General features: G+C 39.3%; 1 protein-coding gene across 1 annotated transcript; it reads right to left on the bottom strand.

Annotated features, from left to right (window-relative positions):
• Window positions 1–50676: 50676 nt before the first annotated feature.
• Window positions 50677–230373, bottom strand: PUDP (pseudouridine 5'-phosphatase). Its single transcript, XM_075196471.1, has 4 exons — window positions 230230–230373; window positions 178249–178467; window positions 162849–163078; window positions 50677–50959 (listed from the first exon to the last, which is right to left on the bottom strand). Exons 1-4 carry the CDS (start codon window positions 230297–230299, stop codon window positions 50783–50785), a joined length of 696 nt encoding a protein of 231 aa, XP_075052572.1. The 5' UTR covers window positions 230300–230373; the 3' UTR covers window positions 50677–50782.
• Between the last annotated feature and the right edge of the window lie 57985 nt (window positions 230374–288358).

Genomic DNA, 288358 nt, shown 5'->3' with positions numbered 1-288358 from the left:
GGGCCATAACAGGTCCACTCCCTGCAGAACACATATTGTTTTAAATAATTAAGAAATGCAGCATGCAGGGAACCACCCTACAAGTGTGTACATTTTAATAGGCAAACCAATTAATGTAGTGTTAAGTGCGTATTGTCGCTAACCAATAACGATTGTCGAATCTCGAGTTGTGTTTCCAACGCACAAAGATTTATTCTCAAAAATTAGCAGTCAATATTCAAGCGAAAATTATAATAAGTACAGCCGTTACTTATCGCAGGCACTCTGGATCCAGTGTACAGTCATTCAATCCTGAAGTCTGGGGACAAGATGTCTGAACACTAGTAAAACAATGCAGCTTGCTTCTATTGGTCCAGGTTTAGGGAAGGTCCAAGGGGTTGTCAATCATTGGCTAGTTTAAGCTCAGGAATCCAAAGGAGGGGGTCATCTCTCCAGGGGATGAGCTCTGATCTTCCCGCCAAGATTACTCAGTCATAATAGTCCATAATTCCTTAACATTAATAACTTGTGTATGCGCTCTGCGATTCCTTCGCAGAGTGAACCGGATAGTCGCAAATGCGAAGAGGAGTATTATGATACCACACATGACTAGATTCCGTCAAAGTGTACCATATGTTTTACTGATATGCATATAACTTATAATATTACATATAAATACTACTATATTTCTACATAAATGACTATGTGTTGCAACTACCATTAATGTGTACTATTTTACAAGTGTGTGTGTTTGTGCGATTGTATGTAAAAGACTAAATACTGTTGTTGTCACGTGTTGTAGCTGCGTATGCCCTTTTACGCCGCAGCGTGCCCTTTAACGCCGTAGCGTGCCGTATGCATCTTTTCAAACAAAGACAACCAAGTTTGCTCGATTTTAATTGAAATGACTTTATCCAATATGCTGACTTCAACAGCTGTGATCACCTTGTCGAGGCACTTACAGCATCGCCACAAATGGGCGACTGGATGTGTGCTACTAACTATGAAATCACATCCTATCATTAGCATAGCTACTGATAGGGTACCCATAACAAAAAAGGCCGTAAGCTATTATAGACAATTAAGTGTCTGCAAAAGAAACACCAATGGGTTACATGTTAAAGAACCGCCTCCATTCATATAAAGTGGACACTAACAATATCAACATATAAAACAGTCTCAATAATCATAAGATCGCATATCCGTTCCTAAAGGGGATATCAGGGTATATCCACTTGAGCACTCATACACATAGAAACAAAGACATTCTTTAAGGAAGTTGATGCAAATAGTTTTGTTCTCTTTAACATCTGCCATTTAAATAAATAGAAGAACAATGTTCCATATTCCCCTCCGATGACATCAAGCGCGGTGTCCACAAAGGACATCTATAGTGAGTAGATGCACCTACTCATTGCTTAGAAATGCCCTTTTATTTGTCTTCTGCAGGTTACACAATGTAAATAATTTTTTATTAATTGCTATAGTATGGAGAATGCACCTTTCAAATTGTAGTAACTAACTCTCAATGAGTAAGTCCAACACCCCCATCACCAGGCTGTTACTCCGTACTGGCCAGTCAAGATAAGCAAACCATTTAGAACAGTGAAACAATAGAATAAAGTAAATACAGATAATACCATTTTACATAGTTCTATACATTTTGCCAAGCAAAATGCAGGTCTGTACAGGCTTTATATGAACCATTCCTAGGAACTGCTAGGAAATTTGATAGTCACTTTCTATAATGTGAAACAGTAATTATTGGATACAAGGAGGAAACAACATCAACAAATCTTAATAGTCTGCAAAAATGACATAGGTTACAGGGTTTCTGAGATAATTCACAAGAAATAACTATTGGTTCGCTATAGATTTACTCATCTCTGCTACCCACTATATCAGTGATGCACAACCCAGGAAGGCAGACCACATGAAGAACTCAAGGCCATATTGTGGCCCACGGGAAGTAATGCAGATAAAGAAGGACCCTTTAAATCAGGAGAGAAATACTACAGTTGTACTCCTTGGGCTAGATTTACTAAGCTGCGGGTTTGAAAAAGTGTGTATCTTGCCTATAGAAACAAATCAGATTCTAGCTGTCATTTTGTAGAAGGTACTAAATAAATGATAACTAGAATCTGATTGGTTGCTATAGGCAACATCCCCACATTTTCAAACCCGCAGCTTAGTAAATCTAGCCCCTTGTCTTATCATGGCTATGGAAGTGCGGACACTCCCAGTCACCATATCCCACAGGCACAGAAAAACTTGGCCATTTATCAGTGACGTCTGGCAGCAAATCAGAATGAATGAGTTTTACTCTGATCCACTGCACTGTCTCTCTACTGCTGCAAATATTATTGTTGCAAGAGAGCCAAATGTGTTGATGGGGAATGGCATGACATGCCCCCAGTTGACATGACTATGCGACTGCCATGGCATGGTCATGTCCTCTCTGGCACTGCAGCTAGGAAGTGCGAACTGTTCTGTCCCAGCTGGGAATTTTTTACAATGTTGATAGATATGGCATGAATGCAAAGAGGTTACATTTTTATGCAAGTTCATGTTTATTGCAGCCCCTTCAAATGACTGGAATCTCTTAATGAGGCCTTGGACCAAAAACAGTTGTGTATCCCTGTACTAAATTAAAAAGGAAGCTATTCATACAAACACTATATACACTACACACATCCACTTTTCATACCATCTCCTGCAAAGAAGGTATGAGAAGTAAGTATGCATATACTAAATGTATGGATTTGAAAAAAGACACATGGCTTATTTCAATGCTGCAAAAAAGTTTATGCATTAAATATGAAATTATAATTCTTTGCAGAGCTGCTTTCAATACAATGGCTGTCAAATATTCACTCTTAATATACATTTGAATGTTCTTCAACTAAAGAGAATGTTTATCTTTTCAGTATATCAGTTAGTTCAATATATAAAATACCTGTTTCAATATTTTACAATCAACTTAGGTTTATTTAATATTGCATTTGTTGTGCTATGTTATGTAAACTTTATATGTATTTTAAAATAAATGTGAACACTGTGATACTCACCATCATTTGCTTGGTATCTGTTAATGGTCAAAAGTCAATATTAGCTTAGATTTGTAATGTCTTGTTGTAGACCTTGTCATTTCTCTCTATTAAAGTGAGCAAAAAAGGTTTATTTATTTTACTTAGCTGAAGGATATTGGAATCACAGCCTGAGGATGGCTTCTGTTCTTGCAGTGTTCATCATTTATCTTCTTTCACTGTACAATTAGTAGTTAGCAATTATGTTTTAACATACAGTAAATAGGTGCACAGTTGCAATGATAATAAATAGCACAGCCATACCTCATTGATTCCTTGCTAGATGAGCATTAGAAGTAATGTTTTCATCAGAGTCTCTATAACAAGCAAAGGACCTTATTCGGTTCTTAATAGTAAATAGCAAATACTGCCCACATTTAGCAAATAATCTTCACACAAAGACTCAAACTAAGAATGTTATTGTGACAATGTAACATTCATAAGTCCAAGGACAGAGTATGAATTAATAGAGGTACAGAAAAAATGTATTGGTAAACACTCTTTTTAATATCAACAGTAAGAAGGTTAATTTTTTTTAGGTGAAGTACTTTTTGTAATATGCTTTTCTAAAGCCTGTGAAAATGTATTTTTGGGGAGGTTTTATTTTTATGAATGCACAACGTAGTTTTCCTACAATCCCTTTTTCACCAACAAAAAATGTGTTTCTCTGGTGAAGTGCAAAAGGAAAGGGTATGATGCGTCCTATCAAATGCACAACTCCCAACTATTCCAAGTTTAGGACACTGTCTCAATTTTAGCACTCTGTCCCGCCCCGGGACAAATTTCTCCCGTAAGTGGGAATGTTGAGGGGAAAGAAGATATCAAATGGGCAGCCTAGCACTTTACAGCTCTAGGCAGCAATCTGGAGATGTGGCCACTCCCCCTTGGCACGTGGTCATGCCCCCTATCCCGCTGCCAGGGACTGACGTGTTGAGAGTTATTTGAAAAATAGATCAAATCTCTGCCAATGAGGGATACTCAAAATCATACACAAGTGGTGAGGACTTTTCTTTTGGCAGACAGAATAAGGCAGGCACAAAAGGTGCTTCTTACCTTTAGCAAAACACACCTAAAAATAGGTATTTACAAAACAAACTGTATATCCTTTAGTAGATGTAATATATTATCTGGAGATTCCACTATCTGTATAAAGGCACTCTGCTTGCTTCTTAATTATTTATATGTCTACAGAACTAATCTTTGACTTATCATTATAACTAAATATCTTTGTAACCCACTATAAAGAATGTTTTATTAACACAAAATATCAGAAGAATTCTAAAAATGCTCAGTTGTTTCACTCATTTTTAGTGCCTAGTTATCATTTGGTCTGATCTAGATGATTTGTTGTATTGAACCAGTTTCATTGTTTATTTAGATTTCTGTGGTGCAGTGCTGGCAAATATGCTAATATGAGTGCTGTAATGTGGGTTTGCAATCAGACTATAAACAGTATATAAAATACATATGGTTATGTTAACTGTATTATAATTGTTTGTAATTGTTATCCTTTAATCGAATTGTAACCTGCTTCCTCCTCAAACTATCTATTCACTTTCCATTGATTTACACATTACATTTGCATTTCAGACATCAATATTGTTGTCTGTGTTTTTCTTTTGATACATATTTGTGTAATATACTGTATCTCTACCATCAAAGTAATTGTGCATGATTATAGGCTGTGGTGAGCATCCTTTTCAGAATCTAACAGAAGGGATGAATTGTTATACTTGTATAATAACAAAAGAAATTAATTGAATCATTCATACTTACATTTTTATTTTTATGAAGCAACGATGATATTACTTAGGATGTACTAAACCTTTTTACTTACTGAAAAAACGTAACCAATATATTTTCTTTTTTATTATACATAGGGGATAAGGTCATGATACTTGGGTAGAATTGAGGTTTATTCTGCATCTATAAGCTCAGTTTGGACTAAGATCCTTCTGTAGGAATTTCATAGTTTAATGTTCAATCCTCCATGAGTGGATTTATTTTACAAAGCACACTGGGGGGTAAATGTATCAAGTTGCGATTTTGCAAATCCAGCGATTTTCTCTGGAGAGTTGAAACTAGCAGATGTATGAAGCTGAGATTTCATGTAAAATAGTCAGAGTTGTGCTTCTGTCAAAATCGCTATTTGCAAAATCGCTAAAGATCAAACTGCTGACTTTTTGCCTCTGTAGCTATATAAGTCTCAAATGTATGAAGCTGCGATTAAGCAAACTTAGGAGAGTTTGCTTTAAACCAAATATTTGCAATGCAGTTATGATTAGATTTTATTCCCCTTAATTAAGTGTGTGTTAATCGTTATAACTGTAATTTCTCCCTGTTCACTACAATAGTGATGGTATTTTTTTTATAAAGTGCACCTAAAAATGTATTTCTTTGCTAAATTGCAACAGGAAATTGGAAAACTATAGTATGTAGGTATAAAATTCAAATATTATTTCAGAGTAGAAATGGCTTCTACAAAGTAAGAAACACCCCTATGCTCTACACCTCTACATGAACTCTGTGCATGCTCAGAAATAGACCTTGCACCAATGAATACAATTGTATGCAATTCATGTTCAAATGCAAATGACAATTACGACTGCCTATGACTTGAATGGCAGAACGGGGGCCGGAAAGGGCCATGGGGAGGGCAGGCAAACTTTCGCCCGGGGGGCAAGACTCAAATCAGCAGCCTATTAGGAAATTTTCAAGAAAAAAAATGCAGGTGGCCCAGTCAGCCAGCCCAAGGTAGCCCACCATGGGACCGGTCCGAGAAGCGGATGCCCCCCTACACCCAAGTCCAGTCTGCCCCCGGAAGAGCTGGACAAATGTAGGCTCTGTACAGTAAGAGCATGCCAATGTTGAGGTGTGCCCGAATCGAGCAAGTCTGAGGTATGTGTTTTGTAGCCGTATCACTTGCAGCAGTTACAGGACAGGTGTAAGTGCTGACTCATAGTGATGGCTACAATTATGCATGCTATAACATGTGTTTGCAAGTAAGAGATACTCTAAAAATGCCTTTTATGTATTGTACGAATTAAGACATTCCTGATTTATTTATTTCATGTAAAACATATGAGTCCTGATGGGACTTTACATTGCACATATACATGTGCATATCCTGCAGGGTGTTCTGTATGTCGAGTTAATTTTAGCCAGAGCGTACTTATTTCCATATTCAAATGGAAACGTTTCTTGAGATCCACCTGAGTATGGACGGAGGGGCGTGCAATTTACGTCCAATTTTTTTAAAAGCAAGTCGCGTTCACATTGTGTTTCAAGATAAATCAGTCCCTGTTTGTATAATATGCATTAATCTTGATTTATGTAGTCAATGAAAAAAAAAATATCATTTGTTTTTTAAAAACGAACCTAATTTTTATTAATGATTATACTGTTTGAGTTGTTCATTTATTTTATAATATACATTTTTTGTATGCATTATGATGTGACATTAGATTGCACATGAACATTTGCTTTTACTGCACTGTTCCATCTGTTAATATATGACAGTTACTATGTACAATGTATGTTTGCAAGTTATATTCTGATTTGAATGAGCCCAGTATCTGTTATTTTAAACACATAATATAAATAATATAATAACAAAATTTCTTTACAGTAGGTGGTACATTATTTCCTATATAAACACTTGTAAATTGTATATTTATACAGTGCTCTGGGTGTTGATAGAATGTCAGTAGTCATTAGAAGCACTTAATGTTGTATTATGTAACTTTATGCTAGTAGTTAGCCAATGTCCTAATGATTTCTAAAGTCTTTACCACTAATAATATGATATACACTAGCTGAAGTACCAGGCATTGCTCAGGTTTAAATCTTCAAGTTATTAAGTTATCTATGAGTTGGATGTAACTTTCTCGTTGCTTTTGAGAGATTGTTTGGCTCTTTATAGTATGGTCAAATTACAAGTAATTGTCCATTGTTTACCAAGAATGGCCTATATTTTCAATGGAATGTTTTTGGCACATTCCAGATATACTCTATAATTATTATTCTTTATAAGCAAATAACATTTATAGTCATGCTCATGCTGATGTAATAAAAACATTTAACTGGACAAGAGTGGCACATGAAATAAAGACCTCTTATGATATATTTTTTCAAGAAATCTTAGACCGTACTGAGTTGTATTTTTGGAGAAAAAGGAAAAGTTTAACTTAATGAAGGACCATAAACTGTTGGTAAGTAGGACATTTTGACTCTTCTCAACTTGTACATTTCTATACAGACCTGTAATCCTCCAAAATTAAGCAAAGATACTTTTACAGAAGCAGTTCTCAAAACTAAAATATGAGTGTGCACCTATGTTTATGCTAGACGGAGAAATATTACAATTTTGTACATTACTCTCTAGAGTAGGCCTGGCTAACCTGTGGCTCTCCAGGTATTATGAAAAAGTCCCATCATACCTTGTTAACTGTCGACTGGCTATGTGTTGGCAAAACATGCAGGGGCCTGTAGTTTCACAATATCTGGAGAGCCACAAGTTGGCCAGGTCTGCTATAGAGGCTTCAATCATATAATATTTACATTAACGGTTAAAATTTCCTGGAAATTGGTGGAATACGTGCTTGGCTTTACTAAGTAATATTTCTCAGACATAGAAGTGCAATTGTTTTATTTTCTTTAAGAGTAAGGCAATTCATTATTTTATTTTTTCTTTACAACATCAAAGTAGGTTTAATTTCCATCCCATTAATTTGAAGTTTGTCATATTCTCAACTTCTTTTTTGCAACTTGGTTGCAATTGCACAAATTTTAAAAAGACATGTGCACCTCAGTAAATTTATGCTTAAATTTCTTAAAGGAGATCCATTAATTTTCAACCTGACACCATATTTGCATACATCAATAAATTTAAATTGACACTGTCAATTTTAATGTCTATGTTATATAGCTTTGCAGGAGAATTTCACTCTCCATCTACACCAAAGAGCAGGAGATTGGTTCCAATGATGAATGGTTTGATTTATGGGAGAAAGAGGCTAAGACCTCAATTTGCACTGTCACAAAATAGATGCTTCTAGATCTGTTCCTCTTCAGAGTTGAAGGAATTGCAACCAACAGAGGATCCAATTTCAATTTTTTTTTCTTCCTTACTATTGTTTCTTACTGGCAGTTGTCAGTATAATTGAACGGGTGATTGACATTAAGCTTGATCTTAATCCCACATCCCTATTGCTAGCTAAACCTCTGGAGCATATCCCTAGAAGCTGAGCAAAATAATTACTCATATATTGGCGACAGCAAAATGCTGTATCTCAGTCATCAAGAAGCTACATCACTCTCTTTCTAGGGACTCATTGATGATAAGGATAAATGAGATTATGTTGATGGAATGTTTAATAGCCCTCTTGGAATACATTTAAAATAAATCAAGAGGATCTGGGATCACTGAATAATATTCTATTATCTGTTCTTCCTTCACATAGTAAATGGACATGATTTCATTAAATCTTTACATTCTATTTTAAATGATTTGACTAGTATGTGTGGGTGTATGAACAGAATGCATAATAATATTACTGTTTCAAATGTACAAAGCAATCATTTTAAATACTTTTTCAAGTATTTATTGTGTGCCCTGTTTAGAATGCAAAAATTGTCTCAGGCCATTTGCCAACAAATGCCTTTGCTATATGAGCATTTTGATCTTGTAATATATGTGAGGGGATAACTAACTTGTACAAATCATATATATGTGCTCTAAGCAATGGTGTAGTATGTAATTTTTGACAATGGAAGGTCACTAATGTACACCATTAGAAATGAAAAAAATGTCTTTTGAAAAATATTCTCTCCGCAGGATGTGGTGTCCTTCAGGCATTGATAATACAATTGACAAATGCTGCTCCTGGTCAGGGCTCATTCATATCTCTGTTTTTTCTGGATTCACCAAAACAAACTTTAAACTCTTTTTTTCAGTATTCACCAAACAAGTTTTAAATTCAGTTTGTCATCAGACAACTGAATTTACAACTGGATGAAAAATGGAACCACACAGTTTATAGAGCATTATGGCAACCTCAACTCCTGTTATATATTTCAATGAGTGTTAAAACACATCGCTCTAGGAACATGCTGAGTTTATATCTTTGATGTAGTATTGGTTTAAGAATTATTTTTTAAATAATAGTTGTACCATTAGTGATATTTGCTATGAGGATAATATGCTTAAACTCACCACCTTGGACCTGATTCATTAAGGTTCTTAAATTAAAAAGTATCCTATTTAAGTCTCCTGGACAAAACCATGTTACAATGCAAGGGGTGCAAATTAGTATTCTGTTTTGCACATAAGTTAAATACTGACTGTTTTTCCATGTAGCACACAAATATCAACTTTAAATTTCAGTGTACAAATAAGCTATCAAGTATTTGTGTGCTACATGAAAAAACAGTCAGTATTTAACTTATGTGCAAAACAGAAAACTAGTGGATAAGGGCACCACAACCACTTTGTACATAAAAAGTCTTGCTTATAGTGATATTACTGGCTAGAGATGAGTGAGGTTTAGTAATTCAAAGCTCTTGAATTGCTATTGTTTCACCAAAAAAAAGCGATATCAAAAAGAGTATAAGGCAGAGATTTATCAGACTGTGTCAAGTTTTAATAACCCATTTCCCTTTTGTCATTGGAAGCATTACGATGTTTTGGGTTTTTTAAAAAAAATTATCAATGGTATTGACTTCTTACAGTCAGTAGATATTTTCTTTTTAGGCTCAATAGTGTACAAAGGCAATGTCTGTGCTAAGAAAGGGCTTTTTGTACATGTATCCTGTCGTCTTGCAATGCTACAAACATCTAGTGATAAATAATGATTAGTAGTAGGTGCATGTTATTCTCTCATCATATACATTTTTTCCTTCTTACAAATTCATAATTTTTTTGTAGCTCCTGCATTTTCAGATTGGCCTGTATAATAATATTTATTAATGTTTATTTATACAGCACCAATCATAATACGGAGCGCTTTAGAGAGGATATATAATCATTAACATCTGAGGACATCCATAAACAGACACACAGACACCTAGCCAGGGCTAGTCAAACAAATTATACCCACTGCTTTAAGCTGAATAGTTAGCAAGTGTGTATTAATTAAAATATTTTTAAGCTGTTATCTGGTTCTTTACATCCACAGGTTCACAGCGAACCAGTTCCAATTTTTCAGTGAAGATGGTTCAGTCATGAAGTTTGTGATACAATTATGCTTTCCAGTATCCTGCATGTCTGAAAAATTTCATCAGGTGGTTTACTTCTGCTTTGGCCTCCTCTCTGTGGCAGGATTTTTGTTTTTTCACTTCTTAACGACCTTAAAGAAAACAGAATTGTCCATAACATATGAATCTGAGAAACAGATAAAACAAAATTCTTTGAGTAACAAAGTATTGTGCTACACAAACCTTTGAAAGTGTTGGTTGTCCTCCGGTCGTGTGTTGCTTGATTCTTACATTGTCTCCATTGTGAAAGATTGGTTTATCAAAACACATACCTGCTTGTCTTTCTGGTTCAGGGGATTGTTCATCCTCAAACTTGTCACGCTGTAGCCGAGCTGGCTCTAAAGAACAATATTATAAATAAAAGCTTTTCAAATGGTAAAAATGCAATATATATATGGGATAGGGTATCAAACCTGTCATTTGGATAAATACTAATCTCTTCCAAGTTGTGCTTTGAATTTGGCCAGTCTTCTTTTCTCAAGGGCCATTCAAAATTTGCTGATCTTGTCAAGTTGCAGAATACCTTCTGGCAGGTGATAATATTGTCGGCGCACCCTAATGTTGCATCCAAAGTTTGCCAATTGATTAGATTCTGTATCATTTAAGTTGAGAACTTTTGATAGAGTAGCTACTTGCTTTCAAACTTTATTCAGTGTTTGGGACCTTTTAACTCTACATTCCAGAGCAAAAAGGTGAAAACAATCAGATCCTTGGAAAAGTGACAAAGCAGTGTGTTTGGCAAACGTGTAGACATTTCTCTGCAAGAAGTTCCATGGAACTGTGCATTGTTGGTGTTAGCAGGACTGGAACTTTCCTACTTCAGGTTTCCTGGATTTCAATGTTTGTGAAGGGGTGGCAGAGTTTCTGCTCTAGGTCAGAAAGTTCCAAGGGCGCATCTTCATGAAGATATGAAGTATCCCTGGCAGAAAAAGTAGTTGGCAGCATATTGAAAACTGCCCCTTCCTTCTTCGATTGTATAAGATCGCCTGTGCCAGGGTGATCTTTACAAGCAATACTCAGTTTTTCAAGTGAAGGGTCAGTGGATAAATTGCTCTGGAACTCCTGCTGTTTGTCATCAATATATAAATGCATTTTTTTTCACAACTTCTGTGAAAGGTAAGGGCTGAGGCATGTTCCATTTTGACTCCTTCAGAGATTTTAAGGCAGCAGATGATATCAGCTCATTCCATTTGGTCTCATAAATCTTCCAAAAGTTGCAGTGCAGCCCTCTATCCTTGCTCTGCATTCCACAATGCTCGAAATCTTTTGCGACCTTCAGTGCCATTGAAGGAGTCTTGAGTGTACTGTTTTCTTTGCCATAGTCAGAAATAATAAAGTTTTTCATTGTGTCTAAAAAGGTAAAACATAAGTCTTGTCTTGTCTTCCCATTTCTATAAATTTCTGACGTATGAACTCATGTTTACCAACATCTGATCTGACCCGGTTATAGAAATGCTGTCTGATCTGTATAATTCATCTGTCATTTTTAATAGTAAGTAAAATCTCATCTTGTGTCATGTCATTCAAAAGCGTCCAAAAACCACTGTTAATGCCAGGTAGAATAGGTTCAGCAAAGACACACAGAGACTGAGTGCCATTTCCATGGACATGCTCAATATGCTGGGCTATTTTTGAGACAGCTTTCTTGCCAAGTAGGCAGTATTGTGTTTTGTTATACACTCTGCATCCATCAATTTTTTTGGAAAGTGTGTGGACAGACACAGCATCAGATTTTTGGCCTTCTATGTTAAAGCACTGTAGCTATCAGGTAAAGAGTCACTAGGCTCGATAGCACGGTGGCTTAGTGGTTAGCACTTCTGCCTCACAGCGCTGAGGTCATGAGTTCAATTCCCGACCATGGCCTTTTCTGTGTGGAGTTTGCATGTTCTCCCCGTGATTGCGTGGGTTTCCTCTGGGTGCTCCGGTTTCCTCCCACACTCCAAAAACATACTAGTAGGTTAATTGGCTGCTATCAAAATTGACCCTAGTCTCTCTCTGTCTGTGTGTGTGTGTGTGTGTGTATGTTAGGGAATTTAGACTGTAAGCTCCAATGGGGCAGGGACTGATGTGAATGAGTTCTCTGTACAGCGCTGTGGAATCAGTGGCGCTATATAAATAAATGATGATGATGATGATAAGTTAAGCAAAAAAGTGAGTAAGTTTTATTAAGTATCTGTACAAATCTATGTTGCAATGCAAGGGGTGCAAATTAGTATATTATTTTGCACATAAGGAAAATACAGTCTGTTTTTTCATGTAGCACACAAATAAATGATAGTTTATTTGCACACTGACATTTAAAGTTGATCTAGGACATGCCCTACCCCAAATATAAATCTGCCATCACATTTTAAATTTACCTCCCTCTCCAATACAACATGGATTTGCCTTACTTTTTTACTTACTTTTGCTTAACTTTCCTTAATGAATCAGGCCCTCTGTCTGTAGAAGAAATTCCTGTGTTTTTACTTTAGCACTGCTTCCCTACACTGGTATGTCTTCACTGCTGTTGCTGATGTTTGAATCACTCTCCTCTGAAAGTTCAGGGACATACCCATCTTTATTGATATTCAGGCTATAATAAGAGCCTTTACCAACACCATTGAGAATATTCATATTTAGAAATTTAGATGTATTTTTAATTAAGAATACTTATAATATTAATGAAGGGAAAAAATTCAACTCAGGCTTACGCAGGGGTCATTTTTTCATTTTTTTAAAAAAATACACAGCTACTGCTATTATGGCAGTACTTTGGACCACAAAAAAATATCTTCCTGTATACCAATATTTCTTTCAGAAATTTCAGTTCAGCTCAATGTTTCAGTGAATCAAATCTGTCTAGCTGACATTACATTACATTTGGAGCACAGAAAATAAAGATGAATACCAATTGTCAAACTATTTTACATCTGACAAACTTTAATTAAAATTACTTTAATGTGAGGTTTATTTAATTTGTTAAAATAAAAGCCCCACTATATACAAATGAAGATGGCACTCTTCCTAATAAAGAAACTTTAAAACTACTTCCTACCTGCAAAGGCCTTATTGCATCGTATAACTGTCCCAACTACCATGGATTATCACATCTTGATATCATCTTTCTAATAAAAAACTAAATACTTCAGAATAAAGGATTAAATATAAAAATGATATTTGATATTCTAAATTATATATAAATACCATACATAAAAGACTACAATCAGAGGAGGGCTGGCAAATTTCAGCACGGTGGACAAGAATCGACTCGTCAGCCTATTTTAAAGGAAAAAAATGCAGGTGGCCCAGTGACCCTTCATCATCATCATCATCATTTATTTATATAGCGCCAACATATTCCATAGCGCTAAGGTAGCCCATTTTGGGACCGGCCCAGGGGGCAGATGGCCCCTGCCCACCAGCCCAGCCTGCCTCTAAATGCCATTGTCAACTGTAAAGGGAAAAAACAGGTAAAAAAAATAACTTTTAATTCCAAAAATGCATGTAAACATCATATATATCAGAAACTGCACTATGTTAAATTTCATACTCACTGACAAGTCTGAACAACTGCTGAAAATTCAAACGTTAGAGAAAAAGTATTGAATTGTACAGGGCAGATATCATTGGATTGGTTTAGAAAACTACAGGAGGCAATGGATATCTGCCAAGGTTTTCCTGAACACATATAAAAAAAATGTAACTTAAACAACTTGAGATCGATTGCAAAAAACATAGCACTACACTAGTGGCTGCAGTTATTAGGGAACCCATTATTTGGAAACCAGCAGGAAGACTACAAAGGCATCAATTTTTACTACAACTAGAACATTGAACACTTGGGACATCAAAACCTTCTTACTACAAAACTGTAGTGTCTCTTATAGAGGAGATGAGATTGATGCTGCCTGCATAAAGTTTTCTACATGAATAATGCTGAAGGTTAAACAATAGTACATTTTAAAATTATTTACTATTGCATACTATATATTTTTGTTGGTGCAGCCTTTCAGGGCTGCATTTTTGCATTAGAATGTATGAAAAGAAAATTAGCTAACTAATTCCATAGATATTACAAGCTTTTTGATTAAAAAAAAGGCTTCTTCTTCACACGTGTTTACAACTGAACGCTAAAAACATATGTTATATTCATACAGAGCACTATAAACTAATGGCAAATATATAGTTTGATTTAATAATAAACTCAGATGGTGTTGTGATCAGAATGACATGACAGCTAGCCACACACATAACAATATTGACATGTACATGTACAAATTGGCGGAATATCACTAATGGGAGCTAACAATCAAATTAAAATTGATGGGGAGTCATGGTCATGTTGAGAAGGTAATGCTATTGGCTTGGTTATGTGGTCATTTTCGGTAATACTATTGGCTTGGTTATGTGGTCATTTTCCAATCACACTAAAAGGACCTAGTGTATTCCTAAAGTGGCTGCTTTCTTTGAGTACCAAATGGTCAGCTCTTAACGTGCTACGTGGCATATTTAATTAGCAGCCGCGGGAATTGACAGAAAATTTCAGCTGATTTTTTCTCATGGCTCATAGAGCTGCAATCGAAAATCAGCAGATAAATTACTGTAGTAATAATAATAATGCGCGGCCGCATTGTTCTTTAGAACAATGCGGCTAATTGAATCTGCCCCTAAGAGGCAGTGTTTTCCACAATTACCATGGTGTCCTGATTTCTATCATGAGTTTTCATTCACTATCTATATAGTGCTGCTTCTTCAATATTATAGATTATGAGTTTGTGTAGTTTGTAGTGTTCTTTTATGGATAATTACATTATAGTAAGTGCCTGCAAAATATCCATATCTTGTGTAGATATGTGAGAAACTACATGAATTAGAATTAGTAATTAGGTTGAAGCAGAAGCACCTATTATTACAAGCCCTGTAAATCTAACTGCATCACTGAGAGCAAATTTTCGAGCTGCAAGATACCTAGGCTGAGAGATATGTTTTGCATTTAATGATAAGAATTTCCAAGAAAAGGGTCCATATTATTATAAAGCATCATTTACACAGCTGCCTATTTGTACAGTACAAATTGTTAAGGGAACATACTGTATGTCAGGTTCTTTAAAAAAAAATAGTAATGATAAGGAACAGAAGGACATACATTTGTATTAATCTGTAAACTGTACAAAGTGGTATTTCATATAACGGCAACAGCTACACTATAAAATATATATATATATATATATATATATATATATATATATATATATACTAGCTGTGTAACATATAAATTTGTTTTATTTTCTGTTGCTTTTCTAGCATATATTTAATAAAGCAAGGAATGTGTTGCTTAGTCTGAGGCGGAAAATGGAAACATCTTTTAGCCAAGAAGCATAAAGAACACTTTTCATGTGCTTAATAAAGGTTCCACCTACCCTATACCACTCCACTGCAATGTCTAGATATATGTGGGTAATAATGGTACAGTTTGCCATATACGCTAATAAATTCTTAAGTCTTTTTTCATTTATGTACAGACATTGAATTCCCAACAATGCATTACCATACCCAAGATACCCAAGATACAAAGAAGTATTTACAATATATGACAATTACAGTACAGTAAATAGAGGCAGTGAATGTGTATAAAACACTAATTGACTTAAAACTATATTGAGGATAAAAAAAACTGTGATATCTACCATAATTTGACATTACATTGCATTACTTTATCTACTATCATAACCATTTAATATAAAATGTGGTCATTAAATAAACAAACCAAAACACCAGTTCATATTCAACTATGTTAGTCCATTCTCCTTTTCTCTTCGAAAACATACCTTGTGACATTCTACGACGTACAGAAAAACCACCTAGTTCATGCATTTGCTATGCGAATAGCCCTTAAAGTCTAATATCTCTTTCCAAAACACAGTAGTCATTACTCAGCAGAGTCTATGTTATTTAAATCCTTCATCAGTTTCTACTTATGTTTATTGTGACTGTGGACCAAAACATATTGCAAACTTCTATTCATTGGGAGTTGGATAAATTAAATCTGGATTGGCTAAATGGTTTTTCTCTGTAGCTGGAGACATTCTGTGAAGAGAAAAGACTTTATATAGAGATTACTATTTATTCATTAGGGATTACAGTAACTGTCAATATGGAAAATATAGATAGTGAACAGATAAATGACAGCAGCTCCCACATAGACATGATGCACAAAGATTTTAGGAAATGAGGGGAGTAGAAGGTCTGCAAGTAAGTTTTCAAGGAAGCAGAGATAGCCAAAAAATGAATCAAGTAGGTTGTGTACTATAAATGTATGTATCACATATTGCCCCAGTACAAGGGGCTTGATACTCTCACCTGCCAAATGCGAGGGTCCCCATCGGTGCTGGGGACCCTCCAGCGCAATCAGTGTGTATTGCTGTATGTAACATGCTTGTCAGTATCAGTACACCATTATCAGGTACCCAGTGAACATTTTTGTGCAGTGAACAGCTGCTAATAAGACACTTGTTTATGTGTTTCTCTGTGTAGCTTTACTGTGACGCTATGCGTTCCATGCCATGAAAATATGATTTCCTCAAAGGGACAGTCCCTAATCTTACAAACAGGGAATGTCAAGTAACGTGACCTGGGCGAGTGTTCAAAGTCACTCCTTTCTCATCATCACCCAGTACAGCCCCCTTGAATGAATCTGAAGTGTCTTCCTGGTTTGCAATCATTCAATAACAACCAGCCCTCTGAAAAGGTTCCAGGCTTTTAGCAACACTGCTCCTCTCATAAATCAGTACTCTCATTAGACACCTCGCATTGTGTCTGCAAATCACGCAGCTTTTTCTCAACAGAATCTCCCATCACCAAATATTCACACATATTTTGAAATAATGTGATTTCCAAATCAAAATGACAAATATATACACTTGAACAAGTCTCACTCACAGACAGCATTTTATCTCGTAACATTTCTTTATGGGCATAACAACCCCCCCTGATTTCTGAGAACATTCATCGGTGCTTTTTTCACACCATTTAAAACTGCTTGTAATATCTGCATGTAAAAGCTCACTCCTACCTTTCTCTTTTAACTTAAAGTGAAAGCTATTTTCCTCAAATTCACAGACAAAATTATTTTGTTCAAATAGAGAAATGGCATGTTGAACCCCAGACAGTTGGAGGTCAGTGTTTTCTCTTGACACTATCTGTACATTATTTACAGTCTTGTCCATCCACTGATTCGTACAGTGATGGACCAATGATTTCAAACCTTGCTTTGCATCTATTCAAAAGCTTACACTTAAGCAATGCAGGCATTATATTTACAAATATACAACTTTTTCGACATTGAAAGATGTCTCTTGTAAAATGGTCAAGACAAACAAACACAGATCTCCCTTGCGCGCAGTAAGAGAAAGAAAAAAAACTCACTTACAGAGGGAGATATCTTCCAGCCTACTGCTGTGAAACTACAAGTCCCAGCATTAAACTAAATACAAGTCAGCTTCAATATGCTATTACCACTCACCACTCCGGACACATTTTAGTTACTCTTGAATTATTGAAGCGTACTCAAAGAACCTTTTTATCAATTTTATATACATTGTCAGATAACAAAAACCATCTAAAATATTTTTTTCACATTGATAGGGAGAGATTTGCAGCTTCCCCGCTGCTCATAGCCCCCCTTTATATCTCAACTCACTGAAATCTTTTGCACAGAATAAGCGGGGTACACTCCACTCTTTCATCTGCGCAGCATCAAACATACTGTCACAATTCATGGCAGGGAATACGGTTCCTGAGTTTGCCGTGCAGAAATATAGGAACAATGTAGAAGAGCCCTGTGAGCTGAGATCCGGAGAATAGTCGGTGCTGGAAAGGATGGTAAACTCTTTGAGCTGATATCCAGAAATGAGCAGAGCTGAGACAGACATGTAGAAATACAGGAACAGGTAGGAGAGCTCTGTGAGCTGAGATCTGTAGATTAGTCACACTGAACAGCTGAGCTGAGATGCTGGAAAGGATGGTAAACTCTGTGAGCTGATATCCAAGAATGAGCAGAGCTGAGTCAGACATGCAGAAATACAGAACAGGTAGGCTGGAGCCAGGGAGCCAAGTCTTCCCACAGTCAGTGCTGACAAGCAAAGAGCAGGCAACTGAGTGCTAGCCCAGGTGTCTTAAATAGTGAGGTAATGACAGGCTGGATGAATGAGAGCAGAGAGGAGGAATCATCATCATCATCATCATCATCATCAGTTATTTATATAGCGCCAACATATTCCGTAGCGCTTTACAATTGGGGACAAACGTAATAAACTAATAAACAAACTGGGTAAAACAGACAAAGAGGTGAGAAGGCCCTGCTCGCAAGCTTACAATCTATGGGACAATGGGAGATTGACACATGAGGTTAAGTATACATTTTGCATCTTGGCCCAGCCAGACTGCAAAGGTAGGGTGACTCATAAGCTAAATGATCCTGTCACACAATAATGTTGGTCCGGGGGTAGTTGTCTTGTGTGAAATTGTGTAACAGGCTGTCACTCACCGGACTGTGAGTGCTTCTTCCCGGACTATTAGGAACCGTGGACGTCCTCTATCCTGAGGGACTGCGCATGCGCAGCCCTTTCCAAACCTTCAGTGTATGTTCCTTTAACTTAATTGGCAGATCAGGCAACCTCCCTATATTAAGCACCTGTGGTCAACACCACGTTGCCTGATCTTGGAGTCTCATTCCCCATGAGTCTCTGAAGGTGTTCCTGTGTTTCCTTGTTCATTCAGCCCTGCTGATTCCTGTGGTTTCCAAACCACTTCTACCTCTGTGGTTTCCAAACCACTTCTGCTACTGTGGTTCCCATACCACTTCTACCATCTACTATATCATCGTGACTGTGAGCTGATTCCTATCCGCTGCCTCCGTGCACTACAGTCTTCTAATCACTTCAACTCTACCATGTATCATTGGGACTGTTAGCTGATGCCTATCCGCTGCCTCCGTGCATTACAGGCTTCAACCACATCCACTCACCTGTTCATGATTGTGACTGCCAGCTGATTCCTATCCGCTGCCTCCGTGCACTACAGTCTTCAACCTGCAACCCGTCTGTGTTTCATCGTGACTGTTTAGCTGATTCCTATCCGCTGCCTCTGTGCGCTTCAGTCTTCAGTCCTTGTCTACTCTACCGTGTTTCCTTGAGTCTGCTGCCACTATTGCTACCCGCTACTCTCCGTGATCATCTGTTCCAGTTCAACTCTGCTCCGGTGTCCCATCGTTACTGCACCTGCTGGTTGCTATTGGTTACCTCCGTGTTCCCGCAGAGACCCGCTGCTGTTACTTCTCAGCGCTACTCATCCATCTACTGCTGATCCGCTCTCCACGCCTTCCTGTGTTCCCTGCTGGTCTACCTACCTGTGCGCTGCACCTGCTAGACCCCTGCTTCACCCATCCAGGGACTTGTATCCTGCTGGCCTCCTGCCCTTCAGGTATCTCTGCACTCCTGTCTGACTGCCTTCTCCTGAACCACGGTATGCATACTTCCCATTGACTGTGCTGTGTATTGCATACCTTGCTGGACTGTGTTGGTTCTCCTCTGGAGTGTACTATCCGCTGAGTCTATTGCCATCATTGACTGTGTTGGTTCTCCTCTGGAGTGTACTATCTGCTGACTCTACTGCCATCATTGACTGTGTTATCTCATGCCGGATTACTTCAAGAGACTTTCTATATTGGCAGTGTTGTTCAGTCATTTATACATTTATATTGTGCATATTACTGTGGATCAAAGTCAAGGTGCCCGTGTATATATTGTGTTGCAGTCTCTCCCCGTGCACCTCCTCACATATATATTCAGTAGTACAACTTGCTAGTGGCAGACCACTGACTCCTGTTTACAGTTTCACCTGTTCCAGTATCCTCTCACATAGCAGTGGTACAACTTGCTAACGCAGACCACTGACTCCCCGGATACCTCCACTTGGATTCCATTCCTTCACTCAGACAGCGGTACAACTTGCTATCCGCAGACCGCTGACTCTCATCACCTCCTCGTTTCTGTTGGACATTCCTCCTCACTATAGCAGTGGTACAACTTGCTACCGCAGACCACTGACTACCTTCACGTGTCCTTTGTCCATACAGTTCCTCGTGTATTACTACCTCCATATTGCCAGTGCTGCTAGTCATAGACTTTCCTGAGCATCTCATCATCTGCTATTTCCTGTTCCGTGATCACCCTGCTACCAGAGTACCATATTACCACCTATACTGCTCTGGTAAGCCTATCACCTGGTGATCCCTGGGTAAAGACTCCTAGTGCCCGTGACAGTAAGATCAGGCCATGACAGACCCAGATACGGAACCTACTGCTAAAGAGATGCTGCAGCATCTGGTCAGCCGTGTGGAGCAACAGGATGCTCGCCAACAGCTGTTACTTCAATGTTACCAATCGTTAACCTCCCAAGGAACATCTGGACAGACTGTTACAGCTAGTATTGAAGCTCCTGTGCTTTCCTCCGTTTCCCCAGTGCCATCCCAGGTGTCTACAGCTCCTACGCTTCACCTGCCTACTCCGTCAAAATATGACGGGGACCCCAAAACTTGTAGAGGTTTCCTTAACCAATGTTCAGTCCATTTTGAACTCCAACCTCAAAATTTTTCTACCCATCGTTCCAGAGTGGCCTATCTTATCTCATTGTTTTCTGGACAAGCCCTGGCTTGGGCCTCCCCTCTGTGGGAAAGAAACGATCCAATTCTACAAGATAGTGCCAAATTCATTTCCACGTTCCGAAGTGTGTTCGATGAACCAGGTCGTGTGACCTCCGCTGCTTCCAGCATTCTTCGTTTGCGACAAGGCTCCCATACAGTAGGACAGTATGTCATTCAATTTAGGATCTTAGCCTCTGAACTTCAGTGGAACACTGAAGCATTAGTTGCCGCCTTCTGGCAGGGGCTCTCCGATAAAATTAAAGATGCACTGACTACCCAAGAGCTTCCTTCGTCACTAGAAGATTTGATCTCTCTTTGCCATCGTGTAGACATGAGATTTCGTGAAAGAGAATCTGAGAAAACAACTTCTGCTAAAGCACCTCTTCGTTTAAACCCTCAATTTCGTCCAGTTTCACCTTCTGTGATTCCCATGGAGATAGGACGTTCCAAATTATCTTTAGAAGAGAGGAAACGAAGAGTAAAGAATAGACTCTGTATCTATTGTGCTGATTCCACACATATGCTCAGTTCTTGCCCTAAGAAATCGGGAAATGCCAGGCCCTAACTAGTTCTGGAGAGGTGAAGTTAGGGTCCCTGGAGTCCTCTCCATTGTCTATGAAATCTAAAGTCTGCGCTTTCGATGTTACGATTTCCTTTGCTACCAAATCCTTTGAGTCACAGGCATTGATTGATTCCGGAGCAGCAGGAAATTTCATTTCTAAATCACTAGTGAATCAATGGTCCCTACCAGTGATCACTTTAAAAACACCCTTTACTGTGACGGCTATAGATGGATCACGTCTCATCAATGGTCTCATCACCCAGAGTACGTCTCCAGTAACCCTTCAGATTGGTGTACTACACCATGAAGAAATTTCGTTTTTAATTCTTCCTGTTACGACAAGTCCGATTGTCTTAGGCCTTCCATGGCTTCAATGTCACTCTCCCCAGATTGACTGGCGCACCCCTCAAGTTACGTCTTGGGGGCCTGAATGTCACCATCGTTGTCTCTCTCAAGTTATTCCTCTTAAAGTACAGCAATCTTCCATCTCATCGTCCTCCCCGGGACTCCCTCCTCAGTATGCTTCATTTGCCGATGTGTTTGATAAAGCTCAGTCTGAACGTCTTCCTCCTCATCGTTCTTGGGATTGTCCGATCGACCTTCTACCTGGCAAGACTCCTCCCAGGGGTCGGGTCTATCCTCTCTCGTTACCTGAAACTCAAGCCACATCTGAGTACATACAGGAGAATCTCCAGCGTGGGTTCATTCGACCTTCCACCTCTCCCGCTGGAGCTGGGTTCTTCTTCGTCAAAAAGAAGGATGGATCATTACGCCCTTGTATAGATTTTCGTGGACTCAACGCCATTACTATCAAGAATCGGTATCCCATTCCGCTGATCACTGAGCTATTTGATCGCATCAAGGGAGCTCGGATATTTACTAAGTTGGATCTTCGTGGTGCCTACAATTTAATTAGAATCCGTTCCGGTGACGAATGGAAGACCGCGTTTAACACCAGAGATGGGCATTACGAATATTTAGTAATGCCCTTCGGGCTGTGTAATGCCCCCGCGGTTTTCCAGGGTTTCATCAATGAGATCTTTCGGGACTTATTATATGTATGTGTCGTTGTCTACCTGGACGACATATTGATCTTCTCACAGGACCTGCCTTCTCATCACCAACATGTGGCAGAGGTCCTCTCCAGACTACGGAAAAACTCATTGTTCTGTAAATTGGAAAAATGTTCATTCGAGTTACCCCAGATTCCATTCTTGGGGTATATAGTTTCCGGAGTTGGCCTGAAGATGGATCCAGACAAAGTAAATGCTGTACTACATTGGCCTCAGCCAACTACTCTTCGTGCCATCCAGCGTTTTTTTAGGTTTTGCCAATTACTATAGACGCTTCATTCAAGACTTCTCATCCATTGCATCTCCCATTGTGGCCTTAACTCGGAAAGGGGCTAATACTAAGCAATGGTCATCTGAGGCTCTCCAAGCCTTTCAAATCCTCAAAGAGTCCTTCTCGTCTGCTCCCATTCTGCGACAACCTGATGTGACACTCCCCTTCTTCCTAGAAGTAGATGCCTCTAATGTGGGCTTAGGAGCTATTCTCTCCCAACGCTCGGAGCAACAAAAATTACATCCTTGTGCCTTCTACTCTCGGGGTCTTCTGCCCGCAGAGAAAAACTATACTATCGGGGACAAGGAGTTGCTGGCCATCAAAGCTGCATTAGAGGAATGGAGATACTTGTTGGAAGGAGCTCGCCATCCTGTGACGATCTTCACGGATCATAAGAACTTGTCATATTTGCAATCTGCTCAATGCTTGAACCCTCGTCAAGCAAGATGGTCTCTTTTCTTTTCCCGTTTTGAATTAATTATAACCTTCAAACCAGCTGCTAAGAACAAGAAAGCTGACGCTCTATCTCGAGCTTTTGTGACGTCCTCTGATGTAGAAGAGGTTCCCAACCATGCTATTCTAGACCCCAAATGTATTTCTCTGGCTGCGTCATCCACCAAAATGCTACCATTTGGGAAGACCCTCGTGCCTCCTACTCTGAGGAGGAAAATCCTTTCGTGGTTCCATGCCTCTCGTTTTTCTGGACACGCCGGTGAACATAAGACCTTTGAGATTCTCTCTCGTAGTTACTGGTGGCCTTCAATGAGGAGAGACGTCAAAGAGTTTATTGCTTCCTGTGATTTATGTTCTCAGTTCAAATCCTCCCGCAGAACTCCAGCAGGGTTGCTGCGACCACTACCCATTCCGTCCAAGCCTTGGACCCATATTAGTATGGATTTCGTTACTGATTTGCCACCAAGTAAGAATCACAATACTATTTGGGTAGTGGTAGACAGATTTTCGAAGATGGCTCATTTCGTCCCTCTGTCCGGTTTACCTTCCTCGTCTACTCTGGCTGAACATTTCATTAAAGAAATCTTCCGCATCCATGGATGTCCGTCTGAGATTGTGTCAGATAGAGGAGTACAATTCGTTTCCAGATTCTGGCGGGCCCTTTGTAAAACCTTGGGCATACGATTAGCACTCTCATCGTCTTACCATCCGCAATCTAACGGACAAACGGAACGAGTCAATCAAGATCTTGAAACTTTTATTAGGATGTTCTCTTCAGCCAACCAAGACAACTGGGTAGAATTGCTCCCTTGGGCTGAATTCGCCCATAACAACATGTACCATGAGTCATCATCCAAAACTCCATTCTTTGTGGTCTACGGTCACCATCCGTCTTTTCCGGAATTTCCTGCCCTCCCGCCCACCCAAGTTCCTGCTGTGGAGACTGCTTGTCAGACCTTCAAAAATATCTGGTCTCAGGTCAAAACCTGTTTAAAGAAGACATCTAACAAATATAAGTCTTTCGCAGATAAGAAGAGGCGGGCTATTCCACCACTAAAAATTGGAGATCGTGTCTGGTTATCTACCAAAAATATTCGTTTGAAGGTTCCATCTATGAAATTCGCCCCTCGTTTTATTGGTCCATATAGGATCATTCAAGTTATCAATCCAGTATGTGTTAAACTTCTTCTTCCTAAGAATCTTCGGATTTCCAATGCCTTCCATGTGTCCTTACTCAAACCTCTTATTATCAATCGTTTCTCGACTCCTCCCTCAGCACCGCAGCCAGTTCAAGTTCATCAGGAGGAGGATTTCGAGATTACTGAGGTATTGGATGCAAAAATTTCGCGAGGAGTCCTCCGTTTCCTCGTTCATTGGAAGGGCTTTGGTCCTGAAGAGCGTTCATGGATCAAAGCTGAAGATCTTAATGCTCCTGCCCTTCTGAAGAAGTTTTATTCCAAAAATCCGGACAAGCCCGGTTCCAGGCGTTCTGTGCCCACCTTTAAAAGGGGGGGTACTGTCACTCACCGGACTGTGAGTGCTTCTTCCCGGACTATTAGGAACCGTGGACGTCCTCTATCCTGAGGGACTGCGCATGCGCAGCCCTTTCCAAACCTTCAGTGTATGTTCCTTTAACTTAATTGGCAGATCAGGCAACCTCCCTATATTAAGCACCTGTGGTCAACACCACGTTGCCTGATCTTGGAGTCTCATTCCCCATGAGTCTCTGAAGGTGTTCCTGTGTTTCCTTGTTCATTCAGCCCTGCTGATTCCTGTGGTTTCCAAACCACTTCTACCTCTGTGGTTTCCAAACCACTTCTGCTACTGTGGTTCCCATACCACTTCTACCATCTACTATATCATCGTGACTGTGAGCTGATTCCTATCCGCTGCCTCCGTGCACTACAGTCTTCTAATCACTTCAACTCTACCATGTATCATTGGGACTGTTAGCTGATGCCTATCCGCTGCCTCCGTGCATTACAGGCTTCAACCACATCCACTCACCTGTTCATGATTGTGACTGCCAGCTGATTCCTATCCGCTGCCTCCGTGCACTACAGTCTTCAACCTGCAACCCGTCTGTGTTTCATCGTGACTGTTTAGCTGATTCCTATCCGCTGCCTCTGTGCGCTTCAGTCTTCAGTCCTTGTCTACTCTACCGTGTTTCCTTGAGTCTGCTGCCACTATTGCTACCCGCTACTCTCCGTGATCATCTGTTCCAGTTCAACTCTGCTCCGGTGTCCCATCGTTACTGCACCTGCTGGTTGCTATTGGTTACCTCCGTGTTCCCGCAGAGACCCGCTGCTGTTACTTCTCAGCGCTACTCATCCATCTACTGCTGATCCGCTCTCCACGCCTTCCTGTGTTCCCTGCTGGTCTACCTACCTGTGCGCTGCACCTGCTAGACCCCTGCTTCACCCATCCAGGGACTTGTATCCTGCTGGCCTCCTGCCCTTCAGGTATCTCTGCACTCCTGTCTGACTGCCTTCTCCTGAACCACGGTATGCATACTTCCCATTGACTGTGCTGTGTATTGCATACCTTGCTGGACTGTGTTGGTTCTCCTCTGGAGTGTACTATCCGCTGAGTCTATTGCCATCATTGACTGTGTTGGTTCTCCTCTGGAGTGTACTATCTGCTGACTCTACTGCCATCATTGACTGTGTTATCTCATGCCGGATTACTTCAAGAGACTTTCTATATTGGCAGTGTTGTTCAGTCATTTATACATTTATATTGTGCATATTACTGTGGATCAAAGTCAAGGTGCCCGTGTATATATTGTGTTGCAGTCTCTCCCCGTGCACCTCCTCACATATATATTCAGTAGTACAACTTGCTAGTGGCAGACCACTGACTCCTGTTTACAGTTTCACCTGTTCCAGTATCCTCTCACATAGCAGTGGTACAACTTGCTAACGCAGACCACTGACTCCCCGGATACCTCCACTTGGATTCCATTCCTTCACTCAGACAGCGGTACAACTTGCTATCCGCAGACCGCTGACTCTCATCACCTCCTCGTTTCTGTTGGACATTCCTCCTCACTATAGCAGTGGTACAACTTGCTACCGCAGACCACTGACTACCTTCACGTGTCCTTTGTCCATACAGTTCCTCGTGTATTACTACCTCCATATTGCCAGTGCTGCTAGTCATAGACTTTCCTGAGCATCTCATCATCTGCTATTTCCTGTTCCGTGATCACCCTGCTACCAGAGTACCATATTACCACCTATACTGCTCTGGTAAGCCTATCACCTGGTGATCCCTGGGTAAAGACTCCTAGTGCCCGTGACACAGGCTAAAGGTAGTGAGGTTAAGATGGTGGTTGAGGAATATTATACGCTTGTCTGAATAGGTAGGTTTTCAGAGAACGCTTGAAAGTTTGTAGAACAGAGGAGAGTCTTATTGTGCGAGGGAGAGAGTTCCATAGAGTGGGTGCAGCCCGAAAAAAGTCCTGTAACCGGGAATGGGAGGATGTAATGAGGGTGGATGAGAGACGCAGATCTTTTGCAGAACGGAGTTGCCGAGTTGGGAGATATTTTGAGACAAGAGAGGAGATGTATGTTGGTGCAGCTTTGTTGATGGCCTTGTAGGTTAGTAAAAGTATTTTATATTGGATTCGGTAGAAGACAGGCAGCCAGTGTAGAGACATACAGAGTGATTCAACAGAGGAATAGCTATTTGCAAGAAAAATCAGTCTTGCCGAAGCATGCAAAATAGATTTTAGGGGTTTGAGTCTGTTTTTGGGAAGACCAGTAAGGAGGGAATTGCAATAGTCAATGCGGGAGATGATTAGTGCATGAATTAAGGTTTTAGCAGTGTCTTGTGTGAGATATGTGCGGATTCTGGAAATGTTCTTTAGATGTATGTAACATGATTTAGATATAGAGTCAATGTGGGGAACAAAGGATAGGCGTGAATCAAGGATTACACCTAGGCAGCGAGCTTGTGGGGTAGGATTTATGGTCATGTTATCAACAGAGATAGAAATGTCAGGTATGCTCTTGTTGGCGGGTGGGAATATTATTAACTCTGTTTTAGAAAGATTAAGTTTGAGTTGACGAGAGGACATCCAAGATGAAATGGCAGAAAGACAGTCAGTTACACGGGACAACACAGATGTCGAGATATCAGGAGAGGATAGATAGATTTGGGTATCATCCGCATAGAGATGATACTGAAAGCCAAAGGAACTTATTAGATTTCCAAGAGAAGCGGTATAGATAGAGAACAGCAGAGGACCTAGCACCGAGCCTTGTGGTACTCCAACTGATAGGGGAAGCGGAGCAGATGTGGCTCCAGAGAAATTAACAGTGAAAGAGCGATTAGAGAGGTAAGATGAGAACCAGGATAGAACTGTGTCTTGAAGACCTAGGGATTGCAGCGTTTGTATGAGAAGAGAGTGGTCAACTGTGTCAAATGCAGCCGAGAGATCAAGGAGAATTAGGAGAGAGTAATGGCGTTCAGTCTTAGCAGTGATCAGATCATTAACAACCTTGGTCAGCGCAGTCTCTGTGGAGTGTTGAGAACGAAAGCCTGACTGAAGAGGATCCAACGGGTTGTTTGCGGAAAGAAAGCGTGTGAGGCGAGTGTAGGCAAGTCTCTCTAGAAGCTTGGAGGGGCAAGGGAGCTGAGAGATGGGACGGTAATTTGAGAGAGAGTTTGGGTCGGAGTTTTGTTTTTTTAGAATAGGAGTAATCACTGCATGCTTGTATAGTGATGGAAAGATGCCAGTAGAGAGTGAGAGATTACAGATTTGAGTTAGAGGTGAAATGAGCACAGAAGACAGGGATCTACCAATTTGCGAGGGAATAGGATCAAGAGGACAGGAGGTAGAGTAGGAAGATAAGAAGAGCGTAGAAATTTCCTCTTCATTTGTGGGGTCAAATGAAGAGAGGGTGTCAGAGGGTAGTGGGAAGGAAATGAGCTGATGGCTTGTTGAGGAAGAGGATACCATTTCTAGTCTGATCTTATCAATCTTGTCCTTGAAGTAGGTAGCAAGATCCTGAGCACTGATAGTAGATGGACTGTTCGGGGTGGGAGGATTGAGAAGATGATTAAATGTATTGAAAAGGCGTTTGGGGTTAGAAGCCTGAGCATAGATAAGAGATTGAAAGTATGTTTGTTTTGCAGTGTCCAGAGCATTTCGATAGGAGTGGTAGACAGAAGTATATGTGAAGAAGTCATTAGAGCTTCGAGATTTACGCCAGTGACGTTCTGCTTTACGGGACAGTTTTTGAAGATTTCGTGTTGCTTTGGTGTGCCACGGTTGACATCGAAGTCGACGTGTAGTATGAAGTGTCGCTGGAGCCACTTGATCAAGGGCCGTTGCTAAGGTTAGGTGAAAATGAGGTACTGCCATCTCAGGGGATGAGAATGTAGAGATAGGGGAGAGAAGGTGTTGGAGAGAGGTGGAAAATTGTTGAAGATTAATAGAATTCAGATTTCTACGAGTATGAGGAGGCTTGGTTGAGTTAGACAGTAGAGAGGTTAGAGCAGTGGGGGTGAGAGTGTAGCTGATAAGGTGATGATCCGAGAGGGGGAAGGGTGTATTAATAAAGTTAGAAACTGAGCATAGTCTAGAGAAAACAAGATCAAGGCAGTGGCCATCCTTATGAGTAGATGATTCCATCCACTGGGAGAGGTCAAGTGAGGATGTTAGAGAGAGTAGTTTGGAAGCAGCTTTGGAAGGTGGGTTATCAATGGGGATGTTGAAGTCACCCATGATGATGGTGGGGATGTCTGAAGATAAGAAGTGAGGGAGCCATGCAGAGAAATCCTCAATAAATTGTTGGTGTGCTCCAGGGGGACGATAGATCACCGCAACACGTAGGGAGAATGGATTAAAAATGCGAATAGCATGTACTTCAAAAGATGTGAATGTGAGTGATGGGACATTTGGTAGAACTGTGTATGTGCACTGTGGGGAGAGAAGTAGTCCAACCCCACCTCCTTGTCTGCCTTCAGGTCTGGAGGTGTGGGTGAGATGGAGGCCACCATGTGAAAGTGCTGCAGGTGAGGCAGTGTCTGATTGCATGAGCCATGTTTCTGTTATTGCCAGAAGGTTGAGGTTTTTTGAGAGGAAGAGATCATGAACGGAGGTAAGTTTGTTACAAACAGATCGTGCATTCCAAAGGGCACATTTAAAGGACTTGGGAAGAGAGGGTAGACAGGTGATGTGTTTGAGGTTTGCTATAGAACGGTAGTGTTCTGATGTATGTGTGTGTGAGGAGTGTGGGGGACCTGGATTAGGTGATATATCACCAGCTAATAGAAGCAGAGTGAGCGAAAGATAGGCAAGGGGATTGTAAGATGTGTGGCCTTTTATTTTCTGGCGACAGGTGGAGGCTGTACTTGTTAGAGATAATAAATAGGACAACAGTTCATGGGTGTTAAATAGAGGTGAGTGGAGTAATGCAGGTGCAATATGAACAAATTTGTGTGTTGGTGGAGGGGTGAAAGATGACACAGTCCTAAAGATCATGCCATGAAATGAGACTAAGAAAAGCAATTTGTGAAACATTGTGAAAAAAGGGGTAAAAGCAAAAAGCAAGGATATTTTAAGAATTACCTCTTAGCAGTCTTCCATATAAATAGACAAGTAGTGCAGAAATAGGCTGTGGCAGATGCAGCTTATTGCTGGGAGTAAAATCAAGTCAAATGTAGTCCAATGTTTGGCCAACTGTGTTGTCTAACTGTGCATTTTCGTCCACTTTGTGAGAAAATCCCACTTAGTGCAGAAATCACACACGTCTAACCCCACATACGTCTCCCCATAGAATTCTAAATGATGGAACCAAGATGGCCACTGCCATCGGATGGACATGGCGCCCAGCGCCGATGGGGACCCTCGCATTTGGCAGGTGAGAGTATCAAGCCCCTTGTACTGGGGCAATATGTGATACATACATTTATAGTACACAACCTACTTGATTCATTTTTTTGCTATCCCCGCTTTCTTGAAAACTTACTTGCAGACCTTCTACTTCCCCCATTTCCTAAAATCTTTGTGCATCATGTCTATGTGGGAGCTGCTGTCATTTATCTGTTCACTATCTATATTTTCCATATTGACAGTATTCTGTTGAGTCCCCATAGGGACTCTGATCTAGTTTCTGTGGGTTTTCCTAGTAGAGGACATCCCGTTCTGTGAACTCCTTACAGTGGATGTCAGGTTTTGTGGACTCCTTACAGTGGATGTCTGGTTCTGTGGACTTCTTATACAGGATGTCCGGTTCTGTGGACTCCTTACAGTGGATGTCCGGTTGTGTGGACTCCTTATACAGGATGTCCTGTTCTGTGTACTCCTCATAGAGGATGTCTTGTTCTGTAAAATAGCTTCTTAGACAGTATCTAGGATGAAGGTCTGCGAAATTAATATAAACTATGGGCAGATTACCGAATTTCCCTTCTTTGATAAACTTCTGCAAACACCTAGCCATGCAGTCTCCATTTGCAAACATTTGTGATACAAAATGGGTCCTTCTGGAAAGCGTGGTATTGAGATAGGACGCCACCTTTGCAGTAAGACGGTTCGTAAAATGTCATCCCTGCTGGATATTCAACTGTGATATTTTTAGAAAGTGAAAGCATTTAGGAACAACAGCAACTCAGCCACAAAGCGGAAGACCACGTAAAATCCCAGAGAGGGGTCGACTGTTAAGGTGCATGTTGCATAAGAGTCGCCAATGCTCTGCTGATTCCATAGCTGGAAAGTTCCAAACTTCCACTTGCATTAATGTAAGCACAAAAACTGTGCAGCGGGAGCTTAATGGAATGGGTTTCCATGGCTGAGTGTTTTATTTATATATATATATATATATATATATATATCTATATCGAAGAAAGAAAAGGCAGGGCGCCTCATAGTGTAATATTATAGGGGCAATGTCTATAAATATGGTGGTCACTGAGCTCTTCAGAATGACTCCAGGAGTAACATGTATTGTGATCTTTTTGACAGGGTTATCTAATTGACAGAAAGGTAGCCCTGTCAATTAGTTCACTATATATGTTACTCCTAGAGTGGAAGATATGGTGACCTGTTGTAAAAAGCATCCTATGTTACATAATTGCATTTTACATGCATGAACGCATATATACTATATGGACAAATGTATTTGGCCACACCTGTTAATTATTGATTTGAGGTGTTTCAATCAGTCCCATTGCCAGAGGTGTATAAAATCAAGCACCTAGCCATGCAGTCTGCATTTGCAAACATTTGTGATACAAAATGGGTCATTCTGAAGAGCTGTGACTTCAAGCATGGTACTGTAATAGGATGCCACCTTTGCAATAAGACTCAGTATCACTTTGTGTACCTGCCAATACAGAGAGTCACCTGATATGGTTATGAAGGTTATGTTTAAAGTGTACACTCTTATATACTGTACATTTCTTTAGAAAACTCTTGTGTTCTGTATTTAATTCTTTTTGCTATTTTCCAATAAAAGCTCTATATCCTATGGTAACCCCCATTCCTTGCCACTGCACATAGGTCCACTCTGAACTTAAGACAGAACCACATATACATACCATTAGGTATGTTAAATTTCACCTAACTACTCATTGAAGATATTTTAGCTTTTAACAGCTCTTGTATACGTTTGCCATGTTGATTTTGGAAGTTAACGAGAGAAAGAGAGGTAGGGAGGTGAGTGACAGTGACAGGGAAAGTGTTTTGGTGTGCATTTAAGAGGTTTTTTTTTAAAAAAAGGAAAAAAAAATGTTGTTGAGGTTACATAGTAATTAGCAAAATGTGTAATTTGACAGATACACTTTACACAGTACATCACAAACATCTTTAATGTATGAATCAAGCATAATGTATTATTATTTCTACTTCAAAATACTGTAATTTATTCAAAGAGTAACAGCAAAATAGTTTTCCAATTTATTTTTGTATGTGATATTTTGTATGTATCATGCAAGCAGTTGCCCTTAGACAACAAGATAAAGGACGGGCATACCTACCATGGGTGCATGTCGAACAGCTGCTATGGGACATACAGCACAGGGGGTTGATCCTTCCCTGTCAAATCTCCATGGGTATGTATGAAACTCACAGATGTATGAAGCTGAGATTTCATGTACAAATGCCAGAGTTGTGCTTCTGTCAAAATATCTATTTGCAAAATCGATAGAGAACAAACTCCCGACTGTGTGCCACTGCAGCTACACAAGTCTCAAATGTATGAAGCTGCGATTAAGCAAACTCAGGAGAGTTTGCTTTAAAACACGCCAGATACAACACGCTGCTCGCTAGACCGTGTTCTTCTCCAAGGTGGCCCCCAGTCCTCGGCATTCAGTCTGGCTCTTGCAAGTCCATCGTTACAGTCCGTGGATGTTTGGGCCTGTTTATGATGATCCAGATCGGGTGGCCTCAGCCGAGGCTCACCTTAGGACCTTGAAGCAAGGTCAGCGCTCTGCTGAGGAATATTGTGCTGAATGTAGGCGATGGTCTACTGACAGCGAATGGAACAATCCCCCATTGCGCAGTCAATTTCGCTTAGGTTTGTCGGAGCAAATCAAAGACGCTTAGATGGAGGGTCACTCCCGGGTGGCAAGGTCTTGTGTGAAACTCCCCCGCTACAGTTGACAGTGGGAACCCTTCACTCAGAAACTTTGTCCTTCTACCTCGTCGATTGCCCGTCTGTACCATTAACATTGGGGCATCCCTAGTTTCGCCTTCATAACCCTGTAATAGATTGGGCTCAAGGGGAAATTATCCAAATGAGTTCCTCGTGTTCTCATATTGTTTGAGCTTGCCACTTCTGATTCTGCAGCCTGCTTCTGAGTTACTTCCTCCTCAGTACCGTGAATTCTGTGATGTATTCTCTAAAAAAGCGGCTGACACTCTGCCTCCACATCGGGATTTTCGACTGTGCCATCGAATTAATTCTGGGTGCTAAATTACCAAAAGGAAGACTGTATTCACTCTCTGGTCCTGAAACCAAGGTCATGCAAGAGTATGTTGAGGAAAATTTGCAGAAAGGGTTTATTAGGCCTTCAAAATCTCCAGTGGAAGCTGGCTGTTTCTTTGTTTCCAAGAAGGACGTTGGACTACGTCCTTGTATCGACTGCAGAGGCCTTAACAAATTTACTATAAAAAACACCTACCACTTCCTCTCATCTCTGTCATGCTTGATCAACTTAGAAGTGCTACCATCTTCACCAAAATTGATCTTCGCTGGGCATACAATCTATTCTGCATCAGAGAAGGGGATGAGTGGAAGAAGGCTTTCAATACCCATGCTGGCCACTGCAATTATTTGGTTATGCCGTTCGATCTTTGTAATGCATCAGCTGTCTTCCAAGACCTCATTAATGAAGTTCTCCGGGAGTTTCTAGATCAGTTTGTGGTTGTATACTTGAATGATATATTAATAAACTCCCACTCCTTGTCTCTACACCGGCTCCATGTTCAAAAAGTTCTCCATAAATTATGGGATCATCATCTTTTTGCCAAGCTTGAAAAATGCGAGTTTGAAGTTCGGAGTGTATCATTCCTAGGATATATAATATCCTCTACCAGATTCTCTATGGACCCAAGTAAAGTTCAGGCTCTTTTGGATTGGGTGCGGCGCATTAATCTGAAAGCTGTACAAAGGTTCCTGGGTTTTGCCAATTACTACCGTAGATTTATCCAAGGCTTTTCTGATTTCGTGGCTCCCATTTTTGCCTTTACCCAGAGGGGGGCAGAACCTGGTAATTGGTCCTCAGAAGCTATCAATTTTCTTAGATGCTTTAAAAAAAGCATTTATCTACACCCCTGTCTTGAAGCATCCTAACCCTGAGTTGCCCTTCTTTCTGGAGGTTGATGCTTCTGACATTGGTGCTGGCGTGGTTCTATCTCAGAAGGATCCTGGTAATCACCGACTGCTTCCTTGCGCCTTTATCTCCTGCAAGTTCTCTGCTGCAGAGGCCAATTATGATGTTGGTAATCGGGAGCTCTTAGTCATCAAATGGGCTTTTGAAGAAAGGCATCATTGGCTGGAAGGAGCCATCCATGTCATCTCAGTCATTACTGACCATAAGAACCTCCAGTAAATTGAATCTGCAAAATGGCTGAATCCTAGGCAAGCCCGCTAGTCATTGTTCTTTACCTGCTTCCATTTTATTATCAGTTATAGACAAGGATCCAAGAACACCAAGGCGGACGCTTTATCCAGAAGCTTTGTCTCTCATCATGCACCAGTTCAGAAATAGCTGCCTATAATACCACCTTCAGTTATTCACGCAGGTTTAGCCCAGAACTTGGGTATAACCCTTCGCAGATTTCAAAAGTTGGCACCCTATGAGACACCCACAAATTGCTTATTTGTGCCAGTTCACCTTGGAAAGGCTGTCTTCACTGAAGCCCATGAAAATAAGACATCCCCATATCTTTAAAACCACAGACAATCTCTCACGTTCTGTTTGGTGGCCCAACCATGTCTTCAAATGTTCAAGACTTTGTTATGTCCTGTGAAATTTGTCCTAAAAACAAAACCTCTAGAAACCACCATTCTGGTCAGTTTATGCCATTATCTGTTCCTACAAGACCTTGGACACTATGGATTCTATTGTGAATCTCCCATCTTCAGCAGGCCACAATACTATTTGGGTAGTGGTTGACCTCTTTAGCAAAATGTCTCACTTCATTCCTTTAACCAGACTTCCTAGTGCACAGACTTTAGCGTCATTTTTTGTCCAGCACATTTTTCGGTTCCATGGCCTACCTTTAGACATTGTTTCTGATCGCGGCTCTCAAGTTTTTGCCCAATTCTGGAAGTCTTTTTGTGCACTACTCGGAATGAACATCAGCCTTTCTTCAGCATATCATCCACAATCCAATGGAAAAACTAGAAGGGTTAATCAATCCCTGGAGCAATTTCTATGCCTGTATGTTTCTGAATTCCGCAACAACTGGTCAGCCCTGTTACCATGGCCAGAATTCGCGTACAACAACTCCTGCTTGTGGCCTTTAGGTTAAAGCTGCCCCGCTCTGAAAATTCCCAACAATTTTCATTGCTCTTTGCTCAAACCCGTTATTTTTTCTAGTAAATTTAAACGTGTTCAGTTTCAGAGGCTGCACTCAGTTAATGTGGAAGGACTTCTGGAATTTTTGATATAAAAAATACTTGAGTGGAAGGTCCGTGGTCTAGAGGAGCATGTCTGGGTTCTGCGGAGGCGTCTTCATGCTGATAGACTTGTTAAAGAGTTCTTCAGGCAATTCCCCAGGAAGCCAGGGTGTCAGGGTTTCTTAACACCTACTCAAGGGAGGGTACTGTTACGAGCCATGGCGGTGTCCATAGCCTCCGCGGCTAGCTCTCCTCAGCCCCCTGTCTCCTTGATGACTGGGACGTCACTTCCGGATTCCAGCCTGGGCATTGCTAGGGCAACGGTCGAAAGCGGAGCTGTCTAAACGCCTGGTCCAGGTGGAGAAATTAGCCGGGTGCGTGAGCATTAGGAAATAGTTTATTATCAGCCTCCTGTGGCTGATTAGGTCAGGTTGGACTGACCTGTTCTTATTGGCTGCTATGGGTATTTAAAGCAGGGAGGACTGGACCTCCCTGCCGGTTATAGCATTTCCAGTCCTGTGCTATTGCTGACCTGCTGTTGTATTCCTGTCTGCCTGATCTTCCGTTGTGACCTTTTGCCTGTACCTTGGACTTTGCCTGTGACCCTGACTTTTTGGCTTATATTCTGGACTTTGCTGTTTCGCTACAGACTTCTGACCTCGGCCTGGTACTGACCACCCGCTCCAGTCGGGGCTAGCGCCTCTGGTCCCATCTGCGCTACGGCCGTCATTGATGAGCTTTTACTACTCTGAGCTTAAGACCTGGGGGTATCTGAGTACCTGTGGGCATATAAAGCTCTACGCGAAAGGCGGCTGCTAAAGGTGAAGACAACTACTCTAAACTGTTCTAAAAGCTCATCTTGGGGGTCATGAGCCCAAACATTACTATGCTCTCTCTTTTTATTAGCCCTCTCCCCCATGCAACTTAAAGGTGAAGAGACTTACCCTAACCCCCTTTTTTCTCCCTTCCCCCTCTCCTTGCAACTGTTTTCCTTACTGATTTGAATTATCTTACTAAAAAAAAAAAGTGTACTGCATCCCAATATTACTATGTTGATCATAGAACATTCTTTAAATAAAGAGTGTATAAACTATCAAATGATAACTAGAGATGTTCACTGACCCCTGTGTTTTGGTTTTGGATCTGGATTAATTTTGTGTTTTGGTTTTGGCAAAAACGCCCTTGCATGTTTTGGCTTTGGATCTGTATTTTTTACAAAAAATACCTAAAATATGCTAAAATCACATAGGTTTGCTATTTTTTTGTTCCTACATTATTATTAACCTCAATAACACTAATTTCCAGTCAATTTTGAACACCTCACAGGTCACAATATTATTTTCATACAATTTCCGAAAAGACTGCAGCAAGCTGGCTGGATGCTAAGCGAAAGAGCAACGACACAAACACACGGCAGTTCATAGCAAATCTAGGAAACATTGCCACACAGCAGAGGCAGAAAAGAAAAGTGGTGCAAGATGGAATTGTCCTTGGGCCCTTCCATCCACCCTTATGTAAGATATTGAAAAGGACATGTACAGTTTAACAAAGCAAGTGCTCTAGCGACATGGAGTGCAACTTTTATGGCTGAAGTGCTTGGTTTGTTAGAGCTCCCACAAAACAAGCTAACAATGGGCTTAAGACACCTAAGCAAACCGTGCTGTTAATGAACTCTACTGTGGCAAGTCATACACCAGTGGAAGCAGTTCTTGCCAGTGATAAGACAGCCATTGTCATGCCTGGGCATAAGACCAAAAAATCCACCTCTTACGTGTGGAATTATTTTCAAATTCTGACAACCGCTGTCTAGCCATTTGGGGCATTGTAAGCCCACAGTCAGTAGAAGTAGGGACCTTAACCATCTAGGAACCTCATCCATGTTATTCCATTTGAAGTGAGTTCATGGAAAGCTTTTGAGAAAATAAAAAACGTATTCTAAAAAATAACGACAAGCAGTCCAGCATCAGCTACCTCTCTTCTGTCAGCTAGATCCCAGCATCTGCAATCTACACCCCCAACACCTTCATTATCAATATCCTCACAAGTGATTGGAGTTAGTCCTGCATCCAAGTTGCTAAGGCAAGATGACTCCTCCCCTATACAGGTCTCCTCAAAAGAATCTTTGAGCGTTAGGCCTCAGAAGAATCTTTGAGCATTAGGCCCACTGCTGCTGCTCCTGCTGCTGGGGTGGATCTTCAACCCAGAAGCAGACCAAGAAGAAGACTACTAGTAGTTTACAACATTTGACTGTTAAACAATCCTTTTCAAGAGGAAGCAAGTAGGGCAACAGTCATCCAGTTGCACAATGGATCACAGGCACCATGGCGATTTATACTAGCATTAGATCTGCATCCAATATCCACCACTAATGCAGCAGGAATAAGTCAGTTAATTGAGGTCCTGTGTTCCCGTTACCAAATCTCAACACCATTTTACTAGACAAGTAATTCCTCACCTGTACCAGGTTACAATAAAAGAAAATTATTGTACACTGTACACTTAACCACAGATATGGGGACAAGTGGAACTGGGAAAACTAATGATTATATGACTGAGACAGCCCACTAGGTTGGTAAATTGCCTTCAGCAGCAGCATCTAACAACCAAGGCCAGATCTTTCAGAGGCAGGCTAGTCTGTGTATCACATTCGCTGTTTTGCTCACACAAACAACTTGATGGTACAGAACTTTTTAAAAAATGACAATGACATGCAGGAGATTCTGTCTGCGTCCCGAAATATTTAGGGTCATTTTTGGCATTTTGTAACAGCATGTAGGAGAATGCAGCAGCTGCAAAAAGAATAGAATTTAGGGGGACTGTACTTTATTCCAGCACAGTGGAGAATATTTTCCATGTTGTGCAAGATGCTGAAACCACTCAAAGTAGTCACCTGTGAAGAGAGTGCAAGTGATTCCCCTAATTAGACTTTTTGAAAAGCAGTTTGAGAAATTGAAAGAGGTAATGAAACAAAGCAATTCCACTAATTATGTTGGACTTGTAGATTAAGTACTTTATTCACTTCGCCGGGATCCAAGAGTTATCAACATCTTGAAATAGGATCATTACATTTTGGCAACTGGGCTTGATCTTGGGGTTAAGAGCTATGTCTTTCTTTTCAACTGACCCAGATCTCAAGAGATGCAATGAGCTCCTGGTCAGCAAGCTGACAGCTCAAATGGTACATGACACAATGACGTCTACTCCTTCAGTTTCTCTGGAAATTGCTGCTAGAAGAAAAAATAGCTTTACCAAGACACCTAGTGGTAATGCAGATGAGTCTGCATAACATTTTGACATTTGGTCTGGTGTAAAAGAATTGCCCAAAAATCGTGACAGCTCTGCCGTAAAATGAACTACAAATTCCATGAGGAAGGCCATTACCAGCAATTGCATCAAAATACATAGACTTCTGTGATGGTTGATTCCAGCATGGATGAATTAGAATTGTTTGAGGATGTTGTACAAACTGATGAGGGTGAATATGATGACAGTGTAGATTGTAGGTGCTGAGATCTAGCTGAGAGAAGGGAGCTGGCTGATGCTGGTATGCTTGGTAATATTTTGGGTAGAATGGCATGTTGGCAATTTTATGTTTTTCTACAGTAAACTTTCACCTTTATTAGAGAGGTGTTTTTTTCTTTAAAAAGGTACAAGCATTTTATTTACATTTTTGTTTCCCTGACTTAAAACCACTATGCACTTGAACATAGGCTTTAGCAAATGAGGTGGAGGGATTAGTATCATCATGACTGAGACTGGAGAGTGACAAGGACACTGCGACCTCTCCTGTTTCTGTATGAGCTGTGGCACAGTAGAATGTCACTGAAGACTTTTAAAAACACTGACAGCCCTATTATTTGAATTTCTGTTACAGCACTGAACCCTGCCACTTCTCCTGTTTCTGCGTGAGCTATAAGTCAGTAAAATGTCACTGGAGACTTTAGAGAACACTGCTACCATCCTCTTTCTTTTATAGCTATGACGCTGCCCAACTGCTTTTATGACTGCCAAGAACCGTGCTACCCCTTTTGTGTCTCTCTGTGAAATGGCGCTGGATTGCCGTGGAGGGCGGTACTTATAGAATCCGACAATATAGCAATGACATTTTGCAATGGAGCTGTCCTGTTGGTGTGCTAGCTCGATAACACAGTACAATTTGACTGCAGATTTAGAACAAGACTGCCAGCCCTATTATTTCTATTTCAGCAATGACAATTAGCAATGGAGCTCTCCTGTTTCTGTGTGAGCTATAAGTCAGTAAAATGTCACTGGAGACTTTAGAGAACACTGCTACCCCTCCTCTTTCTTTTATAACTATGACGCTGCCCAACTGCACTAGAAACTGCCAAGCATCGTGCTACCCCTTCTCTGTCTTTCTGTGAAATAGCGATGGATCGCCGTGGAAGGCGGTACTTCTAGAATCCGACAATGCAGCATTGACATTTTGCCTCGTTTTCAATTCTGAGGGCCCGTGAAAGTACCGAGCAGGCTCGGCTCGGAACTCAGATCTTCTAAGTTCAGTTGGGCTCGGTTCTCGGAGAACCGAGCCTGAACATCTCTAATGATAACTTGATTCTGAAGTACTGCATTGGTAAATCATTGTTTAGTCGAACCTTGCATTTTCATTTCACTCATCTTGGAGTGATGGAGGTTTGATGGACAGCTGGTAAAATATCTTTCTGGAGCAACCATTACTATTTTTGTAGCCATTACTTTGCCTGAAATGGTCAGTAAAAAAAAGGTAAATACAAAGGAGTAACCATCAGTAAATATATATCGCACTACTGTCAAACATTGCTGCACAAAATGATGCACCCCACTAGGTCTGTTATTTATTATTTCATGTCCAATTACTGTGTCTGTTCTCTTTTTACAAATCAATTCTTTGGTGCATACAACATGTTTTCTATTGCTTTTCTCCCATGATTTTAGGAAAAAATTGTCTTTATCATACATTGTCAAATATTATTTTATTATTTGAACAGTTTCCATCAGTGACACCTACCTCAAACATAGATGCTAATGTTTGTATATGCCATAGCTAATCTTATATATGCTAAGCACCCACAAGTATATCCCGATGTACTAACTAACTGTTGCATGAAAGAATCTGTTTCCATATGCATGGACAAATTGCACAGATTTATTGTTTGAGATGGAAGACTGGATCACATGGGAGCTTGTGAGTAACACATGACTACACACAAAGGCTGATCAGCCAGCCAGAGTTTTTGCTATATAGAGCGAACTGTCAAAATTGGCACGTTTAACGGAACATGCAGCAACTTGCTGAACAATTATAAACACATTATAAAGACATACCTGCAAGGTGACATTACATTATGTTTTCTAATGAACATTGATACCTTTTAACAAAAAAGGGAAGACAACATGTTGGACCTTATTGACCACGCAGATCCTTTCTGCTCTAAAATGATAACATGGCAGACTTAAAAATCTAACTATTTAAAGAGTGCACAGAAATTTGAAGAATAATAAGAATAAAGGAGTAATTTTGCTTAAATCTCTAGATTTATCTTATGGTTTAACATTATGGATCCCTTGTGACCCAATTCTACCAGAAGAGGAAAATTCCAACTGTAAGTCTAAATTAGAATAACAGATCAGTGATAATAAAATATTGTAACTATTTAACTGCATTTGGTATTCTAAGAGAAGTGACCAAATTTATAGTGTGTCATAGCTCTTAATCTCATTTACAAAGTGCACTGGATGTGCACTGCAAATCGCTTTGATTTTACATTGCTGCACCTATATGATCTGTCTAGTGCACTTCAAAGTGCATTCCTTTCTTTAGAAATGCCTCTGCAAACTAGACGTGAGCCTAAGCTTGGAGGGAGACCGAACCACCCCTTTCATTAAGTTAAACTTTTTTGTTTTTTTTTCCCTTTAATACTCCTTAGATTAGCCATTATGTGACATAAATTATTCATATGAGGATTGCCTTTATTACATATGGTGATTTTTGTGTTTGACCCTTTTTATTCATATTGTTTGAAATGCACCTGATCTCCACCAGGTGTGAGTTGGTGCAAAAGTCATGTGCTTTTGTGCAGTGAGATTGCCTTTAACCCCTCTCCACGCCTTTATCTATTTTAAATAAACTGGGACTGCAAAAATAAATTTTGTTTTTACATTGCTCTACAATACTAGACTTAGCTGTGCATCCACTCTGTAGTAAGCAAGCAGTGCAGTCGCACTGCACAACATCTCACATTTTCTCAGGGCCTGATTATTCACTAGGGTGACTAGGCTGCAGACTAGGGCACAAGGTATTTTGTGGGGCACAAACTTTTTGGGAATGCAAAATTGTAACAGGAGAGGTATGAACTGAAATTCATTTTAAAATATAAGAGAATAGTTGTTCTCCAAATTAAAAATAAAACATGAAAGAAAAATTTTGTAAGATTTTAATCTTGACATATTCCAATGGTAAAGACTGAAGACAATCATTTATCCTTGGGCAGGTGGTTGAGGATAAGTGAGTAGGAGAAACAAGGATAGCGACTGGCACTAGTGTGACAGCCCCCTTCACCCTCAGTAGCGCCTTTTCATGCCTCCATTCTGCTATACATTTCTGATTTAAATGAGAACACAATGAGTGACAAAGATTGTGTGACCCTCATAGAAAGTCAAGCAGAGCTGAGTTTGGAAAATACAGGAACATACACATTGGGGGTGGGTGTGGTTGAAGAGAGCCAAATTTTAAAGTAGGGACTAGTTCATTGCTCAATCCAAATTTTTACTCCTCTTCAAATGCTGGCATCTTGCTCTGCACTTTCTCTGAAATTCAGCTGCATCAGATGAAACTAAGAATCATTATGTCATCATCTTGCATTTCGCCTCAAGCATTTTGCGCATCAGAAATTAGCTTATATATGTTAAAAAATATGGGGCTATAAAAAGCTCCATTAAAAAAATTTGTTTAAATCTATTTTGACACTTTAGATTGTTTCTTTTAGACAAAGGGCCTGAATCATTAAGGAGAGCAAAGCATAAAAAGGAGTAACTTTGCACCTGGGCAAAACCATGTTGCATTGGAGTGAGAGGCACATTTAAAACGTGGGGACAGATTTACAGTTGGGGTAGGGCATGTCCTAGATAAACTTTAAATTTCAGTGTAAAAATAAAGCTATCAAGTATTTGTGTGCTAGAGGAAAAAACAGCCAGTATTTAACTTATGTGCAAAATAATAACTAATTTGCACCCCTTGCAATTTAACATGGTTTGTCCAGGATCACATTTACTCCTTTGTTTGCCTTACTTTCCTTAATGATTCAGGCCCAATGTGCAGGGCTGTCTTATCGCATGGGCACGCTGTACAACTGTGCGAGGGGCCCATGGGCATAGGGGGCCCCATACGCATGGCCCGGAAGAAAGAAGATTTGTTATTTTTTTAAAACCTTTGCAGTGGCGACCTTGTGCCCTCCCCCCTGCCCACTGTGATCGCACTGAATGTCATTTTCTGTAATGAGTGCAGAGAGAGATGCCGCGACAGCAACGAGTAAAGGCAGAAGAAGAGAAAGAAGAGAAGAATTCAGAACAAAGAAGGCAATAGAAAGGTAAGTGAAGTGGGGGTTTTTAACAGGGTAAACAGATGAAGGGGAGTAAAGGAAGCACAATGGAGGGCACAGTGTGAAATAGGGGAGACAATAGCAGCTGATGTGGATGTAAGGGGCATATGGAAAGATCAGATGGGCATGCAGGGGGAATTTAGTTAGGTTTGATGGCATGTAGAATGGTGTTATGGGTATGTTGCCATTTATGACCTTTTTATCCCCACTTCAACAGTTCCTTCCACAGCGATTGTGAAGTACTGTGAAGAGACTATATGTAGCCCATTGAACCCTTCTTCGTATGATACAGCAGCGAGGTAACAGTTGTACAGCATGTTTTTTAATGTAAACACTAATTTGGTTGCAGATAACAATAATTATAAGCCTAATTTTATTGATAATTTAAATTTTTATTCCTCTGAGTGGTTGTGTAGGTAGGAGTCCAAGTGCACTGCTTTGCCCAAGGGCCCATAATGCTGTTAAGATGAACATGCCAAAGTGGCCAATGTGGCACTAATCTCAAAGTGGCATTCAGTGTTTACTAAGACAAACTACACTTGCATACACACTGTTTATGATTGGGTGGAGCCAAATACACAGGGCCATCTTAACAACATTATGGGCCCCCAGGCAAAGCAGTGCACCGGGGCCCCTAGATATAGATATATACAGATACAGATATAGATATAGATATATAGAGATAGAGATAGATAGATTATTTATTCTCATAAGAGCCGTGCCTATGGGGTCCCCTTGCCCATGGGGGCCCTGGGCAGCTGCCCATCGTGCCCAATGAAAAAGATGGCCCTGCAAATACACCATGATGTAGTTCATGGTCTGCTAGCCAATATGTGTGGCTTGTCTTAAATACACTTGCTTCATTTGCAAAATATCATTAAAACTTGCATTTTCTTACTACTCATTATTATGTGTCATTTACATACCGCAAAACGGATGCAGTGCAAGTGTTCTTCCTACTTTTCTGCAAAATGCAATTTATCCTAGATATTGACATATAAAATGGTGGAGATTGTGTATTTAAAGATGCATTTCACATCCCGTAAAAGGACTTGATTTTTCTAGCCTTTTTGGGATGGTCTCTATTTACTTTAATAATACACTTCATTTAAGAGAACAAAGTTTAATAAATGTCAATTTCAAAACAATAAAGGAGCCCAGGTTGGGTGATCTGCTATCTGGGTAAGCGTTCTGTCTGTGTTGATATTTGTTCCTAACACTAGTAGTCACCTATCCACCCTCATAGATTTCCTGTTTTATTCCCAATGGCACTAGTCTTTGCGTTCTCAGTGTCTGTTTTACTCCCCCTCCACCCCACTCTTCTACCCGCTCTGTTCTGTCTCCCCTCCCCCCTTTCTTTTATATAAAAAAAAAGCAAAATAAAAGGAAGCACCTTGAACAATCAAGTCACATTGTTTATTATGTTGGATGTGTTTTTTTCTGTCTCTCCTGTTTCCTCTCTAAATAAAGAGTTAAAAAAACAATAAAGGAGCTAGTCCCAAGGTGTTAGGTGTAGAGATGGGCGGGTCCGGTTCTCCGAGAACCGAACCCACCCGAACTTTGGGTATCCGAGTACCGAGCTGAGCAGCTCGGTACTCTCCCGCCCATTCCGAATCCAAATCGAGGCCGAACGTCATTGTGACGTCGTCGGATCTCGGGACTCGGTTCTCGCGATACTTCAACTTTATAAATACACGCCTCCACAGCAATCCATCGCCATTTGACAGAGGGAGAGAGCAGGGTGTAGTCATAGGCTAATTAGAGCAGGGACAGAGAATACCATATTGTTCTTGCAATTGCTCTAACCAAAATCGCTAGTGCAGAGAGGAGGATAGAGGTTTATTATTTTTTCTTCATATTTGGCACTCCCCAGCGCTTTTGGGGTGTCCCCCATAATTGTGCATTAATATTTCTGGCTGTCAAAAGTCATATCTGTCAGCAGTATCTACTAAATAATTTGTAGCACACCTCAGTGTTTTTGGGGTGTCCTCCCTAATTGTGCATTAATATTTCTGGCTGTCAAAAGTCATATCTGTCAGCAGTATCTACTCAATAATTTTTAGCACTCCTCAGTGTTTTTGGGGTGTCCTCCCTAATTGTGCATTAATATTTCTGGCTGTCAAAAGTCATATCTGTCAGCAGTATCTACTCAATAATTTTTAGCACTCCTCAGTGTTTTTGGGGTGTCCTCCCTAATTGTGCATTAATATTTCTGGCTGTCAAAAGTCATATCTGTCAGCAGTATCTACTCAATAATTTTTAGCACTCCTCAGTGTTTTTGGGGTGTCCTCCCTAATTGTGCATTAATATTTCTGGCTGTCAAAAGTCATATCTGTCAGCAGTATCTACTCAATAATTTTTAGCACTCCTCAGTGTTTTTGGGGTGTCCTCCCTAATTGTGCATTAATATTTCTGGCTGTCAAAAGTCATATCTGTCAGCAGTATCTACTAAATAATTTGTAGCACACCTCAGTGTTTTTGGGGTGTCCTCCCTAATTGTGCATTAATATTTCTGGCTGTCAAAAGTCATATCTGTCAGCAGTATCTACTCAATAATTTTTAGCACTCCTCAGTGTTTTTGGGGTGTCCTCCCTAATTGTGCATTAATATTTCTGGCTGTCAAAAGTCATATCTGTCAGCAGTATCTACTAAATAATTTGTAGCACACCTCAGTGTTTTTGGGGTGTCCTCCCTAATTGTGCATTAATATTTCTGGCTGTCAAAAGTCATATCTGTCAGCAGTATCTACTCAATAATTTTTAGCACTCCTCAGTGTTTTTGGGGTGTCCTCCCTAATTGTGCATTAATATTTCTGGCTGTCAAAAGTCATATCTGTCAGCAGTATCTACTCAATAATTTTTAGCACTCCTCAGTGTTTTTGGGGTGTCCTCCCTAATTGTGCATTAATATTTCTGGCTGTCAAAAGTCATATCTGTCAGCAGTATCTACTCAATAATTTTTAGCACTCCTCAGTGTTTTTGGGGTGTCCTCCCTAATTGTGCATTAATATTTCTGGCTGTCAAAAGTCATATCTGTCAGCAGTATCTACTCAATAATTTTTAGCACTCCTCAGTGTTTTTGGGGTGTCCTCCCTAATTGTGCATTAATATTTCTGGCTGTCAAAAGTCATATCTGTCAGCAGTATCTACTCAATAATTTTTAGCACTCCTCAGTGTTTTTGGGGTGTCCTCCCTAATTGTGCATTAATATTTCTGGCTGTCAAAAGTCATATCTGTCAGCAGTATCTACTCAATAATTTTTAGCACTCCTCAGTGTTTTTGGGGTGTCCTCCCTAATTGTGCATTAATATTTCTGGCTGTCAAAAGTCATATCTGTCAGCAGTATCTACTCAATAATTTTTAGCACTCCTCAGTGTTTTTGGGGTGTCCTCCCTAATTGTGCATTAATATTTCTGGCTGTCAAAAGTCATATCTGTCAGCAGTATCTACTCAATAATTTTTAGCACTCCTCAGTGTTTTTGGGGTGTCCTCCCTAATTGTGCATTAATATTTCTGGCTGTCAAAAGTCATATCTGTCAGCAGTATCTACTCAATAATTTTTAGCACTCCTCAGTGTTTTTGGGGTGTCCTCCCTAATTGTGCATTAATATTTCTGGCTGTCAAAAGTCATATCTGTCAGCAGTATCTACTAAATAATTTGTAGCACTCCTCAGTGTTTTTGGGGTGTCCTCCCTAATTGTGCATTAATATTTCTGGCTGTCAAAAGTCATATCTGTCAGCAGTATCTACTCAATAATTTTTAGCACTCCTCAGTGTTTTTGGGGTGTCCTCCCTAATTGTGCATTAATATTTCTGGCTGTCAAAAGTCATATCTGTCAGCAGTATCTACTAAATAATTTGTAGCACACCTCAGTGTTTTTGGGGTGTCCTCCCTAATTGTGCATTAATATTTCTGGCTGTCAAAAGTCATATCTGTCAGCAGTATCTACTCAATAATTTTTAGCACTCCTCAGTGTTTTTGGGGTGTCCTCCCTAATTGTGCATTAATATTTCTGGCTGTCAAAAGTCATAACTGTCAGCAGAATCTACTAAATAATTTTTAGCACTCCCCAGTGGTTTGCGCTCAGAATGGATTCAAAGCAGTCCACATATGATCTAAATGAGCAACCAGGTTCTGTCACCAGTCCTGATGTTAGTGTTCCCAGTACGTCATCTGGCCAAGGCGATGTCAAACAACAGAGTGTTTTCAAATTAGTGCAAAAAACAAAAACCCAAAAAAATTTTACTGTATTGAAGCGAAAAAGAAGTGTAACTGAGCAAAAGTTAAGTGACGATAAAAAAAAAATTGCAAGCATGCCATTCTACACACGCAGTGGCAAAGAGAGAATGAGGCCTTCACCTTTGGCTATTAGTGGCAGATCCCAAAAAGTTACCCAGCCTACAATTGGTGCACAACTACTGTTACGCGTCAAAGCCGAGCTGCAAGATAACAGTGAGGCATTACAGGAGAATATTTGCTCTGATTCACAAATGACAACAATCCCTGTGGAGAGTCCATCCAACAGTGGGATGTCTAATCGTGACCATTCTGTTAGTCTACCCATAAAGAAGGGCCCTTTCAGCAGTTCTGCTGATGTGTGCCTGAACAGCCCGAGTGTAGCCGGTGATACACCAAGTGAGGATGACACTTTGTCTTTAGAAGAGGATGTGGGGGAGATTTGGGTATCCGACGATGAGGATGCGGTTGATTGTGTAAGTCCTGCAGCAGTGTGGCACCAGTGGGAGCAGTTCTGGCATGTGAGGTTCTGGCACCAATATGCACTTTCCAAACACAAGCAGGGATGACGCAGGGGGCAGACCACAACAGTTTGACATCTGGGCTGGTTTGAAGGATTTGTCAAAAAAATGTGTGACCTTGACCATAATTCCAACCAATCCTACTATTAACATGCAAAGGATGGTGGAGGGCCTATCAGGGATTAAACTGTATTTTTCATAATTTTCACTAATAATGTTTGGGTGTAATATACACCCAAAGACGAGTGCTCAATTGCTAAGAGTCATTGATGGAGAGGAAGACAAGCAGGCTTGTCTGTAGAATTTGCAGGCAAATTGTGCTGCGTTATATAGGTAACACCCAAAGAGAAGAGCTCCATTGCTCCATTGCTAATTGTAATTGCTGAAATAGAAATAATAGGGCTGACAGTCTTGGTCTAAATCTGCAGTTACATTTTATTGTACCATAGCTCATTGCGAAACTGGAGAGGTGGCAGGGTTTAGTGATAATCTTCCTCCAACAATACTAATTCATCCCAATATCCCAATATCATAGAAGTCTGTGTAGTATGATGTAATTGCTGATAATGGCCTTCCAAAGGGAATGACTAGTTGATTTTAGGGCAGAGCTGTCACGGTTTTTGGGCAATTCTTTTACAGCACAGCAAATATCAAAATGTTTAGCGGACTCATCTGCATCACCACTGGGTGTCTTGGGAAAGCAATTTCTTTTATTACAAGCAGTTGCCAGAGAAACTGAAGGAGAAGACGTCCCAACAAGATGTTGATAAGTCTGGGATCCTTGCAAAGAAAATTAAGTATTTAATCTACAATTAAAATATAGTTAGCACATTTACTTTGTTTTATTGCACACTATAATTTTATGTAGCACCTTTTCAAAATCTATTATTAAGGCAATCACTTGACTCAAGCTAACTGTGTCTGCACTTTCTTCACAGGTAACTACTTCGCTGGACTAAAGTATATTCCCCTCAAATGCTAGTCTTCTTGCAGCTGCTGTATTCTCCTACATGCTGTTGCAGAAACCACAAATTGACCCTAAATGTTTATGGACACAAACAGCATCTCCTGCATGTCATTTTTCAAAAGTTCTGTAACACCAAGTTGATAGTGTGTGCAAAACAGGAAATGTGATGGAATTCAGCCCCGCTGTAATGCTGGACCAATATTGGGGTCGTAATCAGAAATGACATATCCTCAGGAGACTCCAAGCAGGATTAGCCATCTTTCAATGACATCCCTTAGTTTTTGGAACAGTTTGTCAGCTGTATGCCTCTTAGTGAAGCTGCTGATACACAGAGTAGCCTACTTCTCAAAAATGTGATGCACCTGGGTACATGCTGCTGCTGTCCATGCTGGGGAAGGCGAAAGACCAACCCAGTGGGCTTTCACAGTCATATAATCTTTTGTTTGCCCAGTTCCGCTTGTACACATATCTGTGGTTAAGTGTACAGTGGGTAGAATACCATTTTGTCACCCAATAATGACATTTTTAGGAACTTTCCGGTACAGGAGAGAATAAGCTTTTCTAGTAAAATGGTATAGTGATGACATTTGCTAACAGGGACATAACACCTCAATTAAATGTCTTAAACCAACTGTATTAATAGTGGACATTGGACACAGATCTAACGCTAGCATAGTACCCAGGGCGTCTGTGATCCGCTTTGCGACTGGGTGACAGGTTTCATTCTTGCTTCCTCTTGCAGAGGATTGTTTACTTGCCAATTGTTGGGGGGGAAGATTGCAGGTGCTGGGATGTAGATGAGAGAAGGGAGGTAGATTATGCTGGAATGCTTGTTGTTAATTTTTTTTTAACCAAAGTTTCTGATTTTCCCAACAGTTTGCCAATAACTCGCTGAAAAATGACGAAACATGGATGAGGATCCCAGATGGTTAAGGTCCCTACCTCTACTGAGTGTGGCTTTCAAAATGTTACAAATGGATAGACAACTCTTGCCAGGATTCGTGTAAAAATAATTCCACACTTAAGAGGTGGATTTTTGGTCTTATGCCCAGGCATGACAATGGCCTTTTTGTTATCACTGGCAAGAACTGCAGCAATTTTTCTTTTCAAGTGTATGAAAATCATATTGTGACATAGGAGGTGTTCAAAATTGAATAAAAAATGACTGGAAATTAGTGTTACTGAGGTTAATAATAATGTAGCTACAAAATAATACCTAAATTATGTTATTTTAGCACCAATAAATGTAATTTTTATAACAAATTGCAAAACAAAACCAAACAAAACCAAAACCAAAACCAAAACACGCAATGGCGGTTTTGCAAAACCAAAACCAAAACCAAAACACGACGGTAATCCAGATCCAAAACCGAATCCAAAACCAAAACACGGGGGTCAGTGACCATCTCTAGTTAGGTGTAAGTCAGATATAGGTTGATTTTTCAAGGGCAGCTCCAGTGAAGTGGGCGTTGCATCTTGAAATACTAGAAAGACAAGTAGACACAACAGTGCACTTACAGAAGCAGTGCAGGTCTGTACTTTTTCTTGGTTTGTAAATTACTGTTACTGTGGTTCATTTTCTAAAGAACTCTGCCGACTCTTGTTAGTCATGGATTTGTATTGTAGGTGACCTTCTCATTCACTAGTGCAGTGTTTACCAATCCCAGTGCTCAGGGACCCCTAACAGTGCAGGTTTTCCAGGTCACAAGTGAAATAATTATATCACTTGTGGATTTTCAAAATGCTCCAGCAAAGAGATATGGAAAACATGCACTGTTAGGGGAACCTGAGGACTGTGTTTGCGGAACACTGCACTAGTATATTACTATTTTGACCCTCCTTTAGTATAGTGGCTCTAAAAAGATGTATATCCAGAATGTACATGATCACGATTCCACACTAAGAAAGCTAAAAAACAATATGACCAAGGATGTGTTTCTTTATTTAAACAGCTATACCTTGAAATGCATCTATCAATTATTTATTTAAAGGGAATGTCACACAATTAACTGAAATGCATTTATATTTTATTCATAAGGTGGCAAACCAAATAATTCTGGTTTAAATTCCGTCAGAGATTTAAGCACTAAAGTTGCTCTCTTCGTTAGCTCTCGATTTAAATTTTCATCGGGGACCATCACCACTTGCGTTCCAGCTGCCAGTGCTGCTTCAACTCCATTTGGGGCATCTTCAAATACAAGGCACTTTAAAAATTTATAAAAAAAGAAAGAAATATATTATATTCACATAATCCAGTTGCATGTAAACATGTTAATATACGCTTTACTCTTTAAATATACAACATATCTGTTAGAGGTTTTTTTTAATCACATATGCCAATTATAGTTATGATTATTTCTGCTGTCTTTGATGTTAGAGATATGCATGTATTAAAGGTCGTTGCTAAACTATGTACTTGTGCTACAAATTTCAGCCAATATGTAACAAGTGTATTTTGAAAGCTGGCAACCTGGGTTCTTTTAATCCTCTTTATTCCCCATTCACAATGTTGCAGCTCTAAACATTACAGTTATATATAGTGCTAAAGAAAACAAATTAGTTTACATACATTTTCTTCACATCCTATCATATAGGGCCTGATTCATTAAGGAAAGTAAGCAAAACATTTAGTAAGTTTTCTTACTCAAGTTTTCTGGACAAAACCATGTTACAATGCAAGGGATTCAAATGAGTATTATTTTGCACATAAGGAAAATACTGGCTGTTTTTTTCATGTAGCACCCAAATACTTGATAGCTTATTTGTACACTGAAATTTATAGTTGATCTAGGACATGTCCTACCCCAACTATAAATCTGCCATCACATTTTAAATATACCTCCCCCTCCAATACAATATGGTTTTGCCTTACTTACTTTTTCTTAACTTTCCTTGATGAATCAGGCCCGTAGAAGCAAAAACATGAATAATGTTGGGGAATATTGATTGAAAAATTAGAGGTAGTTTCATTTAAATGTGTTCCCTCTTAGAGATGAAAAAATATCCAACTGGCATCCAGATGATAGAGATGGCTCTCTTATGATTAGCTCATCCCAAATAATCATCTCATATATATAAAACAGCTAACAAATTGTGAAGTTAGTGGCAAATTACAAAGCGATGCTGAGGAATGTCATCATGCTAAAATAGGGTTATGTCAAGGATTACTCATCTGTGATCATGAGCACTAAGTGTACTGGCTCTATTTTAAGCAGTGAGAACAATGCATAAACACCGTTCAGAAAGCTACTCTGCGTTGGCGGATAACCACAAATTGAGAATAGAAGAATGTATCAACCAAGATGATAAGAGACACAAACACCCATCATTTAATAAAAAAATAAATTTAGAAAAAAGGAGAATACGGGTGTAGCGAGGGCTCTTGGTTTTTATTTCATTTACTTGGCACCTAACTTGAGTACCCATATAACACAAAAGCAAAAGCCTTCTCCAGGACCAAAAAAAGAAGAAGGTGGTTTGGTTAAAATAAATGTGAAGGACAGTCTAGTTGCCAGTTGCTGACTGTTTAGATTTCTACAATGACTATGTCAACTTTCCCTATTTCAACCATACCACAGCAAGATGCACAAAATGCCAATAGTTGCTTTAATATTGGTGTCTGTAAATGCTTCTGCTTATAGTAGCAAACAAACTTTCCCCACCAACAGCGACGAATGATATTCTGCTACCTTATGTGTCAATTGTCCCTCACATCTCTTAGATTTTACATTCATTTGGACAGAGACATCTTTTTCTTGTGTTTCATGTGAGTGTATATAATCTATTTGTATCATTGCCACTGCCATATACAGAGCTGTGAAATACGTAGCTGCTTTATAAGAATTATTATTAATATTAATAATAACAATAAAAATACATTTCCAAAGAATAAGATCCATTCAGCCTACCACAAATGTTACCTGAAAATGTATGGCCATTACAAATTCAGACTGTTGATAAACTTACATTTTAAAATGAATGTGAATTATCCCAAGGCTGTCAGCTGAGAAGCCAACTGGTTTGTCAATCATACACAATGATCGTATTCCTCACATAGGTTTGGCTAAAAAAAATCCTCTGGATTGACTGGATTTTAACCTTGTAACCCACTATAAACAGAAAATGTTTTCCATTCGAGGGGCCTAATATAACCACTTCCCTCCATTTTGAAAAGCAAATAGATCCTACAACATGTGAAGAGAAAAAAATGATGAAATTGAGGCTTGGCTTCAAAATGTTTAAATTGTCCCCTACTGCACCTTAATTTTTTTAAACCAAGCTTAGTGGCCCAACTCTACCACAATCAATAGAATAAAACGTAAATATATTTTATTTTTTTTATTAGTTTAGTGCCACCATATTATGCTGCACAGAGAATATATGTTGTATACCACTAGTAACTGATTATTAATTTTCTTACAGGAGAAAGATACATAATAAATAAAAAAGTGTTGAGAATGCATGGATCAGCCTCTTGCCCTCAAAATCTACAACCCTGGCACAGACCAATATGCCTTTTCAACAAACCCGAGACTTCATGAGATGAACGACTATCTGCTCATTGAGAATTCTAAGCCAAAAAAAAAACCTGGATGTGAATTCACTGGCTCGAAATAACTAAAATGCAGAGAATTTTACATTATCAGAATTGCCACACTCACCTCTCTCTTCTCCCTTTTTTTTAACTGAAACTTAAATCAAATGTTTTTGATTTTTACATAATGTTTACAATTTTCATGCAGTTTCTGTACCACTGTAAGCAAAATATTTCCTTAATCCTCTGCAACCAGCTTTTGATCTAATGTTTGTGTCTGGATAATGGGAGACAAATAGGCAAAGTTGCCTAAAAAACTTGTACAGTTTTTCAGACTTTGGTCTCTTAATAATTCAAAGTTCATAATCACTGAGCTATAAGCTGTAGTCTGTTTTCCATGAAAATTGTACAATTATACTTCTATTTAAATGTCTGTTGTTTTCTCTTTTTACAATATGTACCTCTCATTATCTCTCTTTAAACATGTTTAGCTAGGGGCAGACTGCCTATTATGCTCACTGTCTGTTCATATTCATGTAAATGACCATAGTCAAATTGCTTGCTGCTCATGCAGTTATCACAGCATTGATTATGTTGTCCAATGCCATGAAAATCACCAGAACTCAGCACAACTGTGCTCTTTGAACTACATAGGAATAAAGATGAAAAGTGGCAACAACCTTGTTCCACATATGATTTGATTTAGTCTCAGAATGGAGTATGTTGCAAGAAAATGAATTTACTTTTATTGAACAGTTTTACGTTAGACAGAAAAACAATGTTGCTATATTTTTATTTACTTTACCAAAAGATGTGTGCTAATAGAGTGGATCACAGGGCAAGCATATTTTTTATTACTGATTCCTAAGCTACAGCCTCACATGGAAGTATAGATGTTACATTGGTACCATGTTTCATTGATTTTTAGTCCAATTTATTAATCCTATTTATCACTTTAATTTATTAACTATACTGGCCAGAGCATATGTTTTAACTTATCACTTCGCAGGGCCAATATGAGGGGGATATGCGCATGTGTGAGAGGGCTTGATACATAGGGAGAAGTTCTGACTGCTGCGAAAACACCTGTTTCACCAGAGATAGTGCCTATATTGTTAACAGGTGACATTAATTCAATATTTTTTTTACCCTGTGCGTTCTTTTGCGGTGCCGTGTGTTGTGCAATAGAGTACATCAGATCTACACCTTATTTCAACAGCACACGTATCTTAAGATCCGTGCCTTAGTAAATTCGGGAGTGCGCAAAGCCTAAATACGTGCGTTTAATACTAAACGCAAGTTGTGCTCAGTACGCGTGCCTTGCTGAATCAGGCCCCTGATGTGATGCTTACGCTTTGCCACAGTGCGCATTTTTTAAATTTTTCTGCTTCTCAGAAAAGCTAGGTACACTTCAAGATATTCAATTCCTTTGCAAATCCAGGGTTTAGTGGTACACATCGAGTACATTTTGTAAAGAAGTCTCTCTATTTTCATGTTCATTCATTGCCTTAGTTGTCACTACAATGAGGTGACTATTCACATATGAGTCACAGAAAAAGAAGAACAATTGCAGTGTTTGGACCAGTTCTCCCTCTAATTCTCAAGGTGAGTTTTACTATGACCAGAGCACCTTGTTATATTTCGTCTTAACCTCATGCTTGTGTGTTAGCGCATTCAGCAGAAAGCACAGATACTGAATGCTGTGTCAGAGAGTCAAGAATATAATTAATCAGTTCCCATCACCTGACAAGACCCATGGGCTATCACTAACATTTCAGAACCAATTATAGTAACATGTATGGGAGCAGTGACAAAACTACCACCACTGCACAGGGTGAGGTCACTACGAGGCACAGAGGTGACGGTGGATCGGCATTGCCAGACCCACACCCAAATTTTTAAATGTGTTCTGCTCCTGTAGGGCAGCATGCAAGTTTCATTACCAGATGACAAATGAATCTCCCCACACTTTATGATATCACTGTCCACCTTATGTGTAAGCATTTGCAGCAAACACAAAGTTCTATACAGACCTACTTTTATCATTCAAACAATTAGAAAGTAAACACACACAGTGGGGGACACATCCACCCTATAAACCAAGTAAATGCATTATAACAGCCCGGGCTACCAATAAAGGTGACAGATTCAATTATCCAAATATGGGACAGATTTATATTCCATACTGCACTGGCACACAAATACAAGGAAATCACTGAACAATCATACATTTCCCTTTAGGAAATAATTGAATACCAAAAAAATAATGAAAAAAACTGGGCACCTTTGATTTTCTACATTGCCTGTACAAATTAATGTGAGAAGTTTTAGAGTAAATGGTCAAGAACCATTTTCTTGGTGGCAAAACCTGATGGATCGCAAAGATTTATGATGACTTTTAAAAGTTAAACAAGGTTTTATGGTAGAAATGTGGCTGGTCTGGGAGTAATTCTTTCCCACATATAGAACATCCCATCCCATCCTGTTCCTGAGCAGCTTGTCACAAAAGAAAGGACCTTAGCAGCCATAGGGAGAGAAGCTTCCACTGTTAAATCACTACAAGCTACAATCGCTACAAGTTACAGTGTCCCGACCATTGTCTAGGCAACGGCTGGGGTGAAAACAGGAGGTGACATCCTTGTCATCATGGAGAAGGCTGGGACGCGTCCTGTGGGCACAGTGAGTCGCTGCGGTGCCTCAAGCCTATAACAGTACCCCTTCCTTGAGGAGGGGTCAAGGAACCCAGACATCCAGGTTTTCCAGGGAATTGTTTAAAGAATTTTTTTAAAAGTTTGTTAGCGTGCAGGGGCTTCTGAAGAATCCAAGAGCATTCTTCTGGGCCTTAGCCCTTCCACTGCACCAGGAAGTGGGTTTGCCTCTGGACTTTTACTCCACAATAAATTCATGAGAACCATGCACATTGACTGGTCGAAACTTAGATGGTTCATGAGTTTCAAACTTGGTGGACGAGACAACAGGTTTCAAGAGGGAACAATGCAACGTATTAGGGATTCTCAATGAAGGTGAAAGCTTCAGCCTGAAGGCAACAGAATTCCCATTTTTACAATAGAAAAGGGTCCAATGGACCTAGGTTCCAATTTCTTGCAGGGTTGTTTGAGCCTAATATTCCGGGTGGACAGCCAGACTTTGTCTCCCACTTTAAGAGAACAGTTCCTGCGATGACGATCTGCAAAAAAATTTGACCAAAAGGAGGCCTAAAGCAGGGCGGAATAGACCTTCTTCCAAATAATTCTGAGACTGGAGGCTGTTTGGCATACCCCAGGAGAACCAGAAGGGTTGATTGACGAAAGAGAATTAGACCTGGGAGGAAGGCCATAGTTGCAAAAGAATGGAGATGTGCGGGTGGAAAAATGTTAAGAGTTTTTATAGGCAAATTCATCCCACGGAAGTAAAGAAGACCAATTGTTATGAAATTTGGAAATATTTAATCGGAGGAATTGTTCCAATGACTGATTGACTCTTTCTGTCTGTCCGTTTGACTGTGCATGATAGGCAGATGACAGACTGATGTTGATGCCAAGGCGGGTGCAGAAAGACCTCCAAAATTGAGCGATGGACTGAGACCAACGGTCAGAAACAATATCTTCAGGCAGACCATGGAGGCAGAACATATGGCGAATAAATAGTGACGCCAGAGTTTGAGCATTTGGTAGACCTACCAAAGCGATAAAGTGGGCCATCTTGCTAAATCGATCTACCACCACACAGATTGTATTGTGACCGGATGACCAGGGTAAATCCACAATTAAATCCATTGACAGATGTGACCAAGGTTTACTTGGAGTAGACAAAGGCATAAGTTGACCGGACGGAGAGCTTCTGATAGACTTGTTTCTAGCACAATCTCTACAAGAGAGTACAGACTCTTTAACATCTGCGGTCAAAGAGGGCCACCAAACTGTGCGCAGGAGGACTTCAGTGGTTTTGAAAACTCCAGGATGTCCAACAATTTTGCTGTCATGAGCTTCAGATAGTACAGCCTTCCTGAGATGGACTGGTACAAACAATTTACCCAAGGGAGTCTCAGGAGGGGCGATTCTTTGGCAATGGTGGAGAGCAGCACCCAAATTATGGGTCAATCCCATATGAATTGAGGATGAAGGAAAAATAGGAAGCGGATCAATGGGTGGAGTGTGAGAGGAAATAAAGCTGAGGGAGAGTGCATCCGCTATAACATTCTTGGAACCATGTTTGTAAGTAATAATAGAATTGAAGCGGGTAAAAAACAAGGCCCAGCGTGCTTGTCTGGAATTTAGACGTTTGGCAGATTCCATAAATAACACATTTTTGTGATCTGTGAGCACGGAGATAACATGAACAGCACCCTGCAGCCAGTGCTGCCATCCTTCAAACGCCCATTCTATTGCTAACAGTTCTCGATTGCCCACATCATAATTTCTTTCAGCAGGTGAGAATTTCCGTGAGAAGTAAGCACATGGGTGCAATTTATAATCCTGAGGGTCTTTATGGGACAGGACAGCACCAGCACCTCTATCAGAGGCATCCACTTCAATGACGAAAGGTAATTCAGGATTGGAGTGTCTTAAGACTGGAGCAGAGGCAAAGGCAGACTTCAGGGCTTCAAAAGAGGCTATAGTATCAGAGGCCCAATTAGCGGCATCGGCCCCTTTATGGGTTAGGGCAGTAAGAGGAGCTATCAGGTCAGAGAAGGAATGAGCAAACCTCCGGTAATAATTTGCAAAGCCCAGGAATCTTTGAATGGCCTTCAGATTGGTTGGGCGTACTAAATCTAAGACTGCTTGAACCTTGCTGGGATCCATAAAGAAACCATCCGTGGAGATAGTATATTCTAGAAATTAGACCTTTTGGACCTCCAATTCACACTTTTCCAGCTTGACAAAGAGTTGATGCTGCCAAAGTTTAGAAAGGACCTGTTTCACGTGAAGGCGGTGTTGGTCCACGAATGAAGAATAGATCAGGATGTCATCCAGGTATACCACAACAAAGCGTCCTAAGAACTCTCATAGAACAACTTTAATTAAATCCTGGAAGACAGCAGGTGCGTTGCATAAACCAAAAGGCATGACCAGGTACTTATAGTGACCTGAGTGGGTGTTGAATGCGGTCTTCAATTTGTCCCCATTCCTGATACGTATAAGGTTGTATGCTCCTTGTAGATCGATCTTGGTGAACACTGAAGCACTTCTGAGTTGTTCAAAAAGGAACAATATGAGCGGAAGTGGGTAGGTAATTCTGACGGTGATTTTATTTAACCCACGGAAGTCAATACAGGGTCTTAGAGAACCGTCCTTCTTAGACACAAAGAAGAACCCAGCTCCTACCGGGGATTTAGATGGCCTAATAAGGCCCTTTTTAAAATTCTCCTTAATATAATCCTCCATGGCCTGCGTTTCTGGTACCAAGAGGGAGTATAATCTCCCTTTAGGGAGTTTAGAGCCAGGAACTAGGTCAATAGCGAAATCGTAATCACGATGAGGAGGTAGCGCGTCAGCTGCCTGCTTAGAGAATACATCTCGAAACTCATGGTAGGGTAATGGCAGCTGATCCAGAGGAACCTGGAGCAGACAAACAGGCACAGATAAGCAGGATGAAGAACAAGAAGGAGTCCAGTGATTGATGTCTCCCTTGTTCCAATCAATGACTGGACTGTGGAGCTGCAGCCAGGGCTGCCCCAGGATCACCGGAACAGAATAACAATTAATAAGATAAAAGGACATGGCTTCAGAATGTAGCGCCCCCATGGTAATCTGCAACAGTGGTGTCTGTGAACATATTTTCGCCTGGTAAAGGACCACCATCCAGGCCACAGATAGTGACCTGGATGGTGGTCCTTTCAAGCTTAATGGCAGGAATCCCCAATGAACAGGTGAAATCCAGGTCCAGAAAATTCCCTGTAGCACCGCTGTCTAGGAAGGCAGAGACAGATGTAGATTGTGAACCAAAGGAAATTACCGCAGGAACCAGGAGTGTATTCTTGGAAGATATAATTTGCAGACCTAGATAAACCTCTTCCACATTCTCTAGGCCTGTTCTTTTCCTGACTTGTCTGACTTATTGGGACAGCTTTGGAGGAGATGGCCCCTGTTGCCACAATATAGACAAAGGCCTAAGGTACGTCTCCGGGTTTTCTCTTGCGAAGTGAGGCGAGAAGCACCTAGCTGCATGGGTTCAGTGGTTTCAAAAGGTGCAGCAGAAAAGAGCATGAGGAAACGGTAGTAACCCTCTCAGCTTTTCTCTCTTTAAATCTGTGGTCAATTTTAATGACCAATTGCATTAGACTCTCCAGTGTAGCTAGGATTGGGTATTGCACCAGGGAGTCTTTTATCTGTTCGGAAAAGCCCAAACTGAACTGGCTCTGAAGTGCCAGATCATTTCACTGGCTGTCCATGGACTAGCACCTGAACTCCGCACAATATTCCTGTTTCAGGGCCCTGAGATGTAATTCAGCCGAGGCAACTCTGTCTGAATCATTATAGAGCAGCCCTAGGGCATCAAAGAATGCATCAACGGACTGTAGTGGAGGACTCGTGGGAGCAAGGCTAAGTGCTTGGGATTGAGGATCACCCTGCAGAAGGGATATAATGTCAACCCTTTGAAGCTCTGATCCAGATGAGCGAGGCCTAGAGCAAAAATAAAGTTCACAACTTTCCTTAAAGTTGTAAAATTGGGTTCTATCTCCGGAGAACCGATCTGGCAAGTTCAATTTAGGTTCCACAGTAAAGGCCAGGGGAGCTTGCTGGGCTTGTGAGGCTCTGGCAGCTTCCTCTTGTGCAGACAAACGATGCGACAGATCTTGCATCATCTGAGATAGCGTTTGGATTTGGCCCGCCAAAACTTGAGCTGGAGAAGGATTTGTCCCGCTTTCATCCATGGAAAAAGTTTTCCACTCACTAATGTTACGGCTAGCGGTCTTATGATAAACCAGTAGAACAAGATGGAGAGGTCTTCAACTATAGAAGCCGCCTTTCCCGTAGATCTCGTTATGCTTACAGGTACTCGGATGCCCCCAGGTCTTATACTCAAAGTAGTACAGGTTTATGAACGTACCGTAGCACAGAGTAGCGGGGTGAAGAATCAGGCGTGGTCACAAATAGGCCGAGGTCTAGGTCCGAAGCAGGTACTGTGGTCAGAATCAGGCAAGGTGTCAGGGCTGGCAGCAAAGGAGGAGGATCCAGAAACGAAGCAAAAGGTCAGGGCAACAGGCAAGAATTAAATGCAATAAACAGGGCTAAGGGTCATACAAGAGGAATTCAACAGCAAAACAGGTTCAGAGCACAGGAACAGGCTAGCACACAGAAACTGGGAACTATAACCGGCAGGGAGGCTAAGCCTTATATACAGAGACTGACCAATAGGAACAAGGATACCAGCCTGGGTAAATCAGCCTCAGGGACAGGTTAAGTAAAGTAATTGTAATAGCTGGGCATGCGCCCAACTGCCCTTAATGCCGGGACGCGGCGCTACAAGTTACAGTGTCCCGAAGATTGCCTAGGCAATGGCCGGGGCGAAAACAGGAAGCGTCCTGCAGGCACAGTGAGTCGCGGCGACTTGAGGCACTGCCGCGACTTGTGACACCACTAATATGAATAAGAGGTCAGTGTGATAACCCAACAGTCTACAACTGATAACCTGTAGGATTTTACTTAATTTAAACAGTAAACACAGTTATAACATGCAGATATTTCTTGCAGGAAATATTTTTTTTACGGAATTGATCTGCACAGTCTCTGATAACAGAGCTAATCAGCTACAGGCAGTCCAGTATGAAAAATAGAATAAGATGAAATAACTTGAATATTACTAAGCAATATGTTTTTCTTATCCTATAGTAAAAAGCAATTTGATATGAGACATTTGGCAGTTGAAATTGTTTATGCAAAGTCAAGGCTGTAAACAAGGCAGAACATTCACTGACAACAATTTAGCTAGCAGGCACTCTGTTTCTACTTCTTGGTTAACCTTCTCAGTATTCCTTAGTCTAATAAAAGGATGTTATTGCCAAGCAAGGCAGGCTGCCAGGTGAATATGGTATATATATATATATATATAAGCCTAGTGGCGTGTGTTAGTCTGTGTGTGTGTGGGGAAAAAAAACAAGCTGCAGCGCCACCTGCTGGGCGGAGTTATACACTGACCTACTAAATTCTTAGGGCTAGATTTACTAAGCTGCGGGTTTGAAAAAGTGGGGATGTTGCCTATAGCAACCAATCAGATTCTATCTATCATTTTGTAGAAGGTACTAAATAAATGAAAGCTAGAATCTGATTGGTTGCTATAGGCAACATCCCCACTTTTTCAAACCCGCAGCTTAGTAAATCTAGCCCTTAGTGTGTGTGGAAAAAAAAACTAAGAAAGGGCTGAAATTTGGTATACTAAGATGTTTTTAATTTGTTAATTTAATTTGTTAATTGTTAAAAGTGTTTATAAAGATTTAAAAAAAATATATATATATTTCTTGAAGGAGAAGTGACAGTTGGGAGTGGTTGGTGGTTTCCGGGGGTGACAGTGGGGAGTGGTTGGTGGTTGCCTGGGGTGACAGTTGGGAGTGGTTGGTGGTTGCCGGGGGTGACAGTTGGGAGTGGTTGGTGGTTGCCGGGGGTGACAGATTGAGAGGAGTGTGATACCCAGGACCGCTGAGAGAGATCCCTGTGTCTGGATAGACATCTGGATAGATGTGGCGATAAAGATAAAGGATGAGGTGATGGGGAAAAATGATGAGGTGGTGACATGTGGACAAAACTACGTTAAAAAAGGGCGCTTACGTCGGGAAGTAACGCTCTTCCCCTGAGGAGGCCTGGCCTAGCCCCAAATGCATGACATGAACCTTTTTAACACCTTAAGTAGCTTGATTTGACTAGAATGCATGAGTATCATGCACGGGTTAACTTGTATTTATATATATATATATATATATATATATATATATATATATATATATATATATATATGTGTGTGTAATGTGCCTACACCGTGAAAAAAAAATAATTACATATTGAAATACGTTGGTTGTGGTCAGTTGATTAGGAGTATCTCCCACCAGCAGGATAGCTTACATGCTGCTGCAATTTCCTGGGCTTTCATTAGTAGCTACCGAAGATATAACCGTTTGACTAAATCTAAGATCTGGTAGGGGTCCAAACATACTGACAAGGGGATTGTTCTCTTTCATGTCTACTGTTTATGTTTTAAAGTGTTAGTGTAACTGATTAAAGTGTTTTATGCTTTATAAAAATGTTACACAAGAGAGATGTTTTTTCTGTTTGTTTCCTTCTTGCTATGCAAACAATATGAGGGAGTATGCTTCAGTCATGATGCTGAAAATGCTACAATAGGAAAGAGAAGGATTTCTGGAAAGATGCATGCAAGTCAAAAATATTATTTATATATTATGTATATTTTGAGTGCATATTTTTGTACCTTTGAGTCTTTTACAATATTACACTATTCAGTTATACACGTCAAGAGCCTTTATAGAAGAATAAATACACTCAGCCAGTGTAGGTGTGTTTAGTATATGTATGCGTTTTTTCCCCACTAGCGACTGCTTTGTAGTGATCAGTTTTCACTTAAGGAAGTGTGCATGCACACATCATTAAAAGTAAAAAACAATTGTTACACACATTTATTATTGAAGTTAATGCGCTGATTTTGAGATTTTTTTTCCTTTCTGGTACTCTACATGAGTTTCTAAAAAGGAGATTTGTCGATTAGTGTCTTGAAGATTAACATTGTGAACATCAAAGAATAGACTGTTCGTTTGGCTGTGAATTGTTTTTGTTCCTTATTTTTCTGGACTATAGTGTCATTGGCTCATCTGTGTGTGATCTTGAAGCTTCTATCCAATCAGCTGCCAAATATAATACATAGCCACAAAGCAGGAAGTTTGATTCTCTAGTTCAGGGCAGGCACACTCACAACACTTTCCTCCATTAAAGGACTACATAGGAAAGTTGGAGCAAATACACAGGAAGCACAATTTATCTTGACAAATGGCAAAGTGCAGTGTTTTCTATAATTGTCTGTGTTCAGTAAGTATGGTTTGAAACAGAGATTGGTTTTACCTTGATCATTGTATTTTATATTGCTAGTAGACTTCTGTATCAGAGAGCCATATGATAGTATTGACAATATTACGTCAACACTACCCCTGAACTTAGTATAACTTTGTCCTATTTATTTGGTTATACCTGCACCTTTTGAAAACAATTTTAGTGTTTGTTTTGCTTGGTGATAACTACTTCTTTTACATATAGCTCTGAACAAGATTTTGGTGCTGTATAAATAACCTGTAATACTTGCATTTGAATAACAAAAACCAGTATCGACCCTTTGAGACACCTAAAATAATTTAGTTTCGAAGGTCATTTACAAACATGTAACAATGTTTTGCTTGTCAATGTACAAAGGTGCATGATATTAAAAAAAGCACATTGATCTGTGCAGTGCTTATAACGTTGGGAAATATAGCATCTTCTGAAGGGAGGAATTGGGCAGATCAGGTCGTACATAGCCTGCATCAACATGCAAAAATTACATTTAGTTTTGCAGGTAAAAGTTATTTAAATGATATTCAAGCAGTGGATTTAAATTGCACTCCCAGGATATTGGTTATCTGAAGAGCCTCTTTCTTTATGCAAAATAACTAATTGGTATGGTTGGTCAAGAGGAAGCTTTCTTATACTATTGATGCAATGGATTTTTTTACCATCCAGGTGCATTTGAATTGTGCAAATGCATTTATAAGCTCAAATATCCATACAGCTAAAAGAGCCAATAACTCAAAAGTGATAAAGACCATGTAGGTCTAGCTGCTACTAACCAATCAGAGCGGCTTTATTATGCTCTGAAAGCCAGAGCAAAGCTGCTCTGGATTGGTTAGATAATAACAGGCCTCACAGCCTGTCATTCACGACAGGTGTCAAGCACGAGGGGTCGAGCACTTACACCTGCTGACAGGCATATCTGCAGTTTTGCTCAGGTCTGACTCAGTGGTAATTATGTGACTGCGCCACTAATATACTTGGACCCACCCCTTCTAAATTCTACCACTCTAAGCGTTAGGAGTGGTAATTGAAAAATGCTACCAAATTTGCATACAGAAGCATGCACAATCGTAGTACAGAGGTATACATATTACACAAAAAAAAAACTGGCCAACTCTACTAGATGCCCAGAGAGATTTTATGTGTGCAATTCCCAAAAGTGGACTATGAGTGTGTAGTCATATAAAAAGTATTCACTATCTTTTGCATTTTTTACATCATAAAACGGATTTGGAAATTTTTATCACAGATTAACACAAAATCCCTTTTAATGTAAAAAAAACAAACACACAAAAAAACCCTCAACCTTTTTCTTCATTAAAAAAAACCCCACCAACCATGTATTCAACCCTTTTATTAAGATAAACCCTGAATCATTTGTCTTCAATGTAGCATTTAAGTGAATTCACCTGTGTATGATTAAAGTGTTTCATCTGATTAAAAAAATGTTCTTGTTAATTTATCTGCCTTCTTTGTTACTACCTTTTTTGTACACTCGTTTGTGTAAGGACCCCCAGATGTATATACTGTCACCTATTTTGGCCTACTTTGGCTTTCTACATTGTATGTATATACATTATGTGATGGTACTTTATAAATAAAGTTATTAAAAAAATGATCATCTGTGAATTGGCAAATACATTTCCAAACCAAAGCTGCATCAGGAAATTCAAAGGGCATTCAAAGTCCAAGTAATGGTGATTGAAAATCACCAATCAAGAGATGGGTATAAGACAAGTTGAAAGACTTTTAATATCCCTGTGAGCACTGTTATGTCCATCAAAGAAATTGAGATAATATGGCACAATTGTGAATTTGTCTAGACTAGAGACCATCCTCCAAAATTCAGCATCTGTGGGTGCACAATTCTTAATAATGGCATAAACTGTGAACTACAGTCTCCCACAGCACAGATGGAAAAACTGTCCATGGAAAAACAGCAGCAGGGACACTTCACAAATCTGTGCTTTAAAGAGTGTGTGGCAAATAGAAAACAATTTTGGGGGAAAATTCATACCACATCTCCCCTAGAGTTTTCAAGAAAGCACGTGGAAGACCCTGTTTGTAAGTGGAGGAAGATTTGATGGTCTGATGAGACCAAGAACGTTCAGGTCTTAACATTAGGCGCTATATTTGGTGCAAGCTTAATTCTACCGGTACACTAATGCGCTTAGCTGTAGTTGGAGCTAGTATGTATATGTGCTCTAAAAAACCTAGTAATCTAGAACTAGTTGTAAGTACCTGTCCATCACCATAGTATATTATAATCTGCTAGCTATTTTTATTGATATAATACTATGAATATTTTTGTATTCATACTACTATATTCTGTTTATTGCTACCTCCCTGGTACCTATTCTTTTATCTCTCGTGCCCCTTTCACCCTATTTCTTCATCTTCAATTTCGTTCCTTTGCTTAACCATTATCCCCTCTAAATGTCACCATATATACTTGTGCGCTTCAATTTACTATTATTTCTTCATTTTATTCTTGTGTCCCCTAGCATTCTACCTCTATAACCCCACACCTTATCCTCAACAGCTGCACTGCAGACCCCTGTCTCTGGTGAAACACTACTACAAATAGCACCACACAGAACATCAAGGAACACAACACAGCACAAACCAGAAAGAAATAACATTGAGAATCTTTAGAAGTATATGAAATGTTTTGGTCCCAATCTCAGTCCCCATCCAACAAGAATAAACTTGATTGTCCAAATGTGGACAGTTGGTAGACAGGTATTAAAACAAGGGGGTGAATACTTATATAATCAATAATTGTCTGTTCTGTAATTGTAAGTAAGAAAAAGCTTTATAATTGTTGACTTGTTTTTTATGACAGAGTATTTGTGTTGATCAGTGGTAGCAATTTCCAAATAAATCCATTTACATTTTTTGTGTATGAAAATAAGATATGAAAAATGTCAAATGCATTGACAACTTTTATTTAAAGCCTCTGCATACGGACAGCACATACATAGGTGTATTTTCACATAATGACTTGTGCATCCACATTTCGGGACTTGCATAAATGACCGTTGCCTTATCAATGTGACCTTCCATATATACATAAATAGTAGGTAGTTGTGTATCATACATTATTGTTAATCTGCAGACGTCAGCTATAAGTGTCAACATGTGGCTGCATTGAATACATGACTGCTTTCTGTATTACGTTCAGGTGGAAGGAACAATACAAATAGCTAACAGTGATTATGATGTGAATATAATGTGTGCACATTTAATCCAGAGAAAAAGTCAAAAGGAACAGTCTACATGTGTAGTATTTTTTATCCAGGTTTTTAAATGTATGTGCTGCTGGTATGTACACAAACACAGTCATGCATTTTAAATACTACATTTTCTACTTACTGAAAAATGTATTCTCTACTGTCAGTCTATTTATATTTTTCTTTATTATTTTTGCCTAAATGTTTTATTTTACTATTATTATACAAGTAATTCTAAACCTTGCAAAGAATCTTGGTAACTGTTCTTTCCGCGATATTAAAACCTGCAAGAGCATGCTTATTTAATCCCCATACTATATAACACACTGAAAACTACATTAAAGAGAACTATGTAAGTAATGTAGTTGTGAAAAAAAATAAGAAATTCAGATAGTTTAATCATGGGTCCAAATGCATAATTACCAGGTAGCAGGTATAGCAGCTGCTATTCGGTTTGGTCCCCCATGGTTTAGCTGCCAGACTTCAAGTAACTGCCACTTGTGCAGCTCCAAGGCCTTGCTACACTATAAGTTGTCCGGAGTCATCCGGGCTAGAACCAAGTTGTTCATCTTCCCTCTCTCTAAAGTGTCCAATCTTCCCCACTTTTCTTTCTCAGTGGACAAAACTACCTGCTCCTCCATCTGTTGTCTCGGTGTCACCCTTGACTCCCCCTTTTCTTTCATTCCCCACATCAAGTCTCTGTACAAAACCTGTTGCACCCAACCTGGATAAGCACAAGACCCTTTCTCCCATGTGACGCTACCAAAAATCTCATCCATTCTCTCATTATCTCCCTCCTCAACTACTGCTACCTCCTACCATTTTGCCTCTCTCTCACCAATCTCTCTCCACTTCAAACCATATTCAACATTATGGCAAGACTGACTGACTTACCTTTCCTGCCACACCACTTCCGCCTCCCAGCGCGGTCAGTCTGTACTAGAGATGGGCGGGTCCGGTTCTCCGAGAACCGAACCCACCCGAACTTTGGGTATCCGAGTACCGAGCTGAGCAGCTCGGTACTCTCCCGCCAATTCCGAATCCAAATCGAGGCCGAACGTCATTGTGACGTCGTCGGATCTCGGGACTCGGTTCTCGCGATACTTCAACTTTATAAATACACGCCTCCACAGCAATCCATCGCCATTTGACAGAGGGAGAGAGCAGGGTGTAGTCATAGGCTAATTAGAGCAGGGACAGAGAAAGAATACAATATTGTTCTTGCAATTGCTCTAACCAAAATCGCTAGTGCAGAGAGGAGGATAGAGGTTTATTATTTTTTCTTCATATTTGGCACTCCCCAGCGCTTTTGGGTTGTCCCCCATAATTGTGCATTAATATTTCTGGCTGTCAAAAGTCATATCTGTCAGCAGTATCTACTCAATAAATGTTAGCACTCCTCAGTGTTTTTGGGGTGTCCTCTCTAATTGTGCATTAATATTTCTGGCTGTCAAAAGTCATATCTGTCAGCAGTATCTACTCAATAAATGTTAGCACTCCTCAGTGTTTTTGGGGTGTCCTCTCTAATTGTGCATTAATATTTCTGGCTGTCAAAAGTCATATCTGTCAGCAGTATCTACTCAATAATTTTAAGCACTCCTCAGTGTTTTTGGGGTGTCCTCTCTAATTGTGCATTAATATTTCTGGCTGTCAAAAGTCATATCTGTCAGCAGTATCTACTCAATAAATTTTAGCACTCCTCTGTGTTTTTGGGGTGTCCTCCCTAATTGTGCATTAATATTTCTGGCTGTCAAAAGTCATATCTGTCAGCAGTATCTACTCAATAATTTTAAGCACTCCTCAGTGTTTTTGGGGTGTCCTCTCTAATTGTGCATTAATATTTCTGGCTGTCAAAAGTCATATCTGTCAGCAGTATCTACTCAATAAATTTTAGCACTCCTCTGTGTTTTTGGGGTGTCCTCCCTAATTGTGCATTAATATTTCTGGCTGTCAAAAGTCATATCTGTCAGCAGTATCTACTCAATAAATGTTAGCACTCCTCAGTGTTTTTGGGGTGTCCTCTCTAATTGTGCATTAATATTTCTGGCTGTCAAAAGTCATATCTGTCAGCAGTATCTACTCAATAATTTTAAGCACTCCTCAGTGTTTTTGGGGTGTCCTCTCTAATTGTGCATTAATATTTCTGGCTGTCAAAAGTCATATCTGTCAGCAGTATCTACTCAATAAATTTTAGCACTCCTCTGTGTTTTTGGGGTGTCCTCCCTAATTGTGCATTAATATTTCTGGCTGTCAAAAGTCATATCTGTCAGCAGTATCTACTCAATAATTTTAAGCACTCCTCAGTGTTTTTGGGGTGTCCTCTCTAATTGTGCATTAATATTTCTGGCTGTCAAAAGTCATATCTGTCAGCAGTATCTACTCAATAATTTTAAGCACTCCTCAGTGTTTTTGGGGTGTCCTCTCTAATTGTGCATTAATATTTCTGGCTGTCAAAAGTCATATCTGTCAGCAGTATCTACTAAATTATTTTTAGCACTCCCCAGTGGTTTGCGCTCAGAATGGATTCAAAGCAGTCCACATATGATCTGAATGAGCAACCAGGTTCTGTCACCAGTCCTGATGTTAGTGTTCCCAGTACGTCATCTGGCCAAGGCGATGTCAAACAACAGAGTGTTTTCAAATTAGTGCAAAAAACAAAAACCCCAAAAAAATTTACTGTATTGAAGCGAAAAAGAAGTGTAACTGAGCAAAAGTTAAGTGACGATAAAAAAAAAATTGCAAGCATGCCATTCTACACACGCAGTGGCAAAGAGAGAATGAGGCCTTCACCTTTGGCTATTAGTGGCAGATCCCAAAAAGTTACCCAGCCTACAAGTGGTGCACAACTACTGTTACGCGTCAAAGCCGAGCTGCAAGATAACAGTGAGGCATTACAGGAGAATATTTGCTCTGATTCACAAATGACAACAATCCCTGTGGAGAGTCCATCCAACAGTGGGATGTCTAATCGTGAGCATTCTGCTGATGTGTGCCTTAACAGCCCGAGTGTAGCCGGTGATACCCAAATTGAGGATGCCACTTTGGAATTAGAAGAGGATGAGGGGGAGATTTGTGTAGGCGACGAGGGCGCTAATGATGATGTTGATGATTATGATGCAGACAGATACCAAATTGCCTTTCTCAATTTCTATTTATATTCTAGATTATATAACGGCTGAATAGTTTTCTATTTTACTCCTAGTGGAGAGAGGATCTGATGCAGACAGATACCAAACTGCCTTTGTCCATTTCAATTTATATTGTACAGTATATAACGGCTGAATTTATTAGTATTTTATACAAGTGGAGGGGGGCCTAGAGAGACAGAAACCAAACTGGCTTTCTCCATGTCAATTAATATTGTACAGTCTATAATGGCTGAATTTTTTAGTATTTTATACAAGTGGAGGGGGGCCTAGAGAGACAGAAACCAAACTGGCTTTCTCCATGTCAATTAATATTGTACAGTCTATAATGGCTGAATTTTTTGGTATTTTATACAAGTGGAGGGGGGCCTAGAGAGACAGAAACCAAACTGGCTTTTTCCATTTCTTTACATATTTAACTATAAGTGTAGGGTGTAATATAGATTCAAAGACGATGGCTGCATTGCCAATATGCATAGATGGAGAGGAAGACAATCTGTTTTGTGTGTAGAATAGGCCTACCAACGAAGAATTAAACTGTTTTTTTGGATGATTTATTACCTCAACAATTAGATTACTTGTCTCTAAAACAGTTGGAGCACTAAATTGGGTTAATTTAGGCCCAAAAACATGGATTTTCCAAAAAAATAGCAAAACAAAACCAAACAAAACCAAAACCAAAACCAAAACACGCAATGGCGGTTTTGCAAAACCAAAACCAAAACCAAAACACGACGGTAATCCAGATCCAAAACCGAATCCAAAACCAAAACACGGGGGTCAGTGACCATCTCTAGTCTGTACACTGGCTCCCATTCCCTACAAAATCCAATTTAGATGCCTTATTCTCAGTTCTCCCACTCCACATTTCTGAGCTCTGTCAATTACTGGCATCTCAACTCTCCACTGATAATCACATTTCACCTGCACCTCTAGGACATCTCCTGTGCCACTATGGAATACACTTCTATGCCCAATAAAGCTCTCCACCAAATTCCAAAGTTTTAAACTCTGCTACCTTCCACCTAAATCCTATCTAATTGGCCCAGCCTCCCTCTGCCCACATAGTTTCCCTCCCACTCTGTCAGCCTCGCCCCCCCCATTATATTATATGGTCAGATGAGCAGGGCCTTCTCTCTTCCTGTGTTATTGTCTATTCCCACCTTGTTCAGCTGGATGTCCCTGTTTCATGCCTCTTGCATGTTATGTTTGTTATACACTTTACCTGGTATGTTTTATGTACAGTTTTGTGTTTAATTTCCCAATATTCTTGAATTTATGCTTCTTAAAAGTCCTGCATATTGCCTGTGGGTGTTCTACATCTTTATAATATGTTCCACTCCCCCACTGTATGATACTGCAGATGTATCTGGTGCCTTATAAATAGGCAATAATTATAATAAAAATGATAATATATTTCAGCATTTATAAATTCTGGAAGAATAAAAAAAAACCTGCACCTTTTGGTAACAAATCCCCCAACAACACTCAATATATGTTCAAACAATACACTAATGTATGCCTTGGGATTCTGTTCCCCCTCTTTCCATGATTAACAGTCCCCTGCTGAATGCTGTAAGTGTTGTAGGATGAGATATTCTAAGAACTCTTAATGAGGTGCACAGGGGTGGCAATACATCAGACCTCTGCCACTCTTTTAAATGTAACACCTTTTGCTTTAAATAGCCAAATTTCATTGCGGAACCTTTAAATGTGCATAAAAACCAATGTACATAAAAAAATCGACACCTAAATAATACTCAGCCCTAATGTGCATTTTTTCCTGAGCTAATTTACACATAAATGAAGCCCTAAGGAGTGATATTTTGGTAAAAAAAAAAATCAAATTAATAAAGGGAATAGTCCAAATGTGATTTTGGGCAGTCCTTTAGAATAATATTTTTACTATTGAAAACAAGTGCAACAAACCCATAAAACGTCCGTCCATCAAAAAGCTTATTGGGGTGTGTTTCAATATATGGAACACGGATACAAACAGCAGGGGAGGGTTGGCAATTTTTAGCCCGGGGCGCAAGACACAACTCAGCAACCTATTTTAAAGGAAAAAAATGCAGGTGGCCCAGTGACCCAGACCAAGGTAGCCCACTATGGGACTGGCCCGAGGGACAGATGCCCCCCTGTCCAGCGAGTCCCTGCAAACAAACAAATTTGTGCATTATTAAGAAGGAATGCATCTCTACAATTTAGGGAGGTTTCTAAATGAACCCCCAGGGACACACAGATGTGGCATATACACCATTTTAATCAGAGCTATGGAGGAATGTTAGTGTAAATCTGAATGAAGTATTGTATGCTCGTGCTTCTTCTATGAAACCTAATATAGTTGCCAATTAACTGTAAAAAACTAAGAAAAAAAGACACAAAATGATTATAGTGCTAAGAAATAGACAGAAGAAAAAAGTATTAACATATCTACTAATTATAGTGCATCAACAATGATGAATATGATGCGTAAATGAATGTTAAGTAAGTTGAAATATACTGCAGATGTAGCAATTATATAAAAGCATTTGTGTGTCACCAACACTCTAACATTAAACATCCCTCTGACATCTTGTTACTCAAAGCAATCAGATTATTGAGCAGCAAAATGTGCACTGTTGATGGGCTTTACATTTATTACTGAGGGCTATAGCAGATTAACAGTGTATAGCAAACAGTTGTCTGTCAGAGTGCACCAATAAATGACAGTTTATTCGCACTAGCTTTGATTGCAGTTGGAGATCAATGCATCATCCTGTTCATGATGGCAAGTTTATTAGTATGTACATATAATGGATTGGTGAAGTGTACTACAAGTGTCGGTATTGGTATGTCTAGGGTAGTTCCTAGGTTGACTGCATTAGCCAAGATAATTTCTTGACCAGCTTTTCTATTTTAATTGATTACTTCTATTATTTACTAATTTGAGATTTGATAGGGTAGTTTTTCTTAGGGACGCAGAGTTTCACACATAGCACTTTCACCATGACAATATATGATCACATGGATATGTACAAGATACAATTTAGGCAATTAGTAAAAAAGTTGACAGAAGTGGTGTTTAAAATGATACTTTAGGTGTTATTGGTTAGAGATCTGATTGATCATTATTCTAAAATTGTCAAGTGATGTTGCTACCTGAGGTGGCAACTGAAATGATACCCTTTTGACCTGCACATAAAATAAGAAAAATATGTTACATGCATCTTAATGACCTGCATCACAAACAGATTCAAATGTGCAGTTAATTGATCTGATGTGCCTTCACTTCATATTAATGAACAAATATCACTCTCCTGGAGTATGTGATTCTACCATTTGCTGGTGATATTTTTTCTTTTGAGTTGCCAGCTGACAACCACCTTAAACACTATTGCTCATGAAACACTAGCAAACTGAGAGGTTTTAGTCACTGAAGCTCCAACGAAACACGTTCCAAGAATTACCCTTCTGTTAAAGTCACTGAGGTGACTCCATGTCCTCTTGCCTCCATGCATGTCATAATTATTAGTTATATTAACTGTTTTCGTATGTTGAAAAAAAATACTCCACAAATTTACACCATAAAGTATTATAATTTTGATTTTTGATTTTTAGCCAAAATAAATTGTAACCAGATAACATAGGTCCATTACAGATTAGTGCAAATAACAAAAGGCATAGAAATAGGATGGCAGGAGATGAGAGGCAGCAGAGTTACCCTTAGTGTCACAGTATAAAATATGTACTAGCCCTCAAATCTCTGTTGTGACACCTGATAGTGTTCTAACAAAGAAACATAGAATTTGACGGAAGAAAAAAACCTACAGGTCCTTTTATTAGTGTTTTTGCTTGAGCTTTCTTTATTCTTTATACTTCCAAAATTAGTGTCCCATTGCTCTAGAAATATTATTATTTAAAAAATGACTGCACTCTGAAATATACTGAATCTACTAAATTCTAATAATTAGATTACAAAAAAAGGAAAGCTCAAATAGTAAAGAGCACTTAAAAATTGAGTGATCATTCAAATTTTAAAGTGTGTAAATTATGTAGATAACAGATGGCTTCTGTTATCTATATAACAGAAGCCATCTTCTTCTGAAATGTTGATTCATTCCTGATGTTTCTAGTGAACCATACACCCATATAGAGATAGTGGGTGTACCGTAATAATTTTCTGCCATAACAACAATAATAAAATATTTTTAAAAATAAAATTTAATGGTATAGATTATACAAATATTCAATATAGGCTAAATGATTAAAGTGCTTACATTATAATTTTAAGGGATGAATCTTCTCATCACTGGAAGCGCATCTCAGCAATCTATGTCAATTCCACCCAACTTAACCACACATGGGAGATCACTGCAGTAATTTGTCCCTATGCATTTCGCATGTGGTACAAAATGCATAGAGATAGTTGGTCGAGCTGTCAGGGAATATAATGCAAGTGGTAAAACCATGTTGTTTTTGTTTGAGCTGCACATAGTTTAGGGTTTTGCAAACCACCATACATCAGATGAATACTAAACCCTGCGTATGGTTTTTCAACGCAATTTTGAAAATCTTCCGCTATGTCTTCATTTGTGACAACTAAATCTAGAATTGCTTCCTTACATATTAGATCTCCATCTAATTGCTTGAGAGATGTCCCCAGCAAACATCACAAAGCTGAATAATGTTTCATGTGTTCAATAAAGTTATATCATGTACAATATGCCCCAGTATTTGTAAATTGTAATATTTGCTGCAATTTTGTCCTTCTACTGATTAGGACTCAGGCCTTTGTGTATGACGGTAGTTGGGGATAATGGTGGTAAGCAAAGACAGCCTAGTAGGGCAAAAAAATAAGTATGAGTCACATACATTAGACAGTTCATTTCCTAAGTGAAAATGTCATACATACCTGTGTTATATATATATATATATATATATATATATATATATATATATATATATGTATATATATACACACACACACACACACATTATATATACATATATATATATACCTATATATACACATTATATATATATATATATATATATATATATATATATATATATATATATGTATGTATGTATGTATGAACTCATCTCGTCTCATACCTACATACTAGTAATACTGCTGCAGGCTATTGGCGTACAGGCATTTGCGTGCCCACATATTTCATCCCTAAGAAGTCTGGAGCTTACTTGCTGAATTGCAAGCACCATTTTCTTGTCAAATAAGCAGGAATATGCTCTGTGAACGGTGCTCGCAGCATGATAGGTTACTGAAAACTGTTATTAGTAGATTAGATGAGAACAACTCCAATATTGTGATGTGATCCAGAAGTTATTTCTGGCTGAAGATTTCAGCATCTGCAGACAAAGTAACACTAAAATCATCATTCCCTTGTATTTCAAGCTCTAATATTATTTTGGGTTGATTTTGTGCATCAATAAACTCAGTAAATGAAAAAAATGTTCTGAATGGTTGCTGTTGTGTCACAGTCTAATCTACTTTGCCATTAGACTGTTGCATGAAATGCAGCAATCATGTGTATTCAGCCTAAAGCTTGTGTCACCAATGGTTATACTGTCAACGCATACAAATTATACATATATTCTTTATAATATCAACCAAGAATTCCCTATATATGGGGATTATATTACAAAGGAGAAATAAAGAAGGATAGGTAACTCCAATGTTTTAATGCTTTAGAGCTACTCCTTATTCTTTGGTCATAATAAAGTTGACTTGTTTTGAAGGAAATAAAAAAAAAATGGCATTAATAAAAAAAAGTCATTATCCCAGTAGGATTAAGCATTAGTTACAACCCTAGAAATCTATCCACTGAACAGTAGAAAAAGACATTCCAAGCAAGCAAACAAATATATCCACGTGCTATCCTTTTCTTGCATTTAAGCCAAACTGTTTAATAGTACTAACTTCATTTCTGAAAATCAAACAAATCTTTTTCCTTTCTTTCTTTCTTTTCTTTTTACACAATTGTCAGGCGTGAAAAAACCAACTGATGTCTATTTTCTATTGACAGTTGTGTCTCTGTGTCCATCAATCTGTCAGGGGCCTTTCAAAACCAACAACTGCAAATGTAAACGGTATTTCATCCTTTGCAAGTTAATAAACCATACCTTAATTAAACGTTTCCACTAAGGTAAGCATCTTTCCGTGAATTTCTCTTTATTAGCTACTAGTTTCTTCTTAAACTAAACCACCATTTATATAACAGGGCATGTAGCATTATTTAAGATACAAACCATTTATTGTATTATAGTGTTAGGGATGTTTTTTGTTATGCTCAGGATTCTTTGTAGCTTCACTAATGGGGTTTAGTTTAACAATAAAACAAATAAATGGCTTAAATCCATGCGTTCAGTACTTAATACAACGTGAAACTTGAAAAAAAAGTAGGAATTAGACACGCTCTATCTTCTTAAGTGAAAATGTCATACACAGCAGTATAGTGTTAGAAATTTCCATAAAAGAATGCTCTTCACTCATCAGTGATGAAAAGTTCTAATACACTTTTGTGATGTCACTGTTATAGCTGTACAAGAGACGATGATTTTGCTTTAAATGTAGGAATATGCATGGGAAAAGCATTTCAAAAGATGAACATTGTTTCTAAATTGTACAACTGAAAATCATCATTAAATTGAGTAAAACTATCACCTTTAGGATGCAGCTTACACTAATTGCAAGTTCACAACAAACTTAGATAATTTATAGAATGACACATTTAGTATGTGATTATGCATGAAGAAGGAGGAGTGTGTTCTTTGTGTCCTTCAAGCAAAAAGTATCAATACTTGCTTGGGCTATTTGTCAATATGTATTTATTGTATTTTCTTCCCCCAAAATTTACCTCCTACTGTACACCACTGCCCCTATTGAATGCCTACATAGGTTTTAGTGAAAGTGAAGCACAGGGAGCTGTATTATGGAAGAGAGTCCATCCACAAATATAAAACAGACTATTCTATATTTCTGAAACTGAAATCAAGGTAAAGCCAGCTGATAACATAGTTGCTATAATCTATGGAAACCTGAAAGCGCACGTTTAAGTTTTTCTCTAAACATTAATCCTTTGCTGCTGAGGACAAGTGAGCTCATCAACTGGACATAATCCATGGCTGCCATAATTTAATGGAGAATCTAATGTATGATAACTATATAATATAAGCTTGTATAATCACCATAGCTGACACTCAGACACATATTTAAATTAAGCACAATTTGCAGCAATAAACAAAGCTACAAACCTCAAAACACTAAACTAATAATATACATTCTGGATATGATCATAAAGCATATTATATTGCAATATGTTTATATATGTATTGCAAAATACATTTAGAACTTGTGAGCGCTGACATCAGAACTCTTCGACTATACATTTCTATTACACATTGAACTATTCAATCCACATCTGCTGTGATGATCCTTGATATCTGTGTGTATCTTGTCTTTACTGAGAGATGTGCAGTGCATCATGTAACAATTCATATCATAGAAGGGGGTTGAATACTTCCAACTAATAGGCATTCCTGAAATGGTAAATACACAGAAATCTAAAACTAAATTCATACTCCTTCCAATTCATTCATGGTATTAGTTCTTCCAACTTTTTGGTCACATTTTTGAACAGTTTTATCCCGCGAACATTATGATCAATATATTTTCTCAAATTTTCAATTCGTGTAGTACAAAAATAATACTATAATGATGAAGTAGTGGATTATAATAGGAATGGGTTTGACAAAGGCCCATTTATTTTAAAAAAAATTTTTTAATTGTGACTTGCATGAAAAACAGGCCTGGGGCCATGGTCTGGCAAATCCAGGCTTATGTGGGCTGGCTCTGGCAATGTGATCCTTCCTGGTGGTTAATCATTCTCCAAAAGACCAGTCCCATTATTATATGTTGTTCTGCTATCAGCAGAGATTAGCTACCCTGACTTGTTCAGCATCCTGTCTGCACAGCGCAGGGTGCGTAGGCTAACAGTCAGGGTGCACTGCAAGTCATGGCATGGAGCTGAACCGCTTCCCCTCCCTGATGGTCCCCTTCCTACTCCTCCCTATCCCATCAGATCCATCCATTTTCTTCCTTTCTGCTCCCCCCTCCTATTTATCAATTGCGCTACTCCTCCCTCCCTGCTTTTGGCCTTCACTCCCCTCCACGTGTGCCACCCCCCATCCACTCTTAAGCACTTGTGACCATGCAGAAAGCAGACAGATGAGAATCCCACAGCAATTGTTTGCAAATCAAGAAATGTGTCAGGATATTAATGCAAAGTGTGTGGAAGGTACTAATGTTATGTGTGTGTTGGGGATATTAATATAATGTGTGTGGGGGCTGTTATATAGCTGCTGTTGGTGGCATTTTTATATGCTGTCTCTTTCTATAAAATGTAAGTGCTATTGGTTGAGACAGTGCAGTATACATCATCCCTATACTATACATCCACATAGCATATTAATAAGCATGTGAATGGATTATCCATAACAGTCTTAAGAAGGGAACAGGGTGGATTTTGTAAGGCAGATAATGCTAAAAGTAGTTTTCATGTGTCCCCTAAATATTTTCATTACCTAGGTACAAATAAAGAAGTACTTATTTTTTTTTAATACACTCCTTACAATGGAAACAGCATAACTCAGACGATATGCAAGATTAAAAATAAATCTTACTAAAATGTATTCTATGTCTTTCAAAGGAATTCAACCAGACATGATATAGTACAGTACATGAAGACTGCCTAATAATGGGCAATGATTAAAAATAACTTAGACTGACGGACTCCTGTGAGATTGCCTTGAGTGTTCATGAATTTTGGCCAAACAGTTTTTCTAGATGGGAATAACAAAGTTCTTATAAATAAAGGCTGCTATGTCAGCATGCTTAGAAAGAAAGAAAACCTATTGGAAAGTGACAAGGATAAGAAAAAGAAGTCTGTCATTTTTATGCTTTGCATTGAATGCACACATCAGTGTTAGATGCCACTGCTGTGACATGTTTCAAAGAGCAAAATTGTTTTCACCATTGCCTTACGACAAACTTGACACTGGCATTCAAGTAGGCGTCTCAGGGGGCAGCTAAAGTCTAGTTTCTCAGAGGGTATAGCTCATTTTCAAGAATATAGCACTGAATAGCTGATTATGCTGTTCTAACTAAAGAAGCTAGCAAAGCATGAACCAAAAATGGAAAGGTTCAGTAAATACAAAAAAATTATTTAAAGGAAATTTAAGGGACATTTACAAAGCTCTATAATACAGTGCATTGTAATCTTATATCAATGTTATAACATAGTCAAGCTTAGTTTTTGAATAAAAGGCACCCAGATAGTTACCATACTATACTTTCCTTTATCTGATATTATCAAAATTTGGGAACCATTGACACAATTTAAATAGCGCCATTACAATAGAGCATTTTCAGATCATCGTATAATCATAATATTGTTAATTACATATAGTAGCCATAACTTTTAGTATGATTGCTAACATTTAAGTACAATTTCGGGGCATACTTAGCTGCTGAATACCATGTTGTTTGGTCAACGGATTGTGAACATGTAATGACAATCAGACCTGATCGTTATGGAATTCTAATGTTTGAATACAGTACTTTTGAAGCATTGCATATAGGGCAAGAGAAGTTACAGTATGTAGTTTTCCAAAACGAAATTACAGGGATATCACATACTTGCCAACTTTGGCAAGGACTGCTCCGGGAGATCGGGGGAAGGTTGGTTTGTTGGGGGCAGGGCCTGGCGGATTGCGTCATTTGGCCCTTCCCCCTAAACATCAATCACATTTTATGACCAATTACAGCAGGGGGTGGGACCACAATCACGTCCTAAACTCTGCTCCCGCAACTTTACTATTGAGGGGGTTATGAACCGGGAGCTTGCCCTGCTCTCCCGGGAGAACTCCCAGAAATTCGGAAGTCTCCCGGACATTCCGGGAGAGTAGGCAACTATGGGATATCATCTGGAATGAGGGACAAATGTAATAAAATGTCTCTGTCCCAGGAAACCAAGAATTGTTAGTAACTACAGTGTGGTATAATTTTCAAACTGACTGATTCAAGAGATGCAATACAGAAACATACAGAGAAATTTAATAAAGCTTTGCAATATGCTTAAAGCGAGGGTGCCTTTAATGTTGTATTACTGTGGACTACTTTGCATCTCAACATTGCTTAATATTTGTTTTTTTCAATAAAGGCATGTGCCTGTGAACATACAATGCTGTCACTAGGTTAACTGAAGCTAGGCCAAGTATTTGAGAGCACAGCATCCTTGTTGTGTTTGGTGATCAGGTGCTATGGAACTGAATCAAATTAATCCCAGGCACTGGTGCCTGACGCTGACAGTCCAGATACAGCTCTGGTAGTATAGAGAGAAGCTTATGACTGAAACCATGTATGTACTATATACACTGTTTAGGACATAGTATAGTATAATTGTTTGACAAGCAGAAAGTGATTAAATCATCATGTATCAAGTAACATCCATCTGATTATTTTATTACAGTATATGTATAATATATTTTTTCATTTGTGTTCTTGTCCTTGCACTACGAGCTTTCTTAACACTGAATCAAATATTTGTGAGATTTCCTCAATTGTATCCAAATTAAAAGCATGAATTTGAGTTGAGGATGATAACTAGCATATACTTAACCTAGCTACATCTATATGGTCTGAGCATATCTTGATGCGGACACATCTATACACTATATTTGGAATTACACCTAGATTGACATACATGCAAGTCAAAATACACACATACTGCCACAATTCTATAGCCATAGGTTTTAAAACTTCTACAAGTTGTAGAAGTAGGTTAACCTTCAATTTTTAGGAAAAAGCGAATAAAAACCTACAATACCCTTATTGCATAAGTGTGCATATACCTAAACTAATACTTTGTGGAAGCACATTTTGCTTTTATTATAGCAGTGAGTTCCTCTGAATAAGTCTCTATAAACTTTGCAACTGGGCTTCTATACCACTTTTCCCTGCAAAAAAGGTCCATCAAATTATAAGGGGTTCTCCTGTGCACAACCCACTTTTGGTAATTCCGCAGGTTTTCAATTGGATTGAGGTCTGGGCTCTGACTCTGACAATCCCCTTTTTTCTGAAGCTATTCCTTAGTTGACTTATATGGGTATTTTGTATTATTATCATGTCGGAAGTTTAAATTTTTCTTCTTCTTCAGCTTTCTGACAGAGTAGAAAAAAATGTGCAACCCCCCCCCTCCCCCAATAGAGAGACCCAGCCGTGTTGTGAAAGGTGGTTGTAGAGTAATAAAGTGAAGTAAAAGTAAGGAAAAATGTAAAACACCATTTTACTTTGTGGAACTACAAGCCCTAGCCAGTCTGGGCTGCCATTAACAGTCTGGGCATGTTGGTGCTTTAGAACTACAAGCACCAGCAATTCCTATGGCAGCCGGGGCATGCTGGCACTTGGAGAACTAAAAGTACCACCAAGGCCTGACAACCAGGGCTTGATGAGCCATGTAGTGCCATAAAGTAAAAACACAACACCCCCATTATAACCACATTTAAAAAAAACAAAAACAAAAAAACACCACCCTCGTTATAACCACATATATTTATTAAGATTAATAAAACCCCATATACTTACCATCTGGGAATATATTTACTAAACTGCAGGTTTAAAAAGTGGAGATGTTGCCTATAGCAACTAATTAGATTCTAGCTGTCATTTTGTAGAATGTATTAAATAAATGATGACTAGAATCTGATTGGTCGCTATAGGCAACATCTCCACTTTTTGAAATCCGCATTTTAATAAATATACCCCCTTATGTCTATCTGTAAGGGATCGAATCTTGTAAGCTTTTACTCCATTAGTTTTGAAAACAAAACGTACCAAAAAAACCATAATATTCTAAAGGGTCTGTTGTTGTCCAAGAAAAATAATATTCCAGGTCCTGGAGTAGTCCAACCAAAAAAAAAATCAAACACAAAAATATTACAAATGTGCTTGAAAACAATCTTAATTATTCAGTTAAAACCACCCCCAAATATTCCAGCCAAATCATGATTTTGAATGTGATTGGTTAACTCCGCTACAGCCCCATTATGAAAGGGTGTGCACACTTATGTAACCAGTATATTGCAGGCTTTTTTATTTTTACTACTTTTTCTTTAAAAAAATCTATTATTTACTGGAGTTTTGTTGATTGGTCTGACATGACTTATCTTGCTCTCAGGGTTTACATCACCCAATTTCAATAAGGGTATGTAAAGTTCCATTTCCAAAATTTACAAATTGGTACTGCAGGTACCCATGTGAATGAGGGCACCTGTAGATTGGCATGCACAATTCGATCAAATGTGATCCTCATGTCTATTCTAGAAGCCATATTGTAGAGCTTATATTACTGTAGAGTTTATGTACTTAGTACTTAAAGTGTACACCTGCATTTTGGACTATATAATGTATAAGCATTTGCAAGAATACACCCTTTTCTTACTCAACATGCTACCAAACATGCTACCAAAACCCTTCTAAATTCTCTCATCATCTCCCATATTGAATATTACAACCTCCTGCTATCTGGCATTCCTGAAACCCATATATACACACTTCAATCCATCCTAAATGCTGCTACAAAACTGATCTTCCTCTCTCACCGCTCCATATCTGCTGCACCACTTTGCAAATCCCTACACTGGCTCTTTGTGTCCTCCAGAATCAAATTCAAAATACTCACCCTTACCTACAAAGCCCTCAACAACACTACCCCTGCATACTTCTCAAATCTCATATCAAAATACTCTCCCTCCCGCCCTGTTAGATCTACCTCTGACCTGCGCCCTGTCTCGTCTCTGGTAACCACCTCTCACTTCCGTCTACAAGACTTCTCCTGTGCTGCTCCACACTTATTCCCTACCACAGTCAATCAGACTTTCCCATAGCCTTCAAATCTGTAGATGCTCTTTGAAAACTCATCTATTTTTTAGAGGTGACCTTATCCCTGATAACACTATTCACACTAATGCACCTTCACAACTGTCCCAATCTCCACTCTGAGTCACATTTGCTCCTCTTGTTTCAGCTGTACCCTCTTCCACTTAGAATGTAAGCTCTCCAATGGGCCCCTTGGGCCCCTTCATAACCTTTATTTTTATGTCTGTGTTTATTTTGTCTACCTTGTATGCCCCTGTTTTATGTATGTACTGTTTTCCCTTCTGTACGGCACTGCGGAGCCTTACAAATCTACGATAATAATAATAATATATATATATATATATATATATATATATATATATATATATATATACACACACATACACACACACACACACACACACACACACACACACACATACTTAGAGCACAATGACACTTCTAACTTATGTTTACAGTTGTATTGTGCAGAACTGAAGTAACAACAGCCAAAAAGCAATCACATTTTAGAAATTGAATATTGCAATCCAAGTCCTCTTCTGATATACATTAACATACTCAACATTTTTTCCATGTAGCAACAAAGGATGTAACAGCTAAAATTACAGTCATCTTGATTTTGATGTGCACAATGTATCACTTTGAAATCACGTTATGTCTGCCTTGCAAGTAATTGTCTAAATTATCATTGGAGAGAATCACTGATAAGGAGGGAGCAAAATGCTGAAATCAGTCACATAAAAGCCTCAAGTGATTTAAATGTTTATGATACTGGCTGAACATATGTAGTGATATATATTAAGGAAAGCTGCATTCAAAAAGGATGAAAGGTGTTTGCAGTTTATTATATATTTCTGAATCTCTATGTTAATAGAGGAAACAAGTGTAACACTATCTGTGATTGCAAACTTACAATATAAGAATTAAAAAAAAAGCATATTGTACAGATAGAGATGATTTATTTTAAACAGATTTCAACACATGGCTGCATGGAGAAAGTGTGCTGTGTTGCGCAGGCTCTGGCCACTGAATGCAGCGGGTATGTGAGTGCGGTGTGCAGTGGGTATGTGAGTGTGTCGTGCATCTAGAGATGTATCATTTCTGTAAAATAAACTTGTTCCATACACAGAGCACAGAGTAATATATTTATTTAAGTTTCAGTTCTAAAGATGAGTTTTTTTGGTCAAATAAGCACTAGTTCTAGACCAAGGGTTATATTTACTAAACTGGGGGTTTCAAAAAGTGGAGATGTTGCCTATAGCAACCAATCAGATTCTAGTTATCATTTATTTAGTACATTCTACAAAATGACAGCTAGAATATTATTGGTTGCTATAGGCAACATCTCCACTTTTACAAACCCGCAGTTTAGTAAATCTAGCCCCAAATGTTTTGATACCAAAGATGTCAATTTGTGTCCTTGCCCCAAGTAACATAATGAAGCTCCATGGCCCGTATTTGTGAAAAGGCCACATAGGCATCAGAGGAGCAGGCGCAACACAGTTGCTCACTTTACACATCATTGTTTTTATGTTGTCCTTATTTTGTACATTAATAATCAATTATTTACATATTATAAACATTTAATCATTGGCTTAGTTTGGGTATAAATTATATTGACGGATTTATTTTATACAAATGAGATGCAAAGCATGTTGGTGCCAAGGAGAGGTAAGGTGGTGGTAAAGGGGGACATGGACATCCCAACATTGAAAAAACCCCCACAAAAAAGATGGAATAAACCTTGCCAACTATCAGCCCAAACCCCACCTTTGATCTGCCAGAACACTGCTCAATCCACCAAACCATGCTCACATTACTGCAAAACAACACCTGCATTCTGATAAGCCACACCCCTTTTGGGGGTCCACAAATTGAGACAGGAAGCTCACATGTAGTGGTACAAAAAAGTAGCATAGGGCTGAGATAATGTAAATATGGGCCTACATACAGTAACTGTATTGTATGGTCACCATCTGTATTCTGGACCCAGAAATAAATCTGAGAGAATATGAGCAAGTATGAAATATGCATTTTCTGTTTGTAGAACCACCTCTTCTTCATACCCTAATTCCGATTCTTACCTGCGTCATTCATTCACTTTGCTGCGCACGGTAATTCATAAATGAAGTATAATTATTTATTAAGCATTATTTTAATGAAGAGAATAGCTAATAAAGCCATCAGATTAGGGTCTGATTTAGTTCCTCTCGGCTTATTGATAAATCTTAAGACTACACCTTCAGATGAAGCTTTATTCAATTAGACTTTAGCGACAACTGAGCACATTGCAGCCAGCACTCCATTTGCTCTGCCCTGAACAATTATAGTAACGCACTGGACTGGGCAGAATTTGTGCACATAGGACCTGCATGGCTATGGAATGAACTCTGTAAAAAGATGCAGCTAGAGGATATGGTGGGACTAGAGGTGGAACCAGGGCCGTGCGATAGGGGCTACCGCAAAACAGAAGGGGCGGCAGTTTAGGAATATTTTAGGTTAACTTGGTTAAAATGGAGGGCTAGGTGGGGCGGCATTTGTCTTTCTCGCTCCAAGCACTAGAATTCTAAGTTACGGCTCTGGGTGGAACCCTACATCACCGGGCTCCATAGCAAAATTTATTTGGGGAGACCAGGCGATGCACTCCAACCTCCCACGGTCCACACTCTGCTCTTCTGAGCATGCAGCAACATCACAAAGCACTTTGTTTACGTCACTGTGCATGTTCTGAGATGACAGTCGGTGCAGTTAGTGGCGGAATTACATCCAATGCAAAGTATCTTTAGTGCTTTTGGTTCATAGTAACTGCAGGTAAAATATAAATACAATATATTTTTGCACATGTTTTTTATTTTTCTATATATTTATTAAGCAAAATGGAAACAAAAACACTATTAGATCCTTTGGAGGAGCTGGGTGTCACATATGAGGCCTACTAACTCTAGTTGGTTGCCTAATTCTCTAGATAAATGTACTCATCTGAATTTAGCAAGGCAGGAAATTGTACGCTTAATGAAAATGTACAATTATAGCAGATTTATTCAAAGCAGGAGAAACACATTTCTGACATTATTCAAACTATTTAAAATAAGTGTTGTTTTATTGTAGATGGAAATTCAGTTTTGAGAAATGAATCATATGGGTTTTTTTTATTGATTTCAATGCAACACCAGATAATAACATTTACTTGTATATATTCAAACATTGAGAAAGAGAAAACAAATACAAATCCATGATGACAGGCTCTACAGCTTGATATTTCTGTTGAGTAAATATAGTGTTTAAAGTAATCCTAAGTCATGTAAAAAAGGTAATGGTTGAAATTTTGGTGTTTCATAGTAACTTAATCTAATACAAGTCTATTAGTTTGGAGTAATACATTAATAAGATAAGATACTTGTTTTAAAAATTGGGACTTGAAAATAGGCCAGGAAGAGGTGGACATTGAAACACCTACGTACATTTCTTTTTGTGAGTAGAAGGTAGCATTTGATGGGCCAAATGATTTGATATCATATACAGAAATGTTACATATACTTAAATAATACATATGTGGGGTTACCAGGCACAAAATAAAATTGAATCCAGCCTTGCTCTAAATAGTTTGGGGCATCCGATCTGAGGCCAAATGTAGTAAGCAATTCAGTGTTCATATCAAGATCCATTGTTACTTCCCTGCGGGACTTGGAAGGGTGCTGCTCCTTGCCTCCAACAATGTCTTCTCTCTGCTTGTGCCGTCTGTTCCCCAGGAAAGCGGCTTCCACATTTGATACTGTGGTCATGTGACCGCTAGGTGGGAAATTCAAACCTGCTTTTCTGTTTAACAGGTTCTGAACACTGTTTCAACAAGTTACTTACACTAGCGTCTGGCTCCTGTTAGTCATCAAATTAGTCTTGGAAGAATAAAGACACCTGTTGGAGGCAGCGCAATTTCCCACAACAATTTATAGGGACAATAAAAATCTTTATTTACAGTACGCATTATGTTTGAATCCTGGCCAGGCAAGGTGGTCGTTGTTCTTTTCCCAGTTTGACCTCATTATTACCTTCCGCCCTTGATGGTAATTCCCTCTGAATTTCAGGAACCCCCCTCAAAAAGTTTTCATTCCACCTCGTCTACATACTAAATTTCTTAAACGGGCCCATGCCTCTTGATTTTCTAAACATTCTAGCAAAAAAAAGACCAAAGAATGAATTTACATGAAATTACTAGTAGATCTCTCTTCACACGGACATTTGTTCTGTCTGTGTTTAAAAAAAAAAAGTACCTTGGCAGACACTTTTTGGTCTACCACAGCCCCTGCCTATTCCAGATCGTCAATAGATTTCATTACTGGCCTTCCTCCATCTAAGGGATATTCGGTTGTTTGGGTCTGCACAGACCGATTTTCCCAGAGTGGCTCACTTTCTGCCCCTTAAACAATTATATTCAGCCTCCACTTTGGCTAATTTGTTCATAAAAGACATTGTCCACCTACATGTCCAGAGGAAATAGGCTCTGATCATGGAACGCAATTTGCATTTCAATTTTAGAGAACCATTTGCTGAAACACAGGTATAAAACTTTTGAAAAAAAAATTTCTGCAGCTTACCATCCTCAGTCCAATGCTTTATAGTAGAATAAATAATAAGTGCACTGAACTAGATGTACAGTTTGTGTCTTGCCAAAGCTGCTGGAATAGGGATACAAGGTGATCAAAACTTGTATAAACAATAGTATGAAAAATGCAGTGTTCCAGTGCTAATGAAAAGTGGGATTCAGAGTGATGGCTAAGTGACCCCTAGTAGCCTGATCACAGGAATAAATGTAGCCTATTAAGATGTAAACAATGCAATAGAAACCCTTTAGTAATTTCAGAAATCTTTATAGTTCTAAAACCTTCTTAATCAAATAATACATAGATTCGACATATAATGCAATATACAATAGGCAACATACAAATCTCTGTGGCAAAAATACAAAGTCCTAATGGCAATCGTTATGACTGCATTCCTTAGTTGAATTGTCCATACTGAACTAGTAGAGTTCCAAAATAGTTATTGAGAATGGAAGGGAAGGGGGGCACAATGCCCAAAGTGCTTTCGCTAATGCTGGTAAAGCAGAAATATCCTCGTAGGTAGTCGGCACCAATGGTTTTACTGAAAGAACTAATCAAGAACTCGAAAAGTTCCTAAGAATGTATATATTAGCCAAACCAGATAATTGGGTAGACTTACTACCTTGGACAGAATTTGCCCATAATAATCATTTTCATGAAGCCATCGCCATTTCCCAATTCTATGCTCTCCATGGTTATCATTGTATGCTTCCAATCCTGTCTAACTTACCTTCAGAATCTGATCCAATCTGATCCCTTTCCCCTACAGAATCCTCTTTAAACTCCTCAATGTCACCTACAAGGCCCTCTCCCATTTCACTGCTCCATATATCTCTAACCTCCTCTCCATCCACATTTCTGCCCATTTCCTGTGTTCAGTCAATGACCATTGCCTCTACACCGCACTGATTACCTCATCCCACTCCAGAATTCAAGACTTCTTCTGTGCTGCCCCCCTCCACTGGAATGACCTCCCTCCATACATTCATCTGTCCCCTAATCTTAGCACCTTCAAATGGACTCTCAAAACCCATATATTCATCAAGGCCTACCAGCCATCCACCTAACTTTCTGTATCCTTGTTCTCCTCACCTCCCTCTTCCCTGTCTCCTCTTGCGCTTGATCCCCTCCACTGACTCCTCTCGTGCCTGCTGTCTGTCTCCCCTTCCCTTATTATGTAAGCTCTTACGAGCAGGTCCCTCTTCCCTTCTATCTCAATACCATTTCTTTTTCTCCTACGTCACTGTAGTTGCTATGCTTGGAGCTATTGAGGTCTTGGTTATACTCGTTTTACTCTGTGCTGTTGTACCCTGTTTGGTTTACTCTTTGTGCTGTATTTTGTACGGTGCTGTGGAAACCTTGTGGGACCATATAGATAAATAATAATAATAATAAAAACCTCTTCTCTGTATCAAAAATGTTTTGATAGGAAAAGACTTCCAGTTCCCCTCTTAAAACTAGACAAGGTTTGGTTATCTACTCATAATTTCTGTCTTCAAGTTCCTACTACGAAATCTGCACCCTGTTTTATTGGCCCTTTTAAAATTTTGGAGCTCAATCCAGTGGCTTCTAGATTTAAAATGCCCTTCACCTTAAGGGTGCTTAATGTTTTTCATATTTCGCTCGTGAAGCTACTTGTTATTAATATATTTTCCACCTGCAGTAATCCACATTTCTCCATTTTAGTACAAGACCAGCAGGAATTTGAAGTGAAAGAGATTTTTGATTCTCGCATTTCGATAGGTACCCTCCAGTATCTCATCGATTAGAAACACTGTGGGCCTGAAAAACGTTTTTGGGTTAAAGCTGATGATATTCATGTACCCCACCTTTTAAATTTATTTCATAAAAGTTTTTCAGATAAACCTTTTAGGGTGTCCGGAGTCCACCCTTAAAAGGGACATCATGCCAGAGGGCAGTTCTCAGGGCAGCGACCGGCGAGCTCTTAGCAGCAAAGTGCACACCACCTTACAGTAGTTCTTGGTGAAGACCAGGGGACCCGTTACACTCCATGCCTCAGTCTGCTAGTGCCAATTCTCGCTCATAGCAGCTATTCGGTACATCTATATCTGGCGAGACAGTTCACAGTATATTGTGTTTTTGAAAGGTTTAAATATTTGGCCACTGGCAGGGCTGGAATTAAATAAATGCAGCCTGTAGGTAAGGGAGGAACAGTTCATCTTTGGGCCCCATAACAAACATTTGACAGGGGACTGGCAATGTCACTCTTAGCATGTGCGGTCTGGTGTATGTGCCACCCAGAAGGGGACTCCACTCCTCTCTCAAAAGAGGCCTCAGAGGGGAGATACATCAGCATGCAAGCATTGCCAGTCCACCCCCACTCCGGGCCCTGTAGCTATAGCACCCCTTATTGTTTTACCCTTGCCTGTAAGTATACATCCAATTCTGCTCTAAAAACAGTCCAATCCACTAACCATACTTTATCTGTATGCAGCATTCCATAGCCTTACTTATGCTGTCTAAGGACAGAATATAGTGGCACTACCCTGCAAATTAATTATTTCCTCATATAAATCATGCTTCCCAAGAAACAGTTAATTTTACATTTCCTGACCTCATTTTAAGTTTTTTGCTTTCACATACATTTTATATTTATATCCACCTTTCTGGACTTTTTCTAACATGTGCAAAATAGATCTCTAACCCTTATCCTACATGTACCAGATACATTGGTTTCACTGGGAATACCATCTCTATTTTTCAGTTTATCCAAAGCAAATGTTATATATTATTTTGAATAGTGTATATACTTCTGCATCAACTTGCAATTATTGCCAGATTTTTTGAATGGAAAAGCACGTCTCAGTCCATAAGACGTGCTTCTCTGTTCAAACATAGTGATCTTAGCAAGGTGACATCTCCCTTGGATAGCAGCTGTAAAAGTTTTATACCCTCTACTAGAGGCTGTATATAGCAGATAGTTAAAAATAGGAAAGGGGCTATACTGGCAAAATTACATATTGCAACATAACTTCAAAAGAAAAAAGCTTCCAAAATTTGTATATTTAGGAAACTAGCCAGTTAATTGTTGGGGTACATGGAAAGTGTATTTATAAAATAATAAAATATATTGATATCAATAAAAGAAAACACTATATAAGTATATTTACAGGTGATCTACTAACAATATAATTAAACCATTCAAACCCAGTGTAACATGCAATATAGACCCAAATTCATCACACTGAAATAAATCATAAATTAAGTTAAACAGAGCAGTACTCCCAGCAGAGTAGGCTAACCTCCCAGATTCCGCTTCACTTTAATCTGAACTGGGCTGGGCCTTGACAATATAATGTGAATCACATAATCATGACCCCACTAGCTGTATTATGACATGAACCATGTCCTTGCGCAGTGGTGGTGGGGCTGTGATTATGTAACTCACGCCACCATACCACCCACACTTGTCCATCTGCATTTCCTCTGAGATCTCCTGGAGGGGAAGTCCAAAAAATAGGCAAGTATCATGTTTTGTGGTTTTAAAATGACTCTTAGTAGTTCCATTTCACACAGTGGCTCTGACTTGTGGTTCAGTTATTATTCTATTTTAATATGCAAACGCGGCACTGCAATTGTTGCCTTGGATGTAAAACATAGACACACATAGAAGTTGAGAGAAATTCTACTTACATCATAATGATTTTATGTTGAGTTAGATTCCTCCCCAAAATAAATTTCATCTATAAAAGTGTTGATTCTGTAGTTATCTCTCCTGTTATAAACCTGTCCATGATAGCACCAGATCAGAAGGCCTAGATGCTTCATACTCAGCTTCCTTCTGGATCCTTCCACCTAGCATCTCTGGAGTCTTTTTGGCGGGCAAATGAGATGAGCTGGGAGACAGTGCACAGTTGGCAAGTGGAGAATGGAGAGAGCAGGAGAGGCTGTAATTCATGTAGCAGACAGAACAAAGGAAGATACATTGGAAGCTGCTTGTAGCATTCAAAAAGTGAGAATAAGCAGAATTATGAGAAGTGAGTAGCAGTAGAAAGTGAACTATTTTCAAGACTGGATTTTCCCATTTTTTTGTGTTATTTTACTGCATTTAAAATACCAGTATACTTGTATTATCTCACCACTGCACAATACATGGCATTATGTTTACACTTTATAAATAAAAGCTGACTAAAATGTATTCCATATTATATATTAGAGGACAGTTTAAGTCACTGGAGAGTTTTGTGATAATCTACATAGTGCAGATAATTTATCATTTATAATACTACAACTGAATATTAAAATATTGAAATAATAAACATATTGGTGTAAGTATTTGCGAGATAAATTGTAAGGAATTGTGAGGTGATATAGTATGAGCTGTAGGAAATGTAATTTGTTAATATAGGGTTAGTCCACAACAAATCAACAGAATTTTAGAAAAAATTCTACCGTACATTCTTTAATTTCAATTAAATTTGGTATAATAAATGCTGTCTTGGGTGTAAAGAAACCCCCCAGGTCTTAGGCTGATATGTGCAATGGTTTTGAAGTTATACACCTTTAAATTTGCACTTCCTTTTAACGTTTTTTTAAACTGCATTTGTAGCTCACCCGATGAAGCTAGAGAGTTGGGCAAGGTCTCATTTTAAACCTCTATTTATGGGCTTTCGTATGATATATAACACAGCATCATCAGCTATATATTGTGTTCTCCTTGTTTCAACAGTTATCTAGTTAAAAAAGTAGGAAAAACTTGCTCCTCAAAAAGAAAAGCTTGACTGAAATTGCTTCGTTATTAGAGGAATGATGGTGGCATAAATGATAAGTCACTTTCAAATGCAGTAGGATTCACTATGTACAGTCATGCTTCACTGTATTCTAACAAGTGCTCATGCCACAGCTAGCTTTGAAACTAGTTTTGGGCACTAGACATGCCAGGTAGCATCGGGTAAATATTAAAAGTGACATATCAATGCAGAAGTGTACAGGAAAGGAAGGATAGCCATCCTCTACGCCCATCTGGCTGGCAATATTCTGGTTGGGGGAGGCAATTATATCAAACATATACATCTTAAAAATAAGAGTTAAAAGTATTATTTTATGTTATTCTCATTTTAATGTTACGGTTACAATTATTATTATAATTAATTGTAAAAAAAATAATAATGCATTTTAGACGTTTCACTATTGGATAAATTTAGCCCTTAGATAAGAATGATACTCAAAAGTACCTATTTTGTTTTTAAATTACCAGTGATCCTAAGCACGATTTAACCATTTGTTTTATGATTTATGTGCTCTGATTTTGTTAAAGTTCAGAGCTGCTTGTTCTATTATATAACTGCTAAAGGTTACAAGGCTCAGCAAATCTTTCTCCCTGGATTTTTTTTTAAACAATGAGCATTCTCCAAAATGTCAAATATCCTGCCTAAGAAATAGTAAGGTATCTATTCACCATAAGTGTGGTATCACATAGCTCCCTTAGGTTACATAACATATTATTGAAACAGGATACCACAATTTGCAATTGGTTGCATAGGAAATGATGGCACAGACTAACCGTGTACATTTGAGTGGGGAAAAATATTGAATGTTTTCAAGAATTTAAACAGTTTACCTCCTGCTGCTTCTTTGACTCTAAAAAGGAAATGTTTCCCCATGATTAATGTAAATTTCTAGCAGTCATTTACCAATGGGCTAACATAGGAGATATCGCAGATATAACCTGTGTTAACCAAGGGCAAAACAACCTTGCCAGACTCAATGACACAAATTCATATAAAAAAGTTGACCATACCATGAGAAATATGACAAACTTAACATCTTTACATGTCAGAGCAAATGAAAACATAAAAGGACTACAATATCCCAAAAATATATGCAGTCTGAAGGTAAGTGTGTTCCTATGCTTGCCAGCTAAAAAATTAATGATGCTACTATCTCTCGAATGTTACATTTAGCTTTTTGCAAAGCTAAAATGTTAAAGTGTAACTGTAGCTGCCATTGCATATACTTTTCAGATTTAAATCTATGTCTTTATCAATGTACTTCAACAAAACTGTACTGTATCCTTCTCATTTCCAAATGTGCCTTTAGATTTGGATACAAGAGATGCCAATAATTCTAAATTCTATTTCTGGTCCTACATACGTAAACACTGAAATGTTATATTGGTAAAGGCAAAAACACCTTTCGCACTTGCCAAATTCTCTTTCTATTGAGGAAAACAGGCTTCATTCACCTAGATCACATGCCTCAGTTTAATAGTGTTCCAATGTCTTGATAAAGCAAACTACATCTAGATATATGTTCATTTAGCTCTCTCACTGAGTAAAACAAATATATGACAAGGCTAAGTACCGCCCGAGACTAACATTTTAATTTAATAAACAACAAGCAAATATACAAATGCGCACAATAACGGACTAAGTGATACAATTGCAGCAGCAGTGGGACCAAGGCATCCCTCCTTGAACAGATAAATCAACATGTAAGAAGTCCCAATTGCGCTCACAAAATAAAAGGAGAAAAAAACTTCAATGCAAAATAAATATACTGAATATTTGGTCAAGAACAGTAAACGAATGCAAGGAGAAAACAATTGATGTGAAATCACTAATCTCTGAATTCACTAATCAATGATTTTAATTTAATGAAATTTGTAGAAATGCTCCTGAAATGTTCCCAACATCTGGAGAAAGGGTTAAAAATGCATTCTGATAATCCAAAATCTCACATTTTGTTTACTGTGTGCATGTACACTACATGGTTGCAGCAACTGCGATTGTAGAGAGCTTCGTCCTGAGGCCGATCCCAGGGCAGCCTTGGTATTACAATATTTAATTGTATTGTTTTTCTGCTGTAGAGATGGATCTTTGTTTTTAATTTGCATGCTACACACTCTTTGATCATAATATTGATCATAAAATTGAACTGTGCTAATCTAATTGTATGAGTTAGGACCAGGGGCAGAACACTACATTGACAGGCTGCATAGCAAATAATGGAGGGAGTCTTGCAACACAGTCCATCCTCCTCGGGCCAGTGCTCATAGGTGGCAGATTTACCTTTGTTGCACGATGTGTGGTGGTGGCCACAACAGTGGAAGCTCTGCCAATGGTTAGGACCATACTATTAGAGGTAATCTATACATGCTGGATGTGTTATTTTCTAATTCGGAAACTATGTAATTATAATCTCAGTTGCTATTATTTCTTAAATATATTTTATATATATATATATATATATATATATATATATATATACACACACAAGTTAACCCGTGCATGATACTCATGCATTCTAGTCAAATCAAGCTACTTAAGGTGTTAAAAAGGTTCTTGTCATGCATTTGGGCCATAGCCCAGGCCTCAACCACCAACCACTCCCCACTGTCACCCCTGGCAACCACTAACCACTCCCAACTGTCACTTCTCCTTCAAGAAATATATATATATATATATTTTTAAAATCTTTATAAACACTTTTAACAATTAACAAATTAAAAACATCTTAGTATACCAAATTTCTGCCCTTTCTGAATTTTTTTTTCCACACACTAGGGGCTAGATTTACTAAGCTGCGGGTTTGAAAAGTGGGGATGTTGCCTATAGCAACCAATTAGATTCTAGCTGTCATTTTGTAGAAGGTACTAAATAAATGAAAGCTAGAATCTGATTGGTTGCTATAGGCAACATCTCCACTTTTTCAAACCCGCAGCTTAGTAAATCTAGCCCTAAGAATTTAGTAGGTCAGTGTATAACTCTGCCCAACAGGTGGCGCTGCAGCTTGGTTTTATATTTTCCACACACAGACAGACTAACACACGCCACTAGACATTTATATTATATATATATATATATATATATATAAATTTATTAAATGTAGTTTTTATGTTTAGGTAATAAGCATTTGAGTGCTAGTGGGATTTGTATTTCTTATGCCTATTTTATAGATGAGGCACCATCCATTATTCTTTTTGCATGATTATGTTATCCTTTAAAATGAAAAATGCCCATCTTTAATACTTTAAGAAGGCAAGGTTTATAAGAGAGTATACTAAGGTTGCATGCAACATACAGAACACGAAACATTGAGATCAGATGTCAGCTCTTAAGTAAAAAAGCCCTGTTCACCACAATCTAATGAATGAAAGAAGATGATTACCCTGACAATGTGATAATGCACTGTACATTAAACTCCACTGTCTTGGTCCTTGATTATACAAGCTGGTAAAATAATAGTATGTCTTAGTGACTGAACATATGAACCTGCAGAGACTGAGCTTCCTTTTACAACTGCTACTGAAAATGTTGCTCTTTTTCTAGGTTGCTGCTACATTGTTTGCGGTTTTGTTTGCAAGCTCTTGCAACAGAGGAGGATATTCTATGGCAGTGGTCAGTGAACAGGGGTAAATTACCCCAAATGGGGTAAAAATGAAATTCCTGGGGGTAATTCTGCCGATTCACATGCTGTCAGTTGGATTGTAGACCCCTTTAAATGTGAAATTGCTGTTGTACCAGAAGAGCCTCAAGGGTTGGCAGAGGCACTTCTTGAGCAATAATGAAGCACGTATTGCATTTGAAAACAAAGCAGATCTGTCATATTTTTGGATGTCAACAGCTGCAAAGGCATTCACAATTGCACATGAGGAGGCAGTCAAAAAGTTGCTGCCTTTTTCAACAACCTACCTTTGCGAACAAGGATTTTTAATTCTAACGAACATAAAAACAAAGCAGAGAAATTGATTGGACGCTGAATACTGTTTCCAAATTGCCCTGACATCAAAATGCCCCAATATTGATGCTCTTGTATCAAAAAGGAAGCAACATCATTTCTCCAAAACCTGACATTTTGAAGTTGAAGCTTTCAATAAAATTTTGAATTCCAAAATTAATAATATATGATTTCCTTCCTTTCAAATCAAGAGGGTAACGTCAGCGTATCTAAATATATTTGGGGGTAAAAGGTAAGAAAAGTTCCCCGACCCCTGTTCTAGAAACTGCTCAATCACAGCTAAAGCTTGAGAACTAGATAGAGCAGTCCCTGCGTCCCTCGAGCCTTCACCTGCGACTCCAAGATCCCTGCTGCTTTATGGTCAGATTTGTTTATTGTAGCTTGTAACATTTGCTAAAAATGCCTGCTGATATGTTATTAGAGACAGGTGTCTCTTTCTATTATTAAATGTATTGTTTTAACTTATTATTGAGATTAAGGGAGGCTTAGTGTGGCCCTTTGGAAAGTTAGAGGGCCGCACTAAACGCCTCCCGGAATGTTTCAGTTTGACCATCACTGAGATACAGGATCGGTAATGTTTGTGCCAAACCAAGAACAGAGAGAAAGGTGTGAAGCGTGACATAATAAACTGTTCAGATTTGAGGGTGTCTGCTTTGAATAAAGTTGTCAAGTGCTAGTACAGAGACCTAGAGGACGTAGACAAACGCAAGATGCTAATGAAAGAACACTTATTGAAAGTGGTGAACTCACATATTGCATAAGAGTGCAAACTAACTCCGAAGGGGGTATGAATATATGTTTGGGAATATGGGGCTATGATAGTATATTAATATATTTTGTGTTCCTATTGCAGGTAAATCAGTGCAGTTTAGTCTGAGGCAGACAATTAAACCTGAAAGCTGTTAGAAGTTAGTAGCTTTTCATCTCGAACCTTAAATTCCTTTCTACTAACTAACCGTCCTGGTGTAGTATATTGTGGGGTTCAATCTTGGCTGCCAACTTTACATAGACTTAGTTCATTAACCCAGACTATGAGAGGCGTTGGGATTATTTGCAGCTGCCGTAGAAAGAGATTTGCACAAATGAATTAGAGATTTATCATAATTTAAGGCTGTGGCATTTGTCTCTAGGCATTGTCAGAACTGAATGAAGTATACACAATGTGATTAATATTGTATATATTGATACATTGTGATCGTGTTCCTAATTTGCATGTGACTAGCACTGTATGTCCAGCTAAAAAGAAGAACAAAACAAACTTGGATTGCTGCAAAATGTGTCCTTTGCGTTTACTCTGTGCATCTCTGCACAGACTTAAGAGGTCTGCAGAGGACAGTCTTTATAAGAGAAAGATTCAACCAGAGAGCGGCTGGAAAAATTCAAAGATTTTACCACTAAGACAGAAGATACCCAAAGGCCAAATAAACAGAAGAAAAAAGATGGTAAGAGTAGAAAGAAGGGGTGGGGTTTGAATATTTGGAAAAAAATAGGTAAAATAAAAAGTAATGGTGTAAAATGAGGAGTGGGGTGTATATTATATGTATTTTGTATGGTTAGTTTTGTAATGGGCAGGGGGCTTATGGACACCTCACACAATACAGGGACCCTAGAGAGAAGGCATAGTCAGTAACTTAAATTTTCCATAACCCTTACTACAGCTGTGTGGCCTGGAAGAGCCAATACATTTTAAGTGTTGGGCTGGTTATAATTCGTAGAGGACTTCCACACTATTTTGTTTGCCCCCTCTACTAAAGCAATCTGCTTAGCACTAACTAACCCTGCTCACAGTGACTAGAGAGACAACATGCCATTGATAGTTCCAAAATTATAGTAGACAGTCCAAGTTGGTTAGCATGGACTGGTGAGTACGGGGCACTGAACTCTGAGGACCCTGTGCCAGTTCTACAGGGATAGTAGAAACGTGACTTATAAAAGGGTCACCCTGTGGTCTGCTCAGTTTTACGCAAGGGACATTGTATGTTCCAGCTCCCAACATAATTTTGACAGCACTAAACTTATGCACATGCATGGCTTTCAAATCATTATGCTTGCAAAAATAAATTCCAGGGTGGCAATGTGGCTGTGATGATCCCTTACATTTATCAGTGCTGGTGCATGTTGCCTTTAGAATGGAGCCAGGGTGAGTAATGACTTCTTGGGATATCTTCTTCTAATAGCAACCAGCTCCACACAGACTAGTCCAGGTACTGACTGCTAAGATTTACTGTGACCCAATTTAAATTAGGGCCCAGTGAAAGTTATTATTATTATTATCCTTTATTTGTTAGGCGCCACAAGATTTCCGCAGCGCCGTACACCATACAAACAGTACACTATACAGGGTGAGACAGTACAAAACAATAAACAAAAATCCCAGCACTTCAGAACTCCAGGCAGGTAAAGCAATAAACACGGAGCAGAAGAACAGGTAGGGAGACAGGAGGGCAGAAGGCCCTGCTCATTTGAGCTTACATCCTAAGGGAGGGAAAACAGAACAGACACAAGGGGAGCCAGATGAGGCAAGGGAATGAGCGAGTGGAGGAGGTGAAGGGGTTATACGGGTGGTTGGTAGGCTAAGGTTGCGTAATTGTTACCCCTTGGGAATTCATTGTTTACTCTACAATTACAGGCACACAAGTCCTAGTTTTAAAACATATGAAGAAGGGGGTACACTTCTTCCTTTGTATGTGGTGCACTGAGCGATGATCTTTCTGTCACCTGTTACCAATACACAGTTATTTTAAAGGATCAGAACTGCACAGCTTTTTAGTCAAAAGACTAATTACTTATGCATGGTTGCTGGATATTATACGATATTATATTTTTGTTTACTAAAAAGAGGTGAGTTCCAGCACCTTTTTTCTTACAAAAAAAGCACTACATAAAAGTAATTTTTGTCAAGAAATATGTATATTGCTAGTAGAAATTCCTTTGTATTTTTGAGAAGATAAATACACTGATTCAGTCTTAATCACATGAAGGGTTATTTGCTAACATTGCAGATAGGTGAAATCTTCACTAACCGACACTTACGTTAATTGTCTAACCCAGTGGCGCACGCAGGGGGGGTTTCTGAGTCCCAGAAACCCCCCCCCCCTGCGCTAACTAAGTGGCCACCATATCGGCACTGTCCTATACAGCAGCCGCGGTGCTGTATACAGCACCGCCGCGGGCGCTTCTTTGACAGCGCCGCAGCTGCTGTATAGGACAGCGCTGCCGAAACGGAGCATGCGCAGCAGCTCTTTCTCGTGTTTTTTTTGGGGGGATCCTGCGTGTGCCCCTGTAACCGGTACTAGACACATAGGGGTGGAATTCAATTCTGCCGCGATTAACACGGCACTAAATCTAGTTCCGTTAATACAGTAATTTTAAGCCTGCCTTCTGCTTGCGGCTCACTGACGGTAATTCTATGCACTATTACTGTAATGTCAGTGATAGTGCGCAGGCCAATTGAATTCTCCACATAAAAGGCAATTGCTAATGTTAGAAAATAAACAACTCTCCATGTAAGTGCACAGTTGTGCATCAGCTGTAGTGATGCTTTTCTGAACAATATCTTATTAGGGTGAATGCTCATGTAATTGTTCATGTCATATGAAATTCTTTATGAGATGCCTTCAGTCAGTGCTGGCACTATCACTAGGTGAAGCTAGTGTGCCGAGATTTAGGGGGTGCCTAAAATACTGAATGAGTGACTTTTCTGAATAATTGACATGACACTCATTCAATGACTTATTTTCCCATGGTGTCACTACACTAAGCGCTAGCTGCTGACATGGGAGCAGCCATGCCTGTCTTACCTGTGAAGCTGCAGGCTGCTGCTCCCCTTGTGTTGGTGATGGGCATTTGGTGCTAGGCTATAATTTCACCAAAAAGAAGATGTGACAGAACAGTAGAAGTTGTTGCCCAACCCCCACAAGTTAAGAAGTGGGAGAGGGGTGGAATAGGAGGTGCCCAGTGTACGTGCAGCATTAGCCTTGTCTTGAGTAACATCATAATTGTCATGCTATGTTATAAATGTTGTTATCAGAAAACCCTGCGAGTGGATCAAGCTAACCATTACAGCCCAATTTCCTGTTTGTTGTAACCTTAACTGTGCATATACACCCACATGGATGCAAATACCTCATCAATAAAATATAACATTATGCACAACTTAAATCATTAAAATATCAATATATTTCTATGTGCTCTATTAGGTTGTGTTCCAAACATAGTTTGTGCCAGTACCGAATTTGCAATATATATTATATCACTAATAAATGTTGTTATTCATCTTAATTTATTTTGTTTTGTCATCACAACCCACAGCAGACTGTACGTGTTTATCTAAACCTTAATGCAAAGAGTCAGCTGAGGTTTTCTACTAAAAACGTTTATTTCTCCACTCTATTATGACTAAACTGTTATGATAGGATTGACAGATGAAGCTGCTTGGTCCGATCAACTTTTAGATTTAACACAGGTGCAAGGAAAGCAAATCTTGCAGAGGGCATATAAATGAGCAGTTAAGCAGAAGGGAAACTGTACCATCTCTATGCATAAAATGCCCTTCAGTAAAATTGCAATTATATTAAAATTTTGTTTGTTTTTTACATTTCTAGTTTATAGATTATACAACCAGGATGTCAATAGAAAAGCATGCCGCACAAAATAATTTAGAAAAATCATTTTTAAGCCTTGACTGTTTAACGAGAATAAGTAAGCAATGATCCAGACACAGAAGGAAAGAATTACAAATTCTTGCTTCCAAACAGGATTCAATCAAGTGAAAGAATGTGCTTTTGTGAATGACAGTTAGACAGAGACACTGTGACTCTATGAAGTAATGAGAAGGTCACATTTACATGGGAGGTTACTGTGATCATTCCGGATGGCTGGAGAATTCTTTTCATAGAGGCCTGTGTTTGGAAGACAACACTAAGAACTTTGTGAGGCTTCTTGAGTCGCAAGGCCCAAAAAATTCCCAGGCATTTCTTAGACAGTATTCAATTATATGAAGCATAACCATTTTAGCTTAATCAACAGATGCCCGAAAGACTAATAAAGACGCCTTGTTCTTTCCTTAAGGTCAAAAAGATGTTTCCATTAAAAGATTCATGATATGTACAGATGATTGCTACATACTATATATGTTGTACTATCTAGTTTGTTTATTTGTGCTTAGCATCTGAGCATTGTGTTATTATGAAGTATTGTCTGCAACATTAGTCTGATTGCTGTTTATATTAACATTATTAAATATTAATAAAACAGTTGCAATTATTTTGAGTACATTTATTATTAAAAAAAACTTCATTAGTGTAATGCAAATTGTTATTTTTTTATTTACTCAACTTGTCTGCAATTGTCATGTTTATTTGTCCTGTGTATGGCTCCCCCTGCAGGAAGTGCTAGGAATAGTTTCAAAATATTGCATGCATATTACTGAATTTATTTGAGCAATGGTCAACAGTCTCTTATATTAAACCTTTATTTTAAGAAATTGTATGCCTGCAAAATAAGCCAATTTATGTGATAACACAACACTTAAAAATACAGGCTCTGTGTTGCTTAAAGATGACCCAAAATTGGTTGCTAAAAGGAACTATGACAGTTACTGCACATCATCTTTTTAGTAGAGATGTTCACTGAACCCGTGTTCTGGTTTTGTTTTTGGTTTTCAGATCTGGATTGACTTCGTGTTTTGGTAAAACTGTCCTTGCGTGTTTTGGTTTTAGCTCCCGATTTTTTTTGCTACAGTCACATATTTTTGCTTTTTGTTTCCCCCTACATTATTATTAACCTCAATAACACTAATTTCAAGTCATTTGCAGTCAATTTTGACCACCTCACAGTTCACAATATTATCTTCATACACTTTCAAACAAAGACTGCAGGTTTAGAAGACCAAGCCTGCCAGACCTATTATTTGTAATTTAGCAAATTTAAGCAATGACAATTAGCAATGGAGCTCCCCTCTTTGTATGTTACCTATATAACACAGTACTATGTGACTGCAGATTTAGAAGACCAACCCTGCCAGACCTATTATTTCTATTTCAGCAATGACAATTAGCAATGGAGCTTTCCTGAATGTCACTGTAGACTTTGAAGAACACTGCTACCCCCTCCTCTTTCTATTCTACCTATGACGCTGCTAAACTGTTTTACAGACTGCCAAGAACTGTGCTAACCCTATGTGAAATGGCGCAGGATCATCGTGTAGGGCGGTACTAATAGAATCCAAAACTCACAAGATCCGAGATCTAACGACGTAACAATGACATTTTGCCTCGTTTTCAATTCGAGGGTGCTCCAAGTACCGGCTCGGCTCGGTACTTGGATCTGCTAAGTTCGGGTGTGTTCGGTTCTTGGGGAACCGTGCCTGAGCATCTCTACTTTTTAGTATGTATTATAGTTATTTAGTAAGCCCCAGTCATAAAATGGTAAAATAGAACATAGATCAGTTTCACAAAAGAGAAAAATTGTTTTAACTGCATTCCTGAGATTGCTGAAGTTAAATCACCTGTCACAAGTACAATTATAAAGCAATTATGGAATTCATTTCTCTGCTTGCCTTCTTGCTTCACTGTTAACAGGATGAAATGCCATGAAAGGAGCAGGTAACATCACTATAAGAAAAAAACACTGTTCCAAAATGATGGTTTCGTGCTGCAGTATGAATGCAGAGATAAAGTATTTCAACTGGAAAACAGCGTCTCATCTAGATATTCACATTCACATTCTGTTACTGAACTGACAGGAGATCTGTCACCTTTCATTTATATCTATTATTTCTGCCAATGCATACTTATATATACAGTGACAACTCATATGAAAAAGAACACAACTAGATATATAGTAATACATCAGATTTTTAAGTGAAGCTGTAATTAACTAAAGCAGCTTACTTTAAGGTTGCTAAATGACAGTAATTGCTATAATGTTGTTTCCATCTCAATTTATTGATATATTAGTGTGTTAACCTTTCTAAGAAGTAACTCATTATCTACAGCAGTGGTGGGCAACAGGCAGCTGACTAGCCATCACCTGAGGCCCCCAGGCAAACAATCTGATTTAGTCTCAGCTTTCTTAGAAAGTACGTATTTTTAGACCGTCAGTGAGGGCGGCCTATGTGAGGACTGCCAGTGAGTGGGGGGCATGGGGTGTGCACAAATTTATGGACATTTTGAGATTGCCAGTGAGTCGGAATTGTGTGGGGTTTGCCAGTGACTGGGTGATTGTGGGGAGTGCACTGATTTAAGGGGCATTTTTGAAAGTACCAATGAGTGGGGGACATGTGGAAAGTTCCAGTGAGTGTGTTGCTTGTGGGGAGTGCCCTGACTTATCGGCAGGTGGAGAGGGACAGTGAGCATGGGCATGTGGGGAATGGTAGTGAATGGATGCATGTGGGGAGGTCTGAGCAGGACCTGATCAACCAATAGGCTGATTTGGCTGCAGCCTGGGGCACTGTCCTGGTGGTGAGGGCGCGGTTCTGCTAACATATATATATATATATATATATATATATATATACATACATACACACACACATATGTATATATATATATATATATATATATATATATATATTATCGTATATTTAGTAGGAGCCACAAGATTTCTGCAGCGCCGTACACAGGGCAAACAGTAGACTATACAGGGTGAGACAGTACATAACAGTAAATAAAAATACCAATGCTTCAGAAACTCTAGGCAGGCTAATGCAGTAGAGGCGGAGCAGAAAAACAGGTGTGGAGACAAGAGGGAAGAAGGCCCTGCTCATACGAGCTTACATCCTAAGGGAGGGTAAAACAAAACAGGCACAAGGGGAGGAAGTTGAAGTATGGGGGAAAAAATGGCCGGGAGGAGGGTAGAAAGTTAGGAGAAGATGAGGGGTTAGGTGGAGGGTTGTAGGCTTTGAGGAACAGGTGAGTTTTGAGTGCTCGTTTGAAGGAGCACAGATTAGGGAGACGGATGGAGCCAGGGAGGTCATTCCAGTGAAGGGGGGCCGCACAGGAAAAGTCTTGGATTCTGGGGTGGGAAGTGGTGATTAGAGTGGAGGAGAGGTGGCGGTCATTGGCTGAACGTAGGGCGCGGACAGGAGTGTGAATGGAGAGGAGGTTAGAGATATAAGGGGCAGTAGACTGGGAGAGAGCCTTGTACGTGGTGGTAAGGAGTTTGAAAAGGATTCTGTAGGGGAAGGGGAGCCAGTGTAAGGCAAGGCAGAGAGGGGAGGCAGAGGAGGAGCGGCATGAAAGATGAGTCTTACAGCAGCATTGAGTATAGGGCGGAGGGGGGCGAGAAGGGAATGGGGGAGGCCAGTAAGGAGGAGGTTGCAGTAATCGAGGCGGGAGATGATGAGTGCGTGGATGATAGTTTTAGTGGCATCCTAAGAGAGGAAGGGACGGATGCGGGCAATGTTGCGAGATGGAAGTGACAGGCTTGGGCGAGGGGTTGAATGTGGGGGGCAAAAGAGAGAGGAGTCAAGAGTGAACCCAAAGCAGCGGAGTTGGGTGACAGAGGAGTTGGTGGAGTTGTTGCCAGATTGGAGGGGGTCCAGGAGGGAGTTGTCCGAGAGGTGTCTGGTGAGGCGGCTGCAAACAATCCGCTCAAGTAATTTGGAGGCATAGGGGAGAAAAGAGGTGGGGCGATAATTCGCAAGGGAGGTGGGGTCAAGATTGGGTTTCTTGAAGATAGAAGAGATAAGAGCGTGTTTGAATGAGGAGGGGACTACACCAGAGGAGAATGATAGGTTGAAAATGTGTATATATATGCCAGGCTGCCTGTCATCAAGTAAAAAAAAAAGATTTCTGCAGTGCTGGAGCCTGAAAAAAAGAGGGAGGAGCAGGGCCAGAATATTGCTGCTGGGGAGGAAGGTAAATGACATGTGCTGCAGAAATAGCAGTGGGGATCGGGAGGTGATAAATGCTGGTAATTGCTACATTGACTAGAGCGACAACAGAATGTCGATTACAATAACGGCGATATGGAGGAAATGTAGACTTACCATAAAAAAGATACACATGTCTGACACCCCTGCTATAAATTGCGACTGCAGAAAATGCTGGCAGTTGAAATTGACGTCACTTTAAAAGGCGACAGTAAGATTTCCAGTTTTAAAGCGGCAATGCCAGGACCCGCCATCTGTATAATCTAGAACATTTTACCCTAATTCTAACTGTAACTCTAACCCTTCCACTAATCCTAACCCTAATTATAACTTTAACCCTAACCCATAAATTTGATTATAAAGGCTACATTTCCTCCATATCACCATTACTGTTATCGGCATTCTATTGTCGCTATAGTCATTGTCGGAACTGTGTTAATCACCATTATTACTACCACCAGGCTGATGAATTTGCTGCCGGGGGGGGGGGGGGGCGATGAAATGTCTGGTTGGATTGGTTATAAAATCGCCTGGGGGAAGGGTCATGAATTTACTGCTGGAGGTGTGATTAAGTGTCTGGGGGGAAGGTGGTCATGAAAAGGTTGAAGGGGATAATGAATTGGCTGGCATTCATAAAATGGCTGGGGGGTATTGATGAAATGGCCAGTGCGGGGTCATGATATCTGTATTGTGTGGTATTCACAAGGATGCTCTTTTTATTGTTTAGTGGTCACTTGAATGCTAAATATTACTAAACTGGGGCTGTTAGATATTAGTATGCGATTATAGCTCTTTGACAACAATTTTTCATATATTTTAATATTTATATATGTCTGTGCTTTTGGGTAGTTTATCTGGCCATAATAGAGAATCGTTCAGGTTTTGTTAACATTTTACATTACAATTTTTGCATATTTTCAAAACAGGACGTGACTTTCTAGAAATCAACTTGACGACAACAAAGCTATAAGAACAAGCAAGAAACAGTAGATAATTAGAGCTGCAGGAACATGTAAGAGAAAACCGCAATTAATCAGGACCTGGGTCTTGGTGGCAGGTTGGGAGAGGTTAGTTGCATATGGCGAGTTGTGATGGCATGTTGAGGTATGTCAGTAGGTCCGACTGGCATGTGTTGAGGTTTTAGTAGCATGTGGGGGGAGAGGTTTGGCGTTCATGTGGGATCTGATGGTATGTGGTGGAATTTTGTAGAAAGTGGGAGGTCTAAGTGGAATGTGGGGGTGCTGAGGTCATTTTGGGTTTAACATTCATAAAATTTATGTTATTGTTCAGTCAATTTAAGGGTTGGAGGCCCATATATACAGCCCTTGAATTATATCAGGTTGCTCACTGATCTACAGAAGACTCAAATCAGATAATGTTATAATGACTAAGGCAGAAAGAATGGATATATGGATTAGGCCAGCTGTACTTTTAAATTTTCATTTAGCCTTGTCAGTGTATTCTATAGTTTGTCAGTGACTATCATGGCTTTCAATTTGGTGCGCACCATACATAATTTTGATGAAACACAACTCTTTTGCACAACCTAAAATGAAGTTTCAAAGTAACATGCACAGATGTATAATATTGACCAATTTATGCAATAAGGATTAGAGTCTGCTACTGTGCTAAGTAAACTGTCCCGTTTCTGCTTAGGACTAGTACTATTAGGATACTTTGTTATTCAGTAGTGCTAAATAGATGTTTTCATTCCCAAAGGCATGTAAAAACAGACTTCTCTTTTAAAATTATTTTTGTGTATGAATTCAAAAAATCAAAACAATATAAATAAAACACAATATAGTAAATTCCTCGAAGCTAAATAAACCTTGTAGGAAGAATTGCCTTCTTTTCCACATTTTTGATGGAATGCCAGGTGTCTGCATCCAAAATATGATCTACTGACTGGATGAGTAATGTTGTGCCCTGTACAATCTGCTAACCTAACTTGGACAGTAGCATAGTCATGACTCATGGTTACACTGCTGGGATTTGGACTGGTAACAGAAAACTTGGCAGGTGTTGGAATAACTATGCAATATGAATGCAATTTTGTAGGTTTTTGTCTATTTTCTATAGAAAATAAAGTTTTAAAGAGTCAGTAAAACCATTATTTGACAATCTTACATATATAAAAGGCTAAGTATTACTGAGTTGAATAATATACATGAAACAATGAGAGTATTTATTCTATTGTCTCTTCTCTGTTTCTTTCTCACTCTGGGATCTCTTTCCTCTACAACACCCTCACTTCTGTACACACACCCTATTCCCGCTGTCCTTTTACTAAGGCAGCGGGCTCCTCTTCTCTGAAAAGCAGAGCCACAGCTTTCCTTTTAAGCACGGTGGCTAAGTGGTTAGCACTTCTGCCTCACAGCGCTGGGGTCATGAATTCAATTCCCGACCATGGACTTATCTGTGTGGAGTTTGTACGTTCTCTCCGTGTTTACGTGGGTTTCCTCCTACACTCCAAAAACATACTAGTAGGTTAATTGGCTGCTTTCAAAAAATGACCCTAGTCTCTCTGTCTGTCTGTGTGTGTATTTTAGGGAATTTAGACTGTAAGCTCTAATGGGACAGGAACTGATGTGAATGCGTTCTCTGTACAGCGCTGCGGAATCAGTGGCGCTACATAAAAAATATGGTGATGATGATGATGATGAAGCATTGTGGACGTAATAACACAGCAATGCTTAAACATACTTGCTTACTCTCCCGGAACTTCTGGGAGGCTCTCGATTTCGGAGAGTCCTCCCGAGCTCGCGGAAGAGTAGACAAACCTATCGGACCCTGTAAAATGCAGAAATTCACGACATTGAATAACATGGGTGGGGCTTAATCGCGCCATTAAGACCCGCCCCCGCTATTCAATAACTTAAAAATTTTTATTTTATGGTAGTGGCGGGGCTATAGTGACGTAATGACGTTGTCACGCCCCCTCCTACCCTCTGGCATTTGATCTGTACTCCAATCTCCCGAAATAGAGATTTAAAAATTAGGCAAGTATGTGCTTAAAGGGATGCCATAAACTATTTTGTATTACAGTCGGTCTACATTATTGCCATAATACCAGAGTTACCTCAGGACCAATGGAGCCACCAAAGCCATGAAGCCCTGGTCTACTTCAAAACATGGGGCTTCTGTGCGGTGGCACCCCCCCTCAAAAGCTGCCCCCTCACAGGGGCGCACTTAGAAGGGGGGTGCTCCAGTTACACAGAAACCCCCCTTTCCCTGATCATAGAACCTTCCAGTCAGTAGTTATATTAAATTTACTATAACACATTGTCTGCAGCCTAAGAAACATTTCCATTAGCATCTGCATATGTTTTTAATCTGATGTTCAGCACTAGGTAAGTAACTATAACACTAATTTTAATAGTTTTTATTTTAACTAGGTGTGAGAGGAGAGAAATATTAGTATCCTAGAGTAATATTAATTTGGTTAGGTGGTCAGATTTATTTAAAGCATTGTTCACATTAATGTACAACTTACTTTAAGCCTCATTCTTTTGCAATATAACATTTTATAATATTTATGCACATTTTCCCCAAGATCACGAGGTTCACAATCTTATTCGCAATATTACCTCTATGATTCTACCCAATTGCCCCTCTTACTCTCTCTTACATAGGCCGATGACTGATGTTATTAAATACACGCTAGCACTCACGGGCCACATACTCAAGGCCGCCAAGTATGCCTTAACAACTGCTTGGAACAAACCTGAGCCTCCTGCTCTCCCAGAAATGATCAGTTTGGCAGACATACCATTCATGACCAACCCAACAAATTCTGTACCATTTGGAGTCAATGGCTTTCTTATCATGGATCAGATGTCGAGTGACCCGCTTGGCACACTAACTGGTGAAGCTGGCCCCTTTGATAGACTGCAAGCTTAACATATGACACTCTGCATGGTGCCAGGACGAGATTTCCTCCTCACCTGCTAACACGTCCCCTCTTCCTCCTCCCAGCTCGTGGTGTTCTCTTAGACCTTGCACCTTCCCTCCACCCCTGTTCCTTTCCTTCTTTTCTTTTTTCTTTCCCTTTTCATCTTTGTTTTCCTGATTGTTGACTGCTCTCTATGAATTTATCTTTATGCTGTGAAAATCCTAATAAAATATGTTTTTAAAAAAAAACAAACAAATACACAAGAATTATGCACTACTATACCATGTACTGTACATACATTAAAATGAAAAAATGCCAATAAAAAAAACCATACTATACAACATTTATGTACATTTTACTGTTCTATTTCTAGTTTTCATATCTGAATACAGCACTACTGCCTAATTTCTGTTTTGTACGCAATTCTCAATTGTTGTGCTATGCTGAACGTATGGACACTGCACAGTACCACTTCTCTTTATGTTATGTTTGAGCCGCTGTACATAAATACACTGCACAGTACCACTTCTGTTTATGTCAGTGCACAGTTACTTATTTTTGTCATTCTCATGTACATTTGTGAAAAATCTCCACTGCATATATAACCGCCAAAAGTTGTTATTAGATTCCGTCTAACACACATAGTTGAACTGTATGTACAGTTCAACTATTTAACTACAAAAAAAGTGTCTGTTGTCGGTCTCTTGCTGCAACTTTATTTTTGTTTTGTTTTTGCTTTATCCCAAAATCAAACATTTGGAAACCCCCCTCTGGGTCTGAGACAACAGATATTGTGGTAACTATTCTGCATGATAACCTGACAAAATTATAATTCATCTAAGATATTAACTCTTAAAGGTGGCTGCAGGCTGCACCTGTTGCAAATAGAATATAGGAACATTCCGTAGGTGAGTTCTAGTTTTTAGTCAGGTTACTACACAGGTTCGCCTACATATTATTCATTTTGTCTATCACCTATTATAATAGGATCACGATGGATAGTTGCAGAAAAAACTTTTTTCTGTATATCTTTTTTTCTTGGAAAGACAACAACACCTTTAACAAACCCAACTAGCAACTGCAATAGGAAAAATAACAAAACATATTTCTCATGTATCTTATTGATTGGGAATTCCCACAGATCAGAAACATTTTAAACATTTTTGAACCATTTCCCATGAATCTGATTGGTATAAACTTTCAACGAATCAAACAAATGAGAAATGGTGGGAAGTACTTTTAAGCATTTCGGTGTATAGTAAACAGCCCAATACAGCTCATATGGCAGACTGGATAATTTAATTAAGGGGATCCCACACTATAGATTTCTTCAAAAATCACATTAAATGGTCAGATGAGATGGGTAAATTGTTGTTTTGCAATCAATATTATATGTTTTATATTTCTACTAATCAGCCCAGGCTGTATAGGTAGGAACTAGTGCACTATGTGCAGGTCACAACAATATTAAACAAAGTACTATCCTTGTATATAAGATAGAACATAAAGAAGAGGAACTATACAGTATACCTTATGTCACATTGTGCATCCTAACATATCAATGAATAATAATAATAATAATAATAATAATAATAATAACTAGCAGTTAATGTTCTTCCTTGGTATTGTGATTAATGGTATAAAATGCATCCGCAATTCAAGAATAGTGTGCAGACTGATAGTGATCAGTGCTAAATTGTATAAATTTAAATTTAAATTTAAACCTCTAAGAACTAAGAAATAGTTGTAAGTCTAAAGCAGAGAAAATGGAGGGCCTAATATATATATATATATATATATATATATATATATATATATGGAAGTGTAATTTAAGGTCCCTTATTACTTGCCTTTTTAGTGCATTGTGCTGAGGGTATGGAAGCAACACTAAACTTTATGCATGCAAATGTAGTCAGAATTAATAGATAGTTTTCTTGGAAGCCTTTCTAAGCTGTAGTTCTAGGTGTAATTTAAGGTATATGGTAAAATGTTGTATTTCGAAAATCCAATAGCCATGCGTCCACATGCAAACTTATTTCAGATCTGTACGATACATTTCTTTATTGAATTTTCACCCTGACTTCCAAATAAATAACAACAATATAAAAACACATAGGTTTGAATGGGCCCTTCATAACTAAAAGTCGCAATAATAGACTGTGGCTAGGACTACGTATTTATACACAACACTTCTGAAAGCCATAATGGGAAGTAGATCTATGTAACAAACTTAAATACGGTAAAGTATTATGTAAAGAGAAACAGTAAGATTTGGTACCAAAAAAGAGATATACTGAGATATACTGAGGTACATTAATATACAAGGAGAGTAGAGTTTATTGCATTGAAAAGTGCACCATGGCTAAAGCGGAACCTATTTTGCAACATAAGAGACCTATGTTTGTTTTAGCTGTAAATAGCTAAGAATACTGGAGTTAATTGAAAAAGAAAACATTCTGTGCCATTACACGCCAGCTAGTGCAATAAACTTAGCTCCATCTGCACATTGTAAAAATATTACAATCACTGAACTCCATGATGTTATAAAGGACTGGGCACTCTTACATAGAGGACAAAACTGAGCTTATTTCAGATACATCAAATATATTCAATAGTTACAATATTATTAAACAGTATTCCTTATACTGAATAAACATCACTATCATTATAATCTCAATATTCACTAATTATAGTAATATAATGTACAGTTAATTATTGAAGTATAAAAAACATCACTTCCAAGATTATATATAGCCCTCTTTAATGTCTGTTCATTTTTTCAGCACACTGAGCTGCCATTTATGTCTCAAGTAAAACTGTGTTTCGAGATGATTAACTTAACCATCCAATATTAAGTCTGTTGTTTCCTTCACTTCTCTGCAAAAGAAATCATGATTGAAAAATTAGCATGAACTAACCTTACAGAACCACCGTGATGTTGTCAAGGATATGTCCACCCTCACAGCAGAGAGCTTCAGATATTGAGAACAGAAACAGACAGAGAAACGATTCAAACTGAACAACATTCCCTAACTTGGCAGCAAGGTGATATATGCAAGTATATCTGTGGATGAGCTGACAAGTTTATGAAAAATTGCTTGCCTGAAGGATGGAGCAGGCGATCTAAAATGTATCAGAGAACAAATCTCTATGATTATCATGAGGGATTTTATAGAGTGAGCGTAACTTGTTTTATGTGTTTCCTTTAGTTGGATTCAAATAGGCAAACAAACATTCTCATAATGTTTTAATGTTTTCAAATCTCAAAAAATATTTTAACCATTCATGTAGAGGCATTTAGATGGAATGTCTCATTATTATTATTATTATTATTATTATCAATAATAATAACCTTTATTTATATAGCGCTAACATTTTAGGCAGTGCCTTACAGAGAATATTTAATAATTCATATCAGCCCCTACCCCACTGTAGCTTACAGTCTAAATTTAATACCAAACACAAACACACATACTTCATTTAATTCATTCCCAAGCCAATTAGCCTACCAGTATATTTTTGGACCTTTGTGCTATCCTATGTTTGTTATTTGTTTTGGACGCATACAATTGTACAGAAAGTGACCAAAAATACATTTAAATAACACATCTGCATCTGTATAATGTGTTACCATTTTACCAATTTAGAATGCTACATGTTTAATTCATTAATTGTTATTGATATCATTTTTTAAAATAGCAAGTGCTTGTCTAAGTTGATGACGGCTACATGATTATTGGAAAACCAAGCCTATTCCTAAATTAAAGACATCAGCCACCCAGATTTAGATAAATAGTTCAAAACTATTAGCCACCATTTATAATAGGTCTAGTGTATAGGACATTCCAACCAATCAACCACTTTAAAGCATTATCACCTAAGAAAATATTTCGACTTATGTGCCTGTCTCTTGATCTGAGTTTGTGATTGGTCCTAGATCTCATACCCTAACCCTCACTTATCCTGATTTAGGTCAGGCTGTAAAAGGAAAGGAAGAGCCCTGGGAAAAATAGTTGCATATAGTTGCCCCTGAGACTCCAGGGTTGGCATGCTAATAAAACATTTCCCAGGGTTATATTGTAGCTTTAAGAAGTGATGCCTCTTTCTTCCACACAGCTTATATTTTTGCAATCACTATGTGGGATTGATGCTGAGTTGAATGACCATCAGTTTGAATATGCACCAATACAGACTTGGGCGTACCTGGCACTTGTGCTTCCTTACGACTTGAGAGTAGGAATGGGGGAGTAAAGGGTCAGTCTGACATAGGACGAGTACAGTATGGGGCTTCATGCAAATGCACTCATGTCTTTATGCAGGTGACACATGTATGTGTAATAGGGTTTATTACAGATGCAGTATCAAATCCCTACTAAGCTATGCGCCATGATTCCAAATGTATCCAAACGTTGCTGGATGGGTTGTAAGCGGAAATTATTTTTCATCTGGTGTAACTGTCTCAAACTTTAAAGCTTCTAGACAGAGGTCAGAAATCTTATCCTGAATATTTTCTTAGCTAATAAATGATGTGCTGCAACACCAAATTTATTAAACAGAATTTCAGAACAGCCTCTTCCCAAATAGCTGCGCTTTAACAGAGCTTGGCCCCAGAGCTGGATTAAGGCTCTGGGGGGCCCGGGGCACTTTAGAGAGGGGGGCCCCTAAAAGGGAACATGGTTATCATTTTAGACAAATAGACAGGCAATACTGTGTGCACTACTGTTAGGTGCACGCAGCTCTGCCTTCACGAACAGTACAGTGTGAAGCGGGACATATCTCCCAACTGTCCTTGCAGTCGGACCAAATCCTGATTAAGCGAGATAGTCACCCAAATTCTAGACTCCTGCTCTTTCCTACCTGTTCTTGTCACTTTTACCAGCTGAGGCTGCTGGTTTCTTTAGTTGCTTCTTGTCTGGATCCTGGAATGTTGGGGGCCCTGTTTGGAAGAAAACATGGGTACATGTAATTTAGAAAACTCCAACCAGCCCTAGCATTAAAACAATAGTATTACCATTTAATATATAAACCTATTTCCCTCCCTCCAAACAGCCCCAGCAATAAATTAAATAGCATTTACGTTTAACAAATATAACCATTTCCCACAACCATCCCAGAAATTAAATTATTCATATTCAGATTTAATAAATATACCTCATTTTCCCCAAACAGCCCCACATTCATTTATTATCTCCTAAACCACCCCAGCAATAAATTAAAGATCCAATCACTCCATCTTAAATTGATAGACCCCACTATTAAATTAAATTGCCCCACCATCACCCCACAAATAAAATAGCGCCCATTAAATAATTAGCCCTCACCTGCAATCCACCATTTAATTAATAGCCTATCTCCCAAATTATTTTAAGAACCCCCTTCCCTCACACATTTTATTAACGTATTCCCCATTATACATCATATTAACATACCCCCCCAAACACACATTATATAAATATACACCTCCCCTCACACACACACATTATGTTAATATACTACCTCCCTCACACACACATTATATGGATATACAAACCCCCTCACACACACACACACACACACATTATATTTACATACTACCCCCCCCCCCCTCACAAACACATTATATTAACATACTACCCAAACTTTGTTCCATCTGCGCACTGTGTGGTCTTGTTTTTCTTCACACATGGGGCGGCACCAGTCAAGTGGTATGCGTCCCATCTGCCAACAATAGCAGGTCACACATGGGGGAAGGAGGGGGGACGGATCATAAGGATCGCAGGCAATGATAGAAAGTGGTTGCGGAGGTGGGGCCAGCCACCAAGTTATATATATATATATATATATATATATATATAATATATATTCAAATTGAGCAGAACCACAAGCAAAAGATGCATATATGATAGCAGTTCATGTAAATAAAATCAAATTATAAAGGTGCAGAGACAAAAATACAGCATAAATGATCAAGTAACATTTGATCAGATATGACCACTATCGATCAATACCAATAAGGTCTGGCCAGAACCAGAACTTCATATACAATGAGTCCTTCATATAAAACAGTCATCCAATATCATTGTTCAAACAATGCACCAACTGTATCAAGTAATTTCAATAGTAAATCTCAAAAGACAAATAGCAATTCTAATAGTTTCATAATGTAATCAGTAGTTAGTCATAAACTTGCAGTGATGGTAAAAGCAAGGAGTATAGGTTCTTTTAGAGAGACAGATATAGTCTATGCACAGAATCTGTGTATTGATACAGACTCACGTTTCCCGGCCTCCGCTCTAGCTTCGCTCATTCCCAAAAGATGTTTGGCTCTCCCCTATTAGTCATCCACGACCTCCCCATATATTGGGTGGCTGGCGTTTTGTTGGGTTCAGCGCGGAGAGAGGTAAGTTCTGGGTATCTTGCGAACTTGCGCATTCGCAGTAGTAATGCCGGCTTCCATCAGGGGGGGGCACTACCACACAAGCAGGAAAGGAATCACCAACTGACAGGTGATCCAATCAGTGTGCGGCCGGCAGCGAGGGTCTTCAGAGGGAGGGGGACCCGGGCATGTGCCCCTTGTGCCCCCCCCCTTAATCCAGCCCTATTTGCCCCCCCTAAATTTTCTGCGGTAATTAAAAGCATTTAGTTTACTCTGCAGGATGGATTTAATGACCACTATTCTTAAGAACTCCTTAGCCTGCTTTATGCATGATTTAGAATGAGGGAGGATAAGTAGGCATTAAAATAAAAATATATACAATTACATAACAAAATTGAATTGTCTACGATTAAGACTAATTTTGTTTTATAATTTAAAATACATCACACATTATGTGTGGGTTAGGAGGGGAGGATGTTACAAAATTATTTTACCCACCACAGCATATATGGATAGTGATGTCTCTTTTATAAAACAATAAAAAAAAAAATGCAATGTTACAGCATGTAGCGAATAAAAATGGATTTGTAAAATATGTTTCATTGCTAGGTAATCTGTTTTTATTAACTTGTTTGATTTGTTTAAGACTACATAGTAATGATGCTCAGACAGATGGTGCTATAATATAATTCTTCTAATCTAAAGGTTAAAATGACAATTTTGCTGAAATAAAGACAAAATACGCTACTTAACAGTCATTATGGCCTTGATGACAAGGATATAATGGTTTTCATTACCTGCCTTGTATAATTCCACAGGCGGCGCACAGTTAAACAATAGTATCATTGCAGAAATTTCAATATTGATCTTTCTAGTAGATTTAGAAATTATACAATATTTGTAAATTCCTTTAAAGCTCCTTTCCTGACAGATATTTAACTTTATGGTTTCCACTAGATATTTTACTTTTTCATTTTTCAGGATTGTATACAATGTCTAGTAATTTGACAAAAATATATTTACATTTACAAAAATGCATTTACAAAGGCCAGTCTATCTCTATGACGGTGAATGTGTGGATCAGTGTGATATTTATTGCAGGGGCTCCAGTGAAAGTTAACTTACTAAGCTGCACCTTACCATTAGCAGATCTCCAGGAACTGAAAATTGTAGCAGCGTTTTATGACGCTCTGCTGTCGTGTGAAATGGTTACCAGCTTATTCAGGTGGTTAAAAGTATTAACCAACCATATTTGTCTGCTATACATGGCTGTGACCCAGTAGACCAATAGGAAGCCGGACAACAAACCTCCAACTGCCTTTGTTATATTATATATATATATATATATATATATATATATATATATATATATATATTATTCTTGGATACACAGCAAATCCCTGATAAACATCTGAGTGGAATCAAGTTAGACACCTTTCTTCACCTAAAAATAAAATTTCAGAATCTTACATCACGGCAATGTCAGTTTTTGCTTATCATTTATCATGCTAAAAGCAGCTCAATGCAAATCTGATCAGACCACATAAAAGATGCTAAATGCATGCTGAGTTCAGAAATATAACTGTAAATAAAGTTTTCAAACTTTTTATTAGATTTATAATCTATTTTATTTTTGAAAAAAGAAATACATCTAATTGACACAGTTAAAGTAAAGTTGGCAAATTCACAATCCAGTTGCAGGTGCTAAAACAATGTTTCCAGGACATTGACTAACTTGGTCTGAGGTGGAAAATGGAGGATTTATTTGGCGCAATATGGTATATTACATTTAAATTGACATGTAAATAAATTATTTTCTCACCAAGTGGCCCTGAATTATCTGCTTTTTAAAAACAAATTAAAGATCAGTAGGAGAGCACTTGTCATGTAGAGCAAGCTTACTTATAATTTCAATTGTAAACACTGTATGAAACAATATATACTAGAGATGCTCAGGCTTGGTTCCCTGAGAACCGAACACACCCGAACTTAGCACATCCGAGTACCGAGCCGACCGAGAAGAAGACTACTAGTAGTTTACAACAATTGACTGTTAAACAATCCTTTACAAGAGGATGCAAGTATGAAAGCTGTCACCCAGTCGCAAAGCGGATCACAGACGCCATGGCGACTATGCTAGTATTAGATCTGCGTCCAATATCCACTATTAATGCAGCTGGTTTTAGACAGTTACTTGAGGTCTTGTGTCCCCGTTACCAAACTACATCACGACACCATTTCAGTAGAAAAGCTATTCCTCACCTGTACCGGAAGGTTAGTAAAAATCTCATTATTGGGCTACAAAGTGCCATTCTATCCACTGTACACTTAACCACAGATATGTGGACGAGCCAAACTGGGCAAACTAAAGATTATATGACTGTGACAGCGCACTGGGTTGGTAATTCGCCTTCACCAGCAGGAACAGCAGCAGCATGTACCCAAGTACGTCACATTTGTCAGAGGCAGGCTACTGTGTGTATCACCGGCTTCACTAAGGGTGATACAGCTGACAATCTGTTACAAAAACTAAGGGATGTCACTGATACATGACACTGTCTGTGGCCCATGAAATATCAGGACATTTCCGGCATTCGGCAACAGCGTGTAGGAGATTACAGCAGCTGCAACAGCAATTTAATTTGCCCTGCCACCAACTGAAGCAAGAGGTGGGGACAAGGTGGAATTCCACCCTGTATATGCTTATGCGGATGGATGAACAGTGAAAAGCCATCCACGCTTACTCCACAAGCCGTGACATTGGGAAAGGAGGGGGGATGTTTTTTAGTCAAGTGCAGTGGAGAATACTTTCCGTGTTGTGCAAGGTGCTGACACCATTCGAAATAGTCACCTGTGAAGTGAGTTCAGACACTGCTAGCTTGAGTCAAGTGATTCCCTTAATTAGACTTTTGGAAAAGCAGCTTGAAAAACTGAAGGAGGAGATGAAACAAAGCAATTACGCTAAGTATGTCAGACTTGTAGGTCAAGTACCTCGCCAGGATCCAAGAGTTATCAAAATCTTGAAATCGGATCACTGCATTTTGGTGACTGTGCTTGATCCTAGGTTTAAGAGCTATGTCTTCTCTTTTGTTTCCAACTGACCCAGAACTGAAGAGATGCAAGGATCTCCTGGTGAGCAAGATGACAAATCAAGTGTTATGTGACAGGACGGCGTCTCCTCCTTCAGTTTCTCACTCAACTGCTGCTAGGATAAAACGTAGCTTTCCCAAAATTCCCAAACTAAAATCAATGAAAAACTTTTTTTTTAAAAAAGCCTTCTTTCAATTATCAATATTTGTAAAATATTTTTTTATTAAGTAAAAGTGCGGGCTTACAATTCCACTGCACATGCATGAAGTAGCTAGCTAGGTCACACATGCCTGTATACCCCAAGACTGGCCCAATGATGAGCTAAGTTAGCCCTTACCACTCCGGGCCACTACTGCTGAGGCAGTTGAGTTTCGCTCAGCTGCCGCTGCGAGATTCTAATTTTAAATTGTGGCGATAGGTGATTTTCAATTACTGCAATAAGCCTGTCACATAATTGCCCCCATCATTCTCCCCATGTGACACGTGACAATGGGAGGGGGGGTGGCATATTTGAGTAGGAGAGAGTTGGAGGCTTAAGAACTACATAACAAATGTATATTCTGCCCCACCACATGTCGTTGAGACTTGCATGTGGGGTGAGGGTGCATGGTTTACGAACAGTTCAGGACCTCATATAATCTTAATCCACTACTGTGTAGAACTATGACACCCTTCAAGTAATCTCACCCCCTGCATGCTGGCCGCCTTCTCCTCATGCCAGCCCTCAACACATAAGAAAACATTGCAAATATGAAGCCATAGTCAGTTACCTGTGATGCAAAACATCAACAGATCTCCAACGGCAAAACATTAATAGTACTTTCGACATATTCAAAATACAATGAACAATTATACACATCACGTAATATGGCTAAAAATTATCATCGTAAAATACTTTAAATTGCCATTTGTGCACACTTGACACTTGCCATTGTTCTTTAAACAAATTAATTATAATAAACGCTGTACAATTTTAAATGGAAGATATAGTACATTTATGGGTATTATTACTGTCTAAAGAATTTATTGTAGCCCTTATGACTCCGAATCTTAGGATCTCATGCTACACCTAATTATACTGACCATTAAACGACACAGAAAGTAGCAAATTAACAAATATTAATGGTGTAAAGGTCTGATGTTATGAAGGTATGAATAGAAAAATCTGACCTTGATAATTTTATTCAGCTAAGCATGCCTGATGGTTGGTGCTGATAATTAATAGAGAGGAAAATAGAAAAAGTTTTGCATGGACGAAGAAGAAAATAGTGCATTAATAGAGGATTTGTAGTGAATATTTTTTTTAGTATGAACACATATGTGGAGATGTAAGGAAAATTAATATAAATATATATATATATATATATATATATATATATATATATATATATATATATATAGTAAATTGTTGTACTTCTGTACTTCTGCACTTCCTATGCATCAGCCAAACAATGTGATACCATTGAAAAAAATCATAGCCTGTCCAGTTTCTAAATAATACAACAAGAACACCCTCTTTAAAGTGGAGGACCTAATGTCCCAAACACACAAGATGACAGAACCTGCTGGTAACAAATAGCGATGTCCTTACAGGTGCAACTCCTGCTTAGACAGAAAGTGTCCTAAAGGTTGGATGACAGGTAATGGGCCTTATGAATGTAGCTGTCCTGTCTCTCTGTTTATAACCCCATAGAGCCTTATACTGACTTTTCGTACAGCTGAAAGCAACATTTGGGAAGATCTTTCCCAAACACAATCTCCCTGGGGTTTTACAGGACATCAGACAGAAACCTGGGGAATATGTATCTCCCATTTTACCACACCGATTAGTCACAACATTAAAATCAGTGGCTAGACGACTGGGTCATAGCATCTTCAAAACTTCAGGTCTTGTGGAGTGTCCCCGGTATGCAGTGGTTAGTACCTACCAAAAGTTCAAAGTCCAAGGAAGGACAACCAGTGAACTACTGACACGGTCATGGGTACTCAAGGCTAATTGATAAGTGTGGGGAGTGAAGGCTAGCCCGTCTGGTTCAATCGCACAGAAGAGCTACTGAAGCATCAATTGTTGAAAAAGTTAGTGCTGGCATTGATAGAAACCGTATCATAACACACAGTGCATTGCAACTTGCAGCGTATGGGGTTGTGTATCTGCAGACCGGCCAGAGTGACCATGCTGACCACTGTCCACCACTGAAAGCACCTGCAATAGGCATGTGAGCTTCAGAACTGGACAATGAAGCAATGGAAAAACGTGGCCTGGTTTGATAAATCACGTTTTCTTTTACATCATGTGTCTGGTCGAGTATGTGTGCATCGTTTACATGGCAAACATGGTAAACATGGCACCAGGATGCACTATGAGAAGAAGGCAAACCTGCGGAATCAGTGTGATGCTCTGCACAATGTTTTGCTGGGAAACTATCGGTCCAGACATGTGGATGTTACTTTGACATGTACTACCTATCTAAACATTGTTGCAGTCCAAGTGCACCCCTTCATGGCCACGGTATTCCTTAAAGGCAGTGTCCTCTTTCAGCAGAATAATGAAAAAGCATGCAAGGTGTCAACTTGGTCTCTAAAATACACAGATTTCAGTCTGGTCAAGCATATGTGGGATGTGCTGGAAAAACAAGTCCGAGCCATGAGGACCCCAACTCGCAATTTACAGGACTTAAAGGATCTGCTGTTAATGTCTGGGTGCCAGACACCACAGAAGGAGGAAAGGGAGGCAGAATATAAAGAGGAGCCATACATGGTTAAGAATAGAAGGCAGCCATATTGTTAAGACTGGTTCAATGGCAGCAGAGCAGGACCAGAGGAGAAGGTGAGGGGGCCAATTTATAAATGCAATTATGAGACTAAATGGAGAGGGAGAAATGGAAGACCAGGTAAGAGGGGTTCTCAGGCAGCCAGGAAGAGCGCTGGGACCAGAGTTTGGTGGAGTGAATTGAGAGGTGAGTGTGTCAGCTCCAATGTCAACCCAAATATAACAACTGGGATGGGAATGTCATTGGATATATTTAGCAAAATAAGCAGCATAAAAATATCTCCTAAGGTTGGGGACACCAGTCAGCCAAGAGCATTGCAATAACTGGAAGCCTACTCTGGGTTTTTTTATCAGCTCAGATACATTTGGTGAACATCCGCTACAAGTCAGAAAAGGTCCTTGGAGGGATACATATAGATAGGGTTTGAAATAAATATAAGAGACTGTGGAATATATTCATTTTTATGGAGATCATGTGGCCAATCCAAAATGATAAAGAAAGCAGACCAGGAGGATTGGTCCTGTTTGATAGTGGCCAGGAGGGGTAATCAGTAAACTGTGGATTTAAAAAAGTGGAGATGTTGCCAATCAGATTCTAGCTGTCAATTTGTAGAACGTAGTAAATAAATGGTTGCCAATCAGATTCTAGCTGTCAATTTGCAGAACGTAGTAAATAAATGATAAATAGAATCTGATTGGTTGCTATAGGCAACATCTCCACTTTTTCAAATCGGCAGTTAGCAAATATACCCCCAGGTGTCTAGCTAGGAAAATAACTAAGTGGCGACATTTCTGGGGTTGTCAATGAAGCTGAAAGTTAAGCTCCAAAAAATTTTAACTGGAGGGAAAAGGTAATAATGAAGAGTCTCAGTTTTACTCTCATTAATTTTAAAGTTGGAGAGTGACAAAAATTTCTGCAATTTGTCAAATAGATTTGGGAGAGGTCGGTGGTTGCGAGATCGTCAGGAGAATGTTTCTTCATAAAAGGCGATTTTATGTTTTATGTTGCCAATTTTAAAACCATAGATATCAAAGCGCGGATGAAACCAGGCCGCCAAAGGCTCCATAACTAGGATAAAGATGGGGTGGGTGTGGACAGATCTGACATGTGCCACTAGCAATAAGGAGTGGAATGAAAAGAGTACAATTAAAGATAACCGAGGCCGAGGGGTTCTGGTACAAATATAAACCCTACCTGGTTTGGGTGCACCAAGCGAGGAAGCCATCAATTGAGCCGAGTGACTAAGATCTTGGCAAAGATTTTGAGGTTAACATTCAGGAGAGAGATTAACCTATAACTCCAGCAAAAGAAGCCTTAATGGACCGCACCATCAATAAAGTTTACTCTGTGCTTATAGGGGGATAAAACAGCTCAATTGCGGCTGACGAGAGTTTAGGGAGGTTACAGGTAGATAAATTTGCATCTACCTTAGACTGCAGGTCAGCAGAGGAGCAGGTGGGGTGAGGTAGGTTGTACAGAGAATTATAAAAGGAGCAAAATTCATCTAATATCCTGCGGGGATCATACGTGGGGGAACCTGCACAGTTTTGAGGGAGGCATCGCATTATGGGTTTTACATTGTCGTAATCAAATTGGCCTCTCAGAGATGTCAAGAGCCTAAGGGAGTTGTCAAAGGAGGATGAATAGATACAGGACACAAGTCAAGCGTTCAGCACTGAAAAGAGCCTTACAGATGTCATCAGTCTTAGTCTCAATGGCATCTGTACGGGAAACAATTATGGAGTGGAACTCCTTAACTATCTGATGCAGTTCGGTCTGAAAAGTAGCTTTAATATCCTGAGCTAGATGCGTTACAAGGGCCCCACCTCTGCAGGTACATCGTCCTCATCAGTGAGGTCTGAGCTCGAAGAGTGCATGGGACTCGTAGTAGTACAAGATTTAGAGGTATGTTTGTTGTACTGCTTTTTCGCAGAGAACACAGATGAGTCCAGAGTGTTTCGACTCTTTCCTTTGGAGGCCATGTTGAGTGAAGGACACAGCACAACAGCAGGAGTGAAGGTCTCCGCCAAAGGGAATTGAACTCCGGTCATGTGAAGTAGTTTAGAAAAACATACTCAGGGAGGTGAGTATGTAGGGGAAAGGTGAAATAGGGGAGACTGGCCTGGACGGGGATGAGGGCAGAGGTTTAGGGCGGGGGCTGACCTCTGCTGACAGGTAGACACACAACAAAGGCAGGTCCCGATGGAGAGAGGACTCATGGAGTGGTCGCAAATGTACCATTGAAGGGGATATATTATACAAGCCACTCTTATGAGAAACTGACCTGCAGGATCCCAGAAGATAAGTGGCTCTAAGGGTACCGAAGACAGGAAATCAGCACAGGCTCATGAACATACAGGTTGGGAGAGAGGACATCTCCAGTTGACAAATAGAGAACTCTCATAAAGTACAGTACGAATGGGGCTACTTAAAGACAGCAGGGTGTTAAAGGGCGTTACTGCCAAAGGTAAATAAATACAGAGTCAGAGTCCAACCAGGGGGAAATGGAGGCTGCTGCCCAGTGGGGTATGAGCAATTGGCTCAGAAGGTCTGTTGGACATATACAATTACAGTAGCTTCAGGTGTGATAGCAAGGGACAGACCACTGTCTCCATGCAGAAACAGTACAAGAGTAAGCCAGTACACACCTGATTGCTGAACTTCTGTTCGTAAGAGTAGTAGTGCCTGGTATGCAGGTAGAGTGGAAGAGGCATGGAGGGATGTCCGCTAGTCATCTGGAGCGGCAGAGAGGTTCAAAGTTCAGTTCATGGAAGGGAGTAGCAACCCTTAACACTGCAGGCAGCGTGGAACTCAAAGAGGTAGGCCCGTGGAGATCTTTCTGCCCCAACAGTAGCAAAAGAGGAGAGGCGGTGGCGGGCGATTCCTGCAGCACTGTAGTTCCTTATAGTAGAAGGATATCAGCGGCTCCGGATGACTGCAGAGTCCGGCAACATGGGCCCCCATTGGTAGTGGACTGCAGGAAGCGGACCTAGGGACCAGAAAAGTGACAAGAGGGGGTCTTCCACACTACTCAGAGTTGGAGGAACACCAGGCAAAGACCAACTGTAATAAGAGACAATCCCGGTACAGTCCAATGCAGGCAGGTAGATGATGTAAGTCAGGAGGGTTCTCCTAGAGAGTTGGTATATAGGGAAAGTGCGTGTCACGCAGTCCAAGACGGTCATAGCTGCCCAGTAAAGGGGTTGGGAAAGCTGCAGCAAGAGTCCCAAAACTCGGCAAGGGTCAGTGCCCATGGTGGTAAATTACTACTAGACAGGTGTCAGGCTGATATCAGTGAAGGGAAGCCCCAAAAAGTCACATCAAAGGCAGTTGTAGCGAGAGCTTCGTGAGGATGTGGCTGGCCCCATCAGCCAACAAGCCACGTCGCCAATATTTGGATTTTTAAGTTCAACTTGTCTTGCATTTTCCTGCATTACTTTAAATAGATATTGTTCCATTTCAGTTCATCTAACGTGAGTTTATATTATTTAAAATTCATACATAATGCAATTTGGGTTTATGTGTTTTTAACATACATTGAAAAAAATGCATTTCAAATGCTATTGTGTACATAGTCCAAGTCTCTCAGAAGAGATATAGTACCCTCGGCAACTGTCGAGACCTAAAAATTAGTTACACACACTTCTCCACACCTGCTGCCATTGGATAATAACTAGATCACGTGATCAGGGCCACCAAGAGATATTTCAGGCCCCGGTACAGCAACTACTTGGGGCCCCTTAAATAGCTGCCAAAGACGAGTGGGGCTATACCAGATTGATGACACTTCCAAATACACAGGCAGGCCCAGGCCTCTGCATTTTCCACCTGCTCCCCCTTTTGGTGTCCCTGCATGTGTGTGTGTGATTTTTATATGCAGTATTAGCATTCAGGTTTCCTTCCAGCCCACAAAGTTCACCAGCAGTGATCATACTATCAGGACAAAGTAAACAAAAAACAAACTCATCAGCAAACTGTTTTCTTAGTATAATCAAGCATTAAACATTTTTTTAATTGTTGATGCAGAGCTGTTATTTTTAGAGATGCTCACTGACCCCAGTGTTTTGGTTTTGTATCTGGATTACCTTCGGGTTTTGGTTTTACCAAAACCGCCCTCACATGTTTTGGTTTTGTTTAGCCATTTTTTATAAAATTCCATTTTTTGGGCTAAATTTAGGTATTACTTTGTACCTACATTATTATTGACCTCACTAACACTAAATTCCAGCTATTTCCATTCAATTTTTACAATCTCACAGGTCACAATATGCTTTTCAAACACTTCCAGCCAAATACTGCAGCGATCTGGCTGGATCGAAAGCGACAGAGCAATGACTCAAACACACGGCAGTTCCTACCACATCTTGAAAAATTGCATTGATCACTCCACCTGTTTCTTGGATAAGTGAGGTAATTCTACAGCTAATATATGTCAACAAGAGCTCCACCTGTTTCTTGGATAAGTTAGGTAATTCTACAGCTAATAAATGTCAACGAGCACTAACCCCCCGGGATGTGTGCTTTTACCAGACACACATCAATCCAGGGTGCCAGACAACATACTAAAAAGAGCTATTGAAATTCCCAATAAAAAGCCAGTTAATCAGTGAGCTTTAGAATCAGCCCCAATGAACTGCTTTAAGGACGCTATTAATCAAAATGACCAAAGCACCTTTTCTCTTTTGGTGTATATTACACCCTACACTTATAATGAAAGTTGCAAAAAAGAAGCCTGCAAAGACTTTACGAGAAATAAAAATCTTACAATGTCAACACTCTGCAAATACAGTTTTTTTAGACAGGGGAATATGACACCCCAAAAACTTTGTAGTGCAAATTCAGAAATATACAATGCTATCTTACAATTTCATCACTCAGCAAACACAGCTTTTTTAGAAGGGGGAAATATGACACTCCAAACACTTTGTAGTGTAAATTCTGAAAAATGCCTCCTCTATACTCCTCTATTCCTGCGACCTAACCCTTCTCTGTCCCTTTCTCAAATGGCGGTAGATCGCCATGGAGGCGGCAATTTATTCATTCTAAAACTCTTGAGATCCAACGACGTCACAATGACGTTTTGCCTCATTCTGGAATCCTAATAGGCGCGAGAACACCGAGCCGGCGTGGTACTGGGATTCCCGAAGTTCGGGCGAGTTCGGTTTCAAGGAAACCGAGCCCGCCCATCTCTAGTTATTTTATACTGTATGGATGGTCCAATACTTATTTTAAACAAATATTAAAATATTTGTAGTTACCTCAAATGCCTACAGTGGTGACAAACTTATAACCATACTTGCCAACTCTCCCAGGATTGTCTGGGAGACTCCCGAAATCCGGGTAGGTCTCCCAGAGTCCCAGGAGAACAGGCAAGTATCCTGCATACTGCAATTAACTCGCCAAAATGACACGATTCACGGTAAATCGTGTAATTTTGGCCCCGCCCGTGACAAAATGACATTTTTGTCTCACGGGGTGGGGTCAAAATGACACGATTGGCCGCGCACCGCCCTCCAATCACGCCCCCTGCCCGGGATCTCCCAGAATTCACTATTCAAAAGTTGGCAAGTATGCTTATAACATCAGTAAACCAATTTCCTCAGAGCTCTGTGATTTACACTTAAACGTGATATGTAAAGTGGTGATCCTTGTTGTTCCAAATGTTTCTTCATCAAAGTATAAAATGTACCCATGTCATAGAATGCATGTTTTTGCATTTCATACATTCTTAGTAAAACATTCTACAGTATCATGTTCTTTTGATTCTTACCCATATAGCTTTTTTTTCCCCATCTTCTTGCAAATCAATAAATTTAACCTCTAAATGCTCTTATTGCTCTACGCTATCATTTACGTTATCATTATCATCAAGCTTGTTTTCACTTAACATGAAAACATTCTTCTTCATGAGGCTATTTCAAAAGCCTACACACAGCTAATCAGAACTTTGTATACTTTTTCACATAACACAATGGAATATGTGACAAAAACACATTTTTTTAAAACCTTTGACTCAATGCATGGAGCGCCTTACCTGTTAACCTACTATATGCGGGGTCGGCAACCTCTGGCACGCGGATCCATTTAATCTGGCACGCTAGAGCTCTGGAGCTGCTTCACTAAAGCAGCCGAAGATGGCCGAAACTTAGCTGCTGTGCATAAGTAGCTGCTCCTTCCATTGTAGAACTGAAGACATGTATGATGACTCCAGAGATGGGTCACACAGAAGAAAACAGCTACCTAAATATGTTTGAAGTTGAACTGGGTACACAACTATGTGGTATAATATGAACTCTTGGCACTACTATGTGGCACATTCATTGGGGGCACTGCTATGTGGCATCTACTATATAAATGGCTAGTGGCGTGTGTGAAAAAAAAAAAAACCAAGCTGCAGCGCCACCTGCTGGGCAGAGTTATACACTGACCTATATATTTCTTGAAGGAGAAGTGACAGTTGGGAGTGGTTGGTAGTTGCCAGGGGTGACAGTGGGGAGTTTTTAACACCTTAAGTAGCTTGATTTGACTAGAATGCATGAGTATCATGCACGGGTTAACTGACCTACTAAATTCTTAGTGTGTGTGGAAAAAAAACCTCAAAAAGGCCTGAAATTTGGTATACTGACATTATTGACGAGTTGAGGGGTCAAACTCATTTTCGTGAGGTAATTTTACCTCATGAACACACGTGTACAGTGGCGGATCCAGGGGGGGTGCGATCGGGGCAATCCCCCCCCCCCCTAGCAGGGGTTTGCTGCCGACGGCTGCACAGTATGTGCAGGTCCGTTTGGCAGTGACAGTGTGCTGCCCGGCTGCTCTGATTGACACAATCAGAGCAGCCGGGCAGCACACTGTCCCTGCCTGTCACTGCCGAGCGGACCTGCACATACTGTGCAGCCCCCGGCAGCCTCAGAAGTCGGAAAGGGGGCGGGGCCTAAATAGCCCCGCCCTAACATCCCCCCGGGGAACAAACATTTTCTAGATCCGCCCCTGCATGTGTAGCGGCGTGTGTTAGTGTGTGTGTCTGTGGAAAAAACTATTTTCTCTGAAAGGGCTCATCCAAATGACCTGAAATTTGGTATACTGACATTATTTGACAAAAAAATGCATGAGTATCATGCACGGGTTAACTTGTATGTATATATATATATATATATATATATATATATATATATGTGTGTGTGTATATGTATATATATACCCACACACACATACATATACACACACAGCTGGGCTTGACTCGATGTTCGCTGACACTTGAGCTAGATCATTATTATAAGTAGCATTTTAGTTTTTGTTGCTATGCCTGTCTATTTAATGAAATATTTTAATCTCTCTATACAAGTTGTTATAATATAATGCTAGCTACTGTAACTCACAGATAAGGTAGAACATATTTATTTTTCAATGCTGTATTAGTTGTATGTAAACTAGTAAATCAATATTAAACAGAATTAGCATGTAATATTCTCATTTTAACACGTAGCAATTCATTACAGTATTTATTTGACTTGTTTCAATCTGTCGCTGCAGACTGTTCAGAATGTTTTCTGATCAGCTTAATTTTGATTTATGAGTCAAATATTCACATGTACTTCTAAGGCCCTCTGGAGGATATCACACTTATATCTGGATCCTCTTCCCTATTCACATTTGCAATCACCAATCACATAATTTCTACTCTGATGGGTTTTTTTTTCTATAGATTTGGTTTTATTATTTTTAAAGAGACATATCATTTTATATTGCAGACATTTTTTTAAAAGGCCCCAAATAAAAATATTTAGTATACAATTTTGAAAATTGTTTTATTGTACCATTACTGCACAGAGCTTCATATACTGCCAGCTATGTCAAATAATATGATCTTGGGACCACCTAAACCTCCACTGACAAAACCTAGTACAAAAGAAAAGAAATCTCCTACATACAAGTGTCAGATTTAGGGCTCATGTCCATGTTAATAAGATTTATTTACTAGCATTTTTCATGTAAACTGGTATGACAGTATAAACCATTGTTTTAAATGTCACCATACCCACTTTCAACCTAGTTTCGTGCTTGCACTGTGTTTGCGTTGCATTTGTATTCCAGTTTTCAGAATTCATCATGCTAGTAACAAACATGTGTCAAATGTATCATACATGCCAACTTTTGAGATCTCCCTTCTGGGAGGGGAGATCTCGCTGGCGATTTTTGGGGGTGTCGTCAAGTGTGATGCGCCATTTGACCCCACCCCCTAAGCTGTCACAACCATTGTAGACTATACAGCGGGTGGCAGGGCCACGATGATGCATGATTCACATCGCTAAGCTCCATCCCCAACAGTTAACTAACAGACTGGCCAGGATCCGGGAGGATGCTCTGCTCTTCCAAGGAGTCCGGGGGGACTCACAGAAATTCGGGAGTCTCCCAGACATTGCGGGAGAGTAGGCAACTATGAAATGCATACATTTTTACTAATGTTTTTAAATGCAAAAATCACCAATGGGCAAGGAAGTAAAAAAAAAAATCTAAGTGATAAGCAGGATTTAAAACAGTTTATCTTCCTCACTATTTTTGAGAGGACTGGGGTAATTTTCTTTATTTTTTATTGGCATTAGAGTAGAGGTAAGCAGTTTAGGAGTGTCCATCTGTTTTATAACAACAAGTTCCAGCATACTGGAACCTGTAGGTCCACAACTGCTGAGCACCAAGCGGTGGAAGCATGCATTTATACAGTTAACATTAAACAGTGTGCTGCTTGAAGCAGTAACTTACATCACACAGGAAGTCAGGATGACAGACAGCAAGACATAAGCAGCTGAACAGCACTGCTTACTAATAACAGGCACGTTATCTTTCCTGTGGAAAATATGGAATGCTGATTCATTCTCTTCCTGAAAGTGCAGGAAGAGAAAATTACCATTGGGTATTAGGACCTTTACACATTGGCATAAAAAAATCATGCTTTTTAACAGTATATTAAGCATGTAAATGTATCTGGTTCCTGCAGTCAGGAGCAGTGACACTGTGATAACAACTTCTGGCCGGTGAATGCAAGAGGGTCGATGGTCCCCCCCACCCCTATTGTAAGCAATAGTTATCTTATGCCCTCTGAATGGAAGAGCTCAGCACGTATAGTTAAAGAGTGCCGGAGTGGTGCAGTCAGTGCATTTACCACATACTTGGCTCCTGTATTTTGGGGAGTCTCTCTGGATTCCCGGAAAAACAGACACCTTTTTGGATCCTGGGCAGAGGCCGGGCTTAATGCCGTGATTCACGACTTCAAGCCCTCCACATTGCATGGCAGAGGCAAAGCTACCGTGATGAGAAATATGTAGGAGGGCTCTAAGTGACAAAGGAGGATAGAGGATGAAGGAGAAAGAGGAAGAAGGATAAAGGAGGAAGAAAGAAGGAAAGGAAGAAGAAGGATGATGAAGAAGGAGGAGGAGTATAAAGGAATAGGAAGACGCAGAAGGAGGAGGAAGGAGAAGGAAGAGGGTAATTGGGCCTCGGTGAGCACATTACATGGTACGGATGGTGGGGCTGAAAGACTGAACCATTGTAGTGGAGAGAAGAGAAGGGCAATGACTGCGGTTGAAGCAGAGAGAAAAGTTGACTGGATTCAGATACCTTGGGCAGGAAAGTAGCTGTGCAAATATGTAAACCACTCTCAAATGTGTATTGTATCTGTCCCACTCATGGTGAAGAATGAAGTCTGTGTAAAGTACAGCATGAGCACAGGCTGCAGAGCAGAGGCTGTATATGTGACTGTGCACTGGTGGTTGCATTATATGTGGGTCACTTGAATCCTCCTTGCATTGTATGGCAGTCAATAGAAAATTCCCTAGCATGCTCTCTGTAGTGTTTATCTGTCACTAGCATATTTTCTGCATTGAATGGCGATCAATGGAATGCTCTCTGCATTGTATGGCAGTCACTATGATGCTCTTTGTATTGTATATCAGTCACTGGGATGCTCTAAGTATTATTAGGCATTAGGTTGCTCTCTGCATTTTATGGCAATTATTAGGATGTTATCTGTATTGCATGGCAGTCACTAGAATGTTAAATATATGTTACTATGATTCTCTCTTGATTATATATTGGTTACTGGAATGCTCTCTGCATTGAATGTCACTAGATTCTCTCTATATTGTATATCTACCACTAGTACAGGGCAAATTATTATACAAACATATTTTCTACCTGCTGTCTTTCTTGCACTACATCTACCTCTGTGATTACTTCTTGAGAATATGCTCTCTCTTGTCTATGTTGACATAATTTACTCCTAACTAATTTAATGATACTGATTTCATATGCAGTCTCCAGCCTATATTGATTGATACCATTATTTATGAATTAATAGCAATGATTAATACTAACCAGTCCCACTGAAAAAACACATAAACACATAAATATACATGAGAGAGGTGCAGTGTGTGTGTGTGTGTGTGTATATATATATATATATATATATATATATATATATATATATATATCTATATCAAGTTATATACAGGTGTAGCATTGCACTTAGGTTCAGTTACATACAGCTCTGAGACATGTGTTTCAAAGTGTAAATAAGAAATGTAATTTAACTTACATACTTTGAGTTGTCTTCTACAGCAACAACAGAAGGCTGACAAGGTGTCTGCAATCAAGAGAGGTTACAGAACATCTACAGGTAACGCCTTGTAAAGGCAAAGGTGGGGTATCGAGTGTCCATCAAACCAAGCCTATGGGAGGAGTCTTGTGTATAAAAACTAGAGGTGTTCACTGACCCGCGTTCGCTGGTTTTTTTTGTTCCTTCAGTATTATTAACCTCAATAACATTAATTTCCAGTCAATTTTTGTCAAGTGACAAGAACACTGCTACCCCTCCTGTTTCTGTATGAGCAATGACACTGAGCAATGTCACTGAAGAATGGAGAGTGACAAGAATACTGCTACCCCTGTTTCTGTGTGAGCAATGGCGCTGGATCTCCTGGGAAGAGAGGTACTTATGGAATCCAAAACCCGCAAGATCCGACAAAGCAACAATGATGTTTTGCTTTGATTCAGATCCGAGGACGCGCGAAAGTACCGAGCCGGCCCGCGAGCCTACTCGGATCACCTAAGTTCGGGTGGGTTCGGTTTTCAGAAAACCGAGCCCAAGCATCTCTATTAAAAACCTGAACTGTGTAACTGTGCATTGTGACTAATGCCAGCTAGTGGTGGGTGACCAGTTAGGGAAACTGGGACTAGTAAGTGGTAGGTTACCTGGTGTCATGCTGACGTTTGCTGTTCAAAAAGATGCTGTTTATTGCGGTTCAACAATAAAAGCACTTAATTTGAAGCAAGAAGTTGTCCGTGTGACTGATGTAAAGATAAAAAAAGGTATGAGGCATATACTGTAAATGTGATGTGAAATGATGAAATGATATTCAGTGTAAAGGTACATAATGAACATAGTGTACACAGAAGAATTTTAATGTTGTTTTTTAATGCATTTCAATATGCATAAGTGATTTGACATTAGCAATCTATGAGATTATACAGTTTGAGATTACTTTATGTTACTCGCAGGTTATTTGTGAGATGTGTTTCTAAAGTGTGTGGTAGTAGGATTTTCAATTAAGAACATTGTCTCTAATTTAACTGTATGGGATTTAAAAAAAAAAAAAGCTGAGAAAGGTATTGCACTGCATAATGAATTGTCATTAGAACAGAAAGGCTTGCATGTCTGTTATTAGTTTGAGACCAATGTATGTCAGCTGGGACTAACCATCATTACTATCTAAAAGCCATTAGGTATGTGAAATTAGCATAAAATTAACTTGTACTTCTAGAATTTTAAATAAATACCAGGTGGAACCTTAGAGGCATGTTACGTGAGCATTGAGAACAAAGCATATGCTTTTATAAAGGATTATAACTTCTTGTTCATAACAGTTGTAAAGTATGGTCATGCCAAGATGCATTTGCTCTGTGTTTTCAGCATAAAATATGTTTGCCATTTTATTTTCTTGTACCACAATCAAAATCTATACACATTTCTAAATGGGTAATGTGTTTTCCATTAAATCCTTCTCCTATCATGTTGGGATTTTTCAGGTGGGAATTGACAATTTCTGTATGCCCAAGTAAATATGGGTAATTTAGGAGCCTTAACAAGCATTGTAGCACTTGTGCTTCGCAGCACTGGGGTCATGAGTTTGATTCCTGACCATGGCCTTATCTGTGTGGAGTTTGATGCTCGTCCTGTGTTTGCGTGGGTTTCCTCCGGATGCTCCGGTTTCCTCCCACACTCCAAAAACATACAGGTAGGTTAATTGGCTGCTATCAAAAATTGACCCTAGTCTCTACCTCTCTGTCTGTATGTATATGTCTATGTGTGTGAGTGTGCCGGAATGTCCGGGAGACTTTTGAAATTTGGGTCAGTCTCACAGACTCCCGGGAGAGCTGGCAAATCTCCCGCATCCCGCACCCCAAAATGACGCGATTTGTGGTGAATCGCGCCATTTTGGCCCATCCCCCGCGTCAAACCAGCAGTTTCGTCACGGGGCCAAAATTACGCGATTGGCCGCGTCCAGCGCCCTCCAGGCACGCCCCTCTCCTGGACAAAGCAAGGAGAAAGTAGGTAAGTATGATATATACAAGTTGTGTACCCACTCTCTGATATGCCTCTGTGAAAACGCTCTGTACAACTATTTGTGGGATTACAGTCCCAGATAAGCATGCCAGAAAAAATACAAACATTACTTCAAACTCCTGTCTATTACACCTTTTGGAGCGTCTCTTAATTAAAATCAATGTCTACATTATTCTCCTAAAACACTGGTCAGTGTTGTCATATTTCTGCCATATTCCAGCAACAATAATAATAATAAAAAGAAATAAAAAAGTTTTTACTAATAAACCACTTTTCCTAACAACACTCCCGGATGTCACCACTCTGAGATCGCAGTAGGAGGATAGTGGTGTTACTTGTACCGCCGCTGCGCTGTCCTTCTTAAATAGGCTTCCCCATGCTTTGCCAACGATCTCATGAATAGCGTTCACCGGCCCGGGGGTTTTGATAAATAAGGAAAAATCCAGTTTTTGGCTGAAAAAGGACTTTTATCCTATTGACAAATATACCCCTTAATAATGCAAATTTAGTGATATAAAATTTAGTATATCTTATACTGGCTGGATATACATGTTCAATACCAAATTATAATTAGAAGTGACATTGGTTAACTATTAGCTGCAACATTCAGCTGCGGCAATGAGAATGCAGATTGCCAGATGAATCAAACAAAATAGCTGATTCCCTAGTAAAACGCTCCTTACTAGTAAACAAATATATTACACTCCTGTACTTTCACCACATAATAAAATAATGATGAAATTTTCAGAGCTCATGTGAGTACTAAATACAATCTAGTGGGAAAGGTATGACATTGACATACTTGGTCACATTTTCCGGGAATGTAGATTAGACATACATACTGACATACATCCAAACCATTCCGATTTGAGGGCTCTGTCTCACCATCAGACCGGGACAGCTTTGTCACTCATAGATTGTTTAAAATGCTTGTTCTCTAGGTGACCACCTTAGTTCACCTAATAGCAGTTACAGAAATGGTGGTGGGGTGACAAATTGTACACCATTATTATTTCTCTCCTTTACTAAATATATTGTGATTGTTTTCTGTTATTCCAGATACATATTTGTGGAAAAACAGTTCTACTAAGATTATTTCTTTCTGCAAATCGCCATGAAAGACATAAGCAATTTCCAAATAAATGCAGATGATAATATTGCACAAGTTGAGCAATCACATCAACATGCAAAAAATGAAAAATGAACCGTTTTAACCTAATCCATAGCATAAATAAGACATTGTATTTGTTTTGTTGGCTGGCATAATGACTATTTTTTTCTGTAAAATAATGGAATGTATAGATAGGTGCGAATATTTTATTTTGAGACAGATAAAACAGCCATTCTGCCAGTTCTGAAGGAGCATATTATCTTTTATTTTTATAATACAATTCTATCACAATGAAACTGCTTTGTTCCGCAGTGATGCTTTATCACTGAGCATATAAAGCAGTGCTTATCTCTATTTGAGCCCTGATTTTCATAATATGTTGAATAGAGAGCTGCCTCTGGGTAGAAAGTACTCTACACAAAAGTGCTCTGTTAAGATTATATCTTGAAACACATTTGTCAGGGCTCAGTGACAGCAGGGGTCATTTAATGATTCTAGAGTAGTCAAGGTGTAGGCCTTCCCTCTGAAGTACTGTAACGCTCAGGAACATGCTGCAGTTCCACACTATCCTGCAGTGTGCAGCAGCTCTCAACTACTGAGTGATTAAGTGATACTAGACTGAGAGGCCAGTTTATTAATGATAACAGGAGCAGAAATGCAGTAAACGCGAAGCCTACTGGGTATAGTAGCAGATAAGGGGTTATTGATTTCAACAGAATTTATTGGCAGCTGTAATGTTTGATTGTTTTCTTATTCATTTTAGTTTTCTAGTATGTTTACAATATTTTTGGCTTTGTTAAGGATTTTGTTTGGGTCAAAATTTAGAATGATCTGAATTGAGTTATATTAAATTTTGTTTTGTTGTAGATGAGTATTAGATAAAATATATAGCATTACCTTTTCACATGGTTTTTTTTTTGTTTATGTCAGAGTATTTAACCTTAAGGCTTAAATTAATAAACAAGTATTAATATTGTTTAACACAAGTTCTCAAAGCCTATTAAACAAGCTTTGACGTTGATTGTTGCAGAAGTCCTGTGAGCATATGGAAACTTATGCACACGTTTTAACAGACATTTGCTTTGTGCAAATGTCAAGTCTGCATGCAGTGTTTCAGAGACGTTAGATATGTATTAAAGATATGGGGCCTGAATCATTAAGGATCTTAACTTGAGAAACTTCTTATTTCAGTCTCCTGGACAAAACCATGTTACAATGCAAGGGGTGCAAATTAGCATTCTGTTTTGCACATAAGTTAAATACTGACTGTTTTTTTTTATGTAGCACACAAATATCAACTTTAAATTTCAGTGTATAAATAAGCTATCAAGTATTTGTGTGTTACATGAAAAAACAGTCAGTATTTAACTAATGTGCAAAACAGAATGCTAATTTGCACCCCTTGCATTGTAACATGGTTTTGTACAGGAAACTGAAATAAGAAGTTTCTCAAGTTAAAATCCTTAATGAATCAGGCCCATAATGTAGTTCCATGGAAAAATTCCTTTAGTGTCTGCCAAAGAGTTCCACAAGCAGTCATCAGCATACTTGCCAACTTCATGTTGGCCACATCCGGGAGTTCCGGGAGGACAGGAGGGGTGTCTGGACAGGGTTTCGCAACTCATGTAATTTTGGCCCTGTCCCCAGTGACGTAATGCCTGTTTTGGGTCTTTTTACCACTGTAAATAGGCATTACATCAATGGGGCGGGGCAAAAATTATGTGATTCGTGAAGCCCCGCCCCCTCCATCCATACATGCCAGCTCTAATCTGCAGATGTGGGAGAATTGCCAGCTCTCCCGACATTCCGGAAGAGTTGGCATGTATAGTCATCAGGATGCATTTAATCTTGTCAGTACTTTCTGTGGAGTGGTGCAGAAGAACCAGGTTTTCCACACTAGTGATGGATTGTGCCAAGACTCGGGAAGAAGGTCCCAGATCCCCGGTCAGGAGGGTGCATGATGCATTTCACAAGGGCAGAATCATTTTTTTTTACCCTTTAGGGAACTTTGTAAAATGGGGAATGCCTGCCTTCAGGGACCCCATGGAAGCTTTCAGAAAGGTTGGGTAAGAGGCTGCTGCCTGGAGGATTTATTTCTGTTAAGAAGGGGAGAGCCCCTAGCAACCAAGGGCCCCAAGTAAGTGAGGAGAGAATCCCTAAGGTCTAATATATTATCTCTCTGAATGAGGGAACTGTTTTACAGGCTACAGTAATAAGAAGCTGAGGGAGGGAAGGAGATCCCACTAGATGAAAAGCCCCGAGAAGTGCTTCCATAGTGAGAATGGGGTTACTGAGTCCAGGCATCGTGGCTACTCAAGTGGGAAAGAACCCCCACTGTGAGAAGGAGAGATAGCTCTGTGATTGAAGGAAAGTGTTAATTGCAGGGACAGAGTACCTGGTTTTTGGGACAATGTGAGATATCTGTCTAAGGAAGCCTATTGCCAGCTATTTAATGCACAGCAGCAGTGTGATTCCCATGAAGGCAAACGTCTCTGGATATTAGGATGTAGTATGTGGCCTGTGAGGAAGATAATCTGTACTGATGCAGAGAGTTGTCAGCAGCAGTAGGACTGTGTGAACTGAGAAGGAGGCTCCTTGTGTATTGGCATAGTGTGCACTGAGACAAGGAGAATCCCTGGCTATAGGGGTGCTGAACTAGGAGAAGAAGTAACCCTGGTTATCCATTATTTACTGGTATATGAGAGTGACTGAAAAGTTCATATAAGAGTATGTCTAACCACTGCATTCTTGTATGCAGCTGTGACATTACTTGCAAGTAACATAACTAAGAATAACGTTTGTCCCTCTGGCATTGTGAAGAGCCCTTGGCAACAGCAAGCTGGATGCATGGCCACACCCCGGGAGCATACCTAGCCTTTTCCTATTCTCCCCTCCCTTTCAAATCCTGTGAATGCCGTGCACAGCACCCGTTCACAGTTGCTCTTCCATGCAGAACAGCAATGGACAGAATCTCACCCAACCTTCGAACCAATCAGGACAAAGCAGTCCTGATCGGGATGGCGGGACAGAGCCCTCAGATCAGGACTATCCAGCCTACATCGGGATTGTCCCACCAAAACTGAGACAGGTTAGAGGTATGGTATGAATAACAATGGGAAGTAAGCAAGAGAAGAAGAGAGTAATAGGGAAACAGGGACCATTAGTTTACCCTATACAGTGGAACATTGTTTAATTACTACACATAGAGAATATAATAAAGGAGGAGTTTTTGCAGTAACAAAATATATGCACTCTAAATTATGATCGCACTGAGACTGAATAGAAACCAATAAAAGTGCAGTGACTAATGCTATTTTGTGATGTCATGCACCTATATTATGCAGCCATGTTTCTGGGTAAGCACATAGATATGGGGCTAAAATGACCACATCTGCATTGGTACAACGTTCAATGAGATAAATTGGGTGGATCCTTGCTGAGTGTCGATTAGACATTTACATGCAAAAACTACATTTTGTTTTACATAGCTAGATTATTTATACAAAATTACCTTACCTTTATTGCAGCATGGATCATGTTTTTTTCTCGCTACAAAGTATTCAGGTGCCATGTCGTATACTTTTAATGGGATGTATATTGTACCTTCTAGTTGTATTTTAGTAAAAAAAGCTATTTTCTAGGCACACTTTGAAAAATTAATAAAAAAATAAATAAATATGTATGCACAGAAAAGTGGCCCATAATAAAGACAGTGCCAATGAACCCACATTGTTATAATTAAGTAAGACATAATTAAGCTAAACTGAGCAGCATATTAGGAGAAAAATGTAAAAGTTTATTTTAATGCAGGGAGTGGTCCTAATGTGGTAGCATGTTGCACATTGAAGTGATGGTTTCTCGATTTCCATCATGTGGATTTTATTTTCTAGAAGTAGTTCAGAGAAGCTTAATGTAGGCATGAACCACAAATCAAAAATTCCTAGGCGTTTGAGAAAAAAATATCTATATCTTTAGATGTTATAGGTCAGCTCCTTACAGAGGGGGTATGCCACCTCCCTCAATATATTATGAAACACAAAGGGGCATATTCAATTCTCAGCGGAAACGCCAAGAATCTTGCGGTTCGCGCACGATTACCGTTATTACGGTAATCGTGCGCGGAAAAAACGTTAATACATTAATTTAGTCGCTGGATTTCAGCTTGCGGCTCCCTGAGCGGCGAGCTGAAATCAAGCTAACTATTACTGTATTAACGGTAATAGTTTTTCCACGGCGCGGAAAACAAACATTTGAATATGCCCCAAAGAAATAAAAAGGAGTGCCAAACAATAAAGATTATTTTAAATAATAAAAAATAATTTTAATTTGAAGATTATATGGCAGAAAGAAACACAATAGGCTCCTAGCTTAAACAAAACTGTGAGAAATGTATTTCTTTATACATAAATAACAGAACATACATATACAAATATAGAGATACAAAATAACAGTATTGGAGGCTGAATGAGCAAATTAGTGCGCCAAGAGAAGAGGTGTATAATGAAAAAAGGGCCAAGAACAGAGTCTTGTGGGATCCCAACAGAGCGGGAGTGGAGGGTAGGATGTGTCAGAGGTTGAAACACTAAATGAGCGGTTTGATAGGTAGAAAGCGAACCAGGGAAAAACTGTGTCACGAAGGCCAATGAAGTGAAGGGTGTGTAAGAGAAGAGGGTGATCAACAGTGTCAAAAGCAGCAGAGAGGTCTAGGAGAATGAGTATGGATAAATGACCCTTAGGGGTATATTTAATAAACAGCGGGTTTGAAAAAGTGGAGATGTTGCCTATAGCAACCAACCAGATTCTAGCTTTCATTTATTTAGTGCATTCTACAAAATAACAGCTAGAATCTGATTGGTTGCTATAGGCAACATCTCCACTTTTTCAAACCCGCAGATTAGTAAATATACTATCTTGACTTTTCAGTAAGTAGATAATTGATCACTTTTGTGAAAGCAGTTTCAGTGGAATGTTGGGGGCGAAAGCCTGATTGCAGAGAGTCGAAAATGGAATGAGAGGAGAGAAAATGAGACAGTCGTTTGTACACTAATCGCTAAAGTAGTTTGGAGGCAAAGGGGGGAGAGAAATAGGGCGGTAGTTGGAGAGAAAGGCTGGATTGAGAGAGGGTTTCAGTATGAACTTTGTGTCCCACTGAGCGGCTGGGGGATAATTTCGTAAACCATCATCTAGCCTAACAAATGTGTTTAGACACAATATACACATATATGTAATATGATATTAAATTATAATAAATCTTCATTAAGATAACTAAATTGAAAATAAAATCAAAACTGGAACCACATAAAATAAATTGAAATTAAGTAAGTAAATAAAAACAACCTTACCTAAATAGTAATTAATAATGTATAGGAATCAAACTCCCATCCTTCTATTTATAATAACTTTGCTTAAACTGGTGAGTCACAGAAGAGTCTTAGAAATACAAATGAATTTACAAATGAATTTACAAATGAAAGTTTCATCTGTTCATTGTAAAAACCACCAAAAAAGCCAATAGTATCTAATGGATCCCCTTATATAATCTAATGACAAAAAGGGATAATCTTGCAACAAATTGGCTATTTGAAATCAATACCTACAAGGTACTACAAATTAGAATAAGGTAAACATTACTTAAAATTAAATTCTAAAGATTCATTTAACCCTTCAGGATGAAGTGTCTGCAATTTAAAAATCTAAAAGATTTCTCTTTCACAGAATTTTCAAAACCTACACCACCCCGTAAAGTCCACTTAATATGTTCCATAACAATATTAGTAGGGTTAATAGGATCTGCAATTTGTAATACCATAAAATATTTAGATACACTGCAAGACTCAAATCTATTAAGAATGTTACGCCTATGTTCCATATATCTAATCCATAAATCTAAAATCTGGTTGTCCTGCCAACATATTGTAGTTCTCAATGACACTGTAAAACATACACTATATGGACAAAAGAATTCGGACGATTGACTACTACGCCAACACCGGACTCTAATGACATTGTATTCAAAGATGTTGGAGTGTTTCTGTGGGAATTTGGGTCCATTCATTTTGCAGGGCATTTATGAGGTCAGACACTGATGTTGGGTGAGAAGGCCTGTCTCACAATCTCTGTTTCAGTTCATCCAAAAGGTCTTTGATGAGGTTGAGGTCACGGCTCTGTGTGGGCCAATCAAGCTCTTCCACACCCAACTCATCAAACCCTGTCTTATAATCCTTGTTTTGTGCACTGGGGCACAGTCATGCTGGAATAGAAAAGGGCCTTCCCAAACTGTTGTCACAAAGTTGGAAGCATAGTGTGATGAAACGAGTTTCATAACTCCGTAACCAGCCTGTCCCTCGTTTCTCACAAAGTGTGGATTATAGCATGTTCTTTTTATAGGCCTCGCTTTTGTTCCCCAGCTCAACAGAATACCACTGTAGTGCCTAATTACATGTGGATAAGGGGACATTGTAGCTCATTGTAAATATGTAAATTGGTTAATGTTTCTTGTTGAAATTGCATGGAAGCTGTTAGTCATTGTCCTTAAAGTGAAGCCAGATGGGTAAGGATCCGATTGCAGGAAACAGATGAGGGGGAAGGCCAATTAGTATCCATTGTTCTCAACATTTTGTTTAGAGCCCAGCAGGGGACCTTCTGTGGAAGTACAGCTCATCTTCACTCCCCTCCAACCCACTTATACAACACCCACCAATGGTTAAAAAGGATTGACCCAGGGGTTTACCTAGAGAGGGGAAAACACTGTGGAAATTAGACCCTAGATATAAGGAGCAGCTCCAGGGGGGTGGATATTCATTCTCAGACTGGAAGTTGCAGGGTGGCTTGTTTTAGAGTTGCCGTTCTCTATCAGTGAAATACATCAACAGATCCACGGGTCGTCAAGTTCAGACAGCCAGGTGACTTTAACTCCTTAAGCTAGTGGGTAAGGGACAGATAATGTGGTAAACCTGCCTGGCATTTATTTACTGTGTGTATATAATAATCTAGTGATTGTTTTTGTTGTAATAAATGTATTGATTTACTTTTCAACCCTATTTGCCTGAGTGACTGAGAACCATAGAAAGTACTGGGTAGACTTCCCTGGCATAGAAAGGCACCCATGGGTGGCCAGCCAGTGTGAAGTGGGTAGAATTGGGCCATAAAACCTGGTATCTTCACACATAGCATTCTCCAAAATTACTTGGTATGCTGAAGTATTAAGATCGCCCTTCACTGGAGATAAGGGCCTAGACCAAATCCTGAAAACAGTCCTATACCATTATCCCTCCTCCACCAAACTTCACAGTTGGCATGACGCAGTCAGGCAGGTAACGTTCTCCCGTCATCTGCCAAACCCAGACTCGCCCATCTGACTGCCAAACAGAGAAGCGTGATTTGTCACTCCACAAAACATGTTTACACTGCTCTACAGACCAGTGTCTGTGTGCTTTACACCACTCCATCTGATGCTTGGCATTCGTGTTGGTAATATGGCATATGTGGCAAGAGCCCGCTACTGCTGAAGCACATGCAAACAACTTCTTCCTTTTTATGTAGTTTTATTGTCAGGATGGTAAATGTTTTGACACCGTACAAATTTCACAGCAATTCTTGGAGACCCTAAATGCTAGCTAGACATAGCTCAGCTCTCTCAAGACCAGCCAGTTTCCCCAGCGTTGGTCTCAAATGAAACAAACAAGCTTTTATGCATGATACTCCTGCCCCAGCCCTAGCTTGATGGGCAGGTGACACACCCACCTTCTCTTTAAGAGAAAACGCCCATCACTGGCTCTGTTTGCGCTAACAGACACACCCTGTCTGTTTACTGAGAGGAAATCATGTAAGTTAACAAAACTTTAAACTACACATAAGTTTTTTCCTGGTTTAATCTCAACCTAGGTGCATAACTACGCCAATGTTTTATTCTGCTTGTATGTTTTCTCTGCATCTTGTCAGATAAATGCCTCCCTTTGTTACATATCCCTCCCCCTAGCGTCTGCAAGTCGAGGGACGCGGACTTTGCGAGGAGCGCATACTTTCGTTACAATGCATCTGCATTTTTGTGCAGAATCCCAGGTCTATGTTCTACTGAGAACTTGAAAGGTTGCAGTGCCAAGAACCAGCGGGTTACCCTGGCATTTACATCCCAGTTGTTCTGCATCCATCTCAATGGTGCATGGTCTGTTATTAAGGTGAACTCTCTGCCTAGGAGGTAATAGCGCAGAGCTTCTGCGCTATTGGCGAGACATTCTTTCTCCACAGTGGCATATTTTTGTTCCCTTGGAAGCAACTTACAACTTAGGTACAGGACAGGATTTTCTACTCCATTCTTCTCTTGTGACAAGACTGCACCTAAGCCAACACCAGAAGCATCAGTTTAGAGGAAGAACCTCCAGGTAAAATCCGGTGCTTGTAAAACTGGGGAGGAACAAAGAGCTAACCGAAGATCAGACCAGGCGGTTTCTGCAGAATCAGACCAGGTTAATCTATCTAGACAACTTTTTTTTTAATATGTCCGTAAGTGGAGCAGCTCTAGTGGCGAAGTGGCTTACAAACCGCCTGTAGTAACCTACTATGCCTAAAAAGGTTCTTAACTGCGACTTTTTTTCTGGTCTTGCCCAATTTTTGACTGCCTCCACTTTGTCTAGCTGGGGTTTTACACGCCCTCGACCAACAACGTACCCCAAATATTTGGCCTCTTTCATGGCTATGGCACATTTCTCTGGGTTAGCTGTTAACCCTGCTGACCTTAATGAAGCTAAGACCGCCTAAACTTTGGCTAAATGTGATCCCCAGTCTGGGGTATAAATCACTATATCGTCCAAGTAAGCGGCTGCATAAGCTGTGTGAGGTCGTAGCAATTTATTCATAGCCCTTTGGAAGGTGGCAGGTGCACCATGCAACCTAAAGGGTAGGACTTTATATTGATAGAGACCATCAGGGGTGAAAAAATGCAGTCTTTGGCTTAGCCGTGGAAGTCAGGGGAACTTGCCAATAACCCTTTGTTAGAGTTGTCAAAAAGTTGCTACCAGCAAGATTTTTCACCAGTTTATCCACACGTGGCATCGGAGAGGCATCAAACTGCGACATACTGTTTAGGCACCTAAAGTCATTGCAGAACCTAATTGTCCCATTGGGTTTCGGGACAAGCACAATGAGACTATTCCACTCACTAGTGGACTCTTCAATCACATCTAACTGGTGCATCTTCTCGATCTCCTTTCTCACGTCCACCCGTCTGGCTTCTGGAATACGATACGGCTTCTGCTTTACAATGACTCCTGGCGCACTGACAATGTCGTGTTCGATTAAGGTAGTGCGCCCAGGAATGGAAGAGAAGACATTCCTATTCCGGCGAATCATTTCTTCAGTCTGTTGTCTCTGCTAAATGGACAAAGCTGGCTCTATGGGCACTTCAGACTTTTCAATGGCAGAACTCACTACCTGAGGAGAGGTTTCCTCATCATGCCAAGGTTTAAGGAGGTTAACATGATATATTTGCTCCTCCCTTCTCCTACCTAACTGGCAGACTCTGTAATTGACAGGACCGACAGCCTCTAGAACTTCATATGGACCCTGCCAATGGGCGAAAAGTTTGCTTTCCTGGGTGGGAACCAGGACTAGGACCTTGTCCCCAGGCTTGAAAGATCGAACAACAGCACTTTTATCATAACTTTTTCTCTGTCGTTCCTGAGCCTCTTTTACATGTTGCTGCACAATGGGCCCTATCTTTCCTAGCCTCTTATACATTTGGGACACAAATTGTACCAGATTTGGCTCCCTGGGACCTTGCTGCTCCCACCCTTCTTTTAACATATCCAAGATACCCCTGGGCTGTCTCCCAAACAATAACTCAAAGGGACCAAACTCTGTTGAAGCTTGAGGTACCTCACGAATGGCAAACATCAAATAGGGAATAAGAGTGTCCCAATCGTTTTTCTCTTGAGCCACTGCTTTCCTGAGCATGTGCTTTAATGTGCGGTTAAAGCGTTCCACCAAGCCATCTGTTTGTGGATGGTATACAGAGGTGTGAAGCGCCGTAACCCCTAGCAACTGGCACATGTCCTTCATCAGTTTAGACATGAATGGAGTACCCTGATCTGTGAGAATTTCTTTGGATTTTCCCAAGCGTGTAAACATCAATACAAGTTCTCTAGCTATGGTGCTGGAATTTATGTTTCGTAGGGGAATTGCCTCTGGATACCTGGTTGCATAGTCAAGCACCACTAGTATATATTGGTGCCCACATGCGGATTCTTCCAGTGGCCCCACAAGGTCCATAGCTATGCGTTCAAAGGGAACTTGAACTATTGGTATTGGAATGAGAGGTGCCCTGTACATGGGTTTGGGACAGGTTCTCTGACAAATGGGACAGGACCGGCAATACTTTTTTACTGCCATGTGTACACCAGGCCAGTAAAACCTAAGCAGAACTCGTTCCCGTATTTTATCCTCCCCTAGGTGTCCCCTACAGGCATGTGTGTGTGCTGCTTTTAACACTAGGGTTACATGGACCTGAGGAACCATTAATTGTTCTACTTTTTCCCCTTGTACATTAGCAACTCTATACAGAAAATCATTTTTGACAATAAAATATGGTATACCTTCTGCAGGCTGGGCGGCTTTCGCTACCCCATTTACCTCAGTCACACTTTTAAAGGCATGTTCCAAAGTGGCATCATTAAGTTGGTCTCGAGCAAAGTCCTGCAGAGGAAACAAAATTGGTATTGTGGACCAGTCAGTATCCTCATTGAAAGGCGGGGTGGGCTCATCTGCGACATCACCGACCAATGCTAGTTTGGACTGTCCATGTTTCCCCGCAGGTGGATGCTTTTGTGGAACTCCTGCTGTGACTCCCAGGATGGCATTCCGGTTTGGCGGTTCCCAAAGATCGATGTCCAGATGTTGTGGATTCTTAGGCGGTTCCTTTAAGACCGGGCTTCCGACCGTTGCCGTTGCATCAGTTGCCGGCATGTCCGGCCGGATCCGCTCACCGAGGACATCATTAAACAGTGGGAAGTCTCGCCCCAAAATGAGTGGATATGGAAGTGTCACTCACCGGACTGTGAGTGCTACTTCTAAAGTAGCTAGGAACCAAGTCCGTCCATTATTATGAGGTACTGCGCATGTGCAGTCCCTTTTAACCTTCAGTTCTGTTCCTTTAACTTAATTGACTGATCAGGCAACACTCCCTATATTAAGCACATGTGGTCAATACCACGTTGCCTGATCTTGGAGTCTCATGGAGTCTCATTCCTCATGAGTCTCTGAAGGTGTTCCAGTGCCTCCTCGTGTGTTCAGCTAATGCTGATTCCTGTTTGCCCTTTGTGGTTTCCAGACCACTTCTATTCCTGTGTTTCCTAGTGACTTCAGCAGCTGATTCCTATCCGCTGCGTCCGTGTATCTACAGCTACAGATTACTGCAAACTCTCCTGTGTTTCTTCGTGACTCCAGCAGCTGATTCCTATCCGCTGCCTCCGTGTATCTACAGTTACAGATTACTGCAAACTCTCCTGTGTTTCATCGTGACTCCAGCAGCTGATTCCTATCCGCTGCCTCCGTGTATCTACAGTTACAGATTACTGCAAACTCTCCTGTGTTTCATCGTGACTCCAGCAGCTGATTCCTATCCGCTGCCTCCGTGTATCTACAGCTACAGATTACTGCAAACTCTCCTGTGTTTCTTCGTGACTCCAGCAGCTGATTCCTATCCGCTGCCTCCGTGTATCTACAGCTACAGATTACTGCAAACTCTCCTGAGTTACATCGCTACTGTTCCAGCTGATTCCTGTTCGCTACTTCAGCGTGTCTACAGAGTCTGCTCGTCTCAGCGCTCCAGTCTGCATTCTACCTGCCGTCAGCTGACCCGCTGCCTACTGCTTCTACAGTGTGTCCATTTGTGTCAACTCGCCTGTTGCATCGAGTCTACGCTCCTCGGCTTCCAGCTTTGCTACATCGCTTCAACTCTCCCGTGGTCTCCTGCTGTTCTATTCAATATACTACTGCTTCCTGAGTATTTGTCATCTTTGCTGGCCTACCTACAGTGCGCTGCACCTACCTGCCGCTTCCATTCTGCAAGGACTTCGCATCTCGTCTGTTCCCGGCCGCTCAGGTATCCCTGCAGCTATCCCTAACAGCCTGCTCATCTGAACCACGGTATGCATACTTCTCATTGACTGTGCTGGTGTATTGCATATCCATCTGGACTGAGTTGTTCTCCTCCGGAGTTTCCATCCTCTGAGACTATTGCTATTATTGACTGTGTTTCCTTTTGCTGGACTATTTGAGTGACTTTGTTTATCTGTGCAGTGCTGTTCATTCATTATTATCATTGTGTGCAGTTCAACGTGGGATCAAGTTCAGTGTACCCGTGTAGACTCTGCATAGCATTTATCTCCTCGTGTCCTTCCTCACATATATATTCAGTGGTACAACTTGCTAGAGGCAGACCACTGATTCCTGTTTCCCTGTGTCACCAGTTGCATATATGCTTTCACATAAGCAGTGGTACAACTTGATACTCGCAGACCACTGACTGCCCCGTGACCTTCACCTGGATTCCATTCCTTCACTACAGACAGCGGTACAACTTGCTATACGCAGACCGCTGACTTCCACCTCCTTATTACTCCTGGACATTCTTCTCACTATAGCAGTGGTACAACTAGCCGTGCGCAGACCACTGACTACCCTCACGTGCCCTTGTCCATCCAGATCCTCGTGTTCAGTTACCCATTGTTTACCAGTGCTGCTAGTCATAGACTTTCTGAGCATTCTCTAACCATCTGCTGTTTCCAGTTCCATTATCACCCTGCCATCAGAGTATCATATACCAACTCTACTGCTCTGATAAGACCATCAGCGGTTGATACTGGGTAAAGCCTCCTAGTGCCCGTGACAGGAAGTTTAGGTGCTATGGCAGCTACCACCATAACAGTTTTGTCTTTGAGTGTGACTGGTAGTATTGTTCTTTCATACTCCTCTGTCGTGCCATGTACGCAAAGAATCTTCACCTTGGGCAACCGAGAAGTTATGGTTTCAGGTAAGGCAGAGCTGGAAACCAATGAGAGTTCACTCCCTGAGTCAACCAAGGCAAGAACAAGGTTTTGGTTGATTAGCACAGTCACCCGGAACAAACAAGGACTTCCTGATGTGGGACTCATGGTAAAACAGCTTGGAAATGCAAGCCCAATATGTGCCACGAAACAGTCCACGGGTTCCTGTAGTTTAGGACACTCTGCCTTAAAGTGGCCTGGCTCACCACATTCAAAACACTTCAGCTTAGACAGCTTTACACCTGGCCCTCTGTCCGTAGCAGTTTTGCCATTGGGCCCTGTAGCAAGGATTGTCAAACCTGGCTTTTGGCGTGGCAGCAGCTTTGGCACAAATGCAGGTTCTTTAGTCATTTGCTGTAGTGCACAAAACCTTTCTACCACAGTGGCAAGGTCTTCATAAGTTTGTGGGTCTGATTGCAGAACCCACCTTTGAAAATCGCGGTTCAGTCCCCGGATGCAGTGATCTATCGCCAGAACTTCAATAATCCGAGAAGGCAAATTCTACTCAGGCTGCAGCCATCTCTTTAAAATTTTAGAAATCTCAGCCACTTGCGCTCTGACCGGTTTTTCTTTATCATAGCGCCATTGGTGATAGCGCTGGGCTCGGCCTGGCCCGGAAACTCCAATGTGAGCCAATATCTCCAACTTTAGGCACAAATAATCAGAGGCCCGTTCCTCATCTAGATCCATATAAGCTCGCTGAGCTTCACCAGTCAGATATGGCGCCAGTCTCTCAGCCCAATCTTTAGGAGGCCATTTTGCCCTATTTGTAAGTCTCTCAAAAGACACCAGATATGCTTCTACGTCATCAGCTGGTGACATTTTCTGCAGAACCGAACCAGGTTGTTCATTTCTGTCATGCCTCACCTGGCTTAACTCTCCTCTTAAGAGCCTTGTGTTGTCCACCTGTGCCTTGGCGACTCGTAGCATCTGAGCTTGCTGCTCTTGCTGCGCAGCGGCCACATTCACGAGGATTCTCAGTACTTCCTCCATGTTGACGTCTGCGCGGGTTGGGTAGCGGAAACTTGCTTCCCGGAGTATCCCACTACTGACACCACTTGTGGAAAGAGCCCGCTACTGCTGAAGCACACGCGAACAACTTCTTACTTTTTATGTAGTTTTATTGTCAGGATGGTAAATGTTTTGACACCATACAAATTTCACAGCAATTCTTGGAGACCCTAAACGCTAGCTAGACATAGCTCAGCTCTCTCAAGACCAGCCAGCTTCCCCAGCATTGGTCTCAGTGCACAAATGACACAAACAAGCTTTTATGCATGATACTCCTCCCCCAGCCCTAGCTTGATGGGCAGGTGACACACCCACCTTCTCTTTAAGAGAAAACACCCATCACTGGCTCTGTTTGCACTAACAGACACACCCTGTCTGTTTGCTGAGAGGAAATCATGTAAGTTAACAAAATTTTAAACTACACATAAGTTTTTACCTGGTTTAATCTCAACCTAGGTGCATAACTGCGCCAATGTTTTTGCTTGTATGTTTTCTCTGCATATTGTCAGATAAATGCCTCCCTTTGTTACACATACAATTACAGGAAGAGGATATACTAAAACTTTCTCATGACACCTTAGAGCTAACATGATTTTGCAATTGTTTACAAGTGGTACATCTTAATTTATTGCATCTATAATTACCTTTAGGTTTTTCAGGAAAAACTGAATTTACCCTAATAGGGATAGGTTCCTTTTCTACTTTTGGGAAACAGAGAGCAAGCATGTTCTTAAGGTTTTTATTATTTTTAATAATAATACTTGGTTTTTCATAAATACTGTTGCTCAGGATATGATCCTGTTTTAATAAATGGTCATTTTTTATAATCTTCTTAGTTTGTTCAGATTTAGGAGTATAATTATTAAACTGTTGGATTGAAAAAGGGGAGATATTGTCTATAGCAACCAATCAAATTCTAGCTTTCATTTATTTAGTGCATTTTACAAAATGATAACTAGAATCTGATTGGTTATTCTAGGCAAGATTTTCATCTTTTCAAACCCGCAGTTAGTAATGATACCCCTTAGTGTTATAATTTGATATGCATTTGGTACCTTTCATTCTACTTTGTAAACATTCAAGTATACCTATAGATGTTAACAAGGAATCTCATTCTAAACCTCTAGCATATTCAGAAGCTTCTTTCACAAGATTAGATGGATAATCCCTATCCTTAAAGGTATCCATCATTTCTAAAGCTTGTTGTTAGAATGTAGCATCCAGATAGTCAATCAAATCAAAAGAGAAGAATTTTTTGTTAGGTATGGTTTTTAACCACGGCTTATAATGACGTGCTATTAAAGCAAATATAATTATTAAAGTCCACTGATTTTTGGACATTAGCAGCAATACTAAAGCATTCTTGGGCAGAGAGGGTCAGATCAAAAAAATCACTGTCGCGCTACGAAAAGTGTGAGTGACAGTTAGACAGTGAGAATTAGAATTTAAATGGGAAACAAACCGATGAATCAAATGCACATCACCTTCACATATAATAAACAAGTTGTCAATATAATGACCATAGAACACCAAGTTCGCCCTAAATGGGCAATCCCAAATGTACCCCTGTTCGAAATAGCCCACATACAGATTAGCAAAACTCATGGCAAACTCTGTTCCCATGGCTGTCCTGATGATATGCAAATAATAACCAGAGAAACAAAAAGTAATTATGTGTGAGTATGAACGTGATGGAATTCAAACTAAAATCTTGTCTAAAGTGTTGTCTCCCCGAGACCCCAACATCTATAAGAAGAAAATCATTGACTGTCTCCACACCTGCTGAATGAGGAATATTGGTGTAGAGGGCTTGTACATCCAGAGTGTGAAAATAATAGGGTGGTTCCCAAACAATTTTACTGAGAGAATTTAGAATATGAGTGGTATCCTTGATATGGGATTTGAGTGAGACAAAGAGATTCTAATAATCAATATATTGTAATAAATTAGTAATACGGAACTCTATAACAGACACTATCTAGGTGAGGTGAGGGGTTTATGGATTTTAGGAAGGTGATTAAAAAAATAGGAACTACTGGGTGCTGAACAAACAAAAATACTAGGAATCAATGGATATGACCCCCTTGGCCAATATAGGCCAATATAGGCATGCATCTTTGAAAACTTTTGCAAATAAAAAAAGGTTTTTATGTGTAATGAGCCTTTATGAAATTATAACTTAAAACATCCAGCTGCTCCTGAATACTTTGTTAACTTTCTTATCAGGAAGAGGTTTTCATGACTTTGACCAATTTTAAAGTAACTTAGCTTGTCACCTGGGTAACTTCAGTACATGGCCAGGACATGTTACATGCTCAATCTTAAAGACTATTTCTTGAGATCCAATTTAACAGAAAGAACATATCATTGTTTGTTTGAAATGTTAGGTGATTGCTCAAAGTGAAAGGTATCTAATGGTTAGCTGACTACTTCTCTAGAAAAGGTGACATATGAAACTGTTTCTTGTGTTTAAGGTGCAATTATTCATACGCAAAAGGTAGATTTGAAAACTCCCAGCAGTTCTAATAAAGCCTTACATTACTGAAATTAGGAATTATATGCACTGGCACTCAAGTCCATTACTGTAACAATATGCAAGAACTTTATCAACAAGAGAAACACTCGACTTACCATTTCAATTAAATATCCAGTGATGAAACACAATAATTACCAATAATTCAAACAAAATTATTTTGCAAAAATTGTGCTATAAAAACAAAACAATGGGAGAACTACAGATACTTATTTATTTTTTATATCAAAGGCAATAATTGTATTTCATGCAGAAAATTATAAATGGAGAAATGGCATAAATGTTACAAAATGGAAAAAAAAATGTAGGACACTTGTACTGAGAATGAACTGACATTTATGTTACAAAAAAGCTGAACCGCTAATATGCTTTCCCTTATTCTTTGGGTACATTTATTTTTTTTATTTTATTTTATTGCACGCAAACAAAATTAAGTGATATGTGATATATTATGGACAAATGGATATTTTTTGTGATGGACTGAATAGACCACCCTATCAGCAAGAACACTTTGACAGGACGGGTGGCTTACCATACATTTGCAAATGTGTGTAACTGAGAATTCTGCAATTTTATGTAAAGTAGAATAGCAGCTCTTTTACTAGTTCACAGCACTGTTGCTGGGGAATTTTTCTCTGTATGTCTTCCTTTCAGGATAACTCCACCTTTTCAAGAACCTGCTGTGAACCTATAAATTGTTTGAGCAACTTCCATTTCTGTAACCTCTATAATAACCATGCTAAAAGAAGAAGGTATATATAGCACTTTATCTTCTGTATAACTTGTATTCATGATTCAAGTATAGTACCAAGTACAATTTTCATCTACAATATTTTCAGTTCATTAAACATCTAAGTTACCTATTAAATTAATAAAACTGTTTTGTTTTGAATAATTGACTTATTCAATATAGCCAAAACATGAATGAGCATCTTTCATTTTGCCTTTTAATTTAGTATATTCATATGGCAAGTGTTCCTATTCTGAGTAACTACAAGTATCAGGGGAGTCACTTACAAGTACTCTTTCATGTTTAAAAGGAATAAGAACTTAACATCTATTGTATCTATTCCATACCATCCATAAAGTTAATTAAATATTTTCAGTATTGCCCCAAAAATGTGCTAGTGACATTTGGCTGAACATTAAGACAAAAGATCTTGAAATATAAACAATCTATTATTTCCAGAAAAAAAAAAACAGTCCAACATATAGTAATGCTACAAACATCACTTAATAAAACATTTACAGAGTTTGATTTTTTGGGGGGACAATGGTAACCAAGTGGTATGCTACCACATACAGGGCTACCTTCGTCCTTTAAGACTTAAATGCTTCAATAGCAGCTTTTTGGCACTTAAAACTGGTTGGTCTTGATTGTTTAGTGCGCTGCCGTTGAAATAAACAAAAATAAAAAGACAAAACAAATCTGTCTGTTAAAGTACTACAAAAAAGAAGGAGTGATATCATGATGGATTATTGTAATTAGAATAGCATGTCCTTTTGTAAGTAAATATAGATGAATTAATTTCCTCTGGTTATTATCAGTTCATTTTTCTGATGCAATAGGAAAAGGGAAATATCACTTGTTAACTGTTTATTATGAAAGGATGCAATAAACCCCTTTGTTGTTCAGTCCTATATTTTATGTACTATTTTCTATAAGTGTTTTGCAAATTATTGCAGTTGTACCACAATCCGCATGATTGAAACCGTTTCTTTTAGTTTTTAATAGTGATAGATATATATATATAGAGACCCTAAATTAAAAGTGGAAGCATTTTTTGATGCTACCCAAGTTAAAAGCACCATAAGTTTAAATTTGTCTTTGCTTAACAACTGTCACTGGCCTAGGGAAATGCATTTTGTGATAGTACTCATTTTAATGGGCTACAATAAAACTTAACCTGCTTAAACATGTAAATCACATCAAATTGGAAAACAAGAAAGAAATAATCTCTTTGCTCTTACGCCATAACCAAGTTATGCCATACCCAGGGCTGGATTAACAATGGGCCTGAATGGAGCTGCAGCTTCAGCCACCAAATTGCAGACAGGCCCAGGGTCCTCCTTTCTTTCAGGTTCAAGATGCTAGATTGAGAGATATAATTTTATGGACATAGATAATCAGGGACTACAGATTAAGAACCTGTAGCAACACATTCTCCTTTCTCCACCTGTAGTGGTACATTCTTCCACCCCACCCCCTTTGCAGCAACACATTCTCCCTCTTTCCCCTGTGGCAGCACATTCTCCCCTCAACCCGTGCCCTATAGAGGCACAAACACCTGTTTCCTTCCTGTAGCAACACATTCTCCCTTCTCTACCTGTAGCAGAACATCCTTCGATCCCCCTTGTAGCACATTCGCCCTTTTTCCTCTGTAGCAGCACATTCTCCCTTCACCACCTGTCGCAGCACATTCTCCTCTCTCCCCATGCCCTGTAGTGGCTCAAACACCCTTTTCCTTTAAGTAGAAAAGCATTCTCCATTCGCCACCTGTAGCAACACATTCTCCCTTCTCCACCTGCAGCAGTCCCTTTACCCTCTGTAGCAGCACATCCTACCCTCTCCCCCACCCTATAGTGGCATAAACCCCTTTCCTTCCGTAGCAGCACACTCTCCCTATCTACCATATTGCAGCATATTAACACATTCTTTTCCCTTCCCACTGTTGTAACAAATCCCCTGCGCAATTCTTACCTGTTCTTTGCAGTTGCATAGGGACTGTCTGGTAGCAAATCAGAGTGAAGTTTATTCATTCTGATTCGCTGCCAGATTCACTTCACTGGTGAATGCTGGATGGGTCTCACTGTGGCTGCAGTGATGATCCCCATCGTGAAAGTGTGAGTTCTGGTACAAACTGAGAGAGACAATGGGATCCAGGAATACGGTACAAAAAATACTACATTAGAATTTCTGTTTCGCCATCCTGAGTCTCCTTGTATCTGTTCTGATTCCTATGAGCTTCAAAAAGTATCCTTTTCAGCAGTATGTCTCCTCAATGATTTTTTGCCCCCAAAAAGCAACAGAGCAGACACCACCTATAGACAACAACCCAAGACCTTATATTGTTACAATATTTCATTTATAAGAAGAAATTTAAGTAAGTGTGCAACAAAGACAAAGGGCGGAATTCAATTCCCCCCAAAGTACCGCAGCGTTAAAGATATTAGCGTTATTACGATAATATTAACCCGGCTGTCTGCTCGCAGCTCAGGGAGCTGGGAGCAAAAAGCTGGCATTAAAACTACCGTAATGACGGTAATTACGCGCACTATTACCGTAATAACGGTAATAATGTGCAGGGCGCGTTACTTTTAACAGTAACACGGCTAATTGAACCCCCCCCCAAACAGTGTCTTTTTGCTTGCAGATTTTCTTGCCTAGAATCAGTAATACGTTTTGTAGAAGCTAGTTAAAGTTGTGAAAGCAAACTGCAAACTATAACCATACATAACCATACATTTGTCTTTCAGTTTACCCTAGACAAATGCAAAATCAAACACAAAATACAATGGAATTAGTGCGTCCTCCAAAAATTATTTATGGTCAGACAAAGAAATTCCAGGCATAACTATAAAAGGCTGTTTGCTTGTGATGTTTATATCTCTTGTTAAATAGAACTGTTATATGTTACCTCATTAAATTGTGGATTGATTAAATGTCTGTTTACAAGACTACACTTTACAAATCTTTGTCTGGATGTTCTGGTGATATGGAGTGTGGGACATAGCTCGACCCCATTTATCCTTTTCCTGACTACTTAGCACAAGTCTGTTAAAGCAGCACAGCTCGTGAATCTGAAGCAAGTTTCATCATATTGAATGAAGGAATACTTTCACTGAATGCATTTGCCAAAATAAACTGGTCAAAGTTTTCCCATGGGTGAAATATATATATAATTTGGAATTCAGGTCTTTAACAATTTACACTCAGCAAACTCAGAGCCTCCTAGACTTCGGTACTTCTAAAATTAGTCAGGGCTCTGATACTGAATTGAGGAGGTATTGTACTGCATGCATGTTTTATATTTACATACATTTATTATACAGGCAGTGCATGTAGTATTTATCTGGAACAGCGATCATGGAGACAGTAGACATCAACTGTTTTTCTGTTTTATTGGTTACTCATAAGTAATGATGAAATAAGTTATTTGAACCCAAGCCTGTGGTATTTCCTTACATTGCAAGCAAGGAACGCCTGGTTAGTACCTTGTGTGAACTGTTGTTAGTTAAAACTAATATAAAGGACTGTTCTTTTTTTTGCTGGTTTACCTGCAATGCCCAATCCTAGGGTCCATAAGACTCTAAGGGGCATATTCAATTGGCCGTGTTACTGTCAAACGTAACGCAGCCATTACCACTATTACCGTAGTAACGGTAATAGTGCGGATAATTACTGTTAGTACGGTAATTTCAACGTAATTTCAGTGTTAAAATTACTGTATTAATGGTAATATGCTTAATGCTGCATTGTATCGGGCGGAATTGAATACCCCCCTATAGAGCCATGAAGAGGTTTGTCAATTACAGTCAACGCTGCTGTCCCCACAACAAACCCAGAACTGAGCACCACACGTTTGACAAGTATCACATGAAAATCAGTATTTCCTGCATCAGCACACTGATATCCATGTAACACTAGCACTGCGTTGTTTTGCACTCAGCATATGTGATGAACGGTACACTGAAGGACATGTGCGGAAAAGAGTCTGTGCACCTGAAGGGTCTGTACAAAGTGACTGGCAATGGAGAACATGAGATGGGGGAGTTGTGCAAAGTGTCTGGCAATGAGGGAATGTGCAATGTGAGAGTTGATGAAAAAAAAAACAGTAGAGTGAAGTACTGGGGTAACCATGTGAAGGAGCACAGTATGTAGTGTGTCTATGCACATTGTCACAATTATGTGTTTCTGTGTGGAAATGCTATATGCTTTCTGTCAGGCGCCGTCTCCGTCATACTCCCTCTCGGCGGAGACGGACGCCTGTCACAACCGCACTGCCCGGACGGTTGCCGGGCAACCCTATAGCCGTGCCTCCCAACCCTGTCGGGCGCCTGCACAGTAGCTCGTTCCGTTGCTAGGCAACGGGACGCTTTCTCTGGCACTTCCTGTGCCTATTCCACGGAGCCTATCAGCTGTCTTCTGCCTCTATTTAAACCTGGCTCTGGCGCCATTAGGGTGCCAGAGTAACAGGTTCCTGCCTCTAGCTCCCACTGTGTTTGTGCCTTGTGTTTGGACCCGGCTTCTACGACCATTCTCTAGTCTCTGCATTCCTGTTGTGACCCGGCTAGCTGACCATTCTCTATTCTGTGTGACCTTGGCCTGTTTTGGCATTGCTTTTGGATTCTGCTTCTGTACCTTGTATACCGATTGGCTTGACCCGGACCGTCTGACTCCTCTTCACTACACCAGTAACTGTCTGATAGGACCGCGACCTGCGTACCCTGTGCAGCGAAGCCCATACCTCCTTGCGGGGGTCCCTGGTGAAAACCAGGGGTACGTTAGACTCCGCACCTATCTGCTCAGTAGTGCTAATACTGGTTAGTGTTCCTCTCAAATCTGTGCCTGACACTTTCTTATTAAAATGACAGTGATAATGGGTGTAGTACAAGTTAACGATAATGTAAACACTGACAGTTTTTTTAAAGCGACAATGCACCAACATGTAATTATGGTAATATTAATTGTATTCCTAACCCTAACGTAAAGGTAATACTTACATGGGCCCTCTCCTTACATCGGATTTCCAGTGTGTCTGTTTACAGGCAAGTAGTTATTTTTTACATATCGCTTTCTTCACTAGCGTTTTAATTATGTAGGTGTAAACACTGTCAGTGTTTACATCACCGTTAATACAATTACCACCCGTGATAACACTACAATTAGCGCCACAACCCTCGTTGTCTGACGGCTTTCGCCACCTAAGGCTTCCTTATGTCTTTGCATGGTGAAGCTTGTTTAATAAGTATTGTGCCAGTACTTGTACTGATGCAATAAATGCTATAAATATGTAAGGATGGCCATAACTGCGTAAAATAATAATAAAAAAAAAGTAATTCCTTTTAAATAAAACTATTTTAATGTAAATGATTTTTACTGAAAGCCCAAATGTGGGAACATCTGCAAAGGCGGAGATTGTTTAAAGAAATTGCTTTGATCACTGGATTTTTAGCATCGCAATCAGTAGCGATAGAAAAAAAAATCAGCCTATTTGTCGCGATCGGGACTCTAATGATGAATAGTTTCCTATAGTGTGGTTGGATCACTTATAAATAACTTATGGTATAAATTTATTTAAAGGAAATAGTGCAGGGCGCTTATTTATACAATTGCAAATGTACTTATTTTTTATATTGTGTGTGTTTTTTGGTATAGGAAATGTCTTGTTCGGGGTTTTGTAACTTTACAAGAGGAAATCTCCAATTAGGCATATGTGAGGAGGGAATCTGTTTTGCTAAGTAAGTCTATTCAATGTGAGTGACCAACACTTGAATACACAACAGGGAGCCGTTACATGTATCCTGGTTAAAGTGAAAGGAAATCTTTGATCAATGTGATTTAGGATATCCCAGAATACTGCAATTTTTGTTAAGTATAAAATACATTTAAATCCATGTTTGGGGAAACATTTTGCATCCCGATACTAAAAATAAGTCAGACTTCAGGTGGCTGGCTTACCTTACCCCCTGCGATGCTGTGTCCAAAACTGTATAAAACAGCACTGGTTTATACTTAAATGTATCATTTCTGTTCCATCTGACCTGATCACTGGTACTTTAAACCAGTGTGAACTGTCCTTGTTAGGACTACTGAAGCTAAATAAACATCACTTGCTTCAATGTCTGCTTGACAACTTCTTCCATGCTGGAATGTCTGTGACCTACAGATTAGAACCAACTCTAATCCGTTCCTGGCTGCACTGAGGTTGGGACCCAGCATTCTGGTACCACCACCTGCCCACTACCCAGCAGCTCTGGCCAGTGTGATAGGCCAGGGGAGATTCATCCACAGCAACCCTGATCTATAGGAAAAGGGCAGGGTTACCAGCCCAGGTACACCAGAAACGGGGTACACCAGCAGCGACAGTTACCCAGAATAGTGAATAGAGGTGGAAATAGCAAATGTCAGTTTACTACGATCACTTAAAATCACTAGATACATGTGGACATACATCTTGAGTCTGCAAGTCTATAGGTTTGAAACAACCACAATATGCTGTAGGTGGCAGCAGAAAATTGAAATAAATATTTTCAAATTAACTTATCATCTATTTTGGAAAATTAAGCTGTACTATTATTTTAAGCACTTAGAAAACAATTTTATTCTCAGAGACCCCTATCCTGTAATGTCAGAAGCAGAGTTAACCAAGGTTTCCGAGTACACTCAGTACATGAAATCAATTTAAGATACTTTATTGCCTAGACTACAAGACTGTCAGGATATGGCTATACAGGGAAATATAGATCAGAATATGTCAATGTCAAGATGCAGCATTTTATGTTTTGTAATTATTCTAAACAGCAAACTAAATATTTGTGAATATTAAAGGGTCCATTGTACACGAAAATTATAAACTATATCTAATATTTAGGAGCAGTACAAGTCCTCAAATGTGACAGAACAAATCTGTTAAAAATAAAAAACATAATATTTTTTAAGACGGAGGAGCAATGGACCATTGCAGTCACATAACTAAAAAAAGAGTTGTCTACTTTCCTGGTATGTCCTTAGGACTCTTAAAAGAATCAGGGGGACACTTCCAAAAATCCCCAAAAATTAGGGAATTATCCCAAAATAACATATCTTCCATAAAACACATTGTGGAAGGGGCATTATGACACAAATGGTTAATCACGCCCCTGCCACTTAGGGTCACTTTGTCTTTTCCCACCTTCCTTAAGGTTCTGCCGGAAGCAAGGAAGGAAATGTAAGCAAATATGAGCAAAACCTGACATCTACTTTATACAAAGTGAGATAAAGTCATTTGTTTCTTCCCTGACTGGGACTTTAAGAAGAATCCTGTGTATACCAGTAAGAAAGGGTTTTGCTTCCTAAGTAACGTCTAATCATTACCATCTCCTTTTTTCTTTAATCAACTACATTTTGACATCAAGGACAAATCACTGTACTTTTTAAGGTATGTAGGATTGTCTATATACAAGAAACCTGTCCTTTCACAGTAGTGGTGTGAGGGACCTCCAGTACAAATACCTATATAATTTGTTTTTCTATACATCTGTGTAGGATAAAATATAGGAAGTAAATGACAGAGTTAAGATTTGATTTTGTTAATGGTATTTTTTTAAACATCTATTTGAATATATTTGGATCTTTTCCATTATCTCTTCTGCACTGTTCTCCCAGAACTCTTGTGGTATAGTATGTAAGATTCCATGAGATTTGGTTAGATAAAGTAGTTTACAGTGCACCAGTGTATCAATTTTACACTTTTTTATTTATAAAGAATTATATGGAAATCTCTAACACACTGGTGGAGTGACAGGGTACACAGAACCAGGCTATAGTAGGTAATTTGCGTTATACAATGTATAAATCAAGATTTGAGTTCTAAAGGCACATATTTCACTAAATGTGTATGAACAATATTTTTTAATCAACAAGAGATTTACTTTTGGACAAGAATGCATCTTTTGTTAACGGTCCTTCATTACCAGGGCCGGACTGGCCATCTGGCACTTCAGGCAAATGCCAGAAGGGCCGATGGCTCTGTGCGCCGGCCCGGCTCCCGCGCTTCAAGGCCGCGTAGGACTAGCTGCAGTGGATTACCGGAGGCTGCTGTCAGTGCTGAGGTAAGTGTAGAGAAGCGGAATATGTGTGCAGGGGGGGGAAGGCAAACGGAATATGTGTGCAGGGGGGGGCAGAGAAACGGAATATGTCTGCAGGGGGGGAGAGACAAACGGAAAATGTGTGCAGGGGGGGAGACAAACGGAATATGTGTGCAGTGGGGTGGGAGACAAACGGAATATGTGTGCAGGGGGATGGGGGGGTGAGTGAAAATGCAGGGGGAAGGGGGGATGAGTGAAAATGTCTGCAGGGAGAAGAGGGGGTGATTAAAAATGTCTGCAGGGGGAAGGGGGGGTGATTGAAAATGTCTGCAGGGGAGGGGCAATGGCTGTAGGAGGGGGAAAATAAAAAAACGGCAAATGTGTGTGGGGGACAGTATATGACTATAATGTGTGTGGGGGACAGTATATGTATATGTATAATGTGTGCTATTAAGTGAATGTGGGGCTGTTTGGGGAAAATGAGGTCTATTTATTAAATGTGATTATGAATTATTTAATGCCTGGGATGGTTGTGGGAAATGGTTATTTTTATTAAACATAAATGCTATTTAATTTCTTGCTGAGGTTGTTTGGAGGGAGAGAAATAGATTTATTTATTAAATGGGAATACTATTATTTTAATGTTGGGGCTGGAGTGAGGCCTAATTTTATAACGTGGGTGCTATATTGATTTAACACCGGTGCTGTTTGGAGTTTTCTAACTTTCATGTACCCATTTTTTTTTCCGAATAGGGCCCCCAACATTCCAGGATCCAGACAAGCAGCAACTGATCTAAAGACACCAGCAGCCACAAGTGGTGACAATGACAAGACAGGTAAGAGAGAGCAGGACAGTCTGCCAACTGTCCTGAATTTGGTGGGTGACTGCTCCGCTTAGTCAGGATTTGGTCTGACTGCAAGGACAGTTGGGAGGTATGTCCTACTTCACATTGTACTGCTTGTGAAGGCAGAACTGTGTGCACCTAACAGTAGTGCTCACAGTATTGCCTATGTATTTGTTGAAAATGTGTCTAATAACCATATTACATCATAGGAGCCCCCTGTCTTAAGTGCCTAGGTCCCCCTGAGCCTAAATGCAGCTCTGGTTAGCAGGAGGGAGCGGATAGCTACTCTCAGTCCCTGGATAGGACACAGCCTGCAGAGCAAGCCGAGGAGCTCTAAGTCTCATGAGATTTATTAATCTTGTGAGACTAAGAGTTTCCCTGCTCACTCTACAGGACGTTCCCACTCTGATGGATGTCAACATCAGAAGCATAGATAAGTACAGTGGACTGGGGGTGTTGTAATGTATTTCTGGGGTGGGGGGGTGGCATTATAGGGAGGGCCCAATAAATGTAATGTTTTATTGTAATGTATGTATCAATGCCCCATGTTGACCACGCCCCCAACATAATGTGGCCACGGCCTAGGCGGCACCGCTGCTGTGCAGCGGCACACAGTTTTTTCATGCTGATCAACAGAGATGGGCCTGTATGCTTGAAATTCCAGGGCTGATTTTTAGTCCCAGTCCGGCCCTGTTCATTACAGTTGCCTATTGACAATAATTATGCAGAGAAAAATTAAAAATGTATTGAAATTTACACCCAGCAGTAAAATGTTGCCCATCTCCCTGACTCTTCAATACTGCAAATAGACAATCCATCTAATACTTTTAAGTCACCATAGGCATATAAGTCTCTTTCTTACAATTCCTAATATATTTTCACTTCCAGATGACATAAATAATTTTCCTTTTGAAGAACATAAAGAGAAGCTATCCATCAGTGTTAAAAATATTTACTAGAGTTAACAACCCAGGGCTAAATACAATGGTATAAATAGGACCTTGGGCAAATGGATGTAATAATGCTTTAACAAAAAAATAAATGGAAAGATGTACAGTAAAGTCAATGGTGTAGGGCATACCATTTGTTCATATGCAGCTTATGCATATTGGGCCTGATTCATTAAGGAAAGGAAAGCAAAAAAATAGTAACCTTGAACCTTGGGAAAACCATGTTACAATGCAAGGAGTCCAAATGAGTTTATTATGTTGCACATAAAGAAAATATTGACTGTTTTTTAATGTAGGACTCAAATACTTGATAGCTTTATTTTTACACTGACATTAAAAGTTGATCTAGAACATGACCTATCACAATTATAAATCTGCCATCACATTTTAAATTTACCTCCCCCTCCGAAACAACATGGTTTTGCCAAGGTTCAAAGTTACTAATTGTTTTTTGCTTTACTTTAACGTAACACTTACTATCAAGAGCAACTTTTTGTTTATTCAACAATATGATGCTTATAAACTCAGATTACCAACATTGAGCTCTCTGAAGCTTCTGTAACAAGAAGTTACCACTGCTTTGTTTATGCACTAACCTACGCATTACTGAATTACAGGATGATCTATAAGGTAAATATTGTATGATTCCCAGTGTTGAAGCCTTTACTCAGTTTGTGAGAGAAATGCTGCTTAGTAAGGTATACATCCGGTTTCTAAATGTAGTTGATATAATTTACATATAGACAAGAATTATGCCTAAATGAACACTATTTCAAGCCAAGTAGATATTTTATGCGTCATTAATTTTACTTGAAAGTTATTTCTAAAAGTAAAACACTACAGTATAGTTTTTATCTCTCAATATTTTAAAGGACATTAAATAGCCAGCAACCTATTACATTACTTGCCCTGCAAAGCAAATATAAAAAATGGCAACTTAACTACTTTATGATTGTGTGATTTTGCCATCTAGCACTACACTATGGCGTCAGTAATATATATTTTCACACTTACCTTTCTGGCGCTCGGAGGGGGGTTAAACCTCTTTGCACATACAAGAAAAGCATCAGGCTGAGGTTTGCCATTTTTCACATCTGGGTCATCTCCTAGCACAATATGATGGAATAAATTGAAGAATTCTTTGTGTCTACTTGTTTTCATTTCAAATGTCACTCTGGCTGAGCTGGTGGCAACAGCTATTGGGATGTTGTGCTTATTCAGATGGTAGATTAACTTTTCAACCCCTGTGACAGAGAAGGAGAGAGGAAATAAATGAGAAATGCAAAGATTACATGATAAAGCTTGTCCATTCTATAATTGATAACAAATAATAACAATATGTGACAGATTTCCTTTTAAAAAAATAAAGTTTTGGTGTAGAGAGTTATCTGATATGAACGTGCAAAACAAATGAAATTGCATAAACAAGATTTACTTGACTGTGCCTTGTTCTCCATGTGCTACAATATTATATATTTTCACTTTAAAAGAAAACTGTATTTAGGTTAAATAAGCTCCCTTAACTCCTTCATTGCTGAGGTCCATGCTAAACTTGCACCTCAGAAAGCCACACCATTTTTTTGCTTTTCACTCCATGGAATGATGCTCCACCACAATTGCCAGAGCTTTTTCAGGATTCTTTTTTATTTTATTAATAATTTCCATAATAAAAAAATAATATATGGAGCAATTCTACAGTTACAAATGTAGGGAGGATTTCCCCCTACTGCACAGACATCTCATTGGGAGTATTCTCTCGGGCCAATTAAATTCGACCGCACAATTCTAGGAATAACGCAGCCTGTGCACTATTACCGTTAGTACGGTAAAAGTGCGCAGTATTATTGTTAGTAACGCTGATTTTTGCTCACACATCTCGGGGCCGCGAGTTAAAATCAGGGTTAAAATTATCGTATTAAAGGTAATAGTACTAACACCGTGTTAATCCTAGATTAACTTGGCCGAATTGAATCTGCCCCTCTGAACATTGAGTGCGGTTTGACTAGTGTGGATTTATAAAGTGAGTTAACTTTATAAAAACTGTAAATTTCAAGGAGCTATAATTAAGTACAATACGGCCCATCTGATAACCAGTATACAATATAGAATATTTTTTTTGTCCAGTATAAAATGTACAAAACCGTCTGATGATACCCGTCCACTAGTTAATACAATACAAAACTCCGGATGTGCAATATAAAATGTACAGGTCCTTCTGATGTCCAATATTTAATGAATCCTCACTCAACCCTTCTCTGACACTAGAAGTTCCTCACTGGCAGAGGCACCTTGCTACCAAAGGCATAACTGATTATGTTTACTCAATTAAATCCAGAAGATCTGACTGTTGAAGTTCAATAAGGAAAAGCACACAGCAAATCCAATGATTGCTAAAGTTCATCAATATACACAGGTAGCTCAGCCCGCTCTGTGTAAACTTTGCATTTGTGCAGAGTGAAGCTGTGGTAAGGGCTGTATCATAGTTTTGCCTCCTCAAATGTTGGTCTTCCCACGTGAAGATTTTCTACTAAATCTCTTGTCCATTAGGGGATGCCATTATTTTAAAGTGTGAGTTTGCAGGGCAGGGGTTTTTCTATTGAACACAGATTTCAGAGTTGACGTCTAATATCTGATTTCTAATATTTTTATTTTCCATAGTAAGTTGTGTGACACGGGCACAATTTAGGTGATGCACACATGAACACCTTCTTGATTTTTACTTTGCTTTTATTGTCAGGACGGCAAAGTAATTCATAACATAAAGTTGCACACACTTTCCTTGTGACCCTAACGCTAAAGTAACAGAGATCAGCTCCCTAGACACCGGCCACTGTTGATCACGCTATACAAAAGAAAAAGAAAGGTTTAAATAGTTTACCCTTCTCTCACAGCCATAACTTGATGGACAGGTGACACTCTCATCTTGCCTTTAAAAAGGAGTCCTCTGCAGGTGCAGATGACTCCTGAAAGGTTGTTTGCAGACACAACCTTCCAGCTGGCTGCTAGCTGTGGAAAGAGATGCTTTTAAACCAGTTCAAAATATGTTAAATCAGACTCTTTACTATTATTTTGTCACACATATGTCCTCCACCTGTATCTCTTTAACTTAGGTGCACTAGTGCACAAATGTGTTACTCTTTAGCGTTTCTCTGCAGATTGCCAGCTAAATAGCGAACTCTTCTTTTAGAAGCCTGCGGAAAACCACTCCCTTCGTCACAGGTGTACCTTATAATATCCAATTACTACATGTTTTTTTATGAAAGTGAAGTTATGGCTATAGATATGAAGCACATTTTAAAACTGTTTAGTGCAATAGTCGCTATATTCTGCATTTCATTGTTTTTTCTGTCAGACGTTTGCCTTAAATGTTCAGCACAGATTTCAAACCCCACTAGATAACAGAAAGAATTGACAAATATAGTGTGGATTGGTTCAAATAAGGTGGATTGAGGGTGGGATCCAGTGGAAGGGGCTACACAGTACTCAGAAGCAAAATTGATTAATTTAATTCCATATGCTACATAAGTAACCACTTAACAATGAGATAATTACACTGAATAAGTGCTTAGACAGACATACAAAGTAAAAATCATGAAAATATGAGGAGTAATTCCTGAGCATCAACTTTGGAGGCAGCTTTTATGCTCTGTTCACCTTAGTACAATAACTTATTTAGCTAAATTTGGTTCAGAAACCAAGTACTTTAACACTCCACTGCTTTTGGCATTTTTTCTTACGAGATACCAGTTTTGGAGAATTGAATGTTTTCATGTCAATATAAATAATAACAGTTCAATTTAAAAAAAAAAAAAACATTAGTATTTTTCTGAGCTGCCACAAGCCTGGCATTTGTGATTTCCCCTACTGTTATCTGGAAAGCAAGAGCAGATATAGTTAGCAGTTAATCCAACTGGCAGATTATTCAAGAAAATTTCCACTTGATTTAATTTATTTATGTTACATGTAAAGAAAGATTATTTTAGTTACTTTTGCAAGCACAAATCAGTTTTCAATAACTCAGACCTTGCTTTCAGTGTGTGTTCAAATTATAACCATTCATGTTTCCCAGGTGCCCAGCAATAGTTCTGAGTTGGAAGCTCCGGTGAGGACATCACCATAATCGGGGCAAAGAGAAGTGAGCACCAACCAAGATAAGACCCCAAGGGCCTGAATGTATTAAAAGTAGGGATGTGCACCGGCGACTTTTGAGGTCTCGTGTTTTGTGTTTTGGATCCGGATTTTCGTTATTTTTGAGGTTCGGATTTGTCTCGCAAAACACTTGACGAAAGGTCTCGGTTCGGATTTAAGGTTTTGGATTCGGATTTTTTTGCAAAAAAACATAAAAAGTTTAAAAATCAAGTTTTTGGGCTTATTTTCACTCCTAGGCTATTATTAACCTCAATAACATTCAATAACAAGCATTTCCACTAATTTACAGTGTATTCTGAACACCTCACAATATAGTTATTAGTCCAAAACGTTGCAACAAGGTATCTTTCTGGACTGCGTAGAGGAGTGGGTCACCACAATATCTTAAAAACCCAGAACTTTTATGAATCGCACCAATAAATGTACCTGGACTGCGTAGAGGAGTGGGTCACCACAATATATATTAAAAACCCTGAACTTTTATGAATCGCACCAATAAATGTACCTGGACTGCGTAGAGGAGTGGGTCACCACAATATATTAAAAACCCTGAACTTTTATGAATCGCACCAATAAATGTACCTGGACTGCGTAGAGGAGTGGGTCACCACAATATATTAAAAACCCTGAACTTTTATGAATCGCACCAATAAATGTACCTGGACTGCGTAGAGGAGTGGGTCACCACAATATATATTAAAAACCCTGAACTTTTATGATTCGCACCAATAAATGTACCTGGACTGCGTAGAGGAGTGGGTCACCACAATATATTAAAAACCCTGAACTTTTATGATTCGCACCAATAAATGTACCTGGACTGCGTAGAGGAGTGGGTCACCACAATATCTTAAAAACCCAGAACTTTTATGAATCGCACCAATAAATGTACCTGGACTGCGTAGAGGAGTGGGTCACCACAATATATATTAAAAACCCTGAACTTTTATGAATCGCACCAATAAATGTACCTGGACTGCGTAGAGGAGTGGGTCACCACAATATATTAAAAACCCTGAACTTTTATGAATCGCACCAATAAATGTACCTGGACTGCGTAGAGGAGTGGGTCACCACAATATATTAAAAACCCTGAACTTTTATGAATCGCACCAATAAATGTAGCTGGACTGCGTAGAGGAGTGGGTCACCACAATATATATTAAAAACCCTGAACTTTTATGAATCGCACCAATAAATGTACCTGGACTGCGTAGAGGAGTGGGTCACCACAATATATTAAAAACCCTGAACTTTTATGATTCGCACCAATAAATGTACCTGGACTGCGTAGAGGAGTGGGTCACCACAATATATTAAAAACCCAGAACTTTTATGAATCGCACCAATAAATGTACCTGGACTGCGTAGAGGAGTGGGTCACCACAATATATATTAAAAACCCTGAACTTTTATGAATCGCACCAATAAATGTACCTGGACTGCGTAGAGGAGTGGGTCACCACAATATATATTAAAAACCCTGAACTTTTATGAATCGCACCAATAAATGTACCTGGACTGCGTAGAGGAGTGGGTCACCACAATATATTAAAAACCCTGAACTTTTATGAATCGCACCAATAAATGTACCTGGACTGCGTAGAGGAGTGGGTCACCACAATATCTTAAAAACCCTGAACTTTTATGAATCGCACCAATAAATGTACCTGGACTGCGTAGAGGAGTGGGCACTGGGCACCACAATAAAATATATAAAAAACCTTCAACAGATCTGCATTACACTACACATACGGCTGCTCCTCCATCCTCTCCATCATATACATGTTGGAGTTTTAGCGTGTGACAAGCTCTTGTTTTTGATAATGTCAGTGCATTTTGAATATTTTTCAATTTGCCCCACACCACTGAATGTACTTTATCTATGATACGCATCTATCTATCTTGACTGCGTAGTGTGGTGGCCCCGGTACACAATTTGGTACCGAGGCCACAATATAATTAAAAAACCCTCCACGTGTCAGAATTCCACCAAACAAGTATCTGGACTGCATAGTGGGGGTGGCCCCGGTACCCAATTTGATACCGGGGCCACAATACCTCCTCCAAACATGGTACAGACAATTCGTCATTGAGATCCCAGACAGACAGGGTCAAAGTGTTATTGTTTGACTTTGTAAACCCAAAAAACTGTCCCTGTTGCACATAGTCGTGCAATGAAGACTGACTTTTTCATTTAAAGGCACGATCTTTCAAGTGTAGTGTTTGTAAGTCTAAGTCATATTATACTTTTGGTAAAATTGGTTTATTTTGTTCCTCTTTATGGTAATTAGTAATAGAATTAAAGTATGAAATAGAATTAAAGTATGAAATAGAATTAAAGTATTAAATAGAATTAAAGTATGAAATAGAGTGGTATATAGAGTTGTAGTGTGGTATAGATAGAGTGGTCCACACAATATAATAATAATAAAACCCTCAACTGGTCTGAATTCCACCAAACAAGTATCTGGACTGCGTAGTGTGGTGGCCCCGGTACACAATTTGGTACCGAGGCCACAATATAATTAAAAAATTGGGCATCAACTGTCACCGTTGTTTAATATCTGATACACCTAAATATGGACTGCACAGTGGAGTGGCCCCGGTAGTAAATTTGGTGCCGGGGCCACAATACCTCCTCCAACTTCCAAGTGTAGTGTTTATAAAGACAGACAGCGTCGAAGTGTTATTAGTTGACTTTCTTAACCCTAAAATTGTCCCTGTTGCAAATATTCGTGCAATGGACAGTTACTTTTTTATTGAAAGACTCAAGCTTTCAAGTGTAGTGTTTATAAAATATAAACAACAATACAGTAGTTTTAGAGCACGTCAAAAACTCTTGTTTTAAATTATGACACGGCATTTTACTTTTGGTTTAATTTCTTGAATTTTTTAAAATTTGGTTTTACTTTTTGAACATGGCAAACGACTGTTGATTGGTCATATAATGCCAAAAAAAAAGTTCCAAGATGGAATTGTCCTTGGGCCCTCACACCCACCCTTATGTTGTTGAAATAGGACATGCACACTTTAACAAACCAATCATTTCAGCGACAGGGCCTACCAAACAACTTTGGCTGAAATGATTGGTTTGTTTGGGCCCCCACACCAAAAAAGCTATTCATCTCTCCCTGTACAGACTAAACAGGCTCTACTGAGGCAAGATGTCGTCCTCATCCTCAACCTCTGATTCCTCTCCCCCTACAGTGTGTACTTCCTCCTCATCACACATTATCAATTCGTCCCCGCTGGACTCCACAACCACAGGTCCCTCTGTAGTATCTGGAGGGCAGTGCTGTACTTCATTGAGGAATTGATTATTCATTTTTATAAACATCATTTTTTCAACGTTGTGAGGAAGCAACCTCCTTCGCCGCTCACTGACCAGGTTCCCCGCTGCACTAAAAACTCTTTCCGAGTACACACTGGAGGGGGGACAACTCAGGTAAAATAGAGCCAGTTTGTACAGGGGCTTCCAAACTGCCTTTTTTTCCTGCCAGTAACAATATGGACTGTCTGACATGTCTACTTGGATGGTGTCAGCAAAGTAATCATCCACAATTTTTTTCTATTGTGACAGCATCCAATGCAGCGAGAGTAGACATGTCTGCAATGGTTGGCAGGTCCTTCAGTCCGGACCAGATGTTATCAGCATCCCCGCCAGTGCCTCTTTTGGGAAAACTGAGCTTTTTCCTCGCAGCCATAGATGTGGAAGAAAATGAGGGTGGAGCTGTTGGCATGTCACGGTCCTCTTCAGAGGACAATCTCCTGACCAGCAGGTCTTTGCACCGCTGTAGACTTGTGTCCGCCGGAAACAGAGACACAACATACGCTTTAAACCGAGGATCGAGCACGGTGGCCAGAATGTATTCCTCTGACTTTAAAAGAGTGACCACCCTCGGATCCTGGCAAAGCGTACGAAGGGCTACATCCACAAGAGCTACATGCTTGGTGTAATCGCAATGGCTTACCAGCTCCTCCCTCACTTTCTCCAGCTGCTTCTGCAACAGCCTAATCAGGGGAATGACCTGACTCAAGCTGGCAGTGTCGGAACTGACTTCTCGTGTGGCAAGTTCAAATGGCTGCAGAACCTTGCACAACACGGAAATCAGTCTCCACTGCGCTTGACTGAGGCGCATCCCCACTCCTTTGCCTATGTCGTAGGTGGCTGTGTAGGCCTGAATGGCCTTTTGCTGCTCCTCCATCCTCTGCAGCATATAGAGGGTGGAGTTCCAGCGCGTCACAACCTCTTGTTTGAGGTGATGGCAGGGCAGGTTCATGCTTTTTTGATGTGCCTCTAGTCTGCGGTAGGCACTGGCTGAATGCCGAAAGTGTCCAGCAATTTTGCGCGCCACCGCAAGCATCTCCTGCACACCCCTGTCACTCTTGAGGTAATGCTGCACCACCAAATTAATGGTGTGGGCAAAACATGGGACGTGCTGGAAATTGCCCATATTTAATGCCCGCACAATGTTACTGGCATTGTCTGACACCACAAATCCCCATGAGAGTCTAAGTGGGGTAAGCCACTGGGAGATAATTTCCCTCATTTTCTCTAATATGTTGTCAGCGTTGTGCCTCTTATTAAAGCCTGTAATGCACAATGTTGCCTGCCTTTGCATGAGCAGCCATTTTGTAGATGCTGCTACTGATGCAGCTGTTGCTGTTGCTGCGGAAGGGGATGCATCTACCCAGTGGGCTGTCACAGTCATATAGTCCTTCGTTTGCCCAGAACCACTTGTCCACATGTCCGTGGTTAAGTGGACAGTGGGTACAACCGCATTTTTAAGAGCACTGAGGACACTTGATCGTACTTCTCTGTACATTTTTGGTATCGCCTGCCTAGTGAAGTGGAATCTCGAGGGGATTTGGTACCGGGGACACAATACCTCCATCAACCCTCTAAATCCCACTCCACTGATGGCGGACACCGGGCGCACGTCTAACACCAACATTGCAGTTACAGCCGCAGTTATACGCTTTGCAATAGGGTGACTACTATCGTATTTTGTGGTCATGGCAAACGACTGTTGGACGGTCAATTGTTTTGTGAAAGACTTAGCGGTCTTACGACTTCCCCTCTGGGAAGATGACCGACTAACAGCAGCAACAGCAGCAGTGGCAGTAGTAGGCGTACCGCTGCAGGATTCCTCGGATGAATCCCGTATTGAGGAGGACTCAGTCTGGCTGCTGACTTGGGCTGCAGGACTGAATCTGATGGAGATTGTGGAGGAAGTTGACGAGGAGGGTGTTGCTGGTGTGTATCCAACTGGACCACGGGATTTAGGTGTCCCTGTACCGATGAGGGTCCTAGCCCCAGTTCCTGAACTAACCACTGAACTATGAAGGTTATTCAGGTGACGTATAAGGGAGGATGTTCCTAGGTGGGCAAGATCCTTACCCCTGCTTATTTGAGCTTTACATAAGCTACATATGGCCATACATTGGTTGTCTGGATTTGGATAAAAATAACTCCAGACCGAAGAGGTGCATTTTTTGGTCTTCTGACCAGGCATGACGATGGGCTTTTTCATCCCATGGACATCAGCTGTTTCCCCCCCTGGTGCCTCATTTACAATAACCACATCACCATCCTCATCATCAAGTTCCTCCACAGCGCCAGCTACATCATCAATAGCCTCCTCCCGAGCCACCTCTTCCCGTACAGTGATGGGAAGGTCAGGCTTGACAACCACCAACATCCTTGGACTCGCCTTGTGGATTTGTGATAATTTCTCTTTAGAAGGCAGAGTTGTTTGCTGTTTTGTTGCTGACAGCATAACTCTCTTCAATTTTTTGTAGGGGGGGAGGAGGAGGAGGGCTAAGATCTGTGGGTGAAGCTGAACCACTAGTCATGAACACGGGCCAGGGCCTAAGCCGTTCCTTGCCACTCCGTGTCGTAAATAGCATATTGGCAACTTTACGTTTCTCCTCAGATGATTTAAAGTTTCTCTTTTTGCTACTTTTTCTTAACTTGGGCTTTTTGGATTTTACATGCCCGGTACTACGAGATTGGGCATCGGGCTTGGAAGACGACGTTGATGGCATTTCATCGTCTATGTCATGACTAGTGGCAGCAGCTTCAGCATTAGGAGGAAGTGGGTCTTGATCTTTCCCTACTTTATCCTCCAAATTTTTGGTCTCCATTATATGTAGCACAAGATACTGCAGAATGTGTGAACTTGGTAATATTGCAGTACCAATGGACTTATACTGCTGTATTGGTTTTGCAAATTTGGTTATAATTATTATATATTTTTTTTTTTTTAAATTTTTTATTTTTTTTTACTTTTTTTATATTTTTAAAAAACTTGGGAATAGTGGGGAAATAACTATGCCCTTAGAAGCACAGAGCACAGGACACAGCACCACTGGACTGAACAGGACACAGCACAGGACCCAGCAGCACTACGGAACTCAGCAGGACAGAGCACAGGACACAGCACCACTGGACTGATACTGCAGAATGTGTGAACTTTGTAATATTGCAGTACCAATGGACTTATACTGCTGGATTGGTTTTGCAAATTTGGTTATAATTATTATATTTATTTATTTTTTTTTTACTTTTTTATTTTTTTTTACTTTTTTTTATTTTTTAAAAACTTGGGAATAATGGGGAAATAACTATGCCCTTAGAAGCACAGAGCACAGGACACAGCACCACTGGACTGAACAGGACACGGCACAGGACCCAGCAGCACTACGGACCTCAGCAGGACAGAGCACAGGACACAGCACCACTGGACTGATACTGCAGAATGTGTAAACTTTGTAATATTGCAGTACCAATGGACTTTTACTGCTGAATGTGTGAACTTGGTAATATTGCAGTACCAATGGGCTTATACTGCAGGATTGGTTGTGCAAATTTTGTGGTAATTAAAAAAAATTAAAGTAGTTTTTGGTATTTTTTAAAAAAACATTTTTTTATTTTTTTAAACACAGGGGAATATTGGGGAAATAACTATGCCCTTAGAAGCACAGAGCACAGGACACAGCACCACTGGACTGAACAGGACACAGCACAGGACCCAGCAGCACCACTGACCTCAGAAGGACAGAGCACAGCACACAGCACCACTGGACTGATACTGCAGAACACAGCACAGCACAGCACAGCACAGCACAGCACAGAACTAAACAGCACAGAACTAAACAGCACAGAGGACCACCTAACACACCCTCCCTCTACCCTGATCAATGCCCGAGTGAAGATGGCGGCGACTAGCGGGGAATTTATAGGATCCGAGTATCGCGAGATCCGACAACGGGATTATGAGTCAGAGCCTCAGTTTCACATTTGAATTTGGCGCCAATACCCGGATCTGTCTCGGATCTGACTCGGATCCGCAACGTTCGGGTGGGCTCGGATTTCATAAATCCGAGTGCGCTCATCCCTAATTAAAAGGGGTATGGTCTTCATTATAGGGATAAAACAAAAGGCACTGGAGGACAGGGATTAATAGGTAAGGGGACATTGACTACCACTATATATTCTTTAATAAACAATATATATATTTCCACAAAATATATGTTATCTCCTATGTGACTAAAGGTTAATATTGCTAATCTTACACAATGTCTCATCATAATATTTCTTACCACTAAACAATCATATATAATCTAATGAACAGATATTATAACATACTATTGGACCTTAGGCCCTTTCTAGTCCAGAATGTGTCTCTATTTTCACTAGGAGTTCTCTGTGAATAATACTTGCTGTTGCCAGTTAGGGTTTTTGGGTTTAGGTAAACTATGTAAATGTTTTTTAGTTTTAGTCACTGAAGTTTAAATATCACTGAAATGCAGAATCCTTTCAAGTAAATGTTCACGTGGCCAGGACTTATCAAAGAATCACATTTGCTACACTATAGCGAATATTAAAAGACAGGTTAGACAAAAGTCCATAGAATAGAAAACAAATAACCTAAGTAAACATACAGGGGCTCATGAAGTGTCAGACACAGAAGCGGAAAATGCATTTTTGCCTTACTGCTCATACACAGTAAAAATAAATCTGCATACACTAAAATGTATCTCCCCTTTGTGCCTATTTATGTGTAGAGAATCTGAACGGGGAGGGAAGAGGCGGACTAGCGAATACCATGTGCAAAAAAGTCGTGTTAATACACCTTATGTACTATGTTAAAGAGGAAGCAGCTGCAGATATGCAGATCTGGGATGCGTATCCAGGGCAAAATTAAGTGAACAAAAAGTGTAGGGTCCCCCAGAATACCAGCATTAGGTTATGCCAGCCCAGGCTGGTGGCAATTTAGCAGAAAGTCCATTGCAATGACCTCTTAGCGGCTATACAGTAATATTTATAGCCAGTGAATTTTCCATTCTCTGAAGTCAGGGCGTAGGATATACATTTAATGGTTTTAATACTATTGTAAATATCAAGTACAGTACGTCAATTTTCAAATGTCAATGATAACATGTTAACCTGCTGCATACCGGACCTTGTCAAACAAGAGCCAGCATGCCTGGACACTTAATGGCAGCCTTGCCATGGTGGAACATGCAGTGCACCAGGGACAAAATTATTTTTAAGTATACAATCTGTATTATTACTCCACACCCACTGCCTATGGGCTTGGGAAAAATTTAACAGGAATGTAGTGAATGAAATTTGATAGTTATACAATGATGGCAGTCAGAGAAGTGGCAATATGGCATACCACTGTACCACTTCGACTACTGTGTGAGTGTGTGTGTGTGTGTATTATACATATATTGAGAGAAAGTACAGCATTCACAGGAATCCGACACAGGTATACCGAACTATTTAACTGTTTATTAGCAGTTGTTAGGATTGTAAAACAGTTCGAATGCTGGTTCAGCAATCATATCCAGTAATAGTACACAAAAATCCCCACCACCTACATCTGGCTAGACATAACTTCCCTGACTGCAAGCTGGCCACTTACTGGCATCAGTGGTCCCACCCACACATACAGACAGTGCCTTTATCCTCCACCCAAGCACTACAACAAATCACAGGAAACCAATCACACCCATGTGGAACACCTGTGTGTGTGTGTGTGTGCTAAAAGTGGATCCCAGGGAACCTTTAACCCTGTCTGCAGCCTGCTGCTGCAGATGGCTCTGTTTTTAACAGTTCCCTTATAGGGGAACTGTGGCAAATATGCCTCTTTGCCACTATATATATATATATATATATATATATATATATATATATATATATATATATACATACACACAAGTTAACCCGTGCATGATACTCATGCATTCTAGTCAAATCAAGCTACTTAAGGTCTTGAAAAGGTTCTTGTCATGCATTTGGGCCTAGCCCAGGCTTCCTCAGGGGAAGAGCGTTACTTCCCGACGCAAGCGCCCTTTTTAATGTGTGTTCATGAGGTAAAATTACCTCACGAAAATGAGTTTGACCCCTCAACTCATAAATTTAGCCTTTACTACCCCTCCCACGGGGGGCAGGGGGGATGATGGAAGTTAACTGACTTCACTATTTAAATTTTTCTGTCAAATAATGTCAGTATACCAAATTTCAGGTCAATTGGATGAGCCCTTTCTGAGAAAATAGTTTTTTCCACACACACACACACTAACACACGCCGCTAGGCTTTTACTTTTATATATTAGATAATGCTAAGAATTTAGTAGGTCAGTGTATAACTCCACCCAGCAGGTGGCGCTGCAGCTTGTTTTGTGTTTTTTTTCACACACAGACTAACACACGCCACTAGGCTTTTAAATTATAGATATATATATATCTATATATATATATAGATATATAGAAGTCTGACAAGAGCATACTTCTGGTAAAGCACAAACAACTTCCTGCTTTTTTACTTAGTGTCAAGATCTGCCTGCAGCCCTCTGAATTGCATGCTGCTTTGCATTGGCAGCTCCTGCCTTCTCGACCTTGGACTATTATATTATGTTTATCTGGCAGTACTCTGTTCACCTGAGGTGCTGTTATTGTGCCTTTTTCCTTTGCTATTGCTAGCGGTTTACCTGTGTCACTAATTATTTCCTGCACCTGGGGGTTCAGTTGCAGGAAAGTTGCAGCCAATCAGACACCTCCCTCATGGTATTGCATGATGGATAAGTACCTGCCTGTATTTCTCAGCATTGAGGACACCATTATGTCTTACCATATCCTCAACTAAATTTGCTGAAATGCAGCCCCCAACTTGCAAGGAACCTTCAACATGCTTCACTGTTGCCTGTACTCATCATTGTACTGCTCTCCAGTCCATTGAGAAACAAACTGCCTTCTGTTACAGCCAATATTTCAAATTTTGACTCATGTGCCCAGAGCACCTGCTGCGATTTCTCTGCACCCCAGTTCTTATGTTTTTGTGCATACTTGTCACTTGGCCTTGTTTTCATGCTGAAAGTATGGATTTCTGAGTGCAATTCTTCCATGAAGACCACTTCTGGCCAGACAAACAGTACATGGGTATACCTGGGTTCCAAGTTTTTTTCCAATTCTTAACTGATGGCACTGCTGGACATCTTCCGATTTCGAAGGGAAGCAAACATGTGTCTTTTATCTGATGCACTAAGTTTCCTTGGCTGACCACTATGTTGTGTATACGGTTCTCAACATTGCCTGTTTCTTTGTGCTTCTTCAAAAGAGCTTGAACACCACATCTTGAAACTCCAGTCTGCTTTGAAATCGTTGCCTGGGAGAGACTTTGCTGATGCTTGTGTCTTGTTGCTGTGCTCAATATTGCCATGGTGTCTGACCTGTAACATGAAACAGACTTCCACAACCTCACCTTTGCAGCAGAGTTTGGCTGATCATCACCCAGTTTTAAGTCTCCTATACAACTGTTTCTGTTTCAGTTAATGACTGTGTTTCAACATATGAAAATGATGATCATTATCACCTGTTTGGTATGATCGGTTAATCATACACCTAACTATAATACTAAAAAATCCCTGCCTTTGTGCAAGTGCACGTAGAAGAACTGATGCTGTTTTGAAGGTAAAGGGTGTTCACACCAAATACTGTTTTGATTTTGATTTCTCTTCTGTTCATTCACTTTGCATTTTGTTAATTGATAAAAATAAATTATCAACACTTTTATTTTTGAAAGCATTCTTTCTTTGCAGCATTTTCCCCACACCTGCCTAAAACTTGTGCACAAGGAGGGTGGGTGGATGGATTCATTAGCTAGGGGGAGAGATCATAACTGGGGGAGATGAGGGGGAATGAATTGGCTGAAGGAGCAACACAATTATTAATTGGTTGGGGGGGAGATCATGATTGGGGGATGCATTGGCTTCAGGGGCAGCATGATTAATAATTGGCTAGGGGGAGATCATGACTGTGGATGGACTGGCTTAAGGTGGATCATGATTATTAATTGGCTAGGGGGAGATCATGACTGGGGGGATGGATTGGCTGCAGGGGCATCAAGATTATTATTTGGCTTAATTAACTGACTGCCAGTAGTTGGTATATGTTAGTATATGATTATAAATAATGTTCATATATTTTTTTGTCTACATATGCTTGTACTAGATATTGTGTGATTTGGTCATAATGGAGTGCTGTGTTTGAATCATTCAGGGTTAACATTTTGCATTATAATACACTTTTTGCATATTTTTAATATAGGAATCCAAGTTTCCACAAGCCAGCAAACTTGACAACAATACTTCAAGAACAAGCAAGAGAGAACATCAGGTAGTCTATGCTGAGATAAGAGAGTATGGCACAATTTGTCTAACTTTGAATGATGAATTTTACTGTAATGGTATGTTAATATGTTTGCAGAATGAAGTGTGTTTTATGTATTAATTATTTTTTTACAATTTTGTGGGTGTATCATATCTATCTATCTATCTATCTATCTACTGTGGCACGGTGGGGTTGGGGTAACCGGTGTATTAGCCTAGAGCGGCTGGAACCTTTAATCAGGCCCTGGAGGAAGTATACACAAAACATACATCACAACTTGCTACAAGTGTGTTGGCAACTTTCAAATCTACTCTTCCCTTATCCACTAAACGGAAGCTCTAAACATAACCCAAAAGACAGAATGAGGCAAATATTTAGTGAAGCCACTTTCAACATTTCCCTCATCTCCCTAGGTAATCTTGCTTTCAATAATCTTTTTTCAGTAAACTGGAAGCCAGTTTAAGTCACAGAACAGCAATATTTAGTGGAAGAAATACATCTATTTCTCTCTCTCAGAATTACACATGCCATATAGTTTCACAGGTCTTGAAATTCATCACAATATAGTTGTCACTATACCTGGCATTAAGGATGCAGTTGGAAATAGCTCTTGCTGCTTAATTTGACTTTCATTCAGTAATTCTTCAGCAGTAATAGGAAGGTTAAGAACATCACGGATAATTTGGGCTGCTGGCAATGCCTTTTCCCCCATGACTAAGGATTTCACATCCCACGTGTACTTTTTTCCATATCGATCACAAATTTCTTGAAATACCACTGTGTAAAGGCGTTCTGTATCTGTAAAGGAAGGTATGTAACAATGATAAGATATATTACATGTATTCTTAAAGTGTGATACAGTGGGATTTTGCATAAGTCACAGGGAAATGTTCGATCAATCACAAAATGTATTTGTGACCTGCAAAATAATGTAACCAATAATGAGTGTATGCCAATGTAAATTCCTATGCTGTATTTATAATAGTGCTTCAAAAGAATAATAGGCCATTTAACTTGATTTAAATATTGCATGTTAAGGCAACAATTACCATAAACTCAATAGAATATAATGACACCTCTTAGCAGTTAGTTACAAAGTAGAATATTTTAAATCAGAATATCATGTAGATTTCACAGTTTACCATAATGTACAATTAACTTACAAAAGACAAAGTAGCAGTAGCAGCAGCAGCAGCAGCAACAGTAGTAGCAACAGCAGTAGCAGCAGTATTAGCAGCAGCAGTAGTAGTAGCAGCAACAAAAGTAACAGTAGTAGTAGTGGTAGTAGATGTACTGGAAGTAATAATAGTTGTAGTAATAGTAGCAGTAGTAGTAGTGGCAGCAGTAGTAGCAGCAGCAGCAGCAATAGTAACAGTAGTAGTAGTGGTAGTAGATGTACTGGAAGTAATAATAGTTGTAGTAATAGTAGCAGTAGCAGTAGTAGTGGCAGCAGTAGTAGCAGCAGCAGCAGCAATAATAACAGTAGTAGTAGTGGTAGCAATAGTAGCAGTAGCAGTGGTAGTAGTGATAATAGTAGTAGCAGCAGCAGCTATAGTAACAGTAGTAGTAGATGTAGTGGAAGTAATAACAATAGTAATAGTAGTAGTAGCAATAGTAGTATTAGCAGTACAGCATTGTCCAATTCAGATTTTAAATTAATATACATTGTATATACATTGTTAACACAGACTGGATACACAGGTAATTAAGCATAAATTTCTCCATCCTAAACTAAGCCACCTTGCAGCTCAAAATTGTTAAATCCTATGCAACAAGTACAAAGTATAAACAATTCAGTCTTAAATGGAAGCCAACATGTATATGCAATTTGGGGTCATATTTGTGAAACTTAAAAAGCAGTCAGTTTATTCCATATAGACATTTAAGACATATATTAATTTAATACAAACATGGGGCCTGATTCATTAAGGATCTTAAATGAAGAGGTATCTTTTTTCAGTCTCCTGGACAAAACCATGTTACAATGCAAGGGGTGCAAATTAGCATTCTGTTTTGCACATAAGTTAAATACTGACTGTTTTTTCATGTAGCACACAAGTACTTGATAGCTTATTTGTACACTGAAATTTAAAGTTGATTTGTGTGCTACATGAAAAAAAATAGTCAGTATTTAACTTATGTGCCAAACAGAATACTAATTTTCACCCCTTGCATTGTAACATGGTTTTGTCCAGGAGATTGAAATAAGATACCTCTTCATTTAAGATCCTTAATGAATAAGGCCCATGATGATTAATATATGTGTAAAATCCTATAGATAATATCAGGGGCTGACTGGCAACTTTTAATCCAGGGGGCGAGACTCGGCTCAGCAGGCTATTAGGAATATTAATAATATGCAAATAGCCCAGTGACCCAGCCCAAAGTAGCCCACTATAGGACCGGCCCAGGGGGCAGATGCCCCCCAGCCCATGAATAATATCTGTATAATATTCATTAGGAAAATGTGTATTAAAAGGAATTAATTGTCCCCTACTGTAAATTATGGCTATTAGAAATCCCCTCGGTTTTATGTGAAACATTTATAAAAACACTCATATTGCAGCCTTCAACAATATGTTTTTTTATGGTTCCAGAACCTCTCTGTGACTTTTAATATCCAAAAAATGTAAAGTAGGTAATGCATTATACCATATATATCTCACCAAACTAAAAAAACTGTGAACGAGAAGTTATACATAAATGTGTAAGCTTCTACCTCAGAAAAGGTTTCTTAGCTAATTTAATCCTGGCACACCTACTGTACCTTTCCATAGGTGTACAGCTTTAGAGTGAGAGTCAAAAAAATATGACTAAATTCAACCAACAACAACAGTCTTATGCGTACAAATCCTTTAGCACACATTAATGGGGGAAAAAATGGAGTAATGCAGCCCCAAAAGCCCACAGGACATATATCACAATACTGTTTCAAATCAGCACAAATTTAACAGACTAGCTCTGATAGCTTCAAGATTGATAGCCTAACTGAAAGGAAAAAAAGCATACACTTGGCAGTACCAGGTGGTGTTCTCAGCAAGTGAGAGTTAAAGATAAATTGAAGGCATATGGCTTAAGCTGTTGCTGTCCTACAGCTTAATTTATTACTGATGCAGTGGGAACTAAGAGACAAATAAAAGGAATAGACAACGATCTCAGGGCAATGTGGTACTCGTACATTTTTAAGATCAAGTCAGAATAATAAACTGCCTCTAGTACCAGAATACAAACAGGCAAACAAAACCACAGAGCATCAAATTGGAAGCCAAATCGTTTATACGGGTTACCACCATTTGATAAGACCTATTACTCAGACAATTTATGTTAATGTACATGGGTACCATTCTTAAGCTGCAATTTATCAAGCTCAAATTCCCTGCATTGGATAAGGATCTGGTGATGCAGTCAGCTCATGCTAATGTGTGATGGATGAGATTAACGCTCTGTGAATCCTGGAAGTAATGTTTGTTAGTAATGCCAAATGCAACTGTGGAACCCCAAGAAGAGTGTAAATAGACAACTTTTATACCTATGAAGATGGAAAAGTCATGTGATGATTATGTTCAACTCTTACATGATTTTCAGGAGGAAATTTAAGCCAATAATAGCACAACTGCTCAATCTACCACACAATGTGATATTATTCAGAGTGTTATGTGTGCAGTTTATTACATGTTTTCAATACTGTAGAAGAAGCACTAAAAGAGAGACAGTTGGGTGACAATTGATATACATGTAACTTTCAAAAACTACCTCTGTTTCCAGTCTCTATAAAGAATGGTATGATAATCAGAAGCAGACAAATTTAAATTCATTAGATTTATGGACACAATTCCCCTAGTGCTATATAAATATATACAATACTTGTTTCTTACAACTGTATCAAATGGAAAAATAAAATGAGAATGACTGAAAAGGCCATTGTTGCATTCCTGAGACAGAAAATGTATATGAGGCCTGTTCTTAAAAATAAACTTTTTAAATAAGTGGGTTGCTTTGTATTACAATATACTATCCTCAGATATGTAATTAAAAACATGGATCTTATTCTATGCCAAAATTTAATTTTATGTAAAACAGAGATGAAACAAAATTTATATAAGAAGTATTTCAAGTCAATCTCAGTGGATTTCAATTTTTTCAGTAAGAAAACAATGGTAAGAAAATCAGGAATAAATCCTATAAAACGCAATAACCATGGAGACCTTCAAATGCAGCAAATTATTCCATGGGCTAGTGAAAATACTGTTCCATTTCAGCTCAAAGTCACAAATACAGCTTCCTATAGAGATAAAGAAAGTGGTATTGACAACTGAAGCTAAACTTTAAGACAAATGTTTGCAAGTGAATATATATATATAAATATATATATATATATATATATATATATATATATATATATATATATATATATATATATATACATACACATACATACATATATATTACATTAAAAACAATAAGAAATATGGTAAGAACAGGAGCAATGCCTATAAATACTTTTGATGTATCTCGCTCCGTTGTTCTGATATTTACTGGAAAAAAATAACAGGCATAAAGCTGTAGGGGGCTGTCATTTTGCTTTTACAGACCTCAAAAAGAGAAAAGAATATATGATTACAGCATTTGAAAGACAGAGAGATAGGCCTGAAGAGCTAGCTAGCGGCCCCCACAGTTGCTTTTACATGGCTGAGCCACATTATTCCAACCAGTTTCACTCAGATTGGAGGGGTCTTTAGATGAAATCACATTTTGTCTCAGGCCCTTGATGTCAATGGCAGATTTTTCAACTAGTTGGGGAGTCTACACCTCAACAATTCAGAGTCATATGCACATGAGAGTCTAACAGTTTCCTAGATGGCGGGTCAAAAATCACAGTCTTAACTCAAAAAGACAAAGTATTAATATCCATCCCTTTACAAAGAGGCCTACATACAACTTTTTTCATTAAGTGGGGTACTGGTCTCTTTTCTTGTTGTAGGTCTCTCATAAAACCAAGTAAAAATAAAAATAAAGTATTTTTATTGATATTTTATATACAGCACAGAAAATAAAATTAACAAAAAAAAACCATGAAACCATCCTGTCTAACTAATCTACTTATCTAACCTAGTCACTGGTAGCATTGTATAGTAGGATCGTGTGAACCATTGAAATCGTGAGACCATAGAAAATCTATCAATTAAAAATGCAATGAATGCAAGTTTCAGCAACATGGTTAATAAAATACTTATTTTCTTCTAGATAGTGTCAAATGTCTAAGTTTTAAAGGATCAACACTCCACATCAAACCTTGTAAAATAAAGGTATGCAGGGCTGAGAGCTAGCTACCAATCCCCACCAAATCATCCTGGTGAGGGTGAACTGCAAATTGAGAATCATACCAGTGATGCCACACCTTATATTTATGCAAGGCCCTTCTTCTTTCATACATGAACCACTCATGCTTCCAGACTTCCATGACTAGATTGGTCCTGTGGATAGCACAAGGTGGTTCAGGCGCCATCTATTCCCAAGAATAACTTTAGCCAGGGAGGCCAAAGTAAATATATATTTGAAGAGTGGCTTATCCAGGCTCTCTTCCAGTGTGATACCAAACTGGCAGACCTTGGGGCACAAAGGAGGACTGAGAGACAACGTGATAGAGATACACACCCCATACTGTGCTCTAGAAGGACTGAACAACTAGACATGTTGATAATAGATGTCGAAAAATGTCTGCTGCGTCCCTACACTTGGGGCACTCAGTGAAGGTACGTCGTTCCATCCTGTGCAGTCTAGTGGGGGTTAAATATACTCTATGTACCATATAGAAATGAACCTGCTGAAACCTAAGATAGGAGGTGGCATCTCTAGTAACACTATAATCAAGCTCCTCTCCTCATCCGAGAGAACCCCAAGATCAATCTCTCATCTAAGTCTTAGTAGATCCAGTCCCCCTGGTGACATCTGAGGTAACAATATGACATATAATACAGATATTCTCATATCTCATATCTATACAGAGAGCAGCACATTTTTAACAGGAGCATCTAGAATCTGAGGTGGGTTCCTAGGAAACTGAGCATAAACTAGATAACTTTAATGATATAGGTTGGAGGAAATTGAATTATGTAAAAAATAGAATGCAGCCGAACTTTGAAATGAATATTTGAGAAATCTGACTGTCAGGATGAAGGCCTAAATAGAAAATTAAATGTCAGGGCCCCAAATAAAAAATCAAACTAATAAATAGAAATTAATGTGATATTCCCTCAGAAAAAAGTTCTCTTTCCTTTTTAAAACATTTGGTCAATTAGCCCAGTGAGAGATAATTAGGTTCAGCAGACACTCTGTAAGAAAACCAAGTTAAAATATGCAGATTACAGCCATCCATGAGCACCTTGTAGACAAAGACAAAACATGAAGGCTATCTATGCAGGTATATAGAAATATGAACTTCAAAGAAAATGCCTTCATATTGCATATTTTGGTAAATCAGGGTGCCACATCATACTCAGGGGCCAAAAATGAACAAAGGTTGCGAATTATAGGTAACAGTGGTACCTGGGGACAGCAGTAGACGCGTGTATTTGGGAAAAGGTATTTCATATTGTTATAATTCCATCATGTTTGGTATTAAAATGTGCGGGAGATTATGATTGGTTTATTGACGGGGGAGTTATATCTCTATGATATATCTGAGAAAAGTTAAGACAGGTCAAAACTTTTTGAGCAAACCATGGTTGACACCCAGGCGACATTTCCACCCCCATATTAGCATCAACGGGCCCTCTGAATGCTGTCCCATTTGAGTTGGCTTAAAAGTCTGTGTTGTGAAAGAATAAATTGTCAGCTCTTGGGGTTCAATCTAATTGAAGGACTGTCCATCTCTTCTGCCTGCCTCAGGCATACAGATTATTATAAGTAATTTATGCACTGTACTTTCATTCCATTTGTTTTTATAACTGTTATGCAATTTTTTATTTGTATGTAAATTGTTTATTAATTGTTTTTTATTACCTGTAGGCATTATACCTTTTTGTATATTAAATCCAAAACTTAATAAGTGCTGTCCTTAATGCTTTAAATGAATTCACAGCCTTTTATGAAGATTGCTTGACCATGCTAATCTTTAAAATGCTGAGGTGTGAATTGTGAATACATTTGTATACCAAGCCTAGTATGTGCCTGCATGTACATTTATGTCATAGAGCCTTTGAGGGGTTAAGTGTAAATGCTACGCCTGAGGATCTGTTTGTACCCAGACTGGGTTGGACTGGTGACTAGGTACACAAAGCTGGGTGGCCTAATGTTCCTCTGCATGTAGTGGAAGAACTGGTGAAGATGGTGATTACACTAGCAGAGGAGGGCAAACAGGAACTGGATTGCTGAACCAAACTGGAATCGAAATGCTATAAATGGAATGCTGGAAAAGGATTGCTGTACCCAGACTGGAACAGAAATGCTGTAACTAGAATGAAACCAGAGTGCTTGAACCGGAATGCAGACTGCACTGTCGGAGCTAGACTGATCGCAAGACTGATCGGAACCAGGTTGGCATTTGATATACAACGCTGTACTGGCAACTGGTAAGGGCTCCAGGAAGTCCTTTTATACTGATAGTTGTTTCCTGATTGGAGACTACGGTCAACTGGGCTAAAGCAGCACTCTGAGTTGCTGGGATGGATCAGGTGACTAAGTCCAAGATGGCAGCTCACATGAACTGATTTTGGAGGGAAACCCGGAATGGAGGCTGTTATCACCTGAGTGGTTGAGAGGAATCATGTGACTGGAATGAACTCTTCATTGGGGACAAACTAGACATTATATATATATATATTAGGGATGTGCACCGGCCACTTTTTGTGTCTCGTGATTTGTGTTTTGGATTCGGATTTGCTTGAGGTTTTGGGTTCGGATTTGTTTTGCAAAACACCTGACAAAAGGTTTTGGTTCGGATTTAAGGTTTTGGATTCGGATTTATTTTGAAAAAAACATAAAAAGGGCTAAAAAACAGTTTTGTGGGGTTTTTTTTTCACTCCTACGCTATTATTAACCTCAATAACGTTCATTAACAATCATTTCCACTAATTTCCAGTGTATTCTGAACACCTCACAATATTGTTTTTAGGCCAAAAGGTTGCACCGAGGTAGCTTGAGCACATAATGCCAAAAAAAAGAGGTACAAGATGGAATTGTTCTGGGCCCTCCCTCCCACCCCTCACGAGATTCGACGCGAGACTTGGACGACAGAGCCTCGTTTTCATTTTTTTGCCCGCCGGAAATATCCGAACAGTGCTCGGATCCCGTTCGGATCCGCACTGTTCGGGTGGGCTCGGATTAGCGGAATCCGAGCCCGCTCATCTCTAATATATATATATACATATATATATATATATATATATATATATATATAGTCATGCTGTTTGTTGTAAAGAGACTTGCACCCAGATACAATTTCTTATTATAGCAACAATCCCCATTACAATCATTGTGCACACTACAAATGCTGCACATTGTACAACGTCCCCAGAACTAATATGCACACAGGTCTCCCCTATTGCCACTCATACCCCCTGCTGCCAATCAATGCCCCTCATGTGCAATGCCTGCTGGTGACAGTAATGGGAGGATAGGTGCCCTGAGATGGCCTAGATATAAAGGTGGATGGGTCTGAGGTACAATGGAGGACATGAGAGAGGGGATTGTCTTACTTGCTGCATATGTGTGCTCCTAGCATGTCACCGAGACGCTGGGCTGTAGTTTCTGTCAGGGGTTGGTTGTCAGTGGAACGCACATGCGTTCCACTGACAGGAAGTCCGGCATTTGGAACGCAAACTTGCGTTCCAAATGCCGCACTTCCTGTTAGTGGAACGCACGTGAGTTCCAGTGCTGAACCATTGTAAGTTAATATCTCTCTCTCAGGAGGCAGGTAGTGGGCGGCTGCTGCGCCCCCTTGGCCTTGCGCCCTGGGCAACGGCACCGCCCGCACCTGCCTCGTTACGGCTCTGGTCCACATGGACAACTTGGAAAGACAGCAAAGTGGTAAGTGACAGAACCTGAAAGCCTGGTGTGTGAAAGTTAATCCTTTTGAGGATGGACCCTGTATACCTCTTGGGCTTCAAAGGGAACTTTGCATGGAAGATACGGATCAAGCGTGGAGCATATACATCAGTGGCTTTAGTCCAGGCTTTTTCTTCTAGACCGTAAAAATGAGTGTTCATTGTGTGCTAGTGTGAGACAGTATATTGGGGTCCTATTGCCCTTAATCAATAGGTGGTGGCAAAACTGAAGTCGGTGTGGTTGTGTAAGCGCTGTTTGGGGACGATTCAGCAAATCTGTAACCTGTGTGATAGGTAATAGGAAGACTGAGTACTGGAATAGTGTGTAATCCCATACAGTAAACACTTCCAAGTCATAAGTGCGCAGAGTGGGATTTGTGACTGGTAACTGTAATTAGGAGAGGTTTCCTGACAAAATAGAGGTAATATATTGCTTGATTTTGTGAATATACAATAAGATAGTAAACCAGTGAGTGAATAAAGGTGGTTTTCCCTGACACCGACCATTTTTTTTCCTTAGATTGTTTCCCAGGAAGCAATGCAGTGGGATTTCCATTACATACCTGGTTATTCCAAGTTTTCAGAGCAAAAGACTAAGTAATACAAATTAAACCTATATCTATCTTGGCACATAAAACATCAAGGTTTCCCTCATTGAACTTCCTTCACCTGGCATAGTATCCCACACTAAGAGAACTGTGTTTAGGAATAATGTTTGAGGATAAAAATATTGCACATATTTTCACAAATAATCTAGCCTTACACACATTTATGGCAACACTGGTCACCCGCTATATTTCACTGGTACGTCTGTTTTATCTACTCATGTATTTTGCCATCATTAAATGTGCATGTGCAGGCACATCTGTTTGCTGTTGAAGCCTGAGGTTAGAGAGAATGAGTTGGATGGTCACAGTAAGGGTATTACTGAGATAGATATAATGAATATAAAAGCCATTATCATCCACTAGGAAAACATTGGGTTACATTTGTACATCACTTTTGGATGGTATGGAGATGGAGACACTACTAGAACTGTATCACACAGCAGCAGGAACAGTAGATACCACCATTTTATTATGGTGCATGTTCTATATAAGAGATGTAAATGACCAAGAGACCCTGCTGATCACCATGCTACAGCCAATTAATCATATTCGATAATGTTAAATTCATGAGTGCTGACTGTTCCTTGTAAGCAAGGAAAACACCATTGTACCCTTTCGCAACACTCTATGGCTGAAATAGTAATAAAAATCACAGAGCAAAAACGTAAATCTCAAATAAATCCAACACATAATTAATCAAATATAAAAACATAATACAGAACAATTAAAACTGAACCACTAACAATCCCTTGAAATTGGTATTTAGCTGGTTTGTACTTTATTTATACGTAATGAATTGAAGAGTGTAATTTGGCACATTTTGTTTGCGAGACTGTACAAGTGGAATCTTCTAATCTCCATGACAGTTATGCTCCCCCCTAGTATTATAAATGGAATAATATACCCCTTACTGTAAAATAAAAGGACATTAGAAATCACGAATATGTGCTGTGACCATGTAAAAGCAAAAAAATCTTTGGCTGAATGCTTTTATACAGGGCCACTTCCATACCTCATACAGCAGGGGGTACATTATTTGTTATGGTACACCAGTTTATATTTAAAATCAAGTAATTTTTATGAGGTGCTCTTTACATCTAGGTGTTTTTCACCTTCACTGATGATAATCAACTTTGAGTCATAATTATTCCAACATCGAGGACAGCAATAAAGACTGATTTATATGTTCTATGGCATCCAGCAATTTACAGGATTCTAAACAGCATGGATTTCATAAATAAATGTTATTGACTTTTTTGACTGGGTGACTAAAGTATTAGATCAAGGGGATGGGGCATAGATGTAGCTTATCTAGATTTTAGAAAGGCTTTTGACACTGTCCAACATCGCAGACCAAAGCTTGGGATTGCATTCTAAGACGGTTGAATGGATACAATCTCGTCTGCAGGATAGAAAACAGAGAGCTGCAGTAAATGGGTTACATTCACAGGAGGGAGAGGTTACCAGTGGAGTACCTCAAGAATCTGTAATTGGACCAGTGCTTTTAATATCTTTATTGGTGACATAGCAAATGGTACTGAAGGGAAAGTATGCCTTTTTGTACATGACACAAATATATGCAACAGAGTAGACACAGCAGGATGGGTAAAACAAATTTGATGATTTAGGTAGACTAGAGAAATGGTTAAGATCGTAGCAACTACAGTTTAATACAAAAAAATGCAAAATCATGCACTTGGGTCTCAAAAACCCAAAGGCTAAATATAGTATTAACGGCAATATAATGGAAATTACTGAGGAAGAAAGAGATCTAGGAGTCACTATTTCAGGTAACTTAAAGGCTGATAAGCAATGTAACAAAGCAATGAGGAAGGCAAGTCAAATGCTCGGTTGCATAGGAAGAGGAATCAGTAGCAGAAAGAAAGAGGTAATAATGTCACTGTATATATTATTGGTACGGCCTTATCTAGAAGACTGTGTTCAGTGCTGGAGGCTATATCTTCAGAAGGATCTAAATACATTAGAGACTGTACAAAGAAGGGTAATTATAATGGTGCATGGCCTACATCACAAAACTTACCCGGATACTAAAAGATCTTAATATGTATAGTTTAGAGCAGAGAAGAGAAAGAGGGGATATGATTGAAACTTCCAAATATATCAACGGTTTTAACAAGGTACAGGAGGGAAAAATGTTTCAAAGGAAGAAAGCATTAGAACACGAGGACATGAACTGAAACTGGATGGGAAGTTGGTTCACAGATATTTGCGGAAAAATTACCTCACAGAAAGGGTTGTGGATTAGTGGAATAGCCAACCATCAGAGTTGGTAGAGGCAAAAACAGGAGAGCAATTTAAACATGCATGTCATAGACATAAGGATTTCCTTAATAGAAATAAGAACTAAACAGGTTGGAGGTTACCATAGGTTAAAAAATGGGCAGACTAGATGGGCCAAGTGGTTCTTATCTGCCATCAAATTCTATATCCATGGTGCTGAAATGTATAACAGACAGTAATACCCCATTCACACTGCCTCCAAAACCCAGGTTTTTTGCCAGGGCAATCCCTTGCAACCTGGGACGAGGCGTCAGTGTGAATGGATCCAGGACTAATTCCTGGGTCTACCTGGTAATTTGCCAGGGTGTCCTGCACTGTCACCCTGCAATATTCGGGGTTTATAAACCCGGGATATTGCCAGGGCGGCAGTGTGAAAGTGGTATAAGGTAATCCCAACCACAACGGTTGCTCCATGCCTAGTTGGTATCAAAGAGGGCAGAGTACTAATTGGAATAGCAACAATCTGGCACACATTATATATAATACACACACACAATGTATCCCTATTATTTTCCAAATCATATAATTTTGGACAAAAAAGTTTTGAAAACATATTACGTTTTTCCTCTTGGAAAGGGCCTTTTGTGCTGCTGGGAACTATAGCAGTTACACCCTTACCCATGCCTCAACATCATAAACTGATAACCAAACAAATCTAGATTTTCTTTTGAATGCTCAAATGACCAAACTAGCTTAAAACACAATTATTGCATTCGCCTGACCAATGACATAATGTTTGTATTGAAATGTAATGGAAAAAAGAGATTATCCCCTCTTTCTGAGAGAAAACCCACATTCCTTTTGAAAAGCATTCTATGTCCTATTGATTTTTAATGCCATGACATGCAATTAAGCATAATAGCTGATTTTCTAACAGGCACTGCAATTGCTATGTACAGCAGAATACTAAATCACCTTTTGTGACATCTGCAATTTACAATTAACAAATTCGTTGAGGGTTTTTTTTTTTGTTGTTGTTTTTTATCCTTAAATGCAGACTTAAGAAGGTCTGGCAAGAAAACAAACTGTGAACAATGTGAAAGCACTTCACTAATGAAATCAGGTAAACCAATTAACACAATTATGAATGTGGTATACCTAGTTTAATACTTTATGCAAGCCCCTTAAAACATTGGCCTCTGTGGAATGTTGTAAATGAAAAAAAATGAAGAAAACCCAGAAAAGATAATTAAGATTTCTGTCACTCTCTAAAGAAAGAGGAGAACAATGGGATCACGGGTTATCTAGAAGCAAGCAAAAGTGACACAATTGGTATTGTGCCTTGCAAAATATATAAAGCATTATAGCAAGTATACAATAAAACATCCTATAATTAGAGGTCAAGAACTGAAAAATGATGTTCTAAAAAAGGGAGGATTTATCTTGCCTCCAATTCCAAGTGACTAATCTCATTATGGCTTAGAATTATAACAAAACAAAAAAAGATCTTACAATTTACTTAGCACCCATCCCAAGCTTTGACACCCCAATTCCAAATTAATCTGTAAAGTCTTTCTTCTTGCTCCTAAGCCTTCACGCTACTTCTTTGTACAATGTAATTTCTTTTTTGAAAGATCTCTCTTTTGAACATCAAAATAGTGGATATATAAAATATGTATAACGCTTCATGGAGAATTTATTATTGTACATTAGAATTCTGACCTTTTGTCTAGTATAAATGTCAGAAAGATCAGTATGAAAACTTACACTAGCCCTGCTGCGGAATTGTAACAGATGTGGCATTAGCAATACAGAGAACATTCAAACCTCTGTCTTGCTTTATCTTACAGGTGGCATAATGGTCATACTATATGGCACTGATGTTGTCATATTAGCTTCATTAAATCCTTCATATTTCATGTTTTTACCTTTTAACAATGGCACTGGATGACACTTGCAGTGTTACTTAAACGATCACGCTTGATCAGACAATAGCAATGTTTTGCTGAAAGCGCTATGAAAAGTCAATGCTTGTGATTTTTCTTTTAGTCAAAGAATGATGCTTCAAATGTACCACGCTGACATAAAATGGCTTGGTGAGTCACACATCTCATATTTCCCTCCATTTTTCCTCTGTCTTCATTTTCTGAGTAGGGTTTATTTTGGAGATATGTATTCTCTAAATTGTTGCTGATCTGTTTCCTGCTGTTCAACTTGTAATGGATGAAGTAACTAATGTTAGATATAGCTTACTCTTGGATTCACAAATATTGGGCCTGATTCATTAAGGAAAGTGAATTTAAAAAAAAAATGAGCAACTTTGCACCTGGGCAAAACCATGTTGCATTGGAGGCAGTGGCGCACACAGGGGGGTTTCTGGGTCTCCAGAAACCCCCCTCCGCTAAAAAAGTGCCCTGCATATCGGCACTGTAGTATACAGCAGCCGCGGCACTGTCTAAGAAGCGTCCGCGGCGTTGCTGTATTGTAAAGGTTTGGCTAACCTGTGGAACTCCAGGTGTTGTGAAACTACAAGCCCCAGCATAGGTTTGCCAATATATAGCAGCTTATTGCTGGAAGGGTATGCTGGGACTTATAGTTTCACAACATCTGGAGTGCCACAGGTTAGCCAAGCCTGTTCTAGATCAACTTTAAATTTCAGTGTACAAATAAAGCAGTCAAGTATCTGTGTGCTACATAAAAAACAGCCCGTATTAATCTTATGTGTAAAATAGTAAACTAATTTGCACCCTTGCATTGTAAAATGCTTTGTCCAGGAGAAAACGTACTCTCCTTAATGAATCATGCCCACTGTATCTAGCCATTAAAATTAAAATACATCATTAGCAATTACTGTATATCTTTGCACTTTACTTTGATCTATGATCTGAGGCTAAAACGTAGCTCAATTGTAGATATTGGGCTTTATTTAGAGTTAGGAGTAAATCCAACTAAAAGGATGCAATTTTGCACCTCTGCAAAACCATGTTCTGTTGCAGGGGGAGGGGCAAAATTAAAATATGCAGACAGACTTAGAGTTGGAAGGGGACACATTGTAGCTGAACTTTATATTGCACTGTAAAAATAAATCTACCAATATTTGTGTTCTAAATGAAAAAGCAGGCAGCATTTTACTTGCATACAAAAAAACCTCCAAAACCCATGATTCGTCCTGGTGCTAACTTGTTTGCTTTAGGTGGATTTCCTCCTAAATCCAGTGGTGAGGTGGTGTATATGGTGGTATGCAATACCTCCATTTCGACTACTGGCGTCTTTGTAAGACTACTAAATTCCCTTCACTTACATTCCCTTACATTTTTCATACAGCCACTTCTAAATTTCCACTTTGAACACTGCCTAAATCTAAATGAGGTCCATTATATGTTGATCTCAAAATGTATTTATTTTTAAAATTAAATAGATCAGTACAGTACAGTACATGATAGTGTTACTAAAGGAGTAGGGCCTTTAGGCAAGTGATACTTTTCTCTGGCGGCAACAACATTCTGAAGTGAGCTCTATTGCTAACTGGCAGCAGAGCTTCACTGCATTGCACACAATACAGGCAATCAAATGCATTGGGGAATAAAAGGTTCCGGGATGCCACACACTGATAAAGGAGAGACTGGTGGCCTCCCTGGGGAGCTGCAGGCTGAGAATGCAGAGAGGGTTAATTCTACACACACACACACACACACACACACACACACACACACGCTCACAACACAGGTGGAGCACCTGGGCTTACTTATTTACTTAGGGAAACAGCTAGAGCAGTGTTTGGGAGGAAGCATGACTTGTGCTATGGGTGGAAGATTGGTGCCAACAAGTGTCCAGTGTCCAGTTAGGAATCCAACTGTAATAGCCAGCGTTAGGGCTATGGGACTGTAAATATTTGAATATGTTTGATGTGATGTTAAAGACACTGCAGAGGCTGTATTATCCATCCTGACAAGAAAATAAACAGCAAAGTGGTTCAACAAAACCTGTGTGAGGAGGTGTGTGTGTGTATATATTACAGATACATAATTACATATACACATACAGATATACATACATATACACATATACACACACATATATATTATATATATCTACTATATAAATGCCTAGTGGCGTGTGTGTAAAAAAAAAAACAAGCTGCAGCGCCACCTGCTGGGCAGAGTTATACACTGACCTATATATTTCTTGAAGGAGAAGTGACAGTTTGGAGTGGTTGGTGGTTGCCGGGGGTGACAGTGGGGAGTTTTTAACACCTTAAGTAGCTTGATGAAGGATGTGGCGATGAAGATGAAGGATGAATGTTAATAGTTTCAGAAATGTTAATAGTTTCTTTCTAAAATACCCTTTACATTGCCACCTTCATTTACTACTACTGCTAGGTAAGATACCTTAATTGTTATTTTCTTTCAGAACATTTAGTCCAGCTACGAACTAGATTACAATTCAACCTTTCACTAGAATTATCTAGTGGCAGTAAAAGCATTGACTCCCCCTCCACGACCATAGGTGTAAGCGCTGATTACACAACACATGTTAAATGCAAATCGCTTTTGACATGCTGTGTCACTCGTATTTCCTTAACACGAGGATTAATAAACACACTGTTTATGGTAAAAAAAACAGTGGTATTGTCAAATTATATTTTTTATATATTAATGTTAAAATAAATATGATTGAACATTTGAGCATTTTATCTAATTAGAAAATAATTCAGGATGTTAATTTACTGTATTGCTACCTTTAGCATGATTTTGTAGGACCGCAGTGCCTCATTTAAACCTATAGATGTCCTTGTTGCAACTGTTGTTTATTGAAAGCATTTACCTGACAACTAGAACTGGCCATTTATAGCAGTGGAATAAATGGATGTTTACTTCAAATGGATCCAAGTCATCCATCTGCAATGATGTCACCACGGATTAGGTTTATAGGAATCCTAATTTCTGACATTTTAAATGTGTAAAATAGTAGAATTGAGATTACATACACTGCCCATTAATTAAAATTGTTTATTAGTATAAAAATCTTTGTACTTACAGTTTATAGGCATTAGTTTGGTGGCTATTACATTGCCCCACGTCTCAAACCACTGGGGACAACTCTGATTCACACTTAAGTCCATACCACACCAAGGTTAGGGCCCCAAGAACTAGGCGGGTGCCTGTCCTTTGCCTGCCATTGTCCTCTTGTACAGTGTTGAAACACAGCATTGCCATGGTCCACCGTCTCAAGGCCTCCACTCTGCTCTTTTAAGCATGCATGAACCCAGTGCATGCACAATGTCAGAAGAGCAGAGTGGAGGTCTAGGCAGGGTAGTTCAGCATTGCTGGGTCGTCTCCAGGCCCCTTACCGACATCATCACCCGCAGTATCAATAGTTCAGACACTGCTCCTGAACACAGATATCACAATAGAGATTAATAAAATACAATAGCTGCAGTGCAAATAATGGTTAGTGATGTACTGTACCTACTTTTTTTACAATAAGCTGGCCAAGATGGTGGGTTTGGAAGTTTCACTGTCTGATAGGAGCTAATATTTTGGGATACAAACTTAAAATTTGAAATCAGTGAAGATGATAATCCTGAAGTGGGAGTAGATTGAATTTTTACCACTGTCATCTATTATTTCCACCATGCACATGTACAAAAGTATTAAAAAACAAAAACAAAACAAAATGCAGAGTAATACTGATTTTATGGGGGTGTATTCCAAGGTTGTGGAGTGGTATGTACCCTGAAATGCAAGTTATGACAGAGAGAAGCAGTATGAACCAACATTTAATACAGTTCATAAATAACTAACCACTATGTACATTAAGTATACTCTGCACTGATTATATATTACACTAAAATAGGGAATCTAGTTTTTGTGCATATAATTACTCTGTAGAGACAACACCTTCAAGATTAATGTGGACCTTCTTTTACTATTTTAATCATACTTGCCAACTCTCCCGGAATGTCCGGGAGACTTCCTAAATTCGGGTCGGCCTCACGGACTCCCGGGCAGCGCCGGTGCTAGGGTCCTTGGCGCCCTAGGCACAGTGTGAAAATTGCCGCCCCCCCCTTTTAAAAATCGCGCCCCCGCTTTAAAAATCGCCCCCCCCTTTAAAAATCGCCGCTGCGCTTCCCTCCCCTCAGCTCCCCTCCCCACCCCATGTCTTTCTTTAACTTACCTGCATGAAGCTGCTCCTCTCTGCTCTGTCTTCTCCCCTCAACTCACAGACACTGTCGGGCCGTGATGATGACATCATCAAGGCCTGTCACTGTCAGTGAGCGGAGGGGAGAAGACAGAGCAGAGAGTAGCAGCTTCAAGCAGGTAAGATTCATAGCCCCTTCCCTCCTCTCCTCCCCGTGGATTTCCGTTTTTTTTTAATTTTGAGGCGCCCTGCAGAGCCCGGCGCCCTAGGCAATTGCCTAACCTTGCCTAATGGGAGCGCCGGGCCTGCTCCCGGGAGACCAGGCAAGTCTCCCGCATCCCGCAACTGCCTTCCCAAAATGACGCAATTTGCGGTGAATCGCATAGTTTTGGCCCCGCCCCCGCAACAAAACAGCATTTCCATCGCCGGGGGTGGGACCAAAATGATGCGTTTGGCCATGCCACGCCCCCTCCCAACCTCCAGTCACCCCCCTCTCCCAGAAAGAACTTGCCGAAAGTATGATTTTAATATTACACTAGATGTATAAATATTTGCGATCCTACTAGTAGTACTATTGTGACACATTTCAGGAACTAATAATACATTTACAGATTTTTTTTCTCCTCCTACCCTAAAAACACTAACCCAAGATACTAGTAATCCTATGGCCTGATGCAGAGTTTGCCTCAAAATCAGTGTAATTTTCACTAAAAAATGCTGGACATAAAAACGGCATATTTATGGCACTATGCAGAGCTGTACACAGAGCAAGGTCTGTGCAGGCCCGGCACCAGTAGTATATGCAAACATTTTATGACAGGCAAAAGTCGCAGACATGTTTTCATTCATTTGTTTAATGTGCAATAAACAAATTCGCTATTAGGCATCAATAAAATTTAAAAACCTCTCCAATACAACAGAAATAACTCCCCATTTTGTGTACAAAAAAACCCCCAAAACATTTGCTTAAACATGCACACACAAGCATAACATATGCCTGCAGTGGCGCACGCAGGGGGGGTTTCTGGGTCTCCAGAAACCCCCCCCTCCGCTAAAAAGTGCCCTACAAGTGCCTTACTGTAATATACAGCAGCTGCGGCGCTGTCTAAGAAGCGTCCGCGGCGGTGCTGTATTGTATACAGCACCGCCGCGGACGCTTCTTTGACAGCGCCGCAGCTGCTGTATACTACAGTGCAGCCGAAACGGCGCTGCCGCGCATGCGCGGCAGGTCTCTAGATTGTTATTTTTTTTCCGGGGGCGGAGGAAACCCCCCCTGACAAATCCTCCGTGCGCCCCTGGCCTGGGCAACAAATAATGTAACAATTAGGGTAGGCGGTACAATTGCAAACTGTCAGTAATGTGTTTTGGTAGTGCATTGACATATATGCATACAATCACTTTCTGGACATGCATAGAGAGATTTCAGGCAAGAGATGCCACACATACTGATGTAGTACTCACTCTGCATCATCCCCATAGTCTAAAACTGAAGGGCACCAACACTTGCAGATATGCCCATATGTTTTTAGTGTTTTTTGTTTTTTTCTGTAAATTACTGCTGTCCTACAATCTAATGGATGCCGACATGAATAAAAAGTTATGTTTTGAAGTGACTAGCACTTTAACAACTATTTTTTTTTTTATTTTTTTTACACATATTAACAAAAGGCAAAGGAAAACTCAGTTTGAAAGAAAAGGAAAACAACAAAAAGATTAAGTAAAATATCTGTATTTTGAAGAAAAATAAGTAATCTCACACAAATCACAATTGAACACTCTATATTGAGTGTCATTCAACTCATTAAAAATAGAATCACAGCAGATAACACTGTGAGAGGCATAGGACTGCTATTCAAAATTCTAGAGTCTGTTGGGGTCAGTATGGTATCACTGTGCTGACTAGCCAGATATAATAACATGTTTCCTGTAATTTGGTCTGCAAAACAGCTGTACTCCATCTGCCATCCACTGTGAAATGAACACATAAAAAAAATTCTGTACCGTACAAAACCAATTTTCAGATTTCATAATATATAACACACAAACTTGAAACAGAGATGCAGCTGTAATAGATACTAAGTGGCATTTTCCATTACTAGTACAGAAAGAATACAAACCATGCTTTGTTGCAAAACTGCATTTTAAACAAAATACCATCTATTTTTCACACATTTCTCCTTCACAAACCAGTAATTTCTTTAATTTTAGTTTTTCAATGTATTTTATTTAGTTCAATAGGATACAGAATAAGAATGTTATCCTTCAGTACCCATAATAAAGGCATCAACAAAGTAATATTTTGTTAGATTATTTACAAAGAGATATTTGTTAAGCCAACATTGCTCTTTATAGAGAGACCAAAATTATATTTTTTAAAGATGTATTATATAGTACTTTCTAAACTGCACATTTTCTTGTCTGTCAGAGCAGCACTGGTAGCTCAATATACTGATTATATTATGTTCTAGAAACTATACAAACTAAACTCTTTAAACTACATCAAAATGATTTCCATTTAGATTCAATTCTCAGTGTTGAGATGCAGAACATCACCTCAAAGTTCGGCTGCATTCTTTACCATGTACTACGGTACCCTAACATCGTGGATTTTCCAGCGCACGTTGCTGGGCATGAAGAAAAATCTGTGTTGTTGCATTGTCACAGAGTTTATTCGCAACCGTTCTGGAAGCACGCCAAGGCGCATAGTTTAGATTTGAATCAGCCCCTCTGTGTCAGAATGCAGCACCAATGCAACTATGGGCCCTTGCTAAACACTATGGGACACCCGATGTGTAATATATTACAACTCCCATCCCCGACACCTACAGTGGAGAAGCAGTTTTACATTAGGGATGTGCACCAGTCACTTTTGGTGTCTCGTGTTTTGTGTTTTGGATTCGGATTTGCTTGAGGTTTTGGGTTCGGATTTGTTTCGCAAAACACCTGACGAAAGGTTTTGGTTCGGATTTAAGGTTTTGGATTCGGATTTATTTTGAAAAAAACATAAAAAGTGCTAAAAACCAGTTTTGTGTTTTTATTTTCACTCCTACTCTATTATTAACCTCAATAACATTCAATAACAATCATTTCCACTAATTTCCAGTCTATTCTGAACACCTCACAATATTGTTTTTAGGCCAAAAGGTTGCACCGAGGTAGCTTGAGCACATAATGCCAAAAAAAGAGGTACAAGATGGAATTGTTCTGGGCACTCCCTCCCACCCCTCGCGAGATTCGACGCGAGACTTGGACGACAGAGCCTCGTTTTCAATTTTTTGCCCGCCGGAAATATCCGAACAGTGCTCGGATCGCGTTCGGATCCGCACTGTTCGGGTGGGCTCGGATTAGCGGAATCTGAGCCCGCTCATCTCTATTTTACATACTGTCATTATGGAGGAGCTTTAATGTTTTCACTGACCTTGCTAAATTTCCCACTACTGAGCTAAGTAGAAAAAGAAAAAAAAGAACAATACAACTGACTAATGTCATCCATGCACCTAGAATATCCATATCAATTGCTTATTTCTGTTGTGTTGTATTTTGAACAATGGACTATATATGCATTGACTAAAGCAAACAATATCATTGACCTGTAAGTGATGCCTGCCTCAATCACCAAGTTACTTAAGTGTGAATGCATTTCTGTGCACCTCTCATTAAATTAGGTATATATGGCAAATATGTATTTGGCACAATTTGTAGTCTTATATTGTATTGGTTTTATATTTCTACATAAAGTTTCATGACTGGCTAATAGTGTTGAGTTTCCTGCCTTGCACTAAACTTTAATTGGCTGTCCGATATCTAAAATGGAATGGAACTACTATCAGCCAATAGGCTGGTATCAGACAAACTCAGAGGGAGCACTGAAAAAACTGAAGCACCTGCACACTATAAGTGTTCCTGACAAACATTGCCTGTTGGGCATCTGTGATACATTGGGCCACTAGATAATGAGACCTGTTGTATCATTGGATACCACAGAATGAACCTTATTGTAAACTGAGCACCCAGAAACATTGCACCTGTTACATACAGTCTGTGTGTCTGTCTGTCTCCGTCTGTGTGTATGTTAGGGAATTTAGACTGTAAGCCCCAATGGGGCAGGGACTGATGTGAGTGAGTTCTCTGTACAGCGCTGCAAATTTAGTGGCGATATATAAATAAATGGTAATAATAATACTAGCCACCATAGATTGCTCTCTGTATTATGCGCTAGGCAATGATCCTTTTAATGTAAACTCTAGTCAGCACAGAGTTCTGTATTGTACACTAGCCAGTGTATACACTTTAGAGTTACTGTCTCTGGAACCATTGTTGCGGTATCATTCCAGACCTAATATGTGCATGCACTGCTTGGTCTAGTGTGTGTGTGAACACTGTTTAGCAATATTTTAATTGCAATGTTGGGAATGGTAAATGATACTCACTTGTTGCAGGTAAAGTACAATTCCCCATAGAAGGAAGAAAGGATATAAAGAAGAGAAGAAACAAATAAGGAATAAAATCAATTAATAAAGAAAGGAAATAAACACTTACTATATGTTCCAAAATGCTGACTGAAGATGATAAAATTACAGTAAATTGCTTAAACTTAAAACGTCATATGCAGATGGGAGACTCTTTAAGCTTGGGCATCAGTGTGAACACCGTTCTAAACATGTATTTGAACACACACATTGCAATGCAGGTGTTAAACAAGCAAATTTCTGCTGCATGTGAATAGTAACTCTGATGCTAGTTTGTCATGAATATCTAGTCCTGGATAGAGAGTTGGACGCATATTGGGAGAAGTTTACACTAAAAAAAAAAAAAGCCACCAATAAAAATAGCCCCCAGCTCTGCATCTGTAGCATTTGTGCCAGGTTTATACCAGACATACATACAGCCACATACACACAACTCATTTTTAAAAATACACCCACAAAATCTTAAAATATATGCACAATCAATGCAGATGGTATCTGTCAACTTCAAAGGTGAATTCATAATCAGCCAATCAGAAATGGCTAGATAGTGCTGGAGACCATCATTATCATCTGCGTGCATTTGCATCTGCCCTATAGGAGGTGCACAAGATATGGCTTCTGATAGGTATATATGCAGGGCCTGATCAACCATTAGGCTGACCAGGCTGAAGCCTGGGGCGCTGGGTCCCGGGGGGCGCGGCGCTGCGGGTATTTTTTTTTTTTCTTCATTCATTTTTTTTTTCGGGGTGGGGGAGGGGGGGTCATCGCGGGGGTGGAGGGCTCGACGATCAAAAGCATTGGTGGTCAGTGGTTAGCAACACACAGCCAATCGCCAGGCTGCCTGTTGCTGTGCAGCAGACGTCTTCACTTCCTATCTGCTGATCTGAGGAGAGGAGCGACGCTGGCACAACTACAGGTAAGTGAAGGGGGGAACTGCCCTGCATATCTATAGTGAGGGGGGGAACTGCCCTGCATATCTATAGGGAGGGGGGGGAACTGCCCTGCATATCTATAGGGAGGGGGGGGAACTGCCCTGCATATCTATAGGGAGGGGGGGAACTGCCCTGCATATCTATAGGGAGGGGGGGACTGCCCTGCATATCTATAGGGAGGGGGGGGAACTGCCCTGCATATCTATAGGGAGGGGTGGAACTGCCCTGCATATCTATAGGGAGGGGGAGAACTGCCCTACATATCAATAGGGAGGGGGAACTGCCCTGCATATCTATAGGGAGGGGGGGGACTGCCCTGCATATCTATAGGGAGGGGGGGGAACTGCCCTGCATATCTATAGGGAGGGGGGGAACTGCCCTGCATATCTATAGGGAGGGGGAGAACTGCCCTGCATATCTATAGGGAGGGGGAACTGCCCTGCATATCTATAGGAAGGGGGGGGGGGACTACCCTGCATATCTATAGGGAGGGGGGGAACTACCCTGCATATCTATAGGGAGGGGGGAACTACACTGCATATCTATAGAGGGGGGGGGGAACTACCCTGCATATCTATAGGGAGGGGGGGGAATACCCTGCATATCTATAGGGAGGGAGAGGGGGACTGTCATACAAATCTATAGGGTGGGAGGGGGGGGCTGCCATGAAAATCTATAGGGAGGGAGAGAGGTTGATATGTATGAAGGAGGGCAGAGGAGGGGGGCTGATATATGTGACTGGGGGAGTTTTGATGTGACGGGGGGGATGATAGCTACAGAGTGGAGGTAAGGAAAATAGCTGCAAGGGGGATGGATGCAGGGTGGGAGGTAAAGAAAATGGCTACAGCAGGGGTTAAGGAAAATGGCTGTGGTGGGGGGGTTGTGGTTAAGGAAAATGGCTGCAGGGGGTATTTAAAAAATAGAGCAGCTTTGGGTGGCAGAATCTCATGATTGTGTGGTGGTCACATGGGTGGTCTCAGCAATCACTAGAATACTAAATATTAGTGAGATGGGGTTGGTAGAGGTTTGTATTTGATTGACAACAAATATTCAGATATTGCTTATATATGCCTGTCCAATGGGGTACTTTTAGTTGGCCATAATGGAGTGTTTTGTTTTAACTAAAGGGCCTAATCATTCAGGGTTTGCATTATAATACATTTTTGCATTTTCAAAACAGGACGCCAACTTTCCAGAAGCCAGTGAGAGGATAACAAAGTTTCAAGAGAGAAGAGCAAGAACAGGTAAGAGACAATGGCACAATCTGTCTAAATTTGAATGCTGGAGAATACACCTGAACATTCATATTCAGGAGTGTTCCTATACACCTATATATTCGGAGGAGGGGGGGGGGGGGGGCGCTGCGGCCGTATTAGCCTAGGGCGGCCAGAACCCTTAATCAGGCCCTGTATATATGCGCCTCCATGTTGGTCTGCCTCAGGGGGATCTGCATGAACATGCACTTACTGTACTTAGCCCAGTGCCCCATGCCCATAATATCTGGTTAGAAAAGTTAATACATTTTGAGCATATCGAATACAGCGAGGGACCCTTGTCAATTTTCGCATGAAAAATTCATTTATCTGTGTTTATAGAACATATATACTGCAAAGACTGTCAACAGCTTGTGGTTCCAGGTTGAAGAGGGCAGCTTATGGTTTGAAAATATGCCTTCCAATCATATGCTACCCTTTACCCAAAACTTCCCTATGTTTTTCATTTTTTCAGTGTGCCAAAGGCGATCAAATTAAACAACTGACTTCCTGCAAAAGAACAGTACACCTATAAAAATGACCATTACATGAAGGTAAAAAGTGCTCACGAAAACAACAGATCAATTGTTGATTACCCATTTATGCATAGGTTACAAAAACAAATTACACCAAATGCTGAAACATCTTGCCTATTATGTAATAATAATAAATATAAAATATAACTTATACAATTCATACCAAACAATTGTAGTGTATCTAATATTTTCATTTAAACACAAAATAGTTATAAATAATTGTTTACCATATGATTTAAGTGCTTGTCATACAGGAAGAAATATATACTTGGGGATATAAATTATTTATAGATGTGTCACAAAAGGTCCAAAGCATCATACAGAGACCATACAGTCTGAGTGAAACATTACTTGGCTTAACAGGACAATAAAATATAGGCAAAACCATACACTACAATATAGGCAAAATATTACAAAATGGCACAATACACAGCCACAAGTAGCCTATTCAGCAACAATGAGGTGCTAGGCGGTGTAGAGCCTCTCACGATATTTAGAGGAAAGAGGCATGACATGTGGAGGATAATAGAGGGAGCAATTCAGCACTAGCTGGACCCGTATCCAATTGTTTGGGTTGAAAACAATAAAATAACAGAATATCAATCAAACGTGTCTTTTTACCGTCCTTTTTTTGATCAAAACAATATCCTTCCATCAAATATGTATCAATTATAAAAGTATGTATACAAAGTACATTATTAACCTGGATTTAACAGAACCATTGCCACACGCAATATGTTTGTTTTGCTAATCGTAGAAAAATTGTACGCTGTATTTCTATTTATCCTAGTTTAAGGAAACAATATATCAAAGTCAATCAATCTAAATAAAAGTGGTAAGCACTATTTTGTTCCAACCGTATCCCATGGCCTCTATGCAGGCCTTGAAGTAAAGTCTTCTTGTCCCCTGGGCAATACATTTCTGCTAATTAGATCTCCAGTCTGTAGCTTTCAAATGAATTGGAAATTCAAACACCAAATTGGAGATTTATCATAACATTACATTAACAAGCTGTCTTGCTGCGGAAAGTATTTCCACCTGAATAACGATCATAGTGTGGAATTCATTTTACACGATTAAATCTTCTGAAACAGCAGTCAGCACATAAAAGAAACATACCTGTTTAATTCATATTTCTACAGTACACCAAACAGGCAATTCATGTTCAGGGTGATGCTTTTAACCCTCACTGAAAATAAACACTGTGAATTGTGTAATGATTATGGCTCACAGTGAAACACTTGATTCATTCTTGCTTTTTTTCTCACTTGTTATTAGCTGAAGATCTATCGTACTAGCATAAATCCACACAAAAAAACTACTTTATTGAAAACATGAGCTAAGGAGGTATCCTGGGTAGCGTGGTAGCCAAGGGTGCAGTGGCTATGGGGTGTCTGCCTGACCTGTCAAAGCCACAGTGGGGCTGCAGGTAGTTTCTCATGTCCTACGGCTTACTGAAGATCCTAAGAAATCAAGCTGCGGTTGCTGTTATAATAACCAAAAGCTACTAATTGGATATTTTTTAAATATTATCCTTTATAAAGCTTCTACATATTATGCAGTGGTTTATAGATAATGGTTTTAATCATTTTTAATCATTTCTCTACTCCATTTGGGCTTATAGTCCAAATTCTCTACAACACAAACACACACAGATTAATTTTGCATATGTTTTGTAATTGCTTTTCAATTCCTTTCCCAAAACTATTAACTATTGGGACAATTCTTCTTTTTAAGATACTATAATTGCTGCTGACTCTACTTTCATTATTAAAAATACAGCTGGGAATAGGGAGGGCTGACAGAAGAAATAAGAGACAGAAATATCACAATCAACATTACTAATTGTGTGATGTCATCATCTATGGACATACACTTGTAATGTAATAGGCAAGCACGGTTGCTTAGTGGTTAGCATTTCTGCCTCACAGCACTGAGATCATGAGTTCCGTTCCCAACCATGGCCTTATCTGTGTGGAGTTTGTATGTTCTCCCCGTGTTTGAGTGAGTTTACTCTGGGTGCTCCGGTTTCCTCCCACACTCGAAAAACATACTAGTAGGTTAATTGGCAGTTTTCAAATTGACCCTGGTCTCTCTCTGTCTGTGTGCATGTTAGGGAATTTAGACTGTAAGCTCCAATGAGGCAGGAACTGATGTGAGTGAGTTCACTGTACAGCGCTGCGGAATTAGTGGCGCTATAAAAACAGATGATGAAGATGATGAACTCCTCTCACTTTTCGTGCTTTGATCATACAAAACTTCTGCAAAAAATTTGTTTTTGAGTGGTCAATGGAGAGCATTTTTTAGCCGGCACTTGAGGTAAATCATTAAAAGTACATTGCTGTGATTTTACCAGGGATCATCCAATTTGTTTTGGAAAACAAGATACGTTACAAAAGAAAAAGGAGTAAGCACTTATACCGTGAGGAGAAAACCAGATTCACCACTTGTAGTCTATGATGTTTTCCACCTATGACTCTGGCATGTAATGCTAGGCTGCATTTAACCTTTACTTTTGCAAGCAATTTTAAGTGACATCATTTTGTGCTAGAAAACAAAAAATAATCCATTTGTCTGCAATAGTCAGCTTCAACTGCTCATATGTAATATTATTAACTTTTCGGGTGCATTTACCCATTTTTCAAGATGATGGTAACATAACAGGAGTCCCAACAGTACAAGTACAGATACAATATATATTGTCCCTTGTGGAAAGGCACAGAGGAACCTTCACTGATGTAGAACCCATCATATGTAGAGCAAAGTGAAAAAAGCACAACATGGCTTTTTGACATTCACCTGTTTTACCAACCAAGGGGCTTATGTATATAGGCTGAGCTAACACAAATGACAGAACACCTGAAGTTGGGCAAATAGATGTAGGCAATATTCTCAAAAACAAAAAGCACTAGCTTTGCCCTGCATCAGTGGCTCCCCACAAAGTGAGAGTACCATATTTGCAAAAGGCATGCAAAAACATAAATAATGCAAAGCCCCAAGAAGATTTATTGTTACACAATAATGCAAAGTACCCTAAAAAATGAAAATTCTCACAATACCAAATTATACACATTGCTCATACACAGTTTTTAGGGTTGAAATCAGATATTAACCTGAAGTATGTACCATGAAAGTAATCTTTTTTTACTAAGTTATTCCCTGTTGGAATAACAGTTGCATATTAACATTTGCATTCAAAGCCAGGTTTCACATCTAATTATTTGTGAAGAGCCCTGTTCCAATTCAAATCAGTGATCCATATGCTTGCAGCATTTTACATCTATTCAGCCTATGTGGTCTGTAGAGAACACAACAGAGCAAAAGTAACAAAAAAAATCCCCCCTTGCCTGGATAAGCTCTAATAATTGCTAGGCAATCAATTATTTCAACTGAAAAGTCTATAGACTTATTAGCTGTTGATTTGTAAGGAGCTAAAGGGCTCCGCCGTGCCAGACAGTGGGGAAAACAGAGACATACAAGACAGACATAATGGGCTTAATGCGGAGTTTGATGGAAATTGGAACGTAATTTATGCTAAAAAAAAGCTACACGTAAAAATAGTATATTTACATCCATGTGCTGTGCAGTACACTTATTAATCAGCAGCAAAAGTGCCATGTGACACTTAACATTTGCAGACCTTCGTTTTGCTAGCGAGATATGCATTCGCTATTCTGTGTAATACAAATTAATTTACAAACATGTACAGAACGTCAATCTGCCCACAAACAGCACCAAAGTCTCAGAAGTGCCCATTCAATTCCGTAATATAGATATGAGGCATGAAATAAGTGGAATCATCTGAAGAGGTGAATTCCAATCATCCAATTGTAAACGAGTAGATAACGGTGCAGGTTGTCATCATCATCATCGTAAATTTGAACCTGCCCTCAAAATAAGTGTATAAGTCTCTGTGCTGGTCTGCATCATCCGCATTTCCAAGGACACGCTTTTACTTTACTCAGCCTAAGTTAGACTGTCCTTCCCTTCCTAATTCCACCTCTCCAGTCATAAGGAGGTGCAAGTGTCAGATGAACGCATATTATATGTATGCTCTGTTTGAGGGGATGCTCAGTGCAATTTTTCTTAATTTATGCTATGCAAACTGGCATAAGTTCAACTCAATGTCAGGCCCCACGATTGCACACATGAAAACAAAGGGTATGGAAGGCTCTGTGCTAGTGTGATTCAGAGTGGAGATTGGGAGCACTGTTAGGGTGTGCCTGTCAGGAACACACTAGGAGTTAGGATCATGTGACTAGATTGGTACTGCCAAATGTGATACCAGTGTTCACCAGGAGCCCACGCAAGGGAGTATTGTCTTTGTGGCAGGCACCATGCTGGACGTAGATCCCGCTAAAGTTTCTAAACACAGATGGGGTGTCTGCCTGACCTGTCAAATGCCACTGTGGACAAATAATATATATATATATATATATATTTTGCCCAGACACAGACACACCCTGTCTGTTTGCTGTGGGGAAGGACATTTCAAGCTATGAACATCAAGAGGCCTGAGATCCAAGAATTACTACAGATAAGCTATATCTGTCTTCTATCTGGTATGCATAAACACATCCACAGGGTGTTCTGGAGCTGGGAATTATTCTAAAGCAATATCATAATATTGTTGTTTTCTACATGTTTCTTACATACAGTGTGGAGCCTTAGACAGCATCCGGGTGCGGTTTGTGAGGATCACAACTTTAATACACCTAATTAAGAATATATCTGGTACGCATGCATAATACCACCTTTCATTTTTTGACTACTGTTTCACAAACACTACACTATTAGGCACATTGCTTTCCTTTTCTCCTAGAAAGAAAAAAAAAAGAAAAAAAAAATAATATATATATATATATATATATATATATATCCAAACACATACAAGTAGAAGTAGAATTGGGTAGTAAACCAAACAACATTAAATAGTGATTGAAAAAAGTATCACAGACCACAGCTTCAGCAGGTGGGGAAAGGTGTAAAGGTGTCTTTAAAAAGCTGAGACGAGGTACAGCAAATTGTCAGACTTTGGGAAATCAATTCACATTGATAAGCTGTCCAACTTCCAAGTCAATTTCCCTTGGCCAGAATATATCACTTCTATGTAAGTTATACTCTCAATATAATCCTTTTTAATTTAAACTGTTGCTTGTGTATGTTGTGTCAATCTATTAATATTTTATTAATTCATTTTTATATGTGAATGCCCTGTACCTATGCATTCATGACTCCTGTGAGTAAATGTATCAAGCTGAGAGTTTTCCGGCGGGTTTGAAAAAACAATCAGATTCTAGCTATCATTTATTTAGTACATTCTACAAAATGAAAGCTAGAATCTGATTGGTTGCTATAGGCAACATCCCCACTTTTCAAACCTGCCGAAAAACTCTCAGCTTGATACATTTACCCCCCGGACTGTATTGCCCAACAGGAGGATGTTTACTGCCATGTAACACTATAGTTCAATTAAATGATATTTTCTTGCATCTGCTGTCTAAAAGCACTTAGAATAATAAGGAACTTAAAAAACAAATGTAAGGTTTCAACAAATTATATATATATATATATATATATATATATATATATATATATATATATATATATATATATAGAAATAAAACAATGCTAATTTTTGAACCTGGTATTTTAGGCCATAAAAAATGAAAACCCGATTGTTTAAAATATATTCTGTGATCATCTCAAATGTTAAAATAACCATTTACTAGAAGAATAAAATAAAATTATGTTTATTTACATCTCAGTTTCAAATGTTACATTTTGTCAGGAAAGATTGTATTAATAATTATCAAAAACCAGGTTGTGTCAAATGATAATTATTACTTATGTAAATCATGGGTAGGTGTACATCTGATTTTTTAGAAGAGTAAAGCAGAAGTGGCTTCAGTTGGAATCGCAAAAGTTAAGGCCAATTCAGGATAGCAGAACCCATTGCAGAATCCAGCTGAAGTTCCCAGGTGGAAACAATATATTGCAAAAATGGAAGTTGCGACTGTTTAAAAGATTACGATTTCTATTTTTGCATAAACTTTATACTGTAGGCATTGTAGCACTGGATTGACATGTTTCCTGTGAAAGGAAAAAGTTGCAGAGAAAATTAAAATATTGTAGTTGGTGACAAAATTATAGGTATCACGAGGTGACCAAAGCTGTTTCCACTCCTCCCATAATCGGTATTAAATTATAAAATTCAAGTTTTGTAAATACTAAAGCTCCGCAAATGCAATGAAACAGCTGAGATATCAAAGGAACAACATAACAGTTTTAGATGGTGATTTTGTTGAGTTCTCGGTAGTCAATGCAAGGTCTTATAGTGTAATTGTTCTTTTTAACAAAGAAGAAGCCTGCATCAGCAGGAGAGGAGGATTGTCAGATGAAACCTCTGCTTTCTTTACTATATTCACACATCACCCTTCTCCTAGTTTGACCTCTCGACTCTGCTAGGGTTTCACGTTTCCCTGCTTCTCAGCACACTGGTTGACAAAATGAGTTTTATTCCACAATATAAAAAAAGAGACCTAGGGGTAAATGTATTAACCTGCAGAATCATCAAATAGCCGATTTGCAGCGAGTTCGACAGACATATTTAAAACAGAAATTTTATTAAAGCCAAAACTCGTGGGTTTTGCCTTTAAGAAAATTGCAGTTTTAAAAATGGCCCTCAAAATCAGCAAAATCAGTGATTTTATAATTCTGCAGGTTAATACATTTACAGCCTAATATTCTTCTACAGGTATGTGCTTTTTCTGAGACACAAAAGGGCAGATCTAATAATGCTCAAGCAAAAAAAAAAAAACCCCAAAAAAAAGCACTACCCACTGCTTATAATAAACTGAATGTGTACACAGCGCTGGGGTCATGAGTTCAATTCCCGACCATGGCCTTATCTGTGTGGAGTTTGTATGTTCTCCCTGTGTCTGCGTGGGTTTAATCCGGGTGCTCCGGTTTCCTCCCACACTCCAAAAACATACTGGTAGGTTATCTGACTGCTATCAAAATTGACCCTTGTCTATCTGTGTGTATATTAGGGCATTTAGACTGTAAGCTCCAATGGGGCAGGGACTGGTGTGAATGAGTTCTCTGTACAGCGCTGCGGAATCAGTGGCGCTATATAAATAAATGGTGATGATGATGATGGTTATATATACAGAAGCACCCTATGTCACACGCATTGTTCACTCGCTGAGATGTTATTGGGACCACCTATCTCAAATGCACCTATTTGGGTGTAACCAGTGGTCGAAGCAGATATTTACAATTGGCAGTATGGAAATTTAGAAGTGACTGCATGAAAAATGTAATTGGAATGTAAGTGAATGGAATTTGACAGTTTTACAATAAAGGGTTGTAGGAGAAATGGTAGTATCACATACCACAGTATACACCCCCACTTCGACCATTAGGTCTAACAATATATAATGCACCCATCCGGGAGTGTGCACACTTGAGAAGAGAAGCACACAGGTACACAGCATGTGATGGGAACACAAGGACAGATTCATAATGAACACAACTTTTTGTTAATGGATATTTTCAATTCATTTCAGTTTTGATACTTGCTGACATATCTCCGAAAACAAGTTATTACATGGTACATACAAAGAAGTATTGTCCAACTGGACATGTTTTTGAGTCCACAGTCTCCTCTCCATCATGTGAATTCACCAGTCAGACTATAATTGTTTATTCAGGTTGGGCCTGATTTTCATGTAGCACACAAATACTTGATAGCTTATTTGTACACTGAAATTTAAAGTTGATATTTGTGTGCTACATGAAAAAACAGTCAGTATTTAACTTATGTGCAAAACAGAAAACTAATTTTCACCCCTTGCATTGTAACATGGTTTTGTCCAGGAGACTTAAATAAGAAACTTCTTAATTTAAGATCCCCCTTGTTATCTCTTTAAGACCATCTCAAATTGATCATATTGACATGATATTTTAAGAACTGTGACCCATAGAGGTGACAAAATGATATTTTAACGATCCCAATAGAGAAGGGTCAAAATCAAAAGAACTCCCAGACATACCCTAGAAGTAAAATATTTGTTATGATTTGTCAGCACATCCCAGCTTCCCTTAAGATAGGATGAATAAGATGTTAAACATCTAGCTGTTAATATCATCAAGAAATCAATATGCTTTACATACATAACTCATTTGAAACATAAGCATATTGGTTCACAGTAGTAGGCAAAAGCACAACATGGAGTTCTGATAAAAGGAATACAATTATATGTCACCATTTTTGCCACTTGAGAGAACTTGTAACAAGGAAGAAGCAAAACCTTCATGTGATGAATAAAAAAAAGTTGCAGGCCCTCTGCTGAGTTTTTTTTTATCAGACAGAATAATGAATGTTAAGGACGTTAACATAAAAAATTCATAACATATAGAATATTCCACATATTTAAATTAGCTCACAACAGCTTTTCAGTTTCAGATTCTCAACATCAGCTTTTTTGCCTTTCTTGTCACCCCTGGGATTTGTTAATATGTATTAACTCTCTAAATGATGACAGTAACTGCACTACAGCAGCTATTTTACAAGAACCAACACGAAAGTGTAAGAAAAAAAAATGAATACTTAATAATTACATTTTATTGGTCCTCTTCAAGCACTTAATCCATAATGACCATTAAGATTTAACCTTTATATAACGCTGAAGTCAACAGAAGCCAATGATTTTTTCAGAAAAATGTCTGAGATAAAGGTACTTATAAATATGTATATTAGGGTCATAAAACAGTGTGAACAGATGTCGGGCACTGTCTGTGATGTGTTTCTGTTACTATTGAACCATTCAGAGACTGATGGATATATTTCCATGAGTTAGAGAAGAGGAGCCGATTCAATTTACAATATTTTCCTAATTAGAATGTAAATATTATCAAGGCAGATGGCCTAAGGGAAATGGGACATGGGTAAACCTTTCCTCCTAGTCGTTCTTAACCATTCATTACCTTGTTATGTTTGGAAATGAATGGCTTTGCTTTGCCTAATTTGGGTAAATACAAATCCATTAACTGGAAAAAAAACCTTTGCTTTTATAAAACTTTTTTTCTATTATCTGAATTGCTAAACATAGCAAACCTTGGCTGGTATTTATTATCTGTCAGGAACTGCCACAATATCTCTCCCGGCAGCAGCTAGTACTGACGGGAGCCACTTCCATCTTCTAACGTCAGACAGCAGCTTGTTGCCAGGCAGCAGAGACGCTGCGTTAAATGACCGTAATTCATTAGGGCTGGTTTTAGGCACGTCTTGAAGCAGCATCGTGATTCACTCCCTGTCCTTTATAAGACAGAGAGATATTTACCTCATTGTCATTGATAGCACCCTCACATTGCTAAATATGCTGTAGTTTGTTTCTGCATTCTGTTGAATGCTGACCCTTGACTTGTTCATTGGATATTCTTCTCTCTGCCTTCCCTGATCTAAGTTTACTGGAATCTGCTCTTTTCTGCAGTCTGTTCTGAACATTGGCTTGTTCACTGGATACCCTTGCCTGCTGCCAGCCCTGACCTTTGGCTATTATTGTTCATTTTCGTCTCTCTGGTTACCCGCCTAGAATCTCTAACATTCCACAGTTACTCTGGGGTTTTCTGGCATACATTTCACTATTTCCACTGGTGTTGGTCAGTGTTCAGGTAACCTTAGCTTGTTAGCGGACAGCCCTTTTTCTGCACTACATTTCTACTTGTTCTATTGCTCTGAATCTCCACCTCTATGCAAAGCTATCATCCTAGTGAAGTCACTATTTTGAGTTTAGCCCTGGGGGCTTCCAAGTACCAGTGAGCACATAGTGCTCTATGGGAATGGTGGCTGCTATAGGTGAAGACTTTGTGAAGATGGTTCTAGGGCATCTTGTGTAGCATTTGCCATAACATTATCTTTATAAGGTGTTGTGCTATGAAGTGAAAATGGTTTAGATTATTTTAATGATTTGGGGCTGTGTCTGCAAATGAAAAAGCCAATGACCAAGTGCTATGGTCCTCTATTCAGGTTGTCTCTCTTAAAATCCAAAAGACTTGATGCACATGTCTTTTGAATAAAAACAAAACAAACACAACAACCTATAACTAAACAGTTAAGGTTAATTTTTGCTTCTCCTGATTGCGTAAAAAAAATGATAATAAAATGTGCATTCCAATGAAAACGTACATATAAACCTGTCTACCATGAAATAAACAAAAAGACTGTTCTGCTACAAAAGATAAATCTTTGTGGTTGAACAATCCCAAAGAAAAAAATGGTACGTTTTTTTTACCCCTTTCTTTAAAAGGACAAGTAAACAACTAACTACACACTTTTTTAAAATCCCCCTTGCTTAAATAAAAAGAAACCTTCTCCTTGATTGGTAAAAATAACTTCTAGTATTACCCTACAAAAAGGCTGTTCCTATCTTCAGCTTCACAGTTGTGTTAGGGGGTCTAGCAGTGTGAATTGCCAACCCTTCTATTGGTCTACAGGCCAGAGGGGGTGAGTTGATTGCTGTCATTTTCTAAATGGCCTTACAAAAAGGACAACTAAAATCTAAATGGTTAATATGAATAAAAAAACAATTTTCTTGTAAACTAGTTTTCATAAATTTCAACTATGAGCGGCGAATGGACAGTGACTTAACATACCACCTGGGTTTAAATTACAGCATTAGACTGCAAGGGAACAGTATTCTGCTGCTGTATTGTCATTTGGAGGTTTTTTTGGGGTACCTCTTGGTAAGTTAGCTCTCAATTTAAAAACACATATGTATGGCCCAATATAGGGACTCACATTGTTTAGAGTTAGGACCACCCTATTAGCAGAAGTGTCGTGAAGTGGCGGGTGGCTTTACATACATTTGAAAATGTGTGCAACTGAGATTTCTCCATTTTTATGTACAAGTAAAAAAAGCAGCTGATTTGCTGGTTATAGCAGTGTGCTGGGGATTTCTTTCTCGGTGTTTGTTCCTTTCAGGATAACCCAACCCTTTTCAAGCACCTGCTATAGCCTATAAATTGATTGAGCAACTTCCATTTCTGTACTGAATTAATAATTTCCATCAGCTTAACGTTTCCCAATATTTGAATTGATAAAGCCCCAATCCATGCAGGACTAGCACTGTAGGCCCTTTACTGGGCACTCGGATCACCGATGGCCAGTGGTCTCTGCAGCTAATTGCTGTTTTAATATTGTTCACTGATAATACATCTGCCATACAGCAGCAACACACACTATCTCCACTAACAGCTACAATTGCAGGGAAGAAATGCAGGTGGTCAAGTGACCTAGTCCAAGGTAGTCCATTATGGGACTGGCCCAGGGGGCAGATGCCCCCCCAGCCACCCAGCCCAGCCTGCCCCATGTCATGTGTAACTTATTTTTCTCCACTTCATTATTTAGCCTATTTGCTGGTGTTTTGCTGAAACCTTTCCTTGTTTCTCTGTCTCAGTTTGCCGTGCTGTTCTTCTAACGTTCCTCATGTGATTCAAAGCCCTGGGAGCGTCAGAGTTCTTGATGGCTGCTCTACACACAAGAGCACTCTGTGAAAGTTTAGTCAGTTCCCAGGTAATAGTTTTGGGTGACAGGTCGTTCTCTTTCCTCCTTCTTGAAGTATTTCAGTCTTGTTTGAAATTCTTTATTGTGAGTGCCCTGTTTATTGTTTCTTTTGATTCCTGGTATTGTCCCGTCTCTGAAATAACTCTAGGGGGTAAATTTATCAAGCTACAAGTTTCCGGTTGGGTTTGAAAAGTGGAGATGTTGCCTATAGCAACCAATCAGATTATAACTATCATTTTGTAGAATGTACTAAATAAATGATAACTAGGGGCCTGATTCATTAAGGATCTTAACTTGAGAAACTTCTTATTTCAGTCTCCTGGACAAAACCATGTTACAATGCAAGGGGTGCAAATTAGTATTCTGTTTTGCACAGTAGTTAAATACTGTCTGTTTTTTTCATGTAGCACACAAATATCAACTTTAAATTTCAGTGTACGAATAAGCTATCAAGTATTTGTGTGCTACATGAAAAAACAGTCAGTATTTAACTTATGTGCAAAACAGAATACTAATTTGCACCCCTTGCATTGTAACATGGTTTTGTCCAGGAGACTGAAATAAGAAGTTTCTCAAGTTAAGATCCTTAATGAATCAGGCCCTAAAATCTGATTGGTTGCTGTAGGCAACTTCTCCACTTTTTAAACCCACCGGAAACTCGCATATTGATAAATTTACCACCAGATATATTTAAAAACATCAACTTTGCCATACTAATAAATTGTTATGGTTTATGAATGGCTTTAATAATACATTACACTAACAAAACAGTTAGGGCAATGAACACTTTACAAAGCAATAAACAATCAAAATAATAAATTATTATATATTGAAGTCAATTATAAAGATCAATTACATATAATTGCTCAAAAGATATGGAAATTCATCGTTTTTGTTTTTTTTTTAAAAAAAAAAAAAAAACACTTCTATTTTGCTTTACTTTTAAGCAAAGTGTATATATTCAATTGTATGTGATGTGATTTTCTCCCTTTGACCTGAACAAATTTGAACATTTTTGATTAATATAGTCATGCACTGGCTGTAATTACCATGATGCACTGGGTTTAAAATTATTAAGCAAATGTTAGAGAATACATTACATAGTTGACTGCTTTCACTTTCTCTAAACACCATTATCTGTTGCTAAATAGGATTGTGTGAACATATGTGCATTGTGTATTCTTGGCCAAATACCTATTGGCAAACAGATTTTAGCATTAATTGTATTCATTTTCTGACAACTACCAATGGGAGCTAAATGTTTTAAAGCTTATTTAATAATATGGAGAAAATAACACAAAATTACACACAAAAAAATTGGATAGTTGATTTTCAGTCTAAATTGCAACACACTTATTAAGGCTAATATATTTAAATTGCAAGTTAATGAAGTTCATTATGCTGGCAGCAGTTTCTACTTTCATGAGATATACCGTATGTGCACCTTTTGCTAATAATAAAACACTATGCAAAATGTTGGATCTTTAAGACAATAATAATGTTTGATATAGCTTAAATGAAATTAGTTATGAAATAAGTTGCTCTCCTTAAAGATTTCTATCTAAGCCATAAAAACTAGGACTGGACGAAGTTTATCATGAGAAGATTTAATAACGCGTTCTACTTATTTACAGTTGACCCAAACTGTCAGGCCTGTGAAGCCACCAATGTTTCTAAGCTGGTCCACTGTACATAGGTCCTGCTAGGCTTATTCAAGCAGGCACAACTGTTTTAGATGCCCCATACCCTATAGTACAAGCATGACTTGCATGCACTGGGAAGTACACATAAGTGGGGCACCAATCAAAGTTCTGCCAGTGAATGAGGTGAGAAGAACTAAAAGTGTGGAAACACTGGAGGTTTTTATTGAAAAAATAGCAAGGGATGGGTATGCCGCAAAGGAATGAAGATATACTCCTATACAATTAATAATTATACCTCAGATGGTATATTCATATACTTGACTGCTGAGAGTAGTAAAGGGGAATGTAACCATATAGAAACACTCCTCCTATGTGTGTCTGATAGCAGCGTAAATTATTATAAAGGTTGACATTAAAACATAACCATTACTGTGGATCTATTAATAAACAGATAAATCTGCAGTATTGTAGCATAACATGCTATCTTGAATTGTGAAACAAGATAACATATAAAAACCATAAATAAATCAAACAGGTTTCCCTGTATGTTAGGCTTACCGAACTAATTAGCTGGTGTGAAAACTGTTATTTACAAAACAGTTGCAATGCTGTAGAAAACATGTAACAAATAGCAATACTATCTATCAGCAGGGTAGCTTAACAGACCCTGTTACAGAGGAGCTAATATATAACAAAATATTTATCAAAGTAGACATTTTAATGGAACTTTAACTTTACCCGCACTGGCCACTGTGACTAGACAGGAGGAGATAGTATGTTATATCAGTGCAGTCTGCTCTGTAATACACAGACACGTGGAAGACTTGTGGGAGACAGCTGACAGTATTGCAGATTACTGCAGCTGTTCCTCATCAGCTGGAATCTGTGGATCCAGTGGTGATTTGGATGTGAATCACCTGCTGCCAACGTAAGTTTCACATAGGCTTTTTCTGGGTACAAGATTTATTTATCCGGGAAAGCAACACCCAATTACAGAAAACCCTTTAGTTCAGCTATATGCATTACATATTAATCAGGCAGAGATAATAACAAACTAACGGAGTCAATGAAGATTTATGAATAAAATATGTTTAAAAATGCTCCCATAGTGTAGAAAGCTGTGGAGGAAGTTGCGTGCTCCTGCAAACTTCCTTCACTTTAAGCTCATTCTCTCCTTTTACAGCTCTGCACTATCACACTCTGAATGATAGGCACTCATTTCCTCCCAATCCTCCAACCCTTTTTTGTCATTTACAACTACCTCCTCATGCTTTGCTAGCCACTTCACCACCAAAACCGAGTCCATACATCATGACATCTCCTCCCATTACTCCCTTCTCGCTACACTCTCTACCCCCTCCTTATCCCCTGTCCCTCCGTACTCTGTGGACACTGTATCCACCCCTCGCTACCCATTTCCACCCCCACACGCTAGCCCAATTTCTCTTCTATCACTCCGGTATCTGCGGAAAAAGTCCGCTCCTTTCAGTCCTCCTCACCCCCCTCCACATACCCCTGCTCTCACGAGGCCTGCTCCAACTTCCTCAACTTATCCCTCTCCTCTGGTACCCTCCCCTCTACCCTCAAACATGCTCTCACCTCGTCTGAACTCAAAAAAGTACCCTTTCACCCCACCTCTCTTTCTAATTACCACCCTATCGCTCTCCTTCTTTTTTCCTAAAAACTTCTTCACTGGGTTATTTACAATTATCACACCTCCTTTCTCTCATCTCACTCTCTACTTGGCCCACTCACTAAAGTCACCAATGACCTTCTCTCTGCAAAATTTAAAGGACACTTATCTCTTCTTATGTTTCTTGACCACTCTGCTGCTTTTGATACCATTGACAACTTCCATCTTTTGCAAACTTTCTAATTTATAGACCTTTGTCACACTGTCCTCTTCTGGCTTTCCTCTTACCTCAACAACCGCTCCTTTTTGGTCTCTACACCAGACTCCATCTCCCCTCTTCCCTTACCTGTCAGTGTTACCCCAAGGATCTATTCTTGGCCATTTACACCTCCTCCATTGGTGACTTCATAAGCAGGTTTGGCCTCCAGAACCACCTGTATGTGAAGGACACCCAAACCTATCTTTCCTAAACTGACCTCTTCCTGTTACATCACTTGATATTCATGATCACTAGCTTAACAAGTGGAAAAGTTAATCTACCCATATAGATTACCACCATTGCTATAAATTAATCAATCCCCATGATAAAAAAAAAAATAGGATGCATAAATTATAATGTATTACAAAATATTCTTTATACTGAATAAAATAAAAATAAGTATATAATAGCAAAAATTATAAAACCAATTTAACAATTATTTACTTCCAGACCTGGAAAATCGGGTGAGTAACATAAGGCAAGTAAAACACTGGAATTAATCGTAATATACTAGATGTTTAGAGGTTATTCTTTTAGAGTTAACTGTTCTCAACTTCACATCATAGTTTTATTAATAAGAAAGATGGAAGTAGTGAAGTCTAAGACATTTGTAAGCATCTCTGTTATCAAAATTAGTGCAAGACTTATAAGATAGGTTTGCCAATAACTGTTTGAATGGCACACTAGTATCCCACAGTCTGTTCCCTGCACAGAAGTTGGAACTAAAGGCACCTGTGACCCATATGCACAGATGTATACACAAGGTGTGTCAGGTGAACCCAGGCACATCAGAATGTTGGCCCTGGACCAAACTGAAGTTAATGACAAAAAAGGGAGCGTTAGGGTTTAATAATTAATAGATTGAAGTTCACATTTAAAGCTCAACTACAATGCACTGTATAAAATTTTTTGTTATTTCCCCTCCCATAGTTCCAGGGGCTACTCCATTTATTAATTTCGCCCAGGGCTTCACTGCTCATCTCATAGTCTCAGACAAAAAAAAACGGGGCTGCGAGACATTGTGGAAGGGGGTTAAGTGAAAGGACCATTGTGACTTCTAATTGGCCTTCCTGCACACTCTCCTCTGCGACATTTTAAAGTGGTGAATGGAATGGAAATGTTCTCCACTTTAAGTGAGTCAGGTTTTTTTTAAAAAAATATATACAGTATATATATATATATATATATATATATATATATATATATATATAGCATTCACCCTAATGAAGTGTTTCATATGCTTTTGCTCATATGTATTAACTAAAAACTAGAGCTTTAATTTCATGTAGTGCATTCAAAACTGTATTAATGTGAATTGCACATCCGTGACTGGCTACCAGTAGCATAACTTCCGCCATGGACCAGGGGTGAACGGGGTTCTCTTCTCCGTGCAACAGCACTTGATCCTGTCACTATTATTTCAGTGCAAGAGCAGTGAAGCCGCTACAGGATGTATTGCATCGTCAGGTCCCTTCCCAAATTTCCTATGGGGCCTGTCCATATACTGTTCTGATCTTGTTGGCTATCATGTGTGTTACCTATAGTCAATATAATTTTATAATAGATTCTATCATGTTTTTCACTATTTTCACATTTCTCAGCGATCAGGTTAAATCTAATTTCATTGGAGGGTTAATAGTGCTTATACTCCGTTTGGTTGGGGAAAAAAATCACTGCCGTGTCTACTGTACATTATAAAGCATCTTATATGAAGTATCTGAAAAGGTTAAAAAAAATACATAAGAATCATAAGATTCAAATACAAGAACTAATCCATTATGTAGCAGTAGGTATGTATCTGGGCCAAAGCAATCATTTTGAATCTTGCAGTGTTATTAATTATGCAGCACAGGCATTCAGCAATTTTGAGATGTGAATAAGGAAACGCATCAGAAATAAAAGCATATTTATTAGCATAAACTATTTAAATTGGTAGTAAGTATTATTGCACAAGTTAACATACACTGTCCAGGATTCGGCCATGCATGTAATCATCATCATCATTTATGTATATAGCGTCACCAATTTCACTGCGCTGTACAGAGAATATATTCGTTCACATCAGATCCTGCCTCATTGGAGCTTACAGTCTAAATTCCCTAATACACACAGACAGATTAGTGTTAATTTTGTCAGCAGTCAATTAACCTACCGATATGTTTTTGGAGAGTGGAAGGAAACCGGAGCACCCGGACAAAACCCACGAAAACATGGGGAGAACATACAAACTCCACACAGACAAGTTTTATTATTTGCGTAAAAGCCAACTTTTTCTTCTTCACTTTCACTAATACTCCACATAAGAACTACAGCATTTGTAGAAATATGCTTGAGGGAATATTTCAATCTCAGGTCTGCAACAGTGCAAGCACAAAACAACATGTTGCACCAAAGACACTATCACACTCACACTTTTCCAGGGCAGTATCTTGCACCACTGATGAAAAGTAATTTGAGATTGTGTTGCTGTTACTAAAATTTTATGCTTGCCAACTTTCTGTTGGTGGAGGGCAGAAAGGGGTGGGGTGCGGTAAATCGTGTCATTTTGGCCCCACCCCTCATGACAAAATCATCATTTTGTCGCAGGGGCGGGACAAAATGACACGCTTCATTGCGAAGCGTGTCATTTAGACCCACTACCAGCAGGATGTGGGAGAATTACCAGTTTTCCTGGGAGTCTGGGAGACCTATCCAGTGGCGCACGCAGGGGGGGTTTCTGAGTCTCCAGATACCCTGCCCCCCTGCGCTAACTAAATGGCCACTATAGCGGCACTGTCTTATACAGCAGCCACGGCGCTGTCAAAGAAGCGTCCGCGGCGGTGCTGTAGTGTATACAGCACCACCGCGGACGCTTCTTTGACAGCGCCGTGGCTGCTGTATAAGACAGCGCTGCCTAAACAGAGCTGCTGCGCATGCGCAGTAGCTCTCGCGCAGGTTGGGTTTTTGGGAGCGCGCCCCTGCTATCTGGAATTTGGGAGTCTCCAAAACATTTCATGGCAATTATGTAACACATCCTAAAATCCCACCTAAATCAAGTGTAATTTATGGTATGCCCACCCTCGCCAACAAGACGTGATGTCACAAATATGCCACTGAAGTTTACCACCCCTCATTTCTGCTCCTATACTAGCTATTTATGTGTGACACCTAATGTTAATGTGCAGATAGATTTTCCCTGACCCAAGATGGATGGAATGGAGCCCTGGTATGTCTGTCACATATTTATGTCTGGCCATGGCTGCAACATACTTTTTACCATTTTTCTACCTACAGAGAGATGGCCATGTTAAACCCTTGCTGATCTGGCATATTAAAGTTAAAGAGAAATTGTGAAACTAATTGAGTAACACTGCTATACTGTATTATACAAATATAATTCTCTGCATCCAAATTATTGAAATAATCTAAATATTGAGTAGATAGTTTAGCCCCTGGTGTGCCAGGGAAAGTAGCACCTACCTTGTTGTATGGGTCATGCACTGAATTAGACAAGTCTAATTTTCTTTCTGTGTTTTACATTTTTTTGATTAAAAGTTTGAAAATATACCTTTGCCACCAAGGTGCTTGTAAAATAACCATTTAGTCATTTGAGACTTGGGAATATATGGTCATATCTTCAAGAATTACTCATAATCTACATTTTATTGTATTTTAATGACTTATACACCGAACGATAGAAAGAGCATATAACATACAGGATAAAATCAATATTTCAAGAAAATAAAAATTAAACACTCACTGTTAAACATTCTGAGAACAAATATGAATAAAATATGGAAGACAAGTACCACTCATCCTGCATTGTAGAAGTAACCTTCTGTATAATTGTTAAATAGTGCTTTTTTTCTATGCAAGGGTCATTTGTTTTAACCATTATATCCCTTCCATGACTAGTAGCAGACTGTAGAACAGTTTTAACTACTTCAAGTTTGCTTACAACATTTGATTGGATTTAAACCTCTTGCACTAAGCAAAAAGATTAAAAAAAGTATAAAAACAATAAAAAAAAAAAAAAAAGTCTTTGATGTATTTTTATTATACTTCACTTGTTCTTTAGATTATGTTGCAACATCCAAGACAGGGGCCTGTGGGTTGATCACATCCAGAAGGGATTTAAAAATAAGAGAATAAAGGAAAATATACTTGTTTCCTTTGGGGCATAGTTTTTCTATAAACAGTCATTTAGCAGAACAGCAAGAATAGGCCAAATAAGTATCGTAAGGAAATAGAATGACGACAAACAAGGTCACTTAGGCGTCTTTGATGAATACAAGTGGGAATTTGAATAAAAACAATATGAAATGAAACCAGGAACAATGTAAGATTGCTGTCAGCTAGAAAAAGACTAATGAATTAGTTTTTCATGCATTAAAACCTGAATTGAATTCATACATTTTGTATGACTATTTTTACAGTCCTTTGTTATATATACGGTACATAGCGATAGTTTAAAATATCTTACCTCTTTTTAAAACATTTACATTTTTTAAATCTTTATGTTTTCTTCATTATCCCAATCCCAACCTCCTCCTAAATCTGCCTGCCTACAGAGATTTCTATAGGGTGATTTGTGATCTTCACTCTGCCTCTTGTTACTCTAGCTTCTCTAAACTATAATCTTTCCTACCCTGACCAATCATTTTAATACAACATCAATGTTTTTATCAACCATAGGTTATCTTCCTTGGGCCAGAGGGTAAATACAAGGTCTACAACTGGACATAGTCATTCAGTGGGATCGCAATTCAGCTTCCTTAGATCAAAACATTACTTACAAATACCACAAGCAAATCCCTTGGATGATGGTGGCAGAATCCAAGTCTAAAGTTCATGCAATGTCCCTCTCTAAAAACCAGATGGACTGTGTTCACCACAGACTGCTCCAAGTAGAAATGTAATCCATAAATAAACTGATTGAGCTATCAGATCTAGAACTGTTCAGAAACATCCAGATGCTTTATTTACCAGAAAAAGCTTGTAATAAAATCTAGTGCTCTTCAGTCTCACAGGGACAGAAGAAATTATTTTATTTGTTTTAGCAGAAATTCGTGAGTCTCCCGGATAGTAGGCAACTATTATCATCATCACCATTTATTTATATAGTGCCACTAATTCCGCAGCGCTGTACAGAGAACTCATTCACATCAGTCCCTGCCCAATTGGAGCTTACAGTCTAAATTCCCTAACATACACACACACACACACACACACACACACACACACAGAGACTATGATATATACACACCTCTAACACAGAAATTCAATAGATATACATCATGATTTTGATATATTTTATGAATTACAAAACATTAATGTAATAACCTTTGGCCTTTTTGGTGCTGTGACATGTAACATACACGTTATCAACACATTTTTCTGTTTCCTTTAATGAGAAATATTCAGCATTCACATTGTTACATCTAAGAGTAAATTACAATAAGACATGTTATAGATGTATAATTATGTCAACAGACTACCACTTGTGACATTACAAAAAGTTTGTGTTATTGAAATGCAAAAATATCTTACATTTTGTCTATTGTGATAAATGTGTTGTAATCTGGCAGAAAACAGCAAAAAAGTTTAAGCTAACGGTAGAATGGAAGAATGCCCAGGGCTTTTTCAATAAGAATCAGTGCATTCCAACAACTTGATTTGGAAAGAACAGTTATTTTGTTATTTTGAATGCCCTACATATGGAATGCTGCCAGCAAACATTTTTAGGACAACCTTGATGAAATCCAAGCAGATTGCACAACACTGTCATCCAAAAAGAGATATGTATGAAATTCTATTTTCTTTTGAAGAAATATTTAGCTTTATTAAAATTGTATAACTATCTTTATAGTGTACTCAAATTAGTGTAATAAATATCTTAAAAATAAAATGGAATTGAACATTATGCACTTCCAATAAGCTATAATCATTTACAATCAACGTTAGAGTCTAAGGGCTAGATTTACTAAGCTGCGGGTTTGAAAAGTGGGGATGTTGCCTATAGCAACCAATCAGATTCTAGATTTCATTTATTTAGTACTTTCTACAAAATGACAGCTAGAATGCTAGAATCTGATTGGTTGCTATAGGCAACATCCCCACTTTTTCAAACCTGCAGCTTAGTAAATCTAGCCCTAAAACAGAGTTAGAGAATTATGAAATTCAACTAACAGGAAGAGATATACTAATTGATGCATTCAAGGGTTTGTTGTTTGTTCATCAAAATCAATATTTCTGAATATAATGAGCAACTGAGGCCCAATTCTAGAGCTAACAAAAGTTTGTTGTAATATATGGGTCACAAGTTTCCTCTTTCTAGGAATTGGGCTGTCACCAAGTAACAGCAAGTCAGAGTGTTACAGCATCAACAATTTTGCATACATAAGGTAGTGTGTTTTTTTTATTACAGTTATTGATTCCAACAGTGTACTTGTCATACACACACTCCTCAGGAAGGTGGTACTATGTGTTTCTTGTTACCATGCAGTGAAAACTCTGTATCCCAACTGATTTTTACTGAAATATTGAGAGAACCTGAAGTTTAATGTTGCTCAAGGTTTATTTTTCATCTGCAATGAACTCAGTGTTCTCCCCAGAAAATGTTTCCAGTGGGTGGCATTAAGAAACACCTGGGTGGGGGCAGTTGTAATATTTTGCAATAATATGTGGAGGTTATTGCCCACACCTGCTAGGACTGGTCTAACACACACACTGACTGTAGTGCAGGGCCTGTTCCAAGAGGAGAAACAATGGTTTATTCCATTATAATAGGACTCTGCGGGGCTCCAAGAGCGCAGGTGGCAAGTAAAAACAGCCGGGTGGAGCACCCGGGAAATAGGTGCTGGGGAGAACTCTGGAACTCAAAGTATACTTAAACAGAAATTACTAGTAAGTGCACTGCCAATACAGGAAGTGCTAACTTTTTACACCTCCCTTCCGGGACATCCCAGAGGGGAGGTGAAGCATGAGAAGCAAGGCGAGGCGAATCACATCAATTTGGCCCAGCCCCATGAGCCAATGACATGGAAGCGCCATTTTGCCGCTGGGGGTGGGGCTAACACATCATGATTCAACGTGAATTGCATCATTGGGGCTCCCATCCTGTACATAATGCGGGAGAATGACCTGCTCTTCTGGGGGACTAGGAGACCTACCCAGAATTCGGGAGCCTCCGGGACATTCCAGGAGAGTGGGTAAGTATGGTATAAAATGCATGGATTTAAAAAGAAAGATTGTGCATGAGGCATAAGAAAAGAAACCCTAAAAATAGAATTAATCTGGTGAAAGGGACAAAGCTCTTTTTTACAACACATAGAGCACATTAGTCTGCGAGTTAGCATTTTAAGAGTAAAAGGAAATGGTGTTTGCACAAACATTAACTCTATGGTTAGAGTCCTCTCACTAGAGGGCACGTCCACTTTTTCACAAACCAAGTCAAATAGAGACTGCACAAAGGGATATAATATCAAAAGGGTTCTTTTCATAACCTGTATCCGTAAACACAAAACTCCAAATTGGCTCTTTAGTGAATCTACACATTACACACAGCACGCTATTCCCTTAGAGAAATAAATTCTACATAGCAATAGAACATTTACTTAGATATTTTGTGTGGAAAACCAAAAAGAATATGAATGCGGTATTTGGTCAATATTAATGTCAGCTAAAGGGAATCTATTATGGATTTTTGCTAATGTAATCTTTAGATACGACTAAAGCTTCCTGATTCCAAAATATTTCTTACCTTATTTATATAATTTTATTCTATGCATAGAAATACAGCGATTCAAAGATCTGTAGTCTTGCAGAATGCCTGCTGCAAAAGCATTAAAGGCAATATGTGATTAAAAATGGCTATCAATTTGTATGCATGGCCACCATACACATACGTAGGTTCATGTGCCCACTACGTGTTTTGTAATCCCCTCCAAACACACCCTTGTGCAAATCTTTCTAGGGCTGATATGTCATACAGGTAAAAGCGTCACTGTAATGTCCTGCCTGCTATCACTTTTGGGCCACCCCTAATGCAATTTTAACTTGTCCAATTTAATTATGTTTTAGCTAAGTAAGAGGAAAGAAGAAAGTAAAAAGGTCACCTCTAATATGCCTTTTTCCAATGTAAATCTAATTTTTCTAATTTATAAAATGTGACTTTTCCATCTTTTTTATTAACCCTCTTGAGTTCTGGTACGTTCTTATTTACTGTCTTTAATTTAAATGGCGCCCACATATTATGTAGCACTTTAATGACAATGTTTTAATCACATCTGAGGCGCCCAAAACTATTCTCCATATTCAAAATGTGTTCTCTATGGTTCTCATTTGGAGTTCGAAGTAAACTGCACCTTGACAAAAGCATGGTGCGCTATAGGATGGGAAAATGTAACATTTGTAGATAGATATAGAGTTGCAGTGATAAAATAAGGCTGCACATTATTTGTGAGCTACATGCAAAAGCAGGCAGTATTTTTAAATACACATTTGCCATTTCACAGACCAATTTGTCTAAATATTTTGGTTCTAAGTTAGTATCGTTCTCTGTAGGAGATTCAATTCAGCACGATGTGTCTCCGGAACACCCACAGAGTCAAATTATGTTATGGCAGGAAACTGCAATCATTTTTCATCACTCCCCATAGAGGTGTGCAGAAAAATGAGCGGAGATTCCTACCATAATGGCTGCCAATGTGCTCAGCCAGATATTGCGGTGATGTTCGCACGACACATCGCCAGCAATTGCATCTCCCCATCTGTGTTAGCTTGGTGCCATCAGCAAATATTGAACCTCCCTTTCTAGGCCATATACAAGGTCATTAGTAAGATAGGAAAAAAGATAGCCCAATAATAACTTTAGCCCAGTCGAATGTTCCCTTTATAATTACCCTTTATCTATTACTTATTTATTATGTTTTTTTATTGTCTGATTTTCTACTCATATATCCAGTTTTTCCCCTAGACCTAGCATTTTCATCTTAGGTACCAAACTGCTCATAGAATCCTAAAGTCTTGTTGACAATTTTAATTGATTAGTGCTGTATATTTACATTTCATTGTTACATACATATTATGGGTTTAGCTGCAGACATGCGGTATATCTCTGAAATGCAGTGTAGCATGTGTGCTTCATGTGTGTCTTGATTTAAATGGCTTGTATGGAAACATTACAAAGACAACAATAAGCAAGTGCAAGTGCAAATTAGACCTTAGGCCCTATTTATTCAGTGAATACATGAAGATAAAATAACCCTAAGAACAGGTGAAGACAAAAATAAAACCAATTACTGTATTTGCAATTTCTCCTGGACAAATATACAACACCAAAGACGGACAACTGGTAACTGAAACCAGATTTTACACACATACAAGGCTCCATTAACAGCAATGTTTATGCTATTATCAAAATTATATTGAAATTAATCTCTCTAACTGGTTGGTAAGTATGTTTATGACATGCAATTTAATTACAGTACAAGTTCCACCATATCTGTTTTACCTGATACACAACTCTGCTTCTCATCCTTATCTTTATTTTATAACTTTAGCAGCCTAGGTTGAATTAACCAGTTTGAGGAGCTTCACATCACTAATTTGTGCTATTGAGGGGACCATTACCAATATCTTCCAACATTGCCTGTACTTCAGTCAGGACAGGGAGTGTGACACGTCACAATGTGGGCGTGGCGACATCATGATGTGCCTAATGCTTTTTGATGTACTAGGTTGCCCTGTACTCTCCTCCCTTGCAAATACTGTTCAATGTCGTGCGCACCACTGGTCTGACATGCAGAGCAGCCATGAACAGACAATACCTTCCAAACTTGCCACCCATGGGACATAGCTGTCCCGATTTTGATGTGGGGACAGAGCCCTCCAGCAGCGAATGTACCGCCTGAATCAGGGCAGCTCAGTCTGTGGCTTTCTGTTTACTTACATTCCGCTCCTCACATCATGATACTGACCCTGACACATGCAGGCTTGTCTTCACTAATATAATCACAGAAACAGACAGGTCACTGTGAACATCATAAGATCCATATATCAATCTCCTGAAATATTTTGAGCTGCTATGATTTTCTTACTTTAGGTCACCATTCACTTCAAAACAGGGTACAAGAAGAACAGGAGATGACAAATGATAACAACTGGTGTTCATACTCTAGTCAATCACACTGTAAAGTTGTAATTTTAAAATGCAGACATTTTTTTTAAATATACTTTGTTAAAATTCAGCTCCTCTTTAGTATTCTTGGCTTGCCTGTTTTTTAACAACCTCCAGAGGCATATTCAATTAGCTCTGAAGATTGCGGATATGCTCTGGAACGGTCCAGCGAATGTAATCCGCGGTACCGGAAGCTGGAGAGTGATCAGGTAAGCTAGTTATATGGGCAGATTCAATTCAGATAATATCCACGCCAGGTGCCTCGAGAACGGCCGCGAGACACCTCACGCGGATATTTTCTGACAGAAGTAACACTGATTTCTGCTCTCGCCCCATAGAGGTGCGAGCAGAAATCTGTAGAAATTACCATAGTAACAGTAATAAAGCACAGCCGCAATGTTCTGAGGAACACGTCAGTCAGTGTAATCTACTCTATAGAGTGTGTAATAGATGATACCTATCCAAGTCAAACTTTTCTTTTAGCAGAAACAAGCAAATGCAATAAGATTATTATTGTAAATGGTGGAAAATCTCTTCAGAAGAACACTGCTATTGGCCTTTGCAGTAATCTTCTGACCTCAATAACACACTGCAATACAGACTGTAAGCTTGAGAACAGGGTCCTCTTAACGCTTTGTCTGTCTGTTAGTACCCAGTCTTGTTTAATTACTGTATTTGTCCCTGTTTATAAAGTGCTACAGAGTATGCAGGTGCTATATAAATAAACGTTAATAATTAGTGATCCAGACTCTCAGTTCAGAAGCCAAATGGCAGGACCTCACCTGATTTGACCACTCACATGAGAAAACAAATTGAATGATGGTTCTAAGCAACAGGATGACCTATCTGTGGCCAACTTACGGGGGGAATTCAATTCAGCCAGGAAAAAATGCGTTGCTAATAGTATTACCATTAATATGGTTATTTTAACCCGGATTTCTGCTTGGGGCTCCCTGAGCAGCGAGCAAAAATCAGCGTTAAAGATTACCATATTAACGGTAATAGTGCGAAGGCTGCGCTACTTTCGTCAGCAACGCGGCCAATTGAATGCCCCCCTATGGGGGGCATTCAATTGTTGCTTTTAACGCGCTAATACAAAAAAAAAACGAGCGCTCGAAAAATATTACAATTTATACGGTAATATGCGCGTAAATACCGTTAATACGGTATTAACGCTAATATTTTTAGAGCGCTCGTTTGAGAACGTTAACAGCAACAATTGAATACCCCTGAGTCCAATCACTTTCGCTTGCAGGGCAGCCTAGAGCATTTTTGTAGTCAACAGCCAGTGGTTTTTATTTAAACAGAGTCAGCAACTAAATTTCTGCCTAATCTCACATTATAAATATGCCCCTGAGCAATATTTCAGCTGAATATCATCACAGTTGCTTGGTTTGTAACATCTCTATCTTCCAACTGTAATGATGTATACAAAAGTATGATGGTACAACTATTAAATAGCATTCTAGCAACATTCTTTGTTTAAACATGGTGCATTAGTGAATATCATAAACATCTACATCAGACCTGCAGGAGATATGGCAGTTTTATCTGCAGCCAAAGAGACTGAGGAAATGCCAGTTTTGTTGTATGCATTTGGTCATTTCAGTGCCACAGTACAATAAAAATTACGGTAATGGAGGCATGTCCTTCACTTGGCATGAAGATCAGCTTCCTGGGCTCTGCAAACCCTTCTCAATTTGCAAAGAGAATTAAGATCTGATCACACAGCAAACGTTTAATATGCATGTCGTGGTGTTAATATTGGCACAACTATAATTTGCATACATGTAATTCTCTGCATGTTCTACAGCAGGGGTTACTGTAAAAGTATCAGACATAGGGGTTATTTATGTAAAAACGTCAGAAAAAGGTAATTCTATTAGCATAAGAGACGTGTCAGATATGTAATGTGCACGCCCACTGCAGAGAAATGGTCTTTTAACAGTGACAAGCAATGAATGATCTCTGCTGCAGTGCATGACATGACAAGAAGGGAAGTGCAGAGAATTGCCTAAAACACAATGTTCTTGTTGATAAAAAGCCCATGAGGGATTAATGCATTGTACACACCAAGCAGGAGACCGTCCATGTCAAAGATGATGTGAGTGACAGGTTCCAGTGTGCTTGCTGACAGCGCCATGCTTGCTGCTACTTCTCTGTAGTCACTGAGCGAAGTTCAGCTAACACTACTACAGACACACGTAACTAGCAACTAAGGAAGAACTGAATGGGGCAACTCAAGGACAAATATAATCTAACCATGGGTTCTCACCTAAGCCAAGTTTGTCATTCTGCTTTCTGGGCTATAAATCAGCTGGAACTTGTTTCTTTTACAGATTACTCTGTACTTGGGAATATAAAATGTAAAGGATCACTCAGAGTAAAGAAAATTTGCTGGATACTCTAAACGCTTGGCTGGCAGGTAATAGAGCAAAAGTTAATTTTCTGAAATAGCATAGACATAAAACCAAAAAAGAAAATAAACTGTTGGGGTATAGAAAAGGCTAAAACATTATTTTGTTTTGTCAAACATAAAGTGGCACAGCTAAAGCTACATAGTTATATATATATATATATATATATATATATATATATATATATATATATATATTTTATATATGAGTCATTTTGGCCCCTTGTTACCTACCTGGAATTTGGGAGTCTCCCGCTAAGTGGCCAAGTAAGTGCAATATGCAGGCAAACTTTAGAGGTGATAAGTATACATAGACCCCTAGGGCTAGATTTACTAAGCTGCGGGTTTAAAAAAGTGGGGATGTTGCCTATAGCAACCAATCAGATTCTAGCTATCATTTTGTAGAAGGTGCTAAATAAATGAAAGATAGAATCTGATTGGTTGCTATAGGCAACATCCCCACTTTTTCAAACCCGCAGCTTAGTAAATCTAGCCCCTAGTCTCTCTCTCCCTCTCTCTTTGTGTGTGTATGTTAGGGAATTTAGACTGTAAGCTTCAATGGGGCAGGGACTGATGTGAATGAGTTCTCTGTACAGCGCTGCGGAATCAGTGGGGCTATATAAATAAATGGTGATATATATATATATATATATATATATATATAAATATATATTTAAATATTAATTTACACTCAACCAGGTGGTATAAATGTATAGTAAAGTAAAAGCAATAGTATTCTCTAAATAAGAGCAGTAGGAACCACAATCGCTGATGCGCTGGAGCAGTTTAACAGTTTGCAATCTTGCAATATTTAGCGAGAACTAGTAAGCTACTGTGTTCAGCATTGAAAATCGGTTTCTTTGGAAGGAAACCTGTAATGTTCCTTTTATTAATGCCAGTCTACAACACTGTCGGCTCAGCCACTTGTTGGGTTCTGACCCTGCCTAACTCCTAATCTTTCCAGCTATCTGCATGTCGTGACCCTGGCTTTGAACTATTCACCTGATTCGGAACTTTTCCTGCTTAACCATTGTTGACATCAGCTTTATCCTGTTCTTTGGATGCTGATTCGGTCCTAGCTGTTGCTACACCTTGGCTGACATTGACAGTGCCTTCCATGTGAATTTAGACCTTGTTTTTTCCTTGTGGTTTCCTAGAGCTGGCATCTTGAATCACTTTTTGATAAACAACTTTGAATGAGTTTGAGGACATTATTCTCTCCTCGCTCTGGGAGCAACTGAGTAGTGGTAACTGATGCTTATACAGAGGGAGTTAGCTCAGTCGCATCAGATAAATTGTGATATTCAAAGTCCATATGTTAAACTTGATAGCAAAATTAATTAGAAACAAAATATAAATAAAAATGACTCTCTTACCCTAGTGTTTGGAGCCGCTTACTCTAATGCCAGGTGCTCCTGGTACTGTGGGGACTTTTGGGATATTTCTTGCTGCCCAACACTCCTCAATTTATTGTCTGGTTGGGGTATAGTAAAATTTAAACTGAGGAACATCGCGGCTAATTTAATCTACCCTTCAGAGTATTTTCCTACTCCCATGCCCTTTGGGAATGGGATTCCTGTGTACTAGTTTAGATATCATAAATATAGTGGACACGTACAAATTTGTTAAAGAAAGAAGAACAGTTGTTCTTCTAAAACAATAATATTTGTTGCATCCAAGGCCAGCTTAAAGCCACAATGATTTCTGTATTTTTTAATATAAATCATTCTGGTTTACTGTATGGACACATATGGAGGTGCTCTTTATTCCACACATATGGGGGGAGATTCAATTAGGCACAAGGTTTGCGCTTATTTTATAGCAGAAATCTCTGCTCATTTTGCCTCGCATCCCATAGAGGCAGGGCCGGTGCTAGGGTCCATGGCGCCGTTGGCAAAATCGGCACCCTCTCCCCCCCCCCCCGCAAAAATCGGCGCCCTCCTCCTTCCTCCCCCCTCACCCCATCTTTTCTTACCTTGTCTCACCACCGCCGCCTCTCTGCTCCGTCTCCTACCCTCCACTCACTGACACTAGTGAGTGGAGGGGAGGAGACGGAGCAGAGAGGCGGCGGTGGTGAGCAATAGCCTCTTCCCCCCCATCTGAATGCTGTGCGGCGGCCGTAACAGGTATGGTCAGCGGTCGCCGTACAGTTTTAAAATTAATTTCCAGTTCTGTGGCGCCCTCCAGAGCCCGGCGCCCTAGGCATGTGCCTAACCTTGCCTAATGGGCCTGCATAGAGGGGCAAGGAAAGGTGAGTGGAGATTCCTAAATTGCCACAATTAAATCTCCCCCATGGAGCTTTTCTTTTTTTCCTGCTTTTGTTTCAATCTGCTGCTATGTGACTATCAAGGAATCAACATGATATACAATGTAATAAGCAGAGATGCTTTGAACACCCTTCTCTTCTCTGCAAAGTTCCACCTCTTCCTCCACTATAATGTAATCGGTGATTTATGCATTGATTTGTAATAGAGATGAGCGGTTCGGATTCAGAGAAATCCGACAGATAAAAGATTCGGGATTCGGAGTGAAACCAAGTCATGGCTCGGTGTCTTGCACCAATTTCTGATCTCAAAATGAGGCAAAACGTCATATCCGGGAAAATATTAATCCAAAAGAGATTTTTCATGGCTATTAAAATGTTACAGCTACAATGCAAAAATGCAAACATTCACGGGCTGAAATCACTTCTTTTAAATGTATACCTCTATATTCTTTTTGCTGTTTAATATATAAAATATTTATGTAGTTATTGTTGTTTTGTGCTTGTTTTGGTGATCACAAACTTTTTCTCTATTGGTCGAATAACTGCATTTCTATCTTACTTTTTTATTTAAAGAACTGAATGATTTATTTTAGTAAAAGGAATAAATTATATATAAATGCAGAGATCTGGGTTACTGTAATGTAATGCAAGCACATGGACTATTATTCACATACATTCATAAATCGTTTTCTATTTATAGTTTTACTGCCAAGGATGAATGACACCTATGTTTTTATAGTTAACAGCTTTTGTAAATGCACTCATAAATACTATCCACCAACATTAAATACAGTCACAATGAATGGCCTAATGAACGTCAGTAAAGATTGCACATCAGTTGTCAACCACAGGTACTTTTCTTGCCCTTCAATGTCTTTATTAATGTCGTGGTGTCTAAGGAGGAAATTCAACTACATATTTTCTTTTAAAATGTCTACATATTCTGATCCATGATAGGCAAGTGATTCCCGAGATAATAAGTCTCCCAGGCACATTAAGTAAGCTTTTATGAATTTTTGGGGGACAATAAAAATAGGATTTTTGTACATACCGTAAAATCTCTTTCACTTAACCCAGTTGGGGAACACTGCTCACTTTGGGATATAGAGGGGGCTGTGGCGAGTAAGGCACTAAAGATCTGTCTAGCCTGCTCCCCTCCACTCTATGCCCCCTCCAGCCATCATATTCAGTTTATTTAACTAACCAAGCTGCAAGAGAGGGCGATACACAACCAACAGAACTGTCAGAACAAGGGTGGGAGTGCATTGTCCCCCAACTGGGTTAAGCGAAAGAGGTTTTACAGTAAGTTCAAAAATCCTATTTTCACTTGCAGTACCAGTTGGGGGACACTGCTCACCTTGGGGAAGTTCCAAAGCTGCCCCTATGGGTGGGAATGCTCATGATAAGCGGCATGTAAAACCTTTTGGCAAAACTGGCCACAAACACATGGAATCTATAGAATCTGGTAAAAGTATGGACGGAAGACCAGGTAGCAACCCTGCACATCTGTTCAACCGAAGTCCCATGCCGCGTCACCCAAGAAACGCTAACCAATCTGGTAGAATGGGCTATGAGACCATCTGGAACTGGAAATCCACTCGAGCTGTAAGCCTGATGAATTTCTTCCGTGATCCATCTGGCAATCATCTGTTTCGTAGCTTGCCAGTCACACTTACGAACATCGTAGCGCACCACAAGAGAATCTGACGTACAGAAGAGGCACGGTCCACATAAACCCGCAAGGCCCTAACCATATCCAGAAAGTGTCTAGAACTCTGCGGATCCAAAGTCCTGATATCAGGAAAAGCATTAATGACAATGTCCTGGTTAATGTGAAACTCAGATACTACTTTAGGCTGAAATGACGGTACGGTACGTAGTACCGCCCTATCGTCATGGAACACGAGGAAAGACAAGCGTCAAGAAAGGGCCGCATATTACGAGACCCTCCGAGCCGACGAAATAGCCAACAAAAAGGCTAATCATGAGTTTTAGAGAAGGCGAATCTAATGGCTCAAACAGAGGTTTCTGCAAGGCCAAGAGAACCACATTAAGATCTCACGGAGCTACTGGAATGGTAAACGGGAGTTGGACATGTAAAACCCCCTGAAAAAAGATTTGGGCATCCGGTAAAAGTGCCAGACATTTCTGGAAATATACAAACAATGCTGAAACCTGTCCTTTAAGATAAGTAAGGCACAAACCTTTATCCAAACCATCCTATAGGAAAGCCAACAATCTTTTCACATGAAAAGAGACTGTTGGCAACTTATGGTTCTCGCACCAAGTAATGTACAACTTCCAGACACAATGATAATTACTGGACGACGATGACTTCCATGCTTGAAGCATAGTCTGAGTGACTTTGTCCCATAAACTCTTCTTTTTAAGGATTAGGATTTCAACATCCACATTGTTAAAGCAAATTGAATGAGGTTCTGATGAAAGAATGGACCTTGACTTAGAAGATGCACTCTGTGTAGCAGTCGCCAAGGAGGCTCTGTTGACATTGCAAGAAGATCCACGTACCAAGTCCTTCTTGGTCAATACGGAGCGAAGAGAAGCGCCGGAGCTCTTTCACATCTGATATTTTTCAACACTCATGGCAACATTGGTAGTGGGGGAAAGATGTACACCAATCCGAAATTTCGAGGAACTGTCATTGTATCCGTAATTTGCCACTTTGTTGTTCCATCTGGAGGCCATTAAGTCTATATCTGGCTGACCCCACTTGACTATTTGGGTAAACACATCCAGGTGAAGAGACCATTCCCCTGAATGGATTGCATGACAACTCAAAAAAGTCTGCTTCCCAATTGTCCACTCCTGGTGGGAAGACCGCCAAAATTCCTGGACCCACCATTTCGCCCACTTCATGATGCATGAGACTTCTTTCATAGCCAGGGAGCTTCTCGTCCCTGCCTGGTGATTTATATAAGCCATAGCCGTTGAGTTGTCCGACTGGATCCATATTGAATTGTTCCATAGTCGAGACTGAGCCTGTTCTAAGGCATTGAACACTGCCCTTAGTTCGAGTACAGTAATGGGTAAACCCGTTTCCTCTGGGTTCCAAGTCCCCTGCAACCTCAGATCTAAGAGGACAGCACCCCAGCCAGATAACCTGTCATTGGTCGTCACTACAGTCCAATGGGGCACCGAAAACTGTCTCCACTTGACAAGATTGTTGGTGTTCAACCACCAGACCAAGGATAGCCGAACAGGAGCTGACAAGCGGAATATCTGGGCTTCCAGCCGAGTGTGTGACCTTTTCCAATGAGATAGAAATGCCATTTGAAGAGGTCGGGAATGAAAACGACAACACTGCACCGCCTCGAAACAAAACACCATGTGGCCTAGTAGCTTCATACAGTGAAGCACTGATACCTTCTTGAGAGCCAGCATTTTCCTCATCTGGGTCTGCAAAGTGATAATTTTTTCTTGAGGTACAAACACCTGCTGCCACCTGGTGTTGAACCTGAGTCCTAGAAATAGCAAGTTTTGCGAGGGAGTCAGACTGGACTTTTTGATGTTTAGAATTCAGCCATGGTCCTGTAGCGTTTCTGCTGTCAAACGCAGGTGTTCTCGAAGGAAAACTTCGGAGTCTGCCTTTATCAACAGGTCATCTAAGAAGGGAATAAGCTTTACTCCTCTCATGTGTAAGACTGCTGCCATTACTGCCATTATTTTGGTAAAGACTCTCGATGCCGTAGCTAAAACGAAAGGATGTTTCCGTAACTGAAAGTGATCTTCGGCCACTACAAACCTGAGGAGCTTGTGGTGACCTGGCCAAATTGGGACATGTAGGTACGCATCCTTGATGTCTATGAACGCCAAAAACTTGTCCTTTTTTCATAGAGTTTATGACAGAACGGATGGACTCCATCCGAAAACTTGATACCTTTGAGTGTTTATTCAAATCTCTCAGGTTGAGGATCAGACGAAATGAAAAATCTTGCTTTTGTACCAGATAAAGGTTTCAAAAATATCCCAAGCCCTTTTCCGGAACTGGGATAACCACACCTGAAGCCACCAGATCCCTGAGGGCTCCTAGAAAAGCTACTCTCCAGACCTTGTCACTGGGAAGAGGTGGTGACATGAATGGTGTCTTTTAATGAAGCAGCACTGGCCATCAGGAGAATGGTATTTTTAGTTAGGTGTGCGATGGGAGCATCTACGCAAGGATGGTTTTCCCAAGATCCAATTTCCACTTCAGGAAAGGGGTAAATAAACTGCTAACGCCTGGGAATGAAGAATTTACCATCAGGTCTATTTCTGGCCTCTCTCCATATTTCTAACAATTTGGGAGATGGGGGAAAGAATACGGTTCTTTTCTTGGACCTCTTAAACATAGAAGTCTGGGCCACCTCTTGGTCAGAATCAATAATATTGAGTACATGCCTTACCGCCAGGATCAGGTCCTCAATAACTTGTCTGCCAGAGTAATCCTCCACCCACCCTGGCGACTCTTCACAGTCCGAGTTGTCAAGCAGAACACCTTCCTCCTGTAAGTACAGCTCATTATCTGAGTCCTCCATATTCTGAGACACTGGTTGACCCAGGCACTTGCGAAGCCTAGGTCCCAAAGTGGATTGCAACCCTTTCAATTGAAGCAGATACCCTAGCTAGTCCTTGGACTGATCTCTCTAAATTCAGTATCCAAGGAGGATTTTGGGAGGAGTCCGCTAAATCGGGTAGAAACTCAGGTGCCTGTCCCAAGGGAAGGGCATCAGAGGACTGCGTACCCTGCGAAGCAATAAAGGAGTCAGCTCCTACCGGTCCCCAGCGTGGATTGCCTTTCTTCAATTATGCAATGGACTTTGGCAATTCTCTTGCCCAAGTCGGTTCCAACACCTTAGCAGGTCCTCCAGATGAGCGCTGACGCAGGTCCTCAGCCTCACAGTCACTGTACAAGCTGTCTGGTTCAGACCGTCTATTTCAGTGGTCAGAAAACAGGGGTAAATTACCCCAAATGGGGTAAAAATGAAATTCCTGGGGGTAATGCTGCCGATTCACATGCTGTCAGTTGGATTGTAGACCCCTTTAAATGTGAAATTGCTGTTGTACCAGAAGAGCCTCAAGGGTTGGCAGAGGCACTTCTTGAGCTTCGATGCAATAATGAAGCACGTATTGCATTTGAAAACAAAGCAGATCTGTCATATTTTTGGATATCAACAGCAGCAAAGGCATTCAAAAATGCACATGAGGAGGCAGACAAAAAGTTGCTGCCTTTTGCAACAACCTACCTTTGCGAACAAGGATTTTCCACTCTAACAAACATAAAAACAAAGCAGAGAAATCGATTGGACGCTGAACCCTGTATCCAAATTGTATTCAAAATGCCCCAATATTGATGCTCTCGTATCAAAAATGAAGCAACATCATTTCTCCAAAACCTGAAGCTTTGAAGTTGAAGCTTTCAAAGAAATTTTGAATAAATTCAATAAAATTTTGAATTCCAATAATTAATAATATATGATTTCCTTCCTTTCAAATCAAGGGGGTAACGTCGGCGTATCTAAATATATTTGGGGGTAAAAGGTAAAAAAGTTACCTGACCCCTGGTCTATTTTGAAATTTTGTCTGACACATGGAGCAGGCGAAATGTAGTACACCGAGAGCTTTGTATTTAGAACCTGTCCTACTTTCTGACATAGTAGTAGTAAAGGGTAACAGATATGAGAGACACACTTCAAGACAGACTGTATCCTACCACAGTTATACACCCCTGCTATCAGTGTGTAAAATGGGTGCAGACAGTGTAATATCTCTATAAAAGTGTATATATATATATATATATATATATATATATATATATAGAATATGTGTTTACATATATATATATATATATGTACAAACACAGAAAAGAATATATATATATATATATATCTATTACAATGAAGGGAAAGTGTATCACTCAATCACTCATTCGGTCAGAAATTTCACACTTTGACTCTAACATGTCTAATTGAAACTTCTCTGTGTCCCCAGGGATCTCTGTGTGTGCGACTGCAGGCTTAAATGGTCTTCCCTCTTGTATCCAGACAATACAGGATGCCCCGGGAGAAGTATAGGGGCAGTTCCAACTGCCAGATATTGACTGTTGGAAAAATGGCCTGCAAAATGGCCACTTTAATTCTAATAATGTTAAAAGTCGCCAACGCTCTGCTGATTCCACAGCTGAACAGTTCTAAACTTCCACTGATATTAATGTAAGCACAGAAACTATGGGGCAGGAATTTAATGGAATAGGTTTCCATGGCCAAGCAGCTGTATGCAAGCCTCACATCACCAAGACCAATACCAAGCGTTGGACGGAGTGGTGTAAAGCACATCGACAATGGACTGTGGAGCAGTGGAAATGTGTCCTGTGGCGTGGCGAATGACGTTTCTCTGTTTAGCATTCAATGGGTGAGTCTGGGTTTTGCGAATGCCAGGTAAACGTTACCTGCCTGACTGCATTATGCCAACTGTGAAATTTGGTGGAGGAGGGATAATGGTATGGAGCTGTTTTTCAGGGTTTAGACAAGGCCCCTTATCTACAGTGAAGGGCAATATTAATGTTCAGATTAGCAAGTGATTTTGGACAATGCTATGCTTCAAACTTTGTGGCAACAGTTTGGGGAAGGCCCTTTTCTATTCCAACATGACTGTGCCCTAATGCACAAAGCAAGGACTACAAAGGCATGGTTTGAGGAGTTTTGTGTGCAAGAACTTGAGTGGCCCGCACAGAGCCCTGACTTCAACCCCATCAAATACCTTTGAGATGAACTGGATCGGAAATTGCGAGCCAGGCCTTCTCGTCCAACCTCAGTGTCTGACCTCATAAATGCTCTACAGAATGAAAGAGCACAAATTCCCACTGAAACACTCCAACATCTTGCGGAAAGCCTTCCAAGAAGAGTGAAAGCTGGTATCGCAGCAAAAGTGGGACTAACTCCATATTACAGTATATGTATTTGAATATTTGAATACAATGTCATTACAGTCCCAGTTGGTGCAACAGTCTAGCGTACAAATACTTTTGCCCATATAGTGTGTATATATATATTTCACATACAATCACGCTGCAGTCTTACATCACTTTACATACATTTAAACACAGATCTGTTACTCCATTGCAACACAGCATAAACTGAGCACTTCAACTTCTTTGTGTTATGGATTCCCAGTGTGAAAACCACAGAGAGTAGTTGTACTTGAAAGCAAAGTGTCTTTATTACAAACAAAGATCGTACCGATATAGCTAGGTGTAGTTAATGGTTAAACAGCTAGCATAAGTCCATGGAAACAGCAGGTAGCAATTGCAGAGTTCAATGGGATAAATAACACAGATAAAAGCTGAGTGAAGTAGATATTGTGCAGCTATGCACAATCATAGGAGATAACAGGAAATCAGGATACCAGGTTTAGCATTGAAGCTGAAGGTGCTGAATACCAGGATAGAACAGGTGAAGTGCAGGCACAAGACAGCAGTATTATTAGGTTTAGCTGTGAAGCTGGAGATGCTGGATATCAAGCATGACAGATAAATTGCAGGCACAGATTTGTCAGGATAAACAGGTTTGCTTGGAAGCTGGAGCAGGAAAGACCAGTGTTCAGGTATAACAGATGAAGTGCAGGAACAAGGAGACTGGATTACCAGGTTAGCCAGGAGGCACAAGGCACTGAATGATCCACAGGAGAATCAGGCAAAAAGAGGGTAAGGCAAGCTAAGGAGATCCACAATATACCAGGGAGTAAGCAGGAGTGAGGTCAAATAAAGCCAGGGTCTGGGTCGAAAGAGGTAGTGCAAAACGTAGGAACAAAGCAGGAGTCAAATGTCAGGGAGAAAGTCAAGATCCCACCAGGAGTATCATAGAAACCAGCAGCAGAGACAAACAAACTGGCACTAGTCTTTTGGAAAAGGCAGTCTAATAAAAGCTAAATGTGATCACGATCCAGCTCAGATGATGATGGCTTAACCCCTTGCAGGCAAGGAGAAACTGTCCAGTATAACAGCAGCACCCCTGGTAGGTGCTGCTGTTATACTGGACAGTTGTGAAGTTCTGTGTACCATACTTGATAGGAACAATCTTATCGGTCACCCCACTTCTTAGGCAGACACAAGCTTCATCAAGTCCGCTGCGACATTCTCTCCAGTTAATGAACATGACCGTCCCATGGCAAAAAGCAGAGGCAACAGCAACAATCAGATCCCTATTAGCTGGCCAAGTTCTTCCCTGTAGCAGGGTTAAATCCACAGGACCTGGGAATGTTAAAACTCCTAACCACTCGCGAAAAACTCACAACTGCTCGGGTATCTGTCCTATATAGCATTTTGGCCCCCACCTCCAGGGTGATGTCCTTTCACTCACAGTAGATGAAATTATCCCAAAGCATTGGCTTACAACCTCAGAGCTAATCACTGGTTCACTGGTGATGGCATTATCCAGCAGACAGCTGTGAAAATAATAAACATTCAATACCAAACACATACAATTGTTCCCTGATTATAGAGAATACACACCCCTCCTAAATATTACAGGTCACTTTGTCTGAGGCCCAGGCATGGCTATGCATAAATCACATATTTAGTTCTATATCCAAGTATCTGTTGTAAACAAAGAACTGCCTGAATAGTTAGAACAAAGAACAGGAAATTCCCCACTCTGCAATTACTCTAGTCAGCCTGAACAATGGTCTAAGATGTACAGCCAGGCTGACAGAAATACATAAGAGATATAAAAAATAGATTTCTTCAAAAGTTATAAGCAAAGTGGGAAATCAAAGGCTAAAACGTCCATATTTTTACAATCAATATTAATGTGAGGAAAATGAAGTACAGCGATGATGGTTTAAACTTAACCCCTTGTTTCCTCACAATATATAAATGGAGGGTGTGTGTTTCTTTTATAAACCAATTCCCGATGTGTTTTTGAACAAAGGCAATGTGACCAATTCAACCATGTGCCCTGGGACAAACAGAGCCAAAGTTGAGGATCCCTCACCAGCATTCCACCATGAACATTTCCATCTGGACCACAAAAGGTAACGCAGAGTATTTTAACAGAGACCAATCCCAGTGTGTAAGTTGGTCAGGTATTTATGTTTGCACGAGATGGACATACAGGCTCATTTGTGCTATGCACCAGGATATTTTGTGATTAGTAAATAACCCATTGGAGTAGATTTACTAAAGCGTCTAAAAAGAAGATGTGGAAATATTGCTTTCAGAATACAACGTGTGTAACATTATGTCTGATAAAAAAAAATATCTGGTATATCAGTGGAGGTATAATGGGAGTTTGAGATCAATAAGGTCATGTTTCCTTATCTCTTACCAGGGTTTACACTTTGTCAACATTCATGAGATGACACAGCAGTTGAAATATTTATACTTAAGCATTAAACATGTTTTAAGTTGACAAAAATGTACTTTTGTTATTGTAAAAGATTCCTTTGTATACTTTCTAGTACACTGTACTATAATTGCATTACCAGGGCTGCCACTGCCTTGAAGTGAACCTAGATGGTTGTCTAGGTTGTTAATGGATAGGGGATGCCTAAAAATCTGAATAAGTGGCATAATATCACTGATCTATTATTTTTCAATGCACTGGCTGCCTCCGTGGTCAAGATAATATGCAGACAGTGTTCTACCTGCATCTTTAACTCACTAATTTATATATTTTGCCACTTAGTTGTGAGAAAGTGCTGGTGCTATAATGTTATGAGGGAAAAGTGCACATTTATTATGAGGAGATGAAACTTCAAATGTATGTGAAGTCTGCGTGACCATGGCCAGATTAACAATGGGCCTGATGGTGCTGCAGCCCCAGGCTTCCTCAGTTAAATAGGCCCACAGCAGGCAAGAATGTTTATTTAATTATTCTGTTTTGCTCAGCAGTCACCCCTGTGCAACTGGCACTCGCCGCTAGTGATTGCTGTGATGTGGGGACCAGAGACTGTCAGATGGCACGTGGGACCACAGAGGAGAAAGCCCCTGTCCTTCACTGGAAGGCCACTTTTTTATGAGTCAGATGATTCATAACCTGTGTGCCCCCTGGCCTGGTTGGCTGGCTGTATTCATGTGGTGTAAATTGCCAGCCTCGGCGGGTGGAGTGGTTAATTGACGTTATGCGTGTGGTTCTTCAGTTCAGTTTGCCTACCTGCAAGAGAAAAAGGAGCAGCTGCTCCTGATCTATCAGATTCTCCTCAATTTGTGAGGTATTGTTAATATATATATATATATATATATATATATATATATATATATATATATATATAGGATTCATCATATATATTCTCTGTCTGTACAGTTCTCAGAATACTGCTTCAAATTCACTTTTTGTTTCATAAGTCATTTGCATAGTAATGATTTGAATTATAGGGACTTTTAACTTCTACATATTGCAAACAAACTGTCCAGAGAGTTACATATATCCCCAGTTCTTTCTAGTGTATCTGGTTCATTAAGAGTGGTAACAATGTAACTGTCAGTATATTGCTGTACAATGGAAAGATCATGGAAATTCAGGGCTGTCTTGCAACATGGGTATGCTGGGCAACTGTCCGGGGGCCCCACGGGCATAGGGGGCTCCATAGGCAGGGCCTGGAAGAAAGAAGATTTTTTATCTTTTTATAAACTATTCCGGTGGTGACCTGGTGCCCTCCCTACTCCCCTCCTCCCTGCTGCGATTGCACTGAATTTTCTGTGATGAGCAAAAGCGACATATAAAGTCAGAAGAAGAGACAGAAGAGAAGAATTTAGAACAAAGAAGGCAGTGGAAAGGTAAGTGAAGGGGGAGTGTGAAACAGGGGAGACAGATGAAGGTGGGATGTGAAGGGTCTAGAACATTACATTGCAGTAGACCGCATCCCCAGGGGCTTACGTATCAACAAATCCCCCACTTTTGGGACTGACAATACTGAATTCATGAAAGAATGGGACCAGGCTTTACATGATTGTTCAGTTAAACTCATAAAACTTATCATCCATGAGAAAAAGAAATTGTTTCATCAGGTAGAGGAAGAAATCAACATTAAAGACTCCCTGTTAGAACCACATAAAGATAAAGAAGATTATCGTATTAACGAACAGGTACTCAATAAAAAGCTAGAAAGAGTTGAGACGGAAGTAATTAGAACTAAAGAGAAGAAATTTATGAGGGATAAGCATGATGATGACACCAAAAACATCAAACAGTGGAAAAGACATGTTCCACAACACAACTATAAAAATACCCCCTATCCGAATAGTGCCCCGAAAATGGATACTAACTGGCAAACAGTCCAACATGGACAGAAAAGATCTAGAACTAGTCCTCAGCAGAATCGCCCTGTTGAGCACTTGCCTCTCAGAAACAGATTTACCACATTAGACAGGGTGGATGCTAGCGACAGTGATGATTTTTTGTCTCCAGTTCGAATGTTACACGAAAGGGGGGGAGACAGGAAACACGTAAGAGAGAATATAAGAATAGCTTCGCCACTGAAACGCAGGCACACGGAAGAAGGGGAAAACGAGGGGGCATTCAGAAAGATAAGGAGAAAATACACCACATCGACAATGGAACGTTAAAAACTAATGGGATTTTTAACCTGTCCAAACACCAATTGAGCACATCAGAATTTTCAGTACTTAGTAAAGGCCTTTCATTTGCCCCTACTACAAAACCTAACAAGTTCCAAATGTTTATAGACATCAATAAATTTACAAGGAAATTAACATTAAAAAGACACTTTGCTAGGAAAGAGACGGCAATAATTTCTAACTATGAGAATGCTTCTAAATCAGGCTTGAAGCCTACTTCAAAATTTTATCCATTAGAATCTAGAAGTAGTCACATAGACCTTTTCCAGGAATTGGTAGTGAAGGATTTATGCCACATGGATTATAAGAATCCAAGGTACCCTAATCTATCTAAACAAGAATTAACAGCCATAGAAACTCTAACTAATAACAAAGACCTAATTATTAAACAAGCGGACAAAGGGGGGGGCATTGTGTTGCTGGATAGACAAGCATACATTGAGGAAGCCGAAAGACTTCTAAGTGATGAAACATCATACACAAAATTACAAAAGGATCCAACGCCTGACTTTATATCCACTTTAAGGGACACCATCTTGAAGGGTCTACGAAAATATGTTCTAACTAAAGAAGAGTATCAATATCTCCTAGTTTTGAACCCTATCATTCCTATATTTTACTATCTCCCGAAGATACATAAATCACTTGATAAACCTCCAGGGAGACCTATAATCGCTGGTATAGATTCTTTAACTTCTCATTCCTCAGAGTACGTAAATGTTTTTTTGAGCAAATATGTAACTAAATTAGAGTCCTATTTGAAAGACACAACTAGCGTACTTAACCTATTTGAAAATTTCAAATGGTGTCCAGAATATACATGGCTCACCATAGATGTGCAATCTCTCTACACAGCAATTGAACATAATAGAGGCATCAACGCATGCAGGGAGTTTTTAAATTCTGACCCCGATCTATCCCAAGACCATAAAGATTTTATTTGTGAGTTAATTAATTTTATTCTTACTCATAATTATTTCAAATTTTTAGACAGCTTTTACCTCCAGACCTGCGGAACCGCGATGGGGACAATTTTTGCGCCAAGCTTCGCAAATCTGTTTATGGGAAGTTGGGAGAAAATATATATCTATAATCCTAACCCTTTCTCGAAGCACATTAAATTTTATAAGAGATACATAGATGACATTCTAATGGTCTGGGAAGGAGATGATGATTCCATTAATTCATTTTTAACATACATTGATAATAATGACCACAATCTTAGATTCACTGCAAACCGCAATAAACATAATATTGAGTTTTTAGATCTAGTCTTGACGGGCTCAGACAATGAAGTTGAAACCCAAAATTTCATCAAGACTGTTGATACTAATAGCTATCTACACTTCAAGAGCAGCCATGTTAATAGATGGAAAACAAATATCCCCTTTTCACAATTCTCCAGAATTAAGCGAAACTGTAGCAATGATTCCCAATGCAAAACCCAACTTTCCATATATGCACAACGCTTCCAAGATAGAGGATATCCTAAACATCTACTACTAGATGCTCTGAAAAAAACAGAGGAGACAAATAGGAATGAATTAATGCAGTATAAGAATAAGGAACCAAAAACTGGATATGTTCCGTTCATCACCAATTATAGCGTAGGTGAACGTAGGATTAGGTCAACATTAACCAAACACTGGGAAGTATTGAGAATGGATCCCATTCTAGCTAGTATCCTACCCACTAAACCTGATATTGTTTTCCGCAAGAGCAGAAACCTTAAAGACGCTCTAGCTCCCAGTATGATACCAGAAAGTACCCTGAACACTAAAAAAACATTCCTGGAAATCAAGGGATTTAACAAATGCAATCACTGTAATATGTGCAAATATGCACATCCAGACAAGAAAATATTCTATAATCATGACAACAGCATAAAATATGATATTAAACAATTCATGAATTGCCAAACATCATCCGTGATTTACCTATTAGAGTGCTCATGTGGATTGAAGTATGTGGGCAAAACTAAGAGACCACTGAAATTGCGGATACAAGAGCATGTCCGCAATATAAAAAACCGAATAGAATCACATTCAGTATCTAAACATTTCATTAACACACATAACTCAGACCCTAGTTCCCTTACGTTTAAAGGAATTGAAAATGTTCGATTAGGTCCAAGAGGGGGAGATATCCAGACGAAGTTGTCTAGACGTGAGATGTTCTGGATTTTCCAATTAGGCACTTTGGCCCCTGCTGGTTTTAATGAAGGCTATGAGATTGCACCTTTTCTATGATCTTTTATGACTTTTATGTATTTTTTTATATGTTTTTTTATATGTATTTTTATGTATTTTTATATGTTTTATGGTTTACTTTACCTGAACTATTCTCGTGCTATGTATTGTTTTAAGTTAACATTTTATAATGGTATACTCTATGATTGTAATGCATATCTGAGCCACTACCCTGTTACAATTTGTAATTGATTAGGACATATTTATAATGACTCACTTGCATATACTATATGTAATCTATCTTACCTTATTCATGCATTATTCTATATATATTTACTGTGTATTTGTAAATGTCTTATATTTTATATTGTGTCCACCTACATTGGATCTTTAGATCCCGATATCTATCACTATTTCCAGCACTTTAGCACCTGCACTAAGATGGCCGTTTTCTGGAGCCATTTATTCACATTTCCTTTACAAAGATGGCCACCGCCATCACCTGTACAAATATGGCCGACAAAAAGGTCATTCCACTAGAATTCCCCTTTACCAAGATGGCCACCGCCATGTATTGCATTTAACTTTATCATAATCACTGTTAAATCTTCCCTCTCATCCTTGCACTATATCCCTCAACTACACCCTGAATAGCTGAATAGGAGACTGTCTGTGATTAGTAAATCACGACAGTATCGTAGCCGCGCATACGCAGTAAGACCGATGGGTCGCGCATGCGCAGTTCGTCTAGCGCAATGCGCATGCGCAGTTCGTCTAGCGCAATGCGCATGCGCAAAATGGCGATGCGCATTACTATAAATAATCCCTGGTTTTAGGCCACACTTATCACCTCCTGAGGAAGTCCTGTTTGAGGACGAAACGCGTAGAGGCTTCTTTCCAACTGTTCCTGTGTATTTGGGTCACCACACCATCAGTCAATCCTGTGCGGAAGACTGTGGGAGGTTCCTGCTGTACCTGAGGACATGGTATATCTGATACCTGAATTTCAGATAAGCTTGCATTATTATTACTCTTTGTGAGTGTGCATTTTATATGTTAAAATCCTGATTAAATACTGTTACCTTGAAATACTACACCATATAGTGTATTATCTCCTTTTTTTCTTACCCATTGAGTGGAAGAGAGATATGATGTTTACAGTATGCTGATGTTTTTGACTGGAGACCAGACTTGCAGTTGCTGAGTATGCTGACCACATAATATTGAAAGTGAAGTGGTTGTTAAGCTGTGTTCCAGTCTTTGGATTAATCATACAGATAAGCGATATAATTTCCTTTGGGTGTGTAATACTATGGTGATGGGCTATCACTAACACACTGCTTCTACTAATCCTATGCCTATATTATTCTGTCTTTTATATGTGCAAACTGGACTCATACCCTTGGTCCTATAAGACCGTCCAGCAAACGTGGAACTTTGATCCATTGACTATACTATTATTTCCCCACTGAACCTGGGATAAATTCCTAGTAACACACCATTGTGCGCCGTATCCTTGTTTGACTTTCTATTTGATTCTGGACTTACCCACCTATTATAAGGAAGGCTGCCTCCATATGTGGAAGAGGTGTATGTGTGGACTTTCTCTATACTAACTTTATACAATACTGCTGTGAGCGCCATTGTTTATTACATTTTTGGATATATATATATATATATATATATATATATATATATATATAGGATTCATCATATATATTCTCTGTCTGTACAGTTCTCAGAATACTGCTTCAAATTCACTTTTTGTTTCATAAGTCATTTGCACAGTAATGATTTGAATTATAGGGACTTTTAACTTCTACATAATGCAAACAAACTGTCCAGAGAGTTGCATATGTCCCCAGTTCTTTCTAGTGTATCTGGTTCATTAAGAGTGGTAACAATGTAACTGTCAGTATATTGCTGTACAATGGAAAGATCATGGAAATTCAGGGCTGTCTTGCAACATGGGCATGCTGGGCAACTGTCTGGGGGCCCCACGGGCATAGGGGGCTCCATAGGCAGGGCCTGGAAGAAAGAAGATTTTTTATCTTTTTATAAACTATTTCGGTGGCGACCTGGTGCCCTCCCTACTCCCCTCCTCCCTGCTGCGATTGCACTGAATTTTCTGTGATGAGCAAAAGCGACATATAAAGTCAGAAGAAGAGACAGAAGAGAAGAATTTAGAACAAAGAAGGCAGTGGAAAGGTAAGTGAAGGGGGAGTGTGAAACAGGGGAGACAGATGAAGGTGGGAGTAAAAGCAGCACAATGGGGGGCACAGTGTGAAATAGGGGAGACATGAAGGAGAGCAAAAGCAGCATGGAAGGCAGGCTGTGAAATAGGGGAGACATGAAGGGGAGCAAAAGCAGCATAATGGAGGGCACAGTGTGAAATAGGTGAGACGTAAGAAGCGGAGCAAAAGCAGCTGATGTGGATGTAAGGGGCATATGGAGAGATCTGATGGGCATGCAGGGGGCATTTAGCTAGGTTTGATGGCATGTAGAGTGGTGTTATTGGTATGTTGGCCATTTATGACTTTTATTCCCTACTTTAACAGCTCTTTCCACAGCGATTGTGAAGTACTGTGAAGAGTCTATATGTAGCCCATTGAACCCTTCTTCGCATGATACAGAAACGAAGTAACAGTTGTACAGCATGTTTTTTTTAATCTAAACACTGATTTTGTTGCAGGTAACAATAAATAAAAGCCTACTTTTATTGATAATTTAAATTTTTATTCCTGTGAGTGGTTGTGTAGGTAGGGGTCTGATTGCACTGCTTTGCCCGGGGGCCCATAATGCTGTTAAGATGGCCCTTTGGAAACTATGCAAACTGGGAGGGCATATAGTGGAATTATGTGTTGTACAGTCCAAGCCACCAGAACATTGTGACCATTTCACAATTTTTCCAAGCTTAATAAACCTGTCCAAATGTGTGTGAAATTCCCGAAAACAATGCCTAGCTCTAAAGTCATTTTAACAGAGGCCACCAGATATTGTGGTACCAAGACTACACCTCCAAAAAAGTAACTTTAAACTAGAAAAGTAAGTGTCTGGGATTTAAAGAAAAATTAGCAATACTAACTTTTGTACATAGAATGTTAATAGTTATGGCTAGGCCCTTAATGTACATGGCCTACGTTAGTCCGCCCCTTTCCTCCCCTGTTCCGCCTCTCAAATCATAGGCATTCATAGGTATCATTGGCATAATGTCTGTTTCTGAGCATGCACACAGTTATTTCATGCAAGATATCCTACGCAAAGGGACTTATGTCAGAACATGAATCAGACCCATGGTTAGCCATTGTTGAGTATGCAGTAAAGTTCCCCATGTATATAAACAAATATGAATACTGTTTAAAAACTTATTCAAAGATAATTTGCCTACATGAAGGTTTTTCTAAAGTTTAAGTAGCCCCTTAAAATATTATAAGATGTCTGTGTTTGACTGTATTACATAAACAAATATCTTCTTGGCTATATCAAATAGTATAGTGAGGTGTGAGACCTTTAATGTATTCCCTTGCAATTCACAGGATTCAGAACTTACTTTGAATCTCTCTTCATGTCTCTCTCTTGTTATCAGTTGACTACTGCTTTCTCTTATCTTTCTTACTGCCCTTACCACTTGTATGCTCTCCTTATCTCAATAAGATAACATACCTTTTACCTATCAACTCTTCCAATTCCATCAGGATAGTCCTGATTTTAGGGAACTATTCTGATCAGCTAGGAACTTGTCCTGACATGAGGGACAGCTGGAAAGTATTTCCATTCTTCACTTTACATAGATGTTGTGTGAACGAGTTAGTGGTGCACTCTTAATATAAGGGAAGTTGGGAGGGAGATGTAGGTGGTTGGGGGGAAGTGCAAGCTATGCCCTCCATGGTGCTGCAAGCTATGCCCTCATGTCCACACACAACTGGCCACACCCACACATCACTGGCCACACCTGCAGTGGAAAGCAAAATAGGCCCTTGATAATTCTCAGTCCCAGGCCCATATGGCCCTTAATCTGGCACTGTGCGTGAGGTATCAATGGCCACATTAAAGGTCCTAAATATAGTTCACCAGTGTTCTATACTGTGTGGGGCATTTTTATGTCAAGCTATTATAGTCTGTGGATCATTGAACTTATACAATGTTCTAAAGCATTTCAGTTTTCATTTAAATTGGGTAATGTGTTCAGCAAACATGAGAAAGATAATAGTAACCAAATAATTCTCCACCAGCTCAACATCAATGGTTTGGAGATCTCTTGCTGTGAAAAACTTTACATGCTCAGAATGTCAAAACTAACAATGTCTGTAGATGAAGTTTCAGTTTTTGCGCATGTATACATGTTTGCATACATTAACATGCTGTTCATGACTATTTTATCATATGAAACAGTGCTTAAATCAGAAGCACCCAACCTGTACCTATTATAGAGAAATGCTCACAACTAGGTACACATAAGAAGCAAGGCAAACAGGAACAGAATGGTAGGCTGAACAGAATTCAATTTGACTCCTAATTTCTTGCAAAATGCTCTCTAAAACCTATCCACAAAGTAAACTCTATGTTCTAGACAATTTCATGAGCAAAGACATGTAATATATTGTTTGCTTGATTAGAAGTCCAGCAAGGAGAAAAACTTGTTGGAAGACATAAAATTACAGTCTAGAAAACTGGTCAACTTTAACCAAAATTACAGAATCAGGCAAATTATTGTTAAAGCTCTTGGAGATTATTGTTTTAAGAATGGGAACAAGCAATAACAATCCTTTGGGTGATTGATGGGAACATTATTTTGTGTATAAACAACAATTTAAATGTACTCCGGCACATCAGTTCAGTCACTTGACCACCAGTAGCTTCAATTTATAATCACCAAGGTCATCTTTATCCAAGGATGCCTGGTAAACTTGTAATTGTTGGCTCATGAAAGCAGTTTTATTCCTCCACTACAATAGAAGTAATCTGTAAAATGTATTGGAAGCTAGAATTACAGAAGGGTTAGTTAATACAAAGAATTGTAGTCTTCATATTATTGAGAAAGAACATATGCTACTTTTTTAAACTGGAGCAAAATGTCAACTACATATCAATTGGAAAAAAAATTGTCCAGCATCTTGAAAAATATTCACATGTAGTTTAGCTTAAATATACATACTTAGTATGTACAGTAATTGGAAGGAGCGCTCCTTCAAACAGATGCCTCCATTTTCCTGAGCTCCCAATTTAAAGTCAAGTTTTCTGCAAGAAAATTATTTGTAGGAAATAATCCACAATAATTCACTCCTACTTAAACTTATTAGGCATAAACCTCTAAAAAGAATGGTCAAGATGGGTCAGTGTGTTGATACTGGAGCAAGAAAAAGTGTTTATTTTTAAATGTGAGAAAAGCAGAAGTTGCTTTAGGAAACAACTTTTGAGTGTTGGCTCCTCTGTTGGTGAATAAGCACAAATAAGTTATTTTTAATGAATTGACCAGTTTAATTTGCAAAGCCAAGACATTTGTGTGGTTGAGTAGCTTTAGACATACATGTTGAGATCAATTTAAAATAGCTGAAATCTTGTCTAGATTGAAGATTACTGTGTTAACTAAGTTGACCATTACAAAACAATACAGGTCTCAAAAAATTTCATTAGCAACATTTTAGAAGACTGTCAAAATGTCACAAAATACTCAAAATGCCAGTCCAGTGTACTGCTTTTTTATATGTATTCAGCAAGCTTAACATGAAAATAAGTTTTGTAAAACCTAAAGCTGCATGAATAGAACCAAACAACTCTAGTATCAGGGGTAAGGGAAAGAGATTTATAATTGTGATTTATTTGAGACCTCTGTAAGCAATACAGAGTCTGATTGAGACTGGGTAAACACTACAGTCTTTTCAGCCGATTATTTTGCCAATCAAACGATAAATGACTGTTCGGTCTGATATCACATTAGTGTGGATGCTGCAACGATGAATGATTATCGTTCTAAAGCACATGGTATCGTTTAATTTAATTTTTAAACCAGACTAAAATTGTCGTTCAACGATGGAACAGTGTCGTTCCAATTCTGCAGTGTGTATGCACTCATGACCGCCAGTGTCCATAGATCTCGATGGAGAGTGCAGAGTCACCAGCCGATGGTTATGACAGATGAAGAGCACAGGTCTGAAAGTAAATCGGGTAAAATGTGTTTAGTGTGTACACATGAATCGGCATGCTGATCAGGACTTTTTTTTATCATTAGTAAAATCATTAAGGATATTGCATCACGAGAAATTTTTTATAGTGTGAACCCAGCCATTAGAAAAAACTCTGCAGATGAGGTGGATTTATCAATGAAACCTTTGTTCAGGAACTCATTTATATATCTGACATGACCTTGTATTAATTAATAAAGAGTAGACTGTCTTTAGAAGGACTTAATCTCAGCATAAAAAAAAGAACAATAGCAGTCATATGACCAATGAAGTGTCAAAATCTTCATTTTGACCTTATTGATGAACACATCAGTATCCTGAGAGTATTAATTGGGCAGACCCATTAATGTCAAATCCAAAGAGGTATTGGAAACTTCTCAAGTAGGGGTTAGAACAAGAATGACCCCAAGAATAACATTGTCCAAACATTTGAATCCAGGACCAGAGTATGTTTTTAAGGCAAAGGCATTAGAAGTGCTGAATTGTATGGCATAATGACCAATTGTCATTGTACCCAGCCTAACACATAAGACACTGTCAGAAGACACCTGGCCTGGGTTTGTTAAATATCTTGTGGATCACCAAGATAAAGGTAGAACAATAAATAAAATTAAAGAAGAACATATATTTCCCCTCAGAGAAGGCCTAGACAAAGGCTATATAATAAGACAATGATTATGCAATTGTCTGGCTGTAGTTTAAAGTAATGAACATTGGCTGACAACAGATTTACAGGTCTGCAAATCTCCATTATAGTTAGTGAAGGAGTATGGAGAATAGGCATTATGAGTGCAAAGACTCGGGTAATATTTGAAACTGAAATGCCAGTAGTAGAAGACAATATGCCTATGGTGTATCCATGTGACTAGTAAGACATTGTAGAAAGTGAATTATCTGGTCTTGTATGTTTTCCTGCTTTTTTACTTGCTCAGGGAGGGGTGAGAGATGTCAGCTCTGTCCATGACCTGGACAAACTGTCATGAAATATCCAAGATGTGGGCCCATTATGATACTAGTACCTTGAACTGGCTGAACTGGGACATGAAGTCTAATGAGAACCATGGTTTTTACCAGGAACCCATCCCAATGGAGCAATAGACTTCACTTTAGGTAACTCACAGGTGATGACCCTCAGGTTAGTTTTGCTAGGCAACTGCTGGTAGTCAGATACAATCTGAGCTTTTGGGCTGGTAGCTAAGGTTTAAATTTAGAATACTAGTCCAAATCAGGGGCAGACAAGACAGATTTTTAAAACTGATAACTAAGCCTACATCAGGGTCACAAATAAACACTTGTGTTCTAAACAAGCTGGGCAGGTATAGAAACATTCAGTCAAATAAACAAGAAAACTATGTAAAAAAAAAAACATTGCTTGGGTACTAGTCAAAGAATTAGAGTAGGTTTAGCCATCTCATTGTCAAAAAAGCATGCTTCAAAATAGAAGTTTACTTTATTGATACTTGGTGCAATAAGCAAGGCAAACAGAAGGAGAGTGCATTAGATGGCACAGCCATAGGGATAGTGTTTGTTATTGATGTTTCTGGTATGTGCAAAAGTCCTCATAGCAGGCAAGAAAACAAAAGGATTAAATTGGGCCTGATTCATTACGAAAAGTAAAGCAAAAAAAATGAGTAACTTTGCACCTTGGCAAAATTATGTTGCATTGCAGGAGCGGAGGGAATTGGCAGATTTATAGTTGAGGTAAGGCATGTTCTACATCAACTTTAAATTTCATTGTACAAATAAAGCTATCACATATTTGTGTGCTACTTGAAAAAACATCTAGTATTTATCTTATGTGCAAAATAAACTAATTTGCACCCCTTGCATTGTAACACGGTTTTGTCCAGGAGAAAACTTTTACTTTCTTTAATGAATCAGGCCCATTGTATTTATATATGATACAAGGGTTAGATATTGATTTTCTCTCTTTAGTCTTGTCATTAGATTGTGATCAACATGTGGATAAGGCAGGCACACAAATGCACAAACTGCCATTGCCACCTAGGACGATGAGAAAATCACCATGGATTTGGAAACCTGTGCCAGAGGGAGAAGAAGATCTCTCCAGGGTGAAAGAGAGGCAAATACGTATACAAACATTTTTTTCTTTCTTTCTTCAACTAGAACCAAATATAATAATGTCAAACTTGAAACAATGCCACCAGTGAAATTTTGAAAATTACTATTATGGTTTTGGCTTCTACAATATGAAACAGAGAAAAATGAAGGCGAAAAGTAATTTTCAAGATACATGTTACTACATGTGATACATCAAAACTAACAAAATAAAACTAAAAAATACAAATAATAAATCACAGGTTAGATGTGTTCTTGCTGCCAAGCCACAGATGTTAACTTCTTCTGCTAGTAAGGTTGTTTATCTTTCACCTCACCTCAGGCATCACAAATTATTACCTAATTTTGTAAAGAACACAGCAAGCAAGGCCATTATGTACCATTTTGCCAAGTGTAAAGTTCATGAAAGCCATAGAGACATGCACAGGTAATGTTTGGTGTAGACTTCATTATAGGCTTGCTAGGCTGGAGAAAAGGTAGGCAGGTTTACCACATTATCTCTTCCTTACCCCACTAGCTTAAGGAGATACAGTCACCTGGATGTTCTAACAAGATGTTCAGTCCAGCATAAGCCTAGACTTCAATGCTGGAGTTCTTCCCAGGATGAAAGCAAAAAGAAATAACAACCTCTCTTGTGTCTCACTCTAACCTCTATATTGTGATGGGCCGCGGCGGTACGCTGCATCCTGGCGTGATCTAGCAGCCGAGCGCGTGCTTCAGTTTCTATGCTCTGTTATTATTCTTTGGGATTATCCTTGTGGCATAGATGTAAGAGGGTGTAGGGACATCCTCCAAATCCAGGGGGAGCTCTCATATGATTTAAACTGGTTAATTTATATTTTTATACATGCTTCCTGGTTTATGTTATTACCTATGCCAGTTCTAGCTAGTAGTTAATTAGCAGCCTCCTGAGGCTGATTGTCAGCCCTGTCCTCCTCTGTCCTCATTGGCTCTTAGTACTATTTAAGGCAGTGAGGTCTGAGCCTCACTGCCGGTTATAGCTTCCATTTCCCTGTCTGCTAACCTGCTCCTGTGCTGTTTGGTGTATTCTTTCTGGATTGAACTTCTGTGTATGATCCCTGCCTGTACCTTGGACTTTGCCTGTGACCCTGATTTGTTTGCCTGTACCTTGGATCCCGCTGTATTGCCTGTGACCCTGACCTTTGGCGTGTTACCTGATTATTCTGCTTGCTAGTGACCTCTGACCGCTGCTTTGGTCTGACCTTCTGCTGCCATCTACTCTGCCTCCTGGCCTGCCGCTATGGTTTTGTATTAAAAACTTACACTACATCTGTAGTAAAGTCCTGGGGGCATCTGAGTACCGGTGAGCGTATAAAGCTCTATGGAAAAGGCGGCTGCTAAAGGTGAAGACCTCCGCCAACTAGTTCTGTGAGTTTGTGAACAGACCGTCAGCATAACATATACCCTGTAGTTTTCCCACGCTCCAGGGGCTGGTTCAGGGGTGGTCTTAGATAGAGGGATGCTCTGAGAGTGGATGTCTGCTAAAAGGGGCTGTTACATGACAGTACCTTCTCATCCCAATACATCCCTTGGTCCCCTGGTGGAATACAACCTGACACAATAGGGACATACTCAGGTTAATTAAGAGGCAAGGCCAAGATTATTGAATGATACTCTCAGTATTAACCCCTTACAAGATTTTTCAGTTAGAACTAGATTCCAGCTGATCAGGAGAGAAATGAGGGGAAGAATAAATGCTATAGCCCCCTCACCTGTATCCTGGAACTGGACTCCACCAAATCCTTACCCATTACCCACCTGGATTCAATTTAAGAACCATGCATAGTAGCATCACTGCAATATCAACAATATACAATAAACAATATACATTTTTACAATGAATAACATACAGGGAAAATGTCTCCTGGCTACAATGTCCCCTTATCCACATGTAATTATCCACATTACATTTTCACTCTGGTGAACTGGGGAACATTAACGACTGTAAAAAAGTACATGTTATTATGCTCCACATTTTGTGAGAAATGAGGAACAGGGTGGCTAAGTTGATATTAAATTTATTCTTATATGCCAAGTATCTTAGTGGTGGCATACATCAAAACAAACTATTATGTGACTTTAATGTAATCTTTCTAAGAATAGAGTACTTCAAAGTCTTGAATAAGAAATCACACAATATGGTCTTAAATGCACCTTAGGGGTGAATGCATCATTTATTTTCACTACAGACTGTTTAATTAGACAATATACACTATGGGCCTGATTTATTAAGGAAAGTAAAGCAAAATAAAGGAACGATTAATGTGAAAGATTCACACCAAATGTTTTACAACTATTGGACGATAGAGCAAATTGATTTAAGGATCAAAATATCTGAAGTTGAAATACAACCCTCTATCAAATTATAAGGTCAGCACAGTGGCACTCTGGTTAGCATTGTTGATTCACAGCTGGGTCCATGGATTAGATTGTGACCAGGGTCCTATCTGTGTATGTTCTCTGTAGCTGGGTTTGCCTGGGTCTCCTCCCACAGTCCAAAAACATACTGGTAGGTTAATTGGCTACTGACAAAAAGTGGATCCTAGTGTGTGTGTGTTAAAAATGTAGACGGTACTCTCAAATGGGGCAGGTACTGATTAAATATCATAACATGTGCTATGCCTCCTTAGAGTACCAATTGCAAAAACATTTTCTTTGAAATAGATAAAATTACTCAGCATGTCAAAATAGGTTGTTGAAAATGATTTTGTGATGGGGAAAAGAAAGCTACTCCTTTTTCGAGAGACAGGTCCTATTAATTGATATGATACTCACATATTTGAGCTGCCAATATATGTTTAATATAGGTGTTGTGTGACTATAAAATAAGGAAGCAGTACCACTACTTTTTTGTTGTATTTGGAATTAACAGCTCTACAAATAGGTATTCAAATTGCGACAATGAATTCCATGTCTCTGATTGAAACAAGGAAACTTAATAGAGTGTAACACATACATTTGTTGATTTTGTACTTCCAGGAAAGTACTGTAAAACTTAATGATGGGTAAATTTGTGTATTGCATTGTAATTTACATTTGAAATTAGTGAGAAGTAATTAGTCAAATACACTGGCAACCCTGAGAGAAGAAAAACATTTTTTTAAATATGAGACTTACCTATATGTGTACCTAGCCTTAGGGTGTTTAACGTTCTGAAATTATAAGATTCAGAACTCTCCAGACCTAGTGGCTATATTTACATTTGTTGTTACGCTTCATGCATAAAAATCAATTATTACCTCCATATTCTTACAAAAGCAGCTGGAGTTTGCATTTTAATGTGCTTTTCATGTATAGACAATGCTAATAATTACAGATGGGTGAATTGATTTGGCAGATTGTGAAATCTGGACGACTTTCAACAATTCAGGCCAGATTTGCCTACTAATTTACACCCCTTGGAGCATCAGGCCAATTACAGTGCAAGGAACGTGAAGAAGGCAATTAGCAAGGAACAAATAAATGTCATGTGTCTATATCCTTATAAGAAGAAAGTTACATTCTCTCTAGCGTTCAAGTTTTCTTGCAGGTTCTAGGAAAAGACCTTTTGCTATTAAAATGCATACTTCTCTGTGCACTTGATATTTAGCTGTATTACCTGATTTGCCTATTCTTTTATTTTACATCCTACTCAGCTCACATTAGCGTACAATTAATATGTGTAGCAGGTGTACAGAGCATTTTTAAGGGGGGTTTTCCCCTCCACTGGGCAAAAAAAAATCGAGAGAGCTGCCGCGCAGTTTAGGCAGTTTAGGCTCAGTTTAGGCAGCACTGTACTAGACAGCAGCCGCGGCGCTGTCAAAGAAGCGTCCGCAGCAGTGCTGTATACAATATAGCACCGATGCGGACGCTTCTTTGACAACACCGCGGCTGCTGTCTAGTACAGTGCCGCTATATAGGGCACTTTTTTAGCGGAGGGGAAGGGTTTCTGGAGACCCAGAAACCCTCCGCTGTGTAGGGTTTATTTTTTACTCCATTTTCCATATCCTCAACCCCTGTTTATTTTATTCAGTATTGTATAAAACAATAAATACAATAAATCCCAAACCCATTTTTTCTTGCAGTAATCATTACTCTGTATGCAGTTGTGTATGTTTTCCATGTTCGTATTATTGCACCCGGGTTCTCATATTTACACCAACAGTCCTAAAACATACAGGTACGTCAATTAGCTGCTGACAAAATTTACCATAGTTTCAATTTCAATAAATAAAGGTCATACATTTTGTATAGACCAGTTGCCAAGTCAAGACATAAATTTTCATTTTTTCATGAATAACATGACAAGGGTCGAATGCATAGTGTATGGACAAACTGTCAGCTGATGTTGCCAGGAAACATATTTCAAAATGTTGTCCCTTGCATAACATATTGAATGGCATAGTAGTCTAGTTTGGGAGAAACGTGCAAAACTTGACAAACAAGAGGGCAGTAAAAAATTACAGTTAATTGTACATCTAGCATTATTGTTGTCATGACCGCCCAGCCTGTCCAAGATACAGCAATCTGAACAGCTGGCCGTGACTGGCGTCACCTTAGTCACTTAGCAATGAATACACCTTTTCTGCCACCATGAAGAACATTACATTACATTCACCAGAGCCACTTATTAATGTTTCACACTTAAATCATATACACATGTAGCATGAGCCTCCCTTGGCTTCGTAGCTTCACAAAGAATCATGGAGAACACACTAGATTAAATTTATTTAATCTGAAAAATGGTTTCAAGGCTTAGTTACAAAAATTATTAACAAGACATACAATAAATTTCACAAATAAGTTTTAGAAAACAAAGTAGGAAATAAAATCAGAGTCACTACTTACTATTTAAGACCTGGGGCGTGATTCATTAAGGATCTTAAATTAAGAATTTTCTTATTTAAGTCTCCTGGACAAAACCATGTTACAATGCAAGGGGTGCAAGTTTTCTGTTTTGCACATAAATTAAATACTATCTGATTTTTCATGTAGCACACAAATATCAACTTTAAATTTCAGTGTACAAATAAGCTATCAAGTATTTGTGTGCTACATGAAAAAACAGTCAGTATTTAACTTATGTGCAAAACAGAAAACTAATTTGCACCCCTTGCATTGTAACATGGCTTTGTCCAGGAGACTTAAATAAGAATCTTCTTAATTTAAGATTCTTAATGAATCAGGCCCCTGGTGTGTTAGGGAACACAATTGAGAAACATGAGACATTTTAGTCTTGATAGACCCCCTCATGAAAATGCACACATTCTTGTCTAAGGCAAAGATTTGAAACCCTTACAGGCTCTTCACCCCCACCTTAGGAATTACATTTTCAATTAAGTCAGATTGATTCCCAAAATGACACAGAGTTTTCCGAAGTAAAGTATCTATCACTAAGATATATGTTTGGGCACCTCAGATAATCTCTCACCTCTGCTCTGCTTGAGTGACAACTTTGGGGCTTCAAACTTCACCAAGATCCTCATCTATCCCGGGCCTGGCTTGCATAGGTTTAAACTTATGTCATCATAACAGCACACGTTGAAATTACATTACAAAGTTACATACAATGTACATTGTCATACAATAAGTCAACAGAAAATAGCAATCAGTCAGTAGATACGGTATACTACATAATTGTCGCAATTGTCCTTGCCAAAAGTGATGAGGTTGATGAATATATATAAATATATATATATATATATATATATATATAATATGTGTGTGTGTATTAACCATTCTGGAAATAGAGCTACACCTGATTTGAAGGGCAAACTAAGCTCTCAGTCATCATCAATTAATGTTTTTAATGTTCCATTTTAGCCATGTCTATAGTCACCAACCATCACTGCTGGAAGGGATAGAGGGAAAAAGTCCAATAGAGGACTCTCTTAAGTGTTTACTTAGCTAGAATTATGGCTTTAGAAATCATGTATTTCAAGTTGAATTTGTGCTTTTTTGGGATTGATAACTTGTTCAGAGCCAAGATGGCAAGTACCTAGTCTCTGTTGTTTATATGTCTTTATTGTACCTGTTTTATATGTTAACACTAAATGAAAATTAAAAAAATGGTAACTTAAGCACCCTTTCTAGATAACACTTGATATGTTGGGCTGCCTGTTGCTCTCACATAGATTGTTAATGTCTGAAGTAGGCGGGATAAATCAAATCTTGGTATTTAAAAAAATAAAATAAAATTTGTTGTGATTCCACAATTTTGAGCTGAAATTCTGCTAAATTGTGGCAAATAGAATTTATGAGTCTTCATACAACCCTTTTAGAGCGTAAAAATTAGAGAATGAGAAAAATGATAGTTCATGGATAAATATATAAAAGTTCCAGGACCAGGGCCATCTTTTCCATTGGACACGATGGGCAGGTGCCCGGGGGCCCCACAGGCAAGAGGGCCCTATAGACAGGGCTCTTGAGTAAAATAAATAATCCTGCAAAAAAAATAAAAAATCCTGCAAATATATCTATATCTATCTATCTATATATGTATATATATATCTATATATCTATCTATCTATATATGTATATATATATCTATATATATATATATATATATATATATATATATATGATACATATATATATAGAGGTAGGGGCCCCGCTGCACTGCTTTGCCCGCGCGCCCATAATGTTGTTAAGGTGGCCCTGTCCAGGACACTCTTGATTGGAAGTATAACAGGTTGGGATTGAAGTCTCAAGGGTTAGCCCTGCCAAACCCTGATTTATATAGCTGCTTACTGGTTTAAACATAACCTCACTTATCCAAAAAAATGGAATAGGATTAGGGATGGAATAGGGGAAATGCAGGAAATGGTAATGGCAAGTAAACAAAACAACCAACAATAATACTCAGATGTCCATAGAGTGGGTAACAGTTCTTGTATTAAAGTGTCCCAATGTCTTTAGGATGTTTGTTCTATCCTGGTAAAAGCGATCCAGTAAAATATCCTATGTTGCAACTATGTCCTTTGAAAGCCAATATTCGATCCAATAATGATCTTCCTTACTCCCTCCATTAAGCACAATGCATGAAGATATAAAAGGGAAAAAGACAAATAGATAGTGAAGTATCGCTAGATAAATATTTTACATTTAACATATAAACAATCGCACTCACATTATAAAAACTTTATGAGTCCTTGAATGATATCTTTTCAGCGTCCTTGCGCTAGGAGTGTAGAGTATTATTCCCCGCGTGGAGCGGTGTTGACACACGGCTTGCTAGCCGCGGCTCCGAGTTACCGTCGGGGGAACTTAGTGGCGTCAAAGGGCTGGAATTTGTCCAACACGTTTCATAATAAGCTATGACTTCATCAGAGGGTGTGTCAGTTATAGGGCAAGTGGTTTAAATAGTTGCAAGGTCCAATGAAATGCTACAAATGACAGCTGAATCATTACGAAACTGAGACACTCTTCTCCATAGAGTAAGATTAAAAAGCTAAAATGTACATATTTTGGAAAAAATCCAATGTTCCCTTCAACAACTCAGTTAACACAGTAAATACATGTGACAGTAACACATTATAAATAAAATAAATCATATACTGATAAAAACGATGCTGGGAAAAGTGATGAAATACACTTTTTCACAGGTGTGTTTATTCTAAGTATTACCTATTTACCTAATTAAAAATGCACTGAAAATGCTCTATACCATGCTTAATTTGTGATTTAGATTTATAACTGTATTACCAAACACAATACATCTAGAGCTATAAAAACTCAGGTGAGATATAAAATAACCTGTTACAATCATATATCCAAAAAAGAAATGTGTCGATATTTAAATGTGACAATATTTTTCTAGAGCCCATTTAAGCCTATTTCCTCCAAAAATTGAGTGTCATTTTCCTCATTAACTTAATTACATGAGATAAATATAAAGTATAAAATATATGGACAATAGTTTTTGCTAGATGAAATGATTGGTGATTAATTGTAGAATACACATTAGTTTCACATTGATGTTAACGACACAAGGCCTTCAGCGATAGGGATTCTACAGGAAGAAGGTAAGTTCAAAGTCTATGTTAAGCCCTAATGGTGCTAATGTCCTCATTTTATAAATCCATTTGAATTCTTCGCAATTCAGTTTTTTTTTAATAAAATCTCCTCCTCTCCAAACTTTCTTTATTTGCTTGATGGCCATGAAATTGATGTCAGAAGGGTCTTGTTTATGTGCTTCTTTGAAGTGGTTGGACAGGCTGTGTGTCTCCACACCTAGCCTTATGTTCTGTATGTGCTCTGACACTCTAACTCTTAACTTCCTAGTGGTCCATCCAATGTACTTTGGCCACATGGACATATAACCAAAGAAATGGAATATGATTAGGCGCAAGAGAGGTGGAATCTTACTTATGGTACCATGACAAATAGCTTAATCTTAATGGAACATATAATAGTCAAGAAAATGCAAAGGGCAAGTTTATACATGTGATGCACTTTATCCTTATGTTGTGAATATCACAGATACACTGAATGTCATTTTCAAGATATATGAATCATATTAAGTCGTGCTCTATTATGTACAGATTTTATGGCTCATTTCTTAACATGGAATTTAGATGGAAAGTTTGCAATGAACCTCAACAATGTCTAGCAGAAATCAGAAAGCAATTATCTGTTCGTTATGGTTTGATGCAAATGTTTCACCTACATGCACCTTTAGTAGATGCATCATCATTAAATGAGCCTTTCTGTCTTAATAACTTATGCTGCAAATAGATGTACCTCCCTTCACATGATTTACATGAAAATTGTACTCAAAATAATAGCAAATATCATGCTGAGACTCTTAAAAAAGTGGAGATGTTGTCTATAGCAACCAATCGTATTCTAGTAATCATTTATTTAGTACATTTTACAAAATGACAGCTAGTATCTGATTGGTTGCTATAGGCAACATCTCCACTTTTTTAAACCCATAGTTTAGTAAATATACCCCTTAGTGTCAGTGAACTATACGTTAGCAGCACTCTCCAAATTAAATTAAATTACAGACCAAATTAAACAAACTTTACAAAACCACCCTCTATGAAATGTATAGATATATTCATTAAATTAGCTATGGTTGTCCAACCAAAAACTTGCTTTATTTAATCATTACTTTCAGACAAGTGAATACTTGGTAGACAGGATCCTAAGTTGTAGGCGTGGTGTTGGTGGTGGAGGGGGGGATAATGTGAAAAGCCTTGGGGGGTATTGCTCTATTGCATTGGTGTGGGGGAGCGGTATGTATTTAATATGGAGGGGCTGAGTATCATTACTGTAGTATTGATGGATGAGGGTATAGCTGTAATGGGTGGATGGGGACTGCTAATAATGTAATGTTAGGAGAAATATTCATATTTGTAAAATGAGGATACTATTGATTTAATGTTGGTGCTGTACAGCCCATAGTGGTTTTTATTGCTTGGTTTTCCAGGAGGTGTATAGTATATCACTTTTCCAATCACGTCCCCAGCATTTCAGGAGCCTATCAACCAGCAAATGAGCTTAAGAAACCAGCAGGCAGGGGCAGAAAGGTCTTTCCAGAAAATTTACGGGTAGGCCAGTGGCCTAATAAGGCGGCCCGGACACTGCCTGACGTATTTTTTTATATCTTTCAGTGATTTTTTTTTTTATTTGTCTACTGGCGGCGCGGGCTCCAGTCTGTCACGAGACCCCTGGACCTGGAATGCCAGCAGGGGGACAGTGTATTAGTTGGTGAGTGGCCCCTCCTCTGAGACCAGCCACCTCCCTTCATTAGACCGCAGATCTTATGCTCTGTCCCTCCCTCCCCCCATTCCCCTATGTGTGGTCTCCTCAAGTCCCTGCAAGAGAAGATGTCACCACATTACAGTTGCTGTACCATGTGTGCAGAGCAGCAAGAGAGGCAGACAGAGGAGTCTATCTATCCTACACAACGCAGATGGAGCAGTGCAAACTAGCCTAAACCTGGATGCAGTGCACTACTCTATCAGTAGCTCTCTGCAATAAACTCCCAATTGCACAAACCAAAGATAGCAAACCCATTCACCAGGTGAGACCGTGTCCTAGTTCCCAGTGATTACTGTGGAAGATAATCCTCCACTGGCTATGAGATGCTCACCCCCTCTGAAGAACCAATCGACACCCCAGTCAAGTGAGGGCCAGCAAGGAACAGCACAACACAGAATGAGGGGTCCTCATCTGGAACCAACAGCGGCTGCTGCTGGAACTAAGGTTGAACACCTCAAACCCCCTAGGGAGAGACACATCCTAAATTGGAACCGTGATTTGATCCGCCAGAACTCAAATATAGGCACCCTTATTGGAACCACCTGCAGCCGAACACCGGAACTCAAAAAGGTCTGTGCTGCACTGCCAGCTGGAAGCCTCCAGACACTGTAACCTTTTCAGGGCACTAGTAGGCCGCAAGTGCTTAACACTGGCCTGAAAGGATATATGGGCAACACCACTTTACAAAGGCAACTATCAAAGGAGAACAGGAAACAAGTCTCTCACATTTGTTCCTATTAAATGGATAATACCTAAAAAATGGCTGCAAGGAGAATGCATAAGATAGCCAATGCCAAAGTGACCTAAGGCTGCTTAATTATTGCAGTCTCGCTACCTAAGCTTCTTGGGCCACAAGCCTAGAGCCTGAACTAAATTGTGCCACAGTCCTAGAGTCTGAACTAAGTAGTGCCACAGGTCTAAAGCCTAAACTAAATGGTGCGTCTGGCCTAAAGCCTGAACTTAACTTACAGGCTCAGCCTGAATTTAAATAAATGGTGTCCAGAAGAAAGCTATAATTTACCTGACACACCTAATCTACCGGGTGCCTTGTGCCAACTATTGGCAGATAGTCTTAGTGCCCAATATGAGCCAGGAACTTATGCCCAAATTGTATAAGTAAGAAGGGAACAGAATGCAGGTGTGGGCCTGGAATGATTTTGCCCGAAGGCCCTACATGTTCTCAGGGTCTTTTGCTTGCCTCCTCAGCATCGGGATACCATCAGCTGATGGCCTCCACCTTCTGACTTGATCCCACAGTCGCCCCTGTTTCTGTCCACTTCTTTCTTCTTCCTTTCATCTTGACCGCTATGTCTTCTTTCTCATGTTATTGGCAGGGATGCTCTTAGCCCTGACAAGGGCCCCCTGTCACCTGGTGGGATATTCTTGCTGCTTCTCTCTCCTTCTCCCTTTGAACATTGATTGCCTATAAGCTATGGATAAAAATACAAGCCTAGGATGCTGAAACTATTGAGAGGGTCCCTTGAAAAGTGCCTTCAGTGATGCCTGAATAATAGTGATGCCAGGAGTGTATATAATTTAGGGATGTTAATATTGAGAATAAAGGGGCTAGCTATGATGATAATTTGATTATGAAGATAAGCTGCTTCATGAACTTAGTGTAGTTAATTACAATGAAGATTTTTTTGTGGGAATAATGAAGGTAATGAGGGGGTTGATGAATGTAATTGAAATTAATTAATGATGTGGGGGTAACTAATTATAAGGATGATAGATTTAATGATTATAAAAGGGATATTGATGTTGATGGTTTGTTCTGATGAGGCTGAAAGGCGATAACTAATGATGAATGGGATAATCAGAGAGTTAATCATTATAAGGGGGTTATTGATACTGTTGGTGGTTAATTTGAGATTGGGAGCTTTATTTTAATGAAGAGGTTATAATGAGGCTGAGATTTAATAATTATTAGGAGGCCAATGACTGAGGATAAGAGGATTAACTGATCATGGGACTAATTATTACTATGAGGTGGTCTGACTACTACCTAGTTAATATTTACTCTCCTGATGATTACACTATACTTCTAATTTTAGACCATGGGGACCCCGCCGTGTTTAAGTGCCATGGACCCACCAAAGCCTTTATCCTGAATAACTACAATATCCATCGAGCCATATTTACTGCATTTGTTATTATTTCTTAATTTAATAATAACTTATAAAGCCCAGAGATTGAGAATTGATGGTAAAAAAATTCATACGATATCAGAAAGAAATGTTATATTGCAGTTGTTCTATTCTGTTTTTGCATAAAGATATTAAATAGGCATATTAGTGAAAAATGCTAGTTATATCCCATGTACATAAAATAAAAGACAAATGTTATATTTACTGTAAAATTCTGATTATTCTAATTTTTAGAAGTACAGCTTTCAAGTGGTTTTCTTGTCACATCAAAGCCTATCAGCATTTTAATTTTCCACATTTTAATCGTGGAAAACAAGAATGATCTAATGCCCTCAGCAACATGGAATTGCTTTGGCAGGCTTGAAATGCATAACAACCCTATTATCAATTGCTATAATCATGAACAGTAATATCAACTTGTCAAAAGTTTATATCTTTTTAGAGAAGCAACAGCTTTACAACTCTAATGATCAGCATATAAATCCACTTTTTGTTGCCCTGTAATTTCACACGTGACCTCTTTGATAACTGGGAATGTGTTTAAAATTTGTTAATCAGTTTTGAATTCAACCATATCCTTGTGGTGGGCTGTACTCAAACTCATCATTTATTAAAATGCTCATCATCCATTAAAAACGCTTCTAAAATGAATATCACACATATAAGCGTAAAGTACTTCCTATAAATGAAAATGAATTTGTGTTGGCATGCAATATGAGATTTTCCTGGCATTAGGTTCACACAGAATGGCTGTATAATTAAAAATGATTTGTTGCATAGCTTTCTCAAAAATGCAAATAGCATTTGAGTCCATTCATTATTAGCAGGAAAAAAGGCTCCCGTTAACCAATTTGCACAGGATTATTTCACAGTAAACACTTCTATTTTTTACCCTAGTCATACCATCTGTGCTCTTATTCACAAGTAAAATTTAGAAGCAATGAAATAATCAACTAGTTAATAATCAATTGTTACCATTTGCTATCATAAAATCAGTTTCAGTGTCCTCAAATGACTTGTTTTATCTGAATTGAAAAAAAAAATAACCTCGAATAAAAATCAATATCAATTGCAACAACTGTAATCTTTCAAGTTGAGATTTAAAACATTAAGAAGAGGCTGTATTTTGAAACAATACTATTGTGCATAATACAGTATTTTACTGTATTTTCTTCTTAGTATTTTATCACAAAATAACATGATACTTCTGTAATGACAAAATATTAACCTCTCTATTTTTTAGCCGTAGACCTTATTGTGCACCTATGTATATTAGCCCTTACAATTTGTCATCAGGGATTCTGAGGGGGGAGGGGGCTGGAGCAGATACAAAACACCAGGTCCTGGGCTGTCTATGGGTCCTGGTGTAGTGGGAGGAGCCACCAATCTTGTGTGACCATGCCCCCTTTGGAGGCTATGGAAGGGGCCCCTAGAAGTTGATGTGCAGGGCCCAAAATTCCTCTTGACGGCTCTGCTTGTCGCACACCCATTAAGTTTGCCTGCACTTAATAGCCAGTTGCTTCATCTATGAAGTGCAAAAGAAAACTCCTTAATTTTGCACCAATGCAGCCAGATGGTCAACAGGAGATACCTCTAAAATCTAGATATGTCACACATCAAAGTTCAGCCTCCTACACCTTTAGAACTACCTAATTCTTTAATTAATTTAAGTTATCTGTTATCCTCCTAAATAACTGTATGCTTATCAGCCTCATTTATGTGCAATGTGGTCTGGTGCAAAATTCAAGTTATTTTATGAAAATGGATCTGTACCCCTCTTTACTGCAAGTTATGCCCCTAAAAACATGCCATTCCACCACTTTATTTATTACTGTTATATGGCTTGTGATGATCTCCATTGGTCAAAGTACAAGACTTGCTATGTAATAATTATGTTTCAGATTCAATATGTGATTAATATAAACCTCACAGGTCATGAACATATGAAAGTGATGTAGAGATGTGTTTGTTTTCATTATCTGGATGTTTCTATGTATGTATGAGACAGAGATAACCTCTAGAAATAAATAAACTATTGTGTCAGATATATTCCAAAAGAACACCTCAGCATCCGCCACCACCATAAAGAGGGTAGAGATCATGTCCTCCTCATGGTCCACCTAGGGAGGAGGACCATGAGGAGGACATGATCAATGAGGAGAAAAAGGGCCTGGGGTAGGAGGGCTATGGGAAGGCTCATGATGAGACCCATGAGGAGGCCCAAGAGGAGAGCCAACAATAGGGCCAGGATTCTGCCCAAGGGGAGGCGGGTCTTTACCTACTCCATGAGCATGACCTCTCCCCAACCACAGGAACAGGTCAGGAGCAAATGCTTGGAGGAATCTCTGGCCATAGTTGAGGAGACCCTGGAGAAGGAGACAGGACAATCCCATTCAAAAGCATATAAGTATATTAATGTTATAATGTAGTACAGTATTAATAATTTTGTTTTACAGCAAAAAAGTTTAGTCCTTAGAAAGCCTTTCTTTCCTAAATAAGACTTTCCCTAGGCTTACTCAAAGTTTGCCATTCCACAGGTGGCTGATATCAGGGGCCTAATACGTCTTTGTTGCCAATAAATCATCCCCCCCCCCAATATTTCTGCATCTGCTTTCAAAAAGTAGTAGTCCTCTGGCTACTTTTGTGTTCAGCATACCATGAACATTTGCAGAGAATTTCACGTAATGTGACCTTGAAAAATGTGTGAACAAAGTAAAGCCATAGAGCTAATGTATGTTTTATCAATGTACTAAGAGTGAAAAAATTGATGTTAACTTTTTCTTTTTTTCAGCTGATGAAGAGATCCTCAACAGCCCCAATTCACATCCCCCCAGTCCTGATCCACAATATCCCACATCCCAAGTTCAATCCTCCCACCCCATGTTGTTGTTTTTTTTAAAATAACAATGTAGAAAAATAAAATTAAAAAACATATAATAAATGTATCAAATTACTGCAAAATATTATTAGATTAAGGAAATTTTAGTTACGGTTAATTTATTTTCCAAAGTTTAATTAAAAAAAAGTGGATGCCAGGGCATGTTGGCAATTGTGTTTCTCCAAATGCCAGCATGCAATATCCTTAGACACTCATCGTCCAGGTGTGTGGTACTTCTGGGGGAATCCACATTTTTTTTGAGGACACATTCCCTTTGGGAATCCTGCTTCGTGCTGACCGCCCTGGGACTGGTTTGGCATTATGGCAAGAGGACCCCACACTGCGGGTTTCCCTGTTATAGTGCCACCAGCTCTGGCTGACAAAGCCTAGTGCTGGTAAAATTAAAATCAGGGGGGAACTTATGCTTTTTGTCCACCCAATGTTGCTAGTGCCAGTCAGCTACTGGCAGCAGTAGGCTTGATTAAGCTGTTTTGGGGGAAGGGGGCACACTGCTTTTAAAAACTTGTGTTCTACTGTCAATCTGCAATACATACATACATAGCATACTCAAACATATGTGTGCCACTGAATTAGCCAGCAGGGCAAAGATAAACACAGTGGTATGCACACCAGTTTTTACATCACATAAGTGATTTGTCTACCGTATTCATTAAACAACGTATCTTCAGATCCGCTCTTTGTTGAATTCGGGAGTATACAGACCCGATTTACATATATTTTAAAACAAACTCAAATTACGCTCAGTGTGCGTCCCTTGAATCAGTCCCAATTGGTCGCTCAGCACTATATATATGAAGCAACATATACAACAATGATCAAAATAATCCTCGGAGGATCCTTTCAGTACCCAAATTTCCACCATCTACAGGAGCAGCAAATACATTTTGACTGTCTAGTGCAGTGGTGGCCAACCCGCAGCTATTTTTACTTTGAAGTGTGGCTCTGATGCTCCAGGTTCTGGCAGGGGCAGATTGGTCCCCAGCCAGCGCAACTTACCTGTCATGTGACCTCCAAAGTGAGTTCACAGTATGTAAGGCAATCCAATAAGGGAAGGAGGAGGAGGTCGGATGGCATATAACGGTCCTGTGGGGTGATCTTGTGGCATATAAGGGGCATGTGGCAAGGTCTGATGGCATACAAGGGGTATGTGGCAAGGTCTAATGGCATATAAGGGGCATGTGGCTTGTTCTGATGGCATGCGGCTCGGTCTGATGGCATGGAAGTGGAATGTGGGTGGTATGATGTGGCATGTGGGGACATATGATGGCTAAGGGGATGTGTGGTGATCTTGTGGCGAGGTATGATGGTATGTAAGGGGCATGTGGGCCATTTATGACTTTTTTCTTCACTTGAATAGTTCTCTTCAGCGATTGTGGATATGATGTCAGTGTGAAATATTGTGAAGTATAGTCCTTTGAATGCTCCTCCACCAGACACTGCAGTTAGGTATAAGCTGTCCTATGCAGAGCTGTGCTGATTTGATGATTTTGTGAACATTTTGGCAATGTCCATTATTTTCTTTTTCACTTGCAGTGTATGGTAGTCTTCTTGAAATATGGAACGTAAATGCAAAAGTAAGCGCAAATACAAGGATGAACACAGAACATTCTTAGCGTAATGGGAAAGTTTATATTTTTTTCATTGGACGCAAAGGCAAACCACTCTGTCTGATATGCCAGACTTCATAAGCACATTTCAAGTCTTCAAATCTCCAGCACCATTTCTACACAAACCATAGTAACATCGATCAAGATTTTTCCAAAAGGTGTTGAACTCTGATCGCTCAAACTAAAAACTAAATTTGCAAATCACTCCCAGACAGTCACACATGCTTTGTATCAAGTTGCTTGAAATATTGCCTGCAATAAAAAAAACTTACAATGAATGCAAGTTTGATGAAAAGTGTCTCACAAGTGTATTTTTCATCCATCTTGTGCTCAGAAAATTGTCATCTGAAAAAAATGATTTCAGATCTTCAACTCTCCGGCCACACAATTGAGTACAGAACTGAAATTAATTATTCATTTGAATCTGGATTCAAACATAATGCAGTTTGTAAATAAAGAAGATTTTTATGATCCTTATAAATAGTCACTGGGAATTGTGCCCTCTCCAACAGATGTCTCCATTCCTCCAAGGCTATCTTGATGGCTAGGAGTTCCTAGTCCCCAATACCGTAGTTTTTCTCAGCTGAATTGAATTTCCGGGAGAAGTACCCACACATGTGCAGTTTCCCTGAGGAGGCTCGTTGTGACAACACTGCCCCAGCCCGATAGGAAGATGCGTCCATTTCCAAAAAGAAAGATTGGGCAGTTAGGGGTTATTGAAGAACCAGAGCGGAGAAAAAAAGCAGCCTCGAGCCGCATAAAGGCTTTTTAGCCTCAAGTGACCAATGTGTGGAGACAATTTTCTTCCTGGTTAATGATGTAAGCAGAGCTACTATGGAGCACTAGCCTTTGATAAATTGCCAATAATAATTGTTAAAGCCTATAAAACGTACTGCGCATGCGCGCACGAAAGGAATTCAGCCTATAATCACTCTCTCCGATCACACATATATCGGAGTGGACTTCATGTTTTCAGGAGGTATCGGAAGCTGATCATCTCTCCGTAAGTTTACAGACTTTTTCACATTTGTGAATTCATTTACTCTGCACTGCCCGCTGAAACGGACATCACTTGACATTGTACCCATTTATTGTGGAAGAACTTATTACATTTACCATTTGGATTTATCTCAGAATACCATGCAGGGTCTACAATGGGTGAAGGACTTTCTAACCCTCTTTTATGACCCAGCTGTTTGTATCAGCCATTGCTCTAGTGGACTATTGCGAAATTACCTGCTATTGCACAGACTGCATATCATGAGATTGTTTATATTGTGATTTTATGTCCCTACTGTGTTCACTGTGTTGAACTCATTTGTATTTTGCTACACTGTTCTGGCCAGAACCATTAATTTTGTTGTTTTCAATAAACATCGGTTTACACTTTATTTCACAGCGCCGAGGTATTTTTTAATTATAAAACATTGGATGATCTTGATACCAGTGGGTTAAGGCCAATGCAAGAAGGCCTTGAATTTCTTGGGGTCCATTTGGAGTCCGGTACCTGATACTATGTAACCGAGAAAATTAATTTGTGGTTTCTCAAAGATGCATTTTTCTAACTTGTAATGCAATTGTTGGTAACAAAGGCATGAGAGGACTTGGGCTCAGGGGATTGCTGGCAAATTTTAACCTGTGGGGAAAGTCTCAGCTCAGCAGCCTATTAGGATTATGCAAATGAAAGTGGCCCAGTGACCCAGCCCAAGATAGTTCCCCCAAGCCAGCCTGCCCCTATTTGGGCCACATATGTCCGGTGGGTAAGAAGAACAAGAGAGAAAATATGAATATCATCTAGATATACCACCACGTACTGGTAAAGGACATCATGGAATATTATGTTGATAAAATTTTGAAAGACAGCTGGAGCAATGGATAATCTTAAGGACATGACCTTTTTCCATTCATCACCTCAATTTCATATGAATTAAATTATAGGCCCCTCTGAGGTCTAATTTGGTGAACATGACAGCTCACTTTATCAAGTCAAACTATTCAGAAATTAGGGTTATGGGATATCTGTTCTTCACCGTGATGGCATTATGACCCCTATAATCTATGCAAATCCTGTTTCAACAGCGGACTAAGACTTCCTGATGAATCCTCTCCTAAGAATATCCTCGATATAGGAGGATATAGCCTTTGTTTCTGGTAAAGATAAGGGGTATACCCTTCCTCAAGGTGGAATTTTGTTTGGAAGGAGCTCAATAGCACAATCCTATGGACTGTTGGAAGGAGGTTCTGAAGTCTTCTTCTAACTAAACATATCAGAGAAAGAGGCCTACAGAGGAGGAGTCTCAGGATTAACCTTTAAATCCATAAGGGCAATAGTGGCTGTGGGTTGTACTCTTCTTACTCACCAAGAATGACAAGGTGGAACCTTTGCCAAAATGTGCGATGAATGCCAATTTAGAACCGGTGAATGAGCCCTTAGCCAAGGTAGGCCCAAAACAATAGGATTGACAGCTTTGGGAATAACTAAAAAGGAAATGGATTCCATATGTAAATCCCAAATTTGTAAAGATAAAGCAAAGGTACAAAATTGTATAGTTCTCTCTGCTATTTTGCTGCCATCAATGGCAGTGATAGAAATGGGGTGTTCAAGGGAGACTATGGGTAGCCATAACTTAGTGGCGGTGGAAGCAGTAATTAAATTCCCCGCAGTACCATATTCAAGGCTAAAGAGAGGCTTGGCCTGAGGGGAAATAGATCATCACTTTTATGACAAAAGTGGACTCAGAAGGAGAGCCACAAGCAGCGCCTAACACGGACTCTCCAGAATCGGTTATGATTTGCTGTTTCCTGAGCGCTTTTGGAAATATTCCAGAAGATAGCTAGACTCAGCACAATAAAGGCATAATTTTATCTTGACCCTTCTTTCTCTCTCATCCTGAGTGTGGCAAGAGCACACCAGTTGCATTGGCTCCTCAGAGACTAATTCTGGTGCTTGGAAGTGAGGAGCCAAACGAATACCAGGACATCACAACTGCTCTGTTTCCTGAGTCCTTTTCCTGAAGCAGACATCAATTTGGTTGCAAAGAGAGATAAGAGCATCCAATGTGTCCCCGTGCAGTCGGTTCATCCTTATTCTATTTGAAGAGCCTTGCCAAAAGGTTGCTACTAGCACCTCGTTATTCCACTATAGCTCTGAATCCAAGATCCAGAACTGGACAGTATATTGCCACAGCTATTGTGCACCTTGACGGAGATGCAGAATACCAGAAGCGTCCCGGGATCATCAAAAAGGAGTTATTGTGCAATTGTATCACTGGGAAGCCCAAGCCGGAACCTGGTCGGACAATAGGGAATTAATATAAGCCACCATAGTTTTCTCAGTGGGAAAATATCCAGGTTAAAGTTCAAATTGTATAGCACATTGGTTTAGGAAACCTCTGCATGTTTTAGAGTCTCCATCAAATTTGAGTGGATTTGGAATCCAAAGCTGAAATGTAGTTCCTGAAAAGATTGGAGGGGCTGGTGCAGAAAGTGGATGAACCGGTTCAGCCACTTGTGGTTCGAAACTGTTTTGAGGCTTGTCAGACGAGTCAAAAGCACCTGTGACAATTACATCAGCTGAGCTTGATTCTTTTCCTGCTCCTCCACATGTCCTACAAAGAGTTACAAAACATCTTGAGGAGATGAGTTAACCACTGAATCTATACTGCACAGAATATATTTATTTTTATATTTGGTTCTTTGCGCCATCTATAGCTCTTATAGCTCTTATTATCTGACTGGTTGGCCAACCCTGGTCTAGTGTCTGGGGACAATGACTTTTAGGACTCTGATTTCCACCATCCATGGGAACCAAGAAGGACCTTCAGCAGTTTTGGGGGCTATTATTAATAGTGCCACAGTTCTCACTGCCAAAGAATCTGAAAAAGGGCTCATACTGCCAGTTTATACAGCATGTGCTGCCCCTCCTAACTTCAATGGTAAGTGTTTGTGCTTAAATAGGCCTATCTCAAAATTGGTAAAAGGTTGGAACTTCATTTAAAAGATTCCAACATAAATGCTTCGACTATACAAAGTTTCACTTTTAAATAATTATTTAGAGGCTAAATTTTCAATAGGAAAAACCTACCCTATATTTAAACTGCTTTCTCACATTTGGCTAAACAAATTCCCCTAAACATTAAACAAATTACCAGGTTAATATTTCTGCATTCCACTTTTCATTCAAAAGTCAGTAGCATCTTAAAAAAAGGGATGAAAATGTGGTGTATCTGTGTAGTGGTATCTTAGACCAACCTCCAATGACCCTAGCAATCATTCTGGGATTCCATACATAGGGAATGAAAATGTGATGTATCTGTGTTGAGGTATCTTAGACCATCCTTCAATGACCCTAATAATCAATTTGGGATTCCATGCTAGTACAAGATTCTGGAAACTTAACGTATTTTCACTTCTGGTTGAGGGCTCGGATTTGTTTGACATGTGGAAGGGATACTTTGTAAATAATACACAAACTGTGAAAATGTCCATTTTTTAGGATGCCTTTAAAGCATTCCTTTATGACGCTCTCATTACTAGAGTAGCAGGTCTAAAAAGAAAAGGAATTACAGTGTTAAGATACAGGAGCTCTCCTTTTTATTTGCTCTATCATCTGTGCTTCACACTTTAATGCTACTACTATATGTAGGATATTTCCTGCAGTTCGCTGATTCAGCTGGTTGTTAGGCAAATAATTGCAAGCTTCGTTCAGGTCTCAGTCTGGCAGTCTCAGGTGTGCATTCACCTATCACACTCATGCAGATAATCATCCTGCAGTACTTATTTCTGGCAGCATACCAATGCTGGTGATAGTTCCTGCTTGACCTAGTGTGCCTTGTATCCTGACCTGTTCTGCTAACAAGTTCCTCGGAAATGGGGCTGCTAAAGGTGAACACCTTGAAAAGCGATTCTAGCACTTGAGGATCTCATGCTACTCTGTCCTTAACATACAGCAGTCAACTAGTAAATTGTAATGAGTGTACCTTGATTTGCACTCAGTTGAGGATATAATTTGTTGATTAACCATACAAAAAGTCTGATTGTCTCTTAGACAAGTTTAGGCATATGTTTTCTAGTGGAAATAATCATTAAGCCCAAAGTGATAGAAGCAGTAGTTATATGGCATACTTAGTTAAGACAGTATTGTCTAAGCACACTATTCCAGCAATTTTGGATAAAAAAAGGCTCCAAATAATTTTCAGGTAATAACATTTCTGAAGTTTTTTAAAATCCCTTTAGTCAGATATTCACATCTCAGACGAACTATATGCCATTAGAGCTGATTGAAATCAAATTACCTAAATAATTATTGGAGACCAGAGTGTAGTTGGAATAAATATGACAATACCATCTCTGTATTAACTAATAAAGGAAAATACCTGATTTAAAAGATATTCTGCTTGAATCTTATAAGAAATGTATACATAATTTCATACCAAAGCTTTTAGATCATTTTGAACGATTATTTCATGGGGATATCTTTCATCATGGATGTCAGAAGTTTTAATTGTCTTAATTGCTAAAATTGTAAAATAAATATTTTATCTGAAATCCTATGGTTACATCTACAACTTACCTACAGATATTAAAATATAAACAAAAATAAACATTACCATTGATGCCTCATTCTCGTTTCACGTGGTATCTGTAATTGCACATCTAAACGTTTGATATCCTCTTTATTAAGTTTAATAGCTACAACTTCTGCCTATATCTATCTATCTATCTATCTATCTATCTATCTATCTATCTATCTATCTATCTGAGTAAATAAGTACAGCTTTGTTGAACATCAAAACTTATGAAAGAGGATACATTTTAAACAAAGTATTGCACTGATCTATGGGAAAGATGTACTGAGAGGGGTGTAGTACACAAAAAAAAGGTGGGGAGGTGACATGGATGGAGGGGCAGGCAGGTGGGATAAGGGAGAGATAAGCAGTGGAAAGACGTTATTGCTCTGGTGTAGGGGGCAGGTCTATCTCATTTTGAGGACTAGGTAGCGGTCAGTGTAGCTAGTTCCCTCTGTGAAAACAGCAAAGTACTTAGCTGATAGGAGGACTGAAAACAATGCTGATGGAAATGTGGGTGTGGGTGTGCTGCTCTCAGGGAGACTAAACACAGAAGTTGAAGAAACATCAATGGATGCTATAGTTCCTAGTATAGTCTTGCAGATGGAGTATCAAGGTTGGACACAATTGATACTCAGGCAATTGAGGAGTGCACTGAGCATGTTCTTATAGTGGCTGGTTGATTGGTGATTCCCTGCATATATCATCAGTACTGGAGGTTAGTGCTAACACATGAGAGATGTGTTATGTCATTTCTAGCTTGAGTCTGAGCCCAGCTGAGTTAAGGATTCAGTGGCTTGCTGAGTGTTGGAGGAAAGCCAGTGATGTCTGAGATTGCTGGCACTAACACTTTTGTTTGGATCAAATCTAAATATGCATTGTACAGTATTCTCAGGGAAAATATGTAGGATGCATCTCCTAGCTGTAGCTGTCCTATTGAATAGCTGTCCTAATGACTTGTTTATATACCATCATGTGTATGTATTTATTGCTTTAATATATGCTATCTCTAAACTTTCTGTACCTTTTTTGTTGTTTGTTTTCATATTTTGTAGTGTTCATATGAAAATATAAATAAAAAGACCCAATGTATATAAAAACACAATCCTCAATTGGTGATCATAATTTTTAGTCTTTTTAGAGTTCCTTAGTGTGAAGTATAATGGTGAGATTTTGTGGGTCCATTATTATGTTCCGAGATTAACGTGTCTAACTCTAATCGATGTTCCACTGTTATAACGGGTCTTTTTAATGTGTTGATTATATAAGAGCATTTTTGTTTTATTATAATTTTTTAATAAATTGATTATTTAGATTATCATTTCTCTTTTTATATTGTGTTCAGCCTTCTCCAAGTTTACATCATATTATATCATTTATAGACTGTTCTCTGCGCTGTTCACTTTTTCTTTGTTCTTTATACATTATTATTAGGGGTTGGCATTTCTCTAAATGAACAGCTACAGTTAGAATTCTAAGTTTTTTCAATTTATATATTTGCATTTCTGACTATTCTTCATCCCTGCACCTGGCATTTTCTTTCTTTTGAATAGTAAATAATTCACCATCAACTGATCATAAAAGAAGTGTGAAAAAAGCTTTATGATAAATTTATAAAATCCATCATGACCCATTTTACTCTTTCAAGTAAACATTATTTAAGCATTTGCTGAAGAGCCACTTTCATACCTTCTAATTTACTTAACCTGTAAGCACAACCTGTAAGCACATGTAACCATAGCACAGTCAATATTTGGCCACGATGTGTAGACATTTTTGAGTTTGCAGAAAGCTAATGGAAGTGGGAATACAGGACTGGGTCCTTGATTCAAATTGGACATGTGAAAAGTGGGCAAGCAAAGGGAGAATAACTATTTAACTCAAGCTATTTTAGTGCCCCCTAGAACAGTGACCAGGGTAATTGTATTATAGATCCTATCTTGAAATGTCCACTGTTGTTTGAGCACTTTAACGTTTATCATTTGCTAACTTTTAGGCTGCAAAAATCAACAATAGTCACACAAAAATCAAAAACTGTGCGCGCAACACTGAATCTAAAAGATTCTCACAATCTTGTGTGCCTTGTAGCAAAATGCCATTAGTTGTCTACATGAATAAAGTGCTTAAAATGAAGAGAGGAAGTTACAGGTATGAACTTTCTTTTATATAGACATGTGTTAGATTATTTTATAATTATTATTTATGAAAAGTTGATATGAAGTTGATACATTAGCAAAGATATAATTTGAAACATGAGAAGTTTAAAAGGGCATTATAAGCACTTAAAAATGTACACATATAGTGACTTTTGGTTCCAACAAGCAAATTTTGTTCCATAGTGGCTACAACGGGATGAGAAATATGTAGCCAAATAGCAGTACACGGTACTGAGAACAAACACTCTTACCTGTCACCACATTATTTCTTCTTATGGGATGGAGATATTTATTTCCTACTCAATGCCTGCAAGGCAACAGAGAGCCAAGGCTGGAATTTCCCAGATTTGGGGGAACCTCACAATAGGGAAACTCACAGACGGGGTATACTGGAGAAACTGCACAATTCAGGCAAGTATGTGGAAACCTTTCACCCTAATCCTCATGTGTTGTATGAGGATATAGTTAAAGCCATACAGGAAGCTATGAGGCTCCTCATGCAGGTATAAGTGAATAAGCTTACAGAAGCCATTAAAGAAATTATGGATCAAATGCTTCAAGTTGCACAAATAATATCCAATAATATCCACAAATGAGCATAGTTTTGGGGGAAGCATATCAGGGCAACCCTAAAAAAAGTATACATCCACAATTCACAAAGTCCAGAAACAAATGTTAAATAAACTGGATGACCTTGAAAACAGTTTTAGGCACAATAATCTACCCATAGAGGTCCTGTCTGAATCAATTATAGGATCTACCGTAATTCACTTTCTCACAAGCACTCTGCCAGCTATGCTTAATGTAACTGATGAATGTAAAGACCTAGTGGTAGAACATGAACACTGGGCTCACCGAGAGAGCACACAGAAACTAAGCCAAGACTGATGATACTCAGGTGCTTAAATTATATACATAAAAGTGCCATTTGGCCACAATTAACCAAAAGAAATACAGGACAACTTAATTTGAATCAGAATTTTTTAAGATTATTGTGTAGGTGGCAATGAAGTTTGCTCTGTAGTATCCAGATGTTTCCGAAAATTTGATGGAAATGATTACAAAAATTTTAATTCAGAGGAAGATGTAAAAGAGTTCTTCAATGAGTAGCAGGATGCAGCGTGACTGTGATCTTTAAATGGTACTTGGAAATATTTGATTTACAACTGAGCAACATCTTATAATGTCTTCAATAAATCTTAGAGTCAATACACATTACATCAGATATTTAGCACCTATTTAGAGGTTCTTTTTTATAATAATGATTGTCCCAACAGAAGTCTGCTGGTATAATGGAAAATTACAAGAGATGTTTTTCTATCCCACAATACCACACAACATGGCTCATTTTTGCAGTGATGTGGAAGAATTCTTCCGAAGATTGCGGCTAAAGGAATTGTTTTATGACAAAACAGACATCACATTACAAACTGATATGCAACAAGATAATCCTGGAAAGAAAAAGAGGACAAATTGGACCCCACAGCTGGGACACAACTAAACTGTGGATCACTATATGGACTGTTTCAGAAAAAGAGTTAAATCTGAGATTTTGAAAGACAACAAAGTGACACACAATCTCAATGTGGAGGAGAGGAATGCTATAAAATCATTAAAATTTAACAACAATATCATCATTAAACCAGCAGATAAAGGAGGAACTGTAGTAACTATGAACACATCAGATTATATTTAGGAAGCATACAGACAGCTTTCGGATAAAAAATACTACACTTTGATTATGGAAGACCCCACCAAAAAATACACAAAAGAACTTATAAGGATCATAAATGGTTTCAAACATGTATCATCCTCTCTACTGGACCTTATACTGGACAATCCCAAAATGGGTACCTTCCCAAAATACATAAAGGCAATCCAGGGAGTCCAATCATTTCTGGTATTGGGACCTTAACAGAAAATATTTCTGACTGGATTGAGAATGTTCTAAAACCCTTGGTGAGACGAACACCCAGCTATATCCAGGATACCACGGATATTCTCTCCAAACTTTCAGCCCTGGGTCTACTACTAGAAGGCTCAATACTGGCAGCTATGGATGTGGAGTTTCTGTACTCTAACATACCCCACAAAGATGGCATAACCGCATGCCAACACTACCTTCAAAAAAAAGTCTAGCCACGGAGCCAACCCTGCAGCTGATCAGGTTCGTACGCAATCATAATTACTTTTCTTTTGGGAAAGACATATGCCTGCAGTGTATGGGAAGTGCTATGGGTAGTAAGATGTCACCTCAGTATGCTAATCTTTTCATGGCTAAACTAGTGGAGGAATTCTTATCACCTTGCACAATGAAACCTTTAGCATACTTCCGTTATATTGATGATTTGCTACTAATCTGGACAGGCTCTGTAGATGAGCTGCTGACTTTCCATAAAAACTTCATCAAATTTCACCCAACCATTAGACTCACTCTTAACTACTCGCGATCTCAGATATATTTCCTGGACATGACCTTATACAATAAAAACAATACTATACAAACATCAGTCTATCATAAACCTACAGGCCGCCCAGCATATTTGAGATGGAATAGCTTTCACCCAGGACACATAAAGAAGTCCATAATTTACAGCCCAGCTCTGAGATGCATTCGGATTTGTTCAGACAATGAAAACAGAAAACAACATCTGCTATCACTGAGAAATACATTCCTACAACAAGGATACCATCCAATAGTTATAGATGAACAGATCCACAGGGCCACAAGGATCCCAAGGAGTAGCCTCCTGGATTACAAACAGAAGGAGGTTAACAGCAGGGTGCTCCAAGTGGTCACTTACAATCCCCACATGAACATTTTGGGGAAAATTGCTGCTGACTTTCAACCCATATTTCAGAAAGACAATAGACTGAAGGAAATATTCCCAGATTTACCTCTCCTTTCATACAAACAGCCTCCAAATTTAAGAAATCTCCTCATTAGAAGTGCCCTCTCATCATCATCATCAGAGACTGGCACCTTCCCTTGCAAAAACAAAAAATGCAAGACCTGCACCCATGTTCTACAAACAAACACAGTCCACATACCTAAAACACAGCAGGACTATAAAATCACTGACACATTCTCATGTACATCCTCCAGTGTGTACAAGGTGCCCTGAGGGAATTTACATTGGAGAGACCAAGCAGAAACTACAATGAAGGATGAATCTACAGAGACACACAATAAAGAAAAGTCTGGACACCCCCGTGGGTAAACACTTCTCTGGTTCAGGACACAGTATGAAGTATTATAAAGTCCTAATGCTGAAAGGTCTTTTTAAAAATGACAGGGAAAGAAAAATCTGTGAATTTATGCTGATGAGAACATTCTAGTCATAGACACAAGGGCTCAATCTAACACCTGGATTTATGACCCACTACTTGGAGACACGTCACACCCCACACCAAAGTGAATGCAGGGGGTAAATGTATCAAGCTGATAGTTTCCCGGCGGGTTTGAAAAACCAAACATATTCTAGCTATCATTTATTTAGTACATTCTACAAAATGACAGCTAGAATCTGATTGGTTGCTATAAGCAACATCTCCAATTTTCAAACTCGCCGGAAAACTCTCAGCTTGATACATTTACCCCCAGATCTCTGAACTCATAGGACTTTACGCTTCCATCCGTAACAAAAACCTCAGTTTTATTACTTTAGCTTATCTTAATGATATATTTCCCCCCTCCCCTGTACAAATTTCCTAATATAACCGCTCTTAAATGTTGTGCCTGTTTCTTAGTCATTCATTTGTAAAGTTGCCTGATGAAGGGGCCTCTGTGCTCTGAAAGCTAGCAAGTATAACAAATATATTTTTGGTTAGCTAGTAAAGGTATCACTCCTATAATACTTTTGTCTTTTTTGACACAAAAGTATTTAACATCACCTAGTCAATGGCTGAAAGTTCAATATGCTTGGCTTCTTTTATTTCCTGGCATTGGATTTGGAATCAATATACATTAAGAAAACCTAAAATTCCTATATAGATGATTATCAACCAATACTGTTGAACTATTAGCATAATTTGTATAGGTATACTTTTGTGTTTTTATTCTTATATAATTTTGAAAACGGCATATGTCTAGCTATTACACACATAGTTTCTTCTCATGTGGCCCATAATGAGCGACAATAGCACTTTTTCGTGCTTTTCATCCCTTTGAAATGGTATATCTGGAAGTCTGTACACGTGTTATTATGCCAGGGGCCTTTTACGCACTTCCATTATATTTGTTTTACTTGTTTCTATAGTTTTTCTTTTTTTACGTTAATTTCAGATGTTGATTTTATTTTGCAATTACAGGTACAAAGTGTGCAGAGCTGATGCCATCCATTCCCTTAACATCTAGGGGTAAATGTGTTAAATGCAAAACAATGCCTTTAAAGCCATTTCCGCTTTAAATTTTCACTGCAAACTTGCCAAATGGTGGTGAGTTGAAAAAATCGGCACTTAATACAGTTACCCCCCTAGAGTAAGAACAGAAGCTTATAGTGTTTCGCAGATATAGGTATGGAGAGGTAAGGCTATCAATACACTTGTTGCTATTCCTCATCAGATATGATGTTTATCTTTGCTACCATCATATTCTATCTCTGTTTAGAATAGGGATGTGTACCGGCCACTTTTGGTGTCTCGTGTTTTGTGTTTTGGATTCGGATTTGCTTGAGGTTTTGGGTTCGGATTTGTTTTGCAAAACACCTGACGAAAGGTTTTGGTTCGGATTTAAGGTTTTGGATTTATTTTGAAAAATAAAGCACAGCACAGCACGAGATATAGCAGGACAGAGGACCACCTAACACAACCTCCCTCTACCCTGATCAATGCCCGAGTGAAGATGGCGGCGGCTAGCGGGGAATTTATAGAATACGAGTATCGCGAGATCCGACAGCGGGATTATGACTCGGTTTCAGTTTTGCAGTTGGCGGGAATACCCGGATCTGTCTCGGATCCGGCTCGGATCGGCAACATTCGGGTGGGCTCGGATTTCAGATATCCGAGCCCGCTCATCTCTAGTTTAGAATCTCACCTTGCCCAGCTTCAGCACTCCACTAAACTATGTGAATATCTTAAAAATTTGCTTGTGGAATGTTGGGAGGATAGATTCCCCAATCAAGAGGATTTTTTTTTAACATATGTAAATAAAATGGGAGCAGACATCTCGTTCTGCAAAAAACACACTTAACTGAAGTGAAATCATAAAACTAAATATGCAGAAATAATTGATATTTGCCTCTGCATCATTTAACTCAAAAGTCAGAGTGGTTGTAATTTCGATAAAGAATTTGCTTGAAACAACTGTCCACTCTACTATTACTAACACAGACGGATGATATAATATTGTTGATGCAACCATAAAAGGAAATAGATTGTGTAACCTATATTCACATAATAAGTATTGCAAATCCTTTTTCCAAAATCGAATGGCCAAATTATATTCCTACACAGACACTATTTTGATAGTGGGAGAGATTTTAACTTGGTAATTTTCAAGTGTATGGATAAAAAGAAAATTTTCACAACCAATAGAAAACTACCTAAATGGGAGTGAATTATTTTTGTAAAAAAATTACACCTTATTGAAATATGGAGAGTCAGACATGGAAAGAAATATACTTGCTTATCAACTGCACATGGCACAGTATCTCGTATTGATTACTCATTAGCAACAGATAGATTGTTACTGAAAATAATGGAGATTTATGTTGAACTAATTTTCAAATAATTCACTCAAATTGCTAAAAATAAAAAACCCAAGCAACAGAGACATAAATAGGCAATGGTGAATCCAGTATATGTGGCTACTTCCCTTAAATTTAGAAATATGCTAAAAAATACAATGCACATAGGGGATGGATATATGGTGAATGAAACCCATAAATTCTGGAACTTCCGGTGTGCAGAGCATCGAGTATGGATGCTTTTTACATTGGCTCGCTCCTAACTTACAAAAACGAATCTGAAAACATTCTCCTCAAAACAGCGAAAAATCAATGACCCTATCTGCAGATTGACAAGCTGCTAAGGCGATTTTGGGGAGAATTAGAAAATGGAGCCATTTCTATTACACTTGCACCAGAGCATTGTCCATGCTGTCTATAGCCTGCATAGACACCATTGGACACGAACTTCACATGCTCGGCAAGGAGAAGCCTCCTATGCATGAGACCTCATTGACTGGAATGTCCTACAAGAACAATACATTTTCCAACAACCTTACCTTGACCAACTTACCTGTCATAAACACAGATGCTGTCACCGGGCCTTAAGTAGTGTACTATGTTTGACAGATCCATGGTGACCCATCTGATAACCAAACAGGTGATCTACAAGCATAAAACAATTTCACTGTGTGTCAACTGAAGACTCCTGGCAGCAGAATTTATCGTACTGATGCCATGAATATCAGAATAGTCACAAACACCATAAAACCGATAAACATTCGGCAGACACCTAAGTATCAATTTTTCCTAAATTATACTAGACTAATCAATATTCCTTACTGAATCCGATGATTTTTATACTATTTATTAATAAGGTCAGTCACTTCCCGCTTAACAGAATTGACATTTGTTCCCAGACACAAAGCTAGACATAGAAAAGTACTAAAACATTAAAGATTTGGCTACTTAGCAGCATTTAATTGTGCTGTGGGACACATCTTGTGAGCTCTTTTCACTGGCACCTTTAACTTAACATAAAAAGGGAGTCATGGATTGGCATCTGAGCCATTAGAACATGGATGTGCGGAGCTACTAAATTTGTGCCTTCTATCTCATCAGGGACCCCTCTATTGGGATGCATTGTGAAGTGTATAACTCTGTAGCACTCTAGGACTCCGTTTTCTTAAATTTTTGGAGTTTTTCCACGAAGTTTCAGGAGCTGATTGGAGATGGACAACGGCCTAACTGTCACTAAGTGTGGCTGCCGCATGATTCCTCCATGATCACCCTAATAATTAACTCTTAACTGAAAGATCCCTACAGACCACTGGAGCTGGTGATCAAGTTGAACCTGAGGATATCTGGCAGTTTCTTTCTCCTTGGGATTTGTTGGAAGATGTTCCTTTCCTTCGCCATTTTGTGAGTACTCTTGACAGCTCATGATCTGCATCAGCATTTAGCCCGGACTCTATATAAAAATAGTTTATATCTGGGTCTTTTGCAACACACACCTGGTGAAGACAGTTGGGACTTTCACTTCGGGCAGTAGATTTCCCTCGGGGGGCAATCTGCTGTTCACTTACAGCTAGATCACAGCTGTTTATTTCTGCTCCATAGTGTATTGTACAGGCATAACATTAAAACTGCCCAAGAGTCAGCAAAATTACACTATGAGCTCAGACAAGTTTCTTGTGTTTAGAAAACCTAATTAAATTTAATTGGGCTCAATTTAAAATTCATATAGATATCCATTTAAGCCCTACTCGACTGGCAAATATACTAATTCACCCAATGAAAAGAGCTCTACACATCATTTGATGAGCACTATTATTAAAATTATTAAAATATCGGGCACTTACTACAATTCAGATATTACCTGTTTTGAAATCCATTGCCTCAATCTCTATGCAGCAATGACAACTTCCTGTAGTCTGAATAAAAGCGTATTACTCATTAGACTCACATTTATACGCATACCCGACACAAGATTTATTACATTTATCTGTCTATGGTCTGAATGGAAATTCATTACTAGATTAGATTGCAGTGATTACCTCCCTGACAGCTGATGCTTAAATACTGTTTTTATAAGCTTGATTATTTACCTTAGACAAATCTATAAATACCTGTAAGTGCTCTGAATCTTTTTTTTTTTCTATAACCATTAGAGGGCACAGTTACATGCCAACTTTTAAGATTTCTCCCCTGGGAAAACTGCCCCCACTATAAACGTGCCTACTCTTCTGGGAAACTGTGGGGACTCACCGAATTTCAGGAGGCTCCTGGAAATTCCGGGAGAGTAAGCAGGTGTGTTGTATTGCCCAGTACTGCCATATTTATAACCAAAATGGCTTGTGCCAATTAGCCACAATGACTTTATAACCTGTCAAAGGGGGAAAGTAGCCTTCTTCAATCTTGATGCTAGTTATGATTTATTGATATGCTGTCTTCTGAATCAAACATTCCTGATGGGAAAAGATAAAAAAGAATACACAGAGGAAGGAGTCTGGTAAATCATGTATTCATTCACCACATACATATCCACAATCCTTTCTGAAAATTACAAACTCCTCAAACAAAGGAAGTGATTCCCTTGCAGTATCTGCTACCCATTATGATGTGAGACATATTCACATTATTCTAAATCTTATTCACATATTGCTCCCCAGTTGAAAATGGAAATCAGCAAGATCCTTGCACATGTTAAATTTCTCCTTTAAAAACAAGGTTTACAAGCTCTTAAAAGATTACAAGAATCACTATAACATCAAATTGCCACTATTCAAAAAGTCAACTCTCATATTGGAAACAGACTAACTACCCTTGACGAAGGAAAAAAATAATTTCCTTCACAAATGAGAAATATTATAGTATGACAAACAGGGCTAGATTTACTAAACTGCTGGTTTGAAAAAGTGGAGATGTTGCCTATAGCAACCAATCAGATTCTAGCTGTCATTTATTTAATGCACGCTACAAAATGACAGCTAGAATCTGATTGGTTGCTATAGGCAACATCTCCACTTTTTCAAACCCGCAGTTTAGTAAATATACCCCTTAGTCTGAAAACCATGCAACTCAAAATTGATGATCTTCATAATAAGGGATGTCGTAATAATATTAGAATCCGTGGCATTCCTGAATACATTCCCCAACAGGGTTTAATAGATGTCTTAAATACAATTTTTGGTGACATTTAAAATTTTAATCCCCATGAGCAAATTGAATCAAGTAGAGCACACAGAGCCTTGAGACCTTAAGGCCCACTGACTGAAAAGCCAAGAGACATGATTTGTAGGCTCCATTACTTTGTACAAGATTCTGAAAAAAATATTAAGATACCAATCTTCTAAGATCATTCATGTTGCACTCTACAACAATGTAGAGTATTAAAACCTCTTACAAACAATTACATAAAAATAATCCTAAATATTGTTGGGGTTTCCCACTTTATATTCAAGTGTTAAATAAAGAAAATATGCCCAACCCTCAAAATTCATGCAGATCTTGATGAGTTCTGTTCAGCTCTTGGAGTTACAAGAGTCTCCAGATTAAGACCTAGATTTTGCCAATCTGGGATCTGACATCCCAGATTAGAAAGATCTCGGGGCCTGGTTCATTAATGATCTTAAATGAAGAGGTATCTTATTTCAGCCTCCTGGACAAAACCATGTTACAATGC

The sequence above is a fragment of the Mixophyes fleayi genome, chromosome 2 (assembly GCF_038048845.1).
Source record: "Mixophyes fleayi isolate aMixFle1 chromosome 2, aMixFle1.hap1, whole genome shotgun sequence".
Lineage (NCBI taxonomy): Eukaryota > Metazoa > Chordata > Amphibia > Anura > Limnodynastidae > Mixophyes > Mixophyes fleayi.
The sequence above is the reverse complement of the archived record's forward strand: the minus strand, read 5'-3'. Positions and strand labels throughout refer to the sequence as shown.

Bases quoted from the DNA above. Each gene is read 5' to 3' on its own strand.
- PUDP (XM_075196471.1), bottom strand. From the start codon at position 230,299: ATGGCGCTGTCAGCAAGCACACTGGAACCTGTCACTCACATCATCTTT. The intron at 178,468-230,229 runs GTGTGTACAATG...CTTCCTTTACAG, and splicing joins CATGGACGGTCTCCTGCTTG to ATACAGAACGCCTTTACACA. The intron at 50,960-162,848 runs GTAAGTGTGAAA...AAATTTTTAAAG, and splicing joins CCCCTCCGAGCGCCAGAAAG to TGCCTTGTATTTGAAGATGC.